General features: G+C 44.1%; 5 protein-coding genes across 6 annotated transcripts; 2 read left to right on the top strand and 3 right to left on the bottom strand.

Annotated features, from left to right (window-relative positions):
- Nucleotides 1–51,579: 51,579 nt before the first annotated feature.
- MTURN (maturin, neural progenitor differentiation regulator homolog) lies at nt 51,580–79,529 on the bottom strand. Its single transcript, XM_044246309.1, has 3 exons — nt 79,357–79,529; nt 69,514–69,636; nt 51,580–56,949 (listed from the first exon to the last, which is right to left on the bottom strand). The coding sequence occupies exons 1-3, from the start codon at nt 79,516–79,518 to the stop codon at nt 56,839–56,841; spliced, it is 396 nt and encodes a 131-aa protein (XP_044102244.1). The 5' UTR covers nt 79,519–79,529; the 3' UTR covers nt 51,580–56,838.
- Nucleotides 79,530–115,660: 36,131 nt separating this feature from the next.
- On the bottom strand, nt 115,661–171,945 carry PLEKHA8 (pleckstrin homology domain containing A8). Of its 2 annotated transcripts, XM_044246308.1 has the most exons (15): nt 171,526–171,945; nt 153,582–153,698; nt 152,253–152,408; nt 150,757–150,881; nt 147,824–147,982; nt 146,775–146,815; nt 145,131–145,288; nt 142,871–143,030; nt 142,427–142,512; nt 137,469–137,527; nt 136,954–137,084; nt 136,263–136,333; nt 126,589–126,650; nt 121,383–121,571; nt 115,661–121,043 (listed from the first exon to the last, which is right to left on the bottom strand). In XM_044246308.1, exons 1-15 carry the CDS (start codon nt 171,563–171,565, stop codon nt 121,038–121,040), a joined length of 1,560 nt encoding a protein of 519 aa, XP_044102243.1. In that variant the 5' UTR covers nt 171,566–171,945; the 3' UTR covers nt 115,661–121,037. The 2 variants fall into 2 exon arrangements, with proteins under 2 accessions (XP_044102243.1, XP_044102242.1); XM_044246307.1 differs by having other exon boundaries at nt 115,661–121,571.
- Nucleotides 171,946–173,771: 1,826 nt separating this feature from the next.
- On the top strand, nt 173,772–185,257 carry FKBP14 (FKBP prolyl isomerase 14). The gene is made up of 4 exons (XM_044246306.1): nt 173,772–174,137; nt 176,939–177,090; nt 180,580–180,707; nt 184,057–185,257. Exons 1-4 carry the CDS (start codon nt 173,884–173,886, stop codon nt 184,213–184,215), a joined length of 693 nt encoding a protein of 230 aa, XP_044102241.1. The 5' UTR covers nt 173,772–173,883; the 3' UTR covers nt 184,216–185,257.
- A 12,053-nt stretch (nt 185,258–197,310) lies between these two features.
- SCRN1 (secernin 1) lies at nt 197,311–258,321 on the top strand. The gene is made up of 8 exons (XM_044246304.1): nt 197,311–197,376; nt 220,074–220,233; nt 233,393–233,574; nt 237,645–237,847; nt 240,839–241,033; nt 243,350–243,515; nt 252,050–252,230; nt 254,333–258,321. The coding sequence occupies exons 2-8, from the start codon at nt 220,075–220,077 to the stop codon at nt 254,489–254,491; spliced, it is 1,245 nt and encodes a 414-aa protein (XP_044102239.1). The 5' UTR covers nt 197,311–197,376; nt 220,074; the 3' UTR covers nt 254,492–258,321.
- A 3,021-nt stretch (nt 258,322–261,342) lies between these two features.
- WIPF3 (WAS/WASL interacting protein family member 3) lies at nt 261,343–287,048 on the bottom strand. Its single transcript, XM_044247015.1, has 9 exons — nt 286,916–287,048; nt 284,552–284,736; nt 283,484–283,616; nt 280,938–281,069; nt 274,754–275,521; nt 272,468–272,617; nt 271,383–271,484; nt 265,298–265,374; nt 261,343–263,618 (listed from the first exon to the last, which is right to left on the bottom strand). The coding sequence occupies exons 1-9, from the start codon at nt 287,046–287,048 to the stop codon at nt 263,595–263,597; spliced, it is 1,704 nt and encodes a 567-aa protein (XP_044102950.1). The 3' UTR covers nt 261,343–263,594.
- Nucleotides 287,049–288,358: the final 1,310 nt, after the last annotated feature.

Raw genomic sequence — 288,358 nt, 5'->3', positions numbered from 1 at the left:
GCACGGCCTGGCATCTGCACACAGGAGTGTGTTTGTGTGTCCATGTGCGGCTGTGCACGCTTACACGTGCATGTGTCTGTGTCTGTGTATGGGGATTAGTGCTGGGGAGCTGTGGAAAATCAAGTAAGGCAGGAAACAATCATGCAGGGTCTTGAAAGGTAGAGAAATCCATTGAGGATCACTGTAGTGGGTTGTTTTGAGCCACTGAAAGGGAGAGGGAATCAGGCCCAGGTACCCACCTATGTGGTGACCCAAAGGCAAAGCAAGGAAATCATCCCAGGAGATTCAGAAGGAGATTCTGAGAAGCCTGGATCGTTGGCTCAATTTGAAGGAGCAAGTGGAAGAAGCTGTCAATGTTGATGCCAAAGTTTTGAGCTCAGGGGCATATTGGCACCGACCACAGAATGGAAAGTTTGAGAGAGCTGAAGAGAGAGAAAAAATTCTGTTTTAGAAGTGACATTTCATCCTTTGGAAAGAGACCTTCCTTCCTCCTTTATTTACTTGGATGACTGAGTGGTTGCCGGAACAGCTTTCCGTCTGGAGGGTGATGGAGAAACCTGGGGAACAAGGACAGGCCTCTGTCTTACCCTCATCTCCAGGTTTCTCAGCCAATAAGACAGCAGGACCAGAAGTTTCCACAAGACATCCAGTGGCTGGTGGTCTCTCCATGACAGCTCTGGCCAGAATGAGATAGACATCAACCAGTTAGTCCAAGAGAGAAGCTCAGAAGCTCATTACTTGATGTGACTTCAGAGGAACACCCACATTCTTTTGCTGACAAGCAGGCAGGAGCTGGATTTGGCCTCATCAGCACACTGGCAGGGAGCCATGCTGTTAAATGGAAACTGACCCATCACAGGAACAAAAGTGAAGGGCAAGTGATCATTCTACTCCACATTCCTTGCCATACACCCCATCCCTGCCCTCTGTATTCAGAACACTTTAAAACTTAACGTAGTGAGACCCCTTCATTGTTGGGAGGCTGTTTAAATTTCAGCTGGGAGTTTAGGAAACTTTCTGGATCTCAGGGTCCTAAATGGGGGCTCCCGTGGTGGGCGGTCATGCCCTTGAGTTTCAAACTGGCTGTGCATTTTAGGGCACAGATCCACAGCTGTCTACTGGGCCTGTATAATCCCCAATGTTAGCAGGTAAACCTTACTGTAACAAGACCACTGAGTTCATTCAGGAACAGTTAGCTTTTCTCTGCTGCCAGGCATTCTGGAAGTCCTAGATGGTCCCCATGGCATCCAGCTCAGTGAGCAGCTGTTCCATGCACTGTTTCGTGCACACAGAGCTAACCTGGAGCACTGGCTTTGCTTCTACCAGCAGCTTTAACCTGGGAAAACAAACTCACCTTTTTGAGTCTTGGTCTCCTTATCAGTAAAATGGGTGTTGTAATGCCTAGTTCAGAGTGTTGCTGTGATAAATACATTATATATAAAGGATGTGTTAGTTATCCACTGCTGCATAACAAATTACCGCAAAAGGTAGTGGCTTCAAGCAACAATAAGCATTCCTTGTCTCCTAGTTTCTGTGGGTCAGGAATTTAGGAGTGGTTCTGGATGGAATTTCTCAGACAGTTCAGCTGGATGGCAACTAGAACTGTAGTCATATGATGGCTAGAGGGGAGCTAGAGGAACTGCTTCTAAGGTTGCTGATTGCATTAGGCGGATAAGCTGGCACTTGGCAGGAGGTCTTGGCTCCTCTCCCCGAGGGCCTCTCTATAGGACGGCTTCTGTGTCCTTGGTGCATGGTGCTAGCTTCCCCCAGAGCAATCCAGCCAAGAGACCAAAGTAGAGGTTGCAATGCCCTTTTATGACTTAGCCCTGGGAGTCCCATTTTGCCACCTCCCCTGTAGGCTATGGGTCACACGGTCAGCCCTGATTCAGTATGGGAAGGGACTCTACCAGCACATGCCTCCCAGGAAGCAAGGATCGCAGAGGGCTGCCTTAAAAGCTGGCGACCACAAGAGCTTACACAGCTCCTAGCTAAATTGCAGCTCCTAAAAGGATTATGATCCTCTGCTTGATATCCATTGCTCAAGAAAGAATGCTTCCTTTTCTTTGGCTCAGAATAGCTGAGCATTGTGTTTCTACTCTCACATCTAGTGGCCCTCCAGTGCCATCCATGGTGAAATCAGAAAGGGCAGCACCCCATGGCCCCCCCAAGAGGGACCCTTAAAGATAAACTCAGAAACATTGGCCTCTTCTATTTCCTTCCCCATTTATATAATCAGAGTCCCTCACAGAACAGTCTTGCTTTCTCTGATGATTTGAAAGCTGCAGCCAGTCGTGATCCGCGGAACGTAAGCAACTGCTGCAGCAGGAAAGATGCTGACTTGCACTTTCTGCTCCAGCTCCGCTAGGCAGAAAGCAGTGACCCATGTCACCCCTGAGACAAGAGCAGGGGCTGTGCTAGAAACGGAAGTGTGCCGTTAAGGGGCAACTAAAGGAGTGTTTATCAGCAGCAGCCCCAACTACCTGATAACCCTAAGCCACATGTCACGGGGATTTTCCCTACATCCTTACAGCTGCTGTTAAACATTCGGGTAGGCTCTGGTTGGCTGGTGATAGAATGGATGAGGACACCTCGGTGACTGAAGCTACCAGCTGTTTCCCAATGTCAGTTCTTCTTTGCTTCCACAGTTAGAGAAGCAATCTAGAGAGAACCCCCAATCATGAGCTGGGAGCAAGATATGCCAGAATGAAAATTATGTGGATTAGGCTCCCTTGACAAAGTTCTGTCTGATAGGATGTAAATGGAGGTCATATATGCAACTTCTGAAGAGGGAGCATGTATGTCTTCTCTTAATCTTTCCTTCTTGCTGGAATTTTGATGAAACTACTGGAGCCTCAGGACATATTTTGGACCATGAGGTGACCTTGGGAACAGAAGCCACTTGTGGCAGAGCAAAAACATAGAAGAAACTTGGGTCCTTCATACCATAGAGCTCTCTTCCAAACTGGGCTGCCCCCCCAGAATATTAGAAGGAAACTTTTCATTTTAAAAAAATTTATATATATATATATTTAGTCCTTATATATATATAATTATATATATATATTATATAGTCCTTGCACATGATCTGCCACCAGACATGCATTTCCCTGCTGCAGAAAGTCTGCAGAAATCCAAGTAGGAACAGGATAAACCATCATTCATAGTTTCATGCGACATTTATTGAGCTCCATCTATTAGAGGCATGGCACCATGAGGGCTTCAAATGAATGGGTCTCAATCCATGGAGCTCAACTACCAAAGTACATGGAGGAGGTCAAGCAGTTGTATACTCAATTTGTTGTGAGTTTCTCCTCTATCCTGGGCCCTATTACCACCACTTTGTTTTTTCATGCGTTTGCCCTTCAATTCTGTCTTTCATTCATTCAGCATTTACTCTAGGAAGAACTTCCACACATCCAGCATCGGGACAAGTGCTGTAATCACACTGACGCACTGAAGCAGAGGCGGTAGGTGTCCCTGTGAAGTTAGGAGTGGAGGGTGACACAGAGACAGGGGGGTATACTTTGGATTCCTTTGCCTCTAAAAAACTAAAATTGTGGGGCGCCTGGGTGGCTCAGTGGTTTAAAGCCTCTGCCTTCGGGTCCAGTCATGATCCTGGTGTCCTCGGATCGAGCTGCATCGGGTTCTCTGCTCAGAGGGAGCCTGCTTCCTCCTCTCTCTGCCTGCCTCTTGCCTACTTGTGATCTCTGTCTGTCAAATAAATAAATAAAATCTTTTTAAAAAAACAAACTAAAATTGTAATAACATTTCTTATTTCAAATATGAGATCTATTCAATAAATGAACCAAAGAAAATAATCACATATAGTATAGGAACAAATATAACCAACATTTTGCCATTTTTCAAAATATAAATATATTTATATACTTATATATCTTAATATAAATATATATATATTTTTTACATTGGATTACTTTTTTTTCCTGATTTGTTTCACTTAATATTATATTGTGGCCATTTCAGCATGACAGTAAATATACTCCTACAGCAATAATTTGAGAGGTGACCATGCATCCCACTGGACAGAGCTATGTAATTTCTGTAGTCCCCTAATGCTAGACATATAGGCAGGCCTTACTTTTCACTATTATAAAGAGCTGCTATAATGGGTATTCCTATAACTAAAACTTTTATATACCTATGATTATTTCCTTGAAATAACTTCTTAAAAGTAGAATTGCTAGACTAAAATGTACATATAATTCTAAGAGTTTGGGTACAAATCTAACTGAACTTTAAGTGGTTAGGCAAATCCAGTCTCCTCCTAGCAGGCCAAGAGTTCCCCTGATTTTTTTTTTTTTTTAAATATAAGGACTTTGAGAGGACTCCCGTAACTTGATGAATCACTTACATCTTCACATGAATCATTTTTCAGACTGTGTTCCTCCCCAGAGGAAAGAGCAGAGCTCCTGAAGAAGGCAGGAATCTGGCAAAGGGCACAGAGACATGGGCCAGGCCTGGAAACAGCAGCCTTAGCAGAAGTTCTGCTCCAAGATGGGGCCTGCCTGACACCTGCAGAATGTGCTTGGACCTGATCGAGATACTCACTCCCAAGCAGAAGGCTCCAGTTCAACTTCCTGGTCCTGTTGGAGCAGTTCCCTCTGGTGAGGACGGCACCACTTTCCTCCCTTTCTCTGAGTTCATCTTCTCTCCCCTGTCCTGCTCACCCTCATTCTTCGCCATCTGATTATTATTTTCCAAAACAAAAAGAGCGTTACTGGATTTTCTATTTTTAAAATGATATAAACCCTTTGAAGTGATTTTAAAGACCTCTAGAAAAGGAGAAAGAAAAAAATAAAAATTACCTCCAAATTTTGCTCCCCAGTGATACAACTATGTATTATTAAGTAACTATGTATTATGATACAGCTATGTATTATTAATACATGTATTAATGTATTATATGTATTATATATTATTAATACATACAGCTGTTAATACATAGCTGAACATCCTTCCAGACATCTCTCTGCATTATCTGATGCCTCCCGATTAGGGTTTAATCTTACCACAAATTCATGAGATGGGCAGCATTACCTTTCTTTTATAATTATGGGATCTGAAGTGTTAGACACGTCGAGCTACTTGCTCAAGTTTATAGAACTGGTATGTGGGGATCTGGGATTTGACCGGACTCCTACTTACCCCAAAGCCTGCAAGTCTCAACCATTGTACAATTTCTCCAACTCTCCTGTTTTCCTCTTGCTGTAATACTTATTTGTGTAAATGGAGTCCCCTTACTTTCTTTTTTCTTTCACTCCAAAAGTGCTATGGGCAAAGATGTTGAGGCAGTGGGCTGTAAAGTTTAACGCTTAAGTGACTGCTTACTGAATCTGTGACTTGCGCCTCCTTAACCTCAGGCAATATTCCCCATCAGTAAAATGAGGATTATCATACCTAACTTAAGGAGTGGTTATGAACATGGAACCACACCACGTATATAAAACACCTGCCATGCGGTCAACTCATTAAATAGCAATTCTCATTACCTTTGGGGGGAGAAATACGGATCACCATTTGAATGGCAGTTCATGATGATATTGTGGGGATGTAGTAAGATGTATTGGACACACATTAAATATGATCTTGTCTTGACAGGCATTATCTACTGTTGACCATTGTCTGGCTTGTCACTAATGGGCATCCCAACACATTCATCTTTGCACACTTGTCCAGTTGTCTCCTATGGATAAATTCCTAAAAGAAGAATGGGATCAAAGTGGATGGATAAGACGAGTTTACCTTGTAGCTGCGTTGTACCCACTTACTTCAAGAGGGAGCTTCTTTGTGTGGGGAAATGGTTGCAGAGCAGTCTCCCCTCTGGTTTCTTGTTCTTTCTTCTCTGCTGCCTGTGAGAGGCAGGGCACTTTCTGGAGACCTCTACCACCCAAATAACTCTGCTACAACTCTTCCTTCCTTCCTTCCTTTCAGATTAAAAAAACCTGGTCTGTGTCATAGTCTGGACAAAGAGGTAAAATTAAAGGTGCCATCATCAGTTGAAAACAAAACAAAAATTGCTGGAACTCAGCTCTGCTGAATCTCCCTCCATTGAAAGCACTGTGGTGTGCATTGGACGTATATGGTATGTTTGCACACAGGCAAATACAGATTTGTATTCCTTATATAGAAGAGGGTGTGTGTCTAAGGGATTTACACACGCATGTGAATATATATGTGTAACATATGTGACCAAAAGTGTAAAGCAGAAAAATATAACCTCTTTTTTTTTTTCCTAGAGAAAGAGAGAGAGTGAGTGTGGGGTGTGGTGTCTGTGGGAGGGAGAGGGACAGAGAGAGAATCTCAAGCAGGCTCCCTGATGTGGTGCTCATCTCATGACCCTGAGATCATGACCTAAGCCAAAATTCAGAGTTGGACGCTTAAGCAACCGAGCCACCCAGGCACCCCATAAACCCTTCTTCTCAAGCCCCAGACTGACATTTCCTATGCAAGTATTAAATATGCCTTTGTTCTCTCATGTTTGCAAATACTATGGAAAACTAAATACTTTTCTTTTGATTTTCACAGGCATTGCTGATCTCCTTGTGATACTGTTTATAAACATTTATTTTAGCGAGAGGAAGAGAGCGAGTGTACCGGAGGGGGTGGGGGTGGGAGGTGGGGAGTGGGGGGTGGTGGCCCGCAGAGGGCAGCCTCCCCAGGGAACCCAGAGCGCAAGGCGGGGCTGGATCTTCTGACCCTCAGATCAAGAGTTGGTCTCTCAATCAGACCGCATCACCCTGGTGCCCAGGACGTGTGACATTTTTTAAGAACCCTGCACCTCAAAACCAGACTGGGTGAGTGCAATGGTCAGAAGTGGTGGGGAGTACCCAGGGCATTTGGGATGATTGGAAGTTGGATACTTGTGGATTTCCCTGTCTGTCTACAGCCCCACCCTCTGCTTCCCTGAAAAAACTTTCGGGCCACAGAAACTCAGCTCCTCCCACCTTAGATTTCATCTACGTCAGAGAGATATAAAGAGGTTCCAATTTTTTTTTTTTTAAATTCAGTTTTACTCTAAATTTCTCAAGGAAAGGAGCCAGGCAGGACTCCAGTTGGGGTGAAGCCGTAATCAGATCACCTGGGTCCTCTGCCTCCAGAGAGACTGGGCTTTTCCAACAGTACGGTCCCCAGAGTTTCTGGTTTGGAGTTAAGCCCCTGGGGCAATGCGTCACAGCCAAGCCGACCACGCAGTTAGGCAGAGGACAGCCCTCTCTCTCTTTTTCAGTGTAGTTGCATCTGCGGTTTATGTCAATTACAATAAGGCTCAAGCCATCCCACCTCGCCGCCAAACATTAACAAGGAGACAAGGAGATAAGGTGGGAAGTCCACATTATTTTCATTTTTACACATTGAAAAACTTTCAGAAATGCAATGTAAGCTGTAACGGAAATCCCCACCATCCCTAACATTTCACCGGATTCAGAGTTTGCAGACTTCGATGGAAAAGAGCAGTGCATCAGGAAACCTGTGCTCGTCCCAGCGCTGGACGCTGGGCTGGGACAGTTCACTGGGCTCTGTTGCCCCCTCCCTCCCGATGGCCACACTATAAGTATTCTGCAACTAACTCATGGAGTTCCCACTGTAAGAACTGAAGTCCCAGGAATTTATCAGGGGGGGTCTGGTTTATCTGAATTGCCTGAGAAGATCTGAAAGGGAGGGGAAAGACTGATTTCCTTCAGCTCGCTGCTCTCATCATCCTCCTGAGCAGACACCATGCTAATTCTTCTCTGTCCACGCAAACCAATCAGCATTTAAGTCCCGCCGGGCTCTCGCTCCAGCTCCGAAGTACCTCAAGGGAAGAAGATTCTATCCCACCCAGGTAATTCACTCCCCAGGTCAGAAATCCTCATTATCTGGGAGTTGTTTTCAAAGTCTACCCAGAGCCCCCTGCACTGCCAAGTGAATTAATTGCCTCTTATTTTGATCTCAGAGGAGATAAGGATTATCTCCTTCACCCTGGCCTGACCTTGAAGGCTGTTTAGATTCTTCCCCTACTGCTGTGTTTTCTTTTTTCTCTCCCCAGTGAAGGAAAAGCAAGAATTTACTGTAGATGCTGTTAGGAAGAATGTCAAGACTTTATCTTCTGTGCAGTTTAAAGATGATCCTGCAAGAACAGAAGTCTCAGAATGAGGTTGAGGATGGGGTCCTAGATGAGGGGAGTATTTGCCTGTTGCTGAAAAAGCGATAGACCACAAGGGCTCTTCCTGACGTTGATCACTGAATTGCCATCTAGTGCCCAGGAAAGAACCCGTGGAAGGCAGACAAGGGGAAACAGCGTTTCACAGAGACAGTCACAGAGGCATCAGACCACAGCTCTGAAAGGTCTCTTGCCACTAGCCCAGCAGGGTTAGGGACCGAGCAATGCTCTGTGTTCCAGAATCTTCCTTTGAGAATGCTCTAATGGTCCTCAGCAAACAAGACTCAGGGATATATAGTACCACCCTCTGTATTTACAGAAAGAAAAATGCAAACATGCTCTTCTTCCTTTTTGCATCTACATGAATGAACTCTTTATCAAAGCTCAGGGTTGTTTTTTCCCAGTGGGGCTATATTATTGAAATAAGTTCTAGCACTGTGATTTCTACAGTGAGACATCTATTTTTTGCTTTCCAGAACAGAAGGACTGCTTTCCATAAGGTGGGCCATTTTGAGTTTGAGGAGAAAATGGTGGGTTGGGAGACAGGCATGGGAAATTGCCACCCTCAAATTCTAAGTTGGCATACACCAAGGACTTCCGCAGCTCAGAAGCCCACTAGCCTCTAATCACTGCCGTAGAAATGCTTTCATTGTGGCTGTTGTATATGAGGGCGAATCTCCAAGCCCAGAGTCCCTGGCAAAGTCTTGGAATGCAGCCCACCTTCAGCTATGCCAGCCCTTCAGCACGTGGTCTTGGGCACTGGATCTGGGCACTAGGCCTGCTCTTGACATTAGTGGGGCCCAGAGCAACAGCACGACTGGAAGCCCCCAACACTCAGCCTGCCCTACCCCTTTTCCCACCCCTGGTTCCATCTTGCACTGACGCTCCAACCATGCCCACACAAAAGGCTGCCTTCAGCCACAGCCCAGGTCAATCAAAGAGCAGCCCATCGTTAGGAGGATGGATCTAGGGAAGAGATCCACAGAAACCTTGCAAATTATGTTCTAACGCTGCAGGCCATTCTGAGAGTCTGGATAACCAGAGCATGTTCTAGAATAGGGTTGGGAGTATGAGCTCCAGGTGGCACATCCTCTTGGCCCCCCTGGTCTCTTTGCTCCACGGAGGAGGTACTGAGGCAGAGAGGGTCTGGATAGGGCCTTCTAAAACTCACTGTGCTTGCAAACTGTAGGCAAGTTGCTTACACCAACTCTGACTCAAAGCCCCTTTCTGTTATATGGAAATAATAGTAACACTTATCTCACAGGCTGTTGTGAGCACTGGAACATTAGCAAATTCATACAAAGCACTTAGAACAGTGAGGGCTCTTAGGGAGCACTCGGTAAGTGACAGACTGTGTTCTAAGCAGGAAACCACACATCCCGCAACGACATTCACATCCAGTCCCATTGAAATACTCTCACGGCGGCCAAGTTGCCACACACAGTGCTCTAGACCAACTCCGTTCAATAGAAATATGATGCAAGTCAATAAGGAATTTTGAATTTCCTAGTAGTTGCCTTAAAAAAACAAGAAGAAATGGGCAAAATTAATCTTACAATATATTAAATTTAACCTGCTCTAAGATATTATCATTTCAACATGGAACCACAATGAAAGTTACTACTGAGATATTTTATATTCTTTTTTTTTTTTTTTCATAATAAAGCCTCAAAATTGTGTGTATCTTATACTCACAGCAGATGACAACTCAGACTGGCCACGTTTCACGTGCCCACTAGCCACACGTGGCTCCCGGTCACCTTACTAGACCTCGAACTCTAGATCCTTGATACTCCAAGCATGGCCTACTAACCAGCTCCATTTGGGGGGGCTCATTAGAAATGCAGAATCTTGGGGCCCTGGGTGGCTCAGTGGATTAAGCCTCTGCCTCTGGCCTAGGTCATGAGCTTAGGGTCTTGGGATTGAGCCCCACATCAGGCTCTCTGTTCACCAGGGAGCCTGCTTCTCTCTCTCTCTGCCTACTTGTGATCTCTCTGTCAAATAAATAACTAAAATCTTTAAAAAAATAAAAAAGAAATAGTAATGCAGAATCTCACACCCCAGCCAGGCCCACCGAATGCAGATCTGCGTTTCACCCAAACCCCCATGTGGTCTGCGTGCACAGTCAAGTTCGCATGGTGTTGCCGGTGAAAACAAACTGGGAGCTCGTGGAGAACAGAAAGGGATTCTTCCCTCTTACCTTTCCTTCTTCGTGCCTCTTTTTCCCTGTGGCTTTCCGGCCCTGGCTCCCTCTGTGAGACCCCTCCAGAGAGCTTTAAAAATATGATACCTGGACTTGGCTCCAGAGATCTTGATTTAATTGGTCCACGGAGGAGCCCGGGCAGCAGGCTGAGTTAAAGAAGTTCCACGGGTGATATTAATACACAGCCTGGGCAGAGAGTCAGTCACAGGCTAGCCCAACACCCAACACTGGCCTCATTCAGTCCTGCCACGCCATGGGGTAAATATGCCTGAGATTCTATCCTTGAGGGTTTCGCGGCAAGACGGTTGGAGTAATGCAGCTTGTATAAATAGCCACAGCTCTGTAAAATGGCACAGGTAGTCCTCATTGTCCCACAGACTCCCAGGGATCCATGCCATATGTGAGAATAGTATCCCTCTGAGAAGCGAAGGCATGAATTCGCCCACTGCTGTCCATTCCTCGCTACACCTGCTAGCTCAGCTAATTCCCCCGGCGTGACTGAAACAGGGGGGGCATACACAATTCATACATTTATTAAATAACTCACTGTCCTAATAAAAGTGCCCGTGTTCAACATAGGGATATTGTTTGGTCCCTTCCAGGAAACAGTTGTTTATTGATAAATAAACAGATAGTTACTGAATCCCTACCGTGCCCGATCTAATGGGGCTGCAAAAATGTTTCCACATGGCAGAGACTACCTTCGAGGACCTCGTCACCTTGTGGGGACTGGCAAGGGTCTGCCGTTGGGGACAACCAAGTCCCATCTGTCCTTCAACTTTCTCCATCTGTAAAACTGGAAATAAAAGCTATAATCTTTATTCCCAGTACTTAGGATTAGCATTTTTTTAACCTTGAGAAGTATTCTAGCTTCCTCAAGCCACCCAGTTTCTTCTCGCCAAAAAAAAAGCTTTCTGGATGAGGCATAAATAAATGTAATTTTAAATCACTGGGGCCCAACTTGATAACGTTTCCCCACTGTTTTGGAATCCTGTATATTTACCATAATAATGAAATGGCCACAGACAGGAAACATTTTTCAGCATGTAAATCATGAACACGGAAAAGGAAGGCTTCCTGGTACTCTATGTCCTTCCAGAATGTGGGGGAGGGGGGAGCGGATGTGCACCTGTTCCCACGCTTCCATTTTCTTGCCTGGTGGGGGCTCAGGGAAAGGCGGAAGAGGAGAGCAGAAGGGCAAAGGATCCCAGCTGCAACACAGCGCACCATCACCTGTTCCTTGATGTCCCCCACCCAGACGGCACTCCGGCATTCTTACTGTCACAGTGTGACTGCAGCTTGCAAAATCTATTTCGTAAAGCAGAGTCAAAAGACAGCGAGAAAGGCTAAGGGTAAGGAGGAAAATAGGAGAGACGATGGCTCTGAAAGGCTGCTTGAGGGTATATGCAAGGACCGGTGAGAACAGCTGTTGGAAGCCAGGTGCCTCATAAGCTGCCGAGGACCTATATTTTCTCTGGGAGCCCCTCGGCTGCCCCCACTGGAAACTGATGGGCTTTCTGCCCAAAGCAAAAATTCTCATTTAAAGGACAAACCGATTTGACAGCACACCGGCCATTCTGTCGTGTTGCACTGAGTCTTTGCACGGCCACCTTCAGGAACCTTTTAACAGACGCCAGGTGGACAGCTGACAACCAAAGAGCCTCCCCCACAGAACCCATGGCTGGAGCTGGATGCAATTGGGGCCCTCCTGCACCCTCTTCACCAAGCCCTCTGGCTCCAGCACGCAGCCAGGTGACAGGGACCCGGCAGGTGCCTCTGGGGCTCTGGCTTGCAATCGTTTATCACAGATCTGCTGCCCACACTTCACTCTGGGAATGCAGAAAGCAGCTTGGGCCCTGAGATTGTAAATGCTGGCCTGTCATCGGCCGTCTTTCTGTGCTTATCATCAGGAGGGGCAGAGCTGACTTGCTAAATGGAGGTGGGCAGCCGCACCGGGCAGTCTGGGAGCTGGCCGCCTGGCCGTGGTGTAGGCACACAGAGCTTGCTGAGCTGGGGCATTTTAGAAGAAGGTGGTAGAAAAGGGAAATGGGAAGAGAGGGACTAAGAAGGAAGTCATTATGAAATAGAATCTGTCTGGGTTTGGAAGCCTGCGTGACAGCTCCAGGTAGAGAGGGAGCGAGCCTGTTATTAGGGTTGACAAACACAAAGGTGCCACATCACTCCAGGCAGCACCGCTGTCCCCCCTCTAAAGCCCAGGGCAAGTGTTCCTGCATCAGGAGTGGCCCACGCAACCACAGACGGATGAGGACAGACGCAGGATCTGCACTGTCAAGAGCATGAGCTGAAGAGGCCTGACACGTCAGAACTGAATGAATGCAAAATGAAAGGATCAGGACGTTCATTATAAAGAAAATACAGCAACATAGCAGGAAATGTTGACAATTAAAGGAGAGGAAAAAAAAAAAGAAAGAGAAAGAAAAGGAGAAAAGCCATGGTATTCTACCTCGCTAATGAACGCATGTTCATCTTGCAAAAGCTTTTCTAGCAAAAAAAAAAAAAAAAAAAAGCTTTTCTAGCCTTGGCTACACATACACATTTTTACGAAATTTTCAGCATGCTCTGAATTTCATACTGCTTTTCCCATTCGTCCTTGTCCATAAACACTTCCCAGCGTTCCTTCCTATTGTTCTTATCAGTGGTGATTGCTATAGAAGATTCCACCTAATGGATATGCCCTAATTTACCAAAATATTCCTCCATTCTGTAAGTAGATGGCTCTCTGTTTAAAAATAGCTTTATTGAGGTATAATGGGTATATGATAAATTGTATAAGATTAAAGGGTACAGTTTGATAAGTTGGATGCATGTATCACCTGTGAAACCATCACCACAATCAATACAGAAATACATGTCTCTGCCCCCGAAGTTTCCTCCTGCCCCTTGGCAATGTCTGCCTCCCCTCTGAGTCATTTCTGTGTGATAGACTGTTATTCCGGTAGTCCTCAGTGCCTCCTGTTTTCATATTCTGAGGTAGTCCCCTCTCCTTGAATCTGGATGATCCTGTGATCTGTTTTGAACAATAGAATGTGGTGAAACTGACACCATGCTATGCTCATATCTAAGCCTTAGAATATACCAGCAATTCATGTTCTTGCGCACTTGAGATGTTTCTTCTGGGAACCCAGCCACCACACTATGGGGGAAGCTCAAGCAACCACATAGAGCAGATATCTGGTCTACCAATAACCAGGCCTTTGGGCCCTCTGGGCATACCGGTGCTCCAGTCCACACGACAGGAAGCATGGTAGCCCAGCTGTTGTAATAAATGATACATTATTGTAGTTTTGGCATCAAGTTTGGAGTGACTCAGTTACACAATTGCCAGGAATTAAAACAGGCTGAGAACATTAGGGATTCTTGTTGGAATAGGCTCCCATTCTCTGAGAATGCCACGAGTACAAGAGAGGTGAGGCAGGATTGTTCTCCAGCTCCATGTCACTCTCCAGTGATTACCTAGTTATTGCCTTCTTTACAGCTAAACTTGGCAATGGGCTTACATTTACTGTCCATCCTTCCTCACTTGGAGTTCACACCTAGAACTGAGTTTTCCATCTTATCACCCCTTGAAAATGCTCTCCCTGGGGTCAGCAAGGACCTCATGGTTGCTTCACCAAGCCACTGCTTTTCAGCCCTCACCTTATCTTACTTAGCAGCTGCATTTCTCTGCTAATCTGTGATTTGTCTTTTCCCTATGTGCACTGGATAGGATAAATATCGATTCAGCCACATTTAAGAGACCTAAAGGAATAGTTGCTTAGAAACTGTAGGATTTGGGGACACCTGGGGGCTCAGTGGGTTAAAGCCTCTGCCTTCAGCTCAGGTCATGATCCCAGGGTCCTGGGATTGAGCCCGGCATCAGGCTCTCTGCTCGGCAGGGAACCTGCTTCCTCCTCTCTCTCTGCCTGCCTCTCTGCCTACTTGTGATCTGTCTGTCAAATAAATATATAAAATCTTTAAAAAAAATTGTAGGATTTTATTTCACTTTCATGCAAACACTGGACTCAGCATTTTGGCTCTGCTATGAGACATTGTCAGAGGCCCAGGTTCTTTCCATCTTCTTGCTCCAAAATTCCTGGCTGTTTCACCTGTGTGCGTGGTCCAAGATGGCTCTTCACAACTGCTTCATTCCACCACTGGAAAAGGGGAAAATACAGAGGGGAGAACATGCCCCTTCTCTTTGGGTGAATCACCTATAGCTGCAAACAGCAGTTTTTTTTTTTTTAAGATTTTCACTTATTTATTTAACAGAGAGAGAGAGAGAGAGAGCAGCAGGCAGAGGGAGAGGGGAGCTCAGGACCCTGGGATCATGACCCGAGCCCCAGGAAGATGCCCAACCAACTGAGCCACCCAGGCACCCACAAACAGCACTTCTATTGGGATCCCATTAGCCTGAACATAGTCACATGGTAATACCTAGCTACAATGGAGGCTGGGAGACGTAGACTTTTTTTTTTTTTTAAGGATTTTATTTATTTATATGAGAGAAAGGGAGACAGAGTGAGAGAGAGCAAGAGAGAGCACGAGTGGGCTGAAGGGCAGAGGGAGAAGCAGACTCCCTGTCAAATAGGGAGCCAGATATAGGACTCGATCCCAGGACCCCAGAGTCATGAGCTGAGCGGAAGGCAGTTGCTTAACTGACTGAGCCACTCAGGCGCCTTTTTTTTTTTTTTTCTTAAGATTTACTTATTCATTTTAGAGAGAGAGAGAGCACAAGGAGAAGGGACAGGGGGAGAGGGAGAGAGAAACTCAAGCAGACTCCTCACTGAGCATGGAGCCTGATGTGGGGCTCAATCTCACAACCCTGAGATCATGACTTGAGCAGAAACCAAGAGTGGGATACCCAACCAACTGTGCAACTCAGTCATCCCTGGGAAATGTAGTCTTTTAGCTGGATGGCCATGAACCCTGTCAAAAATTCTACCACCATGGAAGAGAGAACAGATGTTGGGTCAACTAGCTTTCTGTCATACCCCTCTATGTGACTACTAAACCCAGTTTTCTTCTGTGTATTTAGGGACATATGATTTTTTTTTAAAAGATGGAATCATATCATATATGTGTTTTGGTAATCATATCCCTCCCATTAGTGTATCATAAGAGTCTGTGTCAATAAATACACTCAAACAACATGACTTTTCATGTTGGATGGTGGATTTTCATATGTATATGCCGTAACACCCTTTATTAACCATTTAGGTCATCTCAGTTTGTCCTTTATGAGTAATATTAGGATGAAAATTCTTGTGACTTCCTTAAAATCAATTCCCTGATTTGGAAGTGCTGGACCAAAAATTATTTTTAATATATATTCTTCTCCAGACATGGCTTTTCTCTTTAGTCTAATGCTCAATTTTTCAACAAGCCGGATTCAAGTGAAAGCCTTTTGTTAATTCAATTGATTAGATTTTTCTACCTTATTGAGGTATAATAACATATAATGAACTGCATCTTCTTAAAGTGTACACTCCTATGCCTTTTAATAGGAATACACACCTGTGAAGTCATTACCACAATCAAGACATAGAACATTTCAATCACCACTGAAAGTCTCCCCATGTTCCCTGTGGTACTTTCCTCCTCCACCCTAGGTACAGCATGCTGATCTGTCTTTTGTCACCACACACATTACTTACGTTTTCCAGAATTTTATATAAATGGCATTGTATAATCTGTACCCTTTTGCTTCTGGCTTCTTTGACTCAGCGTAGTGATAGGTATCGGTAGTTTGTTCCTTTTTACTGTGAGCAGTATTCCATTTCGTAGATATGCCCTATTTTGTTTATCCACTCACCCACTGATGGACATTTACATCTTTGCCAGGTTTTTGTTCATACGAATAAAGCTGCTCTGAACATTTGTGTCCTAGTCTTTATGTGGGCATATGTTTTTACTTCTCTTGTGCGACTACCTAGAAATGGAATGACAAGGTCACACAGCAAGTGCCTATTGAATTTTTCGAATTTTTAAAATATTTATTTATTAAATAGACTTTTTTAGAGCAGTTTTAGCAAAATTGAACAGAAAGAACAGAGCATTCTCGTATAACTCTACAGCCACACACCCACAGCCTACCCCAAGATCAACATCCCTCCCTGGAATGGTATATTTGTTGTAATTGATGAGCCTCCACTGATAGACCATTATCAACCAAAGTCTATCATTTACACTATAGGTCATTCATTCATAGTGGTGTACAGTCTATGAATTTTGACAAATGTATAATCATATGTAGCCACTACTGTCATATCATAAGAATAATTTCAGTGCCCTAAAAGTTCTCTGTGCTTTGCCTCTTTGCCCCTCCCTCCCCACTCGCCTCTGACAATCCCTGATCTTTTTACTATCTCTACAGTTTTGCCTTTTCCAAAATCTCATATAGTTGGAGTTAGGCAGTATATACCTTATTCAGGTTGGCTTCCTTCACTTAGTGATATGCCAGTAAGCTTCCTCCATGTCTTTTCACAGCTTGATAACTCCTTCCTTTTCAGCACTGAATACTATTCCGTGGTCCGGATGTACCACCGCTCATATAGCCACTCGCCTACTGAAAGACTTTTGGTTGCTTCCAAGTTTTGGCTACTACTGATAAAGAGGCCACAAAGATCTGTCTGCCATGTCTGTCGTTTGATTTACAACCAAGGAGCACAACTGCTGGATCATATGGTAAGAGTATGTTTAGTTGTGTAGGAAACTGCCAAGTGACTTTTTTTTTTTTTAAGGATTTTATTTATTTATTTGAGAGAGAGAGAGAGAGAAAGCACAAGCAGAGGGAGAGGCAGAGACAGAGAGAGAGACAAGCAATCTCTCTGGAGCAGAGAGTCCGACACAGGGCTCCATCCCAGGACCCTGGATCATGACCTAATCCAAAGGCAGATGCTTAACCAACTGAGCCACCCAGGCGCCCTGCCAAGTGACCTTCTAAGGTGGCTGTACCATTCTGCATTCTCCACAGCAGCAGACGAGAGTCCTGTTGCTCCACTCTTCACCAGCAGCCGGTGTTGTCAGGGTCCTGGATTTTGGCCATTCTCACAGGTGTGAAGTGGTACCTTGCTTTGATTTGCAAATTCCTTAATGACAAAAGATGTGGAGTGTCTCTTCCTATGTTTACTGGCCATCTGTATGTGTTCTTTGGGGCAGTGTCTTTTCAGGTTTTTCTGCTCAGTTTTTAATCAGGTTGTTTGTTTTCTTATTTTTTGAATTTTAAGAGTTCTTTGTATAAAAGTCCCTTTATCATGGGACATGTCTTTTGCAAATAGAACTGGGAGAAATCCCAGTTCTGGAGCTTGTCTTTTTAGTCTCTTAACAGTGTCTTTCGCAGAGTACAACTTTCTAATTTCCATAAGGTCCAGTTTACCAATGACTTCTTTCATGGACTGTGCCTTTGGTGTTGTATTTAAAAAGTCATTATCAGTGCTATGGTTGAGTGCTGTGAAGTGTGTAAACCTGGCGATTCACAGACCTGTACCCCTGGGGATAAAAATATATTATATGTTTATAAAAAATTAAAAATTAAAAAAAAAGTCATTATCAAAGTCAAGCCCAAGGTCATCTAGATTTCCTCCTATGTTATCTTCTAGGAGTTTCATAGGTTTCCATTCTGCATTCTGATCCATTTTGAATTAATTTTGGTGAAGGATATAATGTCTGTGTCTAGATTCATTTTTTTGCACGAGGTTGTCCAGCTGTTCCAGGACCATTTGTTGTAAAGACTACCGTTTACACATATTGCTGTCTTCCTTTGTTGATTGTATTTATGTGAGTCTGCTTCTGGGCTCTCTGTTTAGTTCTATGGATCTATTTGTCTATTCTTTCACCAATACCACAGTTAACTGTGGCTTAAAGGTAGGGAGTGTCAGTTCTCCAACTTTGTTCTTCTTTCTCCTTTAATATACTATTGGATATTCTGGGGTTTTCTTTGTCTTTTCATTTAAGCTTCAATTTAAAAAAAAAAAATTATTATTTTCCTAAGCAGTCTGCGTGCTCGACTTGGGGCTTGAACTCACAACCTTAAGACTGAGAGCTCCATGCTCAACTGACTGAGCCAGCCAGGCGCCCCTCCATATAAACATTAGAATCAGTTTGTCAATATCTGTAAAATTAACTTGCTAGTGAATGCATTTAATATCATTGAACCGTACCTATGAAACCCAAGACCTGCCCATCTCCAGCCCTAAATCTGTGAATTCTCAGCTGAAGAGGAAGTGTTTTATTTCATTTCATTTACATATTAATGCAAGACAAATACCAAGACGGTGGGATGTGAATCCAGGAGAAAATGCCACCAGCAGTAAACACTTGGTTGAGAAGTTGAGCACAGCACGTTAGTGTGGAGGGCGCACAGGTCCCAGTTGAAGAGACAGAAGGTCTGATAAAATACACTCAGCTCATTCCAAAGACCCAAGGACAGACAGAAATGTTACAACAGACAGACAGCAGCAGGCTAAGTAGGTGTAAGGAGCAGACAGGTCAGAGTCCATCAGAGATGCTGTCCATGGCTGTGGCCGTGGCCATAGCTGTGGCTGGTCGTGATATGGGAGATGGGAAGATGCTGGCCGGGAAAGATCCCGGGCATGGCACAGAAAGGTTTCACACCTGCCCTGGAAGAGTGTGCAGAAAATTAGAACATCTCCTTAAAGGCTATATTTATGCACACAGCTTTGTTGAAGATTGGAGTGCTATCTAGTTTTCTTTTCTTTTCTTTCTTTTTTTTTTTTTGAAGACTTTATTTATTTATTTGACACAGAGAGAGAGAGAGAGAGAGAGAGAGGAGATCACAAGTAGGCAGAGAGGCAGGCAGAGAGAGAGAGGGGGAAGCAGGCTCCCCGCTAAGCAGAGAGCCCAATGCTGGGCCCGATCCCAGAACCCGGGGACCATGACCCAAGCCGAAGGCAGAGGCTTAACGCACTGAGCCACCAAGGCGTCCCTAGATTTCTTTTTTCCTTAAAAGTAAAAAGTTTCCCATGAGAGACTATGGACTCTGAAAAACAATCTGAGGGGTTTGAAGTGGCGGGTGGGTGGGAGGTTGGGGTACCAGGTGGTGGGTATTATAGAGGGCACAGCTTGCATGGAGCACTGGGTGTGGTGAAAAAATAATGAATACTGTTTTTCTGAAAATAAATAAATTGGGAAAAAAAAAAAAAAAGTAAAAAGTTTCATTTCATATTGGCTAAGCCAGAACAAAGACTTCGCTGTAGATAATAATGGCAGTGTCTTTAGATACTATCACGGTCTGCCTGGTTCAAATTTTGGACAGAACGTGTATCAGATCCTCTCTGCCTCTTGGCCCTGTGGGCACTCCTCTTTCCCAGCAGCAATCTCCCACTCCTGAGCCGTACCCTCATCGTTCTCTCCCAGCCATGCACTTGCTCCAATGGCTCAATCCACCCAGGGCTCACTACAAATGTGGAGACGGGAGACTGGAAAGCAAGGAGGTGCAAGGGAGTGGAAAGTATACCTTGAAGAAGCAGCAGACAGAAGATGGCAGGGGTCTGTTGTTGGCGGCGGCCTGGGGGAGAGCAGGCCATAGTCCCCCAGCACATCCACCAGGGGCAAGGGATGGGGGGCCACCCACTGCATTTGGGACTGGTACTATTCCCTCTCCTTAGTTTCTTTCCTTTCAGTCACAGTCCTATCCAGTTCATTCTTTTCTGGGGTCTGATTCTAGGCAAGGTGACAGTATTAGTTCTCTAAGACTGTCCTAACAAATTTCTCCAAACTTCGCGGCTTAAAACAACAGAAATTTATTCTCTCACGGTGCTGGAGGTTAGAAGTCTGACCTCCAGATGTCGGCCGTGTTGGCTCCTGCGGAGGCCTCTGAGAGCAAATCGATGCTCAGACTGGGGTCCAGGGATTCTGGAAGATCTAAAGATATCCTCGGAAGATTCAAATGTTTTGTATTTTCACTTCAGTTATAATCTTCAAACACATTTACATAAACACACTTGGCCGGGTCATCTGGATGACACCTTAGAACTGGACACTGATCATCATTTCAGCACAGCTTTTTTGTTCTTCTGTTTCTCACCTTTTGCTGGTATCTTGAAGTGCTGTTTAATTGTCACAGACGAGGGGGAGCAAGAACAGGTGCTTTTCTGTAAGTCCCACAGGAAGAGGTCACAGACGCAAATACCACAGTGACTGGCAGCTAACACCAACGAGGACAGCCAGGGGAGCAGAGTTGAGGTCCACCTGGAAGCCCAGCTCCGGCAAGAGGGGACTGCCATTCAGCTCCAGACCCTGCAGCCCCCTAGGGCTAGAGCTTCCAGATTTTTTTTTTTTTTTAAGATTTTATTTATTTGCCAGAGAGAGTGAGCACAGGCAGACAGAGTGGCAGGCAGAGGGAGAAGCAGGCTCCGCGCTGAGCAAGGAGCCCGATGCGGGACTCGATCCCAGGACGCTGGGATCATGACCTGAGTCGAAGGCAGCCGCTTAATGACTGAGCCACCCAGGCGTCCCAGCTTCCAGATTTTTAAGAGAAGCTGGAAGGGCAGATGTTTATGGGTAATGTCTCAATTCTCTTTTAATACCAGCTAACTGAAAAAAATGAGTCCTGAGGGTCAGATGAGACCTGTCAAGGGCCACGGACAGCCTGCAGCCTTCCAGTTCACAATGTCTAGATTAGAGAATGGTTGGACGCAAGTTGAACCATCACACAACATATGGTGGGTCAGGGATGCCAAGCTCAAAAGAACCACATCCTAGAAACTAGTATTTCAAGAAGCGGAATTCGTTTTGGCAAAATAACATCATTAATCACACTGATCCATTTTAATTTCATTGGGTTTTTTAAATTTGTAATCTTGCCTTTGGTTTTATATTTGTAAAGAATATATTTGTCAGTATTTAGAAAGTGTCCTAGTTAAAGTAATTCAAATCAACGGTGGGAATCTATAAGATATCATCATTCTCAAGTCTGAAAAATCATGTCCAATCTTATCTAATCTTCAAATAAATCCTTAGGACTATGTATTATTATTTCTATTTTATAGATGAGAAAACTGAGACTCGAAGAGTTTCAGTGAGCTGCCCAAACTCACACAACTAGAATTGGAATTTGAACCCAGGCAGGGCTGTCTCCAAAGCCCATGACTTCAATGCTGACTCCCTAATTAACAGTGCTGTATTTGTGAACAGCATGTGTCTCTTCCACTTGAGTCCTCTTACCTTGATTTTGACCTTCCATTGCATTCTGCCCAACCAAATCTACACACCCTCAGAGTTTAGGGGTCCATGATCAGGAAAGGGGTCAAGACTTGGGCATCTGGGATTTGGGTCTTGGAGGGACCTAGAATTCCGAAGGCTTGGGAGGAATCTGGGATCAGAGCAGTTATCAACGACCTCTCAGTCTTCTTGGGTTTTATGGCCTTCGAATCTAATCACCATTTACAGTCCTGTTTTTATGGGTAAATATCATGAAAGTGCCGACAAACATTTGGAACCAACTGAAGATAATCTAAACTGCTTATGTTCATATCAAGTCTGTTTGCTGAGAAGGTGATGTTTGTGTTCCTTATGAGTGGGTTAGCGTTCTCTCTGTCTGGCGTCCCACACTCTCTCCCGGCTCTGTCTGCCACTTCATGAAGGGCCTGGAATCAGAAAGGATTAGTGGAGGCTCATCAGCACACATGGGCAGTGGGACCGGAAAGACATGCCTGGCTAAGACATGAAACACTGCACGAGAAGAACCAGGAAGGAAATGCCATGAAATGTTAGTAGTGGCTGTCTCGAGGCTGGTAGCATTATGGGAGATTTACACCTGCTTCTTTATACTTTTCTACAACATCAATCCATTGTACTGCTGTTGAGAAGAAGAAAAATTATTTGGGGATGAAAGAGAAAGGCACGATGACAGAACTCACTCCCGGCAGCAGGGAAGGAGCGCTCTTGCCGCACACAGCCATCTGTTACGTTTTCCTAAGTGTCCCCCAGTGTAAGAAGACAATAGGAGTCACAGATTGGATTTGGAGTAAAATTTGGACAATTGTGACGGCTGGAAGTGTTCCAAAGCACTTGTTAAAGATGCAGGCAGCGACATACTTCTTTGTTTCTTCTCCGTTGACTCCTCTCCAGCTGAGCATTTATTCCTCCCTCCTCCCCCACCAAGCCTAGGCTCCCTCCCTGCTGCTGCCCCTGGCATGGGCTCTATACCTTTGTGGGGCTCTTCTCTAAGCCATAGGTGGCCACAGCGTGAGCATCTGGGCTCCTCTTCGCTGACACAGGCCCTGCCTTGAAACCCTCTGCTGCAGTCAGTGGCTCCTCCCCTGAGGTGTTAACATAACTTTCCATTAGGGGCCCACACCCCCCAGATCCCCAAGCTCTCAACCACCTGTCAGTACTCAGGCTGCAACCCCTCCCAAGCCTTCAAAGCCCCCATCTCACACTCCCAGGCTCCACCTGCTCCCTCCCACCCTTCTCAACTTTGGGTAACTCCCAGTCTTCCCTAGAAGGGTCCAGAATGATAAAATAGAGACCTGGGTGGGGTTGTCTTTTCCGCAACTTTTAAAACACAGAAAAGTCAATCATTCTCCGTGGGACAGGTGGGCACAGAACCGAAGAACAGAAGCCTGGCTCTTTGCTGTGAAGGAAGGGAGGGAAGTGTTTTATTCTTTTCCTCAGGAGTCCAAAGAAGCAAAATAAATCCCTAAATGTGTGTTAAATGCGAACAAAATATGCAACTCAAGAAATTACTCCAACTGGGCACCTGGGTGGCTCAGTGGGTTAAGCCTCTGCCTTCGGCTCAGGTCATGATCTCAGGGTCCTGGGATCTAGGCCCGCATCGGGCTCTCTGCTCGGTGGGGAGCCTGCTTCCCCCTCTCTCTCTGCCTGCCTCTCTGCCTACTTGTGATCTCTCTCTCTATAAAATAAATAAATCTTTTAAAGAAAAGAAATTACTCCAACTACCAGGTGTGGGAGGGTGGGGAACTGCGAAGGGACCGTCCCCTCCTCCCAATGTACTCTCCAATGCTGCGTCCCTTCCACCATTTTAACTGTGGTGGAATGCACATAAAATCACATTTACTGGGATGCCTGGGTGGCTCAGTTGGTTAAGCGGCTGCCTTCAGCTCAGGTCATGATCCCAGGGTCCTGGGATCAAGTGCCACAACGGGCTCCTTGCTCGGCAGGGAGCCTGCTTCTCCCTCTGCCTTTGCCTGCCTCTCTGTCTACCTGTGGCTCGCTCACTCTCTCTCCCTCTGTCTCTGACAAATAAATAAATAAAATCTTAAAAAATAAACAAACAAACAAAAACCATCACATTTACTGTCTTCATGTTAAAATGACAGTTCAGCAGCATGAAGCACATTCACATGGCCCAGCAACCGTTCCCAACTGTTCTTCACCAAAACTTTTTCATCTTCCCAACTGAATCTTTTGACCCATTAAACACTAACTCCCCATTTCTGCCTCCCCACAGCCTTTGGCCACCACCCTGCCACTGTTTGTCTCTATGACTTCAACTACCCTAAGTACTTCATAAAAGGGGAATTGTACAGTATTTGTCCTTTTGTGACTGGCTTATTTCATTTACAGGATGTTCTCAAAGTTCATCAGTGTTGCAGCATGGGTCAGAATGTCCTTCCTTTTTTAAGGCTGAATAGTATTCCACTGTACGTGTGTATCATATTTGGTTTGTCCGTGTTTATCCACCAGCAGACATGGGATGCTTCCACCTTTTGGCTATTGTGAAAAATGCTGCTATGAATATTGAAATACAAAGATCACTTCCAGTCTGTTTTCCGTTCTTTCTGCTTCAACAGCTTTTTCGAAGGTCCTGTATGGACACAGCGGTTGTTAAGTCTATGTTGAAGATCATAGGGTAAAATTAACAGCAAGACACGGAGAAGCTGGCCCAAGTGGGACTTCTTTTGATGCTCACACCTCTGCTGACAGCAGCAGCCCAGTGAGCTTGCTCTGCCTCTGCCGTGAATTTCTCAGTGATTCTTCCAGGTAAATCACTGAAGGTAAGCAAATAAGAACACCAAGGAAAGATAACAAGCATTGGGGGCTTTCAATCTGTCCAGAAGTGGACTCAGGTGCCTTTTCCCAAACTTAAGTAATCTTGATGGATTCCTTTCTGAAAGTCAAGTCTTGACTAGGTGAGTCTCTGGGGCCCAGGCTGCCTCTCTGGCTTGTCACCATCTGAGCAGTGTGACCTCCATGAGAACAGGAGGAAAACCCACTGAGGCAGGGAAAAAGACACTAGCTATCTTTATGCCTTGGCTACTCCACCTCGAAGAGGGACATGACTTCAGTAAATGTCTCCAGACTTTTTTACCCGTCTCCCCCTTTTTTAAAATTAGCTCAGTCTGAAAACAAAACCAAAAACAACGTAAGTTCTTTTTGGTCAAACCAAATCATTACAACATTTTGAATAGCCTCAGCATTAACAAAAAATGAGACCAAGTTTGCTTTCATTTTTGTTTTTAAAGAACCAAATCGGGCGTCTGAAATCTGAAGGATTTAACTCACTGCAACCGTGCACAGGGGTTTCCGGACGGAGCTTTGCTTGGCACCAAACAACCAGGGCAAAGGGAGGGGGAGGGGATCTTGGAGCCAGACTGTAACATAGTTGCCACTTGGGAGGTCAGGTTAAAAGTCAGTTCAACTGGAAAGTAAAAGATTATTTTCATATGAAGATAAACAGGAATATAGAAAGGAGGACAAAATTTCCATTCAGAAGATGAAGAGGCAACTGAAACTTGAAGCAAACAAGCTGGGTCATGAGCCCCAGGACTTGGGGATATGCATGCACTCTTGTTTGCACTTCTGGAAACTTCACTGAAAAACATTTGAGAAGGTACTAGATAGCCTTGACTCCTCTCTCAATGTCATGACTCCTCAGCTTCATTCATTTCAGCGTTAGCCAGTATGGTGGCCCGTCACAAGCAAGCTCCAAATCGCCGTGATTCAACACAAAAAGGTTTACATTCTTGTTCACATCACATTCCAGTGAAGTGTGGTGTGGTATGACAGACTCTGCTCCATGCTGTCACTCAGCAACCCAGGCTCCTTCCATCTTGTGGCTCTGTTGTCTCCTAGGGTTTTTGAGTCCTCTGCTGGGTTCTCTACATCCAGCCAGCAGATCAACGAAGAGAGAGGGTGTGGAGGATCTCACAGAAGCTTTGGGGAGCCCGGCCTGGAAGTGGTATCCATCGCTCTACCCACATTTCATTGGCCAAGACTAGTCACATGGTCCCTGCATGCAAGGGGGCTGGGAGATGTCATCTGGCAGTGCCCACAGGAGGAGCAGAGCATACAGATAATTGGCAGGACCAGCAGCTTCTATCTCAAATGAACTGGCTCATAGCTAGAGCATATAATGGCCCATTCACAAATCTACATCAGGCTCCTGGGCACTCTGTGGTTGTTTATCACAGGCTCCTGTTCTCAAAGCTGCCAGGCCTCACAGGGGCCATTTTCTGCATCGGGGGGAAAGCCGCCCTTCCCCTGTTCTGTGACATACATTTCACTGGGGCAGTGGGGGAGAGGACTTAGTAGCTTTGCTGGGACATCCCACCTTCACCCTCCACCTTACAATCTCACCCCCATATTGCAGATCTCTTTAGAAGAACAACTTCTCTAGCTTTTGTTGCTAATCTCTTAGAAGGGCTTCTCTCTTAGAAGGGCTCCCAGACTGTCTGAGGAACCAAAGAAAGGCACAGCCGCTTGCATCCTGTCCCCTCACTAGGAGCTCTCCAACACCAGGCACCACTTCTCTCTTGCAGTCAAATGCAGAGATTCCAGGCCACTTAAATCAACCAAAGATTTGGGTCCATCTGCCTCAGCATGCTGCCTTACAAACCAGGACAGGTCTGCAGTGCCTTGTTGAGGCTTAATTAGTCACCAAATTAATTATCTGTTATTTCCTCCAGTACAGATGGAGAAAAAAATGAACGTCTGTGCGTGTGGCAAAATCAGAGAAGGTGGATTATAACTCTGAGACAGCATCCAGAGTAGCCTAAGCTTCAGGGCAGCACCATGATGGCTGCAGACATTAGGAGCTGAGAACAAGGCAGGCTTGGCTCAGAGGACCAACGGGAAAGTGTGATCTTAGGGACATTCTTTAGGAATAAGCAGCCAGCCTGCTGATAGACGCCATGTGTCAGAGTCCTTGGCAAGGGCAATGCTATTAAATCTGAAGTTGTGTGGGCTTCTTTGAAAATACTGGTGTCAATCCAAGTCTTTTATTGCCACTGCATTTTTATTTCCTTTTCTCTCTTATGTTTGCATTTCTTATTGCCCACCCTAGTCCTGAATGGTTTACCTGCCACTTCACATACCAGCGACACAGATATTTTTAACCACAGTGAGATCATATCCTAACATTATTAATAGCCCTTTTGTTAATTTTGAGTGAGAGGAAAAATTCTCCAGTTCTTTGTTTAGATCTTGATTGAACTTGAGTAGAAAAGTCATTTTTTTTCTCCTTTAATACTTATTAACCATCATATCATGCTAACATTTCTCTGGGGGCTTCAAATGATTTTGACAGAGTAGAGGATGGAGGGAACATCTACCCCCAGTTTTTCCCTCTTTCTCTCCTTGGCCTCTTATGGTCTTCCTTCCACACCACTTCTTCCAAAAGAAAGCTACCTCATGGGTTAGTCAAAGTTCACAATGGACCATTTCTGAAACACTGCCTAGAGTCTGCCTTCTTGCTCCATGGCAAATCTGTCATCCAGCAGTTGGTCCCTTTTCCTCACCTGTATAATGAAGCGTATGATTTATTACAAACTTGGACCAAGGCCGAATTTCTGTTCATGAAACCCTGTCGTCTTTGGATGAACTGTACTGTTTAAGGGCCAAGATTACAAGGAAACTCTGGCCTAGCAGCTCACAGTGGTGGGAATTAGGAAATGCAGAAGAACTTTCTTCGACAGTGAACAGAAACATTTAGAACACCTAGCTTCTGAGCTGTTGGTAGAGATGGCCTCCTTTTGTTCACAGTGCTAACATTTCCAAGCCTGGATCTTCATATATTTATTGAACGACTCGTCTTGAGATCAGTCCAATGCTCTTATTTCAGATCTGTCAAAATACTCCCTCTTCCAAGAAGTTCACTAAAATTAAGTGGAAGTGAAGTAATGATCTTCCTTCCTTCTTCTGCTGCCTTGGAACAGCCTCTCCTCTCACAGCACCAAAACTGGAACCAGCTATTTACTTCATCTCCAGATGGGTTCCTTTATCTATAAATGCATTACTGTAACATTTCCTAGAACACAAATGGCTGAAGACATCAGATAAAGCTGGCATAGGAGATATTTAAGAATAGAGACTTTGCTTTAGTCAACCTCACGTGTTCTATATAGCGCCCACTACCTGTAGGTGCTAAACAGTAGGTGGGTGAGTGAATTTAATAATAAATATGCCACTGGTTTTATCACCCCGAAAGACACCGAGATGCTTTGTATGCTCTCTACCATGTTTCTGGGTTATTGAAGACTATGCTTGTGTCTCAAAAAAGAAAGTATAGGGTGCCTATGTGGCTCAGTCGGTTAAGCGTCTGACTCTTGATTTGGGCTCAGGTCATGATCTCAGGGTCATGTGATCGAGCCCTGCATTGGGCTCCCTCCGTGCTGGGCATGGAGCCTGCTTAAGATTTTCTCTCTTTCTTCCTCTGCCCCTCCCTCCAAAAAAAAAAAGTATAAATAAGAGAAACAACTTGGACCTTGGAGACAGAGTCACAAAGCCAGACACATGAGCAGTGGCAATGATCCAGCCATTGGTCTCTCCATATCTGGACATTTATGGGAATGATGAAATGCTGCCTTGACAGTGACTCCAAATTGATAGTGATTCCAAAGTGACTTAGCCACTTAGCTTCTACAAGGTAATCTTGTCTTCTAACCCCAAACCACAACGGTCAGAGCCACAGAACAAAATACCATAACAAGAGAAGTGCTCACAGCCACAGCATTTCTGAAAGCGTGTCCCACCCAGCCACGGTCTCAGGAGCTATCTGTGCCAGAAAGTGCTGGGGGGGGGCAAGTGAATTGGCCAATATCACTATCCCCCCATCTCAGGCATTACAATGTACACTTGCATGTTAAAGACTCTGGGAAGTGGGTCTGCTAAATAGATTTGATCACAGAAACTTATTTTCATATAACATATGTCACTTTTGCACAGAACCCACTTTAAGAAAGACATTGCCTCCTGAAGTTTCACTGATAGTGTTTTCATCCAGGTGGAGCATGGATCTGCAACCTGCAGTGTGTTTGTGCCAGAAATGGCATGCAAGGTCATTGGCTCCCAACACATTTTCCCTTATTTTACTGAAAGGTGACCCTGACCATCTGCCATAGGAGTTACATGTAGCTATATGCCCTGCAAGCGAGGCTTGGCAGGAAGACCAGAAAGACCTGAAAGTGGGTAACTTGATTGCATAGCCTTGCAGAGGCTGGCACCATGGGGTAGAGCTACTAGCCCCCAGCTTGGGTTTCACTCCTAGAGATGCAGTAATGTTTTGCTGGTCAAGGATAGAGTCGTGGCTGGTCACAGGGATGGGTGGCTGCCCAGGAAACATATTTGACACTTAGGTCAATGGCAGATCAGAGACTGGCATATTTCCTACGAATATTAGATTTGAGGGCATGTTCATGGAATGTGCTATTACTTTGAAATAGGTCTGCAGCCTAGCAGCCCAAGTGTGGAAATGTGCATAATTTTTCTCTGCAAAATTAAAATAGTCTCAGGGGTTATTCAGGCTCCCATGGCAAAAATATGTACCACATATTGGTACATGAGACAGGTTTCCTAATCTTGACTGCAGGAAGCTACAGCGCCCTATTCAGTCATGGCACTGTGGTTTTCCTGGAGCTCTAGGGCCAGACCAAAGGGTTCTCTGTTGTGTTTCTCCCCTCCCCTCTGTTCCTCTATGGTGTGTCCCTTGCCCATTGGTCAGCCTAACACCCACCTTGCTTCAGAGATGGAGACACTGCAAAAAGCTGAGATACTTGAAGAAGTCAGTTCTGGGCCTTTGCTTGTCGAAAGCCCAAGTCTCAGGAGTAACAAGAAAAACCCAGGATGTGAAAAATAGATTTGGAAGAAAACCTGATGAGGGGACATGGTTTACTCTCCTGATCCCCACTCCCTCATCCAAACTGGAGTTTTCCCAGTGGGAGAAGGAGAACAGATTGGAAGGAGTGGGAGGCAACTGATGGGTCTTGGAGGCATGCTGTGCCCTGCTTTCTACTCCCCACTGAGATTTAAAGAAGGCAAGGGAAGATGGAAGGATCTGGAAGGTGGGGGAGATTGGAGCGTGGAGATTTATGGAAGTGGCAAGATGACAGAGAAGATGACTGCAGGCTTTACCAACTTCTCTGTGAGGGCCAGCAGTCCACCAGGTACCCAAGAGTGGCACTAAACTCACACAGAGAGCAGGGACGGGAGGGAACACGGGGTAAGTCAGTGGTGAATCAACAACCAGAACATCAGACACGTGGACACAGGCACAGCTGGGACCCCTTAGGACCATATCAGCACCCTAGCGGTGAGGAGAAGAGACTATGGAAGGAGTTCGAATCTCCTGTCACTGGGCCAGGCTGCTATTCCAGCATAAACTGTCATGTGACAAAGAAATCAACTCTCTCATTTAAGAGACTGTGATTTAGCCTGGCCTGTACTTGGAGAGCAGACTGGAAGGAGTGCTACTGATGGCAGACAGACACAAGGGCACTGAGGAGGAAGCTGGCTACGTGTATGGAAATGGACTGGGAGGCTGAGGGAGATGCCCAGGGTTAGCCAAGGGCCCAAGAGCATGCGCTCACCCATGCCTCCCATCTTCTGTCTCTCACAATGGTAACCGGCACATTCTGGGGAAGGTTTTCTGCCTGTCTGCTCTATTAGCCAAAACTCCTGCTTGTCAATGAAGAAAACCCCACCTTCAATGAACTGAAACAAAAAAGGGAATGTGTCGGTTTGTGTAACTGCAAAGTAAGACATCCGTCCATCTCCGATGAAGTACTGGCGGGCCCAGGTGCTCAAGTCCTATAATCACACTCTTGCTCTGACTTTCTCTTGCCCGTGTTAAGAGTTTCTGTGAAATTCAATCTCCACTAACCCATCCCCCTGCTACCTGACAGCGGATGGGGCTGAAACCACCCCCCCAACCCTCTAAACTCTGGGTCCTTCTGGTGATCGGCGCCATCTGAGCCTCCCTAGGGGCTACACCAGAAGTCACCTCGCTGGCATAAAGTCACGTGTGACGGAAAGGAGCTCATTATGAAACACAAAAGGCAGCCCCGTGATGAAGTTCCAAGGGTTTTGGAAACTCAACACAAGGAACCAGAGACAAAGGCCAAATACATGTCTTACCACACCACAAGAAGACCACATTCGCGGCTGTGTCCTATTCCTAGCACGGTGGCTGGCCCAGTGCGCAAGTGGTCAGCATCTGCTTAGCGCAGGAGTGAGCTAACCAACGAATACATATTTCCTCTGACGTGTAGGATAAGCTTCCCTAGGAGCTGGGGCGCCAGAGGCGAGCCACTTGGATAATTAATTGAAGCCCCTTGGATAATTAAAAATGGCTTGTGCCAGTCTTCTGGGAGAGCCCTGGGTGGATTTGGAAGTGTGTCTCTCCTCTCCACAAGAGAAGTGGGCTTTTGGTTGGCTCTCTGAATGGCTAGTCTTAATGCACCCCACGGGAAGCAGCTCTCTATAGGACAAAAGGGACAAAGGCCACTTTGTTTCCAGTTTCCAGGCCAGGTCTTCTCTCCTCCTCCTCCTCCTCCTGGGCAAGGAAGCCTCAGAAGGGGCTTCAGAGAGCTTGGTGCTGGAACAGCTGCAGGAACCTCTCAGAAGCAGACTCCTAGTAAATTAGCCACTGGAGAAAGAGACCTGAACCCACCAGGAAAGCAGTCACATGACACTGCATAGTCCCAGTACTGAAGAGAACATTTATCCCCTGAAAAACAGATTCCCAGAATTATTAAAGTAGAAGGTGATCAATATAATTCCAGCTAGAGAATTCCTTTCAGGAGGTTGGGGGATGGGGGACAAATAACCCTATGAATGATTCTGTTCAGACAACTTCCCATCTGTTGTCTAAATTAAAAATAAAATAAAATAAAAAATAAAATATAGGCATGTTATTTCTGCTACTGCCATATCCAAAAGGCATGACGACCACCATAAATAAGAAACCTGGATCTTATTTCATTGATATTAATGTTCAAAGGATCATAAGTCAAAGCAGTATTCAAAGTATATATAATTTGAATATATTTCCATCAAATAATGCAAATGCAAATGAAGGTGAAAAACATGAAACACTTGAAAACATTCACGTTTTCAGAGATGTCTCCTAAACATTAGAAATTTATCTTTAAAATGAAAAGGCAAAATATAACATATACTATGTGAATGCCAAAAGTTTCAATCAAAATTATTTCAATAAAATCACTTCAGAAAAATAAAACCGTTCAGGACTCTAGTGTTCCACGTCCATCAAGCTGCTAATATAAGAATGCATCACATTTTACTCATGTTGTATCAAGATCTATATAAACGAAAATCGTTTAAATGTAATATGGGCTAATGTGGCAAAATGTTCCCCAGTTGCCATGTGCATCTGCTGTAAATACCGTGCCAATCTGTGAACACCCCCAGACCCAGAACCAGGAATTGAAACTCAAAGAGAAGCAAGGATGCCCGGCTCCACCAGGAAGTGGCCCTGGATTATGCAACAGCCTACTGCATCTATGCTCACTGAGAGGAAGGCCTTGACGCCTTGATCCCTTTGCCATTTCGGTTAGCTCAGTACTTACACGCCTCTAATCCTCCCTGCTCTCCAAAGGCCTCTGTGCCCATCTGAGTCAGGAAGAGTAGAAGCCCTAAACCTTCCTGGCATCCAGATGTGGTCTTTTTTGTGGACACAGTGCAGATGTGGAAGTCTGGGGCCTGAGACAGGATGGGGGGCTGTTTGGAGATATGGGTTGCACTCTGCCAGGTGCTGATTGGATCCCCAGGGAGAGAAGGCCCTAGTGTTCTTCAGTACATCTGTTTTTGTGTGGTTTGTGATGCTGGGGCCCTTGAAAGCAGGGGTGGGCAAACCTTCTCTGTCTAGGGCCAGAGAGTAAATATTTTTGGCTTTGGTCTTTACTGAGATTACTCAAGTCTGCCATCACAATACAAAAACAGCCAAAGAGAGTTCATAAATGAATGAGTGCGACTGTGTTCTAATAAAACGTTTTTGACCCAAATAGCTTGGATTTGGTCCAGTTTGCAGTTTTTTCTAACTAACACACGGGATTCTGAGCAGTGCCTCTCTTGTCTGCATCTAAAGGCAGCCTGACTGCTCCAGTCCCACAGTCTCAAGAATTTAAGCAGTCCTAAAGCAGAGGATTCTTTTTTTTTTTTTTTAAATTATTTATTTATTTGACAGACACAAGTGGGCAGGCAGAGAGAGAGAGAGAGAGGAGGGAAGCAAGCTCCTCGCCGAGCAGAGAGCCCGACATGGGGCTTGATCCTAGGACCCTGGGATCATGACCTGAGCCAAAGGCAGAGGTTTAACCCACTGAACCACCCAGGCGCCCCAGCAGGGGATTCTTAAGAAATACGAAACCTTTGTGATCATCAGCTAAACTCACGTGGATGTTTATAGCCCCATGAAAGTGCTGGCCATGTAGCCATGTGACCTTGGGCAGGTCATTAAACCCCTCCCTCTCAGCTTCGTTCCTTCATCTGTAAAGTGATCAACTTGCACCATTCACCCTCTCAGAGCGCCACTGAGGAGAAGGTCAAAACAACAGGGATGAGTAACACTTGGCAAAGTGTGTTGCAGTTTTCCAACTTTTTTTGACCCTTATAAGACTCTTAGGAGGTCGTCAGTCCCAACCCCATTTTTACACGTGTGGAAACTATGGGGCAAAGAGTATGTAAGTAACTTGCTAACGGACCCTCCCATAGAACCAGCAGAAACCAGGTCTCAAAATCAAACATCTTCATTCCCAAGGTAGGGCCACTTTTGCCCCAACTCTGTGGGATCTCCATGTATATATTCAGTGCTATGTGAAACCAGTGCTGTTGGAAATATATATTTTTTTCATCTTAAACCATTGACTCTCTGGATTATAATTCTCCTAATATTTAAAACTTATTATAGACACTAGATGCTCTGTCACAATGTCCATGACAAAGTTGAGTTATTACTGAACAAACACCATTTATACCTATATCTTGGGTTGTGCCAATAAGAACAGAAAACATGCCAATTTTATTTTCTCCCCATATGGGCTTTTTCACTGGGTTGCCAATGAGCGAGCTCATTGCCAATTCAGCAGTGATTATATAAGCCTTGCTTCCTGTATTAGCTTCCCCCCAAATGACTCTCACCTGCACAGGTGTCGTATGCCTGCGAGAAGGACATTCACGAAGCTCCTCCCCCAAACGGGGTTCTCCATTAGGCCTGATGCTGCCTCATTTACTCACCGGGGCTGCTTCCTGAGTGGTACACCTTCTGGGATTCTTCATTCCAAGCTAAAGTCCAGTCTCTTTCATTGGAATTACTGTTTGTCACATAGCTCTTGAAACTGGGCTGTTTGACTTCCGATGTCTGCAGATGTTTCATAGTTTACCTGTTTTTGCGCTAAGGGGCCATAATAAGATTTATGCCCATCCCTTATTAAACATTTGATTCTTTCTGACATTTTCAATCCCACGAGCTCTATGCTTCCTCGCACTCACATTTAACTGTTCCCTCACAATGGCTGCCCTTTCTCATACAGACTTGACAATTTTCATCTTATGGAGCTCCGCTCCACAGTAGCCACAGATCACATATGGTCATGAAAGTTTAAATTCGTTCGATTTGAAAATTTACTTTCTCTAGCCAAATTTCATTGTGCCAATGGCTATACTATCCTGGGCAGTACAGATATAGGCCTTTTTAATTATTGTAGAATGGTCTATTGCAGAATGTTCTACTGAATGTTCTAGCGCGGTATGATGGATTTAGAAACTAATTTGGACAAACTTCATAACTGGTGCAGATCCATTTTGAAAACTTCTCTTGACCCACCTACTTTCTTCTTTTAAACCGCCCAGACTAACACTAAGACCAAGACTCCAGGAATCTCCGGGACCGACTGCTGATGACACATCATGCACTGTGCGTTGAACAAAGCCCCGACTATATACTCTCTCATTGAATCTTTATAATACGTTCATGGTGTTATCAAGACTTATTAGGAAACTGAGGCCCAGGGCCACATAGTAAGAGGCAGATTGGAGAGCTGACCGATGTCTTTCCGGCTTTAGAGCTCGAGTTCTCAAACGCTCAGTGATACCAACTCCTCACCCTCATCTTCCTCTGCCCTCTACCCTGATGTGGGCCTGGCTAGGCAATCTAGGGATGGGGCCAAGGCCAAACGTCATGCTGGAGGGGAACCGCGCCAAAATCGAGGGCAGAGCAGGACATCAGCAGGCAGCATGGGGGTATCTGGCCTGGGGAGATGAGCCCAGGCTAATTTTATGTCAAAACGGAGGTAGTGTCTTTATGACACAAGTACTGAGGCTTTTTGCAACCTGGCTACCTTTCCACTGGAGACACCCAAATAAGAAAAATCCCTAGTGAATCTTCTAGGATCAGTGAGTAAAATTTGACATTAACCAAAAGAACCGAATGTGTGGGGTGCTTCTTCTCATTACTCTTTTTCATTTTTTTCTTTCAAAACACTTATTTCCTTGCACGGTCCCCAGGTGCCCGCTATCACCACAGTCTGTGTTTCACACACTTTCTCCCGGCCAGTGCTAGGAGACGACTGACCACGGCCACCCGTTCCAAACAGTCCTTATGTCTGCCCTGAATGCTAACTTCCTGCTTTGAAGCTTACATTTCATTTCGGTTTTAATGCAAACCAATATGCAGATGAGAGAGCCAGAAACTGTGTCTCTGGGAGGCAGCCTGGAGGTTTTCTTGAGCTCACTGTGAAAACCGTGTTTCACAACAGTCATGAATTTCTTATTAGCCTTTCTTTCCCAGCATTCCTTCTTCCCTTATACTTTTTCTTTCTTTCACATGATTCTTTGAAATTTGGCAGGCTAGCTATCAGGATTACTTATGCTATTACTTTTTTTTTTTTTTAATAGGTCATAACTTTGCTGGAGTGAGCAAGTCCAAATTGGGATAAGTTACAAAGAGTGTCCTCCCAAATAAGGCCCAGGATGCATAGCACATTTTCTTGCAATCAGTGTTACATGATCTCCAGGATCGGATGTGGCCTCCTCAAGTCTACTCTAGAAAGAAGGGTCCTGGATGACAGAATGAAGAACTGCAGAAACCTGCCTCCCAGAACCATGGTCTCTTGGACTTAAATATGGTGTTCCAGCTCCAGTAATGAGACCATTCATTAAGCATCCACCTGGCAAATCAGACACATTGGGTAATTAGCAGTAATGAGTAAGAACACAAGAGCAGACCAGTTTAAAAACCCTCTGCCTATTAGTCACATTTGCAAGTTACCAATTACCAAATGCTAGCCAAATTTTGTCCATACTCAAGAATTCAAAAAAGATCTATTGAGAAGGCAGACTTTTGAGATCATGATGTCAGAGCTGGGCTGAATTGCATGAGTGAGTCAGAATGGAAATTAGTCACTAGGTCAACAGACAGAGTGAAAAATATAAGATAATAAGAGTTGGAAGAGTCAGAACCAACGGGCTGAGACATAAAAGAATCATATGGCCAAAGCTAAATTTCAAGATTTCAAGACTTGGACAAAATGGTTACTAGACTTAATAATGCTGAGTGAGCTGTAGGTTCTGAGAATCATGGACCATGCCTCTTTTTACTTCCTGCTGTATCCCCAGCACCAAGTAGGACCCAGCATATTCAGTAAATTTTTGTAAATGAATGAAGTAATTAATCAATCAAGTGAAATTTGTCCTCTATCTTTTGTCACCGTGCACCTCTCTTGGTCAAATATCTCCAGGGTATCCTGAGAACTTGGTAGCATCCCAGGTGCCTCAGATAGGCAGACCTCAGTAAACTGTGGTCTATTCTTCAAGCATTCCTGTTTTTTGTTTCATTTTTCTGCTTGCCTTCAAACCTCAAAGTATGCTGGAACCCTCCCTCTCAGAACAAGTTCATTTCATTAACTCCTTTGTACTGGATCAATGAGTGAAAATAATTATATGGCAATAAGTGTGCCCATCCCCTCCTTACAGAACATTTTAATTTTATTGTTATGGTGAAGAGTGAGGACTTTGGAATCACACCTGGACTGGAATCGTCCACCCAATAGCTTTAAGACCTTGAGCAAGTTATTTAGATTCTCTAAGCCTTCATTTCCTCATCTATAAATGGGGGTTATAAATAGCACAATCCCTACCTCACAGCCTACTTAGGAGCCAGAAGTAATACTACGCAATTAAAGTGCCTAGCACAGTGCCTGTCCCATGGAAAGTGCACATAAAATCAGTGGGTTCTCCAAGCGTTGTCCCCAGACTCCGGCATCAGCATCCCTAGGAGCTGGTCACAACTGCAAATTCTCAGTCCCAGCCCAAAACAGTGGAGTCAGAAACTCTGGGTGTGGGGCCCAATAACGTCTGTTTTAATAAGATTTCCAGGTGATTCTGACACAAGCTGACGTTTGAGAACCACTGTGGTAAATGTCACCAATAAATTATAATAATGATGTATTATATAACATTTAACATTTGTATTATAATGCACTGACATGACTAGTACTTTGACAGAGGCCATGTAAAATACTGCAGAGCAGTCATTTTCAAACCAAGTCCCGGGAAGCTTAGGAAGATATGTGGGAGGCCGCCTCTGAGTCTCCAGGGACAGGTCACGGGCAAAGATCTAGGCTGTCCCCAGCCCTGCTCTGGCAAGGAACTCCACTTAATCAGCTTCATATACTTCGGTACCATCCCACATTAAGTTTGCTGGACAAAAGGGTTCTGTTCTGAAATAAATCTGGAAAATCACCACCTCGCCCCAAGTACCAATGAAAATCTGGCCAGCTATGGGGGAGATTCAGGGGACTAGAAGATTTTCCCCAGGCCTGTCCCCCCATGGGGCAGAGACAATAAGTAAACACGTCCAAGGTCACTCGGCTAGTGCGGCTGGGACCAGAAGCCAGATCACCTGATACTGAGATTTATTCTCAATCTCCAAGAATGGCTGCTGGTCACGCTTGAGCAGATAACCTCACCATGCAGGGCAGTCACCCACGGGGGTGCCGGGTGACCTCTGCAGGGACATTCAGATGATATTCTCGGGCTCCCCAGTAGAAGGCAGCTCGCCTATACTCCACCACATGCTCAGCACCAAGCCCAGGCCAACTGATCCGTTTCTTTCGACATGAGTCACAGTCACAACAAATCAGAAAGTCCCCATTCAGAGGGGCTTTTCCCTTTTTGCTAAATCAGACAGGCAGGGAAGATGAAGTCAGCATACCCGGCATGCAGGGGTGGTGAGCTGAGAGTCTGAAGCTGAGTCCCAGTCTACTCCTTTAGACCTTGGTCAGCTGCCTAAGTGGCCAAACTTGCTACTTATTCTCCAAGGCAGACTTTGAAACTGAACTGGATGATATTGAGAGATCTTCGTGCTCCCTGGAAGGGTAAATTAGATAAATATTTTTGTCACTAACTGCAGTATTACTTATTCATTTATTACCCCATTCTACAATCGTTTAAGAAGCCCTTATTAGGTGGCAGGTATTCTGCTAGGTATTGAGGCCACAGCTGTAAAGACAACAGACCTGGTCTATGCCATCACAGAGCCTACAGTTGGGTAGGGACGGGAAGTTGCTGCTCATGGTACTGCACTGATCCCACAGAAGTACTGTTGTTAAGTATTTATGAGGTGCTCGGCACAGTACTAAGTGCTACACACCAATTATCTCATTGAATTCTCCCAACAGTCCTACGAGGTAAGAAGAATGATCTCCACATTACCAAAGAGGAAACTGGGGCTCAGAAATTTAAGGAGGTTGCCAAAGTGGAGGCCATGGCCACTGAGTGGCAGGATCTGATTTATAAGCCGCACCCTTAGCCTCTATATCATAGGTATGCGTGTATGTATGTCCACATACAAGGAATATCTTTTGTTCGAGTGCCTGGAAGAATATCCATGTATAGTGAGTTCTTTTTCTTTCTTTCTTTCCTTTTTTTTTTTTTTTTTTTTTAAGTGATCTCTATGCCCAACATGTGCCTCAGACTCATGACTCCAAGATCAAGAGCTACATGCTCTCCCAACTAGGCCAGCCAGGAGTGAGTTCTTATAAAAGAACTTAGAGCCTTATAGTGAGTTGTTAATAAAGTATTATTAATTAAATATACCCATCTAGGTCAAACTAGAGACAGAGGTCCCAGATGATTATCTTTTTTTTTTTTTTAAAGATTTTATTTATTTATTTGTCAGAAATAGAGGGAGAGAAAGTGAGCGAGCACAGGCAGACAAAGAGGCAGGCAGAGGCAAAGGGAGAAGCAGGCTCCCTGCCAAGCAAGGAGCCAGATGTGGGACTTGATCCCAGGACCCTGGGATCATGACCTGAGCCGAAGGCAGCTGCTTAACCAACTGAGCCACCCAGGCGTCCCAGAGGTCCCAGATGAGGAGATGAATAGGGGTGATGGAAACCAAGTGACCCATTCTAGGGGGCGGCGGCAACGGCAAGAGAGCCCCACCCAGCAGCAGCTTTAGAAGTAGGTGTGGGAGCAGAGGGGTGTGTGACTGTCATACAGGCTGCCAGGGAGCCACTGTGCTGCACACTGTCCCTGTCAGAAGTTTTCAGGGAGCGACGGTATTGGTGGGGGAGCTGGGCAGAGAGGGCAGACACTAACCATCTCTCCCAGCTGTCACCACTGAGACCATGCTTGTCCTTCGGGGGCTGACTCATCACCCAGACTGAAACCTGTATGCACCAAGTGGCTTGGAAGAAGACGGCTCACAGAGAAGGCTGAGGATACAGAGCATACAGAGATTGTTTACCAGTGGTCTGTGGGTTCAGAACTGGTTTAGAAGGGACGAACAGTTGAATCAGCCGTCTTTATAAGAGGGCACCACGTGCTCTTCTCTGCACGCCTTAAGCTACTCAGCTTTAAATTACACTTGGTTTCCGATAAGTATGTTGATTTGAAACTCCCGTTTCTTGCTTGTTAAAATCAGGTTACGCGGGTATCACTGGCTGAGAGTTTCTAGTTGATGGAGTCACACGCGCAAAGAGATGTTAGCATGACCTTTTTGTTCAGACCATAGCAGGGAACAACCGTGAGGACCCAAGCGTGCAGAGGAAGAAGAACCCAAACATCAGGGGTTCACAGATCTGAGCTGCAACCTCAGGAGCTACTTCCTGCGGCGGCCTGACTCACATGTTCCCCAGTGATCCCCTTCCTGCCATGCTACCTCCCCTTGGGTGTGGGCTGGCCTAGCAACTTTCTTCTTGGCAAGAGAAGAGAGCAAAGGCTATGGGATGCCACTTCTGAGGAGAGGTTAGAAGAGATGACAGGCTCTGTCCTGCTAGCAGATTCATCGTGCCTGATGAAGGAAGCAGCCACATCGTACAGGCTCCCACGACAAGGAGCAGAGACTAGCCTCCAGCCCACAGCCAGCAAGGAGGCCCTCAGACCAACAGCTTTAGGCAACTGCATTCTGTCAACAACCACTGAGGATCTTGGAAGCAGACACTTGCCCGCTTGAGCTTTTGGGTGGAACCCCAGCCCTGGCTGATACTGATTGTAGCACAGGAGACCCCCTGAAGCAGAGGGCCCCATGAGGACGCACCCGGGTTCTGGAAGCACAGGAACCGTGAAATAGTCCACATATGCTGTTTAAGTGGCTAAGTCTGTGGCAATTTGTCACACAGCAATAGAATGTTAAGACACTTCTCTGGGTGGATTTGGACAGGTTATTTCCCCTCTTTAAACTTCAATTTTTTTTTTTAAACTTCAAATTTTTTTTCTCATCTGTCAAGATGGCTGGGTTAATAATAATAAAATGATGATGATGATGATGATGATGATGATGATGATATGGCTGCCTTTGGGGAATTAAAGGAGAAACTGCAAAAAAAAAATGTGCAAATCAGTGTTGACATCTGAGAGGGAAATGCGTCTGGGCTCTGCCTCAGCTGGATCTGGAGGACAGAGGTAAGAGCTGCGCAGGGAGTTTCTCAGTGGGAAGAGTGGGTGGGAAGGGCTTCCCTGCAGCTACGAAGCTTGGAGCTCGGGGAGCTAAAGCAGGATGTCAAGTGAAGGCAAAGTTGGGGACTCCAGAGACCAGCAAAAGAGTTCAACCAGACAGAGCCAGAGGTTTGAAGGAAAAGCAGGAAGCAGTGCTAACATGAAGACAGAGGGAGCCTTTCATAAGATGCCCGTGATGCCAGTGAGTGGGAAGAAGTAGTTAAGACACGGCGAGTGTTTAAATGCATAGCTGAAGTCAACTTGTGCGAAGGACACTGGAATCCAGGGCTTGGGTGCCCATTACCGTTGGGTCTGAGTGCCATCCCCTTATTGATGGAACTCCTCTCCACACCGCCCATAAATGCCAGGGGACTCCTCCTTGAATGTGATTCCCAAGCCCCACATCAGACTCCTCTAGCTGACTGCCCGCTCAGCGTCTCCCCTGGGATAACTGAGGGCATCTGAGATTTCACATGGCCAGATCTGAACTCCTGATTTCCAACTCTTCCTCAGAGCCCTGCTACACTGCTGAACGCCCATTTCAGTCCTGCTCTCTCCACTTTCTAGTGAACAGCGATGACCTCACATTGCATATTTTAAAAGAGGCAAAAATCTAGATTTAACTTAAAAAAGTGAAAATTGGACATCTTCCTCCCTCCGTCCTGCTGTCTTTGCTCCTCTCTCATCACATACATTCAAACTCTTTCTGCATCAGAATCTACAGGGCTACCTGCGGTCACCTGCCTGTGGCTTACTACCTTTCTGCAGCTGCCCAGCTAGACCCTTTCCTTCCCTTTTTAAAAAGAGAATATTACAAGCGATACCATAATGAACACCCATATCCATATGCACAAGTATTTCTTCAGGACAGAATCCTTGAAGTGGGACTGCAAAGTCAAAGGGTTTACACAGAAAACATGTGGTGGAGACTGACAAACGATCCTTTAATGTGGTTGACACTCCCGCCACTGGTGAGTGACAGGGACTCTGTGTCCAGTGCTGGACGTTATCAATCTTTCGAAGACTTTCCAAGAAGGAACTCTTGTCTTAACTTATAGTTTCCTGATAACCAGAGCCTGAATACATTTTTAGGTGTTTATTGGCCATTTGTATTTGTTCTTCAGGGCATGGCCTCTCTACCATCCTCGGCTTGTTTTTCTATGGATTATTTACCCCAAATTACTAATGAAAGATCTGAGGACTGGAGAAAGTAAGTAGGTTGGCTTTAAGTCTCACAACTAGTAAGTGGCTGGGCTGGACTTGAGCTGGGCTTTGTCTCTCAAAAGGGCACATTCTCAACCACCAGGTCGCTTAGTCTGCTTCTCGGCTATGGTCAAAGTTAACGGATGATTGAAAGCCTGAAGGCTGCACGAGGACAGGAGTGTCACTCACTTGCAGACGGGTGGCTCTTCCTACTTCTGCCCGAAACTGGCATGCTGTATGTGGCAGTTCCCAGGAGGTCCCCCGGGGAGGCTGTGGGGCTGCCTGGGTGACCACTGTGCCTGCCAGCCCAATATGGCCCTAGCCGCCCACTCTGCCACATTTAGCAATTACATTGCCCCTAAAGACACAGGCAGCCAGAAATAACAACCGCTGGCTTACTGCCATTTCCTCACTTAAGCCAACTGGAGCTAGACCATCCTTGGCTTTGGGTGCAATTCATTCTCCAAAACCCAAATCCAAGACGACTCTGGACCTGGCTGGGGCTCAGCTGCAAACGCGGAGAGCGAATGCATCAGCAGCTGCTGTCAAGGCCGCTGACACCACGCCAGGGCCACCCGGCCATTGTTTGTGGCAGAACAACGCCTTCCTTTGGCGGAGGAGGTTTGAAGCCCTGCCTTCTGGTATCTCAGCCGACTTCTCAGCGGGCCGGGAGCACCTCGGTGCCAGAGGAATGCCTTCCCTAGAAACAGAAGTCCTCTGCAGGGTTGCTACAGGCTGACACCCTTAACAGGGTCCACACCACGTTTATCCGTCCTGCACAGGACCAGCTGCAGGCGTGGTGGGAAAGATAAGCTCGGCAGAGGGTGGGCAGAGGACCCCAGAGCCTGTGGCTGTCACCTACCAGCACCTGGGCGACCCCTCCTGAAGTAGGCTGCTACTACTGTCACGGGGAAACCAGGCAGCTTAGGAGTTTTTTTGACTGGCCAGTCCATGAACCGGATTTTTTAATCACTCTAGACTCATTGAGCCTCTTAAACTGGGATTCCAGGTGTGTCTTTGCGAATACATTCCAGCGACTTTGCTGTTCCTTGAAGTCAACACAGATACTGCTGGAAGGTAACAACGGGTGGAACCTGGGCCCAATGAGAACTCTGTTCTGCCACCCAGTGGCCCGACTTTGAGAAGGTGTCAGAGCTCGAATGCAGCCCTCTCAAGGCAAAACCCATCTTTGAAAAGAGCAGGGAAACGACACTCAGTCTTTTGTGGGGTCTGAAGCAGAAGGCTCAGGTCTTATCTTGCATCTTGAGCAGCCTCTATCCTTGGTTAGAAATCGTGCAGAAAGCTCTTGCTTTCCCACCAGGATGTGTCTACGGTTGCATCTGCTTTCTGACTTTCCTGTCTACTGATGACACTTCCTTGAAGGTTATCCAGGGATCATGGGGTTAGGGGCTCAGACACCTGTGACATCTACCCACTCCTGTTTCCATTCTCCAGGAAAATGCAGAGGTTTTGGAGATTTACCAACAACATTACCAACTCTTGAACACAAATTGTTTCCCTGAGATGTAGGGACAAAGGCAGGTCCCCAAGACTCCTGTCTTGGGGGTTGTGTACCTCCATGCTTGCCACTCAATATATGAACGACTAAGAGCAGGTCAATCTCAGGGCAAAGCAGTCTCCCTATGTTCCTGAAAGGGTAGCATTTATTTCTTCCCCCCATACCTCATTCGTTCATTCATTCATTCATTCACACAAAGGTTTCATGAGAGCTTTCTACATGCCAGGACTGTGCTGAGCACAGGGAATGTAATGGAGAGCAGGACAGACAACAGCTTTGCCCTCATGAAGCTTATCGCCCAATGGGGCTGATAGGCAATAAATAAGTAAACCAAGAAATGAGAAGATAATGGCATACTTAGACAATGAAGTCTCCTGCCTTCTGTCCTCTCCTGAGAAGGATTACCTTCAGCTGACCAGCCTTATGGTACATTTATATCATGGAAAGTGTAGTTGAACTTCAAGGCGGGGGGGGGGGGCTCTGATTCTTAACCATGCTTGTCTCTTTACAATACTCCCATTTCTTTGCTGTGGGGCTGACAGCTGTGCGGAGGGCAGTGTAATCGTTTTTATCCGTAATAAAGCACTGTTGCCAAATACAACTTGGCCTCTGCCCATTATTGTTCCCCAAATGCCACAGAAGCAGCATGACGCCTTGTGACAAGAGACGAAGGCTTTGCAATCAGACTGAACTGGCTTCTATTCCTGGCTCCGCCACCACGTGAGCTTAGAGGAGTGGCTTTTTCCTCCAAGTCATGAGATTTTAATGGAGACAAAACTGTGGCATCTCTGTTCGGATTTTCTCTTTGTGGAATAAGATGTATTAGGACCACGAAAGGATTTTGCCCAGCACCTGGCAGCCTGGTGGATCCTGGCTCCGTCTTAATTCAGTGAATGATTCCTAGCCTGGAGGCCAGCTCAACCTCAGGGTTTCTCAAAGTGCGGTCCATGGACTCCCTGAGACAGCACCACCTGGAGTATTTGTCAACACACTCCTGTGTGTGTCCATCAGAACCTGCACATTTCACAGACTTGCCACTTAAGAGCCTGAAGTAGGAGACTGGCTCATCTACAGCTCTGACTGGTGGCCTAGGCTTTTGTTACTTTGAGGGTCAAGAAATCACTTTTTAATGGTCAACTCCAAGCATAATAGCTTTCACAATGTGGAGGCACCTGACGCACATGTCTTCAGTGAGGTATTTTCTGGATGGGAAAGGAGACTTCAGATCCCCCAGAACCTTGAGCCTTCCTGCTCTGGCCAAATCACCCCCACTCAGCGCCATGCGGATCACCCCAGGGAGCCACCCACCACATTTCAGGAAGATGGCAAGTTCCAGCCTTTGCCATTTCTGGAAAGATGGGTATGACAGGTAGACCCTCCTGAAGCCTGTTCCAGAAGGGGCTGACAAGCCTCTCTGGGCTGAATGCACGGGAAACATGTCAGGCTCACAAACAGGGTTGGAGGGTGACCTTGGGGAAGACTGGATGAAAGGTTATTCTGAGCCTGTCACACACAGGAACATCTAACTTTTTGGACTCGAGCTCCTCGGGAGAGTGGCTGGATTAAAAGATAAATAAAAACTGAAGGCCAGCTGTCACCAGGGCAGCACCCCCACACCCTGGCCTCAGCACCTCGTACCAGGAGCCTCAGGGCCAACGGTGGCAGACAGAAGCACAAAAATGGCCACCTTCACGGACACCAACTGGGCCCGTCCCCAGGGAGCGGCAACCCAGCGTGTACTTTGGAGCTCTGCAGGCTTAGCAGGAATGGCTGGGAGTTACAGCCAGAAAGGAGAACAGCGGGCGCCACTGAAGACAGGCTCTGGAAACATACAGGAGGCATTCCAAGGAATAGCCCAGAATAAGTGGGAGGAACTTCAGAAGGGCTGGGAATCCCCGAAGTCAGCATCAGCGCCGGAGAAAAGAGAATTTGTCTGAAGTGGTGATTCTCTGCTCAGCCCAGGCCGGTGCGGTTTGGGGAAAATGGGTGACATCACCCATGGGCTGGGAAACAAGATTAGTCACCCTGCCCAAGAGGATGAATTCCCTCGTTTCTGCCTCCTTGTGACATCACTGCTCCAGAGGGCAGCACACTGTGGTGCCGAATGAAAAGTTCGATTTCGAGCGTGTTCACAAAAGTGCCATTGTCTTAAGACAGACCCAGAGACGGCGGTCATTGTGTTTCCCAGCAGCTGCTCGGCCCCGTTCCACATCTAGAACCCTCTCTCTCAGCCACAGGCAGGACCCTCCGCCCTGGGTGGGGTGGGGAGATGGACTCCCGGAAGCCCCAGCATACCTGATACAGCGTCTGTTTTGTCAAAATCCTACCCGGACTCACCCACGCTAGCTTCCGAACGTGATTTTCACGAGCACGTGGCCCATTTTGTGTGTGTTCCTCCAGAGCTGAGGAGGACGGGGTCAGAGCTGGGTTTGAAGGGCAGCTCGGGCAGTAGGCTTTCACGCATCCTGCAGAGGGCCGGCCCCGGCTCTGAAGCCAGCGGACTCCGTGGATGGATTTGACGAGTTTGTTAGCATTGAGTTAGAGGATACTGTTGGCTTGCGTTTGGATGAGATGATTTTTCAAAAGCTTGAAGTCTACTTAGAAGATGCTTCCCACCCACCCTGAGGAGAGGCCTGGTGTTTGTTTCCAGCATGGCGAGGGCTCTACCCCAAACCAGTCCTGTCGTCACCGTTAACCCTTCTTCTACCCAGTTACGAGAGTGCGTTAGGAGCTGGCCGGAGTCAGAAAGAGTCTTCAAAAGAAGGGGAAATCAAGAGATCGGGACAGTTTAGCTCCATCACGAATTACAGCCCAGCTTGTCAGCCAAGGCACTTGTTTGAACAACACCGTACAAGCAAGCAGGTGAATGGCACAGGCTACGCAGCGGTCGTGTTCATACACAGGTTGTCCTGTCCTGAGTATGACTTGAAAGCTAAGTCCACTTGCAAGTACAAAGGACGTGCTTCTGAAGACAGTGTTGCCTAGTAAGAACATGATCATACCCCCATATTAAATGTAGATGGACTGCAAATTACCAAGAGCTCAATGTCAGGTGAGGTGGGGGAGAAGTGAACGGAGCGGGGTGGGTGGGGGCAGAGGCAGACCCCCACACAGCCCTCACGGGGTTGCACCCAATGAAGGGTGCATTCCACTTGAAATCCTATCGCAGTGTGAGATTTGGGGTGCAGCTTGTCACTCACATCCTCTCTAGTTATTAGATTTACGTTTCTGATAATAGGGAACACTGGAGTCAGAAACTGGGTCAACTCTGACAGTTTTCAGACCCATTTTAAAGTTGATTCTCCACAACAGTTTGTATTTTTATCGCCCCTCACAATCCAAGGCCCAAAGTGGCCCCTAACAATTCTGAGCAGAAGAACGTACAGATTTAAAAGACCAAGGCCATATGGGAAGGAAGAGCCAGATCCAGAAAACCAGCTTGTCTTCATTACCCTGTGACACAGTGCCCTTCTCTTTTCAAACCCATGCAGCCTCTTGTGCCTTGGCGAATTGATATGTTTTAAGGATTTTTTAAAAATTAACTTATTTGAGTGAGGGGGGATAGCAAGTACAAACAAGGCGGGGGCAAAGGGAGAGAAAGAGAGAATTTCCAGCAGACTCAACACTGAGCACAGAGCCGGATGCAGGTCTAGATCCCCTGATCCTGAAATCATGACCTGAGCCAAAACTGAGAGTTGGACACTTAACTGACTGAGCCATCCAGATGTCCCTAAAGGGACCCACCTTTTCTGCTTTCCTTCCTTTCATCTGTGCATCATTTGGAAAATGCAGAAGCACTCCTCCTGGGGTATAGCATGCTCTCCCTGCAGCCACTCACCCACGAGGCCACACTGGCTGCCAAGACCACAGGGTTCCCATCACAAGGGATCTATGTGATGACACCTGGGATCTCAGAACCAGGGAAAACAGGGTTGGGGCACCCGCGTTTCTATGGGTTCTGCTGACCTGGCTGGCTCTTCTCTTCCTGCGTCAGTGGAGGGAACTATGGCAGAGGTCATCTCAACAAGCCCACGGGCTTCAAAGCAAATTGATTTTGCCTTTGAAACGTGTTCTTTGATTGCCAGGCATTCCTTCTGTGCAAAACTGTGCTAAGACAAGCAGCAGTGGCAGGGATGGAAGAGGCGTATCCTGCGGGCTTGGCATGGGGACTAGGGCTGGAGGGTGGGCTGGAAGCGTGCTGGGATGGCTTCAGGAGATACACAGAAGCTTGTGTCTCCAGTGCGTGGTGGTGACTCGACTGACCAGTGTCAGATAGGAGGGAATGAGGAGAACTTTCTCCCTGCTCTCAGGTCCTGGCTTGACTACAGAGTGAATTGCACTCCTGGCTATTTCAGGATAAGCTTGGGTGGAAGACCCTTCATGACCAGGAGTCTGTCATAGCCTGTTTTCTTAGTAGAGAAGTCTGTAATGGCCTCATAAAGGGCTGTTCAGGGGCAAGACCTAGGAAGAAGGGCACAGAAAGGTGGGGGGGCACACGGATTGTTTCCACAGCCTCACCCCTGCCTGGAGACTCTCTCATTTTACCAATCACTAAATGATTCCAACAAACCTGTTGCTCCAGTTCTTCTGATCACCTTCAGATCTTTGCAAGGACATGGATAATGGAAAAAAACGTATCAGTTATCATCCGAATCTGCTCGGCATGCCCAACCAGATCCTGGGCAAGGCAGAGAGACCTGCTGAACCGTTTTCTTGAATCTGTCCCGCGCACAGCAACCAGGCAGACGAATCGCCTTCATTGCATTGCACGGAGTTCAAGGGCAGGCCCCTGCTGTGCTGAGCAAAAAGAGCCAGAGACTTCACTGAAAGAAAGACCAACTCCGAGGATCCTATTCCCAGCAGAGTCGTTTACAAGAGCTCTGAAGCCAAAGCGCTCGGTTCGAATCCCAGCTCCCACACGGACCAGCGGTGTGATCTCCTGAATGTTGCTTAGCTATTGTGTGCCTCAGTTTCCTCATCTGGAAAGGGGGCTATCAATCGTAACATCCACCTCACGTTGGAAGATGTGAGGAGTTAAAAGGAACTTAGTATCATGCCGGGCACTTAGAAGGGGCTTTATGAAACTTTGTTAAAATAGAGTTTGTAGGTAATGGCATATTCAGCCCCAGGACATATTCAGCACAGTGGGCTTCATGACGAGATGAAGAGTCATCGGGCTGTTCCACACTTGCACAGAATATCACCGATCCTGGGGAGCAGGGTACCTTGGGCCTGGCTCACACCTATCAGGATCAAAAAGTGTCATTTTGAAACCTAATGGTAGGCAGTGAGAAAGCTGTTAAGTTGCTAAGTGTTCAGATGTTCTTCGGGGGAGTCTGGGTCTCCATTGTGCTTGTGACATGTGGCTTGCCCTTTCCACCAATGCCCCTTTTCAGCGAGTGGGTCCCAGCTCTGTCAAGTCACCCAGCAAAGTACAGTTGTCAACGCTGTCTGTCAGGTGGATTAGGCTGAACTCAATAGATAGGAACGATAAAACCCCTGAGCAGGAGAGACAGAGGGGAGGAAAGGCTTTCCTGCTCCTTGCTAGGCTAAAGAGAAACCCAGGGGCATCTCAGGGAGTCCCTGGCCTGCAGCAGTGCGTGCAGCCTGAGCCACTGCCGCATACGCCTCCTGCTTCTCACGCACCGGGGCACCCCAGCCCCGGGAGGGTCCCACCAGTTTTTAGGGACTCCCAACAACCTCAGTTATGGCTGGATCTCCTACATATACTCAAACCCTTCCTTACCCAGCCCTGATCTGGGAGCCTCAGGACATCCGATGTGGGTGCCAAGCAGAAACCCGGGATCCCGGCACCGCCCACGGCATCCTGAAGTGTGATTGGAAGCTGCAGGGCTTGGCAGAGCCTGCTGACTGGTAATAAGAAAGGCCCAGGCTGCCTGGGAACAGAGGGGCCTCTCCCCTTGCTCGAAGCAAAATGCAACGTGCGGTCCATCTCCTCTCTGGCATCTCCCCAGCCTTTCTCCAGGGAAGCTAAATGCTAGGCTTCATCGATCGGTCAATAAGTCGTGTTTATTGAGCTGACAGTGTGTGCATACTAGGGTATGGGAGCGGTAGAGAAAGATGGATGAGAAGGGGGAAAAAAACCCAGAAACCCAAGACAAATGTTAGGATTTTCTATAAAGGTTAAGGACCCTACGCCTTCTCTCTCATGCACAGCCGGGCAGTTCACCCTCCTTCCTTCCTTCCCCTTGCTGGTGGCCTGCTAGCCCTCCTCTCCCAAAGGTTGCACCAAGAAATGGGCACTAGGATGACCCAGAACTAGAAAGCCCTTCTTTATGCAGTGCTGACCTCTAGAGGCTTCCAATTAAAAAGCATCCCAAAGGACCAACTTATTTTTACTGCTGGTTTCTCCATCTGTGCAGTTACCACATTTTCCTAGAAAACAAGGAGAAAATGTCTCTGGCTCCCTTAAATGTTACCTAACAGGAAATGCCTACCTCATTCTTAGGCTGCCTAACTACATCTCCCAGACTTTTTATAAATGTCAATGTTTTCTGCTCCCAGAGGGGAAAAAAGGTGGGTCAGAGATAAGCAAAGTATTTCAAAGTTACTTTCCTACTGTGGCTCTAAGAGGAAAAGTACCCTGCCAGCTACTTCAGAAGGCATTTCTTAAGTTTCCACAGTAATGGATGGCCAGGCCCACTGCAGGGAAAGGAATGTTCGCTTACCCCAATTCGGCAGGGCATCAGGCAAAACTATGTGCCAGTCCCCCAAGACCCCCCTGAATACAGGCACAAACCCGCTCACCCTAGCCCCGGCACAGGGTCCCAGCACTGGGTAGCGGCTTTAGTTTCGTTTACTCTGTTTGACTTCAACCCCGTCATGCCCACGATGAACACTAGAAACAATGAAGCATCCCACCGACCTGACTTTCCTATGGAAACAAAATTCATTTCTAAAGGAGATGAGATTGGTTGTAATATTCCTAAGCAAAAGACCCCAGAGCTTCTTATTTTGTTATAGCTCTTTATTCCGTAACAGTGATCACAAAGAGAAGTATAGGAAGTACAAAGAGATGTATGGTAGAAAGTACTCTGGGATGTCCGCATTTGGCCTAATATCCACCCACTATTTTGTCTGGGGCTTTTATTTCTAAAAGGAATCCTAGGGAATATGGGATCAAAATCAGAAATAGTTTTGCCAATGTCAGCTGCCCAGCCCTGGTTTCGTGAGACAGCATTTTCCTTATAAACTTTGTTTTCCACCCTCTCTAACCCCACTAGCCAAGACAAGATACATTCCCACAATGCTAGTGCCTGGAGGGGACTTGGAAATGAGAGTGTACTCTGATTTTTACAGATGAGCGAACAAAGGTCGGGTGTGGGGAGAGCTGACATGCCAACGGCCACACAATGGTCAGGGAGGACACTGGGCTAGAATCATTTCCCCCAGCCAACAGATTCCAGAGTGATTCACTGCAAAAGGGAAAATGTGGGTCTTTCTAACACCAGTCCCAGCACTTAGATAAAGGAGGCACGCTACATTTTATGAAGGTTATCTGTGCAAGGGATCAAATAACAGTAACAAAGGAATTCCCCCAGAAGAATGGCTTTGTCTGTGGAAGACCACGTCCCCACCCCACTGAAGCCAGAATCTTTGATGAGGGGGGCTCAGAAGGCTTGCACAGAGCCCACCACTCAGGTCCAATTTCTGACGAGAGCCTTGTCCCGAACCAAGAACCCCACCAATGAAGTTAGTTAGTGCGCGCGCGCGCGCGCGCGCGCGCACACACACACACACACACACACACCCCCCTCTCCCTGCATCTGCTAAGGCAAACTCAAATCTCATCTCACAATCTCTGGAGACCTATTCATTTGGGGAAAGAAGCTTGTTCTTAATCAAATAATGGGATTTACCACCAACTCCTGATTTAGCCTTCAGATGCCACTGTTCACTAAAGAACAATCACCAGGAGGACAGTCATGGGGAAACAGTGTCCTGTTGTCACAGAGCAACCAAAGCTTTCTAATTGGTGCCACAAAGTGCCTGTGGTGTCTCACCATGAGAGAAAAATCAGGGTCCTCGTATATGCCCCTCAAGTACTGGCTTGAAGGAAAGCTGGAAAATCACTCACTACCAGCCACATCAACAGATACATGCACGTCTTAAATTACTCACCCCTGAACCATGCCAGTGGTTTCCGTAATGACCTCCTCCCTCCCTCCCACCCCAGCTGCCCCCCCCCGGCCGCCCCCTGCAACTCCAGCCCCAACATCGTCAATCACAGACCTGGCTGGTGATCCTCATTCTCTGTCCCTCCTTTCCCATGAGGTGTCCTCTGGACCAAAAACCGTGGAGGGAGTAAAAAAGAGGCAAACATCACCAGATTTGGAAGGCTCTTTAATAGCAAGCGTATGGTAATTACATTGGTAGATGAGATCCTCACTCCCCGGGGAGGGAGGACGGAGCAGATGTGGACAGGGTTCACTTTCGGGCTTACACTGCTTGAGGATTCTAAAACAAAGGGTAACAAGTCTTTTTGGCAACCCATTTCACAGTTTTGTCATTTACAAGAGATTTCTTGGAAAGGAAATAAAAAGGCGAAGAAAACATACACACCCTGCATGAAACATTTTTGCCTAAGGAAAAAAGAACCCCCAAACTGTTCCATGATTTTGCTTCTCATGTAGATGGCTAAACTGCTCTCCTAGCCAAACGAAGACTGGCTCACAGATCGTTCCCGATCTTCCCCGAGAACAAACAATTTGCTTTCTCCTCTAAAAAGGTGACAGGACTGCTGTATCTTTACCTGCCTTGCTATCAGAAGGTACTCAGAGTGAAAAAACAATGCTTAAGAAACAAAAGCGAAACAGAAGAATGAACCAGGGAAAGGCAGCTGTACAAAGAACAGACTATCTGCTTTCTCGGTGGGACTGAGTAACTTGAATACAGTTCTCAGTAAATGAAGTGTTTATTTTTACGTGGCCTGGCACACACTTTCGACAGCTTGGGTCTATTCAGTCACACGGTGCTGTAAAGAAGGTTTCTAACGTGTGATGCTCACAGTCCTCTATTTTTGTAATACAAATTTAAATAAAAATATTGACGACACCATCTTATGTAACAGTTTACCCAGGGGAACGTGAGCGATAGACATTTACCACGGACCCCACGTTGCCATGGACACCAGAGGCTACGGCAGCCTGGCAAGTTTTAGATATTCTGAATAACATCTAAAAGGCTTCAGCCTTTCAGGTCATACCTGGTGTCACAAAACCAAGATAACTAGTTGGGTCTTTGTGGAAGAGGATTGATGTTTCATACCAAAAAAAAAAAAAAATGGGCTTCTCTGGTAATCTGAAGACTAAGTAATAGGCAGTGGCCCCTCTTTGGGGTTGACAGTCCTTCTAGGGAAGAAGGATCTGTGATGCACTTGAGTTTTAATTGTGCTGTTTCCTCAACCCTGAAAAGTGGAGTAGGCGGGCTCTGCCCTCCAGCCCCTGGGGGCGTTCCTGATCCATGGCCTCCTCCACACTGAGAGCAAGATCAAGTCCGGTTCACCTGCTGCCTGCCAGGTGATTGGAGCCTGCACATGTGGTCGCACTCTGGAAAGACAGGGTTCTCTGGCTAACAGCTGGTTTACTGAGGAAAACTCCACCACCTTTGTGGGACACCTGCTGTCTCCTTGGCTGCCGGGCATTTGTAAAGCCGCAAATCCATTCCCAACACAGGTCTTGCCTCTCAACACGCAGGCGGTTCCTTTGAGAAAAGCTAGCTCCTAGTGGGATAGCCCTAAAAACAGTTTTCCTGTACCGTGCACAATACTGTCTTCCAGCTTTTTCTTTATTATTATTATTTTTTAAAGAATTAGACACTAACTCTCCCGTCCTTTCTCATCTCCTCCCACTGCAGATGAAGTCCTGCCTATTCCTCTCTGCCTCTTGAACCATGGAAAATCAGGTTTGTTCATATCCGTTTCCCAACTTGCGAATTTTAATATGCAAGGGAGATTTCTAAAATATAAATTCCAATGATGCTGGGAAGCGCAGCTCCCCGAGGTCCATACACTTTGTGCTCTTATGAGACAGACACAATCTTTAGCGATGTCATTGTGCTGAAGGAAAGGTTTCTATTTGTATGTGAAAAATGACAGTAGCTATGAGAGGAGAGAAATTTTTCACTTAAGGATCCTGGAAACCTAAATCTGGCACCAAGACGGGAGGATTCCTAAATAAGAGACTCTCATGTTCTAGTCATATAAAAAAAAAATCCAAAACACACAAAAAACCCCAAAGTCCTATATGCTGCTATAAGCCTGTGAGGCATGAGTGTAACTGAGCCAGAGTGTGACAGGCGTTGTGTGTGGGGGGTCCTACCTCCCTGCCTGGCTCCCTAACTCATTCTCTGGTTTCCCAAAGTGTGCTCAGTGTGACTGTCAAGCAGAGCCAGTGACTAGGTGGCCATAAGAAAAATGTCTCTGTGATTCACTCAAACCCAGCATCAAGGTTTGGTAAGGTTATCACAGGCAGGATTTCACAGCTGGCCCACAGTGGTCAATAAGCCATCAATCGTCCTCTCCCCACAAAGTTCACACACACTCACACGCTCACGTGCTCACACACACACAATCTCTCTCTTCCTTTTCTCTCCCAGACAACACGGCAAAAAGTCAAAGTACTCCTCTTTCACCCTCCCCCTGCTCTTCTTCATGCAAAATTTCCTCTCTCAGTTAAGTTAAACTCATTCCACTTCCAAAGCCGCAGTCTGTGGGGGCACAAGGGAAAGCCACGCCTTCAGCCGACAGAGCCTACACACGTTTCTGTATCTCTGGGCCTGTGTCCTCCGTCTAAGGGACCGGAAGTCATCAGCCCCTCAGGATCAGGTTCGAGGGTCCCGACACTCATAGACCATCAGAAACCTATTCCAAGGTAGCATTCTCAGGAGAGCATCTCCGCAAGATCCAAAATGTATTTCTTTCTCCTTTCCCTAAAAGTGTCCTTGCCCATTGCTCTTAGCACACATACATACCATAAGGCAGTTAGGGAATGACAGTGGTGAAAGCAGAAGGGCAAACAGCCCTTGTTTCAGGCGAGTCAGGGGACTTGCCCAAGGTCACGCGGTCCCTGTTAGAGCCAGGGCTAGAATCCAGGTCTCTCTCCTAACTCCCGGGTCCGTGCTCTTCCCACCGCACCAAACTAACTCTTCTTAAGTGTTTATCTGTTTGTGAAAGTCAGGAATTCATCTAACCACAGAACCTCTTTCTTAGCAAAGACGGCCGCCTGCCTTGCTGGCTGTCAGGGGGCGCTCTGCACCAGGCGAGCTCTGACGCCACACGCACAACCGGGACTGTGAACCCGCAGCCGTGGGAGCCAGCACAGGCACATGCAGCAGCAAGGGCAGCTGGGGAGGGGCACAGTCAGAAAAAGGGAAGTTTTGGAGGAAACGGTTCCATCTGCTAATGCCTTCTGGGGTTTTGCCATGAAAATAAGTGACACACAGTACTGTTATTCTCGATTCCTGGGGCAGAACAAAGAGGAGATTTCTCCTCAGCCCACTGAATGGCTGAGTTGATCTCAGTTCAGTGTTTATAAATAGAACATTAACATAATAATACCAAAATGCATTTGGTCAAAGCCTAAACGCTTTTTCATAAAATACATTTTATATTAATGTCCATTCCATTCGCAAACATATGTAAATTGAGCTGCTAAGCCTCTATGTGTAAAATTCCAGTTTACCTTCCAATGAAGCAAGCTAGTCAAGATTCTTCACCTCAGTCAGTGGCAGAAGTCATTCTTTCAGCCTATTGTGTTAAAACAGAGGGTTACCAAACCCCAGCGCTATCTACAGAATGCAGCTCACAACTGCCTGCGCCCAGGTACTTAGTCAATGGGAAGACAGGCAAGGCAGCAGAGCACAGAACATGTTCACCTGCTGGAGGAAACATCAAGGTTTGTGGTGGGAATAGGCTACTCAGAAGGAAATTCATTTCACGTGAAATTAACCTTCCATACGCTTTTCCAAGAAAAGAAAAAATGTGGGTACTGAAGCATGGAGGTAAACTACAGTACTGTTTCCCCCATGACTTAAAACTGCAGTACCTTGTTCTACCACTAGCAGCCGCACTCTTCATGGCACCAGTCAATCAAACAGAAAATGGTGATAGAATCAGGTTAATACTGACAGGCCTGAGGATATAGAAGACTCTTGGAAGCTCTGGCTCGCTGCTGCTGCTTTTTTGTTGTTGTTGTTGTTTTTTTAAGTTCCAAACTATGACAACCTAACAGCTATGTGTATGCATGTTAATAACATTTCCACCCCAGATGCTATGTTTGGTCAAAGGTTGTGAAAGAGGCATTCTGCTTTGAGAGATCCAGAAAGGTCCAAGAAAATGAATACTTTAAATAATTCCACGTAAGCATTACAAAGGATTTCCCCTGTAAGTATTTGTTGGCTAAGTGACAGCAGTGTTTCCAATTATTAAGTAGCTGTTTCTGGGAGTTGTCTTAGTATTTTGATCATTGAAACTTCCCATCTGAACCAAGCTAACCCACAACTGAAAGAGTCCCAATTTGATATCACTTTAAAAATTCACTTCTGTTAGGTCCGTCCAAGGACTTGATTATAGTTTTTTTAAATAAATTATACAGTGGGATCCTTTTCTTTTTTAAGGAATAAAAGACAAATTAAGAAAGTAAAGAAAGATTCCATTATAAGTTTTAAAAAACCGTTTATCCTGGTTTATTTCCCCCATTAAATTTATCTATGGCTTCAAAGTTTAAGTGGCACTTGGATTCTGAATGTTTTCATGATTTAACAAGTTGCCATCTGGTTATAAAGAGAGAATGTGAATGTTTCATTTCATATGTGGGACAGTTTATAGATATTTTAAAGAAATCAATCATTTATGTCACCCATTGAGATTTTCCACTATTAGATTTTAAAAGTGGCTTTGGAATTAGCATGTTTTAAAATAACTGAACATGCAAGTAATGCTTATACCAACCATGAACCCGTTGCTATCTATCCAGGTAACTTAGTAATGGCAGAACGCTTCAACAAAGGCTACTCTGCCTCTCTTCCCTTCTTCGTCCAAAGCTAAGTGATTATCCTTTTCTGCTATTGTATTTGCATTTGTGCAGTTCAATGACTAGATATTAAAATTCATGCTTTATAAGCAAATTCCTTCACTTATGGACACACTTAAAAAGTACATAAAAAGTGCAGACTGCATTTCTTCTCTGTCATGCTTTCCCTCAATAATGTCACCTGTGAGGACTCAAAACATATCCTTAATACATTCAGAGTTCTCCACATTCGAGTCAGCGAATGGCAGTTCTTCAACACAAACTCAAGAGAGAACAGTCAGCCACAAAATGGACTCTAAATTCAAAATGGCAAAGGCTACCAAGACAACCCCATAAAAACCCACTGAAACGGGAGTAAAATTCAGGTCACTTCTGAGCAAAGCTCATCCCAGATATTTTGCGGTCAATAAAAAGGTACTTAGTTTGAATTTGGATGCTGGGAGTCAGACGTCCTGTTTCGAAGTGCTAATGCAAAAAATGCTAACCCAGGAGCACGCGACCCCACCTCAGGTACCAGGGGGTCCACTCTCCTCAGGTGGGAGCCCTTGGAAGGTTACTGCTGACTGACTCCCATTTGGGGGTGGTCCGCCTCTGGCTCCTCCTCTTCCACGTCTGCACTGTACTCTTCAAACGCATCATCGTCAGCATCCGGAAGCCCCAGTAACTAGAGGAGAGGAGAGGACAGTGTGAGTGCCAAATGGCCCAGGGGCAGGAAGAGAACCAAAGACATCCGATCCAAATTCATCAACATTTAACAGGACTCCGCACAGCAGCTACAGATTTCCCACTGGAGTCAACCATCCCTACAACCATGTTTATGAACATACTGGAAGGAAATGTCAGCCCTTCAATGGACTGGCGCCCAAAGGGCTAGGTTTTATTGGGGATCCTGGAGACTCTCTACTTCTAAGTATCAAAACATGGCTCCACACACAACCAATGGAGAATAATATCATACACACACACACACACACACACACCCCTGGGATGTCAGCTGTAATACAATGAACATGCTGACTATTCCATCAAGACATCAAAAATCTACCCCCTCTGTATTTTCTTCCCAAAAACCAAGTGCTGCTAATATTTATAATGCACGTGTAAAAAATGTGAAAGCCACTGAAAAATTTAATTTTTTTGGTTAAATTATGGTGCATCTGTAAGATGGGATCTTATATACCTACGTAAAATAGTATTTTGAGTGACTCGATACAGAAACATGTACCTAAGTGTAAAAAGAGCATGGTGAAAATTGCATTTTCATTATGATACAGATTTTATTAAAGTTTATCTACAACTCCATGGCAAAAAAGACTTTGAATGAAATACATCCAAATTTTAAGAGTATTGTTTCAGGCAGTGTAGTTATGGGTAAGTTTTTTCCTTTTTATCTTTTTGCATTTTCCAAAGGCTCTATCATTATCTTCGGGGATATTCACAATAAATACCCAGGAAACAACTTTTCAAAGTACTGAATGGTCTTTGCTTGGAAACTAAGTGTCGTTTGCTGGGCCTGATCAGTATGAAATAAAAGCCTTGGTGCTGGCAGGGAGCTGAGGCCTTGGCCACCCCTGGGCCCTGCCTGTGATCATCGTGCTTCCGTCCCACAGCTCCTCCCTCAGATTTAGTCTCCCGTGGCCATGACGTTCTCACATGGTGGCCCTGACATTCTCACATGGTGGCCCTCTCAACTGGTCACTTCCAGGCAACTTCGCTGAATGGTGCCGGGATCCCAGCTAACTGGATGAAGCCACTACAGTAAGATGGACCATTCGGTTTGCTTTGCATCGCCTCCCTAATGCCCTGCGACCCTTCCCCTTCTTCCCACCCCCCCGACCCCACCCAAATGCTGACAGGAGGAAACAGTAAGTCCCAGTCGAAAAAATGCTTTTCCAGTGAAGTTCTCCAACCCCAACTCCTGAGGGTCTCTCAGAGCCCTGTGAACACACTCTGGACAAGACCATCTGCCAGGCCCTTGGTCGTATTCTACATGGGGCCTGGCAAGCCGAGTGTGACCAGCTGTAGACACATAAGCTTTCCCCTTTGAGCCCAGAGCACGGCAGCTGTCTCAACGGGCCACCACTGACTTGGAGGGGCGGGGCGAGAGCAGCTCGTCTCCGCTATCCTGGAGCGATCTGTGGAGCGATCTCGTGTATGCTTGGGGGAAGAGAGAAGCCCGTTTCTCCTGCTGCTGTCACCCTCTCACATAGCAGAACAAGCCCAAGATAACATTCGCCTCTAAAGAGAGAGAAAAGATGGCTACAGCGAACACAGATGGCAAGTATTTTGATGTCCCATTTTTTAGCTGAAGAGCTGCTTGGTGACACAGCGAGGTGAGAGTGTCCAATGAATGATGATATTTCAATTGCTGATAAAACAGAAATACCGCAGGGCACCTGGGTGGCTCAGTGGGTTAAAGCCTCTGCCTTCAGCTCAGGTCATGATCCTGGGGTCCTGCGATCGAGCCCCGCATCGAACTCTCTCAGCGAGGAGCCTGCTTCCTCCTCTCTCTGCCTGCCTCTCTGCCTACTTGTGATCTGTCTGTCAAATAAATAAGAATCTTTAAAAAAAAAAACCCAAAAAACAGAAATATCATTGCCCCTACCAAGAACCTTAGAATTACCTAGATGTCAACAAAGGACGCATTAATTCAACAATAAATGTGACTCCTCACTGCACTAAGGGATACCCCTTAAGAGAGGAACAGCCAGTGGGTTCTCTCTCATTTAACAGATCTGACTGGTAGCCACTGCCTGGATCCCTGGGTTGAGGATTCCAAGGCTCAGAGGGAAAGACTGTGGTCAATTCGCCACGTGTCTATGGGTGAAGAAGGCACAGTCGAGGCACACACCTACACGTTTGCCATCTTGTCCTAAAGACACACACCACTGGTTATTCTTTTTCATAATACACTTGAGTAATTGACACAGGGCCCAACCACAGGTACCCCTCAACACCCTTCCTCTCCTTGGCTTAGGGTGGTCTGTAGAAGAGGTTCCGGTGAGCCATGCCCACTTCTCTTCCCCTTTCTCCTCTACCTAGCTCCCTGCCTTCCCTTTGCCGTGAATCCAAAGCACATAGTTTTAGGTCTAGAGCATCTGCACAGGTGAGGCCTTTCCCTGGGATGCAACTTGTAGAACTGCTCACTCCCGACCCTTCCAGGAGGAAGAAAGAGCATTAGCAGTTCTGACAGGACTTCCCGGCTTCCCAGGCACCCTTAATGCCGGGTCTACAGAGTCCCTGAGAGGCTGTGCAGAAAAGGCACTGGGCCCGGCATCCAGAAGCCAGGGCTCTAGTTGGGGGGACCTTGGCCAAGGCACTCCCTTTGCTGAGCCTCAGCATCCCTCTCTGTAAACTGGGGACCATGACACCTGCTCTATGTCCAGAGAAACTATGGAGATGAAATGAGAAATGGGGGCACCCGGGTGGCTCAGTCGTTAGGCAGCTGCCTTTGGCTCAGGTCATGATCCCAGGGTCCTGGGATCGAGCCCCACATCGGGCTCCCTGCTCAGCAGGAAGCTTGCTTCTTCCTCTCCCACTCCCCCTGCTTGTGTTCCCCCTCTCTCTCTGTGTCTCTCCCTGTCAAATACAAAAATAAAATCTTTAAAAAAAAAAATGAGAAAGTGAATGTTCCACGGGCGGCAAGTTGCAGAGCCTTATGTGAATTCGTGAGGTTAGATCCTGTTACCTTGGCTTCTCATTTTAAAACCCAGCAGTTCAGTTATTCAAGGGGACATGGCCTCCAGACCCTGCTTCTCCCTCTCCCTTCAGCTGTGCTTGATGTGGGACCAGCTCACTGTTAATCAGTACGACAACAAGCAGGAAGAGAAGGAACTGAATTCCATTAGCCTCCTCACTTCATTCTCACACTCACAGTCAGCATGCCATTCCACAAAGCAATCCGGTCCTACCTCAGATTTAATAATGACAGTTAATATTGGTTACATGACTATGTGCTAGGCACAGGGTTGGGCAGCCTTACATATATGAATTCTGTTAGTCCTCATTATAGCTGTCTGGGGTAGGTATTATCCTCCTATTACAGATAAAACCTAGAGAGGCTGACTAAGTTGCACAGAGTCACCTAGTAAGTGTCAGAGCCAGAATTCAAACCCAGGCCATCAGATCGCAGACTACAACATAACCTCCAGGCACCCAGGAGACTCCCTTCCAGCTGTCAGTGCTGCTCCTACAACTGGAAGCTTCAATATCTTCTACTGAGTAATACACCTTTTAAAAAATTCAACATGCAATGTTAATGTCTACATTTATGAGTATATACAATTGGAAAAAGCACAGAGGAGAACAGGAAAAGCACTAGAACTATAATTTGCTTGGGATTGCAAAGAATACCATACAGAAAAGTAATAGTCCAGCATCCCCACCTCTGTCTCTAGTCCCATCTATGGCATGTTAAATAAACATTTAACTTCCAGATCTGTTTTTTGTTTGTCTTTGTTAAGTAGGCTCCACACCCAGTGTGGAGCCCAACATGGGGCTTGAACTCACAACCTGAGACCAAAACCTGAGCTGAGATCAAGAGTCTGATGCTTGGGGTGCCTGGGTGGCTCAGTGGGTTAAAGCCTCTGCCTTCAGCTCAGGTCATGGTCCCAGGGTCCTGGGATGAGCACCACATCGGGCTTTCTGCTCAGCAGGGAGCCTGCTTCCCCCTCTCTCTCTCTGCCTGCCTCTCTTCCTACTTGTGATCTCTGTCTGTCAAATAAATAAATAAAAATCTTAAAAAAAAAAAAAGTCAGATACTTAACCAACTGAGCCACCCAGGTTCCCCTGGATCCAAATTTTAACAGTCAAGAAGACATGCCAAACACAGGAATACAAACAGACTGGTAAGGACCCTGGGGTTCTTGCTTTTACGGGTGTGTATACGTTCTTTTTTTTTTTTTTAAGATTTTATTTATTTATTTGACAGATCACAAGTAGGCAGAAAGGCAGGCAGAAGGGAGCAGGTTCCCTGCTGAGCAGAGAGCCCGATGCGGGGCTCAATCCCAGGACCTGATCATGACCTGAGCCAAAGGCAGAGGCTTAACCCTCTGAGCCACTCAGGCGCCCTGTGTATACATTCTTATAAAGAAAGGGATACAGGCCAAGAAATCCTATCTGATACATTTAAATTAAATTGCTTTAACAGTCATAATCATTAATTCTGTTTGGTAAAATTTTTTCATTTGACCAGAAAAAAAATCTTTATGCTAACCCTGAACAATAGTGTTGGCATTTCCAGGGGTTTCCTGTGCAAGAAGCTGCCTCTGGGCAACCCACAGTTTCACATAGGAACTTCTGGGGCCCACCCACCTAAACAGGGTTGTACTTGAAGGGTAGAAATGCCAACACTTAAGCATTAAAGTTTCTTAGACCCAGGAGAGTATCAGTGATCTTCAGACTCAATCCAGGTCCTTTAGAAAGTGGGGTAAACTAGCTGAGGACACATTTGGTTGGGATTTCCCATCTGCTGTCTCCAAAGGTGGCTCTCGTTCAGCATAGGGGGCTAGACTGTGTCTATGGAAGAAAGGGAGAGGACATCTCTGCCTTGGAGGACACAGTCAATTAGCTAGGGGGCTTTTAGCAGGTGTCTTGTGGCTTCAGAGGTCCCTGGAAGCTCCTTCCAAAGGACTCCTTGGAGCACTTTACTGTGGGTGTGAGTCACCCAGAGATCTACTTATAATGTGGATTCTGATTCAGCTGGTCTCGGGTGGGACCAGAGATTCTGCATTTCTAAAAAGCTCCCCGGTGATGGAATACTACTGGTCCAAAAACCATACTCTGAGTATTAAGTATTACCCTAAAGCTTTGGGGAACTTGCCACTGTTTACCTTAATGATCAATGATGCTGGGGGTACCAATAAACCTATAAGATTCTGGCCAGTCTGAAAAAAAGGAGAAAAAAAGGGGTAGGTGGCAAGACAGAGATAAGACCCAAATGGACAAGAGGCACTCTTGTAGGTACTCTCCTACCTTTGGGGGCCATCATATTTTCTAAAAAATACACACATTTGAAATTTCATACATGAGCAGAAAACAAAAGCTATGATAAGCTTGTCAACATTCAATGTCTTTTATTAAAACCCACAGGAGGACACAATCTTTTCTTATCAGACTTTCTGACCCACAGGTGGATTCTTTCTCTTCTCCCAGGGCCTTAACCAGACGATAAGAGTAGAAGCCAAGAACCGGACTTCTTCTGGGTCACAAAGGCCTTTTCTGTGGGGTTTAATCCCTGGCTCCTCACCCATTAACGGTAAACTGAAAATACGAATTTTGCTCAGGCCTGCAAGCTAGAGCTAGGGGAATTTCGCTGGTAGAAGCGTCTCTGCTTTTTGAAATAAAAAACACGGAGTTGGAACGGCAACCTCAGGGAGGGGACCAGGGTCAAAGAGAGCAAGAAAACCTGAGGAACCACGGGCTCTAACTCCAGGAAGGGCCATCAAAGCAACATCAACCCAACAGCACACAATGATGTCATAACAACAGATGCCTCGCGACCCTAATGTCCACAGCGCTGGTAAGAGGAGGAGGAGTAACAGCCCAGGATAAAATAAAATAAAATAAAATAAAGTAAAATAAAATAAAATAAAGCTTTGAGAGAAGCTGAAAGGGCAACGATAAGGTTTGACTTTGCAGCTAAATTGGAAACGGTGAGCTCTTTTCTTGTGAACTGTTGTTTTTTTTTTAACCAGAGGAAGCCTGTCAACTGTCAGTAAATAAGATATGAAAACACGGAGGAAAAAAAACAAGTGGCACAATCACCATTATTTAGATCCATCACCACTATTTTATTATCTACCTCAATCATCTGATGACCAGCAACTGTCAACCAAGGGCCACTGAAACAAGAAAAATAGAAGACTCCAGCAATTCTCCAATTAGCATTTATCAAGGCCCTTGATGGGTGTCTCTGAGGCCATTACTGGTTGCCGGACAGGGAGAAACCTGCCCACTCACGGATGCCCAGGCCAGCCTGCTTGGTGCTGTCATTTGCATATGGGTACTGTTTGGATAGGACATTCCAGCAGGGAAGGGGCCCAAGCCTGGAGGCCCCTGGAGGAGGAGCTGAAGGTGTGTCCCTCTGGGAAGGACGCTCCCTGCTGCATCCAGAGTCATGAATTCACCCAGGGAGCCAGAAACGGAGACGAACCTCAGCAGTGGGAACAGGCTTTGACGGTCCTTGATGTTCTTAGTCTGCTTCTGAAGCTCTACGTGAACCCTCCAGACAGCAGAACAGGCATGACCCCCGTTTTAAAGATGGGGACACTGAGGTCAAGAGACCTGCTAGAGGCCACAAAGGCAGGGGAGCCCGACAGCCCAGGGTAGGGCTGAGCCACCTCCCCCATCCCAGGGGGCATCTCTGAAGACTCGGAGCCATGGGCCATGAGGAGCTCTTCTGGACTTCCTTCTTGGCCAGCTCTCCACCCCTCCTCTCCCGTCCGGATCCTGCCATGTCTCCAGGTTTCACCTTCTCAGGAAGCCACTGCCTGGCACTTTGTTCCTCAGTGAGCCCACTCTCATCTGATATCCCCAGTCCTTCTTACACACTGTGTAGACAATATAGGTTTGAAAAAAAAAAAAAACAACACAGTTTCTGATGATGTCTTCTGTGACAACATTGAAAATCGAGGGACTACAGAAAAGAAAAAAAGTAAGAGCCATAACCCTATCACCCAGAGGCTCTTTGCTCCTAGGCCCCTCTAGGGGATGGGGGGAGGTTCCGTCCTCCCTGCGGAACCAGCCTCTAACCAGTGAGGTACATGGTTACTGAAAGGATGTTTAGTATTTTGCCAAAACCAATGCTGATGAACTTATGCCTAGAATACCCCAATAAGACTTCCTCAAAAATCCCTCATCTTAGCTGGATGCTTCTGTTGAAATCATGTGCTGAAATCACATGTTGAAAGCATGTGTTGAAATCACTTAGCAATTGTTTTCTCTCTCCAACAAAAATCTGAGAGTCCTGCAAAGGTTTCACTGAATCCTGCTTACTTCTCAACAGTGTTTTGCCTCGTGTCCTCACCCCATCCATATCCCTGCCAGCATTTATTTACTCAGTGCTTGTCCTGTGTAACATGTTGTACTAAGTACCCCACAAGAACCATATCACTTGATCGTCATAGATCCCTGAGGTAATATCATTAAGAAACAGAGAAGTAACTTGGCTAAGGTCACACAGCCAGCACGTGCCTCAGTGGCCTGCCCACAAAGCATGGGTTTCTCAACATGTAGTATCCTGAACCTACATAACCGGGTAGAGTCCATAAACAACACTCCGCAGTATGTGGTCACTAACGTCCTCCTAGGAAATATTTCCCCAAAGTGGAGTAAGCACAGCGGGGAATGGAACTCCTTTGCTTGTTCTGCCCAGTATCTAGGAGACGGTCTGGATCGAAGTAAGTGCTCTACCTTGTGACACATATGTTTTCATGACTATCTCTCCTACCAGCAAGTCAGCTCCTCGAGGGCGAAAGCTGGACACTGTATCCTGCCCCTCACTCTCCAAAGTTGTGTTTGGCAAACAGCAAATGATCAATATATTTTGTTGAAAATGTGACGGAGAAATAGAGAGAAAACAGGAGGAGTGAGATGGAGAAAAAGAAAAAAACTTTTTTGCTTTTCAGATCCAGGAACAGATTTCTTTATGTGTTGGGGGAGGACTCTATGATATGGCCGGTTTTGGTGGAGGGGGACACACATGAGAGAAGGGGGACAAGCACTGTGTGCAAAGTTGGGCTAGTCCTTGGACTGGGTCTTCTTCTTTAAAAAAAAATTTTTATTTATTTGAGAAAGAGAAAGAGAGCACAAGCAGGGGGAGTGGGAGAGGGAGAAGCAGGCTTCCCATTGAGCAGGGAGCTGGATGCGGTACTCGGTCCCAGGACCTGAGCCAAAGGCAGCCACTTAATAAACTGAGCCACCCAGATGCCTTGCTGTGTCCTATTTCTAAACGCAAAGCTCCTTTACAGGAAACTCATAAATAGCAACAGTGGGAAGGACCACATCTGTGAGTGGAGGGGAGAAGAGAAAGTTTCCTGTGGACATCCAGTAGCCCCTCAGTATAGTATATCACGCTCCTCGAATCACCCAACTTGGGACATGTCCTGGCTGATGGAAACCCAAAGCCCTGCATGTACTTCCTTTCCCTGACCCTGAGAAGGTACCTCCCACCTGCCTCTCCTCGAGGGTCAAAAAAGCCCAGGCACACATCAACTTTCCCACCAAAGGGGCGCTGTACCAGGGCTTCCTCTCCTTGGGAGCATAGCCCTGCCTAGGATGTCAGGCTCTGATTTATTCTATTTATTTATTTTTTTTGACAGAGAGAGATCACAAGTAGACAGAGAGGCAGGCAGAGAGAGAGGGGAGGAAGCAGGCTCCCTGCAGAGCAGAGAGCCCGATGCGGGACTCGATCCCAGGACCCCGAGATCACAGCCTGAGCCAAAGGCAGCGGCTTAACCCACTGAGCCACCCAGGCGCCCCAGGCTCTGCTTTAAAAGGGGACCCTGGAAGTCCGACATCAGATCAAGTCTGTGTGTCTCTGGGACACGCAGCAGCAAAATCAAAGAAAATGTTCAAATGACCCACTTGCATCCAGCTGCGCACCTGGGTTTTCTTGGACCACATTTGTTTCTTTCCCTTTCCAAGTGGCTGCCTGGTTGCCAAGATGCGGCCAGGTCTTCCTGGTAAAGAAAAACAGTAAAACGAGTTCTGGCGGGAGCTCCCCTTCTCCGGTGAGGCCAATTCTGCAGGAATTGTGTTTGTCATCCAGGAGAAGGGGCGCAGGAAGAAAACCAGGCGGCAGGCCACGAATGTAAAGCCCTGTGAGAACACCAGCTGCACAGTGAATTTCACTGGCGAATAGATTTGTTTGTTTTTTGTTTGTTTTTGTTTTTTAGCTAATACTTGAGGGGGTCAAATTTTTTTTTAATATTTTATTTATTTATTTGAGAGAGAGAGTGAGCAAGAGGGAGAAGGAGAGAGAATCTGAAGCCGAAACCCCTCTGAGCGCACAGCCTGACCCCGCGAGGCTCCACCTCAAGGACAACAAGATCATGACCTGAGCCAAAGTCAAGTGGGATGCTTCATCGACTGAGCCACTGAGGCACCCCTGGGGGGGGGGTTAATTTTTTTAAAAATTTGTCTACTTTCCTATCTCTGCTTGGATGTCTAATAGGCATTTCTGACACTGGCATGCCAAACCAAGCTCCTGGTAGTATTGGTCATCTGCCCAATGCAGCCTCCCCCTCCTCAGTAAAGGACAGCGCCATCCCCTTCATTGCATGGGCAATGAACTCTGGTTGCCCTTGCCTTCTTTTTCTCCCTCCCCACTTGTGGTCCGCCAGCAAGCCCAGAAGCGGACCCCTTCATTCCGCCATCGCTGTGACCCTCATCCTCTCACCTGTGTGACCCAACGGCCTCTGCCCTGGTCCTCCTGATCCCAGGAGGAGGTCTTAACTGGTCAGGGAGGAGCTTTTCAAAATGTGAAGTTAGATACATCTGTGTTTTGGGTTTTTTGGGTTTTTTTTAGATTTTATTTATTTGAGAGGAAAGGGAGCAGAGGAAAGGGCAGAGGGAGAAAGAGAAGCAGATTCCCTGCTTGATCAAGGAGCCTGATGCAGGGCTTGATCCCAGGACCCTGAGATCATGACCTGAGGCAAAGGCAGAGGCTTAACCCACTGAGCCACCCAGGATCCCCAAGTCGGATCCTTCTGCACTCAAACTCCTCTGACGGCTCCCCATCATACCGGAGGAAAACCCAAACCCTTCTGTGCCCCACAAACTCCTGAAATTCCTTAGGTTCCTCTCTCGCTCCTCCCCACCACCCTTCCACTTGTGCCACATCTGCCCCTCCTTGCTCCCTGACACTGATATTCTTCTCCCCACCCCCTCCCACCCCCTTCCTGGCCTTTGTATTTGCTGTTGTCTCTACCTGGAAAGCTCTTCCCTGGATCTCCTCCTGATTCACACCTCAAGTTGTACTCAAATGTGAACTTAGTGAAGCTTCCTCTGGTTTCCTAATAAAAAATTCCGGTACCTCTGACACTTCTTACTTCCTTACCCTGACTTATCTATTTTTTTTCTCCTTGGCACTTATCACTAATACTTTATGTGCCGGACTTATCTACCTTGTCCCCACCCCCTCCACCGCCACTAGAATATAAGGATAAGATTTCCATCTGTTTGAATTAACTGTTAGAAAAAGCGTAGTCGGGTACTCCTAATATAAACAGAATGAATGAGGGATAGATCAGTACTTTGCAGTCATGAGTCTGTTCTGAATGAGCCAAGCAGGCTTAGAAAATTAAGTAGGAAAAAATGAATTGGCTGGACAAATGAAACAGATAGGAGAGAGTGAGAAAAGCTACTGAACTTCTATTCCTTGCAATGGTGGATTGAGTGACTGGGACCAACTCTTCCTCAGAGAACGGAAAGCACTGGATTAAATGTGAAAAATGCCTTCTTAAATATGCTGAAGATTAAGAATCTTGAGAGGTAAACATAAAAAGCTGCTTTTGTCCTGAGGGCATCTGTTGACCTAGAAAGAAACAGCTAGAAACTTTATTGTGTTCCCGGCCTACTCTAAGAGCTCAGGGGACCAAAGTCAAACCCAGTGTCTTCCAAAGGAGCAAGACCGTGATAAGCTATCCCCACTTGAAACTGAGATCCCAAAGACCTCTTATTGTCTGAGTGTTTGTATCCCTCCAAAATTCACGTGTTAAAATCCTAACCCTTGAGGAGACAGTATTAGGAGGTGGGGTCTTTGGGAGGTGATTAGGTCATGAATGTGGAGCCCACATGAATGGGATCGGTGCTCTTATAAAACAAGCCATGTGAGGTTACAGTGATAAAACAGCTGTCCATGAAGTGGGCCCTTCCTAGACACCTAATCGACTGTCACCTTGATCTTGGACTTCCTAGCCTCCACACCTGTGAGAAATCAGTGTCTGTTGTTTAGAAGCCACTCAGTCTTTGATATTTTGTTACAGCAGCCTGAATGGACTAAGACAGCTCTCAGGATGAGGGTGAATGAGACGAAAGCAGATGTGCAGGCTGGCTTTTCATGATCTGGAGAATTCTAAGAACCATCAGTCTTAAATTGTTTGCAGGTGGTCTCAGGCTGATAGGCCCTCTGGAGCCCCAGCAGAAACAAATCAAAATCCTCTCTGGAAGAAGTTACCATCATCTCAGGCCTCGATTCACTCCTAAATACCCATTTTCAAACACTGTAACCACCACACAGAGATAATCCAATACACAAAGAAACCAGATACCAAGAATGAGAGCCGGTTGAAACAAAAGATGACAAAACAAGACTTACACAACTTAAAATATGGGAACGTCAGACATAGTCTCTCACACAACCATGCAATCATGCCCACTTTGCTCAGAGCCCGAAGGGTGAGCTTGAAAACAACAACAGAGAAGTAGATACTCTTTTAAAAGACCTGAAAAAAAATTCTAGAGCAAACATCATTGAAGGTATAGAGAATTTATGGTGGGCAGGGAACAGAACTCGGTGTGGGGGAGTGTCCTGACACCGGCCATGTGACTTCACCTTTCAGTAAAGATAAAGGGAAAGAGGGAATCTTCAAAATAGGGGTGAGATATTACTTTACCTGTTTTTCAGCTAGAATGAAGACGAACTGCCAGCTCGCCCGGGATAGTCAGATTCCTAAATCCTACACTGGGGCTTCAGAGGCGGTGGGGTGGGGGGGGGGTGGGCAGAAAGCAAGCTCTCTAACAGAGAGTTTTTAAAAGAGAAAAGAATACAACCAGTGTCCAATTTCATCCCTCTCCGTACCCACAGACATGGACGCATGTCCCGCGTATAGCCTTCCAACAGCTCCCCAGATATAGGCCTCACTACGGTAAGAGAACCCCCACAGTGCTCCCAAGCATTCTGGCCTTAAGTCTACCGGACAAAAGCAGGAATACTCAGAAGTCTCGTCAAGGCTCTGTCTGTTCCCCACCCTGTCAGAGATTCTCAACTCAAGTGATGCTAGAAATAACCATCATTCCTCCAACAAACAGCTGTGTCACATCCCGTTTCCCCCCTCCTTCCCCGCCCTCTCCCTCCTTCCACGAGCTGCTATCTTTAAGCCACAAAGCAGACAGAGAAAAACAATTAGTCATCCCAGGTTTTGCCCACTTTCCCCAGCATCCCTGTCATCCCCAGCACAATCACAGTAGAAAACAAGGTGGCTTTGCAAGCCAGGCAGGCACCTACAGGTCTGAAAGACTTGAAGACTTTTTCCAAGACTTCGTGAAGCGTCTTCTTGCCGCAGGAGGAGATGTAATCCTGGGCTAGCTGCAAGAAAGGCAGGCAGTCCTCGCTCTCGCTCCACACGTGCTATGTGCCCACAGCCGGGGCGGGGGGAGGAAGGAGAAAATAAAGACACACAGTCATTACCCTCGGTGTGAAATTCAAAAAGCCCAAAAGATTTTTTTTTTCAATGACATAAATTTGAAGGCCTCTGTTTCCAAGTAAAATTCTGACATTCATTCTCGATTTGCTTGTGTTGAAGGGGATGAGAAAATGCCTACCCCATAGAAAATCCCTGGGCTTTCCATCCATAATCTCACCTGCTTGGTGCACCAGTGGATCTGTTCAGCCACAGCAAGAAAAAAAAAAAAAAAAAAAAAAGGCAGTGGAATCGCTAGTCCCCCACCCACGATTTCCACAGTCCTCCTTCTCAAGAGCTGGGTAAGGAGGGTTTTAAAGCAGAGTCTGCCTGATCTTTAGATTTGCCTTCAGCTGTAGCTGGAGGATTAATTAAGCATAGTTTGTAACCACTAACTCGCAACAAGACATTCTTTACCCAGATGAGCCTGTGAGCAGGGGTGATGGTATATTTACTTCAAGACGAAATGAATTAAAACAGAATCAAACAAAAATGAAATGAATTTAGACGAAGACCCAGAAGAGCCATCGCCAGGTCACTGGGAAGTAAAGGCTTTCTGAAAGCTACAAATGCCCTAAGAGGACATTGCTTCCCAATGGTGACATGCACCGAGAGGAGGCCGGTTTCAGGGTTTACTTTCTTCTCAAGACTAGACAAGGTTTGGTGGGGTTTTTGCTTTGTCTTGTTTTCCTGTGTGAGGGTATCTGTTTTAGCACCTCTTGAAGACTAGAGGAGACTCTCCCATATATATTCAAGGATCTGGAATAAGCCCAAGAAACAGGCTTGAGGGAATCCAAGTGCAGAAGCCCCCTGCTCTGTGTACCTGAGGTCAGGAGAGGCACTGGGCTACCAGGATAACCTCAGGGTACCTGACCAAGAGTCCCTGATTAGAGGGGACAGATCCACGGCAGTTCCCCATTGGTGGAAAAGCGCAGGGATATGGGAGAGAGGAAGACATCTGGCCAATTAAAGCAAGAAGCAGCAACCAGGCAGCAGGAGAGAAGATGTTTTTGGAGAAATACTCCACATCAAGAACTTTGCTTCTTGGAAGCAAAAGCTTTGCTTCCTTCCATGAATACAATAATTAGGGCATCACCCCAGAAACTTCTATGTCAATCACTCGAGAAACATATTTCACCTCCTTCCTTCTCGTTGCAGCATTTCTAAGAATGGGACCTAAACAGACTTTACATACCGCTCAGATCCAAGAGACTTAACTAGGTGCTAATGGGCCCTCTTTCCACCCCAATTATCTGTATTTAGTTGATGTAAAGGTCCATTTCTGACACCCACCGCTCTAATTCCAGAAGACTTCTGGAAGAACTTCTGCCCCAGTGTAACGAAGATAACTTCTAAATTCTCTAACTTTAGACAATAGCTCAAACACAATTCCTATTAATTAGAGACCCTTATAGTTGTCGAGCCACTGAAATGCCATTTAAGGAATAGTCTCTTACATTGTACAAAAGTGTAACAGTACAAAGTGCTTTTAGATCTGTTATCACACTTGATTCTCAAGCAGCAGGGATTCAGCAAGAACAATAAAGCCCCGCTTTAACATAAGTCTGCTCAGCACCCGTTTTCAGGATCACACTTTTAAAAGTTCCAGCATGTTTCAAATTCTTATCCAGCTGAAAGATGGGATTAATATCTAGCACTGCACAAGAGAAAACTTCAATCCTGCCTTTCTTAGACTTGTAGAGATTAGAGAAAAAGTAAAGAGTTTCTTAAGTGCCCGGCACAGTGCTGGGCTTTCCACTTGCCCTGAGCTGAAGGGCAGGCACTCAGCAAATGAGACCCCCATGGTGACTTCACGGAGCACAGTACCCAAGGCAACCTGAGTTCTAGTTCATTCAGAAGTACAAGAACCTTGGGTATCTACTTTTGAAAGCACATTTGGGCTTTAAATTACAAAGTAAACTAAGGTAAAGTTTATCACTCAGGCAACAGATGTGCATCGTATCCACTACTGCGGAAACGAGACAGGTTCTCCACGTGTTTCTAGGGCATTCCTAACCTCGTGAGGAGAGTGTTCAGGCCACAATTTTCATTACTCCACTTCTGAAGTTGTTGATTTATGACTAGATTTTAGAGCAGGAAGACTTACCACCTGCTAAAGGACCTTCTGTTCAGTCTGAGTCTCCTTCATTTGGTTGTCTAAGTCTCGGTCACGTTGGTTTTGTGGTTTTGTGGGGCAGGAATGCCTGCCCTGATGATAACATGAGGGTGTGTGGGGTTTGGAATCAGACCCACTCGGGTGCCCGTGGCCACTTAAAGGACCTCCCCGATTTAATGCTAATTGTTTCATACCCACCATAGCTCATCACAGAAAGTATTCCGGTTTCTTTCTTTTTTTTTTTTTTAAAGATTTTATTTTTTTATTTATTTGACAGAGAGAGAGCACAGGTAGACAGAGAGGCAGGCAGAGAGAGAGGTAGAGGGAAGCAGGCTCCCTGCTGAGCAGGGAGCCCGATGCGGGACTCGATCCCAGGACCCTGAGATCATGACCTGAGCCGAAGGCAGCGGCTTAACCCACTGAGCCATCCGGTTTATTTCTTGAAATTGTTTCCTTCCAAAACGAATCAAGGCAGTCATTAAAGATCCATAAAAGACAAGGTAAGGGTCCGTAGTTGAGAAAATAAGGACAGAGGGAAAACAATGGAATGAAAAGAATATAAAACCAAGTGAGATGAGGACCAAAGGTGCCAGGTAAACAGGCTTGGCCACTTGCTGAGGATGGGGACACAGACAGCCTCTCCAGCCTTCCACAGGCCTGTGCAGAGAAGGAAGTTCCATCAGCAGCCCGAGGCAGTGTCCCAGGATAAAACAGATGAGTTCTTCAGAACCAACAGGCAACAGGCTCAGGGTATAACGGTAATCTCTTAGGAAAAATACAGGGGCCCATTCCAAAACCAGGAGAGGGCAGACAGAATGTCTAGTGGCCAGCTGATGCTCTTGAAAGCAGATTCTGGGGTCTAGTCTTAAAACAATGATAAATGGGTGATTGAAGAGCCACAGTCCTGCACCACCAGGCGTGACCATAACGACTCCGGCTTGGAAATTCAACCAAACAGCCGCTTTGGCCACGAAGAAATGGTAGCAGGGGCCATAGAACCTGTGGCTTTGAACAATGTAAAATAAATAAAAATAAAAATAAAAATCCTGCAAATAAAAATCCTGGTACGGAACGTACTGACATTCCCACCTTGCAGTGAGGGCTTATAATAGGAGGAATATATATATATATATTCCTCCTTATAATAGGAGGAATGCCAAGGGAAGGATTCTGAAGGAGAGGACAGCAGTGGTCCTCAAAAGCTTCCACAAGCACCACAATATCTCCCCTCCTCATCCCCCAACTTATACACATACAAATGCTGGGGGTAGGGCTAAAAATCTGCATTTCCAAAAGGCTTCCAGGTGATACTCTGCTTCTGGCTTTGGGCCCACACTTTGAGAACCACACCTCCTCATCCCCCAACTTATACACATACAAATGCTGGGGGTAGGGTTAAAAATCTGCATTTCCAAAAGGCTTCCAGGTGATACTCATGCTTCTGGCTTTGGGCCCACACTTTGAGAACCACAACCACAACTGAACTTTGACAAATCATATTTAGGGGCGGCGGATGAAAATTCCTGGCAAGAGTTTTTTGAGAGTTTTGATTTTAAAAAGGGCAGCTGCAGCTCTTCTTTCTGTCATTAAGTTGGACCACAGCTTATCATCAAAGTTTGTCCAGCCAAAGATACTGAGAACTATAGCATCTGCACACAGGAAAGTGAGCACCTTTCTGTTTCCTATAGTAAAGAGGAGAACATCCAGCTCATCCCAAAATGGTCTTAGACCAGTATGGTAATTCAATCCTACAAATATCTTTTTGACCACAGTCTGGGTGCTCTGACCGTTCTAATGCTTGTGGGCAGGGCGCTTGGCTTCCTGGTGTTTAGGCGGGGGAGGGGGGGTGCTGGGGAGCGAAGAACACATCTGCTTCCCCTCCCCTAGACCAAAGGTCATTGCCAGGGTCCTCCCTCCCACTATAGTACTGCCTTGTGGGGTTTCTGCCATCATCAGTACCGGGAAGTCTATTTTGAGTTAGTGTGGCTTACCCCCCCAAACCGACTGCTGTCCCTTGAAGAGATGCTACAGGAGAAAAGCTACATGCCATCTCACCCCACCCAACACACTTCTGCACAGGGAAGAAGAGTGGGGCTGGCCATACCTATGACCTGCTCTTTGTGCCAACCACGGATACATTTAACAAGGAGGAAACTGAGGCTCAGAGAGGTTGAGCAACTTATCTGTGGTCAAACAGAGCAAGGGCAAAGCCAAGATATCCATGGAGGTGACCACATCTTCGACCTGAGCCTCAGCTCCTTCATGAGTCATAGAAAATAATAATATAGTATGGTTATCTACTAAGATTATAGGGGATCACCTGTAGACAGCCTCTCATTTAGCAGGAGCCCAGAGTGCTGCTTCCATCTGTTGAAATTCCTATTAGCATAACTTCACTCTCCTCAGGGTGACCACTTCACAAATGTGCTAAGGACATACCCTTTCCCCCAAAGAATCTCTGTATGAATAATGCACAGCCATTGTGGAAAGCCTTACAGTTACCATGACCCCTCATTTAACCCCCACAATAATAATATAGGTACGATTATCTCCACTTGACGTAGGAGGAAATGGAGGGTGGAGTTTAAACTGGACAAGAAGGTGCTTTTTCTCCATTGTCCCATCACACGGGGTGATGCAATCTCATTTAGACAAGCTCTATTAGGTTGTTACTTGGTCACGTGGTTAAGAACAGAGACACGCCTAGAACAAAAATGGGGAAAATATATAGAGCTATACGTATACACACATGTATAAAATTAAATCACATGGTCCTTCTATAAATAGAGCCTTTTTTTCTTTAATAGTGTGACAACTGCTATCTTTGTGTTCATATTGAGGAGGGAATAAACTGCACAAAATCTTAGATCCAAACATGTTTTTGATGGGTTGGCAGGGAAAAAAATAGGACAATAAGGCAGCCCTCCCTTTCTCCAATCATGAGCACCCAGGCGCCAGGGAGCCGTGAGCCAGTACTCTTGGTTTAGAGCTGCTTTTTCCTGGCCTAGGACAAGGAGGGGAAGCAGCTGAGGTTGCCATGCCCAGGAGAGCACGCACACCAGCCCCTCTGTCTGGCTGGTCCCTTAGTGGACGCCAGCACCCCTCTCCTCCAGCCTGATGAAGCCCTCAGGACCTTCTGTGTTGGCAGAAGGGAGCGTGCCACCTGTCTGCGAGCTCTCGGCCCCTCCCTGTCGGACCTGTAGAGCCAGGCAGGGTTGGCTCTGTCCCTGATCACCCAATAAAGAGGGCGAAGGCAGCTTCATTTTCTCGCAGGAGCTGACCTTGCGCACTGTCCACAGAGACAGGCCTGAATCAGGGCAGCAGTGTGGAAGGGGATGGTATGAACAGGATGGCCTGTGAGATGAGAAGGGAAAACAGGAGCTGCCGAAGTGGAAGGAAAGTAAAGGGAAGCCCTGTTCCCCAGACCCTCTGGAGCTCTTGGCTTGACACTCTTCGTGGTGCAAATGACAGGCCTCTGCGCTTGAGCTCGAGTCCTGGCTATCATTTCTCAGTGGCATAATCCTGGACAGAATTCCTTCAACGGAGACTCAGTTTCCTCACCTAAAAAACGGGTATCATACCTAACTCATAGACTTTTTGCGATAAGAAGCCACCCTTGAACCTGCGGTCTGAATTGGATCTCTGGCTGTCACTCGTGGGATGCTAGGTTTCCAGTATAGGGCTAGGGTTCAAGTGGCTCTACCATTCATTAGCTGTGGAAAAGTCAGTACACCTTGCTGTGTGTCAGTTTCTTCCTCTGTAAAATGGAGAAAATCACAGAGAGGACCTTGCAGTATGACTAAGATTAAATAAGCACATATACACAAAGTGCCTACGGCATACATAAAGTAGAACGGTGTCTGACACATAGTAATTGCACATAAGTGGTAATTATTGTTCTTTGAAGCCATCATTCTTAAAATTTAACATCTGCCTTCTTCACTATCATTCATTCTTACACACATTCATTCCGAGCACCTATCATGGGTCTGACACTACACCAAGTTCTGGGATACGGTGACAAATAAGACACACAAGGCCATTACTCTTAAGAACCTTACAGCCTCATGGGGCACGCAGAAAATAAATAAGAGAATATCAAGTACTAATGAGTGCTATGACTTGAATAAAAGAGGGTGAGATGAAAGAATATGTGGTCAGGAAGGCTTTTCCCAGGCCTGAATGGCATAAAGGAGCTAGCCATGCAAAGATCCGTGGAGGAAGAATGTTCCAGGCAGAGTGGACAGCAAATGCAAAGGTCCTGAGGCAGGAATGAATGTAGCATGTCTGAGACCCAGAAAAGTCAGTGTGGCACAAACACAGTAAGCAAGGAAGAAGAATGGTCTAATAGTTGATCAGAGAGGTGGCAGAAGACAGATTGTGTGGGGGTTTGAAGCCATGGCAAGGGCTCAGGTTCTATGGTCAAAGTTATAGGAAGTCAGTTTAGGTGAGATGGAGAGTCATAGGTCATGACCTGGATTATATTTTAAAAAGACCCAGACTGATTTCTATGTCAAGATGGCCGAGAGTCACTAATAGCACCACCCCTATTTGGGGCACTGTTCTAAACAAGCCTGCTGGGAACTAATGTCATCATTCCCCTGTTTAAGGATGTGGAAATCATGGCATGAAGGGATTAAAGAACTCACCCCAATACACACAGACATGGGAGCTGGGGGGGCGGGTTTGACCAGAAGCCTGGGCACCCCGACCAATGTGCCACACTGCTTCTTAGATGGGGAGAATGGCCCCCAAAAAGTGAGGGCAGAGATACTATTTACCTTCTAGGTAGCCCTGGCCTGATTCAAAGTAAGCCTCAATAAATGTTTGATGAGGGGCACCTGGGTGGCTCAGTGGGTTAAAGCCTCTGCCTTTGACTCAGGTCATGATCCCAGGGTTCTGGGATTGAGCCCCGCATCAGGCTCTATGCTCAGCAGGGAGCCTGCTTCCTCCTCTCTCTCTGCCTGCCTCTCTGCCTCCTTGTGATCTCTGTCTGTCAAATAAAAATATAAAATCTTTAAAAAAAATGTTTGATGAATAAATGAATGAGCGAATGAATCACGTGAAAACACTTTATAAATTGAGAAATGCTATGTAAATATTCTTTTTGTTAATAAATCCTTTGGGTTACGGGAGTTCCATTCATCTCAAATTTCTTCTAATGCTTAAAAGGATTTTCCTGGGGAAAGGAAAAGGATGGAGGTAGGACACTCACTTCATGCCTGAGTCCCTTTAACTAGAGGCAAAGGGCAGCTTGACAAACCTGGCCTGCGAAAGATCTGAGGAGAGATCTGGGCCAAGGAAACTCTGGTGGTTGGCATGTTGTCCGTCATGGCCTCCAGAAACTTAAAGAATGTTCCAGTCTACCCAAGAAATTACTTTTTCCTTTCATCCACTTTCTTCCTTACCTATTTAATTGTTAGAGAGTGAACATGTTTAAGCATTTTACTCACACAGGTGGGAAAACATTTAATATTATGAATAGCCTTGAAAAATTGTGATATACACAATGTTTCTCAACGATGGTTCTCCATGGAGTAATTCCTTTGGGAATCTCCTCCAGTTCTAGCAAGAAGGCTGTGTGGAGCTCTCGCCCATATAATCCGGAACCTTGGGTGATCTTGCTCTCTCACACAGTAAGGAGCTGGAAAGGCCACTGGCAGACTAGGGTTAGAAGGGATTCCCAAACTCTTAACGAGGCAGTCAGTTGGACACTGGTGCCCTTTCCAGTAGAACCCTGGGGTTTTCTCACATGTTTGCAATGGAGTAAATCCCTTTTGAATGATCTCCCATTTTCCCCAACAACAAATAACAATATTTTAACTGCAGTTAGCCGTGTTCTTACCTATATTTAGAGTTTACGTGCTCTTCACAAGTCCCCACGATGGAGGTGTTCTGATTAACCTCATTTTACAGGTGAGAAAATTGAGGCTCTTAAAAAAGAAAAACAAGCTCTAAACTCGGGGGACGCCCCGTCTCTGAAGGGCCTTTGCCGTTGCAAAGAGATGATTAGGTGTTTGATCTGTGGATCCCCTGGGTGGGGGTATCATGCCCATTTTTTTGATGTGTAAACTGAGCTGCCAGAAGGCATCTGACCAGAGTCACACAGGCAGAACTAAAATCTGGCTGTCACCCAAGGCCATCTCTCTTCTAGTGTCGCACTTTGGGGCCCAGGTGTGTTCTTCTCCGCGGGGATACGGGGCGGGGGGGGGATACGGGGCGGGGGGGGGGCCGGGGGGGCCGGGGCGGGCCGGGGAGGGGCAGGGGCACGCCTTCACCGCAAGCCGCACACAAGCCTTCGCCTCTCAGGTGCCAAAGAAGGGGATCGGGCTGTCTCTCTAACTCCTCCACGAACTTGCCGCGGGGTGCAGGGGCACCTTTGTCTCTCCCCACCTGAGGAGCCAGCGCCAGGCCGCGCCTCGGCGCCGCCCCACCTCGGTCCGCAGGGGTGGCGGCAGCGCCAGCTCCAGGCTCCAGCCGGCGACCACACGGTAACCCGAGCCCACAGCCGCCTCCATCTTACATTTGGGGACCATTATTTTTTTTCCCCGCCCTTAAAAACACTTCATGGAGCGCTGTCCTCGCCCATCCTCCGCACTTCCCACCCCAACTCCCCTGTCCGCCACATCTCCTTCTTAAACTGCCAGCCCCAAGATCGCAAGTGGGCGCAGGATACAAAGTGGAAGATGTGGACACCGCAGTTCCAGGTCCCGGTCCCTTCCAGCTCGGGGCGGGAGTGGGCTGGGATAGGGGGGATTTCCCCTCATTTGGAAAAGCCTGGGGGGTGGGGATGCTCCCCCAGGGCCTCGGCCGCCGCCTCCGCCGGACGGAACCCGCTCGGGCCCCGCACACCTCGCTGGAAGCTCACACAGGAGCAATGGAAGCACAGGAGGAGTGTTGGGAGGGATAGGCGTGCCCGCGCGCGCGCGTGAGTGTTTGTGTGTGTGTGTGTGTGTGTGTGTGTGTGTGTATGTGTGCACGCGCGCGCGCACCCGCGTGTGCATTTTTAAGATCCGGGGTGTAATTCCGCAAAGAAGGTCCAGAAGATGGGGCATCGCTAGCGTGGACAGAGGCTTTGTGTCCAAACCCGCAGCGCAGGGGATCACACGGGGGCGGGGGCTCTCCCGGGCCGGCGCGGTGACTCGAGGAGTTGTGTCTGCGCATCCGGAGGAGAACGGGATTCCTCACCCCGACGGGACGCCCGGGTGGAGGAAGCTCGAGACTCCGGGCCCTGCGGGACAGTCCGTGCGCCCCGGCCCGGGCTGGTGAGCGGCGAGGACGCTCGGCAGAAGCTCCCAGCCGAGCATCAAGCACGGGCCGCAGGGTCGCGTCCCCGAAACAGCCCGCCCCAGTCCGGCTCCCCGGTCCTAAGGGCGCCCCTGCCCGCCGCCCTCCGCCCCTCCCGCCCCTGCAGCGCTGACATCGCCGCGCGGGGCCGGTTACGCCCCCACCCCGCGCCCACAGCCTCCCCGGCGTGCGGCAGCTCGGGCGCAGGGAGGCGGCCGCGCGTCCACTCCCGCGCGCTGCAGCCGTCTCTCCCCCCGGCACTCACAAAATTGTCCCCGCAGCCGTTGTCCGGACACAGCACGTAAAAGGAGACGCCGGGGTCGGCGTAGAAATCCATCCTGCGCTCGGTCTCCTCTGTGGCGATGAGCTCGAAGGGCGTGTTGGAGCACCATTTCTCCGCAACGTCAGCCAGCTGCTGGAAATCCATCCTGGCCCGCCGCGCCCGCCGCTCGCTCAGCCTCCTCGCGCGCTGCCCGCCTCCCGCTCCCTCCGCCGCCCGCCCGCCCTCCTCTCTCCTCGGGCGCCCTCCTCCCGGGCGGCCAGCGCGCGGCTCCGCGGGCTCTCGGGCAGGCGGCGGGGCCGGGCGGCGCGGCTCCCTCCGGTCCCGGGGCTCCTCCCGGCGGGGACTGTTTACATGCTGTGTGTACGGGGTGGGCGGCGGCCTGGACCGCGCGGCGCCGCGCCCGGCTCCTCCCCGACCCGCCTCCCAGCCCGCCCCTCTCGGGCGGCGCGGTTTGCTGCGGGCGGACGGGCGGGGCGGGGCGGACTCCTCGGTTTGCCCCCACCACCCTTTTTTTTTTTTCTTTCTTTCTTTCTTTTTTTTTTTTTAATAAGCGAACCCAGAGCATCGGAGCATCCCGGAGTCCTCCGGAGCCCGGGACCACCCCGTCCCGTGACGTCACGCGCCCCAGCCAATCACCGGAGGCTGAGACCCGCGCCGCGGTCCACCAGCCGGGTGACGTCACAGCGCGGACCCGAAATCCGCGACTTTCCAGTTTACAGTGAAGCGGCCAAAGCTCGTAGTCCTGTCTAGCGTTTATTCTTAGTTAGAAGGCCTCGTTGGGAAAAGTGTTTTTTCGAATGCCATTTAAGTGCAGGGGACGCCCACAGAATTGCAAATAACTTGTACCTTGTCTGAGGCTAGCGATGGAGGAGTTGAGAAAATCTAAGGGAAACGGAGCTTTTCTTTTTCAGAAATCAAAGCTCTCTCCTCCGATTGATGTAAAAAAAGTTTATCCTAAATACATTTACTAGCCACTGATATGAGTATCCATTTGAAAGGAAGATGAAAGGTTTGGGGCGGGGGGGGTGTTCTTTTTTTGTGTGTGTGCATGACCATAAAGCTGAATATTTCTTAGAAATAAGTCTCATAATTATTCACATTCAGATCATATTGTATAACTTAAAATGACCAACTAGTTTGGAAAGGAGAAAGTACATTTTAAAACAAGTGTACACAACCCCATGATTGCACCTGTTGAATGCTCACTGGTTGCCAGGAATGGGACAGGCATTGCCGGATTGCAAAAAATGCATTGGAAGAGCCCTCGCCCATAGGAACTGAATGCCTACTAGCAGAGACACGTTAAATAACATTCATTCTACAAACATTCGATCAGCTTTTGTCTTTAAAGTTGATCTTTTGAACTGGGCACTGTGCTAGCCCTAGGGATATAAATATGAACAAAGTGTAGTTCCACCCTGAAAGGGATGACAGGCTAGCCAAGGGAAGCTCAGGACACCATCAAGCCTCTGAACACACCCTTTACCCAGCAGAATGGGTGTGATTCTAGAAAATTGGTCTATTGCACATTTCAGGGATATGGATTCTTTTCCCCTTGATTTCCCTTACTAAATCACAGCTGCACAATGTCCACAACAGCCAACTATGGAAAGAGCCCAGATGTCCATCAACAGATAACAGATGAATGAATAAAGAAGATGTGTTGTGCATATATATATATATATTCATATATATATATGAATACTGGCATATATATATTCATATATATATATGAATACTATGCGGCCATGAAAAAATGAAACCTTGCCATTTGCACAAATGTGGACGGAACTAAAGGGTGTTATGTTAAGTGAAGTAAGTCGCTCAGAGAAACACAGTTACCATATGATATCACTGATATGTGGAATTTGAGAAACAAGACAGAGGAGCATAGGGGAAGAAAGGAAAAAACGAAACAAAACCAGAAAGGAAGACAAACCATAAGAGACTCTTAATCTCAGGAAATAAAACGAGGGTTGCTGAAATGGAGGGGGTGGGAGAGATGGGCTGACGGGGCGATGGACATTGGGAAGGGTATGTACTATGGTGAGGGCTGTGAATTGTGTAAGACTGATGATTCACAGACCTGTACCCCTGAAACGAGTAATACATTATATTAAATAAATAAAAATTTAAAAAATGAAAATAAATAAATCACAGCTACATTCCCACACTGAAAGTAGAAACTCCCCTTAATCTTTTCGTAGAGGCAGAGGTCAGGATGGTGACCAGCACAAAGGCATTCTCAGCACTGCCTAGCATCTTTTCCCTCTTGGGAGCTCGTCTTCACCTGTAAGTTAATGCTCCCATGTAACCATTTCCTGATTTCAGAATTTCCCAATTCCTTTAAAACAATTTAGTTTAATGAACATTTATGGATACATTTATGGAACATTTATTGGGTACCACATATACGAGGCCCAATTTTTGCCACCAAGGAACTTACAGACTATAAACTAGGCAGGGTTCTAAGTTGATCCCCAAGCTCCATGCCTGCTTAATATACACGTACCTTCTCCCAATTATTCAAACACTAATCTAGGTATTGCTGTGAGGGATTTTACAGATGTAAATAAGATTTCAAATCAGTTGACCTTAAGATAGGGAGATTGTCCTTAGTGGGCCTGGCCTAATCAGGGGAGACATTAAAAGGGACTGGGCTTTTCCTGAAGAGAGATTCGAAGCATAACGTAGATTCATCATCAGGGAGATTCTCCACTAATGACGCTGGAGAAGGAAGGGGCCATCTGGCAAGGACAGGCAGCCAAATCCAGGAGCTGAGAGCAAACCCTGACCAACAGTCAGCAAGGAAATGAGACTTCACTCTTACGACTTCAAGGAACTGAATTCTGCCAATAACCTCAATGAGTTTGAAAGCGGGGTTCCTGCAGTCTCCAGAGGAGAAGTCAGCCTGACTGATACCATGATGTAAGCCTTGAGAGACCCTGAGCAGAGAATTCAGTTAGGTAGTGGCTTTGCCCGAAGTCCTAACTTAACAGACTTGTAAACTAATAAATGGCAGCTTCTTAAGTTGTTTAATTTGCTATGTAGCATTAGAAAACGAATACACAAGACAATGGAGGAGGCACCTGAATAAAAAAAATTCAATATGCTCTTGTAAATGTTACAGAGTGTTGCTTGTTTTCCTTCATGTTTCTTAATACCAGCACCTCAGGATAAAGCAAGCTTCTGGTTCTGCTATTGAAAGCATTATATGCATTAGTCTGAAAGTTCCCAAAATGAAAAGATTCCTTAAATTTGAGTCTAAAATATATAGACTACAGGGCACCTAGGTGGCTCAGTCCATTAAGCATCTGCCTTCAGATCAGGTCATGATCCCAGGGTCCAGGGATTGAGCCTGGTGTGGTTCTCCCTGCTCAACTGGGAATCTGCTTCCCCCTCTGCCACTCCCCCTGCTCATGCTCTCATGCGGTCTCTCTCTCTCTCTCTCTCTCTCACGCACACACAAAAATAAATAGATAAAATCTTTTTTAAAAAAGATTTTATCTATTTATTTGACAGAGAGAGAGAGAGAACAGGAACACAAGCAGGGGGAGTAGGAGAGGGAAAGCAGGCTTCCGGCTAAGCAGGGAGCAAGATGCCCGGCTCGATCCCAGGACCCCAGGATCATGACCGGAGCCAAAGGCAGACACTTAATAACTGAGCCATCCAGGCACCTCTAAATAAATAAAATCTTAAAAACGTATATATAAAGTACATAGCTTTTCATGGAAAGGAGGGAATTTTAAAAAATGTGTTTTTAAATCTATCTATAAAGTTTGTTCTAAGTGATGGATGACCATAATTACAAAGTCATATTTATGTAACAAATATTTTTTGTCAGAAGATGAAAAATTCTCACGATGGAAAAATAGCATTCTGAGCGTAAAACAATTGCTTAATGAATTGAACACTGTTGGTTTCCTTAGAAAGTCATTGAGTGAGGGCACCTGGCTGGCTCAATCGGTGGAGCATGTGACTTGATCTTGCGGTTGTGAGTTCAAGCTCCACAGTGCGCATAGAGCTTATTTTAAAAAGAAAGAAAGAGAGAGAGAGAGAGAGAAAGAAAGCAAGAGAAAGGCACTGAGTTAAAGAGCAGAAACTTTGGAATTCTGGATTGATTCCCCCTGAGATTTTAAGTTTTATGGACATTTGCAACCTACTTAACTGCCTGGAGCCTCAGTTTTCTCTTCTGAAAAATGGGGAATAGTGACAAAAGTATGTAAACCCCTTGTTCCAGAACGTGGCACACAGGAAGAACTCAGTAAATGCCATTATTACTTTTACTCTGCTTCTGGAAGAGGATTTGTAGGAAGATTGGTTGATGAATTTTTAAAAAGATTTTATTTATTTATCTGAGAGAGATAGAGCATGAGCATGGCGGAGGGGTAGAAGGAGAAGAAGAAGCAGATTCCCCGTGGAACAGGGAGCCTGACACAGGACTTGAACTCACAACCCTGAGATTGTACTGAGCCAAAATCAAGAGTCTGATGTTTAACCAAGCCACCCAGGTGGCCCTGGCTGATGAATTTTCAAAGTAAAATTCAAGAGTGACATAAGAGTGAGAAGCTAGTGAATACTGGTCATAGATGAAGGAAAACCTTATTCTTTCCAAGCACTTAGAACAGAATTTCTCAATAACATCACTATGGGTATTTGGAGCTGGATAATTCTTTCTCATGGGCAGTGGCCTTCTGTGTCATACAATATTTAGCAGCATCCCTGGCCTCTATCCGGAGATGCCAGCAACTTCTCCCCCCCAGTCCACCCCTCCCCCAGCCTATGATAACCGAAAATGCCTCCAGACATCACCAAATGTTTCCTGGAGGGCACAACTGCCCCTTTTTGAGAACTACTGATTTAGAGAAGAACATTTTGCACAAGACTGAAGCAAGCATTATTATTAACTATCAGAAGGGGTGTACATATAAAGCAGTGGAAATCAGTTCTGGAAGGTGCATCTACACAAGTCGCTTAAACCTCAGTTTCCCTCACACAACTTGGAAAGTCAGTTGCTTGAACAGGAAGATAATAAATCACTCTGCTCCATCCCGTCCGGACAGAGTCCTGGGAGGCCTCCCGTGTCGGGGTGTATTCATGCTCCAGGTACTGGACCGTGGTCTTTCCAGAACTCCAGCCAGATCTTTCATTAGGGCCTCGTGAAGCCCCCTCATTGTTCTCCCTCTAGAAACAGAAGGAGGGTGAAGAAAACAAATCCCCATTGGTGGGTGGAGAGTTGTGTAGCGCTCACTGCATGCAGATAAATGTTTCTCTTCTTTACGTGGAGCTCAGAGTTCAGCTTCAATCTCTGAACCTCTGTTTGTCTTTGGGAGATGTGTGCTGGTAAGACGAGAAGGCTTATGCAAACCCCATGCTGGCTGGAGGTCTCAGGAGCCCAATCTGGAGTTGCCAAGCACACCCTAGATTCTCCTGCTCAAGCAGACTCTTCCACCTACCCCTGTTCTAAATCTTCTGTGGCTTTTATTCTAGTGTGAGTAAGACTGACTTTGCCATATAATTCTACCTTCTCTTTCCTCCCGCAGTGTAAGTCCATTTAATGAGCCCTCCCCGCTAGCAAATATGCTTCATCCACTCAGCCTTTGGTTCTATGCTATGAGGAATCAGGCAGAGAGGGGAATGAGGCGGGTTGCCCATGCACCCTGGGAGCCCACGGTAGTCTCAGGGTATCCAGAGGAACAGTCGACCCCAAGGGCCAGAGGTGGTGGTCAGCAGACAGATGTGTGTGTCACAGCTGTAATGTGGGGGAGGTAAAGGAGCCCAGGATCTGGAAAAGCAACATCTGAGAGGGTGACACAGGAAGGATGAAGTTATCCCCAGTCTCTCCCAAGACACTCAGGAGAAGGGACACCTGGGCAGCAGGATAGAGAGGAAGGAGGGTAGACATATGTGGGCCAAAGTCTGTTTCATTGCAACTAGAGTTTGAAAAAAAAAATTTAAATTGGAAGATCACCCCAAATTAAAAATCTACATAAATGAGTCATTGTGGCCCAAATATCCTATCAGGCTCAGGAGAAAGATTTATTCCAGCATTCCTGCCCTCTGGCCAGAAAAATTCATTCCAAATTTTTTTCTGAATCTGTCGATCTTAAATTTTTACCAAATCACTTTTGTTGTTGTTGTTGTTATTCCTCTAAAAAGTGTGCATCTAAAATTTGAGGAAGCTCTGGGTCACACAAGTTGGCTACATTTGCCTTCAGAACAAGTCTATCTGATCAAACTCACCTGGTAGATATTTTCCTTTATATATGTCAAAGAAACAAATAGTTTGAGGTTATTTTTTAAGTTTTTTCCCCAAAACTTTCGATTTCAATACAAGAATTCAATATTCTATGTCGTTCAATCATTCCCCGCCTTGCCCTTACCTTTAACTAAAATGTTTTCTCATACCCCCTATTTCTAAGCATTTGTGTTTTTCTTCAGTAAAACACACAAAACTTCCTTTTCGGGAATATCTCACTGGTGCTGCTGAGAGAGAAACACAGACTTTAAGGTGGCAAGACAGTTATTTTAACATATTTCTCTCCTCCCTCTCTGATAAAGATTGCAGTTCTGCTTCTATTTTGTCTGTTGAAGCTTGTTAGGACCTGTTAGATTAGATTATCTTCTACCAAGGGGTCCCAAGACCATTACTGCAGGGTTCCTATGAGGGTGTGGATTTCCTCCGGGAAAAGGCGTGTATCCAGGTAATTTGCTAAGCCGGAAGCTGCTTTCATCTTATCAGCACACAGATCTCTTAGGAGATACAGTGATCGGATGATGATAGCACGGTGCGCGGTGGCCCAGCCTGGCCTGGGAGGATGTGTGTGTCCTCAGCGACGATGCAGGGAAAGTAGCTGTTAAACAGAACGCCACTGAGATTCATGATGCAGTGGAAAGTTTTGGGTGATCTCACTTCGTCACACATTACTATTCCATCTAGAAAATACATGGTTTGCGTTAGATGATTCCAGGTCTGAGAGTCTATAGCTGCGTTTCATTAATTCAGAAAGAGTCAAGGTCTATTCTTTTGTTTTGGGACTCAGAACAAGATAGAGAAGTAAGTTCTAGCAAGCAGTCTTAGTCAATGGTCTTCTGTTCATCAATAACAGAAACTCATTCATACTAGTTTAGGCAACAGAATAAAATGTCAAGAGAACTTTGATAAAAATCCAGAGAATCTCACAGAACCCAAGGGCAGGAGTGTATCTCATGATAGCCCAAAACCAGGAACTGGAAAGCTACCAGGAACTATTAATTTCTTCTTCCTCCCCAACCCACCGCCTTCCTCCCTGCACAAGCAGGGGAGCGGGGGAGCAGCAAGGCAGAGGGAGAAGCAGGCTCCCCACTGAGCAAGGAGTCTGGTGTGGGATTTGATCTCAGCACCCTGAACTCACGACCGGAGCTAAAGGCAGACACTTAACCGACTGAGCCACCCAGGAATCCTGATCCCTTCTTCTCTTTAAATGTTCACTTCTCCACTTCTGGCATGTGGATGAGAATGGCTTTCCATGATTACTGCTCAGCACTTTCCATAACCCTCATTCACCTGAAAGGCAATCATTCATCTCCGAATGCCCACTGCAGTCTGCTTGCTTCACCTGGGGTCGGGTGTCTATTCATGGCCAGCAAAGTGGGGTTATCAATCACAAACAGGGTTGTCTCATGGAGACAGAGATACTCTCAATGAAAGGGGGTTATTGAGCTGGGAAGACACTCCCCAAAAGTATCTATTTCAACAGTCAGGGTAATTTTTTTTTATATAGATAAGTGCAGGAAACAACCACTAAGAAAGAAGAACTTGACAAGAAATAACAAGTGTTGGTGCGGATGTGGAGAGAAGGGATGTGCGCATGCGTTGGTAGGAATGCAATTTGGTGCGGCCACGATAGAAAACAGTATGGAGGTTCCTTAAAAATTAAAAAGAGAACTGCCCTATGTACCTGGGTGGCTCATTTGGTTAAGCGTCTGCCTTCAGCTGAGGTTATGATCCCAGAACCCTGGGATTGAGCCCCATGTGGGACTCCCTGCTTAGGAGAGAGTCTGATTCTCCCTCCCCTTCTGCTGCTCCCCCTGCTTGTGCTCTCTTGCTTTCTCTGTCAAATAAATAAGTAAATAAAAACTTAAAAGAGAGAGAGAGAGAGAGAGAGAGAGAGAACATCCCTATGATCCAGCAATTCCACTTTTGAGTATTTATCGGAAAAGAAAAAAGCCCACCAAACACTAACTTGAAAAGCTACCTGCACCTCCATGTTCATTGCAGTGTTATCTATAATAGCCAGGAAGGCATGGAAGGAAACTGTGTCCCTTGATGGATGAATAGATAAAGAAGATGTGGTATATTATTCAGCCATAAAAAAAAAAAGAAAAAAATCTTGTCATTTGTGACAACATGGATAGTCCTTGCAGGCATTATGCTAAGTGAAATAAGTCATACAGAAAACGACAAATTCCATATGATCTCACTTATATGTGGAATCAATACCCCCTCCCCAAAACTGAACTCGAAGAGAACAGATCGGTGTTAGCCTGAGGCAGGGGCGGGGAAGTAGGTGAAATGGGTGAAGGTGATCAGAAGTGCAAACTTCCAGGGGCCCTGGAAAGGCTCAGTCGGTTGGGTGTCTGGGTCTGGATTTCAGCTCAGGTCATGATCTTAGGTGGTGGGATCAAGCCCCGTGTCAGGGTTTGTGTTTAGCATGGAGTCTGCTTGTCTCTCTCTCTGCTCCTCCTCCCAGTCTCTCTCTAACTCTAAAATAAATAAGTAAATAAACAAATAAAGAAAATCTTAAAAAAAAAGGCAGTACAAACTTCCAGTTATGAAATAATTAGGTGCTGGGGATACAATGTACAACATGGTGACTGCAGTTAATAATACTGTATATTGGGGCGCCTGGGTGGCTCAGTGGGTTAAGCCGCTGCCTTCGGCTCAGGTCATGATCCCAGGGTCCTGGGATCGAGTCCCGCATCGGGCTCTCTGCTCAGCAGGGAGTCTGCTTCCTCCTCTCTCTCTGCCTGCCTCTCTGTCTACTTGTGATCTCTCTCTGTCAAATAAATAAATAAAATCTTTAAAAAAAAATAATACTGTATATTGTACACTTGAAAGTTGCTAAGACAATAGATCTTAAAGTTCTCATCACAAAAAAATTTGTAACTATGTGTGGTGATAGATGTTAACTAGACATACTGTGATGATCATTTTGCAATACATCCAAATATCAAATCATTATGTTGTGTACTTGAAATTAATATAAGGTTATCTATCACTTATACCTTAATAATAAAAAAGAAGAAAAAAAAAGAACTTCCTAACTATAAAGCTTGTAGGTAGATGAACATGATTAAACAATCTTCTTGGAGGGGGTGGGTTCACAGAGTATAAGAAACTGAACATGAGTCATAATTATAGCATTTAAAAAAACACAGTGGGAAGTGCAACCCAAAGTATTAACACATAAATAGTTTTAGGGTCTTGTAAGATGTATGTATATATTTGGCAATGACATTACTGATATATCAACATATGGATCTGGTGGTATTTCTTTCCTGAACTCAATTAGAATAAGCAGGTGCACCAATTTCCAACAGCAGCTCCCAGGCACACATTTTCTGATTCTACCTCCTAGAAGAAAGACCATCTGATAGAATCCCCAGGGAGAGCCACAAGGCGTTTGACATTGACTTTCTCATCCCTGGCCATAGCTTTTACATTTCTCAATACAAAAATATAAATATATATATTATGTATATAAAGAAATAAATCTGGACATTTCATGGAAATAGAATCAGAGAACATGTGGTCTTTTGTAGATAGCTTTTCTCAATTAGCACAGCATTTTTGTCCATGTTGTATCATGTATCCATACTACGTGACTTTTTATGGCTGAATAATATTCCATAGTATACATAAATAAAACCACGTTTTGTTTATCGATTCCTCAGCCGATGGACATTTGGGATGTTTCCAGCTGTTATCTATTGTGAATAGTGGTGCTCTGGATATCTATATGTGAGGGCACCTGGGTGGCTCAGTTAGTTAGGCGTCTGCCTTAGGCTCGGGTCATGATCCTGGGGTTCAGGGATTGAGTCCCACATCCCAGGCTCCCTGCTCAGCGGAAAGCCTGCTTCTCTCTCACTCTGCCTGCTGTCCCCCCTGCCTGTGCTCTCCGCCCCCCTCTCTCTCGTCAAATAAATGAATAAAAATCTTTAAAAAAATATCCGTATGTGAGCTCTTATTTGAACCCCTGTTTTCAGTTCTTTTGGGTGTGTACCTGGGATGGGAGTGGATTTGCTGGGTCACATGGTAATCCTATGTTTAACTTATTAAGGAACTGCCAGACTATTTTCCACAGCGGCTGGACCGTTTTACACCTCACCAGCAACGTATGAGGGTTCCAATTTCTCTACATCCTTGCCAATACTTATTGCCCTTTTTTTTTTTTTTTTTGGAGTATAGTCATTCTAGTGAGTAAAAAGAGGTATCCATTGTGGTTTTGATTTGCGTTTCCCTATTACTTAGGTTCTTAGGGTTTTGTTTTTGTTTTTGTTTTTTATTGCACAGAGAAAAATGTTTGTTCTCAGAGGCATGGACTGTTATCTTAGAGGTTTAAAAGTCTCAGAGTTGAGAATACAGTAGGTGATTAATCATTGCTTGTTGACAAACCTTTCGTTTGGCAAACATTCACAAAGAGAGCCTGAGCTCTGTGTATCTGCTCAGCACCCATCAAAAAGAGTTATATTTAGCTTCAGGAGGTCAGCAGCTCAGAGCACATTCTAAAGGCTGTGAAAACAGGCCGGGAAGCTGGGAAATTCACACCTCACTGAGGAGCTGCAACGGAAGCTTTAGAACCTCTCTGATCCGTTGCACCAAATGGCTGCTGAACATCGGTTACAGTTAAAACAGGTATCTGCTGCTGTTTTCATCCCTCTTTTCATTTTTAATCAAATGGGTCTTGGCAGAAGCCTCTTAAGGCAGATGGGCGTCCACTTCCCGAAGTGTTTGGTAGATAAATGTAAGCGGAACACTGCGTGATGATAAGACTTCTGCTGTAACTGAAGGGTTGGGTACTCTCGTTAATGAGACTTTTAGTCCTGAGCAGTTACGACGTGCAAGACACTGTCCCATGCAGTTTATTAATAGCTGGGAATGTAATGCATAGCTCCCAGATGTCTTCTCAATCTTACTGGCAGCCTTTCCCCCATTGTTGCCCTGGCGGTGTCTCGGTTCGCAGCTGAGCTCTGCAACTGACCAGGGAGCAGATTTAACCTCAGTGAGCATCAGTTCCCTTATCTATAAACAGAAATAAAATGCCCATCTCCCAGGGCTGTTTTCAGGAGCGGCTAAGATAACCTGGTTAACGTACTGCAGTGGCCAGTACCTGAAGAGAACATATTGGTTCCCTTTGCCTTCTCTAGAAGTAGGGATGTTACGGATGTTCTTCCTCTTATTTTATAGATGGGTAATATGAGACATGAGCCTCACAGTGAATGAGAAGTCATCATCTTTTGGGGTGCCTTCCCAGCTCCCAACCATCTCTGGCTCCCCGGGGACTGAGGTCTGAATCAGGGTGATGGATCCTGTCAGTCATCCCTGTACTACTGGCCACTGCCCCTTGGGTCACTGTTGATTGAATTGAGGGAGACAGACATGGGGCTAAAGTAGGCCATTCAGGTTATTGTGCAAGAATTTGGAATTGAGACCAAGAGACACAAAGTTAGAATCTCTATGTGACTAGAACCGCCACATAATTTAAGATCAAGAGGCCACTGTATTCTGGCATATAGACGGGAGTATTGGAGACTGCTGATGCTCAAAGAGACAAGAAAGAAGTAGATATGCAGAGAGAGGCGGAATGGGAGCTGAGAAAGGACCTTGATGACTTGCCCGTTCCCATTTCTAGCCCTTTCTGAGTCCAGGTCACACTTGCCCCTTGAATTCCACGAGACGCCCACATGCATGCTTATAATCAATTCCCTCGTTTTGCTCCTCAATGTTTGGGGGACAAGACTTTCATAGCTCACAAACTCAATGCACAAGCGATTGAACTTTATTTTCCTGTCACACAATTCCGTTTGAGCCCTCATTCCACCTGCTGGCAGAAAAGCAATCAGGTAGCTCCAGGTAGATCAGGCCTTTTTGCCTTCACTCAATTCAGGATATTGTCACACATTTCCGGCTCTCCGTATTCACACCTCGGCTTCAGGGGAAGCATTTAGTCTGTGCCCATCCCGCTGGAGAGAGGTGTGGCTGAGACGTGATGAATTCCAGCCTTCCCAGCTCCCCCGCTCCCCATGTCCTGGCAGGCAGCCCTCTACCCACCTTCTTCTGTATGACCCCCCTCCACAGCTCTTCAGCCACTGACAGACGTTTTTGTGCCCCTTTTAGGAACTCACCAGCATCGGAGTCTTTTGCATCTTTTTTTTTTTTTAATAAAAAGGTATTTTTTACTTAAGTCTGGGCAATCTTTAATCTGCAGGAAATAGAGCTGTGCAATTATTATTCTAAGTTCTTTCTAATATCTTGTTTACCACAAAGACTGTGTACACTGGTCTTTTTAGGGGACAGCATTTTGAGAGCTTGTTTGGAGGTTCTAGCAGGGGAGCGCAGCTACTCCTATACCCTCTATTGGGGAAGGTCGTCCTCTTCGACCGAGCGCGCAGCTTCGGGAGGGACGCACATGGAGCGGTGAGGGAGGACGGGGACACCCGCCTAGCCAGCCAGATCAGCCGAATCAACCCTGGCGATCAATGGGGTGACAGATGTCGCAGCCAGATCGCCCTCACATCCAGGGGACAGCATTTTGAAACCAGAAATGCTTTTTTCCCCCTCATAAATCCTGGCTGTTGGAAATCAAAAGTGTTGGGTTTTAAAACTATTGTTTCTACTGTAAATACTACAAATCTAACTTAGAACTAATTTAAGTTTCAAGAAGCTAATTTGGAACTGAAATCCATTTAGCGGAGACATGGCATAGCAGTGACTGAACTGGGGAGGGCCCAGGAAGTGCTTATTTCTTCTTGCTGCATAAGTGTCCATTGATTTCTTGATTGCTGGGAGGTGGAAACCCCAATCTCCCAAGAATGCTTTCCATCCTTTGACCCCGCCTGCCCCTTAGGATTTTCTCCTCTGTCATGTGCAGCCTGCCTTCCACAATCATGTCAGCTGGGGCATAGATGCCTGGAGGGCAGATGGAAAGGCTATGCCAAAGTTAGACCTACATTTGCAAGGCCAAGTGGAACACAATGCCGGGTCTCCCGAAACCAGAGTACTTTTGGAAGGAGAGGACGGGAATGGCATTCCATCAAGCATACTTGTCATTCCCCAACTTTGGTTTCAGGTCATCATTACACCCTGGCCCAGGGAGAGTCTGGCTAGTAATAAACAGCAACTGCTTTGGGGAGCCGCTTCAGACATTCCAGCCTTCACTGAGAGTAATTTCAACAGGAAACTTAGAAGGGGGGAGCATCTAAGACTGGATGGCAACAAATATATTCAAATATAACTAGTTATTCAGAAGAGTCAAGGAAAATCAGTTCTGCGGGAGAGGTACGTTACTTTGCTTTAAATGCAAAGCATTTGTCAGTGGCATAAAGTGAATTAGGATTATAGGGCTCTTAAAGTAGGGATCCCGGTTTTCATTTCTAGGTGGAAGGCTATCAAAAAGGAAGTTTAGTGAATTTTAATGATATAATAAAAATCTAATGCAATACCAGGTGAAAAAAAGTAATAAACAGATGGACACATATGACTATAGCTATGTAATATGAACATACGCACATATACATATATATGTATGTATATCTAACCACATGTGTTACATAGTGGTCACTCCTACATGATGATATTATGAGTAGCTTATATTTTCCTCCTAACACTTTTTTTTTTAAATTTTATTTATTTATTTAACAGAGAGAGATCACAAGTAGGTAGAGAGGCAGGCAGAGAGAGAGAGGAGGAAGCAGGCTCCCCGCTGAGCAGAGAGCCCGATGCGGGACTTGATCCCAGAACCCTGAGATCATGACCTGAGCCGAAGGCAGCGGCTTAACCCACTGAGCCACCCAGGCGCCCCACTTTTTTTTTTTTTTTTAAGATTTTATTTATTTATTTGAGAGACAGAGAGAGAAAACTTAAGTGGAATGGGTGAGGGGCAGAAGGAGCTGCTGAGCCAGGAGACTGATGCAGGACTTGATCCCAGGACCCTGAGATCATGAGCTGAGCTCAAGGCAGATGCTTAACTGACCGAGCCACCCAGTGCCCCTCTTCCTAACACTTTTATATATATGTCATCGATTTTTTATTATTCTTAGAAAATTATGATTAACATCATATTTTTTGAAAGAGTGAAATGAAACTTCCAGTTCTCTTTTTTTGTGTGCGGTGTAAGGAAACGGTCCAATTTCATTTTTCTGCACGTGGCTGTCCAATTTTCCCAACACCATTTATTAAAGAGGCTGTCTTTTTTCCATTGGACATTCTTTCCTGCTTTGTCGAACACCACACACAAAAATAGATTCAAAATGGATTAAGGACCTCAATGTGAGAAAGGAATCCATCAAAATCCTTGAGGAGAACACAGGCAGCAACCTCTTCGACCTCAGCCGCAGCAACATCTTCCGAGGAACATCGCCAAAGGCAAGGGAAGCAAAGGCAAAAATGAACTTTTGGGATTTCATCAAAATCAAAAGCTTTTGCACAGCAAAGGAAACAGTTAACAAAACCAAAAGACAACTGACAGAATGGGAGAAGATATTTGCAAACGACATATCAGATCAAGGACTAGTGCCCAAAATCTATAAAGAACTTAACAAACTCAACACCCAAAGAACAAATAATCCAATCAAGAAATGGGCAGAGGACATGAACAGACGTTTCTGCAAAGAAGACATCCAGATGGCCAACAGACACATGAAAAAGTGCTCCATATCACTCGGCATCAGGGAAATACAAATCAAAACCACAATGAGATATCACCTCACACCAGTCAGAATGGCTAAAATCAACAAGTCAGGAAATGACAGATGCTGGCGAGGATGCGGAGAAAGGGGAACCCTCCTACACTGTTGGTGGGAATGCAAGCTGGTGCAACCACTCTGGAAAACAGCATGGAGGTTCCTCAAAATGTTGAAAATAGAACTGCCCTATGACCCAGCAATTGCACTACTGGGAATTTACCCTAAAGATACAAACGTAATGATCCAAAGGGGCACGTGCACCCAAATGTTTATAGCAGCAATGTCCACAATGGCCAAACTATGGAAAGAACCTAGATGTCCATCAACAGATGAATGGATCAAGAAGATGTGGTATATATACACAATGGAATACTATGCAGCCATCAAAAGAAATGAAATCCTGCCATTTGCAACAACATGGATGGAACTAGAGCGTATCATGCTTAGCGAAATAAGTCAAGCGGAGAAAGACAACTATCATATGCTCTCCCTGATATGAGGAAGTGGTGATGCAACATGGGGGCTTAAGTGGGTAGGAGAAGAATCCATGAAACAAGATGGGATAGGGAGGGAGACAAACCGTAAGTGACTCTTAATCTCACGAAACAAACTGTGGGTTGCTGGGGGGAGGGGGGTTGGGAGAAGGGGGGTAGGGTTATGGACATTGGGGAGGGTATGTGCTTTTGGGTAAATTGGAAGGGGAGATGAACCATGAGAGACTATGGACTCTGAAAAACAATCTGAGGGGTTTGAAGTGGCAGGGGGGTGGGAGGTTGGGGTACCAGGTGGTGGGTATTATAGAGGGCACAGCTTGCATGGAGCACTGGGTGTGGTGAAAAAATAATGAATACTGTTTTTCTGAAAATAAATAAATTGGAAAAAAAAAAAAAAGAAACTTCCAGTTCTCATAAGGTAAGATGAGAGGAAAAAAAAAATCTAAAAACTCTCCTGCCACATTGGCTAGAAATGCTTGTTGCCATACAGCAAACATTATTTGAAATGTGTGAATGAATTGGCAAGAGAGAAAGGAAGGCCATGCATATCAGCAACAAAGAGGAAAGTAAGGGCTAGGGTATGAGACGCTGCTGCAGGTGGTGCCGGGTGCAGGGTCCCTGAATAAAGCAGAGCAAAACAGCTCTTGGGGATACACCCGAAACTCGGGCCACAGGGGCTGCTCACAGAAAAAACTCCTGTAAACGTGAGCTCACAAGCAATAATGGTGAGATGCAGAAGAAAATACCCTCCATACGAGTCAGCAGAAACAAGACATAACACACACCCACACACATGTATGTATGCATGCTCTCACTTCATTAAGTTAGTTATTAAGACAGGCTCTCAAATATCAGACACAAAACCCCAACCATAAGCTGTTCACACGAGACACACTTAAAATCTAATGACTCAGAAAGACTGAAAATAATGGAATGGCAGAAAAATTAGACCATAAATACACATTTTTAAAAATTGGCAGCACATGATTCAGTAGCCACAGCAGTAGCCACAGCAGAAGCCAGAAGACAGTGCAATTATGTAATTATGTTGATATTTGAGAAAAAAGATGACAATTTAAAAATTTTTAGGGGTAAGAAGATGCAAAATGAAAACACGACAAATTTTCCAGAAATACTCAAACATTCCCCTGTTCTAGGCACCAAATCACATAGCATAATTGCAAGACTAAGAAAGTAAAACAGACAAAGTCATACTCAGAATGTGGCAGACAAAAACAGAATAGGGAAGATCTGAACAACATAATTTACCTCACTCAGTGTGTACCAGAAAAGCTAAGGTGTTCTGGATATAATGTACTACAATTTGAAATTAGCTAATGAAAAGATAACCCCTCAAAAAACACAAAAACTCATTTCTAAGGAGATCATGCATCAAAGAAGAACCCTTAATGGAAGTGAGTCTGTACTCAGTATCAAAAGACAATGACAACAATACAGAGTCAAGCATATGGGATGGAGCCAAAGTAGGACTTGAGTCATTCACAGCCTTAACTGCATGTTAGAAAAGAAGAAAGCCTGGAAAACAGTAAGAGAAGTGTCCATTTTCCAATTATAAAACAAATATGGCAAACCCAGGAAAAGTAGAAGCTGGGAAATAATGCATAAATACATATAGAAATAAATATAGGAATTAATAAAGTAGAAAACTAAGAAGGAAGAAGTAATAGAGAAAAACCACAAGACAAAAAAAAAGTGAAAATAAGATGACCTAGAATAGCCAGAAATATCTTGAAAAAGAGTGAAATTGGAGGACTTAGACTTCCCAACCTCAAAATCTACGACAAAGCAACAGAAATCAAGACAGTGTGGCATTAATAAACTGTTACATTAATGGTTAACTGAATTTTGGCAAACATGCCAAGAAAACTTAATGGGGAATGAATAGTCTTTTCTACAAATGGTGCCGGGACAACTAGATATCCAAAAGCAAAAGGATGAAATTGGACCCCTGTCTCACATCATATATAAACATTAACTCAAAATGGATTATACGTCTAAAACTATAATACCTTTAGAAGGAAACACAGGAGTAAATCTTCATGATCTTAGATACAATTAAAAAAGCCCAAGGAATAAAATAAAAAATTTGATCAATTGGTCTTCATCAAAATTAAAAAAAAATTGTGCTTCAAATTATATCATCAAAAAACTGAAAAGACAACCCACAGACTATGAGAAAATATTTAAAACTCAGATATCTGAGGCACCTGGGTGGCTCAGTGGGTTAAGCCTCTGCCTTCGGCTCAGGTCATGATCTCATGGTCCTGGGATTGAGACCCGGATCTGGCTCTCTGCTCGGCAGGGAGCCTGCTTCCCCCATCTCTCTGCCTGCCTCTCTGCTTAGCTGTGATCTCTCTCTCTGTGTCAAGTAAATAAATAAAATATTAAAAAAAAAAAAGCAATTCAGATATCTGAAAAGGGACTTGTATCCAGAATATACAAAGAACTCTTACAACTCAATAATATGAAAACAAATAACTCAAAAAATTGGGTAAATGATTTGAATAAGACATTTCTCTTTTGAAGACCCACAAATGGCCAATAATCACTTGGTCAGGAGCTCAACATCATTAGTCATTAGGGAAATGCACATCAAAACCACAAGATACCACTTCACACCCATGAAAATATCTATAATAATTAAAAAAAGAAGACATCCAGGTAGTAACAAGTCCTGGTGAGAATGTGGAGAAATGCGAACCCTCACACACTGGTGGATTTAAAAAATGGTGCGACCACTTTAGGAAACAGTTTGAGAGTTCCTCAAAATGTTAAACATGGAGTTACCATAGGACCAAACAGCTCTGCTCCTAGGTATACACCCAAGAGAAATAAAAACGTATGTGCCACACAAAGATGGGTACATGAATATTCATAGCAGCTTTATTCATAATAGCCCCAAATGGAAACAATCCAAATGTCCAACCACTGATGAATGGGCCATCAAAATGTATATTCATGCAACAGAATACTTCTCAGCAATAAAGCAGAATGAGATATTGACATTCACTACAATACAGATGAACCTCAAGAACAGACTGTCAAAGATGCCAGTCATAAAAGACCACATAGTATATGATTCCATTTATACAAAAAGCCCAATATAGTAAAATTCATAGACACAGAAAGCAGATCAGTGGTTGCCTAGGGTTGGAGGAGAGAGGAATGGGTAATGACTGCTTAGTGGGTACAGGGCTTCTTTTTTGGGGTGATGCATATGTTCTAAAGTTAGACTATGGTCGGAATGGTACAACTTTGTAAATATGATAAAAACCATTGAACTGTACACTTTAAATGGGTAAATTTTATGGTGTGTAAATTTTACCCAATACAATTGCATTTTGGAAAATTAAGTCAGATGACATTAAATGCAATGTGGTATTCCAGATTGGGTCTTGGAACAGAAAAGAGGCGTTAGTGAAAAAACTTGTAAAAGTCTGAATAATGTTTGTACTGTAATTAATAGCGTTGTACTAAGGTAATTGTACTGATGTTAAGTTCTTACCAAATGTTCATGGTTAGGTGAGTGGCTAACGTTAGGGAAGATGAGTTGAAGGTTAAACAGGAACTCTGGATTATCTCTGCAACTTTTCTGTAAATCTTAAGTTACTCTAGAAGAAAAGTTAAAGACCCCCCCATGGCAAACCTTTAGTGTATTTGATGCAGTGAGGCAGAGAGAAAGAGAGGAAGGGGTGAGGAGGCACAGATAAACAATTAGAACTGGCACATGGGATATAAATCACAAAACAGTGGAGATGGGATACCAAGGACATTATGTACCAATGCTGTGCACGGTAGGTTCCTTCACTGTCACCACCTGTCAGGTATCTGGTCTCAGGATGAATTCCACAATGTGGCACAGTTTGAGATACGGAACAGACTCTGTTGGGGGGAAATGACAACACAAGGGCCAGCAAGACAGACAAGATATGTGGGTCCTCCTGTCACGGTAAGGAGTCATGTCAGGACCTAGGTGATGAGCTTGTCCATGGGAGGCAAACAGACTGCTCAGCAGAGTGACATTTAAAACAGTTGCTGAGAAAAACAGTTGCCCAGCACCTGCAGACCTGGGGGTGGGTGCTGTGGGAAGCCAAAGGAAGGGGGTGCCTCGTCCTGTGGGTAGCTGAATTTGGGTGCAGCCTATCCCTCTAGGAGAAGGCAGGACCAGGACTAACCAGCTTCTTATCCAGCCTACCCAGAACAAGCTCTCAGGGTCATTTGTGCACAATTCTACCTGATATTCCTAATCAGTAACTTGACAACACTCACAAAATGCAGTTTTTAAGAAAAATGTAACTTAATAAAATCATTCAAGGAGAAACAGAATTTCAGTCACATTTTAACTGGAATCAGAAGTTTTAAAATCCACCTACTTCCCTCAAAAAAAGAAAAAGAAAGGAAGGAAGGAGGGAAAAAAGAAAGAAAAGAAGGAAAGTAAATAAGAAAGAAAGAAGGAAAGAGAAAATAAAACAACCCATTAAGCTTAGAAGATTTTACCAGTCAGACCCAAACTTCAAAGAACATTTAATCGTTATCTTAAACAAACTGTTCCAGTGAATTTAAATTGAGGGAACACTGCCCACTTCATTCTATGAAGTAAAAATAATCCTAATGGCAAAATTAGATAAGGACAGATTGAGAAACTAATTATTACAGGCTAATCTCACTTCTAAACAGAGATGCAAAAATCCTAAATAAAAACCTTAGTCAACTGAATCCAGAAATGCCTATTAAATAAAAATACATCATTACTAAGTTGGATTCATCCTAGGAATGCACAGATGGCTCAAATTAGAAAGTTTATTAGTGAGATTTACCATATTAACTGGTTAAAGGAGAAAACCATATGATTATCTCAATAAATGTTGAAAACCTTTTAATAATATGGAACACTTTCATAATTAATATTCATAGCAAACTAGAAAAGGAGCTTCCTTAGCCTGGTAAATGGTAGCTACCAAAATTATAGCAATTTTCAAAATTATATAGCAAAAATCATATATAATTGTGAAATGTTGAAAGTATTCCCTTGGCTATCAGGGACACAATGATTTGTTCTACCATCACTTCTATTCAACATTGTACCAGAGCATTTCACTAGTGTGATAAGACAAGAAAAAGGAAATAAAAGCTATAAAGATTGGAAGGGAAAAAATTTGAAAATAAAAAGAATCTACGAACTACTAGAAATAAGAGTTTATCAAGGTTGTTGACTGTAAATCAGATATGTAAAATCAGCTATATTGCTATTCACCAGCAACACAAATTATAAAACGTGATTTTTTAATTTTATTTTTTAAAGATTTTTAAAAAGATTTTATTTATTTATTTGACACACAGAGAGAGATCACAAATAGGCAGAGAGGCAGGCAGAGAGAGGGGGAAGCAGGCTCCCTGCTGAGCAGAGAACCCAATGCGGGACTCGATCCCAGGACCCTGGGATCATGACCTGAACCGAAGGCGGAGGCTCAACCCACCCAGCCACCCAGGCCTTAAAATGTGACTTTTAAAAGAGATATATTTTTCAAGACAACAATAAAGTATAAGGTACCTAGGAATAAATATAACAAGAGATGTACAAGACTTTTATAAATAAAACTATAAAACTTTATTGAGGAATATTATAGATTAGCTAAACAGATGAAAATATAAACCATATTACTGATGGGGAGATGCAATTTTATAATAAGAGTAACAACTTGTAAACCCCTAAATCACTCTAATAAATTTAGTATAATTATAGTAAACATTCCAACAAGGTATGTTTGAGAATGTGACAAGATGGTCCATAAATTCATACAGAAAATGAAAGGGTGAAAAATAATAAAAACTCTTTTTAAGAGAAAACACAAGAGGTATGTGAGTGGAATGGAGGAAACGGATTCCAAACAGATAGCAATTTCTTTAAATAATAGTGCGGTATTGGCCCAGATAGAGACAATTAGGCAAATGGAATGGAACAGAGTCTAGAATTAAACTCATTTACATATGGCAGTAGTGGCATTTTACTTATAGGAAAAGGACAACCCTAACGGTGCCGAGACAAGTGGCTGTCCACAAAGAAAAGACAAAATTAATCCACTGCATACACAAATAACTTCCAGACAGTTTAAAGACCTAAAGGTGAAAATGTATAAAATTATTGGGAAAAATATCACATGACATTTTCGTGACATTTGCATACAGAATTATTTTCTAAGCCAAAATAAATGTCCAAACCAAACCAAATTAGGGCAACAAGCCCTAATCATAAAGGAAACACTGATACATTTGATTATATTAAAACTAAAAACTTGTTTTATAACGAAAGTCATGAGATACAAAGTAAAAAGACAAGCCACTATCCAGGAGAAGATATTTGCTGCTCATATAACCAGTATAATTAGAATTCCAAAGAAAAGCAACAATCCAAGATGAAAATGGTGACCAGTATCAATATCAGTGATACCCAGAGGGAAAACCCTGAATGGCCATGAACATAAGAGACCTTGCTCACCACCGGGTGAGAACAGAATCTTTTTACAGATTGATTGATTGACTAAGATTTTATTTATTTCTTTGAGAGAGACATAGGGAGGGAGGGAACACAAGCAGGAGGAATGGGAGAGGGAGCTTTCCCCGCTGAGCGGGGAGCCTGATGTGGGACTCGATCTCAGGACTCTGAGATCTTGACCTGGGCTGAAGGCAGACGCTCAACAACTGAACCACCCAGGTGCCACAGATAGTTAGTTAGTTAGTTAGTTAGTTAGTTAGTTGACAGCTGGGGGAGGGGCAGAAGGAGGAGAGAATTCTCAAGCTGACTGGGTGTGGAGGGTGGAGGCCCCGATATGGGGCTCACTCCCAGAACCATGAGATCATGACCTGAGCTGAAACCAAGATGTTCCATCGACTGAGCCACCCAGGGGCTGAGTCACCCCCCTTTATTAATCCAGTTTGTATTTTCTCATTTGTGAGTTACCTGGTCAGATCCTTTGTAACTTTCCTTATGGTGTTTGTGTATTTCCTAACTGATATGTGAGAATACTTTGTTTTGAACTCCCTGTTTTGATCTGGCTACTCTACCTTGCAGTGTTGGCCCTGCTGTTTTTAACACTGTTAAAAACATAATTTTTACTTAATTTTTAAAATCTGAACCTGGTTTACATACATTTATAATCAGTGCTTTTGTGTCATAAGAAATCTTGTATATCCCAAATTCACAAAGATATTGCCCTACGTTTCCTTGTAGAACCTTTAGACTTTTTACATTTATACTTGATTATATGATCTACTTCGAATTATTTTTTGCGTGGTGTGAGATACGGGTCCAGGTTCATTTATTCCCCATACAGATAGGCATTTTTTCCTGTCAGCCTTTTGCTTAAAGATCTTCCTTTCACCACTGAATTACTTTGGTATTTTGACCGAAAATTATTTGACTGTATAATTAAAAATAATATTTTTTTGAACTCTCTCTTGTTCACGGATCTATATACCATACCATCTTGATTACTACATCTTTATAGAAAATCATGTAATTAGCTAATGTAAGTCCTCCAACCTGTTAACTTCCAAGATTGTTCGGTTATTCTAGGTCCTTAACATTTTCATATAAATATTAGGATTAGTTCATCACTTTCTACAAAATCCTACAGTGTTGGGGCGCCTGGGTGGCTCAGTGGGTTAAGCTGCTGCCTTCAGCTCAGGTCATGATCTCAGGGTCCTGGGATCGAGTCCTGGGATCAAGTCCTGAGTCGGGCTCTCTGCTCAGCAGGGGGCCTGCTTCCCTTCCTCTCTCTCTGCCTGCCTCTCTGCCTACTTGTGATCTCTCTCTGTCAAATAAATAAATAAAATCTTTAAAAAAAAAATCCTACAGTGTATTTTTCTCCTAACAGTTTTATTGAGATAAAAAACAATTTACCCATTTAAAGTGTACAAGTTTAAAATGAAAGTATACAATCCAAATTATACAATTCACAAGAGATTTTTGACATATTACTTTATTTTTTTAAAAAATTTTGTCCAACTAATTTTTTTTATTATGTTATGTTAGTCACCATACAGTACATTGTTAGTTTTTGATGTAGTGTTCCATGATTCATTATCTGCGTATAATGCCCAGTGTTCCATGCAATACATGCCCTCCTTAATACCCATCTACTTTATTAATTTTTAAAGATGTGTAAAATAAATGTAACAGACTTGCCATTTTAATAGTTTTTAAGTAAACAATCAGCAGCATTAAGTACATTCACAACATAGTATGTACATCATCAATATCTAATTCTGGAGCATTTTCATCACCCTGAACAGAAATTCTCTAGCTGGTATGCAGTAACTCTCCATTTTTCCTCCTCCCAGACCATGGTAGTTTCTAATGGACTTTAACTCGCTATGTATTTGCTTATTCTGGATATTTCAAGTAAGTGTAACCATACAGTATACATTCTTTGTATCTGGATTCTTTCTTCTTCTTCTTCTTTTTTAAGATTTTATTTATTTATTTGACAGGGAGAGTGAGAGAGCACAGGGGGTGCAGTAGAAGGAGAGGAAACCAAGCAAGGAGCCTGCTGAGCCAGGAGCCTGAAGTGGGTGGGGCTCGGTCCCAGGATTTGGGGATCTTGACCTGAGCTGAAGGCAGACGCTTAACCATCTGAGCCACCCAGGTGCCCCGTATCTGGCTTATTTCATTTGGAATAATGTTTTCAAGATTCATCCCTGTGATAGGCTATCTCAGATCAGTTCTTTTTTATAGCTGAATAATCCACTCTTTTCATAGACATGCATTTTGTTTATCAATGGATCTGTTGATAGACACTTGGGTTACTTCTACGTTTTGGCTATTGTGAATACTCTGCAGTAAATATTGGCATATGAGTGCCTCTTCAAAGCCCTGCTTTCAACTCCCTTGGGTCTATGCTGGAGAGTAGAACTTTGGGGTCTTACCGCAGTTCTATGTTTAGCTTTGGAGAAGCTGCCAAGCTGTTTCCATAGCAGCTGCCCCGGTTTACATTTCCACCAGCATCTTACAGGTTCCAGTGTCTCGTATTCTCGCCAACACTTGTTATTTTCTGTTTTGTTTATCATGATCGTCCTTCTAGTAGGTGTGAAGGGGGATCTCATTGTTGCTTCGATTCGCTTTTCTCTAATGACTAATGATGTGGAGCATCTTTTCATGGGCTTAACGGCCATTGTACACCTTCTTTGGAGAATTTCTCTTCTATTTTTTAATTGGATTGCTAGTCTTTTACGTTGTTGAGGTAGTGTTCTTTGTATTTTCTGGATATGAGTCCCTTGTCAGCTACAGGAATTATAAATATTTTCTCCCATTCTATAGTTTTTTTTTTTCACTTTCTTGTCAATGTCTTTGACATACAAAAGTTTTAGATTTTGATGAAGCCCAATTTATCTCTTTGTTCTTTTGTTGCTTGTGCCTTTGGTATCATCCATGTGCTGGTATTTTTACTGGGATTGCACGGAATTTTTAGATGAATTTTGGAATAAATGACATTGTGATACTATGATTTAGAAAAAATTTATATTTGGTCTTCTGTTTCTGGCACAGAGATAATAAAGTCCATGGAATTTCCTAAAATTTAAGAGTGATACTGGCATTTTAATAACAAACTCCTTTCAACCATGCCTGATTTTATCTTAATGAGAGGACTTTGGGAAAGCACTTAAGGACAGGGGCTCCCTGCCAGGGGGCCAACTCTGTCTTATAAGGCTGGAACTTTCAGTCCCTGCCCCTGATCTCCAGAAAGGCAAGAGGGGGTGGAGATGGAGTTCAATTACCAATGGCCAATGATTTCATCAGTGACAAAGCTCCATAAAAGACCCAAAAGGATGGGGTTCAGAGACCTTTTGCGCTGAACACAGGGGAGTTCTGGGAGACGGTGCACTTGGAGAGGACACCGACGATCTTTGCACCGACCTGTGCACTTTGCCCTATGCTTCACTTCCACCTGGCTCTTCCCAAGTCGTATCCTTTTATAATAAGCTGTTTAGTGTAAGCAGATGTTTCTCCAAGTTCTGTGACTCACTCTAGCAAACTAGTCAAACTCAAGAGGAAGGTTGTGGGAACCGCTGAGCTACAGCTGGACAGGTAACACAACCTAGACTTGTGAGTGCATCTGAAGGGGGTTTGGCAGTCCTATAGGACTGAGCCCTTACCTGGTGGAAACTGATGCTTCCTGTGGGTAGATAGTAGCAAAATTGAATTGTAGGACACCCAGCTGCTGTTAGAGAATTGCTGGGTGGAGTGAAAAAAACAATAAACCAAAATATCAGAGACTTCCTATCGTTACCAGATGTTCTAACCCAGGAACATGTTATACCTTTAAAAATTTTATTTGAGGTCTTAGATAGGTCCTATTATTTTCAGTGTAGGGGTTTGGTTTGGTACAAATTTTATTAAATTTATCCCTGATTATCTTATAGATTTCATAATATATTAAATGGTATTATTTTTTACATTGCATTTTCTGTTTTTTGCTAGTATATAGAAATAGAATTTCTTTTTCTGTACTGATCTTGTGTCCTACAAGCATCCTAAGTTTGGCTATTAACTCTACTAGTCTTTTGAGAATTAGGGTTTTCTACATATATCACTTGCAGATGAAAGGCTTCATTTCTTCCTTTTCGAACTTGTTATGTTTTCTTTTCTTTTCTTACTGCATTGCTAGGAGCTCAACTTCAGTCATGAATAGGAGTGGTGTGCTGACAGCAAACATCCCTACCTTGTTCCTGATCTTGCCGCAAAGCCTTCCTTACCATATCCTTAGGTATAATGCCACCTAGTGTTACAGGTTGAATTGTGTCCCTCTAAAGGAGAGTTAAATTCTAATTCCCGGTACCTGTGAATCGGATTTCATTTGGAAATAGAGTCTTTGCAGATACACAAGCAAGTTAAGATGAGGTCATACAGAGTAAGGGTGGGCCCTAAATCCAATGACTGGTATTCTTACAAGAAGAGGGATTTGGAGACACAGGGAACAGACAGCCATGTGAAGATAGAAGTAGATATCGGAGTTAGGCTGCCACAAGCCAGGGCACGCCAAGGACCGCGGACAACCATCAGAAGCCAGCAAGAGGTAAAGAACGATTCTTCCCTAGAGCCTGGAGAGGGAGCATGGCCCACCTAAACCCTTGATTTTGGGCATCTAGCCTCCAGAACGGAGAGAAAAGTGACTGCCATCTCAAGCTGCTATGTTTGTGGTGACTTGATACTGCTCTAGGGGAATGAATACACCTCATTTTGTAGCTGTGCGTGAACTTTTGGTTTTGCTGTCTCGTCATTCTGTTCTTACGTGAGAGTTCAGAGACTGAACTATTATACTCCCATCTTCCCAGAATCTTTCTTCAAATCAGGGCCTTTAAATGGTTTAGGGTCCAACCCATGGGCTCAACTTGGTGGATGTCCATGTGTACTTGAAAAGAATGTGTATTCTGCAAACAGATGCTGCGTTCGGCACACATCCGTAAGGTGAGTTTTGGCCAATAGTGTTTGTCTGGTCTTCAATCACTCACTCGCAACCCAAAGAATGCTAACTGACACACCATTCCTAGGCCCCAACTTCACGGCCAACCTCTCTAGGAAGCCTTTGTCCTACGCCCTCATCTAAAAAGACGTATTCCTTGCCCTGGGCTCCTAAAGTCTTTTATTTATGATTTTTTCTTTTTCTTTTTAGTAAGCTCTATGCCCAACAGGGGCTTGAACTCACAACCCCTAGGTCAAGAGTCACACGCTCTACGGATGGAGCCGGCCAGGCGCCCTGTTTACACTGCTTGTGGAGCGTGTATTACGTTCTTTTTTATGGCACAGTTATTCAAGAACACATCTTATCTCCATTCCTAGATTACAAATTCCTGGACAGCAGGAAGTGGATCTGAGTCATGCCTGTCTGCAAGGCACCTATCACAATGCCTGCATACCCTGGGTATTCATTTGCTTGTAGCATTTTGGTTTTTTGCCCAGGCACGGAAACGCTTCTGCAGACATTAAGTCAGTTTTACGATGTGGGGACTGGCAGGGAGCTGTATGATTAGACAGAGAGTGCTGTTTTGGTGTCTGATTAAGTACCTTATTTTCTAAAATGCGAGATTTTAAAAAATAATATTCTTTTACTGGAAACTTCCTCTCCTGCTAATCCTGAATAAGATCAAATCAAATCAACAAAATGGAACTTAAAAGAAAAAGCCTGAAGTGCAATATAAGTGATAGCGCTGATGAACAGTTTAAAGTTGTCCCTCCAGAGGACGTAATTTCCTCAGTGTCCAGGTGCATCTGGCGTGAGCTGAGAAGGAAAAACGGACCTTCTCGAACCACTCCACCATCATCTCTGAACCAGAACTCGCCAGCACAGTGCCCTGCACTAGAAATACACTCTCCTCACACAACGCTCCTGACAACACCATCTCAGTCTTACCGATGAGGAAACAGACTCAAGAGGCTAGATGGTTCTCTCAGATTCACTATCTGACGTTCCTCACACAGTCCTGGGTAGTACAGAAGTATTTGTCACTGTCATTGGTATTTAGGAAGAGGGGAAAGCCTAACAGAAACCAGAGCCTCAACCGGCGTCCTGGTGCTGCAGCCATACCAAATCCTTCAGACCGGATCGGAACCCCAGGCGGCCCCCGTTTCAGCATGATGCTCAATTTTCTTCTCTTAAACACAAAAGAACACATCCATATGTTCTGTGGAGGTGGAATGCTTCAGGAGAGAAGAATGGTTATCCGGCCAAAGGCAAAGGTCTCGGATTTATTTAAGTTTCTCAAGCTGGGGTGCCTGGGTGGCTCAGTGGGTTGGAGCCTCTGCTTTCGGCTCGGGTCATGATCTCAGGGTCCTGGGATCAAGCCCCACATCGGGCTCTCTGCTCAGCGGGGAGCCTGTTTCTTCCACTCTCTCTGCCTACTTGTGATCTCTGTCTGTTGAATAAATAAACAAAAATCTTTAATTTAAAAAAAAAAAGTTTCTCAAGCTTCTCTCAGTTACAAGTGACAGAGGTTAATTCTAATTTGGGGAGGTGTTATTTGTTTGCTGGCCTCAGGCACGGTCTGATCCAGCATCCCACATTCTCTTTCGCTCTTGCTCTGCGCCATCTCTCTGCCATCTCTCAGCTCCGTTGCCCTCATCTCCTCCCAGTGCAGACCTCCTCCCAGCCGAGGGAGGGCAGGCTGCGGATGAGTCATTCTCGTGCCATCCCAGTTTGTAACCCGAGGGAAAAGGGACTGTCTTCATCAGTCTGGGCTGCTATTACCAAATGCCACAGTCTGTGCGGCTCCAACAATAGGCGTTTATTGATGCCAGCGCTGGAGGCCCAAGGTCGGGGTGCCACATGGCCCCTCTGCTGGCCTGGCCTAGCTCTACTGCCCAGCAATTTCACTCGGGTGGGGAAGGGGCTGACATTTTATGTCCAGACTCACAGAGGCACAAAGATAGAAACCATTCAGCTCCTCTGATGGACTGCAGCCAAGGCATGTGCAGAATTCCTACGTTGCTGAGACTTTCTGGCTTTCTCTCGTGAGAGTTACTGTCAGCCGCTCCAAATGGTCTTTTTCCATCTTCTCATTTGTTTCAGATGCACTGGGCGAGATGCACTGGGTATCATCCTGGTGGTTAGTTTTTCCGTTTAGCCCCAAAAGAACAAAACACTTACGAGTTGCATAAAACGGGAGTTTTAGATGAGTAAGATCTTGGTGGGCCTAAAGGGATAGCGGCTCATGAGTGAAAAATAACCCGTGCAAAAAAAGGAAGTGTGGTGAGATTGAGTTAAAAACTTAAAGTTCTCTTGTGGGGCGTTATGAAGTAAATGTCATTACAAGGAGCAGCATAAACCAGGCGTCCATCTACACTACACAGTGCTTTTAAACTTGTTTTAAAAATACCTTCCCTTTATTTTAAAATAAAAAGCATGGTTCTCAAATAAAAATCAAGCAATAAAGGACAAAAAAAGAGTAAAACAAAATCAATACCCAGCTAACAATAATTGTCATTGAGTATATTTAGTTGGATATCATTTCTGACTTATTTTTTTACACAGATAGAAATAAAAGGATACAGGATCTTTTTATAAACACAGATGTATGCTCATTTTAATTTATCATGTTTATTTCTAATTACATTTATTTAAAAGAATATCACTCAGCTAATTGGCTTGCATTTAAGACAAGAACCAAAGTAAACTGAAGCAATTACTAAATTTAAATTTTTTCCCCCAACAGCTATTTAAAAATCTATTCAAGCTTATTTTCTTAAAAGGTTACCAACAAAGAGATTAGTCGTATTTTTTTCTTTTTTTAGACAGTATCAACTCTCTGCTATGAAAATAAGAGATTGACACTTATACTTCCCTTCCCCACCCCCAATTTATTATATTATTAGTTATATTATTATTTTAAAATTTTAGTTTATTAGTTATATATTACATTATATTATATTATATTATATTATCAAGGCTTATAATATGTGCAACCTGTATCATTCCCAGTTTGGTCTTGGTTTTTTATACAAATTCAGTGCTCACCACCAGCCTTTTTGCTACAAGCTCCTCCATTATTGAGTTATTTGGTTAGACTCTATCAAAAGGTTTCTTTAAGAAAGGTTTGCGGGGGGGCACCTGGGTGGATCAGTCAGTTAAGCATTTGCTTTCTGCTCCAGTCATGATCCCAATGATCCCAACCAAGGTCCTGGGATCGAGTCCCCCATCAGGCTCCATGCTCAGTGTGGAGCCTGCTTCTCCCTCTTCCTCTCCCTCTGCCTCTCCCCGAGTTCATGCTCGCTTGTGCACTCTCTCTCTCTCTCTCTCTCTCTCAAAAAAAAAAGGGCTCACAGATGTTGTATTCCCTGAGCTCTTGTGTGCCTGAGTACTTGACATTGTATTTGACAACTTGGCTGGTGACACCATACTTAGTCACTCTTTTTCCTACTTAGAATTTTGGAGACATTTCTCTGTTACCTCTGGCACTGAATCTTGTGGTACGAAGTTTAACACCCTTTGATGACTTGCTTTTTCAATTTTTTTCATTTTTTTCCATTCTTGAAGTTCATTAACTCCATCAGGTTATGTTTTGGAATCAAGGGCTTTCTGTCAGGTTTCCTAGAATACAGGACACTTTTTCAATTTGAAGACTCGTTCCTTCATTTCAGGAGAACTTTCCTGAATTCTTTCAATAATTTCTTCATGCCTTTTCTTGGTCACCAATTATGCATATACATGCTAGAGTAGCTTTGTCTTCCTACAATTATCCTCTCAAGAATTATTTTGGTCTTTGCAGCCCTCTCAAGCCTTTTCCCCTTTGTTTTCCCGTTTGCAACCACGCTTCTTGCTATTTCTAATTCACTTATTTGTTCTAGAATAGTGTTATTTTGGCCAAGATGTTTTCTTAGCTCTGCAGTCTGCCTTTTTATATCATTCTGTTGTTTAATCAGCTCATATATCAGATCTCATCTTATTGAATTCATGTTCTTTTGAATTCTTTTGAGAACACAGTATACCTGTAGGAACTTTTGTTTTTTAGGTTAGTTTTTCTTCCCAGTTGGTTTCATCTGTTCCCCCACCACTCCTTTTGTTGGCTTTGTATATATGTAGTCACCGGGTCGTTTTATTTACATTTGCTCACATGTAAGGTAGTAGCTCTGTTCAGACCACTCGTTTGCTTTGGTATACTGTTGGCATATTTCCATCTGTTGGCATACTTCCCATCTTATCTGACAACGATTTCTCTTCTGTGGGCTTCTGTTCTGTGTCCTTACTGGCATGAATGATAATCAAAGTCCTTAACAGCTGGCATGACACAGACAGTGAGCAAGCAGAACAGAGGTTAGCCACAGCTCTGGGGCAAGGGCCCCCCGAAGGCTCCGTAGTGGGACACGTGTTAGTTCTTCAGTTGCCAGATTGCAAGGGGGTCTGGAGTTGGGGGGCTTCTTGTGAGAGGGGCTGCGGTGGCCAGAGCAGCGTGAAACACTTCAGCTAGTGGTCATTCCCCTCCTAGTATGGAAGTATGTTGATATTTTAATGACCAGGGCAGCCCACCAGGGTGGACCGGCCAAACCAACCTGCTTATCTGTGTCTGTGTCTGTATGAGGGAGAAAGGACAAGCTGTGAGTACACATTTTTGTTGGGGGGATTGGACTCTGCTTTGTCTTCTGATACTAGCTTCAAGTCCTATTCCAGGGTAAATTCCGTATGGTGAGGAGGCAATCTACTGTATCACGGGACAGGAGACCATTGGGGCGTGTTTTGTTTCTCTTAATTCAGGGATGGGCTGCTGGTTCCTATCCTTTGTTTCACCCATCTTTCTCCAGCAACACCCACTCCTCCCAACACACACACACACACACACACACACACACACATGCCAGCCCCTCTCAGAGAAAGGAAGAGAGGTTTACTCATCCTGACCCAACTCTCCAATCAGTTTCTTTTCAAAATCTGAGATTTTAATGAGAATTCTGGATTTTGCAAATTCCCCCAATGGGGGTGGCAGGATTGGGAGCTCTTTTCATTCTTGCCAGGAAATCTGGTCTTTTTCTTTGGTGTTTATCTTTTGAAGTTTAGGGCTTAATGACAAGGTTGGGTTCCTTCTGTTGGTGAAAAAAAAATAATATATATATATAAAATATAATAATATTATAATAATATATAATCATATATAATATATATAATTAAATATATAATAATATTATAATAATATAATTATATATATATGTATTTTTTTTTCAAACTGATTTTCACCTTTAAAACTTCTTACTTACTTTGGTAGTTCATTTTGTCAGGTTTTAGGGGATAGAGATTCTGTGATTTGGCCTTAAAAAAAACCCAAAGCACAATTTTATTAATTTTTAAAAAGATTAAAAAAAAATTTTAGAGGCACCTGGGTGCTCAGTTGGTTAAGCATCTAACTCTTGATTTTGGCTCCGGTCATGATCTCAGGGTCATGCAACTGAGCCCAGCGTTGGACTCTCTGTTCAGCAGGGAGTCTGCTCCAGATTCTTTCTCTCCCTCTTACTCTGCCCCTCCCCACCAACTCTCTCACTCTAAAATAAATAAATAAATCTTTAAATTTTTTAAATCTAGGCTCCATGCCCAACATGGGGCATAAACTCAGGGCTCTGAGATTAAGAGTCACATGCCCTACTGAGTGAGCCAGCCAGGTGCCCCCACAAAGCACAATTTTAAACGTCTAAACCAGCAGCTCTGGGTTCTCAGTCTGGGCTGCAAATCAAAACACTGGGGAGATTTTACCAATACAAGTGACAAGCTGCATTTCAGAGCCAGATTAAAGTGATCAGGAGAAGCTTAGACATTGGTGTTTTTTATTTTTTATTTTTTAATTTTCTAGTGATTTACTTAAACATACAAGCAAAGCTGAAAACCATGAGCTGGACTTTGCCTTCTAATTGTTCATAATTTGATACACATAAGCACCATTCAAAAAACATTTTTTTATCGGTATTAACAAAGGCAAAATGTAAAAACCACAAATTATTTATTCTCTGAGTGGTGAGGCACTCAGAGTATTTCTTGAGTAGCAAAGGAAGCAGGAAAGAAGAGATGTGCGTGGTTTTGCTTCAAACATTTTTTATCTAGCTGGATAATGGAACTAACACATCTGAAGGAACCAGGGAACACCCTGTGAGTTAATGCCCAACCTCTAAGACAGTTTTAGAATCCTCCCATGGGGAAGGCAGGCACTGTCGGGTACTGGTGCTCTGACTTGGACAAGGTGAAGTTCATGATTTAGTGAGGAAGGTGCTACAACCAATAAGCAAAAACAGACATCAAAGAATTAGTCTAATTCCCCTGGAGTCATGCTTCCCATCCCTAAGCTCTAATTCATGCAGTATTGTTTACAAATATAGGAGGTGTTGAGGTGAAACTGACGGCTGGGATTTATTGTGGGGGGTAGTTTCTGAGGAGAGGTTCAGTCTGGGCTTTGAGGAAGGGCCCAGGGGAAAGGCACTCAAAGTTCAGGAACCTGAACCATGGCATGGAGTTAGAGTGTTTTCAGATTTGGAAGGCAGTGGCAGATCAGTTGAAAGATCACCAAATTCAGAGGTCAAGGCTGTAGCCACTGAGTTTGGAGGCTGAGACAGGTCTTCATAACCAAGTAGGTGGAGAGAGTGGATTTGAGCAGGAGCTCGGGGCGTCATAATTTCCTGCCCAAGACTGGCATTACAGTGACACTACTGACTTAAATGGCAATGAAGTTTGGACCTGGGCTTTCAGAGGAAGGGAGGACATCCAAGGGTGGAAGATCAGGAGGCCTGAGGTTCTGGTGGAGATAAGACCACAGCCCAGGTGAGTGACCTACACCTGAAGTGTAATTTAAGGATTGTCTACAAGGAAGCTGCTTGCTGGAGATGAACACATTTAGCATGTTTTCAGGAAAGGAAGTAGAGAGCCAGGTCTCAATCAGGAGGAACCAGGCAGAAAGCCACCCCACGTGTCCCCGTGATTCACAAAACCCAGGGGAAGGTTTGGTCAATGACATGTAAAGGTCAGGGGAAAGGTCGGGGGAATGTTGAACCCTGAAGCAAGATCTGACTTTTAAAACATCTAAAAACTTTATGACAACTTAGATTGTCAAGCCAAAACACTGGCCACACACTCAGTGTTAGCAATGGTGTGACAATTCTGTACTCTGAAAAAGGGATGTGATTCCCCAGCAAACTGCCCAAATGTGGTTTGTGTCCCCAGTGCTCTGATGTCAGGCCATCCGCACTCATCAATTTTCTATCCACCCAAACCACCCTGCTCCAAAGGCGGCATTTCATCTCCACTTTGTGCCTCTGGAAAGAAGGATGGTGACGGTGAGGGTCAGGGTGTGTGTGTGTGTGTGTGTGTGTGTGTGCGTGAAAATGCACATACACATGTGACGTGTGCTTGTATAAAAGGTCTCAGACAGCTGATGGACACATGTGAATGTAAGAATAAATACAAATATCACCTCTAGGATGGTACCAGTCCTAATTGCTCTTTTGGTTTCTCCATCACGGCCACTAAGCACAGATTTTCCAGGTGAACCCATGTTATTGCAGAACATTAGATCAGGCAGAAAATGCACCAGTATTCAGGTTCTAGAATGGCAAGCAGAAGAGGTGGCCTCTCTGTACATGGTCCCTCACGATCATGAGGCTGCTCTACTCTCCTACCCACTGGAACTCAGGACAGACAGTCAAGCGTGGTCCCTTTTCGAACACACTTTGGTTCATCCTCCAGGAAGCTTCTCTTTTCATGGCTCCCAAGTACTCCAGAGTGGGGAGCTGAATGTGCTGCTCCTGGTAGATGTAGTGAAGGCAGGAGAGTGAGCCGGTCCTCCCACAGCCATCTCTGGCAGCACGGATATTTAAGATTTCTAAGAACAAAGCCATTACAAAGCTCCTAGAGTTCTGTGGGGGAACATATCTATAACAGAACAAGCAGAGCTCGTACAGACTGACTTCAGGTACGGACAGGCACTCACATTTTGTACAGCAAGGAGGACAGAGGTGGTGGTTCTTCAATGAATGTTGCTTTGTTTTTTCTTTAAGATTTGCCCATATTGGGTGTGGAACAAAAACACAGTTGCTCATTATAATGACTGTTTCAAGGGACAGAAGCCCACCAGAGGCAGTATAAGCAAAAGGGTTGGGGCTGCGTGGTAAAGGTCCAGGTTTCCCCAGGGAAGGAATTGCAGAGCAGGAAACAGGCCTCCAGAAAGGGAAAGCTGGCCTTCAGAGAAAGTCTGTGAGTGTCCTGGAGACTACACAGTTCCTCAGTGGGACTTGCTTCTCTTGCGTGTGGCTCAGAATGGCCACTCCAGCCCACTTCTTGTGCTCAAGCACCTACCACACTTCACTTCCTCACTTTCTCCTCTTCCTTCCATCCTGTTTCCTCCACATCTAATTGGCTCGGCTCATGTATTTAAAGAGGTGGCTGGAGAGAAGGCCTCATGTGGGCGATACACGGGTGGACAGGGCAGCACCCCAGATCTCCAGCCACGCAGATCTATCTGCAGGTATCTTAACACCCACCAACAAGCACACAAGACAGAAAAAACCCCAACAGGTTCAACCCGACTTTGGCATCAAGTGATTTAGGCCCAAAAGTACCAACTACTGAATGTAAAATTAATCACAAAACCATGCAAATGTTATGTATAACAAATTCATCTTTCTCATCAACTGCATTTGTGGTTTCTCCGAAAACAGAGTTAAACCAGACCAAAGAACACAGCCACTATGAAAGGAACTAGTCTTTCTAGAATAGGAACGTCCACGACAATGCCATTAGTGGTCTTTTTGTGTTTCAAAATTAATTTTTGTTTAGGTTCTAACCAGCTTTTTAAAAAGATTTATTTATTTGAGTTACAGAGAAAGACAGAGAGAGAGCAAGCAAGAGTGGGGGGAGGGGCAGAGGAAGAGAAAATCCAAGCAGATTTCTGTTGCACAGGGCCTGACACGGGGCTTGATCCACAATCCTGAGATCATGACCTGAGCTGAAACCAAGAGTTGGACACTTAACTGACTGAGCCACCTAAGCGCCCAGTTTTAACCAGTTTTATATAGATTTTGGAGCAAGGCGGCTTGAGTTTGTAGCCTGACTCTCCTCCCTAACAGCTGTGGGGTCTTAGGCAAGGGGCTTCCCTCAGTCTGCACCTGAGTGTTCTCATCTATGATTTGAGGATAAAAACAGGACTGGCCTTACAGAGTGAGTAGGACGATGAAGTGTGTTAATATTGTAAAGGGCTTAAAATGACGCCCAGCAAACAGTATGTGTTCCACAAATGATACTTATCATTGGCGTATTCAATTAAGCAGAAATGCACACAAACGTCTTTAAGAGAAGCACTTGATAAAATACTTTAAAAATAAGTTTATTATAACTAACGAATATAAAATCTGACAGATGTTTTCAAACATTTTTGCCAAAAAAGTAAAACCCTCCCCACAAAATATAGAGTAAGGACTCGGACAGAGTTTTACATGAAAACTAAACATGAAATTCTCATTCACTGGTTGGTCCCCAATGGCTCCAATACATTATTCTAAATAAAGGCCCATTAAAATTAACAAACCAACAAACTACTTGACACTTGCTTTCTACTGTCATTATGCCGCTCATTCAAAATGCTTTAGGACAAGGACAGTTAACACAGACTGCATGTGACAGGTATTCAGAGTGCACAGATCTATGAGACCACAAACACTCGCGATAAGAATACTGGGGCTGGAATTCAACACTGACTTACAAAATTAACCCAAGGAAATCTATGTACATTGTAGCCTTTGGCATCTGGTCTAATGTTTTTCTTCTTTATAGAGACATCATTTTGTCCAATCTACTAACCAGATTAAGTCAACCTTAAATGCACGTCTCATCTGACACAGATTGTCCACAGCCAATTTCACGTGAGGTAGTTGGGCTGTTTACTGACATTCTAGTGAAACTATCATGACACTGGGGACTCAGACATCAAACATGCCACGACACTGGCTCATTAGCCTTCTGGAAGCGACAGAATACTTCTATCACCCTTCTTGTCATCCCTGAATCCACCACACCTTTGGAGAGATACGTACACAGGAGTCTGTGACCTCATCCGTTTCGCAAGGGGTGCCAGCCATCCCAGGGTGGTTGCTGTTTATAAAGTTCAAGGAAGAAATACTGACCACACTTTAAAATCTATTAGAAAGAATGGTGCTTAAAACAAGCAGGATCTCTTTCTTGGGTTCTCATATAGCTTAGCAGAAAACACCTGTTCATTCTGAAAGAGAAGTGATTAAAAAGGGTAACCAGAAAAATCTTGCAAACTTTTGCATTACAGAGTCGTAGTTTTGTTGTTGTTGTTGTTGTTGTTGTTGTTCCTTTTAATGAAAGGCTATATAAAAACAGTGGGGGAGAAAGATCAATGCATGCGTCAACCATACCGCCCCTGATCACTGAACCATGCCCTGGAGTGCCTTAGTGCGGCAGTGCAACAAGGAATCATGCAAATGGTCTCTGTACACACGACTACTGGCTGCGACAGGAGGGGGCCGGGAGTGTTTGCAGAGACGGTCTAGGGAACAGGATGTTCGTGGAATTGTTGAATGATCCCTAACAACCTTGTAATTGATAAGCAGTCTTAAAATACTGTTAGACAGCTACTGAATATCTTTTTATGTCATTATTATGAAAGCCCTGAGTAAGCAACTGCAGGTTACAAAGGGACGTCCAGAAGCAGAACGTATTTCCAAATAAAGCCCTCTATAGACACCTCACACGGACACAGATTTACCATACACGCTGATGCTGATGTACAGACCATACCACATCACAGAGGGCATCTGATGTCAGGCCCTCTACCACCAAGCACATCAGTTAAGCTCACAGAATGATAGCTTAAAATATACTTTACTTACAAATTCCAAATCTAAAAATGTAAAAAAGGTTGGTTGTCTACCTTAAAAAAAAAACACACACACACACAAAACATCAGAATAGGAAGCTGAAGAGTTGTAAAACCCAGGACTAAAACCAGAAGCAACTGATTTTAATCAATGATTCAGAAATGCACCATTAAGTAACCAACTGCTTGTGGGATGCAGTCGTTTAAATAGAAAAAAACATAAAAATAATTTTCTTTCTGAAAGTCGCCTCACATCACCTTATATTGTTCATGAACATCTGACTCACTGCTTAAATGACGTTTCTTCACATATATGACTTTCATCCTCAGACTAAGTCTCCTTAATACGATGCCTCTTACTTAAGAAATACTGGTTCCTACCATGCATTTTTCTTAATTAAAAGCACTGTTGTGAAAATGTAAAGTTGAAAGCATTAACTTTTGGGACATCTACATTATGTCCAATTAAGAGTCAAAAAGAGAAGCCCACATACTTCCCCAGCAGCGCTCAACGGAGAGGGCATTTGCTGCACATGGTGCTACCTGCTTCCCAGCTACATGTGGGAATGGAGGGTCTTTAGAGAAGCTCCCGAAGTCCAAGAGAGGAACAGAACCCGCACTGACTGGACACCTCACCTTGGGCTAGGTCTGTACTGGGTGCCCCGCATACGTGTTCGGGGATGCTGTGGGGATGCTGGGGTGGAATAGCTAAGACGGGGCATGAATTTGGTGCTCGGATCTGGTGCTCGGAGGGGGCTCTGCAGGCAATCTTTCATAAGAGAAAACAGGAGAGGGAAGCAATGAGGCTGAATTCTGAAGTTCAGATACCCCTTTGCGTGCAAACTGACATTTGAGGAAGTTTTATGTTCAGAATGACATGCAAAGAGTGATGACAAGGTGCCCCAAGCCACCACTTACACATCCTAATGAACACTGCCTTTCCAAGTCCAGTTCCTGGGGATGGAGATGTTCCACATCCTGAGAGCCCTGCTTCCAGAACCCCCTACAGGGCCGGATCAAGAGCTGACGAGAGAACCATCTCCACCTCATAGTCATAAGTTGGTTTTGCCCCCAAAAGGTATCCTTCTCACTTAACATTTTTCATCAGGATTAGCTATAACGAATCAAATTTACTTTCAAAGGACAAAAAACTTGCCATCGCTGAAAGGATTTTGTTCCACTGGACAACTACACATCGATCCCTCCTACATGTCAAGTCTGGCTTCTCCTGTGGGAAGAAGTGCGCATATGATGAAATTATGTATTTGCAAGCACTTTGTAAGGATTATCCAAATGTTACTTAATAGCTTCTACTAATTCCTAGAAGACAAATTAACCTTTTTCTTCCAGATCTCTCTAAAGATTACTCTAAAAAAGGACTCCTAAAAATGTTTCGAGGAACGAAAGCAAGGTGATTCCTCTGTCCACAGGCAGACTAGTGTTTTCATCTCCTCTCACTGTCTGGGGGGAAGAAAGCTGAGATGTTCCAGAAACCGTGGAGGATCATGCAGAAAAGGTCTTAACTATCTTTTCTCTTTGTTCCCATCTTAGGCGATACCTGCAGATTAGTACTTGAAATAGAAGCTAATGCCATAGCTCCAGGAGGAAGCTCTGACTGTGCCAAACCTCAGGCCAAGTTGAATTTATCACCTAGTATATCACCTAATCTAAGCTGTTATTTAGGACCCCCAAAGCTTTATACATCTCAGGCAAACTGAACACACTCCAGCGAGGAAGATACCTATCAAAAACCTTTCTGCAGGGGTGGGAAAAGAGGGAGTACAAAATATAACCTGTTCAAGTTATTCAAGCTACCCTGATCTGGGCTCCCAAGGATCCTAGATAATACTAAACTCTTCTTCCCCAGAAAACGGAAGTCTATAAACCAAGGCAGTACCTAAATACATGTAAAAGGGCGATGCCGAGCAGCTTGCTTTCTGTGTATACCGGGAGCCTCGGTGGCCAATCTGTGGTGGTTTTGTGTGCCTGCCCCTTTTCCAAGAGCCCACAGAGTTCACTTGAGGTGACGGGGGGCAGCAGCAGTTGCTCAGGATGGAGACTTATGGTCTCCTGCGGACATCCTCTCCCAACAGCATAATGCCTAAAGTGTCCTCATTCAAGGTTCAAGCAAAGACTGGCTAGGTTAAGGACAGGAAGTCTGAATTATCCTCTAGTTCTGCCACCATACTCACACTAACCAGAGGATATCCCCGCTAACTACTCGTGGGAGTGGGGGGAAATGACATACCCCACTTGGCAGTTGCCAACAGCAAGTGCTAAAATACAAAAGAATCAATATTATTTTAGCACCTTTTCCCCCAGCCTTAAAACATTCATTTTTCTAAGTTTAAGCATTTTCCAAAGGTCCTTAGTGAGTGGAGTACCTGTTTCATTAACCTGGGCTAAGTGAATGCCAATTTGTTTAAGGACAAACAAAAGACAAAATCAAAACCCCTCTCTATGTCAGTCTCTGCCTAAAGAGTGGGTTCTCTTTGCCCTAGGAAAAGTATCATCTTAGGGGCTGCTCAGGTAGCATTCACCTGCGTCCTTTGAAGGAACTCACGTTCTACTCTGGGGCACTACCTCCTGCTGGAACTTCTCTTCTAGCTACTAGAAGGAAGAGTCCCCGGTGGGGAAGCCACCATGACTTCCCACCCATGCCCACTCTTGGCACCTTGACCTACTAGAGATTCCTGGTATCACACACTTTTCAGGAGAATGCCTACCCAGGGTTGCTGGATCCAAGTTTAAATCCCACCTTTAAATCTGGACACAGTCCCAAAGCTTTTGAGATTGATGAGCAACTGTCTTGGGCTTGTTGTGCGCTACTGGCGGCTATACCAGGATTGATCATTTTGCACATTCGGAACTGTGGTCTCCGAATGTGATGCCGAAGCCTGCTAGCTGGGCGCTGAGACCAGTTCAATCAAGAAAACTGTGAGCAAACTTGCTCCATTTCTCGCTCTCTCTTTAACTATTGTATTTCAATGGAAATACAATTTCCATTTTTGGGGGGAAAAAAGGGACCTATCATTTAGTTCAGGTGGAAGATGGGGAGTCCTGTGAACTAGAATTTAAACTAGAATTTAATCTTGTGGTTCTTCAACCCTGGGTGCAAAAGAATCACCTCTAAATTTTATTCAAATGCAGATTCCTAAGTCCTACCCCCGCTATTCTGGTCCTTCAGGTGGGGGTAAAGCCTGGAAATTTGCTTTCTTTTTTTTAATTTTAAAATTTTTTTATAAACATATAATGGGGAATTTGCTTTTTGAAGGAGTACTCCATGTGATTTTGATGCAGAGGTGGTCCAGATCACACTCTGGAGTGACCCGCATCTCTCGTTAGAAGCTGTGTGACTGTGAGCAAATCCCTCAACTTCCCAACCTTACTTCTGAAATGGACAATAAGCTTGGATGTCAGTTTCACTGTAATGTCCAAGTCAGATGATGCCTGGGAAAGCATGCTGGCAAAGCACTGAATAGGGGTCATCTCGGGTGACAAGCTGCGTCACTGCCATGCTGTCCTCCACCGTGGGGTTGGGTATAGGAGATGCAGTTTCCCCTCAGATAAATAGGGATGGCACTCCTTGTGTCTTCCTCCTTCCATAGGGACAGGCCCACACCAGTGCCGCGGACACCCGGACGACACAGGCTCTTCTTGCTGACAGAACCATGAAGAAGAGGATTCTCTGAATGTCTAGGAATACCAGATTCCACATTTCAACAGCTTCCACAAAGTGACTGAGCTTCCCCCCAGTTTTTAGTCTAAGTTGACTGAAGCACTGGCTATGTGTTGTAGTCCTTGATACAGTATTTGCTCATTTTCAGCTTGGGTTTGGGAGGCCCATTAGAACTAAAGGGTAAAAATAAAACACAATACCGACAAATTAATTTGTTAAATCTGCTCTTACACTTGCCGTTCAAGTCTAATATTAACAGCTATGATTTGGTTTCCAGGAGGCCCTTTGAACTGAAATATATAGCACCTTGATTTTTAAACACACAAAAGACATATATGCATTTAAAAAAATTATATATAAAAGCACTAGGCTTTGCCTCCTTCTCTCCATCCCAAGGAAGGGGTTGGAGAGGGCTGAAGCTGCTGCTGAAATTAAGCAGGGCAACAAAACACTTTAGCAGACTTTATTCCCTGAAGTTAGGAGGCGGCGCGGTCCTGCCGACGTCATACCACCTCGTCAGACTCCAGTCCGTGGACCTCGTATAAAGTGTCCAGGATCGCCAGCTGCTTTTCCATGGCGGGGAGGTAGAGGCTGAGGTCCCTCTGCATCCCAACACTGAAGGCTGCTTTCTGGTGGTCGCCCTCCTTTATGGTTAATGCGGCGACAAAGTCTTCATAGGATGGAGCCGCCCTCAGAGCTAACTGCAAAAGAGCTGCCCATGAGAATCTCGCAGCACGGCTCCCGCTACCGCCCAAGTGCACACATGCACACACACTCACACGTACACAGAGAGGGCACAGCAAGAGTAAACCAGCAGAATACACCCTTCCAATCCATGCACATTTCAATCACCAACACAACCGATTCTAAGGCTGGAAGAAGCAAGCGTATACTTGGGCCATCCTGGGGATGAACGACGCCAACAAATCAGGGAATGCTGAGAGAAAAAAGAGTTTGAGAAAAGCCCCCTCCTCATGCATGGTGTGATCCAGACTATTCTCTTGGCGTCCTCAGAATCCACCTGCATACATGTTGCTCCCACAGTCGTGTTCCCACGTGGCCAGGCTTCCTGGGCATCTCATTTGTGTCCCTCCTCCAGATAGGCTTCTTTGCCTATCTCCCCGCATGGATAATATTTCCTCTGCACCCTTGAATATCTTCTAAAACGGAAGGGAGCTCACATTTGTTGTTTGCCAGTGCACCGACGCTGTGGCATATTTGACCCCAGTTAATGTGTATAAGGACCCTGTGCAGTTGATATCCCCCTTTTACAGATGAACATTATACAGCTAATGAGTGTCAGGACCAGGATCTGAACTTAGGAGCGACTCTGTGTTTTTCCACCACGTTGCCACACCAAACCACTTCCCCGATGGAACGGCTCCTAGACTCTGGATAGCTCTCTTCCCTTTGCAGGCCAGCTCTCCCCTAAGCCTGCCAAAATCTGCTGTCTGGGATCCACCAGACTGGCGCTGCTGACAGTGCTGGAGACTATGGAATCTTGAATTAATTACTCCACACTCTTTCTTAAGCTTCCTTATTCTTTAAAAGTCTTTGAGAATCGAGCCACACCCCCTTTTTGCAGCTGGAGAGTGCCTGGCATGATCTGGCAGTGGTCAAAGCACAGGCTTGGATGAAGGAGACGTGGACTTGAATCCCAAACCTTTCCCATGTTAGCCTGAGAAATTTAAACAAGCTCCTTAACCTCTTAAAACCTCCATTTCCTCATCTGTAGAAAAGGATTGGTACCAATTTTCTTATTTGAAAGATTAATGGAATATGTATCACATATTCAGCCCACTTTATGACATGTACCAAATACTCAAATAATGGTAGAAGTACATGGGAGAGAGCAGAGAATGAAAGGAAGGCGATTATGTAAAGAATAATATGACAAAATTTCCTAGAACTGAAGGATATCAGTCTTCAGATTTAAAGACCTACCCAATGCTCAGCAAAATGAATGATAAAGACTAAAAGGAGAATATCATGAAATTTTAGAATGTAGGGATAAAGATCCTGGAAGCATCCAGAAGGGGATTCGGGGGCAGTTTATATACAATGGAACAGGAACTAGAATGTCATCAGAGTCTACGGTAACAACAGTAGAAGCTAAAGGACAACAGAGGAATGCCTTCAAAATTGAGAGAAAATTATTATTAACCTAGAATTCTATACGAGCCAAAGCATCACTCTAGAAAAGTGCAGAATAAAGACATTTTCAGGCATGTAAGAACTCAGAAGTTTAGCTCCCTTGTACCACTTTTAGGAAGCAACTAGAAGACACAACTAAAACAAGGGAGAGAATCAAGAAATAGGGAAGTAATAGAACCTGTGAAGTTAGTGTGAGATAGAGATTCAGCACAGGAAAACTTGTAAAGAAGAGTTTAATGCATAGCAGTACAATAGGCCTGAATAGCTAATTAAGATTGGCATTGAGTTTAGAAAGTTCTGGAAGGGAAGTCTCCAAGAAAAAAAAAAGCAACACAGGTAACATGATACATCTATGGGTTCCGAATGATGGTGATTTGAGAGATTTGATAATGCAGGGGAAAATATAAAACCTGTATAGGAAAAAAAGACCCATAGAATTTTGGCTCATCTTCATCATGTTAACTTGTGATATAATTACATTGGGAAGGTAGAGCCAGGGGAAGGGAGACAGTGATAGTGAGGTCAAAGAAAGCTAAATTCCAATAATAACAGAAAGTCAATCTTAATGACTAAAATGGATAAGGCCAAAAAGAACAGCAAACATTGTTAGGATTTTGGAGGCACTGGAGAAACAGTTACAGTAGTTGAAAGTGGCAGCCTCTTTGGAGTGAATCTGGGAAGGTATGGACAGAAGGTAGGGACGGCTCTTTTTTGTTAAAACCTTTTTGAACTTTTTGATTAAAAAAACAAATCAAGCTCTCTGCACATGTATTTAGGTACAATATAATCTGTGAAAAGTTTTCTCAAAAAGTATTTCTCAAAGGTTCCTAGGGGTCTGTGATGCAGCCAAGCCTACTTGGGAACCAGTGATTGAACTCAACTGAGGAGGAAACCAAAAAGGTCAAACGACAAATGGTTAGGACGCGTGCCAGAGTTAGAGCCTGGCCTGGGCTTCCATCCTGTGCACTGCAACCGTCCTGTGAATTACAACGGCCTGAAGATAAACGTTCACTTTTTGGCTGGTAAATGACTCAAGTTCCTGGAGTGAAAAAGATGTTTCCCTGAGCAACTGAAAGCAGTTAATGACTCTGCCCCCCGCTGATCACTTAGCGCACTGGGAAACAGTACGCTTTCTACAGTAGGAATGGCTTGCAGAGTAACAGGAGAGGGGCTCCAAGGGCCAATCTAGCTCTTCTATGAATACGGCTGTTGGCAAATGCTCAACCTAACCTATTTTCTTAGAAACCAGCAACTATTAAAAACTATTGGCAATAATATCAAAAGCCTTCAGAATGTTCTTCCTTTTTAACTTTGGGTTAAAGTTTCTTTGTCTATGACAGGGTAAGTAAGAAAACACACTTTGCAACTATGAGATTACTAACCGTACGTAAAGCCCTTAAAACACAGCTGGTGCATCATGGTAAGTGCTCAAAATTCTAAGTTCTAATAGTTCTTGGTATTAGACATAACAATTCCACTTCTAGGAACCTATTTTTAAAAAAAATGCATGTAAATGAATGCTGTTGTATTTGTAACAACAGACTTGGAAATAGCTTAAACTTCTAGCACAGAGGCCTGGCAAATAAATCACGGTACCTCCATACTAGGGAAATATTATCCAGTCACTAAAAATAATGATTTTCAAAGACGCTTATGGCATTTAAAAATGGCCCATGATAGAATCTTTAAGTGGGGGGAAAATAATACAAAAATTGTACTACGAGGTAAATATAAAAAAAGTACATACACATACAGAGTATACAAAATAATTTTACAAATGTAACATGTAGATATAAAAATATAAACACCTATAAAGAGACATATATTTAGATAAATATATAAAATTAAATAGAACAATATTAAAAGAATATGTCAATATATATAAAAATAAAAGCTAAGAAGGTAAAACACAAAAATGTTTAAAATGGTTATTATGGAGTGGTGAGACTATGGACATTTAATTTTTTCTTTTATTTGTCCATGATTTCTATATTTTTAAAATGAGTCTAGATTACTATATACTGGGGAAAATGCTATGAATTGAAAAGTCCTCTTAGAGACTCTTGGTTATGTTGAATGTTCTGCTACACTTGCATTCTTGTAGGCAACATCTCTTGGATCATTACTATTTGAGGATTAAACTCTGACTTCTAGACCACAACAACAGCTACAACACCACATTTAAGTTTCTTGCGAATAGGGCAACTCAGTGTTTTTATGCTCTGTCATCTCAGCGGAAGCGGGGTTTCAGGCACCCCCAAGCAGTCAGGGTTGTACCCAATTGGGTACCCAGTGTACCCAATTCCTCAGCGGAGAGCAGCGACGTGGGGGATGCGCGCTGCCAACAGCAGAGCTGGGTTTACGCCCGGGACTCGAGTGAACAGTTCTGAGCTTGCAGAACGGTGAGAGTACATCCTGAGGATTACCAACGAGAATGAATGTGGAAGTACCTCGCACTGTGCCTGGTACACAAAGGTGTGCGCCAGCCAAGCGGCAGCTCTGGTGAGGATTCTGACTGGCGCACAGAAGGCAAGCGTGAGCCCTCCGCAGCTGCCTCTGCGCTGGCTCTGGCTGGAGTGAGCGCTGGGGTGTGGAGCTAGTCATTGCCACGCCCTCAAAACACATCTCATGTCACTACAGCTTATTTCTTCCACAGTCAATTCTTCCCCCGTTCTTTACCTACCCCCTAATAAATCATAACCTAAACAGTTCTCATTGCAGGCAAATAATGTCTCTTATCCTTTAAATTAGTGAAAGACATGTGCAAGGTTATTTCTACCTTATGACTGGCCACGGAACACTCACCTTGGGCGGTGTTTCTAGTGTCCGCTACACAAGGCTCTACCTTTTCACAGCTGTACCTAAGGCTGACCTCTCCTGAGATGCTGGGAGAATCACAGAGCATTACTGCTGGCATAAAGGCGCCCTCTACTCCTGCTAAAAAAAGCAGGCTAACTGTTTTGTGCAGGGGATACTGATGCCCAGGTGTGTGTTTTCTTAGGTCAACATGCTGGGAAGGAAGGAGGAGCGGGGTAACAGGAACCAAAACAGGTGGAAGACAAACACATTCAACAATGAAAAAAAAAAACCTGAGTAAGAAGAGGTTTCGAAGAAGCCCTGGCTGGTGGCACGCCCAGCTGAGTTAATATTCAAAACCGAAATTTGACTAAGTGGAAGACAAAATCAATTTAAAACCCGAGAATTAACAGGACCAAATACAATGGGCAGCAGAGGGAGCTGTGAGCTTGAAGGCACCACACGAGCCTCCCATCACTGCAGAATTTTAGGCAGCTTCCTGCTTATCCCTGCACTGATCAGAGAGGCAAACGTAATCTGCGAAAGTCACAGGAGCTGGCCAGGGAAAAACTTGCTTGCTAACAGTCTTTTCCAGTCTAAACATTTTTTATTGCCAACATTTCCATACAACAAAGACCTCCAGACTTAAATAGGCAACACTGCGTTCTTATTCTTGAAAACAAAGCAAACAGAAACGCCATGCACACAAAACAAACAAAACATCTTGCTGGGACCATCAGAACACTGGAAGGCAGGAGGATTACTTACCGCAAAAACTCCTCGAACCACCCAGCCGTGGTGCTGCCGTAATGTTTTACCATATGCATTATCTTGAAAAGAAGAAAAACTCCATGAACCACGATTTCACCAGAATCTGATGTGCTATTTGTAGCACCTCCTTCCTCAAGTACATGGTAGCATGATCCTACTGGTACTACGTGCTGACGAGAAAAGTCTAATTAATAGATTATGTCCCCCTATTTTTTTTTTTAAAGAAAAACAGATAATTCCACTCTTACCTTGTGTAAATGTATCTGAACTTCAGTTTATTACCCCAGTGGGAAAAATTCCCTCCATATAAAAAAATGAGGGAAGAAATTTGGAGAAAAATACACTCTAAGAATATAAAAATGCAGGTCTCTAAATGTCCATCCCTTAGCTGTCCTCTTGGCTTTCTTCTTTGTAACCTGATCCGAGTCTCTTCAATTCTAACATCCTATTCCAGGATGTCAAATGCTTGTCTTAGATGTCCCTGTGACCCTGGATATACAGTATTAAACCAAGAAACCTTTAAAACTACTGTCGAAAGAACAGCTTAAAGTTACTAAGCTAGGTGTAAAGTACTTGGTGAGACCTATTAATGTAACTCATTCATATTCTAGACTTTAAAGATAAAAACCTATAATTTTTGTTCCAATGTGTTTTAAAATGAGATTCAAAAAACTGGCATATAGTAATTTTAATTACAAAAAAAATCTCAAGAACAAAATAACTGCATTTTATGCAAGGGATGTGTTCCTAAAGGCTTTGAATAACACATGCAAAATTCAAAACCAATTTTTCCATAGGAAGAAACGCATTCTCTGGAGGCACAGATCTAGATCACCACAGTGCACTTGTATCAATGCTCCATTTCATTTCTTTTCTTTTTTTTTTTTTTTTTTAAAGATTTTGTTATAGAGAGAGCACAAGCAGGCAGAGTGGCAGGCAGAGGCAGAGAGAGAGAGAGAAGCAGGCTCCCTGCTGGACAAGGAGCCCGATGTGGGACTCGATCCCAGGACCCCCAGATCATGACCCAAGCCGAAGGCAGCAGCTTAACCAACTGAGCCACCCAGGTGTCCCGATGCTCCATTTCATTTCTAAGTGGCACCTCCAGTGTCTACAGAGTGCTCATTCCTAAGTAATAACATATGATATCAAAGGGGTCATCTAACCTTCTTCATGCTTTATCACCTCTAAACTTTATTCCGGGGGTGCTGGGTGGCTCAGTCGGTTAAGCATCTGCCTTTGGCTCACATCACGATCTCAGGGTCCTGGGATTGAACCCCATGTTGGGTTCCCTGCTCAGTGGAAAGCCTTCTTCCCCCTCTCCATCTGCCTGCTTCCCCTGCTTATGTTCTCCCCCTGCCCTGTCAAAAAAATAATCTTAAAACAAACAAATAAAAAAACAAAACGTTTATTCCGAACAAGATTTTCATGTCCTAGTTTAGCACAGTACAAGTGCCGCCACCATTCAATCAATGCTGAAGTGACAGTATAATAGGGCACGGAAATGTTTCATATGCTCACAAGAGTAGATGTTAAGATAACGGAAAAGCAGACAGCAAACCACAGCCACAAGTTTATGCAGTTAACAGCGGTGCGGCTGACAGAATACTGCCAAACCATGTCAGGTATCTGCATTTCACTGGCCTTGTGGCTGCAGCTTGAACACACTTTACAATTTACTCAAGCCCTCCAGCTTTTCTTATTCCCTCTAGCTAATTCTTGTTAAACTTTTCTTTTTAAAATTTGGATGAGGCTTTATTAATACTTTTAGGTTACCCCACTATCAATTGTACATAATTCAACTTTGCACAAAATCTGTATTTTGTATAAAAGAAGACTACACATTTGAAATATAACAGATTTCTTTCGTTATCTAAGGTTTTAGGAACAGATGGAGATGCCAGCATCCAATAAGTTCAAGTATGGAGAAGACTCTTACAGACAACCTAAAGGAGAGTTCAATTTCATTTTTACTTAGGACAAAGCTCAAGGTTCAATTTCATATTTTCTTAGGAGAATAGTCTGAATAGACTTAGGGTGTGCTCATAATATAAGTCCTCTAATGTTAAAATTTATCTGGTTGTCTAAGGGGAAAGATGGTATTAGGGACACTTAGGTGGTATAAGACCTTAGTGAAGAAAGGGCTGCTGGCCCACTAAGTGTACAGTGCAGATGGGCAGAAGATAGTAAGCACAGCCTCTGAGGTAAATCAGGAAGATGATCAGCTTTCCACCCATCCTTTCTAAGAAGCCATTTGGGCTGGCAACACACTGTACAGGTCCATGGGTGCTCACTCATGAAGTAGCCACAGAGATAAGATAGTGGGAATACTTTATATTTCTTGTGATCTTAATCCAGGTGAGGTATTAAATGACATTTTAAATAAATAGATGGAATTCAATGACTTTAAAATCTGCTGGCAGACCTTCATGATGGAATGAGGGTCTACCACACACCCCATACTGTGCAAGGCAGGGGAGACCCTTGGGTGATTTAAAATCAGTCAGTCCACTGCCCTCAGGAAGCTCCTGGGCTTATGAGAGCCAGCCACTTAACAAAGTGGCATTCTGTAAATGGATAACTGCTAGAGTAATGATGTGTATACAGTGCTTTCTGCAGGAATAAAACGACAGAAACGAACCTAGCTTGCAGACATCGGACAAAGAAGTCTCAAAGGCTGGGTAGGGCAGGGAGAAAGGTGGTGGCTGGGGCTACAGCCAGCAAGCACCAAGAAGCTGTGAGAGACGGGGGCATGCAGAGCAATGGGGAGTAGCTCACTGGGGCAGGGGCCAAGTGGTGAGGACCTTTATATGCCATGCCAAGGATTCTGAAATCCCTTCTGGAGACCCAGTGATACTTCTAAAAAATATAACACTTAACTGTTTTTTTCCTAATTTCACAAGTAATGCATGCTCATTGTTCAAAGTAAGGAAAACACAAAAAAGGAGGGAACTAAAGAAACCTATACTCATGCCTCCTAGAGATAGCCACAGTAAGCATTCTGGGGTTATATTCTCTTAGTCTTTTTTCCTACACAGACTGTATCATGATCTAGCAGTCACGATCATTCTGACTGGGAACTGTGGTAGAAGTTCGGTATGCAGCAAATGCAGCCTTCTGGGTCCCTCCATCTTCAGCTCCAAAGCGTTCCTGGCTGGACACTCTGCCTCTTTACAAAGGCTCTGGATCCAGTGCTATTCCAGCCACAGGACTCTACACTTTTCCTACACGTTGCTCTTTAAATTCACCTTTCAAAAAAGCCCAGAAACCCTTCTCTATGCTACCTTTTTTGGGAGAGCAGGAAAACGAAGGTGCTGTGAGTCTCAATAAGGCAGGCAGTCTGGTTTACAGAAGGGAGAGTGTTTATACAGCAGCATGATCTGTGTCCTCCTGCCTGACCCTCCCAGAGGAAGAAGCAGCCATTCCTTGCTGGGCCTGCACCTTGTCAGGGAAGAGTTTTGCCACGGTACAAAATGCGGGCCAACAAGTCTAACAGAAGAGGGAATCATTCAAGAGAATTTGAGCTGGGTCCTGACCCAGGTCCAGGAAGACCCCTCTTACTATTTAAAACCAACAAATGAGAGAAAACTCCTTAAAAACAGAAACAAAAAACCCACAAAAAACCCGCAATTTGCCAGAAGTCCTTAGCTGACTCCTACAGCTTCAAATATCCCTGCCACATGAGGCTGCATTAAAATAAAATGAAGTCTAAGTGTGACCTATTTTAGTTACCTAGAGAAGATTAGATAATGAAATATATAAATCTTCACTGCAATATCCATTCTTACCATAATGCATGTTCTATAATCTGGAAGTATTTTTGGCCTCTGAAAGACATAAATGATTCCCTTCTCCCAGATCTTTGAGATGTGTCAGTTCCTTAGAGACTGAATCCAAATTTCTGGGTAGGAAGCTTGACAATCACCTTGCTCAATTCTCTTCCTTTTATAAAAGTAGAAACAGAAGACCCAGAGAGATGGTGACTTGGCCAAGGTCACAAAGCTAAAAACAATGAGAACCTGGGATATTCCTTTCACATTAAACCATTCTAAAAAACTAATATTTACTCTTTGTGAGACAAAATAACAAAAAGGAAAAATGTCCCTTTTCCAGCAAGAATCAGAACTTTATTCTGTTAATGGAAACAATAGAAATGTGATTTCTTTAATTGGTAACTAAGAAATGTGCTGACTACATATATGTATGTATGTATAAAAAAATTCTATTTTTAAGTAATCTCTACACCCAGTGTGGGGCTAGAACCTACAACCCTGAGATCAAGAGTCACCTGCTCCACTGACTGAGCCAGCCAGGCGCCCCAGAAATTTGCTGAGGTAGTTAGGGATTGATTATGCCTAAACCTGTCACAGTAAGTGAGAGAGAACAACTTTTCCATTACTGTTGGTAGATAACTGTTCTGTCCAGGAACTGCATATATGACAGTGTTTCTCTATTGTCAATCTGTAATTGGTAAGAATCTGTCAAGTCACTTCAGGTTGTAGAGAAGACAAAGGAGAGATACAAATCTAAAAGAGAACTTAGGAAGTAGGTAAGCAAAGCAGGGAAAGGTGGAATCAGTCATTCACTGAGTTTATGAGATGATAATCACCTCAGCTCTTAATAAGCTATGAAGTCAGTCCTTGGCAAGAATTAGGAACCAGGAGAGGTTTGAAAGTGAATAAATATGAACAATAATACTGGGTAAAAAATAATGTATATAATGTTACACCAAGTATTTAAAAGTTTAAAATATGTAGTACACTCCTAGATGCTATTTATAGGTACATAAATGTATAGTAAAAGTATAAAAACGTGTATTATATAATAATAAAAAGCAAATTCAGGGTGAAGATCTTCTCTAGAGAATGGAAGGAATAACGGGGTTAAGGGGTGGTACATGGGTCCAGTATTAAACTGTTTTACATATTTGGTCAAGTGGTAGATATTTGTTCAATGTGTGAAATATTTGTAATAAAACAATGAAAAAATCAACAACAACAAAAAGCTGAGCTAGCTAGGAAAGTACTGAATTCTTTAATAGTGACTAAGCTTCAGGTAAAATGAATTGTACGAAGAAAAGCCAAATCAATAACCAATGGACAGAAGTGAAGCAAGTACCCAGAGATGCCCTTTGCTAACTTTAGGCATTATCAAGATAAAAACATGTATTAGAAACCAAGTCTGCCATTCAAGAAAGGCACATGTTGTGAATAGTTTAGGAGAGGGACTGACTTGATTCCTCTTCCACAGTATTTTCAGAATAACTAGACAAGTTATGATTTGTTTGTAAATATCAGGTCATGAGTTCTGACTTTAGCTCTCTACACAGCCCTCTTTGTCTTGGAAAGCCTTTTATATTAGATACATTTAACTGAGCATCTTATGATAAATTTTCCCATTTATCATGCTAGAGATCTTGGTTGGGTGAGTGTATGTTTCCTGACACTGAGCGGACAGTGCAGAGTGTGTAACACTAAGTACCGCGGTATATGAAAGGCCAGAGCAACTTTTCTGCCATCTGCTTACACAGAGGCTTTCCTAAAGTTCTTTTTGATGGGGCATCAGCTATAGGGTAGACCATTCAACATTATCGGCCTTGTGGACCTAACTCTTCCCTTAGAATAAACTTGAGAGAATGCCATAGGACATTTGAGCGTTCAGAGAAGCTCTTGACATGAGACCACCCGAAACAGTCCACTCTGACCATCATGATGGAAAATCCAGTGATAGTTCAAATGCGAAAGGGGGCAGTATAAGACGTAAGGCCTCTTTCCAGATGCTGGAAAAACTCACTCTAGGTCACAGAACTTCAGTAATACAATGAATAAACCTATATTCTCCAGAGAGTTAATAGATGTCAAGGTTTCCATTGTGTCATTTAGGATTTTTTTGAAAAAGATTTTATTTATTTATTTGACATAGATCACAAGTAGGTGGAGAGGCAGGCAGAGAGAAGAAGAAGCAGGCTCCTCGCTGAGCAGAGAGCCCGATGAGGGGTTCGATCCCAGAACCCTGAGATCATGACCTGAACCAAAAGTAGAGGCTTTAACCCACTGAACCACCCAGGCGTCCCTCATATAGAATTTTTATATATCACCTGTCATTTTCAAGGCCACTAAGATAATATAAGTTTTATGAATATTTACCTCAAAACCTTTCTTAAGCAATATTTTTAAATTTGGGGTGCTAGTCAAGTTTTATCCTTAAGTTATTCCCATTATCTTGTTTATAAGTTAGGAAAATTTTTGTCACTGGAGAACTAGCTAATTGTCACGAAAAGGAGGCAAAATGAACTGATGCTGTGGCATTAATCTCAGTGCTTTTATTCCAATTTATTCATTAATCACTCAGAAGAATCAAAATTCCCAAATAATCAAAATGTAGCCTAGTGACAGGTTGGCTTCAACGTCCTTGCTCTATTGGCTGGGTGCCAAACCTTGACCTGGATTAAAATCACCTAAAGGACTTGCTAACATCTCCAGGGAGTTTTTAGCCTCAAGTGCTGGGTGGGGCCTGGCAGCCTCTATTTCTAGTAAGCTTGCAGGTAACAACAGATGTTCTCCTTGGACCATTTTGAGAACCACTGTTCTTGAGATATAAGCAAGGTATTTTATCCTCTGTAGACCTTAGTTTACTCACTGTCAAAAGGAGTATTTGGGGGCGTCTGGGTGGCTCAGTGGGTTAAGCCGCTGCCTTAGGCTCAGGTCATGATCTCAGGGTCCTGAGATGGAGTCCCGCATCGGGCTCTCTGCTCGGCAGGGAGCCTGCTTCCTTCTCTCTCTCTGCCTGCCTCTCTGTCTACTTGTGATCTCTCTCTGTCAAATAAATAAATAAAATCTTAAAAAAAAAAAAAAGAAAGGAGTATTTGGAAGATTAAATGAAATGTCACTCAAGAACCCAGTGTCATTGCTACACTGGGTGCTCTATAAATGGTAGTTGCTATTACAGTAACTCAAATTCAATTTTAGAACCTAAAACATGCAAGCTATTTGCCTTTATAAATATAGGTATAAACCCTTTCTTTTACCTACATTCCTAAACTCCCTCATTTTAGACAAGGTATCAGTTCTACTTATAAAAGCTATGACTTCAAAACGAGAAGAGAAGCTGTTGACCCAGAGAAATCTACATCGAGGAGCCTATGGGCTTTAAGTAGTTAATGCGTAAATATTTCTTATAAAGCTGTATTTGTTTGCACAGAGCTTGTTGTGTCCACAACTGGAGAGGAGGGTGGGTGGTTAGGAGAACTTTTCTCTACACTGAACAGCAGCAGGAAATTCGGGACCCCTACAAGCAAAACTATGATTTAAATCATGAAAACTTCTAAAATAATCCTGAACATCAGGATGAAAATCTCAAGTTCACAGCCCCCGTTTCCCTCCCATTGAAAATAGTGCTGAAGTGGGAAGAGAGAGAAGGAAAAGCTGAGACTGACTGTACTTCTTGTGATTTCGAAGCAGCATTTCCCCTTCTAGTCTCCTCTCTTCAGAAGGGTCCAGACTCCAAATCAAGCAAAAAGAAGATGAGAAAAAAGACAGAATTAGGAGCAGAGCTATGGCAGAAAGGGGATATCCTTAATTTCCTCCCTACCTCCAGGGCTAAGCTTTCCTTTTTCACTTGTGTGTCCAGTAAGCAGCTGGTTCTATTCTGCCTCCACTCCAGGGGAGGGGTGAAGGAGGCCGGCAGTCACAGCCAGCCTGGGCCCTCACACAGACAGCCATAACAGAGCAGAGCCCACCAGGCACACTGCTGAGTCCCAGAGCTTCTGTATTTCCTGGGGGTAAAGGAGCCTTCCTCCCTGTGTGAAATTTCTCTAAGAACTTAGTATGGAGAGAAATGTCTGGCTTGACACCAGAGCTTTGTAAACTTCTCAATTCTAATTTGGGACCAATAAGCTCCATTTTCTGACCAGTTATCAACTTCTTACGTCAGGATGATGAAAATATAAACAAGAGAAGCTAACTTCTATTAAGTATTTATTATGTACCACTTTACTAATCTTTTTATGTGCATGAACCTATTTAATCTTTACAACAATGTTTTTAGGAAAACCGTATCATCATTCCCATTGTGTAGATGAGGAAACCAGAAACAGAAAGGGTAAGCAAGTTGCTTAAGGGCACAATGCTATCAATGGTGGAATCCAGAGAGCCCAAGATCTTAATCAGTCCACAAGTCATACAGTTCCATGATACTGATTAGGGGGCATGAATAGTTACAGTGAAAATACTTCAAGTACTAAAATCAGGACATGTGGGAAGAGTACAACAGACTGTCCTAGAAATTCAGGGATGTATGAGAAGTCCAAAAAATACACAGCCCAGGGACGGTGGAGAAGACCTTTTGTGGGAGAAATGAGGACTTATTTTTAAAGAGTCTATTTATTTGACAGAAAGAGAGAGACTGTGAGAGCATAATCAGGCAAACAGGAGGAGCAGTAGCGGCAAGGAGAAGCAGATTCCTCGCTGAGCAGAGGATGATGTGGGGCTCAGTCCCACTGAGCTGAAGGCAGACACTTAACCGACTGAGCTGCCCTGGGGCCTCAAAATGAGGAGTTTTGAGGCAGGGGGCTCAAAGTGACTCTGGTTCAGATCTTTTGTGGCCTTAGCATCTATTTTAATCTCTATGAATTTTGGATTCCTAACCTGCAAAAATGGACTGACATAAGGATTAAGTCATCTAAATTCTTCATAGAGTGTTACAGAAAAAAGTTTTTATTGTTTCACAGCATACTGGCAAGTTTCTAGATAGGAAGGCCTAAGAAAGTCACATGGGGGCAGAATCCCTCAGGACTCATGGCTCAGAGGGAAGATTAACAGAAGGAACCAACAAAATGCTGCCGTGAATACTGGCTCCCTTTCCACAACAGAAGCATCTAATTCATTCATTTCATTATTTATAATTATGGCTATTTAGAGCTTGCCGATGTCCTTCTCTACATCACAATAATATAGGGCTTCAAAGTAATATGGAATTTCAATACCCACTCCTTACCCCTCATGCCTCAAGGCCCATGCTGGGAGAATTTCTTCTGGATGAAGAGTGAGAATTCAGCCATTCCATCAAGAGGACTATGAGGATGTTTCCAAGCTAATGTTTACTAAGCACCTTACAGGGTTTCAGTCCCTGCATTATAAGATGCTGGAGATACAGGATGACCTCTGACCAAGGCCTTCATCCTGGTCTCAGCTCTACTACTACAAACATGAGGCATCTGAGGAATACATGATGATGACGACCATGACCCCCACTTTATCTGACTCCAGAACAAATTCCCAGGGTTCCACAAACCCTACCTGTTAAGGTCTCTAAAACTAGCTTCTCTTGGGACATTGATTTTGGAGAACTGCACTGTATTTGAAGATTAATTGAGGAAGAGCTCACTTCTTAAAAATATTAGGCTTTCCTATTAAGAGATGGCTCTCCATTAAGTTAGCTCTTCTTCAAGATATACTGATTTTTAATAAGTTAGATCTACATTACGAGGTCACAATCTCATAAGATTTTTTTTTTTTTAACGGAGCATATAAGAAACAAACAATAATAATAAAAAAGAAAAGAAACAAAATGCACTTCAGAGAAGCAGAAATTTCCCCTATACCCCACCTCCTCCTCTAGGGGTCTCCATTCCACATTCTATTCAATGGAATCATCAAAATGTAAAGGATACTTACTCAAGGCTGTCTGGATATCCTTTTCTCCGTTTTTCACTTCTGTCAAAAACCCCTTCAAAAATTTGAGACCTCTAAAACAAAAAAGAGGAAGAAATATTTTCAAAGTTCACTTATATTGAATGGGAATAAAGAAATGACAGATGTCAGTGTCTTCCTCAATATCTCAAATATAGCAGCAAACAGGTCAAGTCACATGGAATTCTTTTCTGACTTTCTTCCCTGTCATTTCCTTTTAGTTTACTCTATACCCTTCTCATCTGATCTACCTAAACAGTGGTTTCCAAAAAGTGGTCCTGGGACCAGTGGGAACTTGCTGGAAATGCTAGTTTTGGGGTCCCACTCCAGACTTACTGAGTCAGAAAGTCTGAGTCTGGAGTGGAGCAATCTGTATTCTTAAGAAAGCCCTTCAGGTGACTGGATGCTATCAAAGTTTGTGATCCACTGATTTAAAGAGAACCAGTCAATTCTATCATCCTTTAGGATTCCTATATTACATATACTGTTAATATTAACGGTGTTCATCAGAAGGGAGGAAAAGAAAGAGTTGGTGTTCTGTTCATCAGGCCTTCTAGAAAAGGTTACTGGGTTGAATCCTCCACTCAGAAGTACTCTTTGTATAACATAACACTTCTTGCTGGTAGCATTTCGACTGAGCTGGATTTCAACTGTGACCCCATCCCAGCTGCCTCACCTCTTTAGCCACAAGAGGGCTTCTGTAGCTGAGTTCCTAACTTGGGCTACATCAGCCTCCACTTCATGCAGCACTATCTTCTGGAGGGTGGTGAACTCTTCCTTGTTGGTTATGTACTTCTGATTTACTTTCTGCAGGAAAAGCAGGGAAACAAACGATCTAAGTTAAAAATGCTAAAGCTATCAAGTAAACCAGTATAGTATTGAGACTGATAAGCTTGTCAAACAGGCTTGAAGAAATCGAAATGAATTAAGTCTCTATTATTTTTCCTTATGTTTCAAGGTAATGTGTTCTTGTTTGAGAATTTTTAGGAGGCTTAGGCTAGAATTAAAGTCTCAAAGCTTTAAAATACTGTTTTTAAAGCATTTTTTTCTGCCTAAGAACTTTTCTCACAGCTGACCTATATTTTTCATCTTGACTATAAAACTCAACAATCACAAGTGTTTCTGAATGAGGTCTCATGCACTACTCCCTCCAAATGTATGGTCTCTATAGAGACATGCTAGTATAGTCACCTTAATATTTCCAACAAGATCCATTTTAACAGGAGCAAACACCGTAGGGCCAAGTTTGTCTAGAAGAAAAGATTGAAAACATCTTTGAAAAAGCAATTTTCTTAAGTGGCAAATATATATATATATATTTTAAAAGATTTATTTATTTGTCAGAGAGAGAGCAAGCAAGCACAAGCAGGCAGAGTGGTAGACAGAGGCAGAGAGAGAAGCAGGCTCCCGGCTGAGAGAGGAGTCTGATACGGGACTCGATCCCAGGACCCTGGGATCATGACCCGAGCCGAGGGCAGCCGCTTAACCGACTGCGCCACCCAGGCGTCCCTAAGTGGCAAATATTTTTATAAAAACAAAAAATTTAGCATGTTTTTCTTCCCAAAACTTTTGTTTTTTTATTTATAAATCATTTTCCAAACATAAGCTTCAAAGACTTCTAAGATATGGTCATCACAAAATACTAGATTTCAAAGACTCAGTATCAAAAAAAGAATGCAAACTATCTCCTTAATGATTCCTTTATACTGATTATATATTAAAATGATATTTCGTATATATTAGATTATATAAAATGTATTATTGAAATTAGTTTTAAAAATAGTTTTATCTGCTTTGTTTTACTATTTGATGGGCCTGCTAGAAAATTTAAATTCATATATGTTCAAAAATTTAAATTCATATATGTTCAAATATTTCTGTGGGACAAGAACAACTAAAAATATAGTTGTTCTTGTATGTGGTATAGCTAAAAAGCCAGAAGAGAAAAAATAATGGAATTCTAAAAAATACTTGATTGATTAGGGAAAAAAGGCAGGGGGGAGGGGCGCCTGGGTGGCTCAATGGGTTAAGCCGCTGCCTTCGGCTCAGGTCATGATCTCAGGGTCCTGGGATCGAGTCCCGCATCGGGCTCTCTGCTCAGCAGGGAGCCTGCTTCCTCCTCTCTCTCTCTGCCTGCCTCTCTGCCTACTTGTAATCTCTCTCTGTCAAATAAATAAATAAAATCTTTAAAAAAAAAAAAAAGGCAGGGGGGAGTAGGAACAAATATAGGTAGCTAAAAACCTAAAACAGGAAATAAAATAGAATAAAAAATAATTGATTAAATGGCTAGAATTTAAGAAAAATAAAAAAGGAACAAAGAGCAGATAGGACAAATAGAAAATAAATAGCAAGATGGTAGAAACAAATAGCAAGATAACAGATGTAAATTCATTCAAACAATGTAATTCACTATATACAAAAATACAGGAAGAGGGTGGTGGGGTTATGGACATTGGGGAGGGTATGTGCTATGGTGAAGTGCGGTGAAGTGTGTAATCCTGGCGATTCACAGACCTGTACCCCTGGGGCTAGTAATACATTATATGTTTATAAAAAAATTAAAAAAAAAAGTACAGGGAAAAAAAACCCACAATCTCAATAATGTTGAAAATGTATTTCATGAAATTAACTCACTCATGATTATAAAAAACTACTCAAACACAAAAGTCAGCTCTATCTGTATGCTATCAACAAACAATTGGAAAAATAAATATTCTTTATATAGCATCAAGAGTCCTAAGATTTTAAAATATATCCCTAACAAAAATTGTGTATGACCTCTGGTACGGGAAACAAAGGCAGAAGAAAAATTATTAAATATCCTTATTACCTAGAGCCCACTGAAAGTCCTTGCAACAGGCTGAATGACAGTCCTCTAGGGACTCATCGGCCTCAGCCCCCAAAAGGCAATCTTAGCCAGAATCTGCCCCCACCTCACCCCACCACCTCACTCTGCCCCAACAGGATCCTGTAAGTCTATTTTAACAAATAAAATTTCCTTTGGAAACTTCCTTTATCTCTAAGTCCCCAAGATCCATGTTGGCAGTCATCCCCCAACCATATCCCCCAGTATACATCTGAAGGGTCTCATGGCTAAGGGTTTATTAGATGGTAATAAATGACATTTTCCCAAGAACAGCTAGCCCCCTCAAGGTTCCAGAAACCTTGATGCCAAAATTCCTTTGAGATTTACGCTATCCCTAACCCCCTCCCAACTTTAAAGTATATAATGGGCCACTTTTCATGACCCCACTGCAGCTCTTTCTGCCCACAGGTTCTGTCCCTGTGCTTTAATAAAACCACCAAAGACATCTCAAGAATTCATTCTTGGGCATGGGCTTCAAACCCTAACATCTTTCCTATATCAATCTCTACACTAAGAACTATACAAAACACTGAAAATAAAGAAGACATAGGTAAATAGAGAGATACAGCATGCTTTAGGAATAGAAGACTCAAAATCGTTCAAGATGTAAACTTCCTCCTAATTGGTTTACCGATTCAATATAATCTTAATCAAAATCCCAATATTTTTAAAGTAGAAATTAGAAAGCTAAAAGTTATATGGACATGCAAAGGACCAACAACTGCCAAAATCTTGAAAAAGAACAACAAAATTGGAAGACTTACATTATCTGATTTCAAGCTTTTTTATAATGGCACAGTAAGAAAATGTATTACCATGAAAAAAATAAGCAGACCACTGGGACGGGAAACAGTCCAGAAACAGTCCCACGCCTAAAAGATCCACTGATTTTCAACAAAGCCGCCAAAATAATATAAAAGGGAATTTTTTTTTTTTTTTTAAAGAAATGGTCTCTGAACAACCAGACAGCATAAGGGAAAAAAAAAAAAAATCTCAACCCTTACCTCACACCATGTATAAAAATTAATTCCAAGATGTATAAATGTAAACATAAAATCAAGACTAAAGGGAATAGAAAACATATGAGAATATCTTCATCACCTTGGGTGTAAACACAGATTTCTTAGGGCACCAAAAGTACTAACTATGAAAGAAAGAAAATAGATACACGGATTTCATGAAAATGAAAAGCTGTTCTTCAACGACATCAAAAAAAGAAAGTCATAGCTTGGGGAAAATATTCATAATGCATATGTCTATAATGCAATGCTTTTGAGAATATATAGTAAATGCTTACAACTCAATACAAAGAGCACTAACCAACTTGAAAAAATGGGTTAAAAATTTGAAAAGACTTCACAATGAGGGAGATAGCAATGGCCGATAATTACATTAAGAAGTGTTCAACATTATTAGTCATTGAGAAAGTATAGAGACCAAGGGCACCCCAAGGTGAGCCACTTGAACATGAAGATTATTTTGAGTTAACAGCAATCAAATAAATCCCGGCAGATTCAGGAAAAATTCTTTACCTTCCCTTTGAATGCTTAAATTTACATTGGAAAGGAAAGCCTGTCCCAGGAAGAATGCAATTAACAGATTTCTCTTTACTTAAGAAACTTATGTGCATAACAGGGCAGCCTTCGTTTTCCAAACATTTCCTCTTATCTTCCTAATGGTTTTCCTCCCCTTTGTACCTCCACCCGCAGGCCCCTAACCCTTTCCTTTGGGCAGGAAGTCATCTAAGCCTCATGTTCCCTGTCTTTGTAATTTCATGTTTGTGTGGATTCTCCATATGTATGGAATTAAATTTGATTTTCTCCTGTTATTCTGTCTCATGTCAAAGTGATTCTTGGTCCAGCCAGAGGACCCTGAGGACAGAGTAAATTTCTTCCTCCCCAACACAAGTTAAAACCGTAATGATACCACTAAACACTCAGAGGAATAGCCAGACCAAAACACTCAATACCACCAAGTGTTAGTGAAGATGAGAAGCAACCAGAATACTCATACATTGCTGTTGGAACTGTATGACTGTGTAACCACTTTTTATAAAGTTAAACAGATGAACCCAATGAATTGGCAATTCTACTCCTAGGTATTTACTCAAGATATGAAAAAATATGCCAGCAGACACAAAAATACTCAGAGCAATTTCACTGGTAATAGCCCCAAATAAGAAACTACCCAAATGTCCATCCATCAATAGAAGAATGAATAAACAAATTACACATTCATTTAATAGAATACTATTCTGCAATAAAAAGGAATGAACTACGGATACATATAACAATAAGGATGAAAACATTACACTGAGAGAAAAACACAGATGAAAAAGAGTAGATAGTATGGTTATGATTCTCTTATATGAGACTTTAGAAAAGGCAAAAATAATCTATGGTGACAGAAATCAGTAAAATAGTTGCCTTGGGCTGGGTGATAGTCACGGGTTGACTGGCACAGGGAACATTCTGGTGTGATAAAAACATTTTATATCTTGATAGGGAAATGGATTACATGGGCGTACATGTGTTTATCAAATATTACTGAATCATAATACTTAAATTCTATGTAAGTTATATCTCAATTTCAAAAAAGATATGTAAAATTTCAAAAAGATTAAAAAAAGATGCATAGCTAAGTAGGTCATAAAACAAATTTGAACACATTAGTGATGCCTAATCACTAACTAGAGTTCTACTGACTCTATATCTGAACTTAAATTTCTACAGATAATTTTTAAATCTTTGAAAAAATGTTTTAACGGTATCATTATACTAATGGATCTGTAGGTCTGTTCTGCAACTACTTTTTTTTTTTTTTAAAGATTTTATCTATCTGACAGAGAGAGATCACAAGTAGGCAGAGAGGCAGGCAGAGAGAGAAGGAAGCAGGCTCCCTGCTGAGCAGAGAGCCCAATGCGGAACTCGATCCCAGGACCCTGAGATCATGACCTGAGCCGAAGGCAGCGGCTTAACCCACTGAGCCACCCAGGCACCCCGCAACTACTTTTTTTTTAAAGTATAATTTCTTGAAAACAAAATTCCCTTTTTTCCTTATACTACTCTGTGGCCAATACTTAATCATTGGTAGGAATAAAAAGCAAATATGCAATAATGCTCAAAGCCAAACAGTTTTAACTACATGTGGCTAGCGATATGGAGAGGTAGCCAAGAAGGGTCATTTCACTCTATATGTAGTTCAGAATATTTCTGCTACAAAATAACAGCAGTGGGAAAGATTCTACAGACTAATGAATTTAAGACAAATGTCGTAATCTTACCTAATACTGGAACCACAGCATAACATGACTCCAAGAATGCTTCTGTGGGAATGCCACTGTCTTCCAGAAGTTCAATGTCACTAAAGCTAAACAGTTTGGTGATACAAAAGGAGAAAGATGGAAAATATAACATTAATACTCTCTGCAGTTCAGAGAAAACAGTTGCCCATCTGGAGAGCAAGTCGTTTAGCGTGATTTCAGCGATTGTTCTTCTACTATAATATAGTCCAATAAAATCATTTTCCAGAGATAATCCACCAAAGCAAGCTAAAATGTGTTCAGGGTATAGTCTCACAATCCAATTCCTCACTGCTTCAGAAAGGTAAAGCAGATACTAACCTCTGTTCTGTTAGACTATGCCATCACCTGAAAGGAATACCACACTGATTTTCTAGAAGGAAAGTTGGTATCCAATTGTCACTGATTTTAGAAAGTATCAAATACCTGGTATTCATGGTACTAAAAAAAGTTGGGATGATTTCTTGGCCTTCTTCCCAGTGGGATTCCGGAGAGCTACTGGAGGAGTTTGAAGCAGGCTGTGCTAAGCTGCTATCATGATTCGCCAGGCTGTCCTCTCCTTCTTCCTTCATGATCTCACCTTGGACTGCGCATAGAAAATACCTATCACTAAACTTATATATTACAAAATTAATATATATTCCTTGTTGAATATATCTAAAACACAGAAAAGCTTACAGAAATAAAAATCAGTGAAATGCTATATACACACACAAACAAAATTGGGTTTAAATATATGTAGGTTTGTGTCCTGATTGTTTTCACTCAACAGTTTATCAGGAATATTCTCATTATCATTCAATACTTTTAAAATGCAATTTTTATTTATTTATTTATTTATTTATTTGACAGAGAGAGAGAGAGAGAGATCACAAGTAGGCAGAGAGGTAGGCAGAGAGAGAGGAAGAGAAGCAGGCTCCCCGCTGAGCAGGGAGCCGGATGTGGGACTCGATCCCAGCACCCTGCGATCAAGACCCGAGTCAAAGGCAGCGGCTTAACCCACTGAGCCACCCTGGTGCCCTAAAATGTGATTTTAATGACCATATATATTGCATCAAGCTCATATGGAGGGCACTTAGGTGGTTTCTAAAATTTCAGTGTTATACAGTCGATCCTCATTATCAGCATATTCTGTATTTGTGAATTTGCCTTCTCATAATATTTTATTTGTAATCCTAAAAATCAATGCTTGTGGCATGTTTGCTATCATTTCTAGACATGTGTAGATGGTGAACATTTGAGTCACCTGACATACATGCTTCCAGCTAAGGTCAAACAAGGTAACAATCTGTCTTCTTGCTTGGTTCTTATACTATACACAACTGTGTTTATGTAGGGTGATGCTTTGTGCATTTTGTTATTGATTTTGCTGTTTACAGGTACCTTCAAGTGTAGTGCTGTCTAATTTTTTTTTAAGATTTTATTTATTTGACAGAGAGAGACACGGAGAGAGGGAACACAAGCAGAAGGAGTGGGAGAGGAAGAAGCAGGCTTTCTGCTGTGCAGGGAGCCCAATGTGGGGCTCAACCCCAGGACCCTGGGATCATGACCTGAGCTGAAGGCAGATGCTTAATAACTGAGCCACACAGGTACCCCATGTCTACTCTTTCTAAGTGTAAGAAGGCTGTGATGTGCCTTATGGAGAAAATACATGTGTCAGGTATACTTCATTCAGGCACAAGTTATAGTACCACTGGCCATGGGATCAATGTTAATGAATCAACAATACATATTAAATAAACAATACATATTAAACAGAAACACACATAAAACAAGTCTATATACTGATAAGTCGACCAAATTGTGAACAACAGTTTGTAGGAACTAAACTCTATTTTTCCTCTAGAAGCAATGGTTCAGTATTTGCTAATTCAGTATCTATAGTAACTTTATAGAACACAATCACGAATAATGAGAATCAAATGTAATGTCATAAAGAATATCCCTGTCCACAGATATTTGTCCTTAACTTGACTAGTCCCTGGAGACAAATTCCTAGAAGTAAGATTATTGGCCAAATAACAGTACTGTTTCCACAGAAATTCTCCTCTCTTTATTAAACACTTAAACATAAATAAAAGCCTACTATGGTTGTCTTGGACTGATCTGAAGCTGGTTTTAGTGGTTAGAGCCAATGGAATTAGCAAATTTGAAAGGGTGGCATTTTCAACCACAAGCTATTACCTGAAACGTGGGACTCTGGCTTGACGGACAGAGAAGGCTGGGTGAAAACCTGATGGGTGGCTGGTGAATTCTGCCATCCTCTGGTCTCACTAGAAACCAGCAGAGCAACCTAAACTGACACACCTTTATACTCTGTTAAGTCTGACATCATAGTTTACATTCAAAGGATCTTGAACTTAGAACAGAAGGCCAGTGAAGCGCTCATATTTTCTACAAAGTCAGCACAGACAGCTGTTGCTCACTGCAGCCCACAGACATCACAGATAAGAAGAGTGAGTGGGAAAAACCCTCCTCATTTTGCCTTTTCAACACTGGGTTGGATGGGATGGCACAACGTGGTCAAGTGAGCCGTGTTATCAAGCTAATGTCTGCCTTCGGATCTACTAGTATACTCTCTTGAGGCCAATCCCTGTCAAGTGTCACATCATGGATAAACAATCAAACTCCTAAGATCCATGGTTTGAGTTTAATCGCTTGTTTCAGACCTCACTTTTGTTTTTACCTGTTATATTATCATCTGTATTTTCTTCACTTGATATGCTGCAATCTATCTCTGCAGGTTTTAAATATAAGGAGCTTTTAGTTTTCATTAGGATTTCTTCATCAGCATTTATTTCCATATGTAAAGATCCATTTTCACAACTGTTCAACTCCATTTGCCTGAAAATTTTTTATAAGGAGAAAAACCAAAAAGTCCAATTATTTCATCTTCCATAGATTGCCTACATAGAGCTTACTCCGAGAAAGGCTGGAGGGGTTCACAAGCATCAACTCCTTCTAAGAGTGATTAAAAACCAGTATTGTTGCATCAGTCAAACGTCTCAGGCTTCTGCCTCCCAGACGTATCTGGCCCATCTCCCAACTGAGATTCTGCAATCAAAGAGCCATTCCTGGCTTCTCATGGACCCTCAGGTGACTCAGACTTCCTGCTCCCCACCAGCAACAGGAAAAAGTCATTGACAGTTCTTTAGTTTTCAATCAGCTTTCTATATGGACATATTTAACATTTTTCTCACTTTCCTCAGCTTCTCCCTGGGAAGTTTTTCTCTCTCTTCAGCTCTCATACTCACTAGCCACTCCTACGTGTTTGCCTACCAGTTCAGTGTCTAGAAGCTACATGCTGTGGTTAGGGGAGAATACGCCCCACCAAGTATGTCTGACAGAAAAAGCCCAGGAGGACACAGGATACCTCCTGAGGATCTGTTGCTCTTCAAGGTAACAGAAAAGGCTTTTTTAACATGCAAGTGGAACAGCTAATTCTGTTGAAGGAATAATCACAACATCTTCTAAGTGATTAGATCCAACCAAATTAGAACAAAAATATTTTCGCCTAATAAAAACAAAGGGAAAGGATCCAAGCTCTATGGTGACTCAGGAAAAGCATTTTTTCCCTAAAGAAATGCCATATTTCAACTTACCAATTTAAAATGTAGGTGTTTATTAAGGAAATATCATGAGAAAAAAGGCTACAATTTTTTCTAGTAGAAATATTTAGAACAAAGTAAAAATGTTAACCAAACTGGAACAACCCTTATACTAAAGCAAACAATAATATACAAAGAGAGTTGAAACATTAAATAGTAATATGAAAGGACAAATATATGGAGTATGTCAAAATATAGGAATGGTTATATAATATACTAATTGAATAAAGACCCCAAATAATAGGAACACAACTATGTAAATGTGTATTTTTTTCTAAAACTGAAGGAGCAATTAGAGGAAGAACTAGTTTAGATTTTGATATTAAGTTGTTCTTTTTTAAACTGTAAGGCAACCTAACATTTTTATTTTTAAATAAAACAAAATAGTACTGTCTTTTCTGGATAAAAGCACATTGAAGTCAATGTCCAGCTCCTCCACAAAAGAAGAGGTCCCAACCCACAGCACACTAGAGCAATTAAAAGTTACTACTGTGCTGGGCAGGCCCAACCATACCAGGGTGGTGTGGGGGGGGATGCAAACATCTTCCCGGGTAGTCTGTGCTGAATGAAAGGTCTGCATTGCTTCAAGATCACCCCCAAAAGGGAAATCAGATACTGTTTCCTTCTGGTATTATTTCAAATCATGATCAAAATATTTTTTTAAACAAACAATAAAAAATTATTTGTTTTAGAAAGAAGAAAAACCAAAAGAGTTACTGTACCTTTCCAATGAGTTATGAATCGGTATAACAGGATGTTTCATCTTTAAAAGAAGCGGAAAAAAAAAAAAAAAGAAGAAAGAAAGCTTCATGTTAAACTTCAACAGAGCATATTTAGAGTTTCATCACATATCAAAGTGGTAAATATGACCATAATATAACTGCCCGACTCAACAGGAACAATTTCTCCCAAAAGAAGGGAGTCATTAATCTCAACCAGTACTTTGTATTTTTTCCAGTAAGTGTACCCACATTTCTAAGGAAAAGGAAGATGGCTCTTCTGAAGGATCTAATTGCTATAGCCAAACCCCTGGTGGTTGGCTTTCTCATAATTTTAGTTATATTCATTAAAGATGATGATGCATTGTCTCAAACACTAAAAGTATAAAGATAAACAGTATGGAGGTTCCTACCCTTAAGGTAATTTCAATAAGAATAACCCTAAAATAGGGGTATGCATAGAGGTGTTCCTAGCCCTACTTAGGGATTCAGGGAGGGGGAAATTAAATACTGAAGGATGGGGAAGGGCTAACGAGGGGAAGATAAATGAGAACAGCATGCTTGGCACTGGGAAACGGTGTGAAGATGTCAGGGGAGCTATATGCAGTTAGTATGTTAAGCCAGGTAATGACAGAGTAAGAAGCTGGGGGTCTGGAAGTTTTGACATTAACCTTTGGCAATGAAGGAGGCACTGAGAGGTTTAGGTAAAGTGGTCCAGTTTACACTTCATGAACAGAAATACCATTGGCTGCAGGGTTAGGCTGAAAGTAGCTAGTTGGAAGGTCACCACAAATCTTGGCAAGATTCACTGGACAAGGAGGATGAAAAGAGACTAGCTACATCGAAGACAGGTTTAGGTGATAAAACTGCTAAAAATTAATGGATATGGAGGACTGAGGGCAGAAATTTATAAGTGGACATCAAGGGAAGGTCACTAAAAAAATGTCTTTCTCAATCACCAAAGGGTGATGATTAACATGGTTCATTACATCACTTTTTAACTTCTAAGCTTTTCATTATGTCCTGCTGCTGCCAAGCTGAGCTGGCTTTACCTTGTTGGACTTGAGCACAGCCAGCTGTGGTGAACCTGGGGGAGTACGATAGAGGAGCTCAGAGGTGAAGGCCGCGTTTGCTATCTGCATGCATTCTTCCAAAGTCTTCAGAAAAGTATTGCAGGTGGATTTCAGCAGAGTTCCCACATCGATTCCTTCCTATGGAACAAAAGAGAAAGACTCCTTTACCTTGCCAAAAAAGAAAGAGCCTGATGGCGGAATGTCCATAGAGGTTTTTATCCACAGTGTAGTAATAATGTACCCAGCTATTTTGCTGGACAAATACGTACATCATTTACAAAAGGAAAATACTGAGTCCACTTTATCTACTAACATGAAATAGGGAATCACATGGACCAAAGATCAGTGGAATCAATGGAAAAATGTCTCCCATTGCCTGAGTAAAAATGAGGTTCTAGAACAGAAGAATTAGAAACCATAAGTCATTCATCCTTTACTTTCAGAATGGGTTTTTGGCTTTTGGTACAGATGACTTAAAGAGCTTTTAGCAACTGGAATTCTTTTTGAATATCTAATCACCTTTTCTCCCATTATTTTACTTGTTCAGGGTGTTTTTCCTCTGAATATTGATATTAATAAGTTGTTCAGGAAACTGAGGTCACACCCTGACTATAGAGTACAGTAAACACATCTTAATGGTATAAATGAAACAAGACTGGGCCCAAGATGGAGTTGTTCATGCTAAGCCTCACATCAGCAAACAGTATGGAGGTTCCTCAAAAAGTTGAAAATAGAACTACCCTATGACCCAGCAATTGCACTATTGGGTATTTACTCTAAAGATACAATTGTACTCACCTGAAGGGGCATGTGCACCCGAATGTTTGTAGCAACAATGTCCACAATAGTCAAACTATGGAAAGAACCTAGATGTCCATCAACAGATGAATGGATAAAGAAGACATAATATGAATGTATGTATGCATGTGTGTATCTGTCTCTATCTATCTAGATAGATAGATAGAGATAGATACAACATACATATATACATACAACGGAATACTATGCAGCCATCAAAAAATGAAATATTGCCATCTGCAATGACATGGATGGAACTAGAGGGTATTTATGCTAAGTGAAGTAAGTCAATCAGAGAGAGACAAGTATCATATGATCTCACTGATATGAGGAATTTGAGAAACAAGACAGAGGATCATAGGGTAAAGGAAGGAAAAATGAGACAAGATGAAACCAGAGGGAGATGAACCATAAGAGATTCTTACTCTCAGGAAACAAACTGAGGGTTGCTGTTGCTGGGGTGTTGGGATGGTTGGGTTATGGACACTGGGGAGGGCATGTGCTATGATGAGTGCTGTGAATTGTGTAAGACTGATGATTCACAGACCTGTACCCCTGAAGCAAATAATACATAATATGTTAATTTTAAAAATTTGCTATGTTCCCATTTTCCCTTCCCCATTAGGCCAGGGCTCTACTGTGATATGACTGACATGGGGGGCTAATTTTTGGAGTGGGGGAAGCTGGTGGGGGAGCTCTCCTGCCCACTGCAGGATGTGCAGCAACATCCTAGCCTCCCTACACTAGATGCCAATAGCACTCCTTCAGTCGTGTTGACCAAAAATATGTCTCCAAATGCTGCAAATTTCTCCTAAGGGGCAAGGCTGCTCTGGGCTGAGAATCACTGCTCTGAACTGTAAGCATCCCAAGAGCAGGACTGAAAGGTTTTTTTGGTATCCCTCTCCTCCTGCCTCCCAACACACTGTCTTGTACACAACAGGCAGTTGTGTACAAGAATGACTAAGAAAGCCCAAATGGAAGTGAATGAAAGTGAGTTAAATCACCCTTACAAGAAAATCTGAAAGCATATATACCATCAGCGGCATAATATTCTTCTACTAAGACCATTAACTGGAATCGATCAACTCTTCATTTTGTAAGTATTGTTGTTCAGATTATAACTACTCTGAGAGTAGAGAGAGCTCCATGGGTAGTACGGACCATTCAACACACAGCCTAACACCAGACAGATCCTTAATACATTAGGATGAGTAAATGACAACTTTATAAATAAACATTAAAAATTGTAATCCTTACTGACAATGGGCAGAGAAAAAAGCTATGTCTCCATCTTTGAAAATTCTAGTCTATACTAAAGCACAGTTACTATGTCACCAAGAAAACCCTTTTACAGGAGTGCCTGGCTGGCTTAGTCCACAGAGCATACAATTCTTCTTTTTTTTTTTTTTTTAAGATTTTATTTATTTATTCGACAGACAGAGATCACAAGTAGGCAGAGAGGCAGGCAGAGAGAGAGGAGGAAGCAGGCTCCCTGCTGAGCAGAGAGCCTGATACAGGGCTTGATCCCAGAACCCTGGGATCATGACCTGAGCTGAAGGCAGAGGCTTAACCCACAGAGCCACCCAGCCACGCCCCAGCATGCAATTCTTTATCTCTGGGTGGGGAGTTCAAGCTCCATGTTGGGTACAGAACTTATTTTTAAAATAAATAAATAAATAAATAAGTAAAGTAAAATCTTGTTACAGTCTCATCAAAGATGACAGGTACACATTACTGATAGACATGATGTTGTTATGTTGGTATGTTAGTAGCCACACCTATAGAAGTAGCTGTGCTAGACAGGTAAAGCTTTATTTATAAAGTGATGCAAAGTGGGGAAAAACACATTTTAGTACATCAGCTAGGCTAGTGGCACCAATGTTGAAGGTTCCAAATGTTACCAACTAATTAATCCTGACTTCATTCCATGAAGGAAAAGTATAAGCTTCCGTATGCTGAAATGCACACATTTCTTCTCTTTGTTGAATTTTGTTACTTCTTTCCTTTGAAAAATAGTTAGCTCTAAAATAGTCAGGGACTGTGTGAGAGTAATCAATACCTGTAAGCAACATCTGGTGCTACTTTTCCTGTCACTAAGACAAGTAGTTTTTTACCTCAGAATTGGACACACCAGTTGTGGTCACTTCTTTTGTTTTATCCACTTGCTGAACAAGGAGGTCACAGTACAGTCTCAGTTCCGACATTTTGGTTTTCAAGTTTTCAGTGTTTTCAGCAAACTCTAAATAACAAAATGATAATGTAATTATCAGGATGAATAAGTAATTGACTAGTGAGCATACCATAGAGTGGAAGTTATAACCTGTACATAAAGTCAGATGTTTATGGTATGGGTTACAGATAAAATAAATATGAAGATAATCAGGGCAAGAAAAACAGAAAAAGGAGATGTCTGGTCTTTTGTAATCTATATTATTTCTTGGGCCAACACTGAATGATCACCAGTACAGGAAGAAGGATAAGGATACAGCATACTTTTCAAACCCTCATGTCAGAACTGGTAGCAGAGTCAAGGGTTCATCTGCTGCACAGTTTTCACTATCTGTAAAATGGGGTCACAGCTATCTACCTGTTAACAGTACCCAAAACTGGGAAACTGCTCTATAACGTGCAATTATCACTAATAAGGTGGCTTGCTAATGCACAGAACTGGTCCAGCACGCCACCCATCAAGACTAAGGACGCCGCCAGAGCACCTGCTGCTCCCTCATTAGCACAGCGCTCCAGCTACTCTGGCGCTGAGGGCTCAGCGAGTCATTATCATTTCTGTTTTTCTCCCCATGAAAAAGCTACACGTTACAACCTGATCTGAGTCAAAGCTGACAGTGTCTAGAATATGCTCCCAATTTAGCATTAAAAAACAACCAAGGAAGAGGCCATTTTCCTGTGTCTACTTGAAGAGTTAGGCACATCTACCACACCTGTCATGAGAAAGAGGCCCCTGTCCCCTGCCAATCTCTTCAGGGACAGGGGCTGGGAAGGTGACGCTAGGGCTCAGGCAGTAAGTCCTGGCACTCACCCCCCCGCCCCCCGCCACCTGTCCACACAGAAAGTTGTGCCAGGGTTCTCCGGAGACCTAATGATGCTGAGTTAATGAGCGTTAAGCAGTAGCAACCTAACAATTAAGTATCCATCCCACCTCAGGGAAGGGATGTTACTGCAGAAAGTACCCTGCTCCGAGGCTTGTTTACCAAAGATCAACTTTGTGCCAGACTGGGTACTAAACAGGTTCATATCATTACTAATCCTCATGGCAGCCCTTCTAACCCTGGTTATTACCTCTTTTTAAAATATAAGGAAGCTGAGGATTAGAGAGATGAAGTAACCTACGCCAAGGACAAAAAGCCAGAAACTTAAAAAGCCATGATTTGAATCCAGTTGTGTCTGGCTCCAATGCCTGTGCTCTCTCTAGTATGATATGCTAAGAGAGAAGAGTCAGATACAAGCTGTGGTTTAAATTCCAGAGGTACACGGCATTTGCAAGATACAAAAAGCTGGCTACATGGTCAGAAGCAAGATAACAAATATGAGAACCCAGAGATGCCAGAGGAGATTCCCAAGGTTTCCAGACCAGAGCACAATCGATACTTACCTTTTTCCTTCTGGGTCCTACTGTCAGTCAAGCAAGCCTTGGCTGACCCCAACGCTACCAGCCACCGCTGTCTCTCAGCCACACTTCTGGCCTTCAGGTAGAAATACTGCTCCCCAGGGATTATCAGGTCCATGCGTGTATTATCTACGGAATGAACTGGGAGCAGGGCAGAGGGAGGTCAGAAACCTAGAAGAGCCCTATCTGGGTAGCCTCCACCCCACCCAAATTCTTGAGCTCAACTGGTACAAGTCATTCTAGCTAGCCCTTACCACCTCCCCTAGTTTATTTATCTCTTCTTTGATGCCTCTGCTGATGAAGAGGAAAAGCCCTGGCTGGCTCCAACATATCTCCAAGACTAAAAAAGAAGCACTCAGGGGCACCTGGGTGGCCCAACGGGTTAAGCCTCTGCCTTCAGCCCGGGTCATGATCTCAGAGTCCTGGGATCGAGCCCCACATCGGGCTCTCTGCTCAGTGGGGAGGCTGTTTCCCCCTCTGTCTCTCTGCCTGCTGGTCTACTTGTGATCTCCTTCTCACTGTCAAATAAATAAATAAAATCTTTAAAAAAAAAAAAAAAAAAGAAGCACTCAATTCTCCTTATCAGAATAGAGACAGAATCTCTCTTTGGCTTGTGTGTATAAAGTAATAGCACTCTGAGGCCAAAAAGGTTTGCATGCCAGCAAGTAAGGGTGCGCCTCTGTATCTTCTTGGGTTTACTGGAAAGCAATCAAGAACACAATTATTTTTCCTTTTCTACTGTCCTTCACAAGTTGGAACAAAAGTGTGAGACCTTTGGGAGAAGAAATAAGCAAACCACACTCTCACCTCCCATCTGGCTGCAAAATACCCTTCTCATCTGTTTCTCTTCTAATCTGTTTCAGAGCCACATCTTCTTAGCATGGCTCAAGACGTCTGCAAACCAAGAAGTAAAGGCTATTTGCAGGTCTTTATCTGTTTGCTTGTTTTAAGTATGTAGCGGTGGTGAGAAGGTGTGTGTGCGTGCATCCTGATCTAAACACAGAAGCATTTGACGCTGCAGTAAAAAAACTAACTAAGCTTTGCACATAGTTGCTGGCTTTAGGTGAGCAAGTGATTAAAAAATGAGCACGAGATATGTGGTAAAGTACATTGCTCTCATTTATTTTGACTAGTTCTTCAACAACCTCCTTGTAAAAACTGGCGGCAGTTTTAGGTCTTATTTGCAAGTCTTTCTTTGGGACATAACACTATGTATCTTTGTACCATAAGAACGTCATAGACACGCAGAGGCCAGTGCTTTTTTATTTTATGGGAGAAAGAAAAAGAAATCCTGCAAATGTCTTGGTTTCTCACCTTGAATTTCACAGACCGCCATTTGGATGCTCCCTTTGCAACCTTTCCAGGCATCTTCAGGAGAATCATAGTAGGATAATATCCCCCCACAGAGAAGGAACCACCGAGGCTGCCAACCTGCAAATAGAAGCAAGAGCCTGGTCTCAGTTACTGCCTACCTGGGAGCTGCCTCCCAGGACACAACAATGGGACCTGACAAAGGAGGCTGGGTCCCAGCTCCTCCAAGGAGCTTAAATTCCAGAGGAAAGTCTAAGGGAAAGAAGTAGCTTAGTAAATACCTGTATGCATGATCCCGTTTTTAAATTGAAAACAAACACCCACAGGGGCATATATTTTTAGTCACATAATATAATAGTAGAAGTCTGCAAGGATCAGGAACATAGTGATGATTCTCTAGTTAACAGGATTATTGGTGATTTTTATTTCCTTTACCTTTAATACGGTACTAATAATCACCAGTTTTTAATTTCTTTTAAGATAAAAGATTATTGGTTCCTGAAAATTGTTATCACACTCCTGCTCTCTTCTCCTCTGGTTAAGAAAAACTAACACCCCCCCCCAAAAAAAAGAAAAAAGAAAAATTAACCCAAACTTCGAAATGAGGCAGAACATCGCACTGCTCTGAAAGAGGACTTCAACCACCTCCATTTTGACCCTAGTCTCCGCTTCCTGATTAAGTTCCTCTCACCGCTTATCTCTTAACATAGGCAAAGCATTCCCTGATAGGAACTGAAACTACTCCCTCAAGCATTTAAACCACTGTCCTGACTTCAGCAAGACCTTGCACAATTAACCCTAAGGCAGTGATCCACCTGACCTTTACTGCCCAGCGTACATACCCACTGACATTTGCCCCACATTTTCTTTATCTAAACCCAGGAGTGAATTGTGTAAGACTGATCTGTACCTGTACAGATCACAGACCTGTACCCATGAAACAAATAATAGATGTTAATAAAAATAAATAAATTTTAAAAATAAATAAAATTTAAAAATCAAAGAATAAACTCAAGAGTACTTTCAGCACTTTGGAGACTGTCCTAGAGATATCAGTCTGCTGACTTGTTAGTGTTGGTCTCACTGAAATACATTATTTTCTTGTTTCACCACCACTCAGTCTGTCTGTCTTTGGAATCTGTCAGCAGCAAGTGGCTGAAGCTGGTCTGTGTGGGCTCCCCACTGAGTCCAGGGCTCTTGCACTGTGCCCTGGCTACAGCCCTTTCAATGTCACAGAGTTACAGAGTGCTAATAAGCCTGTGCGTAGGGGCATCTGAACCCTAGGAGAAGATAACTTTGACTTAATACTTAGTAGGATCCACTGAAATGAAATAATCTTAAAACAATTCAATTTACTTTGGAGAATTTCAGGGGACAAACCATATTCGGTTGAAATATACATCTTATCTAGTGCTGTTAGCCAATCTATATTCTAGACACACCAAACTTATTTTCTGTATTCTTGCTTCTGGGCTGCTGCCTGAGCTCAATCTTCTTCTCTAAAATGTCATCTCTGACTATTTCTGCATAAGCCTTGTCACAGTCCTCAGTCAGATATATATTTTTCTTCCTCAGAAATGCTATAGCCCTTTAGGGATACATTTTTCTGATGAGACTCTTCTGCGGCTGAGGCAGACAGAGAGGAGGCCTGTAGGAGCTTTGAGCACAACCCTAAGGGCTGCTTAGATACAGATATCTGATGCCTGATTCACACAAATCAAGAAGCTTAAGACCCAAGAAGAGCTGTCCTTCAGTCCGGGTCAGAAGGCGGGGAAAGACCAAAGTCCCAGCGTAGTCAGGCAGAAGGAGTTTCCTCTTTCTTAGCCTTTTTATTCTGTATAGGTCTTTGACTGATTGGATGAGACTCGCTCATATTAGGAAAGGCAATCTACCAATTCAAATGCCAATCCCATCCAGAAATACCCTCATAGACACACTCAGAAAGATGTCTGGCCAAACATCTAGGCACCCCAGGGTGCAGGAAAACTGACACAGAAAATTAATCACACATCATCAATTTTAAGACGTGCCATTATTTTATGTAATGCAAGAAAAAAGTACCTGCCCCTTAAGTAATGACATGGTGCTGATTCTAAGATGCTTCCCAACTTAAAAAAAAAAAAAAAAAAAAAAAAAAGATGCTTCCCACCTTCAGTTGTTAAAATGTGAAAAAATATCTACAAATTGAAAAAATGTGGCCCTAAACTAAGTTTATCTTCCAGTAATCTGAAAAAAGTTAAACAGCCCCCCACACACACACATGAGAAGCACAGCTGCAGTTAAGTCTTGAAAGTAGCTGGTAAACTGTAATAGCAACTGAAACACCACCTTCCCTGTAATAGGTTCTACATTTACCTAGAAGTTATAATTATACCAGGGGAAGTTCTACATATCATTATTTTATCCTATACTTTGTAACTATAAAAACCATGACCAGGAATAACTTTTCTTTTTTTTTTTTAAAGATTTTATTTATTTATTTGACAGAGAGAGATCACAAGTAGGCAGAGAGGCAGGCAGAGAGAGAGAGGAGGAAGCAGGCTCCCCGCTGAGCAGAGAGCCCGATGCGGGACTTGATCCCAGGACCCTGAGATCATGACCTGAGCCAAAGGCAGCGGCTTAACCCACTGAGCCACCCAGGCGCCCAGGAATAACTTTTCTTTAAGGCATAAAGTTACTGATTTTTCAGAAGGCACATTAAGAGACCACAGAGGTCTCATTCCCATTATATGAAATTTACAGGCAGAGAAATGGAGAGTCTGGAGTGGGACTGGGACACGCAGATACAGCTCACTAATAACTGTATGAGAAAAGAGGCAAGAATGAAGAGGCCATCAATCCATTTCCTGTTTTAAATTAATTTGCGGTTACCTTGACTGATGTCATAGTTAATTTTATGTGTCAACTTGGTGGGCTGAGGGGTGCCCAGGCAGCTGATAAAATGCTGTTTCTGGTTCTGTCTGTGAGGGTGTCAGTGGCAGAGATTAGCATCTGCATCAGTAGACTGTGTAAAGACTGCCCTCACCATTGCAGGCGGGCACCATCCAAGCCACCGAGGGCGTGAGTAGAACAAAAGGCAGAAAAATGCAGAATTTGTTCTCTCTTTGTGCTGAGACATCCATCTTCTCCTGCCTTAGGACACCGGTGCTCCTGGTTCTCTGGATTATAGACCCAGATCAGGATTTATACCATCCACCACTCCAATTCTCAGGCCCTTGAACTCACACCGAACTTGCATCACCAGCTTTCCTGATTCTCCAGCCTGCCTAGAGCAGATCATGGGACTTCTCATACATGACTGCCAGAGCTCCTCGGATAAAACCCTTCATGTATGATATATGCACACATACATAAACATGTATGCATGTAATACGTATACAATTCTGTATCTATTGGATCTGTTTTTCTAGAAAACCCTCACTAACATACTTGAAAATGATAAAATATTCAAGGTAACAAAAAAGCAGATGAAAACTGTGGGTGTAACAGGTCCCTGCTCTCTTAGATTACCATTAGATTAATCTTCCTGTCCAACCCCCACTGCTTTTTTAAGCCATTCTCTATTGGAGATGGAATCTGGTATCAGCCAAACCCCCCACTTGGAAGGATTAGACAAGAAACTTCAATGAGCAGAGAAAAGTTTTAGCTTATATAAGCTACCCCTGCCAAGGATGGGGTAGGGGAATAAAAGTACTTAAATGCCAATTTCACACACTTCACATTATCTTGGATTATTTCACTACAGAAGGCATAGTGGATATTTATTTTTGGCAACCGACACATTTCTGTTACTGAAGATCTCCTTCTCCATACTCTATCCACGTAGTTGGGTGGGGCTGACCAGCTCCAGAGGGGACAGGTGATTAAGGCTTAAATGGCACTTCACATCCCCTGTCCTCAATGATACACTCTGCAACAGGCAAGTGAACCAAAGATAAACTTGGGACTATTACTGGGTCTGGACAAAGGCAGAAAGAAACGGAGACTCTCTTTTTTCCTTTGGTCTTGAAGATGTTTGCCTGGAGCTGCCAATAGTCATTCTGCCATCACCAGAGACCTAAACATGATTCACACATGAAGGGAATCGGTGTAGGAAGATTTGAGGGAAGCAGGAAAAGAATGCAAATCTGGACTGACATTCACAATAAGGCCATGTTATAACCATAGATAAGATATCCACTGAACTGTTCAGTTAAGTGAGATTTTTTTTTTTAAAGTGAGCCAATAAATAACTTTTTTTCCCCTTCAAGTCTGAGTTGGTTTTTTCCCTAAATAAAAGATTATTAAATATCACATGATCAAGTTCACTAAATGTAGAAAAAGCAAAAGCACTTGACAAAATCTAACCCTTTCATAACAAAAACTGAACCAACTAGGAACAGAAGAGAACTTCATCCTGATAAAGCCCTCCCCCCCCCGCAAAAAAAACCAAAAAGGCAAAACCAAAAACCCCAAAACCCCAAACTAGAGTCAGTCATACGAAGCGAGCACAAAAAGTGAGCCAATAAATATCTTTTTTTCCCCTTCAAGTCTGAGTTGGTTTTTTCCCTAAATAAAAGATTATTAAATATCACATGATCAAGTTCACTAAATGTAGAAAAAGCAAAAGCACTTGACAAAATCTAACCCTTTCATAACAAAAACTGAACCAACTAGGAACAGAAGAGAACTTCATCCTGATAAAGCCCTCCCCCCCCCGCAAAAAAAACCAAAAAGGCAAAACCAAAAACCCCAAAACCCCAAACTAGAGTCAGTCATACGAAGCGAGCACAAAAAGTGAGCCAATAAATATCTTTTTTTCCCCTTCAAGTCTGAGTTGGTTTTTTCCCTAAATAAAAGATTATTAAATATCACATGATCAAGTTCACTAAATGTAGAAAAAGCAAAAGCACTTGACAAAATCTAACCCTTTCATAACAAAAACTGAACCAACTAGGAACAGAAGAGAACTTCATCCTGATAAAGCCCTCCCCTCCCCGCAAAAAAAACCAAAAAGGCAAAACCAAAAACCCCAAAACCCCAAACTAGAGTCAGTCATACTTAATGACAAAAGACTGGATGCTTTTCCCAAGACAACATATGGCTGCTTCCTCTCGCCACTTCTATTCAACATTATTGGAGGTTCTAGCCAGGGCAATTAGGGTTCAAAATGCAATAAAAGCAATTCAGACTGGAAAGGAAGAAGCAAATCCACCTCTATTTGCAGACACTCTTGTATATTTCAAAACAAAACAAAGCATAAACCTAAGGAGTCCAATAAAAAAGACTATTAAAATAAGTTTAGCAAGGTTGCAAGATAGAAGACCACTATACAGGTATCAAATGTATTTGTATACAGTTGCAATGAACTGAAAATGAAAGTAGACAGTTCCTTTTATAATAACATCAAAGAGAAAAAGATACCTAGGAATAAACTCAACAAAAGAAGTATAAAACTTATACTCTAAAAAATTTAAAACATTATTCAAAGAAATTGAAAATCTGAATATCATTATTCCCAAACTGTTACCAGCTTGTTCTTTTCTTACATAGTGCAATGTCTGTCTATGCTTAATTGACAGCAACTGTTTGCAAAATTCACTTTTTTCAGCTCAACTAATTGTTGAACAATATGTATTTTTTCAATGAGCATAATTTTCTTGATAAAAATGTACATATATTTGGATCTAAAATAGCATAGCTCATGTTAATTTATACTATATTTTCTTCCTTTTTAATTTCACAACTACATTTTAAAATCCGAATTTCTAGAGATGTTCTTACTCCTTTAAAGGTCCAAACCAAAAAGTGATTATTTGTGAGTCATACTCATGTCTAAAAAATACCGTAGCTTTCTTTTTTTTACTCAGTACCCTTGTGACAAGTAACTCATCCAAACATTTCACTAAAGGAAAAAAAAAAAGGGTACTCCATTAAAAAGGCACTTTACTTCCTTTTTCCCCCCACCAAGGTTTTATTTTTAAGTAATCTCTATCCCCAGCACAGGGCTTGAACTCACAACCTTAAGATCAAGAGTCACATGCTCTACTGACTGAGCCAGCCAGGCACCCTGACACTTAAATTCTTAAAAATATTTTAAAATTTAAATGTAGTGAAATTTCTTCTTTGGTTAACAGTTCTGAGTTTCAATAAATGCAAAATTTTTGAACAACCACCAAAATAAAGATACAGAAAGGGTGCCTGGGTGGCTCAGTTGGTTAAGCAACTGCCTTTGGCTCAGGTTATGATCCCGGAGTCCCGGAATCCAGTCCTGCATCGGGCTCCCAGCTTCACAGGGAGCCAGCTTCTCCCTTTGACCTTCTCCCATCTCATGCTCTCTCTCACTGTCTCTCTCTCTCTTTCAAGTAAATAAATAAAATCTTAAAAAGAAATTAAAAATTAAAAAAAAAATAAAGATACAGTTAAATTCCATTATCCTCCCCTTAAAATTCCCTTGTGCTGCTCCTTTGAGGTCAAGCCCTCTTCCCACATTTTATCCCTGGCCAACCACTGTTGTGTCCTCATTTTAAGTTGAAACTATTTCACAATTTTCTTGGGAGACTTCCTCTTCGACCTACAGGTTACTCAGAAGTATATCGTTTAATTTCCTAACATTTGGGGATTTCCCACATCTTTCTGTCACTGATTTTTAGTTTATTTCTGTTAAAGAAAGGGCATTGTTTTCAATCGGGCACAGTTTCTACTGTAGCCCAGAACATGACTGATCTTAGTGAATGTCCCACATGCATCTGAACAACAACAACAACAAAAATGCAGCAGGGGCACCTGGGTGGCTCAGTGGGTGGAGTGTCTGCCTTCAGCTGGTGTCATGGTCCCAAGGTCCTGGGATCCAGCCGCCGGTTCGGCTCCCGGCTCAGAGGGTAGGCTGCTTCTCCCTCTGCCCCTCCCCCTGCTCATGCTCACTTTCTCTCTCAAATATATAAATAAATCTTTTTACAAAGGGAAAAAAATACAGTATTCAGCTGCTGTTTGAAGGATTACTCTACAAACGTCAGGTCAAATTGGTGGAGAGCGTTCAGATCTTCTGTATCTTTGGATGATTTACTGTCTACTTGTTCTATGGATTACTAAGAGAAGAATGTTGAAGTTTTCAAAGATAATTGTGGATTTACTTTTCCTTTCAGTTATACCAATTTTTTTTTTTTCTGTGCTTAAGATTGGATAATTTCTATTGACTTATCCTCAGGCTCACTGTTTCTTTTCTGTGTCATCTATATTCTACTGAGCCCATCTACTGACTGATTTTTAAAAATTATATTATACTTTTTAGTTCTAAAATGCCCATTTAGTCCTTTTCAGTATTTTATAATTCTCTGCTAAGAACCTATACCTTTCCATTTGTTTCAAGAGTATTCACCTTTACCATGGTGGTGGTTTTGCTTCCCTCCCCGGTCTCCTTGCTATTATTTACTTTTCAGAGTTCTCAGGTAGTTGCGTGAGTACGTTGTTTTGTTTTAAGTTGTACTCAGTGGGAAAGAGGCTACAGTGAGCTTATTCCATCCTAGCCCAATTACAACACTCTTAAACAGGACTAGTAGGAAACCCACTAAGTGAAATGTCAACCTCATGCTAAGGTACTACACTCTGCCTATAAACCCACCATAGTTTCTTCAGAACTTCTACCAATTAGGTGTTACGGGAAACCAAAAGTTTACAGTATTATCGCCTAACAGGAAAAAATTAAATAAAAAAAAATAACGTTGCAAATTTCTGAAAATCCGTAACGAAATGCTGCTGTAGAGAAAAGCAGAAAAACAAAAGAAAGTGCTATTTAAATCTCTTAACGAAAATTAAGCTAAGGGGCACCTGGGTGGCTCAGTCAGTTAAGCACCTGTTTTCAACTCAGGTCAAGATCCCAGGGTCCTGGGACCCAGCCCCATATCTGGCTCCCTGCTCAGTGGGGAGTCGACCTCCTCTTCCTCTGCCTCTGCTCTGTTCTCTCTCTTGTTCACTACTCTCAAATACATAAAATCTTTAAAAAAGAAAAAAAAAAAAAGGAAATTAAGCTAAGTATAAAGAAAAAAAATTATTGAAAGGTGCTTTTACATCAACCATAAGAGGTAAACACTAGTGACCATAATCAAACAGGAACAGAAAAGAAGCAAAAAGGCTGAATGCATCTTTCAGTTTTAATTTCCTCTTATACAGTATTACAGAATGAGTCTAACAGTCTCTTTCAGCTTTCAAAACCCATAAACCTCTATCTTAAGTCAAAGTAATAGGAAAGTCAATTCTTTTGCAGAATCTACTTCAAGAGAAATAGCTAATGTCAAGAAAATAAAGGGAGATGAAATGTCTTTATAGGAGTAACAATCTTTCTGAAATGGTGAGTCAAGACTTAATTTATTCACCATAAATTATGGTTGCTGTATTCATAACCCATACATATTATATGATGGTTACAATACAGTATATTAGGGATGTTCTATAGATATGTTAAAGGTGAGAAAACCTATTATCATTTTTACATTGAAGGAAAGCAGTTACTAACCCCTGACCTCTACAGTTTTGGTGTTTTCCATGTCCAGTGGTGGGTGCTCAGCCATATTCCACCTCATCAGAACCCTCCCCCCAAACTTGGCTTCCCTTTGGGAGCTTCAGACTGGACAGTGGATAACAAGGCTGTGGGCTCCTCTGCCGGGTCAGTCATAAGACTTTGTTGCAGCTGGGAAGAAGGGAAGAGACATCCCTAATAGTAAAGAAAATAACCAAGCATTAACTAAATTATAGGTTCCTCAATTTACCATTAATTAATTCACAAAGCATTTTTTGAGCACTTATAATTTGCCAGGCTTAGAGATTTAGAGAAAAGAAGATCTCAGACTTCAAAGAGTAATAGTCTACTGGGGAGTCAGGCATGCAGATGGTGAGGAGCCTGTAATTACAGTATATCATACAAATGATATTCTCTTCTGTTGAGCCTGCTGTAAGTTACCTCTGCTGTGTGCTTTGGGCTATCAAACCGTATATTTGTTAAATTTACTTGTTCTAGGCAATGCTTCTGATACATGTCCTACCATCACCTTAATCAAGAAAATAGGAAACTGGTTCAAGTTCAGACTCATAACATCTAGATGTGTCATCTTGAGCATATTACTTAATTCCTCTGGGCATTATTTTCCCATTTATAAATGAAAGAGGTGGACTAAACAGAATAGCTAAGGTTTAACATGTCATCTTTCTTCTGACTATAATGTCACTTTTAGCAAACCCAGCATCCTCTTACTATCCTAGCTCCACATCTGAGGGCCACTTCTGCCCCATCCCTCCAGTTCAGTCTCTAAGTCTTTCCCAACTGCCCTCATTTTCACTCTTGGCTTCAACATTATACCATGCCCATGCTGAGGCATATGGCATAAAATCATGGGAAGGACATGAAGTCAGGCAGACCTGGCTCAAGATTTATTTGCTGTGAAAATTCTTTTTTTTTTTTTTTAAGATTTAATTATTTGAGGGAGAGAGAGAGAGAGAAACCTGAGCAGACTTCTTGCTGAGTGCAGAGCTAGACACAGAGCTCAATCTCATGACCCTTAGATCAGATCTGAGCCGAAATCAAGAGCTGAACACTCAACCAACTATGCCACTCAGGTGCCCCATACTGTGTGATTCTAAGTTAATTATTTATCTTAAAAGCCTTGGTTTATTCATCTGTGAAATGGAGGATACTGCCTCCCTTTCCCCCTTCCATCATCATCTTCTCCTGTATTTCAGCCTTCCCTCCTTCCTTATTATGTTTTAGCCAGCTAAATCTTCCTTACGTACTGTTTTTACCTGTTCTTCCTTCCTATTGAGAAACTCCAAGTAACTCCCTACGAATTAAAAACTATCAGGGTTGATTTGGCTTAGCCCAACAACACCCCAGTATTTCCTCCTGCTCTCAGGACAGAACTCTCCTTTTTAGTACTGCTGGTTTCCTACTGAGAGTCACTTCTGTTCCCTCGCCTTTCCCTTCTGCCCGGGTCAATTCCACCCACCTGTTGGTCCCACCTCTTCCATGAAGTCTTCCCTGACAACTTCTGAAAAAGGATTCCTACATTTTCCTTTCTTTTCCCATCCCCTTCCACCTTCCCTCCCTCCCCCATGCCTTTCTTTCTTTCTCCCTCCCTTCTTTTTAGGATTCCTACATTTTTCTTAACAAAGGTATGCCTATTTCCTTGGACCAGTTTTATACCTTAATCATATTCTTTCTTCCCTGTATCATTTCTGGCTGCTTACATGGGCCTCAGAAGATGGAGGGCTGGTCTCCATCCAAGCTGCATATAATGGCCAGTAGAGGCAGAAAAGCAAAAGGACATGTGTGATGTCAACTTGGACAACCAAAGACTTTAACATTCCAGCCTGTCAAGGTTGACCCAAATTTGCCTTTAAAATTCCAGTAACTACACCTAGGGATCAGTGATATGCAATGTGGTTCTTTCTAAGCCTGTCAAGCCACAGCCTTGAAACAACCATGTAAAGGTTTAAGGGTCAAAATCTATGAGTTTAGAAGGGCATTTTTCATAGTTAAGAGGGATATCCACTAGACTATGATCTCCTTGAGAACAGATCATATCTTATTCAAAACAGTATCCCTAGCACACACACAGGGTCTAGTAAGAAGCTGATACTTACTGTTTCATTCATTCTTAGTGAATGAATGATTGGCTGACTGGGGGCTATTAGACTGTGTTAAAAAGTAGATTGTTGAAACCATTCCTCAGGTATTTAAAAACCAAGACAGAGCTATCCTTGCCTTGGATTACACAAGAACAATTCTACCTAAAGGGCATGGAATAGATTCTCAAGCAAATGATATTTTGTTTCCTCTCTGGCTAACACTTGAAGTCAGCCATTTTTCCATCTCTCCTGGTACTGTTATACCCTCCACAAACTTGAAAATAGATCTAAGGAGAGAAACGCCCAAGCACCATGGAATTTTTCTTGGACTTACCCTCCCCATTGTCTCATTCATCTGTTTTGTGTACAACAGAGCTCCATTGCCTGTTTTCTTATCTGTCTCAAATCTATTCCTAATGGAATTCAACTATCTTTTGCTCAATTCTGAATAAGATGGGGTGAAGTAATGGTAACAGGAAATGGCAGAGATTAAATGCTGAGAGTATAGTCTGAGAGAAATGGTCTTCAGTCTACAGACATGAGATTCCACAGTCATACACCCCTAACATCCCCAACTACATCACACATGAGAATCAAGGGAAAGACTGGTACTGCTTTTGATGGAGTGCCAATGAGGCAATGGTCTAACATGTCTTATGTTCCTTACCAGATTGTTAATTTTTGCTAGAAGCAAAAGTACAGTAATACACAAAATTACTTGATCTATAATCAGCATTCATTCAAAAGAATGACAGTCATAGGACTACAGAGTCAATTCCATCAATTTCAAGATTCTGAGGGTTCATTTGAATATCTTCCTTTATAAATTATAACACTCCAACTCCCAAAAGGAGGATTTAAAGAATTCAGGCTACAAATATTCTCAGAAGCCATGAGGAGCCAGAGTTTGCACACAGATAAAATTAACAACTGAATTTTTCTGGCATCGTTAATCAAACAGTTGTCAAATTAACCTAACAGCAAGCAAACTATGTACCAGGCAGGTTCATATAATGTTACCCATCTCGTCTTCACAATAGACCTAGTATGGCTATTATTCTTGCTGTCATCTTAAAACCGAGGCTCAGGGAGATTAAGTAACTTACTCAAGGTGTCAGCACTAGTAAGTAGCCAAGCGGAACTTTGAATTCAGGGCTTTCCAACTTCAAACCTTTGCATTTAAAACATTCAAATATACTGGCCCATGATCCCATCACTGAAATTACGAAAAAAGAGTTGAACACTGGATATGACAGAGAATGTGAAGGATAAAGGGGACCCTTAACTCTCATACCATACACAAAATGGACCACAGACCTAAATGTAGGAGCTCAAACTATAAAAACTTACGAAAAAAACAGGAGTTAATCTTCATGACTTTGGGTTAAGTTAGGCAATAGTTTCTTAAGATGAGACAGTAAAAGCACAAGCAATAAAAGAAAAAAATAAATAAACTGGGCATCAAAATTAAAACTTTTGTGCTGTAAATGATACCATTAAGAAAGTGAGAGGTAGGGGTGCGTGGGTGTCTCAGTGGGATAAAGCCTCTGCCTTCGGCTCAGGTCATGATCCCGGGGTCCTGGGATCGAGCCCCGCATTGGGCTCTCTGCTCGGCAGGGAACCTGCTTCCTCCTCTCTCTCTGCCTGCCTCTCTGCCTACTTGTGATCTCTGTCTGTCAAATAAATAAATAAAATCTTTAAAAAAAAAAAAAAAGAAAGTGAGAGGTAAACTACAGAACAGGAAAAATACTTCCAAGTCATATATTTGAGAAGGAACCTGTATTACAATTCTATAATAACAAAATAACTCTGTCAACAAGTGGGCAAAGGCAGTAAATAGACATTTCTCCAAAGAAGATAAACAAATGGCTCATAAGCACATGAAAAGATGATCAACTTCCTTAGTCATCAGAGAAACAGAAATCAAAACCACAATGAGATACCACTTCACCACTCACTGGAATGGATAAGATAAAAATGGTAGATAATAATGAATGTTGATGAGAATGTGGAAAGATAGAAACATTCTTTCATTACTGTTAAGAATGTAAAATGGAACAGCCAGTTTGGTAAAGAGCTTGGTAGTTCCCCCAAACTATTCAACGGAGTTACTATATGACCCAGCAGTTGGACTCCTAGGTTTATATTCAGGAGAAATGAAAACATGTCCACATAAAAACTTGACACGAATATTCACAGCACCTTTACTCATAATAACAAAAACAAATAGAGCGACTCAAATTTTGAATTGATGAACAGATAAACAAAACAATGGTATATCAGTACACTGGAATATTATTTGTAATAAAAAGAAATGAAGTACTGATGCATGTTATACATTCATAAGCCCCCCCCCCAAAAAGAAGTCAGTCACAAAAGATCACATAATATATGGTTCCCTTTATATGAAACATTTAGAATACACAAGTTTACACAGACATAAGATTAGTGGTTGTCAAAGAGAAGAAGGGGTGGGGTGGGAATGGTTACTAACTGGGTTTCTTTTGGGGATAATGCAAATGTTTCAAAATTGTGGTGATGGCTGCACTCTGTAAATGCAGTAAAAACTATTAACTAGTATACTTTAAATGGTGAAATTTACGATAAGTGAAACATCATCTCAATAAAGATGTTAAAACAACAACAACAAAATGCTGACCAGTGGTTATGAGACCATGAGAATCTTACTCTGGATCACTCATATTCTAGATGTCCTCTTGGCACTGTCTATACAGCACAGACATATATGGGCAAGAGTAACCTTCCCCCACCTGGGTTTGGGAGGTAGTAAGCAAAATTATAGCACCTCCTCAGACAACCATCTGGTCAGCATGATGCAAGTTTTTGTTATTTTTGGAAGGCAGTACTGCGATATGCTTGTGCCCTAACCTGCTGGTTGGGCCCATGAAGTCTGCAGTGGATAGAGATCAGGGCAGCAGTGTTGCTGTTTGCTGAGTGAGCAGGAAAGGGACCTAAAACTGCAAAGCAGAATGCTCACAGCACAGCTCAGAAAATTTCCTTGTGACAAAACATATGCACAACGCTGAGCAAAGTCTTCCTCACTCCTGAGCTCCTCTCTTCCTCCTACCCCCAAATAGAGTCTGCTATTCTAGGTCAACATACTTTAAATATAGGTGCATTATGAATCAGCTAGAATTATATAATGATCAAACAGGAAGGACCTTTCAAAGTATTATGTAATGGAGCAATGACTCTGAAGCCACTTACTAACTGTGTGACCTTGGGCCAGTTCCTTCACCTTTCTGTGTCTCAGTATCTTCATCTGGAAAATGGGAATAATAAAGGCAACTGCTCCTTAAAATTGCCATGGAGATTAAATGAGTTAATCCATGTAAAATGTTTAGAATAATGCCTGGAACGTTACTGAGTCTTTTACTATTTTTATAATTTTTAACTGGTAAATCTCATCATTTTTACAGAGGAAGATGCTAAGCTCAGAATGGAAAAGTGACTCAAGCTGGCAGTGACAGAGCTGGTATCAGCGGACTCCTCAACTAGAGCTCTACTGTAGAGCATCCATTTACAACTGAGCATATATAATATTCCTTGACCAACTTTTAGGGCTTGAAAGATACAAATAACAAACATACAATGCTTAGCTCTGCATCTCACACAGTACAGGTGTTTGTGAAATGTCTGATCCATTTCCTCTTTATTCCAGGTTTAATCTAATAGTTGAAGAGAGGACTTGACACTAAATCCCAGAAAGTCCAATGTTCTGATGCTTAAAAAGTAGGATGGTTTAGGGCTGTTGAAGAAGAAAATACACATAAGCTCTCACTTTATCTCTCTTCTTCTTCTTCTTCTTCTTCTTCTTCTTCTTCTTCTTTTTTTACTGTCCTTTTAAGGAGCACAGGGTACCTGAATATAATACCTAGCATACTAGGAAAAGGGACTGCTTCTATTTCTGTATTTTAGCACTATACTCATGTAAACAATTTAGATGTTATTCTCAGGGCTTGATGATGCTTCCAACTTCCAGTAATTGATACCTACCAGTTTATTTCAAGAGGCAAGAGAAACTCATAAAATACAGTATTTAGCAAAATACAATAAATGCAATCAAAGTAAGCTTTTAAACAATCTTATCATCATCTCTCTCTCTTTCCCACACTCCAACCACTCCACAGTGTTCAAACCAGTGTAAGCAGGCCTGCAGGGGCCTATGGAGCTTCCTATAGACTCCTGCAGCCTTGCTGGAACCTCAGCCTCACTCTAAACTCTGCAGCCATCTGGGTCTTCTTTCCTTTCCTCACTTGCCTGTCTCTATGCTGCTTTGGGGCCTTCATACGGACATTCCCTGTAGCTAAAAATTCTTCGCAACCTCCAGTTGCAGCTCTGCCTTGGCCTTGCTAACTAGCTTCTATTTATTCTTCAGGCTCTGCTTGTATTTTTTCTTCAGAGAAGCCTTCACCAATGACACAGACTAGCTTTTCTCCTTCACATTTCCCCAAATCACAAACGCTTGGAACATGCTTCTATGTACTTACTCAACGAATGTCTTTCTCGCCCCTAGACTATAAGCTCAAGGAAGGCTGGGATTGTGTCTCTTCCTCAATGTTGCTTGCCCTGTGGTTAACACAGTGCTCAGGACACTGCAGGTGCTGAATGAAATTAACAATGTCCTCCAAGTAATCAAAGGATCAGCGAATAAACTGATTTCTTAACTGGTCCACTCAACTTTGACAAAAGGTTTCCATATCAAGCTGTGGGCATGACAAAATTACACAAGCAGGTATGATTTAGAGAAAAATTCAGAATGAACAAAAACTGGAGTTCGAATTATACGTATTTTAAAATTACTACATGCAAAACCTTAAGACAAAATATTACTTTTAAAAACAAGCTTCGGGTGCCTGGGTGGCTCAGTGGGTTAAGCCGCTGCCTCCGGCTCAGGTCATGATCCCAGGGCCCTGGGATAGAGTCCCACATTGGGCTCTATGCTCAGCGGGGAGCCTGCTTCCTCCTGGCTCTCTCTCTGCCTGCCTCTCTGCCTGCTTGTGATCTCTCTCTCTCTGTCAAATAAATACATAAAATCTTAAAAAAACAAAAACAAAACAAAACAAAAAACAAGCTTCATGGGGTGCCTGTGTGGCTCAGGTCATGATCCCAGGGTCCTGGAATAAAGCCCTGTGTCGCACCCCATGCCAGGCTTCCTGCTCAGTAGGTAGCCTGCTTCTCTCTCTCCTGTTCCCTTTGCTTGTGCGCTCTCTCTATCAAATGAATGAACAGAATCTTAAAAAACAACAACAACAACAGTCACACTATGCTCTTTTGGGAGACTAACTCACATAGGAGGGGGGAAGAAACAAGAATGCATTTGTTTCTCCTAGGCTATACTGCTCCTTTCTGAAGTAAATTGCTGTCCTGATGAAAGACAATGTGCTGAAACATAACTATAAGTATATTCAGGAAAAGTACCCAGCAGTGTGATGGGGGTTCTATGAACAGTGTGACCACAATGAGGAGGCACCTGATTCAAGGGAACAAGCAGCACAATATAAGGACAGTTGCCTTTGGCAATGGCTCCAGCCCCCTTTTTTTAGGGCTTCACCCTGGCACACTCGCAGAATTTGCTTGGGGCAGGAAAAAAAAAAAAGGCTTTTCCAACAGGACAGATGGTATAAACATCACATGATAAAGATTCCAAAAGATCCTTCTAGAGGAATTTCAATTTATTGAAGGATACATAACAGTTGGGGGGGTGGTAAAAATGGCATTTCACAACAGGAAGCAGGTACTGTACCCAGAGATTAACCTTTCCATATAAATGAGGAGAGGAAGAAAGGTGAAGCAAAAAAAATTTAAAAAAAGAGGGTGGGGTGGGGTGGGGAGAGGAGGTAGAAGAAAAGAAAGATGAGAGTATTCAGGATGAAAGAAAAAAAGTTAAAAAGCAAGTGTGATGGAAAGGAGTGAAAGACCAGGAACTAAAATTACTCTAGGACATAAGAGCCATACATCTCAGGAATTGGAGATACCTCAAAGGAAAATTACCTGATCAAGCATGTTCCCTTTAGCTTACAAGAGTGTTAACCAGCATTGGACATTCACCAAAGTCCAGCCACGAGTTATTCACATCTAGTTTAATCCTCTGACATCAAAGAAAGTCCTCAAAAGCAAAGGGAAGATCTTCTAACACTTCTCCTCACTCAGCCTCTACTAATGATTATTAGAAAAATAAACAGGACTCACTCCTAACCATAGTTTGCATAAGGAAGAGATTCTGGGTACACCCAACAGGTGCACTTTTGGCTGGGCTATGTAACCTCATCAAAGTCATTATGCCAACTGATCCTCCCAGACACATCAGTCCTTAAACCACCCCAGAGCATCAGCACATTACAACGTTTAAAAACTGTTCTATCAAAGAACGGGTGGGACAATATATCTCTCCCACTATAAGAGATACAGGGAATACTTTTGGTTTCAAATACAGCACTACAAAAATTAATAAGTGTCCAGCTCATTTTCCACAACAAAGTTTAGTTCCCAAAAGGTGAGTAACACAAGTTTCCAGCAAGCAGAAGGCTTTTACTAAACATTGGTTGCACAAATGAAAAAAAAAAAAAAAAGTTAGTTCTGAATCATATTCACAGTTGGAGAACAGTTATGACCTTCCAAGATACGAAATAAAGTATTTCCACACATGGGAAAGGGGGGGGGGGTACTATTTTTAAGCCATTCTGCTCAGCAGTGCAACAAAACAGTTGCTACGGTTTCATTTTATGGTAATTTGTGAGTCTGTAAAACAAAAAGAATGCTCAGTGAGAAAAGCAAAAACCGTGTACCTACTTTGGAGCGTTCAAACTGTTGAGATGGAACTCTTGATACCTTGGTCCGCCCAGCTGACTCCGAAGGTGACAAAAAGAAAGTGTTTGCACTGGGGACTTTGTTTGAAAAAAGGACCTTTTACCTCTGGAATTCCAGCTCACCTTCGGCATTCATTTGAAACTTCCAACCTATCTGCTGGCCGGGCGAGACCAGCTCCTTGGCCAGAATTCGACAGACTCCCAGAAGACCCCACTGCGGAAGGCAGCGGCCCCCTCCCGCTGACACCGAGGGCATCCTGCCTTTCAAGTCACCCCAAAACTCAGTATTTCATTGCTTCTCCTGAAGCGAAAGGCCCTCATCGAGCCCCAATAGAGGTCTGTATCCGAACAGCATGGGTGACACGGTCCTGTGAGAATACCTTTGGGTAAATACTCCCGGCCCATGCAGGCCTCTCTGGTTTCAGGAGGGACCATGACCCCGACCCCCAGGACTCGCGTCCCGACGCCGCCCTCCCGCCGCTCAAACAAAGGACCCGGCGTCTGGCGCGCCCCCCACTCACCGCTCAGATAGTTGGTCCACTTGTACAGCACCCCCTCCATGGCGCCCCAGGCCCCTTGGTCCCCGCCGCGCCAGGGCCGTTTCCCCTCGCCCGCCGGCACCTCACTGCCCCAAGCCCCAGGAGGCGAAGAGCACCGGCAGCAGGGCCATCGCCCAGCGCTGCCGAGCCGCCGACTCCCGGCGCCCGGGCCCGGTGCGGGGACGCCCGGCCAGTCTCTCACATCCTCGGCCCGGGGGCGGGGTCACTGCGGCTGCCTCGGCACGGGAGGAAGCGGCTGGCCAGGGGGCCCGCGCGGTGGAGCCGGCGCACTGTCTACGAGGAGGCCAAGGCACCCTGTGGGCCCGAGTGGTGGCTGCAGCCTCCAAGTTGCCGCTAGCGAGGCAGCGGGTCGCAGGCGATGCAACCGCAAGCTACCTGAGTCCCCCCGACCCGCCGGGCCCGGGGCCCGCTTGCGCATGCCCAGGGCGCCGTCTGCGCACACGTTCCCAAAATCCACTCCGGGGTTTGGCAGCAACCGCGGCGGCGGCGGCGGCGGCGGCAGGGCTGACGTAGCGGGAGGGGCAGGCAGGGAAATTGAGTCCTGGGAGGCGGGATTGGGAGTAAGCGAAGGGTCTGAGGATCTGAAGGATCAGTGTGGCATACAATCACGTTAATGGTACCGTAGATTGGGAAGAACACATCACTCTGTGTTTGGGGGTCAGTGTGACCCCTTGGGGTGCCTCCTGCGTTCTACTTCCCAGGGTCCAATTCTTATCTCAAGGGTAATTAATCCCACAAAATCTACCTAGCCAGCAACAGAGCCTACAGAGTTGCTGGGAATTTCACGATAGGATACTGTGAGGCTAGTAAACATGTTGTCTAAACCCTAAGGCCTCGCTGCTGGAAGTGTGATCCAGGGACATTGGCATTGGCGGCACCTACGAGTTTGTCAAAACCGCAGGATCTCACCCGCAGCCCAGGACTCCTGAGTCGACATCTGCATTTTAACAAGATTCTCCGGGGATTCCTAAGCATATTAAAGTGTGAGAAAGTACTGTGCTAAGGATATTTGTCCAGGGAAAATGTTAACAACAGATTAAGTGGAATGAGCAGAGTACGAAACAAAGTCTACAATCTGGTCCAAATTATTTTAGGTTTATGTCAGGGAAGCATGCACCAAAAATGTTAAGGTGATATTTGTAGATGGTGGCGCTATAGACGATCTTTTTTTCTCTCTTTTTCTTTAGCATAAGATTGCCAGATTTAGCATGTAAAATACAGAACGATGGATTCGTTATTTTCTGAAATTCTTATTTAATTCGACTCCTGTATTTTAACCGGAAAAGCTACTTTCGTGTTTTCCAGTCTCTTCCAAATCGACCGAAACGAACATGTTTTGCTTTTGAAACTAGGCTAAAAAGGTAAATTTTTAGGTAGTAATTTAGGTAAAGTAATTTTAAGCTAAGATAAGCCCATGTACTTCATCACCGTGATGACTGTTTCTTTTTTTTAAAGTGGAGGTCTGCGCCTCCTTATCCACGCTAGAAGCTATCATTGACCCTCTATACTACGGTTACCACCTTGTGATAAATATCAGCAGCCATAACATTATGCGGCGTTGTAGAACGCATCGGATAGGGTTTGAGGGCGGAGCTCAACTGCTTTGAGGCTGAACAACTTTAAACGCGACCTTAACCTCTCCCAGCCCAGATATACTTATCATTTAACTGGGATTAAAGAATCTGCTTTACCCGCAGTGCTGTGAGGTGTGTACGCACGGGAACGCAACGCGCTCTGCGAACCCTACAGAACTATTAAAGTGTTTATCGTCTATACCGTAAATTAAATAATCGCATTAGCAGGAGGGTGGAATCCTGGGGGCGGCCTCTCAGCATCTGCGAGAGTAAACGAGTGTTTCCGGAAACCGCTAACCTTTCACCCGGCCCAGTACTCTTCCCAGGAAGCTGAGTCCGCATATTTTACAGATGTAAATCGGCCGGAGACGTTTCCTGTTAGCCCCGCGCGTCTCCGGGTCCTCAGAAGTCCGACATTGTGAAATTCTTTAATCCGCCGAACTCTAGGACCACTCCCTGCGGTTCGCAGCCAGACCGGCGGACAGCTCCGCCCAGCTGTCATTGTTGCAGCATCATTGGTTTGAGGGTCTCCAGCGGACAGCACAGTAAGCCAATGGGAAGTCGTCTTTCTCCGGCGGCCGAGCTACGTGAGCCAGTCAGACCCGGGTTTGGAGTTTAACTCTTTAGAGATGGGTTCGCCGTGCGTGGCAAAGTTGTAGTGAATGTGCCACGTCTGCTAGGATCAGGGAATCATGAACGTGCCAGAGGCCGTTGTCCTTAAGCCTTCAACTATATTCCTAGCTCTATGAAGTGGGGGGTCCTTTCTCTGTTTTTGTGGGAACTTCTTTCCAGCTCCAGCAACATGAGGCTTTTCTTGTGCAACGCGGTGTTGACGCTGTTGGTCACTTCTTTGAGCGGGGCTCTGATCCCTGAACCAGAAGTGAAAATTGAGGTGCTCCAGAAACCTTTCATCTGCCATCGCAAGACCAAAGGGGGGGATTTGATGTTGGTCCACTATGAAGGTTACTTAGAAAAGGATGGCTCCTTATTTCACTCCACGTAAGTAATTGTACCCTGAAGGCGAAGTAGTGAAGAACCCACCCACCTATGCCAGACCTCGGGCAGGAGAGGTAGCCTGCACCAAGTTTCACCTCTCTCATAAAAAAAAAAAAAAAAAAAAAAGGCAATATATTATTTTCTTCTTTGGGAAAGGAAATTGTTTAACCACAATCTTATATAACGGGGCCTGTGAAGTTCTTATTGGAAACGTGGTAAGGATAAGGGGTTAATTTTTTATTATAAAAATTCGCGCTAGAATCTTTGAAATACTGCAGAAACATCTAGATGTATAGTTAGGCGGTACGTAGAAAAAAAAAAGGAATTCTTATTTTTCATACTTCATTCCCCGAGAGAAAAAGGTCTCAATTCCATTTTTTATTTGGTGTAAGTGAAATTTACTTAAAACTTTACACAGCGACTTCATGAGACGCATACACAATCATTAATTTGCTTGTTGTAGGGTATGCTAATCCAGTCCATTGGTCTATTTAATCTTTGTACTTACAGATAACATTTTGGTCAAGGCACAGTACCATGATTTGTTTCATTATTTGTTTCTTTCTAGAAATTCAAAGACTTCATTGATGGGTGTGGGTGTGGTTATGGAAGATTAATCCAATACCTACAGTGAAGGATTTTCAGGTGGTTACACTATCATTATTTCTGTTCTATAAACAAAGAAATTGCAACATGGAAAAGTTTTACAAGTGTACTGATTTCTAATTAAGCATTGATTCTCTTCATTCCATTCCAAAAGTGTTTATTGAGCATTTCTTTTATGTTAGGCCTTGTGCTTGATACTAGGGAGATTAAAATATTTTTGCTTCTCCATCCTTGTCCATTCATTTATCTGTCCATCTAACAAACCCTTGTTGAGTGGCCACAAGTCAGGCCTTGAGGATGCAAAGATGATTAAGAGTGGATCCTTGTCCTTCAGCAGAACATCATCTACAGAGGGGAGGAAGACAAGTCAGTAACTCATGCTATATAGTACAGAATGTTCAGATGTTCACAAGGCATAATGGAGCCTTATTTATGATCTGAGAGGTGGACAAAGAGAAAGACTTTTCAGAGACCATAACTGAGATGGGCCTTGAAAGATGGGTGGAAGATTCCTTCCGGTGGAGATTGGGGGAAGAGAGGACATGCCAGGTAGAGAATGGCATGAACTAAAGAAGTGCAACTTTGTGGCCCTTCCTGGATCTGATTTTTGATGACCTGCCATCATTGAGCATTCAGTCCTGGTCTGTCTTTAGAGAAGTGAATGGAACCCTTCTTTGAACTCTGTTAGCCCTTCTAAAACTTTCCAAAACAGTGGCTTGCCATAGAATTCGCAATACCTCTGTCTTCTCATCCACAAAGCCAGTACCATAGTGAATGTTAATATTAAAACAATATTAAGGTTTGTGTTTTAAATTTTCAATCACATCTTTATTTTTAGTTCGATGTTGACACAGCCTGATTTCTTTCAGGTCTCAGAACTTATGTGGACTTTGATGGTAGCCATAGGACATTATTTAGCAGTTTGCCACTAAAGTTATAGTATCCGATGAGGGGACTGTTGTCATGTGGCTTCAGTGTAAATGGTCAGGAACTGCTCACCCTGAGCATTGTGACCATCAAATGGTCCACCGTAAAGCACATTTGCCATTTCTAGAACTATAGCCTTGTGGTAAATAGCTTAAATCCTTTAGCTGTGAAAATAAATGTGTTCAAACTGTAGTCAGCGCTGGGTGGCAGATTTTCTTCCTACTTTATTCTTTTCTAGCCTTCCCAAGTGTTCTACCATTGGCAGTTTGTTTCTCTAGTAATGGGGGGAAATTAAGGAAAAGAGGAAGTAATGGCCTTTACCTGGATTTAGTAACTAACCTTGGTGCCCATGAAACCTAGCAGCATCGTTTCTTGTTCTCACCTCTAAGATATCTTTGAGAACACTTTCCTTATTACACTGAAGGGAGCTATTTGGGGCTCAGGTCCTGCTCAGCCCACAAGCCCCCTAGCAGCTTGCCAGCTGGTTTCTTAGGCTGGCCTCTCTCCAGCTCATAAGCCAGGATACTTTGACTCTTTCATTCTCCCTCAGTCTTTGAGGGACCACTCCTCCAGGCTTCCCTGCAGAGCCCCACAGAAGATGCCTGCAGCCAGCATCTAGGGGTTCAGGGTTGAAGAACAGCCTTTTCCATCTATCAGAGCCATCACCAGGCTGTACATCAGGACAGTTTGTGGATAAGCTATAAGGTACTGTGCTCCTGACTCTCCAGTGTCCATGTGGGTATGAACCCATGTGTCTTGGCAGTAAATTCTCCTTAGCTTCTCATCTTCCTTCCCCAACTCTCCCATTTTCCATTATTTTTCCCTCTTCTGCCCCCTTGCAATTTTCCTGGGACAGCATCCCTGTGGTTAAGACCTTAAACTTTGGAATTGGATTATATTCTGGCACACTTCAGTTTCTTCCTCTGTACAATGGGGGGGCGGGATAATGGTACTTACTTCCTATGGTCATTGTTAGAGTTAAAAGAAGCAAAGCATTTAGGGTAATACCTGGTACACAAAAAAATCACAAATAGTTATTAACTGTTTTATTATTATTCCCTCTGCCCTTCTCTGTCTGAGTCAATTGTGTGAAATTTGTATCAAGAAATATGGGCAGTGAATTACAAAATTGACTTGGTTTTTGTGTATGTGTATAACTGTTTTTGTTAATTTCCAAATTTAATCACTTATGGGTAGAAAAAATATATACCAGCAATAAATAAAGTTTCTAAACAGTTCTAATGTGGGTTTTTATTTTTTTTCTGTTGTAGTCACAAACATAACAATGGTCAGCCCATTTGGTTTACCTTGGGCATCTTGGAGGCTCTCAAAGGTTGGGACCAGGGCTTGAAGGGAATGTGTGTAGGAGAGAAGAGAAAGCTCACCATTCCTCCTGCCCTGGGCTATGGAAAAGAAGGAAAAGGTAATAACAATTCTACCTTTTTACTATAGCATTGGAGTTCTTCTCTGGATTAGGAGACTGAAATCAAAGTAACTACTATATGGGGTTTTTTCCCCCTAAAAGTAAGTAGAGGATGTGTGTTTTTTTTTGGATGTGTGATTGTGTCTTGATTATCATTTGAAATGGTCAAATTAAAGCCATTATATCTTAATAGTCAATTGAGTTAATGATAAAAAGTTCTGGAACCTTCAACTCTATCATTAACAATTAACCACCATATTAACCCCAATAATGGTTTGTTTGTTTTTTTAAATTATGGCACAGTACCCATAACGTAATGTTTACTATTTTAACCATTTTTTAAGTGTACGGGTCAGTGACACTATGAACGTTCACATGGTTGTACAAGCATCACCACTATCCACTTCCAGAACTTCTTCATCCTTTCCAGCTGAAACTCATCAACTTATTTTGACAATGCAAAAAGAAAGATTATTCAACAGACATGTTTTGATGAGTTGAACATGTAAAATGTAGATGGTTAAGGTATTGAATGAGGGTTACATGTGGACTGCTGGTGACTTACAACTGAAGTTTTATACAACAAAGGTTTTTGGGGTTTTTTGGAAGTTGTTTTCACTCTTGTTTTAAAGTTGTTTTGTAACTTTTTAAACATTCATTTATAAAAACTAATGGAGTGCGGGAGCACCTGGGTGGCTCAGAGGGTTAAGCCTCTGCCTTTGGCTCAGGTCATGATCTTAGGGTCCTGGGATTGAGCCTTGCATCAGGCTCTCTGCTCAGTGGAGAGCCTGCTTCCCTCTCTCTCTCTCTCTACCTGCCTCTCTGCCTACTTGTGATATCTCTCTCTCTGTCAAATAAATAAAATCTTAAAAAAAAAAAAAGAAAAAGAATGGAGTGACATAGAATGAGTTTAATAAAACAGAAGCAAATGGGCTAGCTTATTCCAGGAGATTTTGTGCTAGTTTGTTGCCAGGCAGGCATGCACGCTCATGGTTGGTATGGGAAGCCGTGCGGCTTTCCAAAGGGCTATTTACAAGAGGCCAGAGGATGTTTTCTGTATAGGATATGCACATGTCCTGTATTTCCTCTCTAGTTTTGTTTTTTTTTTTAAATTTATTTATTTGACAAACAGAGATAGGCAAAGAGGTTTGACAGAACTTCTTTTTTTTTTTTTTTTCTTTTTAAGATTTTTTTTTTTTTTAATTTATTTATCCTCTCTAGTTTAGCCTAAGGAAATAATCAGGTGTCAGGAGAAAGATTCATGAACGGTGATGTCCAGTACTACATTGTTTCTAATAGCAAAAATACCTGGAAACAACTTCAGTGGATAATGGGAAGGCTTTAGCTAAATAAAATAGGGCCCAGTTATTTTAAAATGGCATTTCAAAGATTAAAAAATATATATATCCAAGTGTGTATGATATAATGTTATATGTAAAAGTGGAAAGTAAAGCTGTAGTATATGCAAGAGTAAGTATTAAGAAAAAGTATATACACATATAAGTGAATCACAAGGAAATAATTAAGAATGGTGACAGTGGATGGCTGGGAATTATTTTTATTTCTGGTTCTGTCTCTCCCAAATTGCCTACAATGGGAATGTATTACATAATGAAGGAAAAAATATTTTTTAAAGGATTTATCTGTTTTAGGGAGAGAGAGAGTACACATGCATGAATGAGTAGGGGGAGGGGCAGAGGGAGAGAATCTCAAGCAGACTCCCAAAGGAGCATGGAGCCCTCCCCAGGAGTTGATCTCATGCCCCAGGAGATCATGACCTGAGCCAAAACCAAGAATGAGACTCTTAGTGGACTGAACCACCCAGGTGCCCCCCCGCAAATAATATTGAGTAGTCATCAGATCCAGACAGGGAACCACTCTGATTCTATAGAATCAGATTTTATAGAATCACTGTGATTCTACAGAATGCACAGTATCCTTAGGTCTAAGCTTAACCATTCACAAAGTGAGAATCCTAGCCCCAGTTTCCTGAGAAGAAAGTAAGTGCCATCTGTGAAGCATTGTATGTTCTAAAATGGAACTTGCTATATAAATCTTATGCACAGAATGGAATTTACTAACCAAATTCAATTCTTATTTTAATAATCTCTTTAGAGAAGAAAATCAAGTATCTAGAAAATGTTTCTCTGATGTTCAGATGTATTCTTTTACCTTCCCGCTGTATCTTTACTGTCTCACCTTTAATGTAGAGGTAGTAGTAGTCCATTATTCTTCCTCCATACTGTCTATAACTCAGTTTTACTTTATAACAGGTAGAGATCTAAATTTGAGTCATTTCCTCCAAACTGAGAGCCGTGAAACTAACTGTGCTAATATGTTTTTAACACTAATTTTGTCGTCCTTTGGTACCATGTTTGCATGCCTCTGGAAAGACACCAGTTTTTTCAACGACCTAGTATATGCCCCTTCTCTGTCTAGATCTGGAATGGTAAGCTTGGGCACACAGTGTAAGTTTTGTTCTCTTTAATACTTAACAAACCATCTTTCATAAAAATATGTGGGATTTGGGTGGGTGAGTGGAGGGGGACTAAGAAATATTTGTAATGTTTACCCAGACCTGTATGTTAAATATAGTTGTAAGGAAATAAGTTGAAAAAAATTGTTTGTATTTCCCAGAAAGTTTTTTTTTTTTTTTTTAAGGTCCCTGGGACTTTAACAAAGCTCTTTTCATTTTTAAAGATTTTTATCTCCCTTCTCAGAAATCTGTTTTAATTTCTTCTCTAATGAAATTTCTTCAAAATAGGTATAATGTTCTATATCAGAGGGGATGTTGCCTAACTTTCTGAAATTGTTGAAACTTTCTGTATTGTTTTTAAGCCTGTAGGAGAATTCTGTCTTATTAATATATACTGACAGTTCACTATTTATCAAGTATTATGCTAAATATTTTGCATGGATTTATCTTCCTTCATCCTCCCAACAGATTCTGCATTTTTCAGATGAGGAAATAGGCTTAAACCAGGGCTGGAGTAAGCTTTAATACCTAGTGTGACACCAGTTCTCACTCAGCTAGATACTGCCTCCCAGTGGTCAAAATGGCAGGACGGTATATTCTAGGTCAGGACTTTTGGTGACCCTCAAATTAGTAACACTTGTACTATAATTAACTCTGAATTATCTAAAGCCCTTTAAGTCATTCTTGCATGTAATATGTAATATATTAATTATATTTGAAACAATACCAGGCCACTGGGTATATCTGTACGTATGTGTATGTTTGTGTGCACAACACAATTTGTAATTGCAAAGTCAGAAACAGACTGCTTTTGATCTACTACTTCGGATTATTCCTTCTCTATTCTATTTACTTGAGTAAAATATAATTATAAAATAATTTATTGTGATAATGTTAGGAAGGCTCTTCATTTAATTCAATCAAAAGAATATTTTTCAGTGTCATAAGTTTTCTGTCATAAAAGCTCTGAGATTGTTTAAATAAAAGTTAACCTCCCTCTCTTCTCATGTCAGGTAAAATTCCCCCAGAGAGTACACTGATATTCAACATCGATCTCCTGGAGATTCGGAATGGACCAAGATCCCATGAGTCATTCCAAGAAATGGATCTTAATGATGACTGGAAACTCTCTAAAGCTGAGGTGATCTTTCCTTCCTCATATTCCTTTCTTTCTTTGTTTCTTTCTTTCTTCTCACTTTTTAAAAAATATATATATATATTTTTTTTAAAGATTTTATTTATTTATTTGAGAGAGAGAGACAGTGAGAGAGAGCATGAGAGGGGAGAAGGTCAGAGAGCGAAGCAGACTCCCCGTGGAGCTGGGAGCCTGATGTGGGACTTGATCCCGGGACTCCAGGATCACGCCCTGAGCCGAAGGCAGTCGTCCAACCAACTGCGCCACCCAGGCGTCCCTAAAAAATATATTTTTAATGAAAATTTATTTTTACTTGGATAAAATATTTACAAGCTTTTTAAAAATACTAATGCTTTGAATGTTGGCGCTTTTTTTTAAATAGGAAATCCTTGTTTTTGTTTGTTTGTTTGTTTGGTTGGTTGGTTGGTTTTTTCCACCCTTTTCTGTGCATGTGGACATTTCAGGGACGACAACTCCTCTGGTAAAGGGTCCAGGAAGCCATACAGTGGTTGGGGAGGGTTTGAATCAGGCAGACCCAGTGAGAGTCCCCATTCCACCACTCAGAGCAACAACAGAATCACAGATCCCCCGAGTTACATTTCCTCACCTGAAAATACTTACTTCTAACAGCTATTTATGGATTAAAGGAGATAATGTATAGGAAAGTACCTTCTTGCCTTCTTATTCTCGAAACAATACTGGGAAGTAGGGAGGATAGGAATAAGTCTCACTGAAAATCTGAACACCAGAGTGCATAGGGATTAGTGACTGACCCAGGGCTGTGCAGAGTAGGGGAAATCCTTGTTTTGCAGAGAAATATATTGAGACTTAGGAAACATCATTCATTGTTTTGCCACCACCTGCCCTCATCCATACCATATTTAAGGTTCACTGTATCTTGCACTCACCCTGAGTTTTTGAAAGATCCGTTTTGCTAAGACAATTCCCATTTTGGAATTGCTATATAAGAAACATAGATGTCATGAGAAATATCTCATGTTGATGGTTTCTGTTTAGAACTATAAACTGGCTGTTAAATGTACTTGTAATTTCCTAGCAATTAACCGCAAACAACCCACATGCTGTTTTGTTCTGGTTCACACCTGGAAGAACCAGACCTTTCTCAGCTCCCTCTTAATCCTGATATCTGAGTAAGGAGAAAGCAAGACGTCTTCTAACATTTATTTGGGCTTTTGCAGCCATTTTTACACATACCTGCCTTGGTCTGGCAGCTGTGGGGAAAGAAGTGGAGGTAGACATCTGCTCTGTGTTTTTTTGTTTTTTTTTTTAAGATTTATTTTATTTATTTATTTGACAGACAGAGATCAGAAGTTGGCGAGAGGCAGGCAGAGAGAGAGGAGGAAGCAGGCTTCCCACAGAGAGCCCCATGCGGGGCTTGATCCCAGGACCCTGGGATCATGACTCGAGCTGAAGGCAGTGGCTTAATCCACTGAGCCACCCAGGCACCCCTGATCTGTGTTTTTCTGCTTGCTCATGTTCTCCATCTTCCCTTCGCTGGTCAGAAATCAGGTCCCTTTTTATGTTTTGATCAATTTCCCTCTAATGGCCAGGAAATGATTAAGTCTTAAATAAGTATTGTTGTTAGGAACTCACAGAGTAATGAGGTACAGTAACTCAATTTATAACATATCATATTATTACCAGTCATAGGACTTTTTGATGTCCAAGATAAATTTTAATTACCTTTCATTAAAAAAAATCTTAAATATGCTGTGAAGTGTGTAAACCTCGCAATTCACAGACCTGTACCCCTGGGGCTAAAAATACGTTGTATGTTACAAGAAAATTTAAAAATTTAGAAAAAAAATGGCGAAAATAATCTTAAATATACAACACATTCACATGGTTCAAAAAAAAATCTATCCAATTAAAAAAGGTGTTTAGGGGCGCCTGGGTGGCTCAGTGGGTTAAGCCACTGCCTTCGGCTCAGGTCATGATCTCAGGGTCCTGGGATCGAGCTCCACATTGGGATCTCTGCTCAGTAGGACGCCTGCTTCCTCCTCTCTCTCTCTCTGCCTGCCTCTCTGCCTACTTGTGATCTCTGTCTGTCAAATAAATAAATAAAATCTTAAAAAAAAAAGGTGTTTATTAGGAAGTCTTTCTCCCACCCACATCCTATTCTATTGTGTGATCTTTCCCCTTCTGCATGCAGTTTTATTGGGTTCTAATGTATCTTTCTAGTGTTTATGCAAATATAAACAAACATGAATACATTTTCCTATTTCCCCTTTTCTTACACAAAAAGTAGCACGATATACATAATATTTGGCATCTTACTTTATTTGCAGTGAATCCTAGAGATATATTCTATATTAATCCATGTAGCTTTACTCATCCTTTTTTTTTTTTTTGCAACTTCATTAAATCTCCTGAATCTTAAAAGTAAATGTATGTCATATGTTTATATATTGGCCGTAAGGGGGGAAGGATTTGAAATTACTTATCTAACAGAAGGAGTCCTAGAGATCTGATGAAAAATGAAAATGCAGGTTGAACTGCATTATGGTGAATCTAGTGAGTAATTAAGAGCAGCATTATGTTTATATCCTTAAATGTCTGAACGAGAGTGGAAAATTTTAATCTAAGCACTCAAAAGGCTGGATTTTGCTTTAATTTCTGAGATTGGAAGGTCATAAGGCATGATCATAGTCAGGTCCACAACATGTACTATTAGCAAACACTTACTTAAATTAAAAATGCTGTTAAGAGAGGGGGGGAGGCAAGTGGGGGATGGGTGAAATAACTGAAGGGGGTTAAAAATACACTTACCATGGTGAGCACTGAGTGATGTATAGAATTATTGAATCACTCACTATATTGTACATCTGAAACTAAGTAACACTGTATGTTATACTGGATTTTTTGTAAATAATAATATTTTTTTTAAAAATTCTAAAAAATAACTTTAAAAAATGTCCTTTAATCTTTAATCCTTTAATCATATTTTAGTAGAAATATCTGTAATTCTGACCCTGGTTAGAAAATGAGATCTGGATAATTCAATGGAGTGAAAGACCACAGCCTTTCAAATGCTTGGCTTTATTTAGACTCTGATTAAGAATAGATAATATGCTTTCCCTGGGTGTTTTTCAGATAATAATAAGCCTTATCTTTGCCTCTGAGCAATATTCTGTGTCTCTACTGTAACACTATAGCAACAGTTTTTAAGGGGAGAAAATTCCTTATAATTCTTTTACTGTCATTAGAAATATATGGTAGCTGTTCAGTCATTGTTATATATAATCAAATGAACTACCAGTCCACTCTGATATTAACTGGCTTGATGTGGGTATCTTATGAATTAGAATTATTAATGAGACCCATTATTTTGTAGGTGAAAGTGTATTTAAAGAAGGAGTTTGAAAAGCATGGTGCAGTGGTGAATGAAAGTCATCATGATGTTTTGGTGGAGGATATTTTTGATAAAGAAGATGAAGACAAAGATGGATTTATATCTGCCAGAGAATTTACATATAAACATGATGAGTTATAGAGATACATGTGCCCATTTTATATGGCATGCATCCTTAAAGACAGGACAACCATTTTTTCTTAAAATGTCTTACTTTTATATAATGTGCTGTTCTTGTTCTGTTGTTTATTTTTATATATTTTTCTGACTATTATTTGAAGAAGCCTTTAAGATTCCTAAGTGCCCATTTCTTTCTGGTGAGTTATTGGGAAGAAAAAATTAATTTGTCTTTAATAGAAGACTTCTGGACCATTTTCCACTTTCACACATGAAGCCTTCTGTTTTACTTATTTACTTGTAATTTTAAAATAGCGCAGCTGGGAGCATGTCCAACATAAGACCAGGTTGTAGCACGAATTAGCTCCCCCTATCTACTTCCCTCTATTTTCTCCAAGTTAGACACTAACATTTGAAAAGCCATGTGCAATATCCAGGGCTTACTATTTTCATGTTATAATGAAACAGTGTGTCTGTGACTGCCTTTGAGTCTGCTTACCCAAAGAGGAAATGGTTGTTGAGCTGGCCTTGTTAGAAGTTAGTGCTCTACTGAGGAGATGTGCAATGCTGAAGTGAGTAACAAAGTTAATGACTTATAAATATGTATACATTGAAACCTTCTACGCAGGACTTAGCTGTATAAGGTTCCATTCCTATAGACTGATAACCTATAATGGTTGATAGGACAAATTATTTATGTCTGGTTCTTTGTATTAATGTGTCAAAATTTTGTAACTGAGGAAGAGTATGTTTAGTTAGTGTTTAGTTTTTAAGTCTAGCCAATGACCTTTCCTGATTTACTAATGAATAAAGTCTGTAACTAGTGTATTATACTACAATAACATTATATCATGAGGGAGATTTATTTCCCTCCTGATATTTCCCATTTCTGCTTACAAAAATATGACACACTCCCACAGCAGCTACTAGTGCATAGAAATCTGTCCTGGGTCAAAAAATGGATGATTTTCTAATTTTACCTGAAATTAGCTTTTATTCTTATTACTTAGAAAAAGCCTCCAAATCTTCATTTACTAAGAATAGTTCTTTATTGTTTATAAAGTGATCTCAAGTGCATTGTTGTCTTTGATTTTAGTTGTTCTGAAGCCTATGAACAAAGCTGGTGGATCTTAGTGTACCTATTTAATAGATGAGGAAGTTATTCTTCCAGGAGATTGGTTGTTTTGCCTGAGGTCAACAGCTAACTTGTGCAACAAGATTGCAGTCCCCAAGTTCAGTATCTTATATTGCCCTCCTTTGACTTCACTGGGCCTCATTTTCTCTTCAATTTGTACTCCCAACAGTCGGTGCTGTTTTTTGTCTTTGGGTCCTTATCCTTTGAAGATGGTTTACTGGCTGTTTTGGGTGCTTTTGAATTCTCCCTCTAATCTAGAACTGGCTCTGGGTTCATTGTTGGGGTTAGCACTGAATTGCCTCAAAAACCCTGTACTGTGAGAGGGTCGAGATATGTGTCTTAGTTCTTTCATTCTTGTTTACCTCTAGGTTTTTTGTTTGTTTGTTTTATTTTTTTAGAGAATTATAAATAATTATTATATCATATATACAGGCTATTTTCACTAGTTGTATATTGCATTTTCCTCACTAAAACATAAAGGTCTTGGGAAGAGCATATATAACACCTTTTTCTGATGAAATCAGCTATATGTAGAAAACTCTTAAATTGTCACCGCTGTTTTCCTCAACCTGGAGGAGTTAGGAACCACAGTACTGAAAGCCTTATGCTGTGTTCATTGGGAAGGAACAAGCTTGTCAAGAGGTGCTACCTTGTATAGACATTATTGGTTGAGCAGGAAAAGTAAAAATAATTTTCATTATTTGGGCAGCATATTTCTTTATCTCATGTGAATTTACATTTATTCCCATCTAAATATGTAGTCACAAGTATGAAATGAAAACATACAAATAAGTTACCATGCTTTTAAGTATCTGCCTTTGGTTTAGCTGCAACTTTGTGTCTTTCCATTCACCGGAATAATCAGACATGAATGGCAACCTCACTTGTAATATAATTTGACTCATTAGTATTGCTAGATGTGGGCGCCTGGGTGGCTCAGTGGGTTAAGCCGCTGCCTTCGGCTCAGGTCATGGTCTCAGGGTCCTGGGATCGAGTCCCGCATTGGGCTCTCTGCTCAGCAGGGAGCCTGCTTCCCTCTCTCTCTCTCTCTGCCTGCCTCTCTGACTACTTGTGATTTCTCTCTGTCAAATAAATAAATAAAATCTTTAAAAAAAAAAAAGAAGAAGAAAAAAAGTATTGCTAGATGTGTCCTATTTAAATTTATATGACTATGTTATATTTTCAAAATAAACTTTATTTGGGGAATAATTGGTTTTGTGAAAAATTCTTCAAGTACCTGTTTCCTCAGCAGCTTTACTGATGTTCCTAACATTGTTCTAAGGTTTTTTGTTTGTTTGTTTTTTTAATTGTGTTATGTTAGTCACCATACAGTACATCATTAGTTTTTGATGTAGTGTTCCATGATTCATTGTTAGCGTATAACACACAGTGCTCCATGCAATCTCTGCCCTCCTTATATCCATCACTAGACTCACCCATCCCCCTGCCCCCCACCCTGAAATCTTCAGGTTGCTTCCTGGAGTCCATAGTCTCTCATGGCTTGTCTCCCACTCTGATTTCTCTTTCTTCATTTTTCCCTTCTCCTAATGTCCTCCATGCTATTCCATATGTTCCACAAATAAGTGAAATCGTATGATAATTGACTTTCTCTGTTTGACTTATTTCACTTAGCAAAGTCTCCTCCAGTCCCATCCACATTGATGCAAAACTTGGGAATTCATCCTTTCTGATGGCTGAGTAATATTCCATTGTGTATGTGGACCATATCTTTATCCATTCATCTGTTGAAGGGCATCTTGGCTCTTTCCACATTTTAGCTATTGTGGACACTGCTACTGTGAACATTGGGATGCATATGGCCCTTCTTTTCACTACATCTGTATCTTTGGAGTAAATAACCAGCAGTACAATTGCTGGGTCATAGGGTAGCTCTATTTTTAATTTTTTGAGAAAATCCCACACTGTTTTTTTTTCCAAAGTGGCTGCACCAATTTGCATTCCCACCAACAGCATAAGAGGGTTCCCTTTTTTCTACAATTTCTCCAACATTTGTTGTTTCTTGCCCTGTTGATTTTTGCCATTCAGACTGGTGTAAGGTGGTATCTCAGTGTGGTTTTTTGTTGTTGTTGTTTTGTTTTTTTTTAAAGATTTTATTTATCCACTTGTCAGAGAGAGAGGGAGAGAGAGTGAGCACAGGCAGGCAGAGAGGCAGGCAGAGGGAGAAGCAGGCTCCCTGCTGAGCAAGGAGCCCGACGTGGGACTCGATCCCAGGACGCTGGGATCATGACCCGAGCCGAAGGCAGCCGCTTAACCAACTGAGCCACCCAGGCGTCCCCTCAGTGTGGTTTTGATTTGAAATTCCCTGATGGCTAATGATGATGAACGTTTTTTCACGTTGTCTGCTAGCCATTTGTATGTCTTTGGAGAAGTGTCTGCTCTTGTCTGCCTATTTTTTTGACTTGATTATCTGCTCTTTGGGTGTTGAGTATGAGAAGTTCTTTATAGATCTTGGATATCAGCCCTTTTTCTGTAGCGAATATTTGAAGATGTTTGCAAATATCTTCTCCCATTCTGTGGGTTGCCTCTTTGTTTTCTTGACTGTTTCCTTTGCTTTTTATGTTGAAACTAGATGGGGAGATGGACAAGTTGTTGTAGGAGAGGGTGACACTTTGAATGTGCCTCTGATTATGTATTCTCTTTAGATATATTTATAAGGAAAGCTGTGTTTCCTTTTAAATTGCTTTGAAATAGGGGCACCTGGGTGGCTCAGTGGGTTGAGGCTCTGCCTTTGGCTCAGGTCATGATCTCAGGGTCCTGGGATCAAGCCCTACCTCGGGCTCTCTGCTCGGCAAGGAGCCTGCTCCCCTCCACCCCCTGCCTGCCTCTCTGCCTACTGGTGATCCCTCTCTCTCTGTCAAATAAATAAATAAAATCTTTAAAAAAATAAATAAATAGTTTTGAAATAAGCATTTAATATTGAGCATTACAGGCAGTAGTTATTAGTGAATGTTTGTTACCGGAGAAAGTGCGTGTGTTGGGTTTTGTTTAGTTGTTTGGTTTTGGTGGTAGTTATCACTATTGTTTTGGTTTGGGATTTTATTTTGTCAGAGATGGACATTATGATTAATGCTCAGAGAGTAAATGGGCACTATAAAAATACATTATGTAATTAAATGAAATGCTGGGTTGCCATAAAAATAAGAAAATGATTTCTGATTTAGATGGGGAATTAGCCATTTGAATCTTCACTTGTGGAAATGAGTTTGTACTCATTCATGATTTATAGGATATCCTGTACATCTATAATGCTCTTAGATTTCAGCATGCTATCTGTCCCCACTGAATTGAGTGTATGGGTGATTTCTCAGTGTTGTTTGGAAATTGCAAGAGGAGAAGAAGGGACTTGGTGGAGTGTTATGGGAAAGTCTCTCACCTTTCTATTAAAAAAAAAAATTATCATTGTAATAGTTACCCTGAGAAAAAATAACAAGGAACTTATTTTCAAGAGATGCAGAAGCACTTGGTCAAAAGGGTTATTTTGTTTTGTTTTCGTATCTTACCCACTTCTTTTTTAATTGAAATCTAAAATGTCAAACATGATTATACATTCATATCCCCATTTGAAAACATGAAAATTATAGTACTTCTCTTAATATCTGTAGCATTCTTTTTAGTAAAATTTGCATAATCCCTTTAGTACAATGAAATCCATACATTCTTACATCTGGTTTTGGAGTCTTTCTTGGCAAGTAAATGCTTTTCTGTCTTTAAAATGTTGTTTTGGGAATACCTCAGTGGCTCATTTGGTTAAGCGGCTGCCTTTGACTCTCAGGTCATGATCTCAGGGTCCTGGGATCAAGTCCCGCATTGCGTTACTTGCTCATTAGGGAACCTGCTTCTCTCTCTGCCTGCTCTGCCTGCCACTCCCCCTGCTTGTGCTCTCTCTCTCTCTCTCTCTGACAAATAAATAAATAAAATCTTTTTAAAAAATTGTTTTGCTTTGGGGCATGGGGTGGCTTAAGTGTCAGACTCTTGATTTCGGCTCAGGTCAAGATCTCTGGATCGAGTCCTGGTCTTGGGGCTCCCTGCTCAGTGGGGAGTCTGCTTGAGATTCTCTCCCTCTGCCTCCCTCACTTCCACCCCATGCTCTTGTACTCTTGCTCTAAATTTAAAAATCGGGAAAAAAATATTGTTTTGCCTTTGCTTTTAGCCCTGCCTCTGCTACCTGCAGCTCCAGGCTGACAGCAGAGAAAGACCCTTACAAACCTTGGTTTCATAGTTCCACCCTCAAATACAAGGAGAGGTATGCTTTGGTTCCCAAATGTTGCGGAAATGTAGCAGTCATTCAAATTTAGTGTACACCAGAATTGCATGGAATATGTGTGAAAAAGCCATATTCCTAAACCCTTTCCGCAGAGGTTCTGATTAATCCTTGGATTGGGCCCATGAATCTGCATTTTAACCCACTTTCTAGATGATACTGATACTGGTAGCCTAAGAATCTTAATTTGAGAGACGATTAACTATTTCCCTGCCCTTGAATATATAGTCTCTGATATTTTTCTCTTAATAGTCTTTTTTTTTTCTTTTTCGGTCTTCTGTAAAATGTTGGTCACTGGGGCAACTAATTGTGCCTAAAACTGAACATACAGTCAAAAGGTTAAGTTGTATGGAGATAGTATTTCCTCCAGAGTTGGAAATTTTTTTTTTTAAAGATTTTATTTATTTATTTGTCAGAGACAGAGGGAGAGAGAGCGAGTGAGCACAGGCAGACAGAGAGGCAGGCAGAGGCAGAGGGAGAAGCAGGCTCCCTGCCGAGCAAGGAGCCCCATGTGGGACTCGATCCCATAACCCTGGGATCATGATCTGAGCCGAAGGCAGCTGCTCAACCAACTGAGCCATTTTTTTATAACTCTGAATTCTTACAGCAAAAAGTTAAATCATCAGTAAATATGTTTTTGTGAACATCTTTCCTACTAGAAGAGAGGAAAGAGTCCCAGACTTTCCAAATTATTGTTCTATATTATTTTTTCAGAATTATCTATAGCCTATCCCTTGAGAAGAATATATATGGTCAAGAGATATAGGAAAAAATAAAACTCTTCTCTTAAAAATATAAATATATGTATGTGTGTTTAGGTGTAGTGTATAAACTATGTGCTGTGTATAATATATACATATAAATAAATTATATATGTATACATACATATATGCTTATGTATGTATTTAGTTTTGTATCAAAGATAGTAATTGACATGCTCTCTCTAGTACATGATTTCCCCTCTCTGAAGACTTGCCTTGACCATGCAGCTAAAATTCCATTTGGTCAGTTTGGAATCTTTCTGTGCTTTGCCTGCATTTCTATATTTCTCTTATAATTTAGGTAAAATTTCCTAATAGTTCTCCATATAAAACCAACAGTAATTTTTTAAATCCCTTCAGCTTTGGTTTACTAAAGTGATGAAGTGACTCATTTTGATATACGTAGGTCATTGTTGAGGAAAAGAAACAAATACAAACATTTGGAAGATTCGAGAGATCTGTAACACCTAGCGTACTCTCCACAGATTCTTTTGTTTACCCGTGCTCTGTGTTCTTGTACCACTAATAAAGCCTCTGGCATAAAATGGATGACTTCAGTGAGTCTGAGTCAGCTGATCATTTACAAAGCCAATCTAAGTGCCTAGGAGCTAGACTCACATTAATTTTATTTTATGATCTAAACACAAATTGCATGAGATATTTGCTGAGGTTTTACTCTAAAAATCTAAAGTGAATGCTGTCCCCTTGGTCTGTAGTAAGAGCTAAACTATATCCCACTTGGGGATTTCTGGGAATTTACAAGTCATTTCTTTAATTTAAAATTCCACACTGCTATAGGATAAAAGTAATTTCCTGTCCAATAAACAGTTGCAGTAGAAACAGGGCCACACATGATGCAAATTGAGGCATTGAGGGACAGTTCTTATTATCATAAAAAACGAAGTAAGGGTAAGGAGACCCTTTGGATCTTAATTCCAATTTCTTAGAGCACTTTCTCATTCATTTGTTGGACTTCCTCTGCCTGAGTGTGTTTTATGTCAATATAACTGATTATAATTTTAACTCTGGGCAGGAGACTAGGTATTATAACATTCAACCACATACTGGTGGTTTTTCCCTTGTTATGATCATATCTCCTTGAATTGCTGTGCAGCTATTTTGTACAGACCACATTTAGCTTGAGACAGTTTAGATTTTTTTAAGTTTAAGATTTTTTAAGCTCTTAAGTTAGGAGCTTAATTAAATGGGTAATATACTTTCTAGAATAACTAAGAAGAGGACTAGTATAAATACAGGAAATATGCCTTAAAATAAGAAACATTTTACTTGCAGGAAAATAGGGAAGAGCAAAAAGAATCTTTCCATGAAATCCCTATTTCAATTGTCAAATTTCCCCGCAGCATAATTGTTCTCTCCTGTTTTTCCACAAATTGTATTGGCTAAATTTTATTTATTTATTTGACAGAAAAAGATCACAAGTAGGCAGAGAGGCAGGCAGAGAGAGAGGAGGAAGCAGACTCCCTGCTGAGGAGAGAGCCCCATGTGGGACTCCATCCCAGGACCCAGGTGCCCCTCGGCTAAATTTTATAAGATAAATAATCTTTTATGAAGTGTCATGTGCCTTTGTTTTTCTTTCCACATGCATGAGTATTCAAGGTTTTCTGTTTTGTGTTATAATTTTTAAGAAAATTAGGCAGCCTACTAAGTTAACTGATTTTTACTCTCATTAAGACTGAACAGTAAATCACCTCTGCTCCTTGAACTCCTTTTTCCTAACATGTTATTACTATGGCAATAATTCTTCAAAAGTATTCATTCACTCTCTGTCATTGACCTATTTCTTTTGAGCTGGGCAATGTGCAATGGTTGTCTTTTTTTTTTTTTTTTTAGGTAGGGTACTTTTTAAAAATTAAAATTAATATGTAACAGTAATATTTTTACAGTTCAATAAATTTTAGTGCTCTCGGGGTTGTGCAACTGTCACAATTAATTTTAAAAAAGCTTTTTAAGTAATTTTTGAGTTCAGCGCTTGAACTCAACAACCCTGAGTTCAAGACCTGAGTTGAGATCAAGAGTTGGACATTTACAAACTGAGCCCCCCAGGAGCTCCCATCACAATTAATTTTAGAACTTTTTTTTTTACTAAAAAAAAATCCCCCCCCCAACTCCTTAAGCAACTACCAAACTACTTTACCTATTTGCCTATTCTAGAAATTTCCTAATAATTCTTTTTTTTTTTTTTTTTAGGATTTCATTTATTTATCTGAGAGAGAGAAATCACAAGTAGATGGAGAGGCAGGCAGAGAGAGAGAGCGAAGCAGGCTCCCTGCTGAGCAGAGAGCCCGATGCGGGACTCGATCCCAGGACCCTGAGATCATGACCTGAGCCGAAGGCAGCGGCTTAACCCACTGAGCCAGCCAGGCGCCCCTCCTAATAATTCTTAAAGCTCAATTCTTTCTTTATATTCACAGTAAAGAAAAACTGACAATCTGAGAAATTCATACAGTAAAACATTTTAGCTATCTAATTACATATTCAAAAGGCTTGATGGATCATTTAAATTCTAAAAATAATTTAAAAATAGATTTTAATACTTAAAATCTCTTGGGGTTGCCTATACTCAATATGGGCAGTAATTCTGTAAATTGATTTAAGGGCATTCTAAAGGTTTGTTTCTATGGTAACCAAATTCAGAACACTAACCTCTTAAAGATGGTTGTCATAGGATTAAGGCAGGTGGCTGACTAATCTTAACTGGTGCTTTTCTTTCTCCTTTTTCCATGGCTTTTCTCTCAGCTTCTTTGGTTCTCATAAGATTACATACAAAGCAATTACAGAGGCTTTCTTACCCATTTGTGAGTGTCTCATTCACATAATACTGTCTGTTGTTCATCCCCATGAGATCTGCCCAGTGACAGATCTTTTTCTCCCTGCTGCAATTATACACTAAAAGAAGCACTAAGTGGAAAATATCTCCATGAGTAATGTGTTAAAGGCATTTCTCAATTACTCATGTACTTCGGCTCCTCATAATCATTGCCCAGGGTAGAGTTCTTTAGACAGCAGTTCTGCTTTTAAAAAAAAAAAAAAAAAAAGCAACATTGTTATCAATAATTTTTTTTAATGGTCTCTGTTTGGATAACCTTCATTTATGATCATCTTTCACATTTGTTGACAGTTCCCAGTACGCTAGATCAACAGATTTATCTGTGCAGAACACTTAGGTCACTCTGACAGGAGCATAGCATATATGCATATATTACCTTTATACTTAATTAATTTCCTTGCTTGCCTCTGTCTTCTGAGAGGAGAGCCTATGACATACCTTTTACATCTTTGTAGCAAAAATGCAGTTCCTGGTACAGGTGTTCCATAAATGACTCTTGTTAAATTAGGCATGTTGAAGAACTTCTATAAGTAAACTATGCATTTATTGTTTATAAAATAATGGGCCTTGTTGATTCTATATCAGTACATTTGGTTCCTTACAGGCAGTAAGATCAGTGTTCCTGGACTTCCAAAGCTGCCCATGAGGGAAAATTGCTATGAGACTTGCTGTCCTCTTGTAAACAACTAGAAACCTGGAACGAAGCACACGAGACAACTTGGGTCAGACACTGGACAGCAGGCATAAAAGGACTTCCTCAAGAGAAAGGAAACAAATGAGATGAGTCCTACAATTACCTCAGCTTTCTGCTTGGAGGCAATTCCTGAACCATGCACAGCAAAGGAGAAGGGAGACAAAACAGAGCCCAGTTGTCTTGTGGGGCCGAGGAAATGGAGATCAGAGTTCAGGAAGGTCAAAGCCGTTAGAGTTTGTAGCATAGGGTTCTGCAGAAAACTAACTGGAAAAGAAATTCAGAAATCTTCATTTTAGTCATTGATTGAATACCAGTCTCTGCTTGCAGCAGAGGGATCTCCACAAGGTTGAGGAAAGAATAACCATTGGGAACTGGGCCTCCACAACCTTCAGATTTCACACAAAACTGGGACTTGTTCACATTTCTACCAGCTGGGATCACGTTATGGATCCCATGGAACATTTATTAGAGCCCCCGTGTGAGTCATACCTTGGTCGAAGGGCTGAAGTAGTCCTAGAGTTAAAACTACCCTAGAACTGTCCTAAATAGTTTATAAACAAGCCTTAAATGGGCCAAGCTCATCCTTTTTTTTTTTTTTTAAGATTTTATTTATTTATTTGACAGACAGAGATCACAAGTAGGCAGAGAGGCAGGCAGAGAGAGAGAGAGAGGAGGAAGCAGGCTCCCTGCTGAGCAGAGAGTCTGATGAGGGGCTCGATTCCAGGACCCTGGGATCATGACCTGAGCTGAAGACAGAGGCTTTAACCCACTGAGCCACCCACGCACCCCTATGCCTGAAATTATATTATTTGAAGGTAGATAGTGCAAGGTTTAAGATGCATATTGTAAATCCTAGAGTTATCCAAAGTAAAATTCACAGTATGATTAATAAATCTACAATGGATATAAAATGGAGTACTAAAAAAACCCTCAAGTCTTCAAAAGAAGGCAAATAAAAAGTGAAAAAGAGACAGAGAAGCAAAGAACGGATGGAACAAATGGAAGCATCAAGATGTTATATTTATAACCCACCATGTTGATATTTCCATTAAGAATCAATGGTTTGAACCAGAGTTTCTCAACGTCAGGACTATTGACATTTAGGGCCAGATAACTCTTGGTGTGGGAGGCTGGGCTTTGTGTCCTAGGGTGTTAATAGCGTCCCTCGCCTCCGTGCACTAGGTACCAGGAAAGACCTCCCCTACCTCTGCCATTTTGACAACCAAAACTATCTCCAGACATTGCCAAATGTTAAGAGCTGCTGCTCTAAACACTCTAACTAAAACACAAAGAGTGTCTGAATGAAAAGCAGGATCCAATTATATTTGGTCTTTAAAAAAAAGACAACAGGCACCTGGGTGGCTCAGTGGGTTAAGCCTCTGCCTTTGGCTCAGGTCATGATCTCAGGGTCCTGGGATTGAGCCCCTGCATCGGGCTCCCTGCTCAGTGGGGAGCCTGCTTCTCCCTCTCTCTCTGCCTACTTGTGATCTCTCTCTGTGTGTCAAAACAAAAACAAAACCAAAAACAAAACAGAAAACCAAAGACCTACACTAACATAAAGGGAGAAATAGGTTCAAAGTAAAAGGACGGTTTCCATGGTTGGCCTATTTGCACACTATGGTCCTTTTGTGCTTGAAGAGTGACCACTGTTCCATCCTGCAGTATTCCACTGATCCCCTCAGTCTTCTCCCACTGTCCATTCACTCATGCGGTAAACCACGAGCACAGGGGTAACATTCAAAAGACATGAAAGAAAAGTCTCCTTCCCTCCCCTGAATTCTGTCACCCAATTCTCCTTGCTGGTGCCATCTATTATTACAGTTTCTTCTGTATTCTTCCAAAGATATGCCATGCATTTGCAAATATGAGTATGGTCTTATTTTTTTCTCCACAAATGGTAACACACACAGGATTCTGTCCCCTCACCTCCCTTAGTATGGGTTGGGAATCTTTCATATCAGTACACAGAGATAGAGCTTCCCCATTTTAAAATTTTTATAGATGAATAACATTCCATTGTAATGATATGTTGCAATATATTTAATGGTTCTTTATTTTTTATTATTACTTTTTTATGCTTTTAAGGATTTTTATTTATTTATGACAGAGAGAGATAGCAAGAGAGGGAACACAAGTACAGGGAAGCTGGAGAAGAGAAGCAGGATCCTTGACAAGCAGGATATGGGGCTCTATCCCAGGGCGCTGGGATCATGACCTGAGCCAGAGGCAGATGCTTAACGACTGAGCCACCTAGGCACTCCTTAATGGTCCGTTATTGATGGACATTGGCTTCCACTCTTCATTAGCACAAATAATGTAGCAATGGATGACCTTGTACTCACATCACTTCACACCTCTATCAGTATATACATAGGATAAATTACAGAAGTGGAATCCGTGGATCAAAGATTATGTATATATTTGTTATTTTGGGACATAATGCAAAATTGTCCCCTGTGGAGGCTATAAAATTTTTTACTTTTGCTAATCTGATAGATGGAAAATGCTACCTTGTATATTTAGTTTGATTAACAGCTAAACGAAACCGAGTATCTTTTCATGTGCCTGAGTGGTACTGAGTTTGTTTTCTTGTGAACTACCTCTTCATATCCTTTGAGTTGGGCTTTTCTCCTCAGTTTGTTAGAGGTAGAATCTGTGATCTGGTAACAGATGGTCATGTCCTGATCAATGACCTTGATGCCAGCATCCACACACCTGTCACCTGTCTGCGTATTTTTTAACCCAAGGTATGGAATCTTGGCTTTGCTATTTGCTGTGTAATCTTGGGCGAAGTTCTTAACCTCTTTTGGCTTCAATGTCTAAATATCCAGCATAGGGTCCCTCTTAGGAACATGGTGCAGGAGAGCACCTTTAAAACCAGGGAGTCGGCTTGGACCTGGGAGTCCACGACGTACAGGACACGTTTTTCCCGCGGGGAAATTTTGCTTAGGCACTGAGGCCGCAGGTAGCAACCCCACTGCGGAGTTCGGGAGTGCGCGCGGCGGGAGTGCGGCCTGGCTCCGTACAGCCCGAGTTCTCGCTTTCGAGAGAGCAGAAATCCCGGCCGTGACCAAGAACTTGAAATCGAGCCAAGAGCGAGCCACTTTCTGCGGCGAGAGCCGCCCTCGCAGCCGCTCCCCTGCTCCCCGGCACCCTCCCCTACCGCCCGAGCGCGGCGCTGCAGCCCCGGCGCCCGGACGCGGCGGGTGCGGCGCGGCCCCGGGGCCCGGGTTGGGGAGGCGGGGGTGGGCCCTGCGGTCACGTGATCCGGGCCAGCTGTGCGCAGGGGGCGGCGGGCCCGAGCGCCGAGAGTCTGTGGAGGGGGAAGCGCCCGACGGCCGCCTCCGCCACTGCAGCTACAGCCGCCGATGTCGCCGCAGTAATCGCCGCCCCGGCAGCACCCGCACCCTCGGCGGCCGCAGCATCAGCACCGCAGAGCCGAGCCCGGAGCCCGCCGCCCGGCAGGTGAGCCGCGGCGGGCATGGCTGGGAGCGCGGGGCGTCCGTCGCCGCTTCTCCTCGAGCGTTTCAGCCGCGTCCGCCATCGTCGTCCCCTGTGCCTCGCTGCGGACCCCTGTCCCTTCGAACCCGCGGCTAGCCAGACCCGGGGCTGAAACCCGGCGGGTGGTGGCAGACAAGCTGGGGACTCTGGGGGGATGGGGGGATGGGGATGTGGCCTCGGGCCGGGTGCGGATGACTCGGGTTAGTAGGTTGAGGGGGCGCAGGACAGGGACGCCCCACCCCAGGCGCGGGCACTGCCGCCGGGTTTGACCCTGTCTCCCCGCTCTACACCCCAGTCCCATCCTTTGCTCTGACCTCCGGGTGCTTTCCCTGTATTTCCATTAACTGGCAGCCAAGTTGCTGCTCCGCTGGGGTGTGTGCCTGTGACCCCCCACCCCTCCACCTCTTGGGCTGTTCCCGGGGTTCGCAGCTCGCTCGGTAGTGGCAGCGTTGGTGGCGGAGTGGGCCTGGCACCTTCCCGGGAGGTAGCGCACCTGCTACCCGGGTAGCGCGAACATGGCTGCCTGGTGGGGCCCGCTGTCCTTGACCTGGCTCTGCGCCCACGTCCATCCGGTTTGCGATCGCTAATCGTGTCCAGGGGACTGCCCTCCCCTTAACGGCTGTTACTGTCGTCTGAGCGGGCTGCAGGACTTGACACGACGTCCCCCGCCCCCAGCCACACTCGGGGCGGTTCTTTGGAGTTGGGGGTGGGGTGTCAGGACAAGTACGCCGTGGCGCCAGGACACTTAGGGTAGCATTTCTGCTATGAAATAGCTGGTCAGCCCTCGGTTCGCTTGTTGGTCTGGGCGCTGATTATTTGGCGACATCATTGCTGAGGTCTGAGACTGGTGGGGTCTGCAAAACAGGCAGAACGCTTCAACTTTTAGAGAATTGACGAGCACTCGGATTTAGCGGTTTAAAATGTTCATTAAACCTAACTGCATCTAAGGAAACTGTTATTCACTGACTCAAAACTGACTTGGTAGGGTTTTACATATGGGCTTTCTGGATTTGCTGTTTAATTCTGACTTGCAATTTGGTCTTGAATTAGACTTGTGTCCAGCTTCTCCAGCTGTGTGTGTGTGGGTGTGTGCAACTGTGTTCCCAGCCTGACCAGAAGATGCCATGGGTTGCAGAGGAAATCTATGTTAATTCAAAATGGCAGCATGAAAAAGTCGGGCCAGGCGGAAGCCGTTGAGACCACAGCTCACATCAGCTGCCCCTTCTTAAGCCTTGGTGAGGATATAGGCTGTGGGGAAGGCTCTTCTGGGTGTTGCTGCAGCTGGTCCTAAGGGAAGGGAATGATTCTTGCAGCAGGCTAGATTTTAAGGGGGCAGCAGGGTCGTGGGGAGGTGAAGTGGGAAGTTTGGGGAGCTGTAATTATCTTCTCTAACTTATTGAAAGCTGGTGCAAAGACCTAATTAGAATTCTCTGTGATTTTGAGCTAATTTTTCTCCAGGCTCAACTATGGACAATTTATGTGGCTGCTTATGTCTGTTTGATGCATAACTCACTTATGCATCAGAGAATTTAATATTTTATTTTATACCTACGAGTGGATCTTAAAAGGGTTGAGTGTCTAGTGTAAACATCACCCAAGAACGATACATAACAATTACCAGGTATTTAGAGCAAGTTTCAATGAAAGACCTGATACAGCTCCATGATCAAGCACCCAGGCATCAGAGAATGATAAATTCTTGAAAGGTGACTCATTTTAGGATTTTTTTTTTTTAAACAGTTTTTTTTTAAACAGTTTTTCCTTGTGGTTTTACTGCTGTGCTGCCAGCCATCTTCTCATTTAGGGAGAATGGGATGCATGAGGAGGCAAGTGTTTCAGGGATAATGGGAATAGAGGAAGATTAGTGCTTTGGTCAGGAATGGCGATCTGGAAGCACTCTGCTGTCAACCGCCTTTTTACAGCCCTGGAGGCTGAAGCCAGCAGGGTGTCTGGGCTGCACCCAAGGTCATATAGCTGGCTGGCAACTGGCAGTGAGGATCGAAATCCAGGTCTCGTAATTGCCCAGGTCAGGGTTCTACATGCCACATTTCACAGCTTAGGGAAAAAGGGACGGACCTGTCATTACTAGGATGGCAAACAGAGCAATTCGAAAGCAAACTGTAACACGAATATAAAAATCAATGGGTATTTAAAGTGAGTGACTACATCTTAGTTTCCAAATTCAAAACCATTTAACTTTAAAAAATATTTTAATTTATTTGAGAGAGAGCGAGCATGTGCACAAACAGAGGGAACAGCAGAGGGAGAGGGAGAAGGAGGCCCCCACTGAGCAAGGTGCCTGATGTAGGGCTCTATCCTGCTGGGGTCATGACCCGAGCTGAAGACAGATGCTTAACCCACTGAACCACCCAGGCATCCCAAAACCATTTAACTTCTTAAGTTGTGTGCACCTTATGTCCACATTTTCCAGTGACTAGACTGCTTATATAGTTAAGCACCAAAAACATAATTTTACTCCTATTCTTTAAAGTGAGACATGCATTCTTGGATTAAGAAATGTGTGGCTCGTGTTTGTGGAGAATCATTGGGTCAACTTCTTTTTAAAAGAAACCAAAGTGGGATATATAATAGCTTTTGAGTATGTCGAATTTTAAGTAAAATGTGAACAACGAGCCTGTTTTAAAATAACTTTGAAGCAGCACTGCATACAGAGGCTTTTTCTAGAATTTGAATTTGATTTCTCTTGGTCATATACCAGTAACCAAAGATCTACTAAAGCCAGATTGGAAAGTGTAAATGGGTTAATATTTGCATGGAAGTGATGAGGATACAAAATATTTCTTCTGGGGCGCCTGGGTGGCTCAGTGGGTTAGGCCGCTGCCTTCGGCTCGGGTCGTGATCTCAGGGTCCTGGGATCAAGTCCCGCGTCGGGCTCTCTGCTCAGCAGGGAGCCTGCTTCTCTCTCTCTCTCTCTCTCTCTCTGCCTGCCTCTCCATCTACTTGTGATCTCTCTCTGTCAAATAAATAAATAAAATCTAAAAAAAAAAAAATTTCTTCTGTGCGTTCAATTTCTTCAGCCCAGTGATCTCTAGAAGAAGTTGCACAGGTTGCAGGGAAGAGGGTGAAGCGTATGGGAGCTAGGTATGGATGATTATGTGCAAAGGAAGACAGATGATGCCACACGTGCTGTTTAAAAAAGCAGTAGCTTACCTTAGAGCCTGAATATGAAGATTTACTCACTTAAATACCCCTGACATGCCAAAGATACTTAAAATCACAAGGTTTGGAAATTCTTGAACATAAGCAATTTGTGTTTGTTGAAGAAGAATAATTCAGTTATTTTTTAAAAAGTCATGCATGGGGTGCCTGGGTGGCTCAGTGAGTTAAAGCCTCTGCCTTCAGCTCAGGTCATGATCTCAGGGTCCTGGGATGGAAGCCCCTGAGTCAGGCTCTCTGCTCAGCAGGAAGCAGGCTTCTTCTTCTCTCTCTCTGCCTGCCTCTCTGCCTACCTGTGATCTCTGTCTGTCAAATAAATAAATAAAATCTTTAAAAAAAAAAAAGTCACACATGATCTCTTTATCCAGCAGTAACTGAAGACATTTTCATTGGAATGACAGCCTAGGTCTGTGCTGTCCAATTCAATAGCCAGTAGCCACTATCCACATGTGGCTCTTGAGCCCTTGAAATGTGGCTAGTCCACACAGATGTGTGAACTACACCCCAGATTTCAAAATTTGTATAAAAAAAGAATTTAAACTATGTCATTAATAATTTGTGTGTTGATTATATATTGAGGTAGTATTTTAGATATATCCAGTTCAAGTAGACTATATTATTAACAATAGTTTCACCAGTTTCTCTTTTTTAGATGTGGCTTCTAGAAAACACAAGATTACACGACGTGGTTTGCATCTGTCTTGCATTAACAGAAAGCGGAGTTTGGTTGGGGTGTGCGGTACTGTGCACAGAACTGGGTGTGTAAGGAGAGAGATACTTGGATAGAAGAGGGAGGGAGACAGAGTGGATGGAGAAGGATTATGAGGAGGGAGTGCTCGGGGACGCTCGGGAGTTGGAGAGCATGAGTATGAAGTACCTGGGGGCTGCTGAGTTATGAGACTTCTGAGGTGGAAAAAGCAGAGCGTGCAGTGGTCCAGGGTTTGGAGTGCGTGGAACTGTGACTGGTAGGGTGTGTGGTGGTGGGACAGGAACCAGGGTGGTGGAAAGGCAGCGTGGACACAACTGCATGTCACACTGGAAAGTGACTTCCACATCTGAGATGGCTGGTTTCACAAACATATCTAGCACATCAAAATGAGGTGAACACATCTCATTCACAGTCCAAGCTCTGCTTCTGCCTCTAATTAGGGGGTGTGACCTTGAGCAAGTCACTCATTGAGATGCTTCTCAGTCTCCTTTTATTTATTTTTTTTAAAGATTTAAAAAAAATTTATTTATTTGCGAGAGAGAGCGAATGGGCACAATCAGGGGGCAGAAGCAGAGGGAGAGGGAGAAGCAGACTCCCTGCTGAGCAGAGAGCCCCATGTGGGGCTTGATCCCAGGACTCCAGGATCATGACCTGAGCCGAAGGCAGATGCTTTACTGACTGAGCCACCCAGGTGCCCCTCAGTCTCCTTTTTAAAATGGGGTGAATGACAACTGTCCCCTGACTTGCTGGGTGGTTTCTGTGGGGTGAGATATGACATACTAAAACACAAAGGTTTATTAGAATTTACATTACTTTATTACAACACTACACACTGAGATCACTTTTACTTACGCACGTGTGCATAAGATGACAACAACGACAAGAAGACCAGCCTTCCTCTGGTTCTACCAATATGTGTTCCAAAAATTAAAAATTTTGAGTAAAAATATTTGGAGGGGGGAGATTAGGAGTGAGTTGGTGATCTGCACAGATTTCTCCCCTGCTTTCCCCATCCCAAATAGTTAATTATCCTAACAACATTTACTGTTCAATACATTCTTTCACCTTGCTTTCAAATTCAGCTTTCATCATATGCTAATTTCCTACATTATATGAGTATATTTCAGTAATGTCTGCTCTGTCAATCTGTCTGTTCTTGTGTCAGTCTTGAACGGTTGTAATTATTAAAACTTCCTAACATGGTTTAATACCCTGTGGGGCTAGCTTCTCCTCATTAGTTTTCTTTTATGAAACTTCTTGGCTTGTCCCACATCCTTTTTAGATGAGCTTCAGGGTCGTTTTTGGTCATGGTTGTATCCAAGATTGATGACTTCCCAGTGACTCCATGGATTACTGTAGGGAAGACACCTCCATATAGTATTGGATCTTCCCAGCAAAACACAGGCATCTCTCCCTGCCCTTCATATCTTCTCTTGTGTCCCCATAAACCCTTACCATTTCCTCGACTAAGGATTTGTACATCTCTCTCTGGTAAACTTATTTGAAAATGGGCAGAAGCCCTATAAAGAAAACTACAGAACTCCAAGGATGGGTACAGAAGTCCACACCAACAGGGACGCTTCCTACTTTGGATAGCAGGTAGAGTCTGGGTGCTTGGGGCATTCTAGAGTCTGGGTTCTCTCTCTGCTATGTTCTTGTTATATGATTCTGGACAAGACTTAACCACTCTTGATCTCAATTTTCTCATCTTTAAAAAGCGAATAATAAGGGGCGCCTGGACGGCTCAGTTGGTTAAGCATCTGACTTCTGGCTCAGGTCATGATCTCAGGATCCTGGGATCCAGTCCTGTGTCAGGCTCCATGCTCATGGGGAGTCTGCTTCTCCTTCTCCCTTTGCCCCCTCCGCGCTCATGTGCATGCTCTCTCAGTCTCTCTCTTTCAAATAAGTGAATAAAATATTTTAAACAAGGGGGATAGTAATACCTTGTGAAGTGGTCATCGTGAGGATTAAGTTATTTTATTATTTATATATTTAATATATTTATATGTATTGCTTAGCATGTTACTAAGCACATAGTGAATGCTTCATACTCAATAGTAATATGTAAGATTATAATATTTTATGTGTTTTGTATTATTACATGTAATAATATAAGATTCTGTGATTTAATTATTTTAGTTACTCCTGATTAAATGAATATATAAATCCAGTATCATTTTTGGATCATAGGTCCTGAGAGGCTCTGGAAACATTTTGCCAATTTTTAAAAAAGTTTAATGGAACTTGGGAAAGAAATGGTTGGAAGAGCCAAGAAATGTGGAAGACAGTTATTGGGGGTGAGGTAGGATCTATACTTGCTTTATCTCCAAGGTAGATCGGCCACAGCCCTCTAGCACATTGTCCCTGCCCTGTGCCAGGGACAGGCACATCCTTTTCCATCATTCTGTGGGTCTCTTCTATCCTCACTGTCATCCTTACCCGTAGTCTGTGCCTTATTTGGAATAGTCTTTTCAGCAACTCTAAAGGATGTGCCTTATTTGGAATAGTCTTTTCAGCAACTCTAAAGGATGGTTACAGAGCTTTTGTAGTGGGAGGGATGGCTAAGATGACATGTCCTGTTTCCATTGGGATGGAAGAGCAACCTGCTATCCAAGAAGGCAGGAATGATGTAGGCCTTAATCACACCCTCCTCTACAAGCTCCCACATCGTCAGCCCAGTCTGGGATGGTGGTGAACTGAACTGGGTGGAGTGTGAGGTTACTCAGTCAAGGTGACTGGGAGGGGAGGGAGCTGAGGGCCAACCAGCTTGAGTCTCACCTGAAGCAGAGAGAGGTTAATGTTCCCTTCTGTCCTTAATAGTTAGCCTAAATCTCCCAGTGCTTACTATAACCCCCCCAAGTGAGCTACATATCCTTGAAAGCTCCTATAAGCATTTCTAATCATTATTTTAAGTTAGGTCGCTGCCCTTCTCTCTTGGTTGTGTTCATGAGCACCTCTTCTAGGTGATAAAGACCTTGAAAACATCGTTTTAGTTTCATTTTCCTCCTGGATTGAACAAGGTGCTTGTAGGTGGTTAGGGGCTCAAAGTACATATTGGTAATCATTTGACTTCTTAAAATTCTAATTAAAATAATGTAGTGATCAGAGGCTCCTCTGAATATCTCTTTCTCCTCTAAGTAAAACCTTAGTGTATTTTAAAAATTGCATTTAGAAGTGCCCTAGTGACCTAAAAGAATTCAATGAAATCTTAAAATGTCTTTCTTAAGCACTAAAGCAACAGATTTTTTTAAATAATTAAAAGCCCAATAAAGTAATATGAGCTTTCTATAAATCTAAAATGACATAACTAGATAAAGTAAAATTTAAAGCTTCTATCTCTGTATCCTGTCCTTACTTTCACTGCCAGTTCTGTTAGATAGTAATCCATTAATCCTTCTAGGTTCTTTTCTCTCTCTCTCTCTCTCTTCCTCCCTTTTGTATATACTTATATTTACATAAATGTATGTGTGCACATACATATATGTATATACAAATATACATGTATATATTCACATATACAAATACAGGTTTGTTTGTTTGTTTGTTTGTTTTATAATAAATGGGATACATTTTCTGAGGGCAAAACACAGCAAATGGCCCTAGCACTAATGGGTATTTACAAAGGAGTTTTTAGCTCAAATTTTGCTAGATATAATAAAGTTATCCCCTGGTTACCAACAAGATTTAAGTCTTACTACTTTGTTTCTTCTGTAGGAAATGAATAGTTGGCCAGTTTTTTACAGAGACAGAATGTAAATCACCATTTTAAGAATGATTGAGAAGAGTTTTTGAAATCCCACTTTGTAGAGTTAACAGGTACATATCAAATCACATTAATGGGAAAGGATGAGACTAGACAATGCATTATTTAGATGGGAGAAGAAAACAGATGGTGGGAGTAGGAAGGTCATAATTCAAAGCAACCTTGCCAAATTAGTGGACACAATGGCAGCAATGTCAGAAATGAGAAAAGAAGGAAATGAAAGGACCCTAGATGTGGCTTGCTTAGCAGTTTCCAGATCGTTCCCACAGAGAATGCTTTTGGCAGCTAACCACATACCTGCCTATCTCAAACGCATTCTTCCAGAACAAGTTAAAGGAGCAAGACTTGAGTGTTTGTCTATTCCGTATATGCTATATATATATTACCTCATTTAATCCCCTTACTAGTTCCTGGTGAATATCATGGCTACACTTCATAGATGAAAGAATTTAATAAGTGGAGGATCTGTACATGGAATTGGGACGTGTCTGATTCTTCCTTAAAAAGCTATAATGTAACCTCTTAGAGTAACTTAACTGCACAGTCTAACCTATATCATTAATGTGATACAAGTCATTTTCTTTCTTTGTGTTACTATGAAAGACAGAAAATGTCTTCCAATATGCCATGTATTGGAAAACATCTTCCTTACAATGAACTTGATCTGACTATATTGTTCTAATTTGGCAAGCTCGAGTGGAAAATTAATATTGCTTGTGCTATATATCTAGTCTTTCCTGCCATTAAAAAAATTGTTATAGCCATAAGAAATGGACCCTATTCAACTAATCTTTCCTTTTTCCTTCACTCTAAAATCCCTAAAAGGACATTTCTTTTTTCTGGCTCAAATTCTGACTTTCTATCCAAGGCAGAGGAGTCATGATAGTCTCCAGTCTCGCAGTCTGAGTTTTTTTGTAAGTGGTACCATATTTTAAATACCAGGAGTGATGGACAGGCCACTTGGTGTGGTAGAGTGTTTGCAGATGGTCCTTGAATTCATGTGTCCCAACCTTGAACGTACACAAATAATGAGCCATATGTATCTGCACTACTCTTTTTCAAATAGTATAGGATTCTCTTGCCATTTAGTACATACAAATCCATTAGAAGTATTACCGAAGCCAACTACAATGACTGTTATTTGGGGGTTTCTATGAAAAAATTCTTGACCTCTGTAAGTTGGAAAACATCATATTACAAAATTTTGTGTTATAGAGAAATTCCGGAGTGATTTGAAGAATACTTTTGTGAAGTGACCATTTACCACTTATTCTATGAATAAATGCAAGTTTTGATAAACAATATTCTGTTTGACTGTACATAAAAAGCTCTACATTTCCTTAGCTGTTAGTTTGTCACATGAATCATTACATTGGACATTTTGCTTTATTCATATTTCTCAATGTGACCATATATTGCAAATGAAGCAGAATCAGATTTGGCCCAAATGTAAAATGAGTTCATTTGCCATGACTATACAGTTCTCCTCAATTCCTGGGTCTCTGCCCTAGTGAGAGACTGTGTTTATTACCTGCGGTGAGTTAGGGTAGTAGATTATTTGATTACAACTCTTCCTTTTCTTTCTTTCTTCCTTCCTTCCTTTCTTTCTTTTTAAATATTTTCATTACAAATTCTGTACTCTCCGGGCGCATGGGTGGCTCAGTGGATTAAGCCGCTGCCTTTGGCTTAGGTCATGATCTCAGGGTCCTGGGATCGAGTCCCACATCGGGCTCTCTGCTCGGCGGGGAGCCTGCTTCCTCCTCTCTCTCTCTCTGCCTGCCTCTCTGCCTACTTGTGATTTCTCTCTGTCAAATAAATAAATAAAATCTTTTAAAAAAAATTCTGTACTCTCCTGTGGGAAATTTGAAAATACCTGAATATATGGAGGTTAAGAAATTGTGATTCTGCAACTCAGGAGATACTACAGCTCTTATAAATTTTGTTGCATTGGCTTATGATCTTTTTGCTTCATCTATTTAGATAACATACATCATTCGAATGGTGCCATATTTAATTTGTATGACCTCTTTTCATTTCACCAGGTTGATTCTGTTTGTTTGTTTATTTATTTATTTTAAAGAGTCCCATGTAGACACTGGACTGAGCTCAGAGTCTGAGGCAGGGCTCAATGCAGGGCTCGATTCCATGACCCTCATGGGATCATGACCCAAAGTGAAACCAACAGTTGGTCATCCAACCAACTGAGCCACCCAGACACCCCAGTTCTGTGTGTTTATATATTTTCCAGCTTTCCGTGTTATGTACAGATAGCCAATTACGTATCACATGTTTGTTTTGTTTTGTTTTATTTTTTTGACTCATGATAGTCTAAATGGCTGTATTTTGGGGGAGGCAAATGAAGCAGCAGTGGCCCATTAAATTATCAGGGGTTATGATGAAATTGAATAGTCATTCATTATCTGGAATTTTGGTTTTACAATTTTTATTTATTTAAAATCGTGAGCTGGGGGAGCGACAGTGGGAGAGAATCTTTTTTTTTTTTTTAAGATTTATTTATTTATTATTTAAGAGAGAGAGGGAGAGAGAGAACAGGGGGTGGGGTGGGAAGAGAGGCAGAGGGAGAGGGAGTGAGGGTCTCCACGCCCAGTGAAGAGCTTGACACAGGGTCCGATCCCACAACCCCAGGATCACAACCCCAGCGGAAACCAAGAGTCTGATGCCCAACTGACTGCTCCAACCAGCCGCCCTGAAAGAAAGAATCTCCAGCAGCCTCCATGCCCAGCGTGGAGCCCAACACCGGGCTCAGTCTCATGACTCTGAGATGGTGACCTGAGCCAAAACCAAGAGTCAGACCCTTACCTGAGTGAGCCACCCAGGCACCCTGGTTTTGAATTTTTAAATAGACACTCTTTTCATTTCTTGTAGCTAATAACCTTTACTAGCAGTATTTTTGGAATGAATAACAACTAGCTTTGTGATCATCTCAATCATTAAGAAAAAAAGTATATAAGAGGATATTTCTTAGCCAATTTACTGATTTAGGAATATTCAGCTACTGGAAATATTTAACTCTTCTTTTTTTCCTGTCTCAAATTCTCACTTTCTATCCAAGGCAAAGGAGTCATAATAGTTGCTTATCTTGCATTTGTTCAATGAAGAACATTTTTTTTTAAAGCTATTTTTAAAGAGTTGGATGAAACTTGACTTCTTTAAAGTAGTAAAAAATGCAAGACATTGAAATAACAATTAACAACCCAAATCTTCCTGATTATCATGCACTCTGATTTCCCTGTGTTAAAGGTAGAGACCAAGAAAGCATATCCTCCTCCCCCACCATTTGTCTTATTAGGGAAAAGAAAACCCTGCTTTCTCCAGTTGATCAGGGATGGGTTTCACCCACCTTTGTCCTGAGGGCAGAGAGAATTCAGTGGTATTCAATTAAAATTAAATGGTTTCCTTAAAAATAGAATTGAGAAAGAAGAAGACAGAAAGTTGATGGCCTTTGAGGCTGGTGGATGCCTTATGGGGGTTTATTGTACTGTTATGTGTGTGCTGCAAATTTTCACAGTCAAAGAGCCAGGCAGAAAAAAAATGAGTAATGCTTCTGAAGAGCGAAGAAGTTAAATCATCTGCACCAGTGGGTATCACACACCGGTGTGAACTGACTGCATCAGAATCCCCTGGGCACTCGTTAGAGATCTCCTGCCTGTAATCACAGCCTCGATCTGCTGAACGGAATCTACAGGGAGAGTGTGTCTAGCAATCTGCCATTGTAACAAACTCCCGAGATGATTTTGATGCGTGGTCAGATATGAATCCCACGGACTGAACGACAGCATGGGATCACCTTGGCAAAATGAGATTTTCCTGCTCTTTTTCTCTCATTGAAAGTAAAATATAGCTATGTCCCTTCCCCTTCCTTTATTCAACAAACGTTTTTTGAGGTCTTATTGCCAGGGAAATAAGGGCTTATGTAAGAGTTCTTGCCTTCATGGGAGTTACAGTCTGACGAGCAGAGGCAGACATCTTGACATTTGAAGGAAAGAGATACAGCAGGGTGGCGGGAACCATGGGCTCACCTTTTCCCCCATTGCACAAATACACCAACCCAAACTAAGATCCCTCTCCATCCCTTACCCCAATAGTCTTTTCTCAAAGAGGTTATCTGAGTCCCAGATAAGTTACAAATAATAACTCTAGAAAATATTCCCGGGGCACCTGGGTGGCTCAGTGGGTTAAAGCCTCTGCCTTCAGTTTAGGTCATGATCCTGGGCTCCTGGGATCGAGCCTTGCATCAGGCTCTCTGCTCAGCAGAGAGCCTGCTTCCTCCTCTCTCTCTCTCTTTCTCTCTCTCTCTTCCTGCCTCTCTGCCTGCTTGTGATCTCTTTCTCTGTCAAATAAATAAATAGAATCTTTAAAAAAAAGAAAAAGAAAAAAGAAAATATTCCCTGTATTTGATCAGTCTAGTACTGTTTCCAACCTTTTTTTTTTTTTTAAAGATTTTATTTATTTATTTGACAGAGATCACAAGTAGGCAGAGAGGCAGGCAGAGAGGGAGGGAAAGCAGGCTCTCCGCTGAGCAGAGAGCCTGATGCGGGGCTCCATCCCAGGACCCTGAGATCATGACCTGAGCTGAAGGCAGAGGCTTAACCCACTGAGCCACCCAGGCGCCCCTGTTTCTAACCTTAAAACAAATTTGAACATCTCATCATGTGCTGTGCTCTATTTATTTTTTTTAATATTTATTATTTAATTTATAGGAAGAGAGAGAGAGTGTGTGATCAGGGGGAGGGGCAGAGAGTCTCCAGCAGACTCCCCACTGAGTGCAGAGCCCAACGGGTGCTCTATCTCAGGACCTGAGATCATGACCTGAGATAAAATCAAAAGTTGGGCTCTTAACCAACTGACCCACCCAGGCACTCCTCGTGTGCTTTGCTTTAAAAAGTTATTTATTGTAGAAAATGACAAGCATATACGGTATAGAACAGTATATTAAACCACTTGTGTACCCATTACTCACCTTCAGCCATTTTTATTACATAGCCAGACTTGCTCATCTGAACTTTCACTGTTTCTTCCCACCCTGGATTACTTTTATTGTATCATTTCACATGGAAATATTCCAGCATGTATCTCTAAAAGATACTTGCTCTTTTTTCAGACATAGCTACAATGTCTGAATATCTAAAACAAGAATTCCTTAATATCATCGAATATTCAATCAGTGTTCACATTTCCTCTGTTGTCTCATAAAGTTTTTGCACCATTTATTTAAATCACAACCCAAATAAATTCAACTAAGTGCTACTAGTTGATAGATCTCTTCAGTAACTTTGTCTCTTACTCTTTCTTCCCTTGCGGTTTTTGTTGTCGTTTTTGAAGAAATCAGATTTGTTCTATAGTTTCTCTAATTCTTCTAGACTTTCTGGATTGCCTCGCTCTGGTGTCATTTGCATTCTCTGTAAACTGGCGGTTAAGATCTGGATGTTCTCATTGCAGTTCGATTCCTTACACACATTTTAGTTACACTTTGGACCGTGTGTCTGATTTGTCAGTGTAAACCATTGGTGATAAAGGGTGAGAAAGCCATAGTAGGGATTGGCGTTATGGTGGCAAACCATCACCAGCGAGTAAGAGGGAGGAAAGTAAATGTTTATTTATCGCCCACTGTATACAGCCACGGGACCTGGTGCTTTCCATATGCTCTCCCATAAACGCAAGTGCTATGTTGTGTATACGGGATTAGTTCCATTTTCCCATGTGGAAACTCTGGAGCAGAGAGTTCATAATCTGCCTGTCTCTTGCAGTTGGTGAGTAGAGTCAGGATATGAGCAAGGAAGGGTCTGTTTGTCTTAAAGTGTATCCTTCTCTTGCCTCTGTACCCATGGGGCTTCAGGGCCACGTAGACATGGTAAATGAGTACAGCTGATCCAAAGTGGAAAAAAGAAAGGATGAAAAAAGCAATAGCCCTAGGATGAAGCTAGGAGTCAGTGTCTTTGGCGTCTGAGGCAAGGGGTGGAGAGGACTGTGGGGAGGAGCCCCTGCTTAGCTCCAGTCTTGACGGCCTGCAGGAGTGTGGACCCAGGGTTGCCAGATCTATGAGTTTTCTGAAGGCAACTATCTGAATTTCTGTGAAAAAGCTCTAGATCCAAAAATGTTAGCTGCTAGTTTAGATTTTTAAAAAATGCTATCTAGGACAACACCATGGACCATACTAAGCCAACGTGCAGCCTGCCGTCCCCGTCCCACCACATGCTGCTGGGAGGTACGTCAGCTGAAGATTGGGCTGATGACCAAGGCAGTTAACTGTCACAGGGAGGTGTTGGCCCTGAAATTAGAGAAAGGGCCAAGGCATCAAGTAACAATGAACAAAATCTTCAAAAGGTGACAGAACATTGAGATATGTCAAGGAAAAAGCCAGTTTCTGAAGTCTGAACAGATCAGACCTTGACAAAGGAACAGCCCTCCTCAACGACCTTTTCTCATCCTCACGAGGACCGAGTCCTTACTGTGTCCCGGATGGGGACTGAACACTTTATACGAATCCGCAAGTTTCAGCTCATTTTCACCTCACTGCGGCTCGTTGTTATCCTGTCATAGAAAGGTGACAGGGGTCTGAGATTCAAACCTAGGTTGACTTCAAAACTGCTTATTTACTTAGTACCCTGTGTGGTCTTTCTCCTGTGAAATAGTTCCTTGCTCAAGGCATTGAGTATTTGAAACTAGAATTCCCTGGCTGTGGGCTCCCAAAGCCTTATGCTCTATCGTGAACTTTCAACCGAACACTTTCTTCCAGGCAGAGCTTGCTGAACCTTTCATTGGTTTTGTTTAGCATTTACATCCAATTTCTAGTTCGATAATTCCTTTCCCAAACACCTTATTTATTCTCTACAATCCCAGCAGTAGATCCACAACAGAAAAGCCGATTGCCTCTCCTTTGTCCTGTTTTCACTTCAGCAGAAATGTCAATAATCAAATGAATTTATCAATAAAGAGTATAATAAAATATTATCTCCCTGGCTTTTCTGGAGGCTGGTAATTCACAGAACCCGGATTTATGTTTACCCAGTCTGCTCGGTCAGACTGGGAGCTCGCAGAGTAAGGAAGCTTGCTGGACATTTGGGTTTCATTTTTGTGTGCAAGTAAAAGCACTTTGTCACCATTCCTTGCGTGACAGTTAATATGCCTCTGGCTTATAGAGACAGTCATTTGCTTCCTCTCAGGCAATTTAAGGCTATCTTCTCACTGGGTAAGGTGGCTGATGAGGGCCAGCCACTCTGGGGCTGCTCTGAGACAGTGGGGGCAAGGGCAGTTTGGCAGTCAGGCGAAGAAAAGCACCCTGAAAAGCGCCCTCAGCTCGGCTGGGGCGCAGAGCATTCGTGCCCTGCAGCAACAACTCACTGGGCTTGAGGACAAAGACCTTTTCTCACTTGCAGCTTCCTCCCTCCTTGTCTAGACATTCTGTAGGTGGTCTCCTAGTTACAGGGGTGCCGTGCTCCAGCCCTGCATGCCTGCACCCCGCCCGCGGTCCCCAGCCGGAGCGGGAAAATGAGCCCCTGTGCAGGGAACTCCAAGGACACTCGAGCATCTCGTTCCCAGGAGGAGCCGTGACTCCCCAAAGAAGCTTGATAAGGAGGACAGTGGTGGTTAGACCCAGCTCTGGGGGACGTCGCCACAGCAGTCGGCAGCATCCCTGAAGCTGTGGGGTTACGGGTCCGCTGCCTCTAGCCACATGGGGCTATTTAGTTAAAAAAAATTTTTTAAGTATGGTGAAATTCCCATAACATGAATTTCCCATCTTCATGACACTTTTTAAGTGCACGGTTTAGTCGTGTTAAGTATATTTGCATTGTTGTGCATCCAACTTCCAGAACTCTTTTGGCTTGCAGAGCTGAAACTCTGTCCCTATTAAACAACAATGCCCCATTCCCACCCCGCCTTCCCCACTCCCTGGCAACTACCTTTCTACTTTCTGTCTCTGTGAATGTGACTCTTCTAGGAGCCTCTTACAAGTGAGATTCTACAGTATTTGTTTTGCGTGGTTGGCTTGTTTCACTTAGTATAATGTTGGCTATTTAATTTAAAATTAATTAAAAATTCAGCTCCTGGTGCACTTAGCCGTATTTGAAGTGCTCAGTAGCCCCATTTGGCTAGTGGCCATATATTAGATGGCACAAATGCAGAACATCCCAGAAATTTCTCTTGGACAGGGCACATCTAAGGGAAGCCGGGCAGCTTATACAGAGACGTGGCTGGAGCTGGGGGCTGGGAGAAGACAAGGACCAGCTAGATGAGCCATTCCAGATGGTGAATAATCTGACTCCTTTTCTCCACCACAGAAACAATACCAGCTACCTGATGTTTTAATAAGTGCCACTTGCATCCTTCTCCCAATCTCCAGTCTTCTAGCAGCATAGAACGTGAGAAATAATCCAGTTTGAGAAAATATACAGTACAGGTCACAGACAAACGTACTTTAAAATATTCTTAGCAAGTACATCTTAGGAAATGCCTGTCAGTTTAACTGTCAATGGGAATTGAATTGGAGTGTTTCATTCATGGGAACTATTAGTTTATCGCTAACTTGGCAAGAATCCTAATTGGTATTTATCACAAAGAACTCTTATTCAGTAGACCTACCCTTTAAGCTGTTGCTTTTAAAGATTTTTGCTTGAGACCCACAGTAAGAGAAATGTAGTATCTCAACCCAGTGCCTGCACACACTTTTATGTTTATATATGTATACCCAAACTTAAAGTTTCTTTCATTTTTTTTTTAAGATTTTATTTATTTATTTGACAGAGAGGGTGCGTGTGCATGCGCGCACAGCGGTGGGGGGTGGGCAGCAGGCAGAGGGAGAGGGAGAAGTAGGCTCACAGAACAGGAAGCCTGATGCGGGGCTCAATCCCAGGACTCTGGGATCATGACCTGAGCTGAAGGCAGATACTCAACGACTGAGCCACCTAGGTGCCCCAAATTAAAGTTTCTTGTAACAACACTTACTTGTATTAAGTGTGATGCATATATTTTATTAAAAAAATGCTTGCTGGGGCACCTGGGTGGCTCAGTGGGTTAAGCCTCTGCCTTCGGCTCAGGTCATGATCTCAGGGCCCTGGGATCGAGCTCCACATTGGGATCTCTGCTCAGTAGGATGCCTGCTTCCTCCTCTCTCTCTCTCTGCCTGCCTCTCTGCCTATTTGTGATCTCTGTCAAATAAATAAATAAAATCTTAAAAAAGAATGCTTGCTTATTTAAAAAGCGCTGATCCTATCCACTAAATTGATTTCATAACCCTCAAAAGGGCCACAACATGCTGTTTAGAAAACACAGCTTTAAATACACTTGGGTTCCATTTCAGGCCTGGTTTGTAATGCTGTTCCCCATCCCCTCCTCAGGTCCCCAGGACTCAGAAAATGGTTTACAAATTGCAAGCAAGTTCTGTTTTTGTTTTTTTGCTTTTTTTTTTTTTTTTTTTTTGCTTAACATTTTATTTATTTGAGAGAGAGAGAGTGCAGGAGGGAGCACGAGCAGAGGGAGTGGGAGAAGCAGGCCCACCCTCTGAGCTGGGGCCCAGGACCCCTGGATCATGACCTGAGCTGAAGGCACATGCTTAACTGACTGAGCCACCCAGGCACTCTAAAACAAGCAAGTTTTTTAAAAAGCCATCATGGCTTTACTTCTGAGTGAGTTCTGTCTACTCATTTTAATGCTGGTTTAAGTAGAGAGTATTATGATAGAAAAGTCCATTATCAAATGGCAGACTGTGTTTTCCAAAGCTAAATATAAATGATGAACACTTTTTCAGGCAGTAAGTTTCTATTTAGCATGCGCGATTGGGAGTTCATTGTATTTTAGCTTACTTTTCTTTGTGGAGGAGAGTATCACATCATAGTACTATATAAGGTAACTGAGGGAAAAGGAGAAAAAAAGTCTTAGTTTCTTGTGACATGCATGAAGAATTTAATAATTTATAAAAATCTTGTAAACAAAGATTTCCAAATGTATGCTTTATAAAGTATATAGATGAGTCAACTTGTCAGATTTTTTTTTTCTTTTCTAGTGTAACTCTTTGGTATGTTAACTAGTATTTTGACAATAACAGAAACAAAAAGCAGTTTCCCTAAATCATTTTCAGAAGCATTTCATCTCAGGGTCAGGGGAGAATTTATTTCCGGAAAGACCTATTTTTCTTTTTACTTTAACAGAGGAGATACTGCTATTAAGAGGCCTTGAAGGAAAATTTATGTACTCCATGAACAACTCTGAATTAGGCAGGTGGTAGAAAAAAGTAGAAGAAAGTATCAGAGAATAAATGTAAATAATGCTGAATAAAAAAATTTCATCCTTGGGAGTTGGAGGATGGGCATAATGGCTGAAGGTGGCCAAAAGGCACAAACTTCCAGTGACAAAATAAGTGGGGTTAGGGAGAGGGTGATTGGGTCATGGACATTGGGGAGGGTATGTGCTATGGTGAGTGCTGTGAAATGTGTAAGCCTGACAATTCACAGACCCGTACCCCTGGGGCAAGTAATACATTATATGTTAATAAAAATAATTAAAAAAAAAAAGTCCTGGGGATGTCAGGTACAGCATGGTGACTATAGTTAATAATACTGTATTGCGTATTTGAAATTTCAGATCAGAACTGAAATATCCAAATACTGAATTGTTATGTTGTGCATCTGAAGCTAATATGATGTATGTCAATTATACCTCAATAACAAATGGCATCCTAACTGTAAATCATAAGGATTTGCCAGTTTTGAAACTTTAGATGTATCTAGACATAGAAGTAGAGCGAAAGTGTTTTCTTTAAAATAGAATTCCAGGGGCCTGGCTGGCCCAGTTGGTTGAGTGTCTAACTCTTGATTTCGGCTAAGGTCATGATCTCAGCCGGAGAGTCTGTTTGAGGATTCTGTCTCTCCCTCTCACTCTGCCCATCCTCTCTCTCTGCCAAATAAATAAATATATCTTTGAAGAAATAATAAGGGGCACCTGGGTGGCTCAGTGGGTTAAAGCCTCTGCCCTCAGCTCAGGTCATGATCCCAGGGTCCTGGGATTGAGCCCCACATCGGGCTCTCTGCTCGGCAGGGGGCCTGCTTCTCTTCCTCTCTCTCTGCCTGCCTCTCTGCCTACTTGTGATCTCTCTGTCAAATAAATAAATAAAATATTTTTAAAAAATGAAAAAATAATAAAATAAAATTCCCGGATTGGTACTAACCACTGGGTTTATTTTTGAAAAATCATTTTTGTGTTTGTATGAAGTGTAAATACTTGTAGAGAAATTGGAAATTAAAGGAAAATATGAAAAGATCAGAAAGAATTAAATGGTCAGGCTACCACTGTTCATATTATATTATAGCATTCCTCCTTCCTGGGTGTGGCTATTTAAGTTTAAACTAAAAGTTTGTAATAAAAATTTAGTTCCTCAGTTACACTAACTGTACTTTAATAGCTGTATGGAGCTAATGGCCACCATATTGGACAGTGGAGATTGAACATTCGAACATTTCCTTCAAGGTAGAAAGTTCTTTGGGAGTCACTGCTCTAGAGAGTGGAAGAGGATCCAGCTAAGTCATCTCTGAGGCTAGTCAGTGTGTAGAATGGTGATCCAGGAAAAAATGCACAATTGTTCTTGGCTAGTTTACTGCTGGATGTGTTACACAGTTTTCTGGTTCCTTTAGCATTAAAAAAAAATAGACAGGGGCATCTGGGTGGCTCAGTGGTTAAGCCTCTGCCTTCGGCTCAGGTCATGATCTCAGGGTCCTGGGATTGAGCCCCACATTTGGCTCTCTGCTCAGTGAGGAGTCTGCTTCCTTCTCTCTCTCTCTACCTGCCTCTCTGCCTGCTTGTGATCTCTGTCTGTCAGATAGATAAATAAAATCTTAAAAATAAAATAAAATGAAATAGACATTAAAATTCTGTTCCCTTCTGGTATTCCTGGTCTTTCACCAGATGTAGTGGAAAAGCCAGCCTCTCTGGGCCCACATACCCCTGGGCTTCTGTCGCCTACATCCAGATCACGATCACGTGATTCCTATGACTTGCTAACCAAGCAGATGTCCTGGCTGAAGAACAGAATAGGTGCTCATAAATGCAGAGTGGATTGCTACTATTTTTAAGGGCCAAGTAAGGTAAGGTTCTGCTCGTAGATGAGACACCAGCTCTTTTGAAATGACCCAGTGATGGAGAAGGAAGGGAGGTCCTAGCATGCGTGGGAGGCAGACAAACACAGGTGAATGTACCCTTTCTCCACCTTCTCATCTGGGTTTTCACTTTATTTGGCTCAGCCAGCAATTCTTCCCACCCTCAAATTCTGGGAACACACTATTAATGCATTTTATCTTATAATTATTCTAGGTCTTTCTTACACATACAAAGTCTTGGTTGATTGCTGCCTACCCCTCAAGTCTGAGGATAATGCTGTTTTTGTTGAACTAGGAAAGGATAAAGGGAGAAGGAACTAGAGTTTCTTTATCTTCCTGCCTTTTCTTTCTCACAAAGGGGCCGGAGGGGGGGGCAGATTTTTCTGCACCAGGAGGGGAATGATTTTCAGAGCTCTGAGCTCCCATGCTTCTCCGTACCCTCAGAGGGGCCTGCTCTGCACAATGTGTGTGTGTGTAAGTGTGTGTGTGTGTGTGTGTGTGTATACAGGGACAGACTAATGTGAAACAGCCTGGATGCAGACTTAGCAATAGGGTCTCTCACAAAGAAGGTTCCAGACTCAGAAAGTGACTGACTCTGTGACTTGATAGCTGCTCCAGTTATGCGTGAGATGGTTTTGGTTGGCCTGCCCTGTAGAAATGTTGAGATGCGGCTCTGTTTGAACAATCAAAACCCAAATAAGATATCTTACACTCATGCAGCCTCCACAGTTTGCCAAATCTGTTCTCAAGCATCATGTCATCGGATGATAAACTTGTGGGCTGGGACCAGACATTTGCAGAAGAGAAAACCTAGGCCCAGAGAGGTGATGGGACTTGGTCGAGGTCACCCAGTAGTGGGTGGTGCGGCTGAGTTTTGAATCCCAGGGGGCTTTGCTGAGGACGTTGCTTTCCTTCTGACTCATATTTGGGGATTGTAAAATAAAACACACCTAAGTCGGATAATGGGTGACACAAATATGATAGTTTAAAATGTGATGTTTGTTGAGTGCCCATAATAGGAGGTTAAGAAAGGGGCTGCGTAGTTGGGTGGTCTGGGCCCTGCCCTCAGGGGTATTTACTTGAAACATTTGAAGCAGTACATTTACTAGCAATAAATGCATATCACCCCAGAATAAACTGGGTGCTTTAGGACAATGGATGCTGAGAAAATGACAGAGTCCGTTATAGAAGGCGTCCTGAAAGAAAGGGATTTTGAATCAGACCCTGAAGGATGTGCACAGACTAAGGGGAGGGCATTCTAGCTGGATACAGAGGCTTGATTGGGTTCAGTTTTAAGAAAGAAGAAAAGAGCACTTGTTTATTATTTTTTGAAAATTTACCCTGCAGAAGACCTTGCGTACAGCTGGGTTTAGAGGGGTGTACAAAAGAGACATGGCCCCCCCACTTCATATAACTTAGACTTTGGGAGGAAAGACCAAGCATTGATTGTTGGTAATAAAATAATTACATAAGTATTTCAGATTAAGATTTGCTATAAACGAAAAAGGTAGAATTCTATGAACACATACAGTACAGTGACGTAAATTCCACTGACATTTGAGCTGGTACGTGAGAGAGTGGAAGTTAACTAGAAAAAATGGTTTTGGTATAGGGAACAAAGGGAGGAGTGCTCAGAGAGAGGAGTGAAGCATGTGCAAAGGCCCTGGGAGGATCAGAGGGGCTGGAAAAAGGCCTCAGTGCTGGCGTTGAGAGAGCAGAATGGTGAGTGGTAAGTGGTGGGAGGTGAGGCTTGGGAGGAGGCACAGGCTTGACCAGATTTTGGTCTTTATTTTAATAACTGTGGGAAACCCCTGAAGGAATTTAAGCATAGTGACAAGACTGACATGGTCAAATTTTCTTTTAAAAAGATCGCTTTGGTTGCTGTGTGCCAATGTTTTGGAGGGGGAATGCTAGAGATTATGCAGTAACCCCTTAAGAAACTATTATGGGGATCCAGTTTAGACATGGCTGGCTGGTGCAGAGTGGTGGCAGCGGAGATGGGGAGAAGGGGCGAGTTTCCAAAGGGATTTAGAAGATCAAGTCTACAGGTGGAATTTGGTGATATGCTAGGTAATAGAGAAGCAGATGATAAGGATAGTTTTTGAGTTTCGGATGTTTGGGAAGAAGAAGAAATCAGCTTTGGGTATCAGGAAGGCATTTGGGTCTTTGGGTCTGGAGCTCAAGGAAAGAATGGGTTGGGATGGACTGTGGAGTTTCTGGGCATATGAGTGACCAATGGGCATGGATGAGCTTTCCCAGAGAGAAAGGAACATGAAATGAGGAGAGAGGAATACAGCAGTGAGGAAGCTCATTGGCCAGGTTGAAGAGAACAAGCCAGCGCAGCAGCACTGGAAAGGTTGGAGGAGAACCAAGAGATCCCTGAGCATCGTGTCATTGAGGTGGAGTAAAAGTATATAAAATAGGGGGTGTGTCTGTCACTTTCTTTCTAGACCCATTTCCTCATCACAACCCCAAAATCCATTAGGTGCAAGCACACAACTCTAGATCCAAGACACTTGCATTGGGCAATGTTACAAGTGTAGTTATTTATTTTTCCATTACTGTGACAGATTGCAGTCTGTTTGTGTTTTCTGTGGGGAACAATAACCTCCTTTCCTTTCTCTTATGTCGTTGCGCTTTTGGCTGTCCCTGACTGCAGCTTGTTGCAAATCTGAGCTTGTTTTATCCCATGGAGTACTAAACACTATCTGGTCTCAGTGGCTGTGTTAATTCTACTGCGCGCGCCCAACTTCATGTGCCAGCTGGGATCCCTTAATGAGCGAGCTGCACACAGTTCAATGTGAAAACTATTTTCGCTGGTGCAATGTGTTTGAAGAACTCACTCCTGGAATGTTCTACGTCACAACTGCTTCCAGGCCGTCCCTGGCATTCTCTCTCTTTGCAGGATGGCTGTTGCTCCTCCGAGTTACTGTTTTGTGGCCTTCCCACCACGTGCTAAGGACGGGCTGGTGGTGTTTGGGAAAAATTCAGCTCGGCCCAGGGATGAAGTACAGGAGGTTATGTATTTTTCGGCTGCTGATCATGAACCTGGGAGCAAGGTTGAGGTAAGTTCCGTGTTACAGTCTCTCATTGGTGCTCATTCCCTTCCTCCGGCTTGGCTCAGTGCACCTTTCCTTAACTGGGCCCATGTCGGTTCTGTTGATTCCTGATCCCACGCAAGTTTGTTCGTAGCCTTAAAAACAGGATCACACGGGGACTAATACTACATTCGTGGCTATAGCCCTTCTTTTATAAGTAAGTAAAATATTTACATGGTTCCAAAGTCAAAGGTATAAAATAAGGTGTATTCATAGAAGTCTGGTATCTTTCTTTGTCTCATTTAGTCTACTTACTTTTTTCTTTTTTCTTGAAAGTTTTTTTGGTTTGTCCTTTCATTTAAAAAATTACCTGCGTATGTAAGAAACTACAACACATACACACCCACACACACACACACGCCCCTTTATCCCATATGTTTTTCTTTCTTGGATGAATGGTAGCGTGCCGTGTATGCTTTTCTCCACTTTTCTTTTTTCACCTTAAAACATATTTTAGAGATCACCCCATGTGGTAAATAGAGGTCCTATTCCTCATTCCTCACTTAGAGCTATACAGAGCGTTCCATTCTATGGATGTATCATGGTTTAGTCCCAGGTTGCTGGACATCTGGGTGGTTTTTCCCAGTCTTTTGTTATTGTAGATATGTTGTTGTATTTTGGAGGGGCTGATAGCCTGGTGTATCGGTCACAATATCTGGTCTTGGTTTATGTATTGTATCATGGTAGAAGATTATCCATCAATTCCTATTTTCAGTGCTTAAAAATCTGTCTTTGTCAGTCCTTCACTGGGATAGGTTCCAAAAGTGGGGTTGTTGGGTCACAGAGTAAGTAAGTGTGTAATTTTTTTGGACTTTATCTGATTTGCTCACACAGGTGGTGTCCTTCTGCATTTCTGCTAGCGACGGAACAATGCCTGTTTCTCGGTCTTCCCGGAGTGTACCGTCAAACTTTCACCATGCCTGATGTCAATTTTAAAGTCTGCCACTTTACTAAATTCTTTCATTGGTTGTGTCAACTTTTATCATTTATTCTCTTGGGTTTTCCAGGTTCATTGTTATCAGTGCCTACAAACAGAGGCTGTCCGACTGTTCTTACGTGTCTGGTTTCTTATCTGATTGGCTGATAGCTTGGATTCGGTGTTAATATTTAGTGGCGATCGTGGTTTTCTTTGTCTTGTTCCTGACCTGAGTGGCGCAGCCTCTAGTGATTCTCGAGTCACTCAGACATTGGCTTTAGGACTGAGCTTTGCATAGTTTTATTGTGTTAACAAGTATACATCAATTTTTATTTTTAGCGGTTAAAAAACACCTCAAGGATAGGTATTAAATTTTGTTGAAGGTTCCCCCCACCCCAGTGATACGGAGATAATCACTGGGGTTTTTTTTTCTTTCAGTTTATCTGATAAATTGAACTATCTTTGCATTCATACAATAAACTTCTTGGTTATGGCGTATTCATTTGTCTGTGTGTTTCAATGGTTATTGTTTGTTAAAGGATGAAGAATATAGAGAAAAAAACTGGGGGCCGGTAAACTGACGAGCTCTTTCCACTGACATAAACCTCTACTCATTGGCGTTCTATATATTCAAGATAAACCGATTGTTTTTCTGGTAATTGTACTAGGTTTTAAAAGGGTATTCATCAATGTGTGTTTTATTTTACTATCTGAATCTTTAACTGTTTCGAACCTTTAAAGGCAACTAAGCAGCACCAGAGAGCAACAGAACTCCGTAAGGAGTGGCTGTGTTAGGTGGATGGAGCAGAGGCGGGGCCGCGGCTGGCAACACGGAGCGTGACTTGGGGTATGGATTGTGTGCAGTTGGGGCAGTGACAGCCCGTCCCTCACAGGACTTTCTCAGAACCGCTCTCCTCTTGTGCTGTGCCACTAACAGGTCCAAGCCCCCAAACGTGGACTTTTATTTCGTACAGGCAGAGAAGAGTGCTAGGTTTTCTGGTGATCGTGCTAGCTTTTATTTTATTTTATTTATTAAATGTTGCATTGCCTAAATATATTTTTTAAAGACTTTATTTATTTATTTATTTGAGAGAGAGAGAGAGAGAGCACAAGCAGGTGGAGCGGCAGGCAGAGGGAGAGGGAGAAGCAGACTCTCCACTCAGCAGATAACCCGATGCGGGGCTTGATCCCAGGACCCTAGGATCATGACCTGAGTCAAAGGCAGATGTCTAACCAACTGAGCCACCCACGTGCCTGATCACACTAGTTTTTAAGTGGGTTTTCATTCATTCATGTTTCCATGTCCATGTTGCTTGAATTTGAATGTTTCTCCCTTCCTGGAGCCGAGTGCACTGGGCATACATGAAGTTTGCAGGTCTGAGTTATTTTGACTTCCCCTGTCTGTCTTCCCTCAATGTTCCTTTTTCTCAAAGAGTCATACCAACTGAAACAACGCTTTGATTTTCCCGTGGGCAGATTTAATTTCCCAAAGATAGCTGCACCAAATCCCATCCTACACGTACTTTGTACAGTGTGATGAACATGCCTCGGTGGGGAGGTGAGGGTCATGAACTTTGGTGAGGGCTTACGTTTGCTTTGACCAGCGTAGCCTGGTGGAAGTGATGCCATGTGACCTCCAGGGCTGAGCCATAGAAGAATTGGGCATGGAGTCTCTCAATCTTGGGGTCTGGCCCTAAGCATCCAGGAGCTATGGTGAAGGGAGCCCAAACCAGCCCACGTAGGAAGAACACAGGGAGGGGCCCACATGGAGAGGAACCGAAGTCCCTCAGCCGACAGCCAGTGTCAACCCACAGCCAACTGCCAGATGTTTGAGTGAATGGCCCTTCAGGCAATTCCAGGCCTCGGACACTGTGGAGTGGAGACATGCCGTCCATGTGGCGCCCTGTCCAAACTCCTGCCCCTTTGAATTCATGAGATAATAAATGGTTGATTTACACCACTAAATCTTGGGGTCACTTGTTAGTAGCCATAGTAACCACAGGATCACACAAAGGCAATTTATAAATATGTATGAAATAGATATTTTAGAAAAATATGTTTAATTTTGGGAGGGATAGGCTAAAAAACCCAGTATTTTCCTTTCACGGGTACAATCAGGTTAGAAAGTAGACTAGATTCCTTTCCCTTGTTAATGCATGGTGTGTAATCACTCACCTACGCTGGAAGTTCAATGACATCCCTTGCATAAACAAGTGCAGTTTGATCCATACCAGAATTCGTTTCCAAGACAACCTGACCTCCTTTCTGAGCTGCCAACCTGTGTTTGGAGCTGCCTCTGTACATTTCCACATCCGTATTCTGCAGGTAATAAAATAACATCACAGGTCAGAAACCAAATTCATTTTCCCCATTTTATTCCTCTTCCTCTGTCAGCACCCTTGTCTGCCACATAGTTTAATCTAGAGACCAGAGGGAAACTCTGACCCTCATTTTCCCATGCATCCCTACATGCTTGGGGACGGCTGCCACCAAGTCCTATTGCTTCTGGTCCTGTGTTCACATCTCCTCCCTAGGATCCCTGATCATTCAGATCCACCCCCATTTCCCTTCCACTGTCATCTGCTTATTGGTCCCTGGCTCTCCTTTTCATAGATCCTTCAGTCAGTGGGGACACCAGGATTTTCAGAGCACAACTCTGTCACTGCATTGTTTAAAAACAGTTGTGTTTACAGGATCAGAGTCTGGGCTGATTTGTATGCCATTCAGAACTCTTCCTCGCTGGCACTGGGCTCCCTTTCCTTTTCTCTTCTTTAAAATTGATAGGCTTCACTTTTTTTTTTTTTCTTCTTCACTTTTTTTTTAAGCACAGTTTTATGTTTACAGAAAAATGAACAGAAAGTACAGAGAGTTCCCATATAACCCTGGGAAAGCTGGGGCCTCCCTCAGCTTTCCCTGTTATTAACATGTTACGTTAGTGTGGTACATTTGTTATAATCCATGAGCCAACGTTGATACATTTATTACTAACTAAAGTCCATCATTTACTTTCCGTTTCGCTTTTGGTGTTGTGTATTTTAATGGGTTTTGTCAGATGTATGTGAAGACACCTATCCACCATCATAGCATCATACACAGTACTTCCTCTGCCCTAAAAATCCTCTGTGCTCCTCCTCTTCATTTATCTCTTCCTGACCCCTGGCAGCCAGTCATCTTTGCACTGTCTCTAGAATATTTTGCCTTTTCCAGAATGTCACGTAGTTGGAATCCTGGTGTGTAGCCTTTTCCGACTGGATTCTTTCAGTAGTTATGTTTTCAGAGTTCATCTAGGCCTTTTCTGGGTTGGTTGTGCATTTCTTTTTAGTGCTGAAAAATAGCCCATGGTCTGGATGAACCATGGTCTAGTTTTCTGTTCATCTATTAAAGGACGTCTTGATTGCTTCCAAGATTGGGCAATTATGAACAAAGTCATTCTAAATATTTGTGTGTAGGTTTTTTGGTTTTTTACTTTTTTTTTTTTTTTTTGCTTTGTTGTTTTGTCTTGTTTTGTTTTTTGGCCCGTCTTCCCTCCTGTGTGCAAGTCTTTGTATGGACCTAATTTTTAACTCATTTGGAATATTTTTTAAAAAGTAAAGTTACTTTTTAATGTAACTTAACATTTTGAATAGGTAACATGTTCATATGGTTCAAAGATTAAGTGATATTAAAAAGGTTAACCGTGAGCAGTCTTACTACACCTTATTACCAGTCACTCTGATTCCCATCCCATATAGCCCTTCTTATTAATTTCTTACACATCCTTCCAGTGTCTTATGCAAATGCAAGCAAATATGAATATTTAGCCTTATTTTCTTACTTTTTTTATGAAGGTAGCACAGAATATATATTATTCTGAAGCTGATTTTTTAAAAAAGTCTATTAACATACAACATATTATTTGTTTTAGGAGTACGGGTCTGTGATTCATTAGTCGTACACAATTCACAGTGCTCACCATAGCACATACCCTCCCCAATGCCCATCGCCCAGCCACCCCATCCCTCTCACCCTGACACCCCAGCAACCCTCAAGTTGTTTCCTGAGATTAAGAGTCTCTTAATGGTTCATCTTCCTCTCTGGTTTTGTCTTGTAAAACTTGATTTTTTTAAGTATAAAATTCCAAACTCACAAAAAAGGTCTATACCTTTTTTTGTTTAATAATATTTTTAAAAGATTTTTCTACATCTGTACACAGAGATTGTTCTTCTTCTTATTATTTTTTTTATAGATGCATAGTCGTCCGTGTGGAGCTATCCCATAACTTTTCAGTCAGTCCTCTGCTGGTAGACACTGGGACTGTTTGCTAGTCCAGAAAGTCAGCCACGAAGAACCTTGAACATGAGTCATCCTGCCTATGTGCATGTATAGTTGCTAGATACATTTCCAATAAAGTTCTTGTACTAATTGCCCTCCATAAGAGTTGTACAGTTTCTGGCTTACTTTTCTACCCTCATTCTTAGTTTTTCTGTTCCAGCTTGTACCGTAGCCACACTAGAGCTCATCATTTCTTGAACAAATAACACACTTTTGTATTTCTCTGTGCTTTTACTCATTCTGTCCTTTGCTAAGAAGGTCCTTCTTCTCCCCTCTGCTTGGTAGACTCAGGCATCTTTCAAAGCCCAAATACCAATATTCCCACCTCCCTCTGGCCTGCCCTCCTCTTCCTCCTCCTCCTCCTCCTCCTCCTCCTCCTCCTTCTTCTTCTTCTTCTTCTTCTTTTTTTTTTAAGATCTTTTCATTTATTTTAGAGAGAGAAAATGAGAGTGTGAGTTGGGGGAGAGATAAAGGGGGAAAATCTTCAAGCAGACTCCCCACTGAGTATGGACCCTGACTTGGGGCTCCATCTGATGACCTGTGAAATCATGACCTGAGCCAAAACCAAGAGTCAGATGCTTAACTGACTGAGCCACCCAGGTGCCCCAGCCTGCCCTCCTTCTATGAACATGTAGTACTTTATGCATGTTCTGCTATTATAAATCAGTGGAAATTTTTAGTTGCCTGAAACCAGTGGAGAGTCTGGCCCCAGATGCAGGGTTCCTGGCTTCCTGTCTTGCCTTCTGCATTTCCTGTATTTTGGGTCTTTGAGCCTCTTTGAGACTCAGTTTATGCAATTGCCAGATAGGGATCATAAAACCGACTGTGTCTGCCTTATAGAGTGTTTTGTGAAGCACATGGATACCAACATTTAAAAGTACTTTGTAAACTCTAAGGAGAACATCGTGAAGAGTTCTTTTTCTTTTCTTTTCTTTTTTTTTTTTTTTTAAGAATTGACTAGGGTTGAGAGATTCTGTGACCCCACGTCTGAGATCCCAAACTCCTGTCTGCAGCATATGGTTCTAAATTTGCTTTTCAAATTGACTCTTACTCCTTTAGTTCCCTTATAGTTACACCTGTAACTTTCCCAAGTACAGAATGATGGGTTCTTTTCATAGCTAGGCTTATGAGCCCTAACAACTATCATGTAACTTTCACAGAAGCTCTCATTAGCATATGGAAATTATTTTTCTAAACTATGAAGAGTGAGAATTTTTCATAAAACCCCATCTATTTCTTAGCCATTTCACGACATTTCAAGCTTACAGATTCTGCAGTTTCCCTAGAAACCTCATACTTGAGTTCTGAGGTTCTAGGAATTCATTTTCTGGGAATAACTTTGTACTAAAAGTCATCCTGATGACTCATCTGCTGACCCGCCCCCCCCTTCCAGCTGGCCCATCCTTCCAGGAAGTCTCCCCTTCCAAGTCATCCATTCGCCCACCCCTTCCTCTTCCTTCTGTCTGTCCATCGATCCTCCATTCTACAGCAAGTTCTCTTTGCTTGAAGGTTGAAGGATGAGAAATTGGGTCCCTTAACAGAGTTCCCCAGTTTCTAAAATTACACTCCTCAGTTTCATTTTGCTGCACAGTTGGAAGATGGCTGCATTTTATTTTATGTTCTTTAGTTTTTCTCTTGTGGATTCTGAGTTTTTTTGTTTTTGTTTGTTTGGTTATTTGTTTTTAACAAAATCACTCTTGGATGAGGAGTAGGATAGATAAAATGTATATCCATTTGTGAAAGGCCCTTTGTCCTCTCTGAGGATGCCGTACCCCTGTGCATCACAGAACTCTTCTTGACACTTCCTCAAACCCTGCTCCTTCCTATAGATAGGAGTGTTGAGGCAGCCGGTGGATAATTTCCTGGATTATGGTGTTCCATGAGTGCATGGTGTGTGTACGTGTGTGTGTATGTGTGCATGCCTGTGGATGGGTATGTGTATCTATTCTTATATGGATGACTTTTCTAGTTAAGAAACAAGGGATCCAACATTAGAAGACTGTTCGAGAAAACAATGAATTTCAGTTAAAGTTGATATGATTTATACTTGGTGCCCCAGAGAAGAATTCTATCCCAATTGGTGGAGACACAATTCTTTTATTCTTTTAATTTAAATTCAAGTTAGTTAACATACAGTGTAGCATTGGTTTCAGGAATAGAATGTAGTGAGTCATCACTCAGTGCTCATCTCAACACATGCCCTCCTTAGTGCCCATCCGCCATCTCGCCCATCCCCCATCCCCCATCCTCCGCCCCTCCAGCAACTCTCAGCTGAGACAGAATTCTTGATAGCCAAGTCAGATTTGACACATAATGCTTTTAAAAAGTCTCCTGTTATTATATAATAAACCTCATCTCCATTTTACCCCTTCCTTTAAAGTTTAAAGTCTTCATTGTTTCCTTTTTTTTGGGAAAATGAATTTTACTTTATTTATATTTTCCTCCATCTGAAGTTCTGTATGAGTTCAGTATCTCCAGGTACAACTTTCAGAGTTTGGGGCGGGCTCTTGGTAGCTCACTTCCTTTTTCTTCCTGGATAAGAGTACTTGTAGGAAGAATAGAAAACTACCCATTAATGAGAGTCAGTAACATTGTTAGTGACTTGGTCCAGATGGCAGCTTTATTTGTGGTTTGTGGGATGGACATGTGTTTTGCAGGGGAGAGCATCTGAATTTGAAATTCTGAAGATTCTCCTATACAGTCGGAGAGCACAGGTTGTTCTGGAATCAGAGAGAGCTGAGCAAAGGTCTGTGCCAAGGGCAGAGGCTACGTATCTGTCTTCCTCTCTGCTCTCTTTGGCCCCAGGAGTCTCCAGCCCTCACCTCAGGCAAGCATGGCTCAGCAGGGGCCTTCCTTCCTTTCGCTCTGTCCCCTTTTCCTGTTTCGGACCCCAGGCCTTTGCATGGCCCATTCTCAAAGATATTGTGGCTTCAGGGAAATAAAAAGCAGCTCTTCTAAAATGGGGCTGACTTTTTTTTTTTTTTCCTTTGTCTCTTTTTGGAGTCATAATGAACCTTAAGGGCACATTTTCTAAAAACCAGTCAAGTAGCAGGCAAGACACTGGGGTAAAAAAGACAAAAACAAACCTCCCAAAACCTCAGTGATAATTAGAAATGCTGCCTTAGAGTTGCAAATTTTCTAAAACTAAAAATATTCCTCCAAAGCGTCCCATTTTCCCTGCCTCCTCCCCCTCCCCCAAGCACCACCCTAGGAAGTCTGGCTGACTCATCAGCTCGTTTCGGAGCAGTTTTCACTGGTGGTGCCAGGGTTGTGCTCACCATCTGAGTACAGTAGGAAGCACAATGGCTGCATTTCATTAATTGAAACGTCTATTGTGTGTCTCTGTTCCCCTTTCCCTGGGTGATCTCCAGAAAGTGTGCGCGCTGGAATGTGCCGAGGGTAGGCAACAGCGGGAAGCTGATTTTGCTTTTTGTTTTCAACCCAATCACGCAAAATAAGAAAGGGCTTGCTCTGCAGAAGAATCGTCTTTTGTCTCTGTCTTGAGGGCTTTGTCAAGGCTCATCTTTGCTACCTTCCAACCCGGCACCGGTCCCCGGGAGCCGCCTGAGAGAGTGCAGGCGGCACCTTTAAAACCTCGCTGACATTTAGAAACGTGCCTCACGATGCGGCCCACGCTGGACATTCTTAGATTGTTATGTGGCCTTGGCACCCAGAAGTTGTGCTAGCTGATGGATTCGTTTTATTAAAGAGGGTTGGGAGTGGCCAAAGGGCAGCATGACAGTTTGCTCATCTCTCTCTGCAGACCACTTTTTTTTTTCTTTTAAAGATTTTATTTATTTATTTCAGCGAGAGAAGGAACACAAGCAGGGGGAGTGGCAGGCAGAGGGAGAAGCAGGCTTCCCGCTGAGCAAGGAACCCCATGCAGGACTCAATCCCAGGACCCTGGGATCCTGACCTGAGCTGAAGGCAGATGCCTAACGACTGAGCCCCCCAGGCGCCCCTCTCTGCAGGCCTCTTAAACAGCTTCATCACCAAAGCTGAGGCCAGAACCATTCCTTGAAAGACCTCTTGAGTGGTGAACGTATTCTTTTTTTTTTTTTATTTTCTACTAGAAATCTGGATAGAATTCTGACTTGAAACAAAATCATTTTTGTCACACTGAAAGAAGATTTCAGGTGCTGTTTGGGTTTTTTTTTTTTCCTGGTGAGACCTTCTCTGTTGCTTCAAATCGCACGTACTGTCCGCCTCGTTAATGATATGGCGACTATGAAGATCGCTGAATTTTATTTAAAAAAGAAGTGACTGCCTGCAGAGTTCAGGTTCTAGATGGCTGACTTTACAAACTTTGGCTAATTACATCTTCTGTAAATGTTCCCTATTTATGAGGTTTGCTCGCAGACTGGGATTTTAGATAACCAATCTATACAAGACAAGCGTGACCATCGGCTTTGACCTGGGTGTGATTAGTCACATCTCAAACACAATGGAGTGGGTGTGAATTACAGCCACAGAAGGGTCCTTGTTAAGCCCAGGCTGCTGCAGTCCACGACAGAGATGCCCTAAGGGGTGTGTGTTATGCTCACTGAGGCTTTGGTGCATCTCCCATCTCCCAATCTCCCGGCCCCCCTGCTGTGTAGCATATGAGGGGGATCTGGTGCCTTGGCTTTCAGCCCAGTGTTTAGGAGGGGCTGATTTGGCCCATCTGGCTTCTTGGGCATCTCCTTTCTTCCTCCTCATTCTGAGTTTGGCCAAAAAGTGTCAAGTTGGCTGCAAATATTTTGAACTCCTACAAAGACCATATGGTCTTTTGGATTCAATTTTCAACATTTTTATCAGTCAATACTTACTGAGCTCTTGCAGTCCTGTTACCCAATGCTGTTGCAGTAGCTTCCCTGAGCATCACAGAGGAGGGTGCCCCTGGACTATGAACATACCTTTGACATCCCCATCTCTCTCTCTCTCCTCTCTGGCTCTTGCCTCTTTCTGGAATACCTTGATTTCTAGCCCATTTTAAAAGATCAACTCAGATGTCACCCACTTGATAAAGCCTCTGCCCACTTGGAGTAATTTCCTTCTTTCTTTTGAACCTGTACTGTGTCCCTCTGATCTTTGTTACTCACTTATTCCTTCATTCACCCCTTCATTCATTCTTTCAAAAAAAGATCTACTGATGCCACGCATGTACCAGATTTCAGATATGTCAGTGAACTAAACCACAGAGCTATCTCCCTGCCCTTATGGAGCTTACCTAGTAGTTGGGGGAGATAACATAATACAGAGTATATGCAGTACATAAGTCAGTTATGCAATATTTTGGAAAGGGGAAAGTGGAATGGAACGTGAAAAAGGAAAAGCAGGATCAGGTTGATCAGATGTCCAAGGTGGGGGGAGGGGGAAGATGCAGTGTATGTTAGGTAGACAGGCCTTGGTGACAGCTACTGAGATTGGCCTGGTGGCCATGGTAATTTGCATGTGTACCTTCTCCTTTCCCAACCGAAAGGACAGGAATTGGGCATCCTCACTGCCTTATCGGCCAGCAGCACTTAGCACATAGTGCTGTGTGTGTGTGTGTGTGTGTGTTGCTCTGTAAATGGTAAAATGGAAATGAACACATAAACATGAATTTGAAGACAAATAAGGAAACCCAGTCTATTTTTTTCAAAAGATTTTATTTATTTGTTTATTTGAAAGAGTGAGACAGAGACAGAGAGAGAGTGAGGGGTGGGGGAAGGACCAGAAGGGAAGGAGGTGGAAGGAGGAGAGAACCTCAAGCAGATTTCCTGCTGAGCCTGGAGCGCAATGTGGGGCTCAGTCTTAGGACCCTGAAATCACAACCTGCACCGAAACCAAGTCAGGTGCTTAACCAGCAGAGCCCCTCAGGTGCCCCCAATAAACCCATTCTTATTTTCACTTTCTTCCTGCCCTTAAAAAAACCTTTATGATAAATCTATACTTAAGAATCTTAAGGAGCACCTAGGTGGCTCAGTTGGTTAAGCTTCTGCCTTTGGCTCAGGTCATGATCTCAGGGTCCTGGGATTGAGTCCCATGTCAGGCTCCCTACTCAGTGGGGAGCCTGCTTCTTCCTCTCCCTTTGCCCCTCCCCCTGCTTGTGCATGTGCGCTCTCTCAAATACATAAATAAAATCTTTTAAAAAATCTTAAATTCCTTCTATATTTACTCATTCTTTTCAAGACAGAATTTGTCACTGGAGCTCAGTGAGCACAGGGCTTTGGGAAAACATTGGTCAAATGCCTGAACTGCTTTTTACATGAAAAAACACAATTATAAGATATCAATTTCAATTGCAAATTAGAAGAGCACAGAGGACCATAGTTTTTTTTCCTCCTTTGGCTAGGTTTTTGCTCTAACAGAATTGTTTTTCAAAGTAAACAACTTTAGGGAACTGAATAGGGGAAAACATTTCAAGAGTGTATTTTATTATCAATTTGCCATGAAAAACTCAAGCGTCTCTTGACAGCCTCTGGATTTAATTAGCTGTAAGTTTACCAATATTTATCAAGTGAAAGAACATTATCCCAGTGCAAAGCAACACCTCACGTGAATTATGAGGACATGTGTTTCGCCTGATCAATGAGTGTGCATGCCACACGCGTTTCAGCTCTTACCTGATGTTTAGAGATTATAGAAAATCAACCCAGAATCACTTTCCAGGCTGCACTCAGTCAGTGTAACTGGGTCTCGAATCAGAAAAAGATCTAGGACCATGTTGAACTGAGGCTTTTGTGCCCAATTTAAAATGTAAATGCTTGCTGCTGATGATAAAATTCTCCCCTGAGAGCCAAAGAGCTCTCTGTAATTTAGAGCCCCGAATTCCGTGCTGCGTCTACCTAGAGGAGACCTAGACTGATGGAATGCCAGAGTCAGGAGGTCCCTTGGGGTAACCTAGCTTAGTGGCTTTCCAATTTCCCCAAAGGAGCTCTCCCATGGGCCCAGTGTGCAGAGGCAGAGGGAAGAACCAGCAGGCCAGGCTCTGAGTGAGCTGGTCTCACGCCCCATCTTCCATTTTCCTCAACACACTTAGACTCTTTTCATGCTTCAATGTAAGAATTTGTGTGAAACCAGGCTTCTGAGGCTAAAGATCATTTGATCTAGAGTAGCCCACTCATTTTCCAGGTAGAGGCATGGCAGCCTGGAGAAGGTAAGATAGACCACATCAAGGGGTGTGTCTTACAGTCCTGACAACAGTAGAAACATGCCTTTCTGGGACTGTCTCCTTATGGGTTCACTGCACAGGCTTAGTGTGTGAATCAAATGAGACACACACGGAAGCACAGCGTATAAAAGAACATTTAATGCATTAGTTAAATGTAAAATACTATCATCATGTTCCCTTTTCTACCCCGAGAGCAGCTGTGGAGGTTGTCAAACTGGGTTCCAGGGAGCCCTCGGTATCATTGCCAGGGGCATAAGAACCCCTGTTCTTCAGGCAACACATTTTCCCTTTAATCCACTTTCTATGTCAGCCCTCCAGGTCAAGTGTCTCCTATAGGAGGGTGCTATAACTTTAAAGAAGTTTGAAAACCACTGATCCAGAAGGATTTTTGCCTCTGAGAATAAATAACTATATGTGTTTCAAATGCTGGTGCCCTCTGTGCCTACTGAAATGACCGGGCAGAATATTCGGGACAGATGTTGGCATTCATGAATGCCTGGTTCAGGAAGATGAGAGCCCTGTGGATCAGCTGGGCTTGAACCAGAGACGGACATCTGATCAGTGAAACTGCAACTTGCTAGAGACACCTCTGAGCTACATTAAGACTTGGGGTGTTTTTGAAGTCTGGTGTTCCTGAGGCCTTTCATTTTTTGGGTGGGGGTGTCTGTTTGTAACTCATGTGATGGTTCAGTGTAAGTTCCAGGGTGGAAACTAAGCGGACCCTGGCAGGTGATGGTCCTTTCTTTCCTGTCTTCATTTTTCAGTGCACTTACATTTCAATTGACCAAGTCCCCAGGACCCATGCCATCGTGATAAGCAGACCTGCTTGGCTTTGGGGGGCAGAAATGGGAGCCAACGAGCATGGTGTGTGCATAGCCAATGAAGCCACCAATGCCAGAGAACCAGCGGCTGAGACGGAAGCCTTCTTGGGGATGGATCTGGTCAGGTACTACAAGACGATTCTTTGAAACACCTGCTTGAACAGGCAGGGAAAGGGGATAGGGTTTCTTTCCTCTAAACCTCATATTTTGTAACACAAGCCTCCCAAAGAAGACACGTGCCTTTTTTGTTTGTTTGTTTAAAGATTTTATTTATTTATTTATTTGACACAGAGAGAGCACACACAAGTAGGCAGAGAGGCAGGTGGGGCGGGGGGGGGGGAGCAGGCTCCCTGCTAAGCAGGAAGCCCGACACAGGGCTCCATCTCAAGACCCTGGGATCATGAACTGACCCGAAGGCAGATGCTTAACTGACTGAGCCATCCAGGCGCCCTGACGTGTGCCTTTTGATATGAAGTTCAAAGTGTTAGACAAAAAGAGTAGATTACAGTGGAATATTAGTAAGTAATAAAAACCAACCATGTGCTACATGCTTGAATGTTGAAAACATTATACTAAGTGAAAGAAGCCAGACACAAAAGGTTGCATATGGTATGATTGCATTTACATGAGCTGTCCAGAAGAGGCAAATTCATAGTAGTAGAAGGCAGATGAGTGGTTGCCTGGGGTTGGGATGGGAAAATGGGGAGTGATTCCTCATGGATCTGAGGCTTTTTGGTGGGCTGTTGAAAAGGTCCTGAATTTAGATGGCGGTGATAATTGCACAACTTTGCGAATACCCTAAAAATCACTGAACTGATTTTTTTTTAAGTGGGCGAAGTTTATGGTTTATGGTTGGAAATACATCTAAAATACAGGAAAGAAGGAAGGGATCATATAAAATACCTAAGATATAAAGGAAAAAAGGAGAGAGCCGTGGTGGCCCTCCCGGCCCTCTTCATCTTTCTCATCTGTTGTCCTTTCGCTGCTCTGCCAGCTGCTGGGTAACAGGAGAAGCAGACCCGTGGGCTCTGTGGGATGGGGACCTTTGCTTGCTTCCCCTTGTGCCACGAGCACCCAGGGTTGTGGGCCTGTCCTGCAGTGGCTGATCAGTGACTAATGACCAAAGGCGAGAGAGAAAGGAATGACATTCTGAAACGAATTTCTTTTTTTCTGAGACAGTGACATGCAACAGAATCATGACCGAGTTGAAAGAATATTGGGCTGGGAGCCAGGGGCCTTGATTTTCAGTGTGAATGTACCAAGTGATAACACGTCTCTGGGCCACATTTGTTTGAGGGGAGGCCTTAGATGGGTTGACCTCTCAAGAACCTTCCCAAACCAACATTCTGTTTAAAGGACTAGAGGTTTGACCCTTAGTAGGTTGTGTGGGGAGAACGTGCACATTTATGCCGAGACCTCTGTGGTCTGTAGCTCCCACCAACCAATGGCCAGGTCTGTTCACCTTCCAGGGAAGACCCCGGGGGGCTTGACACACCTGTGTGGGTCATGGGCCTCAAGCAGGGATTCTTCCAAGGACTTGCCATAAAACAAGAATTTGAATTTGGGAGGAGCTAACTCCAAGACCCAGAAAAAACCTGGACCAAGCACATGCTTTTGGAGGATCTGGATTGTACCGAAGGTAGATGTCGGATCGAGACTTGAACTTTGGCCCAGTGAATTGCATCCCTTTGCCTGTCCCGGTCATGCCCCTAAGGAGGTGGAGAAACCAGTGTGGAAGTAGGCATGGGGGCCAGAGAGATGCTGTTCTCGTTCTGAATCACACAAACCTGCCCCATCTACGAGGCAGTCTAGACCACCTGAAAGGCTTTGGAACAGGCGTCTTGACATCGAGTGACTTGGGGCCCTAGACCGCTGTAGCCCTAGCGTGTCCACCCGTCATTGGAGCCGGATGGTGTGTAACCCTGTGGCCACTGGCAGTCCGTGGAGCAGGCTGTCCTGTCCTCGCCCCGTGGCACTGCGGCGAGGTGGGAATGGCCAGGCGGACAAAGGAGTATCGTTTCCCGTGGTCCTGGCACAGGGAGAGGAGAGTGAGAGAGGAGTCGTGTCTGTGGATGGGTGTCGAGGTCCTGCCGTAGACGCTGGGCACAGAGGGCGTGGAAGTCAGCGTGGGAGGGCAAGCACTGTACTGGGAGTCTCAGTGTGGAACACAGCAGGCGGCACAGCGGGAGAGTGAGCTAGACCTGCACAAGAGAAATCACAGGTTCCAGAGGCGGGGTGCCCCTGGCGAGGTGTCACATGGTGCTCGCACATGTTTGGGCAAATCAGAGCCCCATACAAGCCCTGGGGACTGGCTTCTGCTTGGAATGCATGCATGGGGCAGTGTGACCAGAGGCTCCAAGGACCTGTGGAGGGAGGAGGGGGACCCTTCTGGGGAAACAGCTTGGACAGACCTATAGAGGTGCTCATAACACACTTACTTGCTCTGGATCCCCAAAAGCAGATGACTGCTTGCTTGCTTTCACGTTTCCTCTTCGGAGAAGATGACCCTGACCAACAGAAAAGTCTACTTAATTCCATCTTCTGGTGAGGTTATTTTTGGTCACTCTCCCAAGGTGTTAGGGACCAACTTTGCAAATCAGTGGCTTGTCACCAAGTCTTCCTACATACACTAAAGTTGAGAAATGCCCAATGAATTGATCACGATGATCTGATGGTGAAAATAAGCCCGTTATAAGAATGCATCTGTAGCATCATCTGTCCCTCTCCCTGGCAGCAAACGGAACGTCCCTTCAGAAAGAAGCAAGCCGGGTGAATTTCAGTAACGACCGGTCTGTTGGCGGTTCACCGAGAGCTGGCTGTCGCTGCCGTCCTAGCATGCGCCGCAGCCTCTGCCCCAAGGTTCTTGCACTCCCGCCCCCAGAATGACAACGTGGAGGAAAAGATGGACAAATAGACATGTACTGAGCGCATATCGTGTGCCATCCTCTTTCCAATCAGCCTAAGAGGGATGTACTGCCCTTTTGACTTGGCAAAGGAGAAAACCAGGTTTCAGAAAGGTTAGGTTATCGAAGGTCGTGCTGCCAGTGGGTGGCGGGGCCGGACCTGGAAGACATGCCCTCTCTCTGAGTCACTGCTTTTCTGCCAGAGGGGGCTGCCTCTCCAACGGAACCCTCAGCTCCTTGGTTGTGCTTGTATTTTCACATTCATTATGTCATAAACCTGTCCCATGGGCAACCCGAGGATGTTGGTACTTAGTTTATAGGGGACATAAATTTGAGCTCGATACAGTATGCAGCTGGCCCAGGTTGCGCAGAGACAGTATCCGTGCCCTCTTTAGGGGGCCAATTAATTGGAAGGGCTAGGAGGAGAATGCTGTCTGACTTCAGAAGAAGGATGTACTTTTTGATAAGTGAAGCCCTAAGCCACACCAGCAGAGGGAGGCCGATAGAGTGGAGGAGAGATATGTTGAAAAGCATCGATGTCCTACCCAGGCACCATACCTAGTGAGATCTCTCAAAAAATTACATGCACCGAGGACAGTGACTGGTCATGGAACACTTTTGTTACTAAGCCACATTCCTGGTGTAGAATAGCACAGATCAGGGCTGCCCTGGGCAGAGCTATTCCCCCCCTTTTTTAAAAGTTTTATTTATTTATTTGACAGAGATCACAAGCAGGCAGAGAGGCAGGCAGAGGGCAGTGGTGGGGGGGGAAGCAGGCTCCCCGCTGAGCAGAGATCCCGATGCCGGGGCTTGATCCCAGGACCCCGAGACCATGACCCGAGCTGAAGGCAGGGGCTTTAACCCACTGAGCCACCCAGGCACCCGCAGAGCTATCCTCTTGCCCAAAGTCAGGAGGGAGGATAAGCCACAGAAAGGGGGTCTTGATAAGGCTGGAGCTGAGCTGCCTAGCTCCAGGAGAGCCAGAGTTAGAAAGGAAACAGAGAGGAGGCTGAGCTGCCCTTCACAAGGGCGAAGCCGCTGGGTTCCTGACTCTCTGTCTGTGTTGGAGGGGAGTGCCCAAAGACAGAAAACACCCCATGATTTGAAACCAAACATGGGAGAGGTGTATTCTGAGTTCAAGTGCTGTGCATCTACGTCTCAGCCCGTGGATGGAACATGTTTACGCACGTTGGCCGGCTTCCTCGCTCCGCTTCGGCTCGGTGTTTGGTTGCCGTGGTAACAACCACATGCTAGGAAAGGACTGAGGTACACTTCTGGTTTTCTTCCTCCAGGCTTGGTTTAGAAAGAGGGACGACAGCTAAAGAAGCCTTAGATGTCATCGTCGCCTTGCTGGAAGAACATGGACAAGGTGGGAATTACTATGAAGATGCAGACTCCTGCCACAGCTTCCAAAGCGCGTATCTGATCGTGGATCGCGAGGAGGCCTGGGTGCTGGAGACTGTGGGGAAGTACTGGGCTGCCGAACAGATCGCAGGTGAGCCCGCGGGGATGGGGCGGCCGCGGCGGGTGCTGCCGGATGTGCAGGAATCCTGCTGCTGGTGCCCACCCTCTCTGTGCTGGACCTTCTCTCCGGGCTCCGCTTCTAGAGACGAGCCTGGGGTGTGGGGACGTCAGCACTTGGGAAACACACCCTTGACGTTTCTTATTTTCTATTTGCTTTCTGGGCAGGACCCAATTTTGACTACCAGCAGTTCCGTGACCCAAATGGTTACTCTGACTTGGTCAAAGGAATGGTGATTTTCCCAGTCCGTTCAGTCAGCGAACCACTACGACAGGGAGCTGCCCCCTCGTCACCCCCAGTCCCGTAGTTCCTTGCACTTGGAATGTTCCTCTGAAAGAGGAATTTGGATCTGTGTGGGGACCGTTGACTGCCTCTGGGCCAATAAGCTCTTTTCTCCGTGAGACAGTGTTTCTAGAAGAGCAGAGACTGGGGAATGCACCGGGAAGGATGCATTCAGTTGTCGCTCCACGCTCCCTGTAGCATTTGTCTTGAGGTGGTTCTGAGGGAGATGTTAGAGGGGGGGGTGGCTGTCCTGTCTCATCACTTAGCAGCCTCACACTGGGGACCAGATGGGGTCCCAGAAAGGGCTAGAGGGTTTCCAAGAGGACTAAGGAGTTCGAGGAGAGAATTGGCCAGTGAAGCCCCACTGACATTCCTTAGGACTGAATGACAAGTACGTGGACTGTGAGCTGCCATTCCCTGACACAGCTGGTAGGTCGTAACGCTCTCTCATATTGGACCTAGACTTGGTCTATGTATTTTTCTCGACTGAATTTGTAGGGAAGTCTCTTCAGGTTTCTCAGAATCGATGATGGGGATGATAGGGATGAAACCGGTTTTCCATCTCTGCCTTAGGGGGGATTGGAGCCAAATCTGACCTGAGTTAGAAGCAGAAGCTCTACTGTAATAGTTGGGAATCAAGCCCATTGTTTTCCATGGCCGCCGTCAGTGTGGGGATCAGGGTTGCCATGGGCGACAGGCATGTTGTGTCCTGTGTGAGGCTGGCTTGTGGTGCTTGCCTGGAGGAGGAAGGCATCTTCTCATACTCACAAGGGTGTCGAATGGGCTGATGGCACCCTTACAACGATGTCAGGGGGTTTCCCCACCCCCACGTGCCCAGCACACACCCACGTGTGCCTGCTGCCCTACTCCTGCGGATTGATGCAGCCCGTGTGGCCACCGTATCACTAAGCCTCCTGCTGGGCAAGAGCTTAACACTCCTTTACCAAAAATTTCTCCTAGGACGAAGCCTTACTATCAAATGGCTCCATCCAGAGGGCTAATGGTCCATGCTGAGGAAGCAGTCCTCGATTGCTTTTCAGTAGAACTTAAAACTTTTGATCTATACCTGCCTTTCAAAAGCTTCATTGCCCTTCAAGATACAGCTTAAAAATATCCATCTCCTCAAAATGATGATGTCTTTCCCCAACTATTGTAATAAAGCCCCAGCCATTCCTTGGACTCCTTCCTTGGACATGATTTCATGCCCTCACTCCCAGCGGGCGTTGGTGGTATAGTGGTGAGCATAGCTGCCTTCCATGCCCTCACTCCCTGCAGGAGGGTGCCAAGAGTAGGATCTCCTCAGTCTGGTCCCTGAACGCTCTCATCCCCGAAAGCAAACATCTATTATTAATCAGTCCTTGAGGGACATACTGTCTGTAGACAAGATTTTTTTGTCTTGTAAGACAAAAAAAAAAAATCTTAAAAATCTTGGGCACAAGATTTTTTTGATAGCTTAGTGTGAAGAATGCCAAAATCACTTATTTAGGCCAGAGCTACTTTTTATTTTTAATTTTTTAAAGTGGTTTTATTCTTGTGTTGTCCTCTGGAAAGATGAACGACAAAAGGCCAGTGCCCGTCAGCTAGGAATACTTGTTCTGGAAGAATGAGTCAGTGAAGCAGAACATGCTGGAGAACTGAGTCCAGTACTGACCTTGTCTCTCGGATCTGGTTCCTAGGCAGTCATGGCTTTATTGCGGCCCGTGGCTTGAGCTCTTTCCCTCTACTTCATTGTCCAAAAATGTAGAAGATCAGCATGCTCCCTGGAAGTAGCAAATATGGAGGGCCTTTCTGTACTATAGCTCATAACCTTTTAGGGTTCTGGAGAGCATTTTGAAGCTTGAAGGCCAAGTCATCCTCAGGGTATTTGAGGTTGAGGCTTTGGTGAGCCTGCCAGCAGCGGAGAGGATTTCTGGCCTTGCCTTGCTGCCGAGTGTACTCAGAGTGCTGGTCTTTCTGATTCGAGACTTCTTTAGTCACACTTATATTCGTATGAGAAAAAATTCCCGTAGATCTCCCACACCCATATATACACGGGCACATCCATACGCGCGTGTGTGTGCGTGCGCACACACACACACACACACACACGTACCCCTACTGATATACTCCAAGACACATGTTGACAGGTGCATTCCACTATTTTCGAATAATTCATTATCAGTGCCACTGTGGTTTTCTAAATATTGGCACCCCAAAAAAAAAAAGCTGAATGAAGAAGTATCATATTTGTATTTTCCAAAAATGATGTATTTGGGCAGAGGGTGGAGGTGTAGAGGGTTCCTTCAAGTAGAAGAAGGTTAAATTGGGGAGGGAAATCTCTATAGTTGCGACATTCGTAAGTCTTGTTAGTAGTGCTGTGTCTCTTTAAGAAATCTTAGTAATAAAAGCTCGGGGCTCATTTAGCCATAATGAGGGCTTCACCTGTTTCCTTTTGAATGTGAATTGTAGATCAAGTGACTGTTGCTCATTTAAAATGTGGTAATGCCCGGTCACTGGTTAAACCTCCTGGGAGGTCTTCTTAAAAGAGGACAAAGGTTTGTGTGTTTCTCTCTCAAAAATAGAGTCTCTTCCTCTCTGGAGTTAAAGTTGAGTTGCAGAGAAGGGATTCCCTGTAAATGTCCATTTCTTGATTAAGTCTTTGCAAGCCTATTTCCAGCTAAAGGGGCTTTGTACTCTCTACAGAGGGAGTGAAGTGCATTTGCAATCAGCTTTCACTCACCACTAAGATCGATGCGGAGCACCCTGAACTCCGGAGTTACGCTCAGAGTCAAGGCTGGTGGACGGGAGAGGGCGAGTTCAATTTTTCCAAAGTTTTTTCTTCAGCTGAAGACCATCCAGACTGCTGTGCAGGCAAAGACAGCATAGAAAAGAAAGAAGGTGAGTTAGTGTATCCCGTATGATTCTCCCTCTCATACCTGTGTCTTGCAGCTATTGTGGAGAACGTGTCTGATTTTAGGAGAGTGAGCAAAGAGGAGGAGATGAGAATAGACCCTGTCCATAGAGACCAACCTGTGCTGACGGCCCTGAGGAGCCGGCAGGATGACGACGTGTATCTCCCGTTGTAGGATGCTTCCTCAGCCGTGCTAAGTGCTTCTCCTTCTGACGTTCTTTCTCCATTTCCATTGGTGTCTTTGTACTTGTCTTTATGATACTTAGTATAGCCTTCCTTCTACCTCAGCCTTTGTGTATTTGCCTTATTGTCTTCTGTGTTTTCTGCTCTCATTAGCCTGCTGGGCCTTGAGGGCGGGGCACTGTCCTTGACTCATCATGGGATCCCCTTGTGGTGCCCATTATGGTTTTTTGCTCCATGAACATGTATTGATTTGAACTGTTGACCTGAATTCTCCTCCCGAACCCTCTGTCTTCCCTCCCGTTACTGACTCCGGCAGAATCCCAAATTAGGTAAATGTAGTGTAGTGACTGGGTAACTTGTTACTTTGGTGCCTTCCAAAGAAAACCACCGTGGCCACATTTTGCATTTGCCAGTGATACATGTGTTTTGTAAGGTAAACCTGTGATCATTTAGAATAGGGGTTGGCAGATTATGATATGTTGGTGGCCAGAATTTTGTAAATAAAGTATTATTGGAACACAGCCATGCACACTTACTTAGAGATTGTCGAGGGCTATTTCCATGCTGTAGTGGCACAGTTGAACACTAAGGTACCACAGGGATGCTATGACCCATAAGTCTGAAATATTTACCATCTGGCTCTTTAAGAAAAGTTTGCTGATCCTCAGTATAGAAGAACACTTCAAGGACTTTTGCTGTGAAGCTTAATTAATGGATTTAGCGTAGGAAAGTAAGAAATTTAAAAATGGGAACTTAAAAAAACCTCTAAGAGTTAAAAAGAAAACAAGTTTGATAAAAGTATATAATGCCGCATGTGACATAGTCTCACCAAAACATCACACCTAAGTCTGATGAAGCCTCTGGATCTAAGTACAGAGGATGGGGAAGCATTAAATAACACCAGGGGATGCCATCTGCAAAGTTCAGACTCTGGGAAATTCTACAGGAGAAATGGCCCAACGAATACAATGCAAGGGAGTAAAATGAGAGGCAGAGATTGAAAGAGATTTGATACATTACCAACCAATTGGATTCTGATTTAAATCAAGAAACTCATTTATGAGGCGATGAGAACCTTTGAATACTGGGTAGTTGAAGAAATCAAGGCTTTTACTGTTAATATTTTTAGGTATGACATATTACAAATAGAAACTTACAAAGACTTCTACTTACAAAGGTAGAAGGAAGGCTATACTAAGTATCATAAAGACAAGTACAAAGACACCAATGTCTGAAGGAGAAAGAACGTCAGAAGGAGAAGCACTTCCCACGGTTGAGGAAGCATCCTAACTTACAAAGACATAGTTTTGTTAGGGAAGTTTAAGACCTTTTCCCTTTGTGATGCTTTGAATCCATCCTTGTGAACAGAGACTGTAAGAATAGTTTTAATGAATTGTAATCCGGAAGAGAAAATGTAAAGCTGGGGTCCTATGGAGTCAAGGAATTGTTGACACATTAAATTGAAGTCAGAGCCGAGTCAAAATGGCTCTGAATATTCTGGATACTTCTGTCTGTGACTCTCTCCCATTTCAGAGAGGACGTTCTCCAAATACCGCATTGACTCTAACCAGCAAGAGTGTACCAGAGAGCTTGCTTAGTGGAGTGTGTGTAGACTGCATGTACCTTCCTATAGATAATCATTCTATTGTCTACTACACTTGTTGAGGAATTGCTAAGTGCTCTAACAAAGAGACTTCAAAATAATATGGCTTAAAGAAAATGGAAGCTTATTTTTCTCTCATGGTCTAGATGTATGTGGACAGTCCAGGGCTGGTGGGTTGTTCTGCCTGAACATAGGACTTCCATCTGTGGCCCACTTGCAGGTGTGTCCTAGGCAGCAACAACAGGTGGGAAAAAAAAGGACAAGCTGTCCTTTTTATGGGTGTGACAGGGAAGTTGCCCATGTCATTTCATATCCCATTGGTCAGATTGGTCTTGTGGCTACACATAGCTGCAAGGGAAGTTGGGAAATGTAGTTTGTAGCTGGGCAGTTGTGTTCCCAGCTATCCATCCAAGGGTTCTGTTACTAAAGCAGAAAAGGAATGAATGGAATTTGGTTAACAACTTGCCACTGTTACAGTTTCTCTCTTTCTGTGTCTCTTTCTTTTTTTTCTTTACAGAAAGTATCACTGTGCAGACTATGATTGACATCTTACGGGACAAAGCCAGTGGTGTCTGTATAGACTCCGAGTCTTTCCTTACCACAGCCAGCGTAGTGTCCGTTCTGCCTCAGAACAGAAGCTTGCCATGCATTCACTACTTCACTGGGACCCCAGATCCTTCCAGGTTGGTCTGAGACACAGTCGTGCTGGCAGGAAGTGTGCTCTTCCCTTGAAAGCTCATCCGATAAGTGTACACTGCGTTCCTGTACCTCCCCTTCTGTAGCTGAGTCACATTTTTCCATCGTGGTCCAATGTGGCCGATGCATCACAAAGAACTTTGACTAAGGGAAGCTCTCAGCTTTAGTCACATCATTTTTTTTTTTAAGTATGCTCTGTGCCCAGCATGGAGCCCAAACTCAGAGCTCAAACTCATGACCTTGAGATCAAGACCGGTGCTGAGATCAAGAGTCAGATGCTTAACTGACTGAGCCACCCAAGTGCTTGCTCTTAGTCACATCATTTTTATGACATTCATGGAGTCAAATTGTTTTAAATTCAGAGAGTATGTATTGAGTTAATACCATGGGCCAAGTGTTGTGCTATATCTGAGGGATGCAAACATAAATAACCACACAGTGAGACAGATGCAGAAATGCCCAAGATTCAGCAAAGCAATCATTTCCTATAAGTTAGAGGACAAGATGGTCCAGAGGCCATGCAGATGGAAGCAATGTCAAGTGCACCAGCTACTTCCTTAAGACATGATGTTTCAGGGAGATGCTTTCTGGCCATATACTTAGCAAAGGGGTTGTACTGCTCAGTGTTTAAGAATACAGTGTCTGAGTAGATTGCCAGGATTTTGATTTCCATGTGTTTCACTTAGTAGCTGGTAAGTTACTTAACCTCTTTAAGCTTTAGTGTCTGTGCTGTGTAATGAGGATAATACTGGCTCCTACTTCGTATGCTTCTTGGGAGGATTAAAAGAGATAATCCAAGCAAATACACTGTAGGTTTAACTTCTCTTTCATAAACTATTTCTGATTTGCCAGGCACACAGCAGCCCCGTTCCCTGGTCATGTTCAGTCTCATATACCACAAGTCATATCATCATGGCTTAGTTAGACACAACCATCTAATGGTGTCTAATTCTGTTCATTATCAGCATTTTTTTGAAATTCTGTTTTTGAAAGTTTTTGAAAAATACAGGTGCCTTGACCCAAACCTATTGTATCAGAATCTATAAGGTGGGCTTAGGAATCTATCAACTAAGACTGATCCTCAGCCTTGAAGACTCTAGAAGATTTTCTGTTCCAGTAGTTTCACTGGTAATGTTTAGGGGGTTCCATTGGCTGAAAACCATCATTACTATTTGAATATTGGATGTCACATCTCAGCAGGAGGTCTGTAGCTGTTCAGTTTCATTCCTTCCAGCTGAACATATTTATTCTCCTATTGTTTCAGGAATATAAGACAGTGACGGTGTCTATCTAGGGACTTTTTCTTAAATGACTCAGGGGAAAAGCCTGGTGCCTCTCTTGACCATCTGGCCTTACTTCTTTACTTTTTTATTTTTTTGTGTTTAGAGAAAGAGAAAGAAAGCATTTGCGCAAGTAGGGTGGGGGGAGGGGCACAGCATAGGGAGAGAGAGAATCTTAGGCAGGTTCCACACCCAGCACAGAGCCTAACTCGGGACTCAATCTCAGGACCTTGAGATCGTGACCTGAACTGAAATCAAGAGTAGGACACTTAATGGACCGAGCCACCCAAGCACCCCTCAGCCTTAATTTTAAACTAATGCCAATATCAACAAATCCTTCTGGCTGGAGCTATTAAATTCAGTATAAGCTATTCTTAGTTTTTCATTCATTCATTTATTCATTCATTCACTGAGACTTATTAAGCACCTACTGTGTACAAAGTATCATGCTTGTTGGGTCCAAGGGATGAAGTATGTACAAGGCAACAGGTGGTTTGGAGGCGATGATGAAGGAGCCAACCTCACGGAGGAAGGATCCCTTGAGTGCCAGGCTTTGCGGGAAGAGGAAGAATCTGTTAGGTGCAAAAAGCAGGAATGGCATTTTGGGCAGAGGGAACATGTGCAAATGCAGAGAGCCCTGAAGCAGTGTCCAGTGGAGGCTGAGTTTCCTTCTCTCCTCCACCCCGACTCCTCCAGTAAAGGAGCCTGGCCGCCCCCATGTAGTCCCTGTTCCAGCCTCTGGCTGTGAGCCTCCACTCCACAGGGTTCCACCCAGCCCCCCAGGATGCACTCCTGTTTGATCCCAGCTGCCTCCTCTTGATCTCACCTCCCAGGGCTTGAAGCTTGGTCTCATGGATGGCCCCGTTCTCGCCCCCTTTGTGGTCCCACCAGCTGTGGGCGCGTCCTTCCTCCCCGTCATCTGGACTTCTGCTCATGGACTCTGACTTCGCTTGCCCCCAGCACTGGGGGCTCAGCCTCCTCTTGAGAACACTCTCTGCCGGCTCACAGGGGTACACGTGCGCATGTAGAGCCCTACTTTCAAGTGACCTGCCAATGCATTTTGACATATTCATTAGGAAGCAGGAGCCTTTGAGGGAGTGGGTTGAACCAAAGAAAGCCTGTACCACCCCTTTTGCTTCTGATGTCTCAGGCACCTGCTCCAACTGTGCTTAGAAGACAGGGCTCTGTGAGGCCGGGATGCTGATACAAAGAAATGCTGTTTCGCAGAGTGAAGTACATGGCCTTGTACAATTCTAAAATCAGGCTGGGAAATAGCCTTTTCATACTGCATATGGAAAATTTCAAGTAATTTTAGAAGAAAATTATTCACGGTTAAATTAATTGAAAAGACCTTTGAGAAGATGAAGGGCCTTCCGGAAGACATTCATTTTTTATCTTCCAGGGCTAAGTGAGCAGCATTTCTTACTGCGACCGTGAGAACTGTCACACATTCAACATTTCCATGTGTCTCCGTAATTGGGCATGCTTAACATTTTGTATTTTGTCAGCAGGAAGCATAATTACCTACTCTTGGGCTTTTAGGTAGTAAATCGGGGAAATTTTAGCTGGCTTCTGCTGATGCTGAATGCATGAGAGAGATGTTTTCAGGAAATTATTTCAGAGCAGGGGGGTGGCAAAAGACGATGATCCAAGAACAAGACTCTGTGCTTGATCCCTCCCAATTAATGTGTGGAACCAAAGGACATGATCTGACTGTTCTGTCTGCTTCAGCACTTCTCTGCCCTTTGCTCACCGCGTTCATTACCGCTCTTTCTCTTGAAATAACTTGTTCTTGCATTCTCTTTTCCTCTTTCTCCTTCCCTCCTAGTAGGTATTATGCCAGTTTGAGAGCTGGATGGAGATGCAGAAGTCAGAGATTGGGAAATACAGGGAAAGACAGCCAGAGACCTTTTGTTAATTTTACCGAGCAGGCAGATTCCGTAATAGTAATATTCTGCTGAGTCCTCCGGTGCCTCGGTCACCGACATCGTGACACCGACTGGTGTTAGCGCTCCGGTTATGACCTTTGCAAGCCTTGGCGGAAGCCAACACTTGCCAAAACTTCAGCGACATGAAGAATTGGGAGAAGGAAAGAGTAGAGAAGTCCCTTAGCACTTTGAGACTGTGACCTTCGGAGTCCCGCAGGGTGCTGCAGCCGGCGAGAGCTGATTATGTGCCTCTCTTGCCATCCCCTGTGTTCAGTGACATCACACTGGGAACTTGCCGTGGGTCACACCGCAGAAACTGGCAGACCTCATGAGTCAGGGCTTATGTGTTTCCGATGAAGCTGTCCTACTGGCACATCACCAAGAGGCCCCCACCTCTGAGAAAGCCCACAAATACTCAATGTATAGGATGGATAAACCAAGAGGGAGAGGACCTTGAAAAATGTTCCATTTTAAATATTAGAAGGCTCTTTCCCAATCCATTTCTCTAATTGTATCAGGCTGTGCACTTAAACCTAGGAAACAGAGAATAGAGAATTTCTAGGAAAATAGGGTTTTGACCTTGTTTAGCTAATGGCAAAGAGCTGGGGAGATGCAAGGGACCTGGGGTGTGTGTGTACGTGCACGCACATTTTCTCCTCTTCTCCCAGCGTGCCAAGCTTGAGAGGCTAAATTGGATTAACTGAGACTCATCTGGTCTCATCTGGTTAATTCAAATGTAGCAACGAGTGGCACTTCTTTGTTGGTGGAGATAACACCGTGAGCCATGGACACCCCAGCCTCTGTAAGTACAGCTCTGGTCCCGTGCGGGGCACAGACGCCCACAGAGCTGAGGGCCCCATGTACAATAGCAAACCTCCCATCCCATTTCATCCTGAATCTGTCCAGCACCATCTCTCTCCTCTCTCCTACCCTACAATTTTGACTTCAGAACCTTCCAGAGCGTCTGGATCCAGCCCGAAGCTTGTCCCATGCTCCAAAAGTACTAGTTCTCTTCCCTCTAAATAGAAAGGTTCCTCACTGATAGGTTCTGCTCTCAGCCAGATGTGGCTGTGACTGTGTGATTAAAGTGACTCACAGTAAAATGCCAGAGTGACCTATGCAGAGGGACACCTGCAATTGAGAGAAAACTGGCTATTCTGGGTTCTTCTGAACTTGCTTGAAAGTTTAATAGATTCATCTGAGCAGAAGCCTGTGCTGCTCCCCCACTCTGTTCCAGACTCCCCTCAGCGGATCTGCTGGGGACTCCGGGGCCCTGGGTAAGCCTGGCTTAGTCACTAAGGGACTTCCTGCACCTTCAGTGAGGACAGAGCCGTGGTTGAGGTCAGAAGTGCTAGCTGGCCGCTGATAATAAAATTCCAAATCCCAAAGCACAAAAAGGGTGTCATTTTTCTGACAATGTGTATAAAAAACCAATAGAAGGCTGTAATATTGAGAAGTAGTGGGGAAAAACTGACCTCTGCTTCGGACATCTGAATTTAGTTCTCCATCTGCCACTTATTTAGAATGTGCCTTTGGACCAAGCACTTAGCTGCTAGGAGCCTCAGTCTTCTCATCTGTAAAATGGGATGGGAATTTTTGTCCTGCCTTATTCAATGCTGTATCCCGAGCACCTAGAACAGGTATCTGCTGCTCAGTCATCACTCAACATGAATTTCCTGATAAGTGAATGGATAAATAGGAGTAGCAGGAGAATGGAAGGCAAGCACTTTGAGAATTATGATACACTATAAAATGGTAGGGGATTTCATGGTAATTTTGTTTTCCTTCCAAATGAGAAAACAAATGAAAGGAAACATTTTTTTTTTTTTTTACACTGGTTCAGTGCATCAATCATGAGGTTTTGGAAGACAGAAAGGACAGATATGGCAAAGATTCCTCTAGGGGAGCGTGTTTCTTGGCTGTGGCTCCAAGTGTCCCCAAGGCTAACATTCTGCAGACCTCTGAGCCAGACCGTGGAAGCTGTGCTGTGCTTCTTGTCATCAGACCTGAGATTTGTCTCAGGGAGAGCTGATGGTTGTGGTGACTGGTTTCTTTTGTGCTGCTCATGGCTTCCTTTGCTTCATTGTCTCTCCTGAGGCTGGATTGTCTCTCACAGTAGCTCAGCCAGCTTTAAACCTCCTCATTGACCAGCTGCTGGGCTGCCTTTTGCTACTGGAAGCACTTTCCCCTTCTGGTCCTATTAGCTTGTGTTCCTGTCACAGCGCCCCATGGAGGGGCTGAGCGACCAGGGCAAATTCTGGGATTGATGGCTTCTCTGAAACCAAGGACAGAGCAGAACTGGCTTTCTGGATCCCCCTCAGCTGTGTCCCACATCAGAGCCATCCCTGGGACACCTTGGGAGAGCTACAAAGTGTGACAAAGTGTGCCCTGCCCTGTCCGGGTGGCCTGGGAGGGGTGGTGCCTTATGACCCCAGGGACAGTTTCAGCTTTGCCACTGGCTGGACATGTGACCTTGGTCAAGTTCTTTACTTTCTGGGCCAATAATAAACATAGATTTGATCAGGTGGCATTTGAGAAGCTACCATTTGAGCTTGAAGTGTGGGAAAGTGCCAGAGATACTCCTCACCTATTTGGAAGTTTAGTGTGATTTTCTCTGAGGCTTGGCGAGAAAGCAGAAGGTTTGGGGACCACTGAGTTATCCACATTCTGCTTTTTTTGGATACCTAGCCACAAATATTCAAGCCTGAGTTATAATTCCAACATTCTGACTTAAATAAATATTAGTACTATTTCCATCTGTCATCAGCCGTAATTTTTATCCAATCTCATCCACGGGGTCACTGTGCCAGAGTGGCCTTGAAATTCAGAGTCAAGTCAAGCCTTGCCAGAGGCCAGGCCTGGGGCCAGCCCCATCGCCCAGCGTTAGCCCTTGGAGGTCACAGCTCTGACCCTTTCTGGCCAGTGACCCTGTGGCTGAGCCGATGTGCACTGCACAGGCTTCGGACTGTGTGGCGGGAGCCCAGACCCCGCCTCCCATACAGACGAGACCCTGCCCACCCAGGAGGCTGCAGCTGAACGTCTGTTGGAGGACAGTGTGCTGCACACTGACTTTTCAGGAGCCCCGCTTGCTCTTAGCCCTGAAGGGTGGGGTGCTTGCCTTCTGTGGGTAGGAGGGTCGGACCCATGTACATTCAAGAGGCTGGAGGAGGTGCCCATTGGCGGTTTGCCAGCCCTCTGTGCAGGGTAGCCCCGCTGCGTCCTGGGCAGGGTGGGTCCTGGGGCAGCCTTGGCCCAGTGGAAGTAGGCCGGCCCACATACCGTGTGCTTCCAGGAGAAGGGGCTGAGGATGGGTGTAGTTGCCTGTAAATGTTCGCATCCCCTGCAGAGAGCAAGGTGCCTGGCACCCATCCCTACTCAGCACCATCCACTCTACCAGCTGGGAGCATGAAGGTCTCACTGCTTTTAATTCTCACATTAGCTTAGCTGGAGCCCAGTCTTGCAGAGTGACTTCTGGCTCTTTTTTCCTCTCCTGAGCCTCCTTCCCTTGATAACCTCAGGGAACCAATCTAAGAGGTCAGTTCTCATTACAGATTTTCCCCACTATCCGCAAGTTCACTTTATCCCACTTCACTTTTATGAAAGATGGACGTTAGTATGGTACGTGTTTTCACTACACACAAGAAATCCCAAGAGGATTTTTGCTTTTACAAAATGGTAATTGCTTCTTCGCCTTATGCCGTTTTGGCTTATGAGAGCTTTCTGAGGAACATTCTCCCTTCAGGAATGTTCTGCTTTCGAACAGCTGGAGAAACCTAGCTGGGCACCTCAGACCTGGTGTGTCAGGAGTCCCCTGGGTGCCTTCTTCGCATGCAGGTTCTGATTCAGCAGGAGGGGGCTGGGGCTGTACGGTGCTGTTGATGCCTCCCATCTAAGGACACAATTTGGGTAGCCAAGGGCATTGTTTCCGGTTCTTTTCTTATCATGACACACCTGGAAATGTTTGTGGGGCACACTGGCAAGGCTGCTGTGGCCACCTCAGGGCCCAGGGGTCAATGTCCCAGCTCACTGCTCCCCCACCTGAGGCATGGAATGGCTGAGGGGCACCATCTGAGAGGAGAGAAAAGAACCCAAATCTGATCAGTACGCGTGGGAGTCTGGGTGTAGTCTTCTCTGTCTTCTTGTTATTCCAGGTGCTGCCCCATGCGTGGCTACATGCAAGCCACCCTTGGGGTCCAGGAGCACTGCCGTCATTCAGCGCTGTTTTCTCTGGGTGCAGAGAGAGGAGAAGAAGGCTCTCTCCCTGTGTTACACTCACATGTGCTCTCCACACTCCCTGTTGGCTTGGGATCCCAGGATGTAGTGTTTTAGAAACGTGGCTCTTTTGGGGTGTATGTGTGTGTGTGTGTACATGTGCTCAGGTATGCACAGATACATGTGCATGCACGTGCGTGTGCTCACCCACACAGCCGTTTTCCTTAAGGTGCACCATCGTGGCAGAGAGCTGAAGGAGTTCTTGCATTAGTCACTTCCTATACCCAGGGCTCCTCTTTCACACAACTGGGCTTCTGTTTCTCTGTAGTGTGTCCAGGGACTCTGGGAACCTTTGTGTCATCTGCCAATAGGTTACCTTAAAAAAATAAGAGAGAGATGGGTTCTCAGACCCTTCCTTTCCAGGAGGCCACTTTCAGCAAGCTGTGGTAGAGAAATGTTGCTCTCGCCATCAAGAACGACCCGGGGACACACAGGGTGGCAAGCTTCTTTATTGCGCTCTCTTCATAGCCTCCTCTCACAGGAAGTTCACACATATATATACAGTTTGCAACAGCCAATGAGCAGCCCTTACATGCAGCGCGCGCGTGATCATTCCCTTCCACCACCTAAGGGTCACGCAGTGTTCATGCACCTCTTACATAAGCTGTCAGCCAATCACATCTAGTTCCTCAAAAGCACATGCGCCATCTTGTTCTTGTTCCGCCAGCGTGGCTCCCGACAGAGAAAGGCAGACCTCTCCCAATGCCAGTAGATGGCCCATGGCACCCTTTCCTCTGGACACTATGTGTCTGTTTGCCTTGCTTTACATAACTAAAAGGTGCCTCTCAAATGGTTTTCCCAGAACAAAGCAAGTCTGTTTTGATGTCTCCTTTTTGTTAATAGGAGAATTTTGCAGCTGGTAAATGACAGTTTTACTAAAATATTTACTAAAATATGCAGTGGTGTCTCTGTCTTGGCACCCACCCACCACCCACCACCCACCACGAGCTGGCTCAGGCAGTGTTTGCTGAGCGGAAGGACAGTCTGGTGTCCTCAAGCCTCAAGCTCAGTTTGGCTGAAGCATCTCTCCTTTCTCTCCAGGTCCATATTCAAGCCTTTCATCTTTGTTGATGATGTGAAACTTGTCCCCAAAGCACAGTCTCCTTGTTTTGGGGACAATGACCCTGCCAAAAAGGAGCCTCGGTTCCTGGAGAAGCCAGACCGCCGGCATGAGCTGTACAAGGCCCACGAGTGGGCACGTGCTGTCATCGAAAGTGACCAGGTGAGCCTGGCGCCAAGCCTGTGGAAGGGGCGTGGTCTGCAAAAGGGGAGGCAGGGGAGCAGTTATGGAACTCATCCCTTTCCTCCTCACCAGCTTGCCTTCTTTCAGAAATCCAGGTACCCAAGGCCCTTCCTAGAAGGCTGCTGTTAATTTTTCCAGCCAGTCTCTTGAATCCAAATGAAACAAAGCCTTTACTTCTGATGTTGTTCCAGAACTCAGTGGGCTTGGAATATCCCTCTTTCATTTACTGTTTACCTAGGAATAACAGAAATATGTGGTTCTAGTAGGGATAACTGCTTTTTTGCTGTCTAAAAATCTTTCTATACTTTTGGGGGTACAGAGTTGTACAAGATGGCAAAACTTTACTTAAAGGTACAGTCATATGTTGTTTAGAAAAAAAAGGTAACTCTGAAAAACTTCTGGAAATGGATGGTGGTCATGGGTGTTCAACAGTGCGAATGTCCTTATGCCACTGACCTTGTACACTTAAACATGGCTAAAACAGAAAATTTTAGGTTATGTATATTTTACTATAATTTTAAAAAGTTTTAAAAAAAAGATTCCCAAATTCCAAGTTTTTAAAAAAAGTTCTTCTTGTGCAGCTTCCCACACCCATCTTGGCCTAAGCTTTGGTAAATGAAGTCACAAGACATCAATTCAACCAAGACACACACTGTATTTGCCCACGGCAGCCATTCGTGACAGATCACGTATAACTCCCAAGCCCCTGTTTTGCTGAAGGGGAGGGGAAGGAACATGGTCGTTAAATGCCCACTGGCCTCCCACACATGTATTTAACAACTTAGAACAGGTCCAGATTGTCCTGAAGAAAGGGACACCTTGTAGACAAATGGGTACCTGCCTTTGTGTGGACTGGGGGAGCTTATTTTCTCCTTCCTAGCTTGGCAGACTGTGAAAAGCATAGAAAGAAGGGCAACATCAACAGTAAATCCAGGGGAATCCAGAAAGAATCTCAGAGAAGGGCAGCCTTGCTACTCCTAGAATTTGCTTTTCCATGCCACAGAAACAACCATTTGGACGTGTCAAAGTCACGGTGTTTTCACATCTGCCTTCCCTGACGAACGTGTCCCTGGAAGCATGAGCGCGGCCACCTCGCTGCGCTGGGCTTTGCTCAGGGTGGTCCACCTCGCTTCCCGACTGTGCATGTTTTCTAGGGAGGACAGCAAGCCCCGAATAAAAATGCCACTTGGTGCATGGTTTTGTGAATGTTTGGCAACTGGAAGGCAGAGGGAGAAAGGGCTGTGTGTTTGAGCTAGTCTGTGCAAAATGTCAAAGAGTTGAGACCGATGAGGTTGGGTGGGCTTTGACATGGAGAAATGACCACTGGTTTGTGTCAAAGCCTTATTAGGAAGTGGTGGATGGGTGGTGATGGCAGCTTCTCCATTCTGGGACAAATTGGGCCCATGAAAGCTTCTCATGGTCATCTGCCATGAGTGAGCGGAAGAAGAGATCTCCCCACCTCAGAATGAAAGTAAGTTGGGATGTGTGGAACATGTTTGTTCGCTGATCCATTTATTCATTCTACAAACGACTCTTGGGAATGTCTACTGTGTCCCAGGCAGTGGGGCATAGTGATGAGCTCAGTTCTCACTCCCAGGAGATCGTGGGCTAATGGGGCATGCAGGCAAGTTGACAGACCTAACAAGACAGGAAAAGAACAGCCATGACTGAGTAAAGGCATTGACAGAGAGCCCAGAGGAAAGGTTCAGAGAGGCCTGGAGATGGGTACAAGTTGACCAAGTGCTGAGGAAGAGCAGAGTGGAGTGTCATGGGTTGGAAGAACATAGTTAATTCAGTCTGGCTGAAGGGAAGGGAGGCATGGGGCCCATGGTAGGAGGGGAGGCAAGAGAGAGCTATGTATGTTACAAAAGGCCTTTCCTGAGTGTCTCCTGAGAGCCTGGATTTTGTCCTGAAAGCAGCAAGGAGTTAAGGATGCCAAGGGGAGAAGTACCATAACCGACCTGGCATTCTAGAATGGTCCCTGTAGCAGTTGTGGGGAAACAGATTGAACGGGGTTGGGGGGCCTCTGGGAGGCTTTCTTGTCTGCTGTAGTGACCTGCGCTATTTCCATCCTTCCTCAGGAGCAAGGTCGCCAGCTGAGAAAGACCATGCTGGAACTAGAGAAGCAAGGCCTGGAGGCCATGGAAGAAATCCTGACCGGCTCTGACCCCCTGGACCCCACCGAAGTGGGGGATCTTTTCTATGACTGTGTTGACACGGAGATTAAGTTCTTTAAGTGAAGTAAGCATTCCCTTTCCCCTTCTTATTTAAACGTTCCCACCTTACTAAATTACCAGCAAAACAAACCACTCTCCTGTGTGAGTAAAATGAGAAAGTTCAGATGTGTTAAAGTCACACTCTTGTGTTCCGCCCGAAGCTCAGCAGTGACCCCTTCTCCTACCACGTAGCTTCCCTTCTTTTGCAATGTAACGCATCTCCATCTGCCTGTCGCCCGACTGAATCACTACTCGTGTGCTTCCAGCCGCTCTCGTTGCCTCTCAGTGACAGTGGACCCGTGAGCCTTCTCATAGAGGACGAGGGTTCATCGGGCCTCGGGAGGGGGCTGCACAGCGCTTAAGTGTGCGGGAAAAGCAAAATCTTTTGAAGTCTTATTCTTCCTTCCAGTACTGATTTCTTCCAGGTTGACAGAAGGCACAGGGCTCTTCTGTGTGTGCTTGAGGGAGTAGCTTCCGGGCTTCCCGTCACATGAGTGAATGCCTGTCATGCAGAGTGTCCCCACATGTGTCTGCTGAGGGACCAAACCACTGGCGAGGAACAAAGGGAGCCCTTCTGTGGTCCCAGCTCATCCTGATTCCCGGGATTGTACTAGAGTCTCTACAGCATGCTTGTGTGCGGGCCATCTGCAGACAGCCCGTGTGTGCGGGACAGCTGGTTAGTGGAGTCAGGAGTGCCCACGGGAGAGACTCCGAGGCAGCCGCATGGTGGCATATCCCCGCATCACCACGTGGCTCTCCCTGCCCAGCGGCATGCCCACCCCTTGGATGTGGCTTTGGGTGCAGTGATTTCGGGCCCGAGGATGGCCATCTACTTCAGGATTAATTCAGTGGCCCCAGGGCATAGTTCCACCCCACAAAGCTGTGGATTTCCCCAGCTGGTGGGGGAAAGAAAAGGAGAAACTCTTGACTGTCTAGATTTCAGCTAAAGTAGCTGGAATCTGAGCAGCGATGACATTATCTCCGCAGAGACTTGAATTAAACTGATTTGTTTCCATCGTCGCATTCACGCGGAGGATTGGACTTACCACCAGAGCATAGAAGAAGAGAGTGTGAGGAGGACCAGATGGGCTCCACATTGGGAAGACAGAGGGCAAGGAGGTGACAGATGGTTGCAGAAGCATTTCGCCGCAGGGTAGCGATCCAACCCCCAGCCTTCCTGCCCAGCTCGCTCTAGCCCACAAAGCCATGTAGGATGCAGCTGGCTCTCTCTGGCCCTTCCCGCTAGTCCTTGCAGCTGCTCTTGGAAGGTAGCTGAAGTGGGCAGGTGCGGGGTGGGGGGGACTTCGCTCTGGCCATCGATACTCTTGAGCGCTGTGAGATGCTTGGGGGGCAGAGATGATGGATAGATGGGGAAGCAGGTGTAGCCACTAGTGGAAGGACAGCAGTTCCTTTACTCCGGCCTCCCCCATGCCAGTGGGGCCCATTCACACTTCGTCACTGGTAGGAACTGGCAAGTGGAAATACTGAGAGTGTTTGTACTCTTCAAAGTGACCTAGGGTTAGTGACTCTGCGCTGACCACGGTGCATGGTAGGCTGTGTGGGCTGGAAGGGACGTGGTCCCACACACAGATGTGGGCACAGAGGGCCACGGGTCTTACCAGAACACATCTTAGGCTACCAACTTCCCTTGAAGAGTGTGGGTGTCAGAGTGCCACGAGATTTTGGTCCAGCAGTTTTGTGAATTCTGGTTGTAAAATCGTAAACAATGAGTGGTAGGAGGTGGGGAGGATTTTTGGCTGAGAGAGTTAACACAGCCATTCATGGTGGCTTGTGGTAGCTGAATCTCATCCAGGGCTTTCCCTGTCGATGAATGCAGGGCCTCCTCTTAGAGGGAGCGGCCACCCTCAGTGCATCTGTTTACGGATGCTAAGGCAGGGGAGGGTGAGGCTTGGCGGAGGAGGAAGGGTGACAGAGGTACCTTGCCTCTCCTAAGTCCCCCTGCTTAGTGGCTATTTAAGAAGAGCCACCGTAAAATTTCACCACATGGTTTCACCTCCACCTGTTATAGAAACACTTGATCAGAACAGAGATACCCACTGTGATTCAGGGTTTTACCAAAAGAAGTCTAGTGAGACTGCTTCCCTTATTATGGGCTAAGCAAAGGTCATGGATAACCCATCCAGCCTGTGCTGTTCCCTAGCCGCTGTGAAGTGGGAAATACAATGGCTACTTCTGTTCGGGAACATTTGGCCAGCATCTCAAAGAAGGGCCAACCCAAAATGAAAATTGTCTTGGTGAACACTGTATGTCACAATTGTGATGCTCCTGTCTTACCACCAGGGGGCGTGGCAGCCCGCCATGGCATAGCTTGGCAGAAGTTAAATGGGGCTGGGATGCTTCCCTCTGGCGCTGACCGGATCTGTGTACAGTCAAACCCCCCAGTAATAGCAGTGGATGAATCTTTGTGCCTTGGGGGTTGTGGGGAAAAACGAGAGAGTAAGGAGTCTGCTGATGTACCTGGACTCACTTTTTGTGACTTTTATCTACTTAGGTCAACTGCTTCAAATATGTTGTTGAATTTTGGGCGGGTTGTTGGTGAGATGTTTCTTTTTAAATGCTCCTAACAGACTCTGCTTTTGAAAAATGCTTATCACTACGTGGATGATTTCTTGACCAGGGATTGCTTTTCTAAAGGCAGTGTGGGGAAATGAATATGCAAGATGAACTATGAAAGCAATGTTTAAAGGTCGGTGTGTAAATAGCTTCCTGAAATACCATTTGTGTATCCATTAAGACTTGGATGGGGGAGCTGTGCATGCTTTGTGCAGAAAGAAGACATGGCCACGATGGAATTTTTCCCCTATTCCCATGCCCCATAACCAAACATAAGCTATTTCGTCTTGTCTAGTAGATGGGATTTACCATAGATGAAGACACCCCTTATCCCCTTGGGGGGAAAGAGGCTACATTAAAGTAAATTAGCAAAGCAGAATAGTACTCTTAATTCTTGGGAGGCTGGTTTGGAATTCTAGGTAGAATAAGGATGTACTTGAAATTACGGTGATTCCTTAGTGCCCAGTAACATAAGACACAGTGTTACCATTAAGAAGAGTCTTTCTTACAAGCTAACAGAGCAGGTATATGCATATTAGATATTAGCAGTGAAGTTCCTTCACTATTGGGTGAATCATTAGGAATAAAAAATAATTGCCAACCAGGCAAACCACTTCGCTCCCTAACTTACATCATCCCGCATTGGTACAGGTGTTAAACTGCCCTGGCTGGCCCAGCAGGGAAACCAGGTGGGACCAATGTGCCCGTTAGGAAACCACGAACTGCATTCGCAGCTAAAGAACAGTCAGGTCATTTGTAAGGGAGGTCTTCAGCTGAGCTCTCAGCTGTAGGAAGGAAGCACACGGAAGAAGGAGGGAGGAGAGACCCCCCCCCCCATGACTATCCTTGTATGGGGGGGAGGAGTGGCGGGTCACAAGCACATGCTATCCCAGCACCACCCTGTGCATCCCCGTGGCGGTGACATTTCATCCTGCACTGTCCCAAGTCCCAGCTCTCCTCCTATGGCTTGTGTCAAGTGTGCTTTATCAGACTGACTTCAAACATTCCGAAATGTCACATGCAGATTTCTCATGGGAATGAATAGGTACATGTTTGCAATCATGTTGTGAGAAGTTAAATGTGTGAGCTGGAAAATGCTATTGGCAGGGAATAATAAAAAAAGAAAAATCTTTGTGTTTCCTGCAGTGGGAACTGACCATGTAGTCTTAACAGCCTTTTGTACAAACACCTATGAACCAGATAACTTCCCTTTCCAGTGCTTGCCCTTGGAATTGTCTCTGAATACATCAAGCATACAATAAAAGAGAAAACAAAAAACACTCAAATGAATGTCCTTGTGTTTCATGAATAAATGTGGACATCAGTCACAAAATAGAAAATGTACGAAGGGGAATATATTTTTCTGACTGGCATCTTCAGAAAACCCAGTCAGCTCAGCATTTCCAACGTGGTGTACCATTCTGTGGATAAGTCACTCTTAAAAATAAATACCAAAGCACAGTGAGAGACCACTTCACACCCATCGGGATGGTTACTATCAAAAAAGCAGAAAATAACCAGTGTCGGCCAGGCTGTGGAGACATTGGAGCCCTTGTACAGTGTTGGTGGGAGTGGAAAATGATGCGGCTGATATGGAAAACGGTATGGCTGTGCCTCACAAAAGTTGAAAAGATAGAATTAGCATGTAGCCCAGAAGTTCTGCTTCTGAGTAGATGCCCAAAAGAACCGAAAGCAAGGCCTCAGAGATGTTTGTACGCCCCTGTTCATAGCAACATGATTCTCAATAGCCAAAAGGTGGAAACAACCCAAGTGTCCATTGATGTTATTCTGAGGGAAATAAGCCAGGATCCAGAAGGCAAATATTGTCTGATCCCACTTCCATGAGGTCCCAAGAGTAGTTAAGCTCCTAGAACCCCTGAAAGTGGAATGGTGGTTACCAGGGGCTGGGAGAATGGGGAATGAGGAGTTGTTGTCAAGGCAGTGGAGTTTTAGCTTTGCAAGCTGGTGAAAGAATTCTGGAGCTTGGCTGCACAATCATGTGAAGGTGCATAACAATACTCAGCGTGGTCATGATGGTGAATTTATGTCACGCATCTGATACCACAAACAGAAACCACACTAGAAACGGAAGTCCCGATTGCCAGAACATCGGTGCCATCTATACCAAGCATGTTTATATGAAAGCCACGCTCTGCTACTAACTAACTTCACTGACGAGAAAGGCTAGCTGTTCCCACTCCCATGACCTAGAAATGCCACACTGCTTCCATGATTCGGTCTCCACCGTGACAGGCAAAAGGCAACTGAGTATCTTGTTCATGAAGATAGGACTTTGTCCTTGGTACAACTGACTGATGTCAAGGTCAGAGAAGACGACCGCCCCATTTACATGACCAGGAACGGCTAGCTCTTTAAACCTTATTCCCAACTCTTTTTTTCAGAAACATAACATTCTCCCACAAAGCTCCACCGTGACCACACGTTTGTTTGCTAGGGCTGCTATCATCAAATACCACCGAGTGCTTGGCTCAAACCCCAGGAATGGATCGTCTCACAGTTCTGGAGGCGAGAAGTCAAAAAACAAGGTGTCTGCGAGGTTGGGTCCCTCTGAGGGCTGTGGGGGAGAATCTGTCCTACGCTTCTCCACCAGCTCCACCAGCTCCTTTGTGAAGGATGTGCAAATCCCTGGGGCCTGGGGTGAGAATTTGGAACGCACTCCTGCAAGTCATAGGAACAGCTCTGCTCCCGGAGCTGCTTCCCTCACCCTTGTAAGCTGCCAACTCTGCCCCACGTCACTCCATCAGCGGTTCCTAAAAGTATGGCTCCTTCACCTCCGTAGTTCGTGGCTTTGACCTTCATCACCCCCTTCATGGATTATCTTGGGCCACTGCTTTTCTTCTCCACTCAGAATGGCCCTTTTGGTAGGGAAAGAGTGTCTCTCTACCTCTGCTAATAAGAGCGGCCGATAAAACAAGTTGAGGCCTTCACTCATGAGGAGGCAGTGTGTGGCAGCGAACTTTGAAATGAGTTTCTAGATGAGACTTATTTCTGGAACGTCTATGAATTTTAATTACTGTTCTCTCCTTGCTATCCAGCAGCAGAGCCAGTTGGGGGGTGCTCTGAGCCGCTCTGTAACAGTTGAAGTGGAATGCCAGGGTACAGCCAGGGCGAGCTGTCTGGGGCTCAGCTGAAATGAGCAAACTTGTACCCTAGAGTGCAGGGTGCGCTCCTCCCTGCATCTGTTGGGACCCAAGAGTGAAGGGCTTCTTTGGGGCTTATGTCACTACATCTTGACCACTACATGCTTAGCTCCATATTTGTGTCCCTGTTTTACACATGAGGAAACTGAGGCACACACTGGTTATGTAATTTACATCCCCAAACTTGTAAGAGGCCAAATAGATCTATGTTTGACTCTAAGCCAGCTTACCTAGCGGGTGAACGTCATCTCCCCTGCACCATATACCAAAGAGGCCACCTGAAAATACTAGAATGGAGATTGAGGAAACTGCCTCATACAGATGTTTTGAGGGGTTCGCTAAGTTGGGGCAGGTGCTCAGTGCACTTTATATCAGAAGCTGTTCCATTTTAACACAAATTAGAGGCATTCTATAAGCAATACTCTGCCCGTTTTCTATGAACAAAACAACATAGTGTTACCTATTTTTTTTCTTAAGAAAATGCATCTCAGACATATTTTCCCTTGGATTTCCCTCAATACCCCTCAGTTCAGTTTAGCTACAAAAACTAGGAATATATTATTACTATTATTTAAGATTTATTTATTTGGCAGAGTAAGAGAGAGCAGGAGCAGGGGGAAGAGAGGGAGAAGGTGAAGCAGACTCCCCGTTGAGCAGAGAGCCTGGATGTGGGGCTTGATCCCAGGACCCTGGGATCATGACCTGAGTGGAAAGCAGATGCCTAACCATCTGAGCCACTCAGGGGCCTCAAAACTAGGAAAACATTATACAGGTTAGTTAGAAATGTCAGCTCAGAAAAGAAAGGCCTCGTTTCAAACACAGTGTGTCACAGCTGGCATTGGGCTCTGTGTGAGTACCCTTCATGTCCCATCCTTTTTTTTTTTTAAGATTTTATTTTATTTGACACACACAGGGGTGGGGGCAGAGGGAGAAGCAGACTCCCCATTGAGCAGGGAGACTGATGTGGGGCTCCATCCCAGGCCCCTGGGATCATGACCCGAGCTGAAAGCAGATGCTTAACGGAGTCACCCAGGTGCCCCTGTGTCCCATCCTTCTTAGAAGCCCTTCTAACCCTGAAAAATGGTTGGCTTAGGTCAGTACTCGTGACCCTCGATGGGTTTTAACAAGGACATGGGCAGAAGCATTTCCACTTATTAAAGTTTATTAGATACAAAGAAATGAGTCTGCAGAGGGCACATCAATAAATATAAAATACATATGAAACACGGGGGAGCCACAGACAACGGGGTCAGTGAGAACACTGGAGAGTGGCAAGAGCTCTGGAACTCGTTGGCTCTGCGTGAGTTTATGGTCAAGGGGCTTGAGGTCTGTCCTGCCAGCGGACGCGCTGAATTCAGTGACGGGTCTCGAGGAGAGATAGGAGGCCAGATTCCTGAGATGTCTCCCTAGCTGCAGTTTCTGGTTTCTGCCCCTCCCTCCCCTCTGTCCTTGATAGGTTTTGTTTTTAACTTCTATCCCAGGGGTGTGGAACGTGAATGCATAAACACCTCATCGGGGCAGCCAGTCTCCTCGGAAGGAAGACTTGCCTTGGTCTTGGGCCTTCTTCATCATGATAATTAAAACCCTTGTAATTATTTTCCTACAGCTGGGAGGGAGATGGAGCAGATCCCGTTATAATAAAGAAATCCTGACCTTTTGGAAACCTTCCAGAACCAATAAAACCAATCAGCTATGCCCAGAGCTGCTGACCTGCAAAAGCTGCTTTTCCAATTGGGTTAGCAGTAACAATTTGGCATGACTGATTCCCCAGAGAAGGGCACTTGACCTTGCTCAGCGGCTCCTCTCTGGAATGAGAAAGCACAACAATGTAGGATGCCATCTTAGTCTTTAGACAACAGCAAAGTGTACGCAGTCACGTTTGCCCAAACCCTCCTAACCGGCTACCTGTTCTGGCTGGCTTGGTCTGGGCACGGTGTCCTTCAGGTCTGAGCACATGAGTGGGCTGTTCCAAAGGACACTTGTTTTTCCACCGCTCTTTCCGCACCCGCCCCCCTTTTCCTTTAATCTGCACCTATTTTGAGCACAGACCTGGGGTCAGTCTGTTTCATTCTATTTTCTCTCCTTCCCCTCTTACAGCTTCCTCCAAGGACGGGGGGGCATCTGGGGTCAGGTGCAAGCAAACACTACACTTCCACTTCCTTGCCAGCTCCAGAAAAAGGGTGTGAGAACCGCAGCCAGAGCCCTTCCCGACCAGTTCCATATTCAGGGGTGGCTGGCCTTGGGCATGTGTCCCTGGCAGAGAAGTGCACCCCCCACAGGGCAGGGGGAGCTCTCAGACCCATCAGGCCCTCTTTAGTTTGGAAGGGAGCTGCGTTTGCCGGGCGGGGGGCTGCCAGGCTTCCTAAGCACAGGAGTGAGGCACCAGGTCAGTGAGGCAGATACTTGGCCAAGAGGCTTCTGTCTACACGTCCTCATGTCCTAGTTTCTGTGAAAATCCCACTCTTGGGGAGAAAAAACAAACAAAAAACCAATCATCTCTGAGATAGAATATGCAATTGACTATAATAATGAGTTATATAGGTTTCTAACTTGCAGGAAAAAAAAATACCTAAGTCTCATGAATCTCGCCTTACCCTGGAAGCCAGGAAGGAGTTGGGAACTTAGGCGGACATGAGGAAAGCCAGGGGCACGTGGGAACTGGGGGCACTGTAAACAGGAAGGGCGTTGGCTACTGGTAGGAGCTTTCTGTTACAAAAGGGCCCTGTGCTTGGCATCAGAGGGGCCAAGCCCACTCTTGCCTTTCTTTTGGGTCATATTTACATGAGGCAGAAAAAAAAAAAAAATCCCTGTACTGCAAAACGGAAGCGAGACATGGCATCTCGTTCCCCGGAAGCTGTGTGGCCTTGTCTGGGCGTGGGGACACACTGCTCTCTCTGAGCTGCAGCGTTTATAAGGCATTACTGGGTTTGATTTTGCAGTGTGTGTGTGAGGAGAATATAGAATCATGCCGATAAGAAGCCGCTGTGGGGACTATGACTTTGGGACTACTTGCAAACGAGGGAATCTTCTAAAGATGGTTCAGAATCTAGGAAGGGCCAGCCCACACGCATTATTTACAGTCATGGAATGGACACCACGGGGCGGGGACAGGGCGCTATCGGTGTGATGGATGAATGCCAAGATGCATCCTTGGAAAATGAAGAAACATAATACGGGTGTGGTTTTTTAAAATTATGCAAAGAAGAGCTGTCATACTGATTTAAAGCCTGTGCAAACCACATATTTACAATAAATAAATGCTCCACTCAGAGCTTGCATGTTAAATGAATTGCAACTTAAGTATGGCGAGGCCAGACACGTTCTCCTGGGGAAGCCCATCTGGCGATGTGGACCCCCAGGCGGCTCACAGGACATTGGCTTCCTCTGTCTTCTCACCGGAGAGTCTTTAGTGATAACTGTGGAAAGACAGGAACATTACCAGGGGGATCTGGAAGACTACACACACACACACACACACACACACACACACCCCTCTGCGGCTGGGCACCCCAGCCTTCCTGCATTCATACGAGGCTGCCAGGGTCTGAGGGTCCCGTCAGATGCAAGGGGCTGATTTTGACCCAGGGGTTTTGGGTGGGAAAGGGATGAAATGGGACAAAGAGTTGATGATGTCTCAAGACGTACCGCCATCTTGGAAATAGACATAAGACCAAACACCAGCATGTGACAGAAACTCAAGAAAAACTAAGAACTTGCTGGAGATCCCAAGACAAGGCAAAGGTAAAGACAAAGGGCCCCAGGCCTTCAGATTTCCAGCCCAGGACTCCCACCCATGCACAGATCACTTGGGTCTCTCTGCCCTAAAAGAAGAGTGCCCCCTGGGGGGCAGTTTACCATGTCTAGAACCCTGTGAGCTCTCTGGGCGACTGCTTTTTGTCTCGCTGACGTGACTACTACCTCCCAGAGCGGATGCCTGTTAATTCTGTATATAGTCTCCCTGTTTTCTTTTGCCCTGTGCTTATCTATTTCTCCCTTAACTGCAATCAGACAGCCGTTTTGAGCCTTTGATCGTCTGAGTGATTATCACTGTTCTTAGCTCAGCTGTGGTTAGAAAAGGTGGTGCTTGTCCTCCTGCAAGGAACTCATCCCCATGTCCAGGGCCTTGTCCCCTTCTCACATCCCTTGCTGTGCTGTTCCAGGGGGCTGCAGGAGGACCCAGCTGAATGGCAGGCCACCCCCTTTACCACATAGAACTCTGAAACAGGAGGAGGCCAGGGTACAACTAAGGGCCTTTATTTATTTTTTTAAAAGATTTTATTTATTTATTTGACAGAGATCACAAGTAGACAGAGAGGCAGGCAGAGAGAGGAGGAAGCAGGCTCCCCGCCAAGCAGAGAGCCCAATGAGGGGCTCGGTCCCAGGACCCTGGGATCATGACCTGAGTGGAAGGCAGAGGCTTTAACCCACTGAGCCACCCAGGTGCCCCAACTAAGGGCCTTTAAAGATGAGATCCTGTCGTGAGCAGATGTCATCTCGGCCCGGGGTTAGGAGACAGTCTGTCCAAGCTGCCTTGTGTGAGGAGGACATTTTTTCAAAGACTGTCTTATCCCACAAGAACCTGTCTGGTTCCCCTCCCAGCTTCCTCTAGCCACCAGGACTTGAATCGTGACTACATTTGGCCAAAGGAAATGATCGCATTGATGGGAGAAAAACGCCCACGGGGGCCGTGAGATACCCTGTATTCCACAGATGAGACAAAACCCTGAATCACGCTTGGTGTACATCGCAGAGTAGTATCTGATCCGGCCTCCCCAGCCACTGTGACCAGGGAAGAGGGAGCGGAGAGGGAGTGGGGTGACCCCTAAAGAAGGGCTCCAAAGGGCTTCTGGGTGGCCAGCCTTGCTTCTGGAGGTGCGGGGATTCTGGGGAAGCCCCCCTTTCCCTCTTCAGAGTTTGAAACTGTACGCATTTCATTCTAGCTGGAAACAAAGGTACACCAAACGGCTTTCCCTAAGGACAAAAGAATCTGTGCAAAGCATGTAAAGCTTTAGGGACAAAGCACACTCTCTCAGCATTTCTGGGCTCCCTGAGGAGAGCTCCTGCTGTTACGTTCAGAGACCTGAGGAGGTGTTACCTGAGAATTTCTGCCTTTGATGTCATCTGAGCTCTGCCCTGTGGCCTCCGTGTGCAGCCAGGGACCAGGCGTGCGGCCTGAAAGAAACAGGAAGGATCTCAGCTGTCTATCAGCCCAGGAACCACTGCGTGCTTCGCTGAGAAACTCAGACTCCGCTGGCACTCAGAGCAACAGCAGAGGGACCAAGGGTACCAGGAGCCGGTCAGCCTGAAACCTCCAGGGTCCTCCCTGCCCTAGGCTGAGTGTTTCCACCCACTGCTTCCATGGCCCGGCCTGGATGCAAAAGCATCTCATCCAGTCTGCTGGAAGGGGAACAGGTTGTCGCCTATATGCACGGGACAGCTTCTTAGCTCAGAACAAGCCACCATTTCCAGAATCGCTCATTTGGCCAGTACGCACTGTGTGCCAAGCGCTGTGCTAGGGTTGGTTAAAAAAGGGAATAAAAGGTAATTATATGCTGAATAAATCATGCTTTCTTCTAGGAGCTTGGATTCTTTCTTGAGCTCATTCTCTAAAATGTATTTTGCTTAAATATCACACAAGTTACATATAAATATATTCTCATAATGAAGGGGTCAAAGAATATAGAGGGAGACAATGGGGAATAAAACACCTGAGCAACCCCAAAGGCCTCTTCTTTGCCTAATCCCTGTTTCTATCCCAGAGCTTGCTGTTTATCCCTCAGAGCAGCCTGAGTGACCCCAGCTGCAGCCTCCCGGCACACGGATGCCCCTCTGCCCCGGTGCTGAGCACAGCAGCCGGATATGAAAGCCTTCTCTGAACTGCGAGGCTTAGAAAAGAAAGTCTGTGCCAGGACTGAAGGCGCAGAGGCCTGAGGGCCAAGCTGGCTTCCAGGTTTATTTTTTCTCATTTGTCAACCAAGCCAGTCTGTGCCTTTATCCAGGCACAGAGATACTCCATATCAGAGAAAAAGAAATCCATTCTGCAGCCGACCAACGGGAGGACAGACACCGCAGGACCTGGAGAAGGACCGGAGAGGATTCCCAGATGTGGCTGGCCGCTCAAGCCGGGTCAAAGAGCCAGCTTTGCAGAGCAGTGCCTGGCCTAGGGAGGTGGGTTAGAACAGACTGGATTCCTAGGAGAAGCAGATCTGACCGGCAGCTCTGGGCCAGCACAGTCTCTCCAAGCTAAGGGCTACGTGGCACTGGGTGGAGAGGAAGCAAGGTGGGGTGCACAGAGCCCTGGACACGGAGCAGAGAACTTTTGCCCGAGCCCCAGCTTTTTTTTTAATCTAAATTGAATCTAAAGTCAATTAACAAGTATACAGTACATCAATCATTAGCATCCGGCATAGTGTTCAATAATTCATCAGTTGCATATAACTGCGAGTGCCCAGTGCTCATCACATCCCATGCCCTCCTTAATGCCCATCACCCTGTTACTCCACCGCCCCCCAACGTCCCCTTCTGCAGCCCTTGGTTGGTTTCCCAGAGTCCAGAGTCTCTCATGGTTGATCTACCTCTCTGATTTCTTCCCATACAGTTTTCCCTCCCTTCCCTTATGATCTACACTATTCCTTGTATTTCACATATGAGGGAAACCATATGATAATTGTCTTTTTCTGATTGACTTATTTCACTTAGTATAATACCCACCCGAGCTCCAGCTTCGCCACCAGCTGTGACCAGGGGCGGCCATCCTATTTCTGCCCTGGTTGCTTCAGCTGTATATGAAAGAACTGGGGGTGGGGGGTGGGGATGACCTCAAAGAGCCCTTCTGTTCTAACCCTGGGGGCCTCTCACAGTCTCTAACCAAAGGAAATGACAGGTTTCACTGCAAATGATAATTCTCGCATCTGCCAGACCTAGATGTTAGAAGGTGCATATCTGGCCTTTCCTCTCCTCCTCGACTGTCATGTCTTAGTTGAGGCTGGTATGAGCCTTGCTCACCACTCCTTCCAGACCACATCCCGTTTGTACAGAACTCAGCGGGGTCACCCGTGTACCACAGGGCCACGTTTCTCCTCCACAAGTACTCAGACCAGGCGGTGGCCAGTCTCCCTCCCAGTAATTTGGAAATTTTAGAATTTTAAAATTAGTTTTAATGATTATTAAAAGCAATATGTATTTGTTACAGAAAACTTGGACAAAATCGTGAAGCCTATGGAAAATTAAAATCACCCAGCCTTCTACCATTGAGCTCACTTCAGTGGATGTGCTTCTAGCCTCTTTTCTATTTGGTCAACGTCTCTCCCTTTCCCTCTCCATATAGATTTGCAAAGTCATTTCCTTGTTTAAATTAAATTTCAGTTCTATTTTATGTACTTTTAGTGTGCTGGGTGTTTTGCTTTTACTTCTCAAAGTTGTGTTTGCATTTTCTCATGTCACTGAATATTCAACAACACTCCTTGGGATGCATGGGATTCTCTCCTGTGGCTCTCCTTAATGTATTTAACCTCATTGTTGGAGATCTGTGCTGTTTTCCAGGTTTTTTTTATTCTGTAAATGGTTTTGCAATGTATGTATGCATGGAGAGTCTCATCAATTTTCTTTTTAGAGAGAGAGCACATGCATGTGCATGAGCTGGGGGGTTGGCAGAGGGAGAGGGAGAGAAGCAATCCCAAGCAAGCCTAGTGCAAATCTCAGATCAAAGATCCTGACTTGAACCAAAACCAAGAGCCAGACACTCCACTGACTGAGCCACCCAGGCACCCCAACTTTCTTGTCTATTAATTCAACAAGTATTTATCAAGTGTCTGTGTGTCTGGCCCCATTCTGGGAGCTGGCGATAGACCCCAGTGCGTAAAAATTGTTTTCATCCCTTTTCTTCTGGGTCTTACCTGGTACTGGGGGAAACACACAGGACACAGGTGAATATATAATATGTCAGAAAGTGATAAATGCTTTGAAGAAAGTGAGAAAGCAGAGTGTAGAGAACAGAACTGATGTGGCAGGAAGGGCCGCTACTCAATAAAGGCCGGTCAGAGAAGAACTTTCTGATAAAATGCCATCAGACCAAAGACCCACAGGACACAGCGAGTGAGTCTCATGGACATCTGGGGAAAGTGTCCCACAGAAGGAACAGCAAATGCAAAGAGCCCAGAGCCCAGAGGGGGAGTGTGTTTGAAATGTTTTACAAGGTGTAGGTGGTCTGTGCTGTTGGGGCAAAATGAGGTTTTGTAGGGAGTGGGGCTGGGTGTGTGGGCACTTCAGGTAGGTCTTAGGAGCCATCGGGTTGGATTTCTAATTGACATCCCCTTTCGTCATCAAAGAATATTCCATTGCATGGCTATACGTTTTGTTTATCCATTCATCAGTGGATGGACACTGGATGTTTCTACCTTCTGGCTATTGCCAAGAGAGCTGCTGGGAATATCTGTGCATGAACTCTTGTTTGAACCCCATTTTCAATCCTTCTGGGTGTATACCCAGGAGTGGAATTGCTGGATCCTATGGTAATTCTACAATTGACTTATTGAGGAATGAAACGCATTTTTAAAACATTTTAAAAATTAGGTAAAATCATCCTATCAAAGAAAGAAAACCACTAATATGGGCAGGGTGAAGATAGTGAAGAGGACAAGTGGAAAAGCCACGCACGAGGGTGTTTGTGTGTGGATGTCAGGAGCAGAGAGAGAAAGCGAGCAAGCGGCTGGAGACGAAGCCAGAACTGCTACGAGACAGCGTGAGAACACACTCATCCCACAGAACCAACACCGTCTCCCAGATCACAAACTCCAGTCTCGGGGAACCAGGTCAGTGGGGAGCAGGAGGAAAACTGTGCGAAGAAATGGAATCAGACAGGCATGAACTGTATCAGACTCACACTAATAGAATTACCAAGGTTCTACCCTACGGTTCACAGGGAGGGCAGGAACATGCCAGTGTAATGGTGCTCGGAAGCCAAAGGAGGATTTCGAGAATGCCGATGCTGCATTATTCTAAAGCTGTATTTTATTTTTGATATCGCAAATACCCTTCCTGGTCTGTAGGATGTCAGTTCACTTAGCAGGTTTTCTTTTTCTTCACGTTTCTTTAAACTGCATTTTCCTGAGCATCCAGTTATTTTTGTGTGTATAGAGCCCCTGATGTGGCCATTTCTCTGTGATGAGAGGAAGACAGCACAGACGGTCAGCTGCGCCCTCCTGGCGAGCTGTACGAGGCACAGCCTTGTTTCCATTCCCAGGGAAGGGACCAGGCACCATGGGCTCAAAAAGCAGTGAACTATTGAATTTACCGCATCTGAAGGTTGAAGGACTGCCAAGCACAGTACTGAGAAAGAAGTGAGATTTTGGAGAATCTGCTTTTCTGGAATGGTTTAGTGCCAAGATTAGCAAAATAGGGCAAGCAGACCAACTCTAGAAGGCTCCTGTTTTTTGGTTTTTGTTTTTTTAAAAGATTTTATTTATTTATTTGACAGACAGAGATCACAAGTAGACAGAGAGGCAGGCAGAGAGAGAGGGGGAAGCAGGCTCCCCGCTGAGCAGAGAGCCCGATGGAGCTCAATCCCAGGACTCTGGGATCATGACCTGAGCTGAAGGCAGAGGCTTTAACCCACTGAGCCACCCAGGCACCCTGAGGCACCTGTTTTTTGTAAATAAAGTTTTACTGGAAGACAGCCATGCCCATTCATTTTTGTATCATCAATGGATCCTTTCTGGTCAAAACAGTGCAACCGAGTAGTTGTGACTGAGACCAAATGGCCCACAGAGCTTCAAATTATGTCGTTTCTGGCCTCTGGTTTAGGGTCGTCGTCAGTAACCAAAAAGCCTCCAGGGGCCAGTTGTCACATTCACTGTCTGGATGTAGCAGAGAACGGTGGGATTTGTGACATGAACATGGTCAGTTAACAAACACCTGCTTAGGGGAAGGAATGAGCCTTGCAGGAGTGTGACCATATGGAGTCCATCTCTGGCTGCTCCTCTCTCCTTCCTCTCTGTCTCTTAGTTCACAGCAGCAGTGTTTGCATATTATTTAAAAAGCACACAACGTTACTTCTCTCCTAGTGTACAATCCCAGCAGAAAAAGACCTGCCCAGGCTGATTCCAAGAGGACCTGTGAGCTGAGCAGGGAGCAGGTGCACGCTCCCTGATCTGCCTGCAGGGGGGTGAACCCTGGAGGAGGGACGTCGCCAAAGTCCAGTTCATGGTCTTGGGCTATCCCAGGACCCAGACGATCTTCCATGCTAGTCCACAGATGTCTGAGACCAGGGGCCTGACTCCTGTTGGAGCGTGGGAATCAGCTTTCCTTATTACTCCATGCTGTTGTCTCTGTCCCTTCTTACCAGCCCCTGCCCAACTGCGTTGGCTCAGCACTGGACCAGAACTAATAGGCAGCTTCGCTGTGTGCTTAACACTTCCCACTTTGCTTTTCTTTGCTTCCTGTTTTCCTAAAGTACTTGCTTCCCTGCCCTTTTGGGCCTGAGGGTTACGCCAGCCTCTGCCTCTTCCACTCTTAGGGGGCTAAGGAGGTAAGCAGAGTGAAGGCCTCTACTTGGAGGCTGGCCACATGATGAAATATGGAGAAGTCAGACTCTTATCAGCCTGAGACTTTGGTCCTTGGCTGGACACTGCGCTCACCTGGCAGTTCTCAAAAATACTGCCACGTGGGTCCCCTCCTGCATTTTTGATTTAGTGGGTCTCGGTGCAGCCTGGCCTTTGGGATTTTTAAAAGCTCTGTAGGTCATTTTAATGTGTATTCAAGGTTGAGAACCACTGACCTAAGGACATTCTTCATTTCACAGTCTGCAGAATTCTGAACACTCATTTAGAATGTTCTCTGGGTATTAATATGAAGCTCCTGTCTCCCATTTTGCTGTTGTCTTGGGGTGGTTAGCTCCTTTGTCAAAAACTCTGGGAGGGGAGGGACAAGCGGTAAATCCAGGCACTCAAATCCAAAGCCAAACAATTCACTCTGGAGTTCTGTAAAAAACTTCTAAAGAATCATTGGGGCCAGGACAAGTAAGTGTTCAGATCCTTCCAGAAGCAGGAATAGCAATGTATTCTCCCAGTAGTACGGTGAAATCATGACATCATACTTTAGGCAGCCTGTGGTCCATCAATGCATACTAAGCATTTAATTCTGAAGGTCAGGGAAAACCAACAGGCTTCCCAAGTGGTACTTACTTCTGGGGATCTTGCTGGGGTAAATCTTCTGGCATGGTTTATATTCATCTGGAGGAGGAAAGTCTTCCATGGTATGGAACGTGAATTTAGATTCAAAGTCATCTGCACACGTGGAAAATAGAAAAATTACTCTGGTTATTGTGATGAACTTGAAAATTTCCAGGAGCACACAGGTTTGCCTGCCCAGTTCAAGGGCTTTAGTGGTTGAGCCATTCCTCCTTAGGAATACTCATCTATCCTCTCTCAATTTTTACTGCTTAGCTCAGACAAGGGGAATTGGAAAAGTGAAATCAACAGACTCTCCCTATCATCCACCCCACCTTGCTTTGACCAATATCTTAAGGAAACTTCTAAAGGGAGAAATCATGAGCTATCCAGGGTCCAGAATCAGAGGTGGGGAATGTGACAGCAACAAGGGACCAGCAGAGTGCCTGGGACCTGCAGCTACTCCTGAGCCCCTGGTGAGGGCTTTTTTTGGGAGGGGTGAGCAGATTAAAAGTCCTCAGCTTGGCTGGTGGGAAGGAGCATGGCTAATGTCCAGTGGGAGACCTGGAACTCCCCAAAGCAAACAGGATTTTCCCCGAGTTCCTGATTGTAAGAAGAGAGGAGACTTGTGGCCCTTGTATTAGTTGGGTCCCTGCTTTGTGACCTAGGCTTTGGGTCTGACCCTAGAGAACTTTCCTTCCTCTCTCGGTATTTTTGCCCTAACCGTCTCTCTGTCTGGTGGGCCTTCTACTCATCCCTTCACCTTTTCCAGACCCCTCCATTCCTTCTATTGTCATCCAATAGGCGTGGATTTCTCCACGGAGACAGACAAGACACACACATATACAGTCTGAATGTTGGTTTTCTTCTGTCTTTCTCATCGCAATCAGAAAGTTAGAGGATGAGTTCTGGAGCCTCCCAGAAAGCCTCAAGAGAAAAATCTTCTTTAACACAACTTGCCGGCTGTTTTGCCCTGGAGGGAGCTTCCTGCTCTTGCGAAGCACACACCCTGACATGCTGGGCTGGCACACTCCCTCCAAGGGCCAAGGGAAACCACTCCCACACGGGCAGCCAGCGCAGCACAAGGTGACCCCACTCACCGAGGATATGCAGGCTTCCGTTGCGCAGTTGACCTGCCGGCTGCTGTGCTGGGGTCCAGGCTGGGGCCTGCTGGCTTCTGCTTGAAAGCTCTGTGGTGGGTGATCTTGCAGGGGGTGCTGGGGGTGGATTTAGCTTCCCCCCGCTGGTCCCTTAGAGAAAAGATGCCAGTGTATTCAGTTACAGGACCGGGGACAGCAGATGCTATAACCTCCTGGGGGAGGGAGGTAATGTACTGAGGTCCCGGGATGTCACAGGATCTGGTGACTAAAAGGGCTGCCTCTGGGGCTAAGCTGCTTGGGACTGCATTCCAGCTCTCCTGCTGGAGTAATGACAACTCTTTGTGCCTCTGTGTCCTCATCTGTAAAACGGGGATCACAGAACACACGCCTCCTTGGGGGTGCTGACAGGGCTGAATGAGTGAAGTCAAGTGGCATGCAGCAGGGTTCAGTAAATGTTAGCTGCTGTGACAAGAAGGACGATGACGACCACCTTCAGGATCAGAAGGCACAGCCAAAGGAGGGGAACCACTGCAGAGTCCGAAGAACGGGAAGGGCCATCTGTAGGTGAAGTGTATGTGTGTGTGGGGTGGGGGGGGTGAGATGAACAGGCTGTGGGCTGACTCCTGTCCCCAAGGTTCTGCTTGGGGGGGGTTCCCTGCCTTGCCGACCCTCTCTTCTCCCTGTAGTCAGCCTAAATCCACCCCACCTACCACAAAACTGCCACCATGACAACCTTCTTCTCTCTCCTCGTCCGCCTGAGTCTGAGGCACTGTCTTTTCACCACCCTGTGAACACTTCAGAATCATGGGCAGCACACCAGTGTGAATGCTGGCCCTTGTGATGACCAGTCAGTTCAAAAGAGAATACCTCGGACCTTATCTCTGTGACCAACAGCCTCAAAAATATTCTTGCCGTTTGTACCAGGAATCCCTTTTGAGGCACCTGTCCATTCAAAATATCCAAAAGGTGGACGACAATTGCTACAAAAGTGTTTCCTCCAATATTAGTCACAATAACAAAAAAGAGAATCAATTGAATAGTAGAAATCTGGTAAATACTGATGATCAGTTTAATACACTTATGAACAAGCTTTAACTTGATGAGACTGCTTATAATGTAATATTAAATTAAAACAGCATAGAATATTATATATTCAAAATTGTATTAATTTTGTAAATCTGTAGATACTTCCGGGGGGGGGGGGAGGGAAAGGAAGGGACAAGTTGTCACCTGACTATGACAGCTTTTATTTCTGGATGACATTACTGTCGGTGATTTCAATTTCTTTCTATTTGCTCTACAGGGAGCCTGTGCTATTTTTAATTTGAGCAAATACATTTAAGAAACCTTCTGCATGGAAAGATTTTCTTAAAGACTGAAGAATATGTGTGCATGTGTGTGTGTTGGTGTGTGTGTGTGTGGATCGCGGTGTTTGTGGGCACGTGTGGATGCGTGTGTATGTGGGTATACTTTCTATTCAGAAGGACAACGAGGCCAATGAAGCCTCCTTGCCAGGTGGAAATCAGTCATGGGCACGCATGCTCAATCCCAAATCCCCTCTACTAGATATGTGAAGGAATTATTTTCAATATTTGGCTCAAAATACGGACCCTTAGTTTTCTCGAGTCAGCACGAGAACTGCTAAAAGGAAGACAGAATGTGAATCCAGTCTGCCGAGGGCCAGTGCCAACGGTGGCTAGGCGCCAGACCGTAGAAACTCCGGCAAAAACGACACCAGACACCTGGTTCTGGAAACAGACCGCACCCACAGCCCCCTCAGGCTGGAGATTTGGGTCTATGAAGGGTGAGAGTAAGAAGAAAGAATGCTTCTCTAGAGTTCAATGTTGCCAGGCCCTGCTCCAACAATCACAAGAAGTGGGAACTATTGCTGGCCCCATTTTACAGATGAGGAGAAGGAAGCCCAGAGAGGCTAAGGGATTGCCCAGGGTCACACAACTCGTAACTGCAAGGTGATCAAAGCCAGAATGCCCGGCCTGGGTCTGTGTGATCTTGGACAAGCCTTTCAGCCTCGCTCCCCCTTGGTTTCCTGTCCCTAACATGAATACAACATAAAGTCCCATACAACAAGTATGACTGTGCTCCATGAGGGGCACTGATAGCTCAGTTCTAAAACAAATTCCAAGAGTTAAGACATCTCAAGGTGTTCCCAAGTGGGTCTGCCTTAGGAGCAAGGCTCTGGCTGTGTCCCTAGCACCTTCTTAATCACTGGCGAGGGCTGAGTGGTCCTCTGCTATGGCCACCCTGGGCCCGAAGACTGGAGCTTACCTGGGCCTCGGCCGGGCCTCTTCTTCTGCAGGAATGGCTGCGATCCTGGAGGGGCTGGCGGTGTTGGCAAGGCCTGTGCACTGGACTTGGGGGGCTGGGCCTGGAAGCTGGGGGACTTGGGGGGCGGGAGGAGTGGAGCCTCACTGTTGTTGTTAGCTCCTGGCAAAGGAGGAGCAGGCACAGACGACCTCGGGGTACAGGAGGCATAAAGAGGGGGTGGGGGTGGCGGAGGCGGTGGGGCGGGAGGCTCCCGAACATCTTGGGTGGGGCTGGCAGCATCTGCACTGAGCCCCGGATACCCACAAGGGGGGAGGAGAGGGAGTGGTGGGGGGATGGGTGGCAGGTGCAAGGGGGCTAGCTGAGGCTTCAAGGCCTTGTCACTGAGAACAGAGGTCAGAGGGGGTTGGGGTGAGGTAGGAGGGAGGGGTGGGGGTGGGGGTGGAGGAGGAGGGGGAGGTGCAGAGGGGAGAGGGGGAGCAACCCCTGGGGTGTTCCCTTTGGTGGGCGGGCCAGGCGGGGACACCAGTGGAGCTTTGGTGGGGGAGGAAGGGGGCAGGGGCGGGGGTAGGGGTGGAGGAGGTGGGGGTAGGGTGGGAGGCGGTGGGGCAGGCATGCTGGGGCGAGGAGGGACTGTCCTGGAGATGCCATGAGCCTCCGAGGCATTGCCTAGCCTGGGAGATGCAGGCGGGTTAAGTGGGCCACCAAGAGCTTTTGTGGGCAGCCGGGGAGAAGGTGCTCGGGAGCCAGGGGCCTGCCCTATCTTGCCACCTGGAAGGAAAACAAGTTTGGAGTCAGCTCAGAGACAGAGGAAGGAGAAACCCAAGTTTGTAGGCAGTGAAGACAGACACACACCATCCAGCATGATGTCCGTGAACTGCGTGGTGGGCGTTGTCATCCTGCAGGGTCAACCGGAAGCCTCAAGGGCAGCACCTGCCACAGCCCAGCTCAGGCCACCAGGCTGTGGTGCAGGACCAACTTTCCTGTTCCATCCCACCTCTGCCCTCACCTGCCAAGGGCCCAGGAGTCTCCCAACCCAGAGCACAGGACTGTTCTGGCCTCCTTCGGCCTTCCTCATTACAACACCATCCTCACACTCATTCACCACTACCCACTAGTCAGTGCAGCTGGGGACCCAGTCCTACATCCTAGTTTGGACCTTCAGGTGTACCAACAAGAGGCTCCTTGCTAGGGAGGCTTCCCTCACTTCCAGCATGGTGTGAGCATTTGTTTTCTGCAGCAAGATCAGAAGATGAATCATTCCTTGAATGTATAAGGTCACTCAGAAGACAGTGGGAACTGACTTGGGGATCCAGGTCCAATGACCTTGAACCTCCCAGTTCCATGGCCTCTGGAAGTTGCAAAAGACATGCCCATTTGCAACAGGCTTTCTGTCTCCTGGTCTCCTGGGTCTCCTCAACTCACAGATCCACAAACCCCAACTTGAAAAATAGGGCTCTTGGGGACTCACAATGGCACACTCCTCACAGCGATGTGTGTTTGGTGTGCTTCAGGGAAGGCTGGGCAGAGGTGCACCCTAGGAGGGCCTTGCCACTCTTTGCATAAAGCCCTTGTGCCGTACTGCACTCTTTCCCCCACATCCATCTCTCGCCATGGAGAAGAATGTTCCCTTCCTCGTTTACTAAAGCATGGAAGGTCTGCGATCCCTGCTTAAATGTGTCTTTAGAGCATCACCATCTGCTGAGGAGGCACGCTAAAATACTCCTTCCAAACAGATACCCTGCTCTCCCGTATGGAATTCCGGGGAATCCGTCTTTTCTTATCCTTGCACCCTTGTATTTTATTACCCTGATGAAAACATGGGCAGAACACGTGAAAAGATGGTTGCTTCTCCCACCTACAGCTTCCCGGGTGTTGCAGTATAAAAACCATAAATTTCAAATCAGGTTAGAAACCCCAGCGTCTGGTGGCAGTTCTGAGCTATTCAGTCGATGAGTCTCCAGTTGTGTTTACCCAACCAGGTGCAAGATCGTACCCCAAAGGGCTTGATGCCAAAAGCCAGGCAATCAAAGAGAGGTGTGGCAGAGGGGACGCTGGAGCTGAAACTCAGTGGGCCGAATGGGAGCACCTGGCCTTCCATAGGGATGCCCCCCCACCCCGACCCTGCCGTCAATGAGGGGACAGTTACCTGGGCAGCACTATTCATTACAGGTCTCCATACCAAACGGCGGCTCTGGGGGCAGGGTGGTGATGCCCCCATCCCTCTGTTGAGGGTTTTCTTTGGGGCCATTCCAGAAGAGATAACGTCTTCATACCAATGCCTCCACCCTGTCTGACATCACTGATCCCCTTGGGGTCTAAGGCAGGCACTGCTGTGATGGCTGGCAGACATGATCAGGAGGGAAGGCCCCCACCTGGCCTTGCCAAGGACGGGATCTACCACCCACAATGCTAATGCTAGACATTTCATGGGAGGTCTAGGGCGGGTCAGGCTCAGAGATTCCTGCCTCCAAGCCTGCTTCCACAGCACACAGAGATGGAGAGGGAGGACCAAAGCAGTCCCTAACAAGGTGAGGGACTACTCTCTCCATGAATTTAAAAGGGCTAATGCCTACTCTCCCCATGAATTTAAAAGGGCTAATAAGTTCAAGGAGCATAATCAGCCCCTGAGTAACCAATGCAGGCTTTGGAAATGACTGAGGACACCAAGGGCCCAAGATCCAAAAGCTCTTAGAACGAGTCAGTTAAAAGTACAGAAGCTTCTGTTCACTAAGCAGCCAAGCAAATGAGAAGTGGGCAAACTTATTTTTATCATGACATGAACAGCAGAGGCAAGGCAGGCACAAATCCTCACTCAGCTTCTGCTCAGGCCCACTCCAGATGAAGCACAGAGCAGGCAGCACACACTGTAGGTGAGACTCACAGACACAGGAACTAACAGTGTCAAGTGCAGGCCAAGAAAGCAGGTAGCACGGGGCCAGTAGAGAGCCAAGGGAAGGAAGGAGGAGGCTTTCCTTTATCACATAAATGCTACCCCCAGAAATCCAAATTGGAAAACAAAAGAAGACCACAAAGAAGGTGGGGAAAGGCCAGCTTGAGTGCATCAAGAGCCTAGGGTCATCAAAAGATGAAGGATTTGTATGTTCCTTTAATCTGGGTATGTTTCCAGAAGACCTTCAATGGCATGGAAGTCTCATTACACATTCCATACAGCCCAGTTCCTCATCCTATCTTATCTTTTTACTTTTTAGTTTTTTAAAAAAGATTTATTTATTTGGGAGAGAGAGAATGAACTGGGGAAGGGGCAAAAGGGGAGGGAGAGGGAGAAACAACCCCCCACCCACCATGAGCAGGGAGCCCAACGTCTGGCTGATACCAGGACCCTGGGATCATGACCTGAGCCGAAGTCAGATGCTTAACCAACTGAACCATCCAGGTGCCCCCTATCTTATTTTAATTATCATTCCTTCAGAACTCTAAGCCAGGACCACATTATGACTTTTGAAAACATTTTATAGGTGCATTGCTATAAAGACAAATACAATCTTTGTCTCTAAAAGTTCATGGTTGGTTTTTTAAAAACCATGGTTTTTGGTTGATTTTACAAGATATTGAAACATTTTCATGGGCTATCAAAAGTACTGTAAGCACCATACTCTGTTTTCTTGACCTGATGGCCCTAAGCAACCATGCTACCCACCCCCACATTCCATTCAACAAATATTTACTGAGCATCTACTGTGCATCTGGCATTTTAAGGCAGTAAAAAAAAAAACAAAAAAAACCATAGTTTCTGCCTTCACAGAGCTTACCTTTAGAGGGAGAAGACAGAAATAAACAAATAAACCAGTAAATATATAATATGTCAGATGGTGATCAGTAATATAAGAAAACTAAAGGTAGAGGGTATATGGAGTAAGGCAGTGAGGCTGGTATTTTATATAGGTTGATGAAAAAAGCCTCACTGGGGCGCCTGGGTGGCTCAGTGGGTTAAGCCGCTGCCTTCGGCTCAGGTCATGATCCCAGAGTCCTGGGATCGAGTCCCACATCGGGCTCTCTGCTCAGCAGGGAGCCTGCTTCCCGCCCCCCCTCTCTCTGCCTGCCTCTCTGCCTGCTTGTGATTTCTCTCTCTGTCAAATAAACAAATAAAATCTTTAAAAAAAAAAAAAAAAGCCTCACTGATAGACTGATCAGGTGCCGCTTGAGCAGAGACCTGAAGGAAGGGAGAACATGAGTCATGAAGACACCTGAGGAAGAGTGTTCCTGATCAAGGGAGCAATCAGTGTAAGGGCCCTGTGGCAGCAACATGCCTGGCATGTACGGGAACAGCGAGAGGGCCACGCAACTGGAAGGGAGGGTGTGTGCTAGCAAGAATGGTAGACAGTAATGTGAGAGAGGTAGCAAAGGTCAAAGTCCTCTTCTTTGAATGACCAGGGGGCTGATGGAAGGGTTCTCTCAGAGAGGACAGCCACGGTCTGTTTTACTCTGACATGCCACCCACCCCATACATCAATTTATTGGCTCTGTCCTTGAGCTACCATCCTGTAGCAGGCATCATCAGCCACTGCATTATGGATTTCCATTTCCTCTACAGAAATTAATCCTTGTTTAACAGAGTGGTTCAAGCATCAGACACCTGTGTCCTAGTGTTGACAGGTAGGAATAGAGATGAGCTGGCTTCTTTGGCTGGTCTCTGTTAAAACTGACTGGGGGCTATTTCTCCTACGAGTACTTCTATGAAGAGAAACTAGTGGACAATTTATATATATTATATATAAATAATACAATTTATATATACAATATAATAATTATAACATATAATATATGTTATTATATATCATATATAATAATTATAACACATTATAGAATTATATATTAATATAAATTAATTATATAATATATTATATATAATTATAATATATAATACTATGATATATAATACATTATATTATATGATGTTTATTTGATACCACTCAGGAATTTTGAAAAAGAAGGCACTGGGAAATGCCAACCATCTTTGCTAAACCTTTAGCAAAAAAGAAGAAAGGCAATGGCCTCTGAGAAGGTTCAAACTGGATCTGGAAGCATCCTAGAACCCTTATCTTTGCTGGACTTTGTCAGTAGGTAACAAAAGCAAATGCATCCCATTGTGACAAACAACCACAGAGCCCACTGAAAAGGTTGGCAAACCCCATGCCAGAAGATTCTATACCAGCAACGTTTGGGGCTTGATATTCCCTGATTAATGCAATTCTCGGAGCTTATTCCTGCTTGTTGGCTAAAGAGAACAGTAACAGGAAAAACACTTCTATCACACAAAATTAATAAGTAATTGCCCAATTTTAATGCAATGCTTTCAAAATACATGATACCCATAACACACAAACGACTGCAGTAGACTGGCTGAGAAAATGGCCTTGATTATCCACTCACTCCTGATTCTGTTATCTTTAAAATGTGATTTTGCAGACCTTCCATCCAGAAGTGAAGTGTCTTTCCCCACCCTTGTTTCTTGGCTGGTCCTGTGGCTTGGACGAGAGAGTGTTGTAGGAAGCAATATTATGGCAACTCCAAGACTAAGCCTTAAGAGACTTCCTATACCCTTTGTATACCCTACCACCAATAGGAGAAACAATCCCAAATATTCTGCCAGACACTGAGAGACCATATGGTTGTGTCAGGCCAGTCATCTCCGCTGAGGCATGAAAGATTTAAGAAATATAAGATGAGCAAAAGCCACCTTACCCATTTACCAGAGGGAGCCCGGGTGAGCCCATCCTAAACTGCCAACCACAGAACTATAGGCCAGATAAATGGTTGTATAGGGTCCCTAAGTTTTAGGCTATTTGGTTATACAGCAACACCTAACTGAGAACAATGCCTGATACGTTATGGTGATATCACTAAGATTTTTCTGAAGGGCTTTGTACCTTTGGTCTATACTAAATGGGGGCCCCAATCACACCATTGCTAAGCACTACACATAGTGGCAAGTCATTCTTCAATTATTACAATGGGATGATTTAAACAGGATGACGATTTACAAGATCCCTTGAGATCAATGCTTTGGGTAATTCCAGGTTATGCTCCCAAACCATGATCTCCAGCTATGGAACTTTCTCTTAAAAACATGCCACAATCCTCATGGCTCAGGACGGTTGCTCCGCCGATTTTACGTGTCAAGGACAGAAAGATCACCAGGTAGTCGGTCTGAATTCTCCCTTACCTGCCACATCCCTCTGGCCGGCTGGTCTCAGCACAGGAAAGCCACCAGCAAACAGATCTCCCAGGCTTGGGGGTGTGCTTCCGCCTCGAGAGTTTGCAGACCCTCCTCCTTCTTTGGTAGTTCCTTTAGAGCCTTTCAGAGAAGAGGCAAGCAGATGAGGACTTCTGAGCAGAGCGGAGCAGCCTGGTCTCAGTCCGGGCCGTGATCCAACAGCACCCAGGGGAGCCTTCCTGGCCTCCCACCTCCAGCCCTTCCCTCCTAGTGGGCATCTTTCTCAAACCCCTCTGCCTGGTTACCCCGCAGACTCCTGGTGTTCACACCTGTCTACTACTCTCTCTGGATTCACCCAGGAACTGACCATGGGTAGCCGAGCGCCCTGGAAAATGACCCAAACGAAGGGACCTAAATGCTGCCATTCCACTGATGCCAGAAGGGGAACTGGCAGCACCTTCCAAATGTGAGCACCCAAACGTTGTAGGCGTAGCGCCAGCCCTATTTTCAACTCGACTGCTGTGGGAGGACCAGACCGAGAAAACCCATGGATTTAGTTCAGTCAGTAATTGTAACTTCTTGTCCACAGAGTGTGGCCCAGGACTACAAGCAGGAAGGGAAGGTCTGCAATGATTGATGCTTTTGGCATTTTCCTTCTCGATCTCACCAGCTCTTACTCCCTGAGCCCTGCACCCTTCCCTGCATCTTTTCTTCTTGTGAAACCCTCAGGGAGAGGTGTCCGTAATGCCAGCCTTCCAGATGTGTGTGATGACCAACTCCATGCAACGAGAAAGCATTAGGCTTGGACAAGAATGCCTAGCAAGGGGGCGCCTGGGTGGCTCAGTGGGTTAAGCCGCTGCCTTCGGCTCAGGTCATGATCTCAGGGTCCTGGGATCGAGTCCCACATCGGGCTCTCTGCTCAGCGGGGAGCCTGCTTCCTCCTCTCTCTCTCTCTCTCTGCCTGCCTCTCTGCCTACTTGTAATCTCTCTCTGTCAAATAAATAAATAAAATCTTAAAAAAAAAAAAAAAAGAATGCCTAGCAAGAAATGTTCACAGCCTGGGGCTAACTTGCACAGAGGTATCAGGGCACCATGCCCACTGGTGGATGAATGTGTTCAGATTATTCTGAGTATTTATATATATTACCTGTCGACTGGAATGATTAGGGAATGAGTGTTCCAATCAGATGGGTTTATCTGGTAATTGGGCTTCACCAATTAGTGGGTCTCCTGGAAACTGATTTTATTGCAATTGTTGAACATACTTCTTAAAGTAACTTATCTATCCTTGTATATGAAAATATATAATTACAGACACTAGATACAATTACATTTTTTAGGACTATCTTTGAGAATTACCATCCTGTGCATCATTGAAAACTATATGAAGACATAACAAGAGATGACATTGATAAATAATTCTGCATAAGTTATTTCAACCTTCAGCAATCGTGACCCAAAAAAAAAAAAGAAAGAAAAAGCAATTATCACTACCTCCCGCATTTTGTAGCTGAGTGGACTGAATCTCAGAGAAATTCCCAGATACACCTGGTAGCAGGCTCAGGACTCAGTCTGTGGACATCCTTTTTCCTTGCGAACATGATTTGGCACACTTTAATGTTGAGACTTTAATTTTTCTCTCTTTGAGGACTAGGTGGACACAGGGTCAGTGACCTTTAGAGGGTATCTCACCATGGATGAACACAGACTGGAATATTCGGACGATGGAATAGTCATCGACAGTAAGAAGGCGCATGCTATAGCTCGGATGAACTTGGAAAACATTATGCTAAGTGAAGGAGCCAGTCCCCCAAGGCCATCTATCATATGATTCTATTCACATCAATATCCCAAAGACACAAACCCACGGAGACACACAGTAGACTGAGCAGCTGCCGGGGACTGGCGGAATGGTGAGTGACATGTCACGGGCATGGGGTCTCCTTTCGGGGTGATGAAAATGTTCTGAAACTAGACTGAGGTGATGGCTGCAACCACATCGTGAATGTACAAATGCCACCAAAATGGACCCTTAAAATGGCTAAGGTGGTGAATTTCATATTATGTGTATTTTTTTTATTAAAAATTTTTTAAAAGGTTTTATTCATTTGACACAGAGAGGGAGATCACAAGCAGGCAGAGAGAGAGAAGCAGGCTCCCCGCCAAGCAGAGAGCCCGACGCGGGGCTCGATCCCAGGACCCCGAGATCACGACCTGAGCCAAAGGCAGAGGCTGAACCCCTGAGCCACCCAGGTGCCCCATCATATTATGTGTATTTTGTCACCATTAAAAGAAACAGTTATCCCACCATGGTTTTACTTGTTTGTTTAGCATCTGAATAGTGGTAGAAGATAGGCTCTAAACCATCTGCAGACCTGGAAAGGGAGCTCTGACTCTCACCCACATGGCCTGTACATTGTGCAAGTCTGCAATGGCCCAAAGTGAGTCCTGGGTAGCAAGTGTGGCCCCTGGCCTGAGCAAGCCAGAGCTGCCTGGCTGAGGCCCATGTGGCCTGCCCTTGATGCACGTCAGGCCCGGCCCAGCTGCTCACTTACTCTCAATCTGTGGGGCACTGCGGTCATTGATCTGCGTGACTTTCCGTAGGCGAGTTCCTTGCTGGATATCAGCCAACAGGGCACTCCGACCTTTGGGGTCTGCCTTTCTCAAGTTGGAAGTGTCTGTACCTACCTGTAAGGGAATAAGAGGAATTTGATTATAACCGCATATAATACCATAATCTGCTTTTTGCTAGTACAACTTCCTCGTGTCCACTCCCTTTTCCCTACAAAAGTCTTTCAATGTGTAGAGCGCCTTGGGGCTCTTTTCTATCTGCTGGATGGGATGCTGGCTGATATCATGAATCACTGGATAAAGTCAGATCTTTAAAATTTGCTCAGTTGAATATTGTTTTTGAACACTTCTGCCGTAGCTTGGGATGACACGGCAGGGGTGTCCATGGGCTCGCGGAAACAGGGAGCACCAGAAAGAACAAACACAGGTTGGTGGCAAATAAGGGCAGGGGTAGGACTGTACAGAGAGATACAGCCTGGAGGAAACCCAGAAGGTCTACACCATGTGCACGGAGTCCTGGTTAAACAGTTCTCGGAGCCAGAAATACTTTTTAGCACCTGCTGTATGGGAGGTACCATGTGTCATTGGCTTTCAGCTGAAATACCAAGATTTCAGAAGCTTTTTCTAACCCTCCAGTCTAAGTAAGCGCCCCCCCAACCCGTGTTCTCTCTTAGGGTACCATCTTCTTTTTTCCTCTGCCATTTCTATCATCTTGTATAAACGTCTATGTATCTTTCCTTGTGGAAAATGGCCATTCTCGGTTACGAATTTAAGGTTTGCCACTCCCCCCACCCCACCACGGACCAGGACTCTGTATCAGGAGAAAGATCTTGTTCGTTTTGTTCACAAAGGCCTTTCTAGAGAGTGTAACAGGACCTATCTGCAGATAACGCGTATCTGCAATGACGGCCAGACAAATGGGTGGGTGAGTGAACCAGACCCCGGATATACGCTGGCCTTGCCTATAGGGGCACATGTGTGTGTCAGGACCGTAGGACCCACGTGCAAGGAATGGAGCCACTACAGAATGCAGCACATGACGTAAATCCTACAGAGAGGAAGGCCACGGAGACTTCAGAAACAGCCATACCCGTCAGGCCACAAGGAAGATACGAGGCTTTAAGACAGTCCTTGAAGTATAGATAGGCTTTACAAATCCTTGCTGTAGCCATTTCCTGTTCAGCAAAGGACAATTCAGCTGTGTTGATGACATAGTCAAAGACCGCAGGGTCACAGGCTAGAAGCAAGGGCAGCTGCGGTTTTAGCTCCAATGTCCTGAGCGTGCATTTTCAGACTGACTTTACCGTTCTGGTGAGGCATCTTCCAGGCATCTTCTGGGTTCTTGTTGCCAGGAAACAAGCTTTTTGAGCCCATGAGGGGAGGGGCTCGTGGGTCACACAGAGCAATAAGCAAAGCAGCACAATCCAAGCGATACACGTTTTTTAGAATGCATTGTTAATGCACATGTACAACAGGGAATTTCTCATACAACATGCTTTTAAAGGGTCTCTATAGAAACCATTAATATCAAGAAATCATTTTAAACTGCAAAGTTTTAAGATCTTGAAAGTCTCTCATTTTATTTATAAGTAGTTAATGACAAGAAAAAAGAGCCAACAGAAATGTCATGACCCTAGTCGAGAGGGTATGAACATTTTTGCAAAAATCTAGCATTACAATCTCAGACATGTGTTAGGGTCAGCGATTAGCGGGGCAGAGTGCTTTGTCTCTTTCTTCCTAGTTACAAGGTAAATCACCCACTGAATTATGATGATGGTCTTGGCCCAACTCAGGGGACAGACTTGGGGAAGGCAAAGGTTAGAATGGCGTGTCCTTCTGTTTAAAGAAGCCGCTGGACCCATGAACAAACCTTATAGCCAATAATCCTGGGGTGGGAGTGAGTCATCCCATCTCATTTAAACTTGACTATTTATTTCCCAAATGTATCCCCTGTTCCCCAACCTTGCCCATCCCAAGCTTTTCAGGTGAGGGCTATGAAGAAGGCTCTATGTCCTCGGAATAATTATTCTAATTTGAGTATCTACTTAGCCCAGTCCTCAATAGGTTCTTGATGACTCTACATCACTGATTTGTTGATAAGCATCTTCCAAATCAGCAGGAAGATATGGCGTGTCATACCATACGTACACGTTGGAGTTCAATTGGCTGGACTAAATTGAATATTCTTCCTCCGACTTCTTGGGAGTCCTTTCCTGCTGCACTGTCTGCCCTGATGACTTTCCACTAGAGGGCTCTCCCTCCCCTGATATTGAGATGGTGTCAGTCAAACCTCTGCTGTGAGGTCAAGAACCAGGAACCTTGGGGGCTAGGGTGACCCTAGAGATTTAGGCTTAATGGGTTTTGTGCAAAAGGGCATCTAAGGACATATTCGTTTGCACACTGAAAACGATTACACAGTGAGCGTCATTTCTACTCCACCTGCAATATTTTTTTTTTTAACAATCCACATATAATTTGCTTTCTTAAAAAACCCCCAAGAAGTCTTGTTACTGTGGTTACAGGATACAGAAACGAAAAGAGAAGATTTCCAGATATTCACTTGTTCTTTTATTCTATGAAAATACTGGTTTCTAGCAACTTCACTGAAAGTATAGTCGACAGAGAGAAGGCCACTCCTGGACACTTTTCCTGTGGTACTACATCCACTAAACTTGCCTCCCTCACCGCGCATGCACGCGCACGTGTGCAAACACACACACACACACACACACACACTCAGGAAACTGAAACATTGCTTCAGGTTTGTTCTTGTTCTTTCTCAACATTGCTGTTGAGTGCGACAATCTGTTAAGTTCCGCATAAACCTTTTGTGGACTCAGTTTCCCCACAGGGAGCTCCAGATGGAACGGTGTGGATCCTGAAAAGATGGAAATAGCAGAATAACAATGCAAATGAGCCCACCCTGAGCCATCCAAAGGCTGAAGAACTGAAGTGAACCAGTAAAGACAAACACTGTTAGAACTGACAGTTCTCACAGAGCCAAGGGTGGTGAAGTGTCTGTTCTCCATCTTGATAAACCAGAAATGCTTTCTGCATGTCCCTTCATCGTCCCAGCAGATGAGTTGATCTGGTTTCAGTGTGGTTGGGGGCTCTGTGTGTGTGTGTGGGGGGATGGCAGTCCAGCCCAGAAAAATGCGTGTCCTGCTGTTTGTCACACTGTCACCATATGCTGGCCATTCCTGCATCTGTTTGATTCATACTGATTTCTGTGAGAAACACTAATAACAAAATCCAGCCAGTTAATCCAAATCTAGCAGGTTGTTTGTCTCAAGGATGATCTAAACCCCATCATCTTCATACAATTTCAGCTTTGCAGCTTCCGAAAGGTACATTCTCCACTACGGCTGTTAAACCTAAATTTAGTTCTCAGGTTTCCAGGCACACAGCCTGCTCACTCCCTTGGCCCTCAGCCCACTCTTCCACCCTTGGGGGCCGACAGCTCTCAGCAGCCAGGGTACTTGGATTTCGGGACCAAACCTGAACCCCCAGGCCAGCCTGACTAGCACTGCCTCCCCCTGCCACTACCATCTTGCCGGAGGAGAACACAGAGAGCCTGGGATCCGGAAGACAGACGTGAAATATTTCCAGAGAACACTGATGCCGTGTTCCCTACACCCCAAATGTGCTGCTGAAGGGAAGGCTGTTCCAGAAGGAAGGGTACTGGGAACCAACAGTGTTAGGTCTCATTTTTAGAAATCCAAATATGCAATTAAAATCCACAGCAAAAAGAACGGACCCTGTAACCTTCTTTTCTATATCCTGGTTTCCTGAACAACTGCAGGCAGACCATGACGTTCCCTAAAGTACCAGCCGCCTCCCACAGTGCCACTTCCCATTCCGGGAGGGTGAAAACGGCACCACAGGTCCAAAACGGAGCCACCTGCCCCTCCAAGACGGCAAACCAAGACGACTTAATAATAGTTTTCCTCGCCTCCCAGGAATGTGACCTTTACCCAGTCAATCCGAGTTGACCCCAGTTCTATGACTGATCCCTGCCCTTCACCTTATCGAAAATGGTCTTTTCTTTTTACGACTTCCCTCTCCCACCCCCCTTTCTCCCTTTATTTATTTATTTTTTAAGATTTTATTTATCTATTTGAGAGAGAGCATGAACAGGAGGAGGGGGCAGAGGTGCCCAAAAGAACCAGCAAGGTGCCTCAGCTGGAAGGTGTTTAAAGGCATTAAGGGCTTGAGGGCGGGACTGGGGCAGGGGCCCCTGGGTGGCTCAGTCCGTTGAGCGTCTGCCTTTGGCTCAGGTCATGATCTCAGGGTCCTGGGATCCAGCCTTGTGTCTTCTGGCTCCCTGCTCAACAGGGAGCCTGCTTCTCCCTCAGTCCCTCCCCTTGCTTTCTTTCTCGCTCTCTCTGTCAAGTAAATAAATAAAAATCTTAAAAAAACAAAAAACAAAAAAAACCTTCCATATGGCACGACTCCTCAGACTTCCCTTCCGTTTGCTAGATGGGACGCTCCTTGAATCCTGAATTGTTGAGTACAGTCTATTAGCTCTTTAAGTTTACCCAGCTGAATTCTGTGTTTTAACAAAAGGCAAAGAAGCATCAGGGCCTTTCCGTTGGAACTCTGGGTGTGTCTGTTCCCATCCTCTACATCCTCAGAGAAATGACTCCTCTGGAATGACTGGCTACTGGGCGCCTCCAGCCCAGGGGCCTGCAGGCCTTCTCGGACCCAGCCCAGGGGCCTGCAGGCCTTCTCGGACCCTCCCTCTTCCCCATTCCCTACAGCTGCTCAATCACAAACTCCTATCGATTCTTCCTGAGCGATTCCTTCAGAATCTGGCTCCTCTTCCCCATCCCTGCAATGCTGACTTAATGCAGGCGGTG

This window comes from Neovison vison, chromosome 4, assembly GCF_020171115.1.
Source record: "Neovison vison isolate M4711 chromosome 4, ASM_NN_V1, whole genome shotgun sequence".
Taxonomy (NCBI): domain Eukaryota; kingdom Metazoa; phylum Chordata; class Mammalia; order Carnivora; family Mustelidae; genus Neogale; species Neogale vison.
Note: the sequence above shows the minus strand (reverse complement) of the source record. Positions and strands in the feature narration are given on the sequence as shown.

Excerpts from the sequence above, each read along its gene's own strand:
- FKBP14 (XM_044246306.1), top strand. The coding sequence starts at position 173,884 with ATGAAGTGGGGGGTCCTTTCTCTGTTTTTGTGGGAACTTCTTTCCAGC. Across the intron at positions 174,138-176,938 it reads GGCTCCTTATTTCACTCCAC|TCACAAACATAACAATGGTC; the intron begins GTAAGTAATTGT and ends TTTCTGTTGTAG. Across the intron at positions 180,708-184,056 it reads GGAAACTCTCTAAAGCTGAG|GTGAAAGTGTATTTAAAGAA; the intron begins GTGATCTTTCCT and ends ATTATTTTGTAG.
- WIPF3 (XM_044247015.1), bottom strand. The coding sequence starts at position 287,048 with ATGGTAGTGGCAGGGGGAGGCAGTGCTAGTCAGGCTGGCCTGGGGGTT. Across the intron at positions 284,737-286,915 it reads GTGGGCTGAGGGCCAAGGGA|CCTGTGACCCTGCGGTCTTT; the intron begins GTGAGCAGGCTG and ends CCTTGCTTCTAG. Across the intron at positions 271,485-272,467 it reads CGGAAGCCTGCATATCCTCG|ATGACTTTGAATCTAAATTC; the intron begins GTGAGTGGGGTC and ends CCACGTGTGCAG.
- SCRN1 (XM_044246304.1), top strand. The coding sequence starts at position 220,075 with ATGGCTGTTGCTCCTCCGAGTTACTGTTTTGTGGCCTTCCCACCACGT. Across the intron at positions 243,516-252,049 it reads GGGACCCCAGATCCTTCCAG|GTCCATATTCAAGCCTTTCA; the intron begins GTTGGTCTGAGA and ends CTTTCTCTCCAG. Across the intron at positions 252,231-254,332 it reads CTGTCATCGAAAGTGACCAG|GAGCAAGGTCGCCAGCTGAG; the intron begins GTGAGCCTGGCG and ends ATCCTTCCTCAG.
- MTURN (XM_044246309.1), bottom strand. The coding sequence starts at position 79,518 with ATGGATTTCCAGCAGCTGGCTGACGTTGCGGAGAAATGGTGCTCCAAC. Across the intron at positions 69,637-79,356 it reads ACGGCTGCGGGGACAATTTT|CACGTGTGGAGCGAGAGCGA; the intron begins GTGAGTGCCGGG and ends GTGGGCACATAG. Across the intron at positions 56,950-69,513 it reads TCTTCAAGTCTTTCAGACCT|TTACTGGGGCTTCCGGATGC; the intron begins GTAGGTGCCTGC and ends CCTCTCCTCTAG.
- PLEKHA8 (XM_044246307.1), bottom strand. The coding sequence starts at position 171,565 with ATGGAGGGGGTGCTGTACAAGTGGACCAACTATCTGAGCG. Across the intron at positions 147,983-150,756 it reads CTGGTGTGTCCAATTCTGAG|GAAGGAATCGATGTGGGAAC; the intron begins GTAAAAAACTAC and ends TTTGTTCCATAG. Across the intron at positions 142,513-142,870 it reads TTTAGTACCATGAATACCAG|CTTTAGTGACATTGAACTTC; the intron begins GTATTTGATACT and ends CAAACTGTTTAG.